The 236,436-nt window shown below is 40.5% G+C and overlaps 1 protein-coding gene and 1 long non-coding RNA gene across 7 annotated transcripts; both read right to left on the bottom strand.

The window, feature by feature from the left end:
* Positions 1–84,875: 84,875 nt before the first annotated feature.
* LOC110340693 lies at positions 84,876–96,684 on the bottom strand. 2 transcript variants are annotated; one of them, XR_005877130.1, is made up of 4 exons: positions 93,586–96,684; positions 91,512–91,646; positions 91,290–91,390; positions 84,876–85,453 (listed from the first exon to the last, which is right to left on the bottom strand). It is a non-coding gene; the product is annotated as an uncharacterized LOC110340693 (long non-coding RNA). The 2 variants fall into 2 exon arrangements; XR_002382492.2 differs by lacking the exon at positions 93,586–96,684 and having other exon boundaries at positions 91,512–91,919.
* A 15,065-nt stretch (positions 96,685–111,749) lies between these two features.
* Mbd5 (methyl-CpG binding domain protein 5) lies at positions 111,750–222,823 on the bottom strand. Of its 5 annotated transcripts, none has more exons than XM_040745311.1 (12): positions 222,717–222,823; positions 184,817–184,993; positions 175,690–176,357; positions 172,162–172,264; positions 170,808–170,988; positions 164,038–166,173; positions 150,717–151,742; positions 149,038–149,249; positions 144,306–145,514; positions 126,251–126,324; positions 115,079–115,154; positions 111,750–112,349 (listed from the first exon to the last, which is right to left on the bottom strand). In XM_040745311.1, exons 3-12 carry the CDS (start codon positions 175,800–175,802, stop codon positions 112,278–112,280), a joined length of 5,202 nt encoding a protein of 1,733 aa, XP_040601245.1. In that variant the 5' UTR covers positions 175,803–176,357; positions 184,817–184,993; positions 222,717–222,823; the 3' UTR covers positions 111,750–112,277. The 5 variants fall into 5 exon arrangements, 3 of the variants coding, with proteins under 3 accessions (XP_040601245.1, XP_040601247.1, XP_040601246.1); XM_040745313.1 differs by having other exon boundaries at positions 151,416–151,742; XM_040745312.1 differs by having other exon boundaries at positions 175,690–175,908.
* Positions 222,824–236,436: the final 13,613 nt, after the last annotated feature.

Genomic DNA, 236,436 nt, shown 5'->3' with positions numbered 1-236,436 from the left:
ACCACGGCATCACATCCTCCTGGATTACCGGAGTGGTACTTGTGGTTGCGAGCCACCTGCCATAGATGCTGGGAACTAAACTCAGTCCTCTGCGGGAGTAGTGTGTGCTCTTCACTGCTGTGCCGTTTCTCCAGCCTGACTTCATTGCTTTCTAACTAGATTTCCAGTGTAACTACTTTAGTTCAGTTTTCATTTTTTTCTCAGCTTAGAACCCATATGACACCCTTCAAAACTACTGAGAAATTTGATTAATGAGTTGCCACACAACTTGATGACCTGAGTTCGACTCCAAGAATCACATAAAAGTGGGAGGAGAGAATCCACACCACAAAGTTGTCCTCTGGCCTCCATACACATGATAAATAAAATTTTTAATTAAGGAACCCCAAGTGACCTTTGAGCCTTGTTAGTAGCATCTTGTGTTATAATGAAAATAATTTTGATTTTTAATACCTTGGAAGGGTTGTGTATACACCTAGGAGATTGCAGATCACCCTGAAGTCTGCTGTATTCGTCTATTTGCTAGCACACTTTCCAAATGCCTTCTGCAAATTTGTGGCATTATCTTCTAGCATCAGATAAACACCTTTAAACAGGGAAACCCGAAACTGAAAAAAGTCTCAGGAACCACAGGAAGAAAGAAAATGTGGGAGCGCAGAAATTATTTATAAACAAGGTAAGTGGTTTTGTGATAACATCTTTGGAAGCATCTGGTACAGGTGGTGATTTTAAACTCTGCCTTGCGTTGCCTGTAACATGGTTCAAGAACAATGCTTCCAGAGCAGTCTGGATGGTTTCTTTGTTCTACTGGCTTCCACAACTTAAATTCCAGCTTCTCAGCATACACAACATGAGTCGTTTGTTTTTGAGACAGAATCTCATGATGTAAGCCTGGCTGGCCTGGAACTCACTATGCAGACCAGGCTGGCCTAGAACTCACAGACAGCCATGTGTCTCTTCCTCCCAAGTGCTGGGATTAAAGCTGTGCGCCATCACATCTGGCTCGTGCTTTTGAGGAGAGACAACACAGGAATTCAGGGAGGACGTGTCAAGCTGTGTAATCAGAATTTTCTTGCTGGCACGAATTGCTGGCACCACACTCTGAGGTGATCTCCTACTGCTGACCAATTTTAGTGAATCCTCTCTGTCTCTCCAGGATGCGTACAGTGCATTTTACGGCTGCTAGTACGTGGTGACATCTGGGAGAGGACGACATTGTGAGAAAGTCAAGTTTATATTTGGCAGAAGGGGCTTTATTTTTAAAACGTAGATGACATTCATCCTTTTAAAGATTGTCAGAGCCACAGAGTGGTTCTCTGAGTGGAGCCCAGGAGTTATTCATAGTCAAGTTACAGTGAATGGAACGGAGTTATAGGGTGCTGTCCCTGCACAAGTAGCCCTAGAGGAGGGACCCTGGAGAAGGGACCATCAAGGAAGACTTGGAAAGTAGAAGAAAACAGACCAAATTCATCATGTCAGTGTAGCTCAGCCGTCGTTGGCATCTTCTCTGGCTCTTCCTTTCCTTCTTACTCCATGGCTGGCTGGGTGGCTGGGTGGCAGGGTAGTTGGGTGGCTGGCCCCTTATGTCCTTCTCTCCTTGTTCTCTTGCTGCTCCTCTTTCTCCTCATTTCTCCTTCTATTTATCCTCTCTGCCCACCAGCCCTGCCTGTCCTTTCTCCTGCCTTGCTATTGACCGCTCAGCTCTTTATTAGACCATCAGCTGTTTTAGACAGGCAAAGAATCACAGCTTCACAGAGTTAAACAAATGCAGCATAAACAAAAGTTGCACACCTTAAAATAATGTTCTACCACAAAGGGGAATCCATTTAGAAATGTAAACCAAATGTGGGAAAGAGGAGAAGGAATATTTTTCTTCTCAAGAGAAAAGGCTTATCGTGAAGAAATCTCAGCTTCAACTAAGGTGCTCACTACAGACGAACAGTGTACTTCACACTTTCAGAAGCATTTGCCTTTTTGAACTATTCTTTTGCTTACAGTTGTACATTTGCAACATTCGTATTTATGACATTTGTACTTCCCTTGAACCAACTGGCACAGGCTAAGGAGATATGAGGCCCTTAGCTTGCAGAAATGCTGGGGAATGTTTCCAAAATAAGGAAATAAAAAAAAGCTGTAAAATCCTCACATTTTCATGCCAGGCTGTTCCTTAGTACAGAGGCGGAGCTGGGGGACCAATCTCAATACTTTTAGAAAATCCTTTTGATGTTACAAAAATTAGAAGAACCTAAAGTTCCTTCCAAATGTGGGGCATTGACAACAGGAGCAGGAGGCACTTTGTCCTGGAGGCTTCTGGGACAATCTTTTATAGTTTTCTTTTTTCTTTTCTTCAAAACAAGAATAAAGGCCTCTGGTGATCCTTGTTGTAGTCTTAATACTCCAAAGGCATTACAAGTTTGCCAGCATACACACTGTTTTTGCTACCTGGGTAAAATTCCAGTATTTGGGGCCTTTTCAAATGATTGAAGGAGCCATAGGCCTGCTATTTGTGCTCAGAATAAAAATAATAATAAAAAACATATAAACAAACAAAAAGCTGCCTTGTAACTTATAGCTGGGGGTGGGGTGGGGGAGGAGAATTGCACTTTGTGTCCCTAGACTTCTATCAGTGACATGTGATGATAATGCCTGGCTTCTAGGGTGTGAGTACTAGATAAAAGGCAGGGTCAATGGTGTCAAAATCTTGCAGGAATTGATTAGCACATGTTTATAAAGGTCGATAGCTACATTGTAGACAGTTGCTAAAGTCACACCAGAAAGGTCAGCAATCATAAACAGGCTTTCTCTTGGCTGGCAGTCAATGATTTGCAAGCATACCACTAATGCTCATATTAAAGGTAAGTTTTTGTTTTTCTTGGAACTCAGTTTTCTTTCCTCCTCCCCCTTCAGTATCTGAGTTGAGATCGTGTTTTGCTATATAGCACAGGTTGACCTTGAATTTAGCCTTCTTGCCTCTTCTTCCCCAGCTTCCCCAGTGCTGGGATTACAGGTGTGCCATGTCCTGCTCAAGTTCTCATTTGAGTTCCTAAAACTATGGTCGACTAAATAGTTTGGTCATAAATATCTTGAAAGTGTGACTTTGTTCAGTGGTACAAAATATCTTTCTCTGTTTCTCTCTCTGGTTTTTCGAAATAGAGTTTCTCTGTGTAACAGTCCTGGCTGTGCTGGAACTTGCTTTTATAGACCAGGCTGGTCTTGAACTCACAAAGATACACTTGCCTCTGCTGTCTGAGTGCTAGGATTAAAGGCGTGCACCACTACTGCCCTGTTGGGACAAAATCTCTTTTAATTAAAAATGTTGTCAGGCAGTGGTGGCACACACCTGTAATCCAGCACTTGGGATGCAGAGACAGGGAGATCCCTGTGAGTTCAAAAACAGAAAAAAAGGAAGGAAGGAAGGAAGGAAGGAAGAAGAAAGAAAGAAAGAAAGAAAGAAAGAAAGAAAGAAAGAAAGAAAGAAGGAAAGGAATGCCAATGGAAAAAACTTGAGAGTCTAGATTCCAGGAGTCAATAAGCTTTGTGATTACAGCCCTTCCTTCAGCTGACTACTCTACCAGCCTCCCCTTCACACCGGAGAACTCTAGTCTTGATTTGCATGAAGGATGAACCAGTGCTAACTCACAGCTCCAAGGCTGATCATGACAGATTCTTCAGTCATGGAGATGTGATTTCTTTCCAACAGTGATTTGTTTAGTGGTGCACTTGTGACTAAGCTGTGGCTTCCATTCTAGATACAGAAATGGATTATTAGAAAGATTGCATCCTTTCGTGTTCATCTACTGTGGTGTGTGGATATAACCTTCAGGCAAAGGGAAGGTAGGGGAAAGAGCCAACTTCCTATGGGACTCTGAGCAGAAAAGTGTATTTGTGACATCATTAAGTCACCACCTAAACTCTGAACTTGCCTTTCCCCAATAAAAGTAATGTAAACCACAGTTATAGCTTCTTTTCATTAAACACCCCCAAGCTTTCAGTTTAATACATGAAAGAAAATGATTACAAGTACATTTGTCCTTTGCAAGCTCCCCTGGTTGTAACTTGTAATCAACATTTACTTATAGAGACTATTCTGCTTCCAAATCTCAAAAACACAGAGATCAGCATAATAGAAGGGCATATTATGGGGGTAAGAAGATAAGAAATGGGGATTTGCTTAGCTACTGTAGTAGAGTCAAGCATGTGCAGACCTCACATTCAGGTCCTCCAGGTACAATACCACGGGGATCCTTTTAGGGTTACTTCCGAGATTATTTCATCCCGAGTCATTCTGAAATCTTACCGGAAATGGTATTTGGGAAATTTGCTCACAGCTGAAAAAATGATGAAGACATAAAGGAGTGGTGAAGATGGCAATGGGAGCTGTGAAAATAGAAGCTACTGTGCTGTCACACACGGAGACGTGCTCCCCTGTCTGCCCCCACGACAAGCTTTTCCAGACTTCACGTAGGAAGCCTGGGCCCGGGACACCGGGAATAGGACTCAGAAGGCTGTGCTGACGGCTTTATGCTCTCCATCTCACAGTACAGTTCCCAGCTCATCTCTACCGAGCCTTTTAGCTTGTCTGATGCTAGCGCCTTCCCATACGCCAAAGGCTCTGAGCTTCAGAGGGCTCAGCTGCCAGGCTGGTACCTAAGAGAGACAGTGACCATAGCGAGAAGGCACATTCAGGGCCTCAGCACTGGGAGATGGCTGCGAGGGCTAGGGAGTCTACGCATGGCTTCCGATGCTGCTTAGAGCATATCAAGCCTTCCTTTCTCCTTTTGCTGCAAACTCCCATGGAACTGAAAGAAACCTCTGTCTGCTTTATTTCAAAGGGGAGTTTATAAAAAGAAAATGCTGAACATTATCCAAGTAGCTCCTTACTGGGTAATTTTCAGAGCTATATCTCAATTGCTCAAATATATTTCTTTTTCATATTACTCTAAGGAAAGATGAATTTTCTTTTACACATATTCTGTGTGTGTGTGTGTGTGTGTGTGTGTGTGTGTGTGAGAGAGAGAGAGAGAGAGAGAGAGAGAGAGAGAGAGAGATTTAAGCACTTTTAGAAACTATTTTTAAGGAGCAAACTGCTACCTAATAGATGTTCAAGTCAATTTCAGAAAGAAAGGGTGTTCCTGCATAATATTCATATTATTTGGGATCAATGAACTCTGAGATATTAAGCTGTTACAGACTCAACCTGTCCCCATGTTCAGTTGCCAGGTGAAAATTTAGAAAGAACACGGCAGGGCTCCTGTAGGGTCGGGGCCCTTATGTGAGGTGTGGGATTCTACAAGCGATATGTAAAGGAATGTGGGCACTACCATCTTCACATCTAGGAAGCAGACACAAGAGGGAAGTGCCTGTGTTTAAGCTGTAGGCCTGCTGTAATTACATCATTCAAAATAAGGCTGAATAACTTTATGGACAGAGACACATTCAAGTTACCCCAGCAAATGTTGAGAGCAGTGATTCTTTTGCCCGTGTGGGTGATTTAGAAAGAATCAAGAAACCCCAGGATAACCACATATCCTAGCCACCAAGGGAATAAGAACTGTAACAGAGTCAGGTGACAGAGAAAGGAGTAACTGTCACCTGTTCTTCCTGGTCTCGTTATGTCTGCTTCCTTGTAGCGTTTGCTTTGTCATCTCATAGTTTCTGTTTCCTTTAGCCTTTCTGCTTCTGTGCGGATGTGATGGCATCTTGTAACTCCTCTCAGTGCTCCGCTTCAGCTCCAGAATCAGCCCTGATGTCCTCATTTATTGCTTCCTCATTCTGGCTTCTAGAGAGAACTTCACAGCCCAGTTCATCTTCTCCTGTCTCCCTCCTCTCCTGTGGTTTCACTTTCCGTGGTTTTGGTTACTCAAGGCTAACGTCAGTCTGAGAAGTATTAAGTGGGAAATTTCCGCAAATAATTTATAGATGTAAGATTTGTCAGCTGTTTTGAGTAGCATGATGAATCTCTTGTCATTCTGTTCCAACTCACTGAGGACACTAATCATCCCTGATCCCCAGCATACATGGCCTATGTATCCTACCTGCCTATTTGTCTTTCAGTGGTCACCTTAGCTGGAAGATGGTGCAGTTCTCAGTGTTTGTGTTGAGGTATGCCTTGTCTTCAATGATGTTCCTACAGCACAGGTGTAGTGACAACAGCAATGCAGGTATGGTCAACAGAAGCCATGCTGTTTTCCTTAAGTAAAAAGAGGAGACCCTTGACTTAATAAGGCAAAAAAATTGTGCTGCTGTTACTGAGACGAGTTATGGTAAGAACCAGTGTATGAAATCATGAAGAGGAATTCGTGTCTTATTTCAAACTGCAAATGTTTCAGGAGTGACATGTAGTAAGTGCTTAGTTGTAGGGTTCTCTAGACCAGGTATTCACTGGGGGCTTAGAATACCCCCTCTCAAGGAGGTTGCCTGACATCTTGAGGGTTGATTGGTGAAACTGCAGGACAGTGTAATCTAGAAAGTGGATCATGTGCTTCAAATCATGGCAGGACTGGATTGTCTCCTGCTTAGGGGCAGTGGCTAATCGTATGCAATGTGGTTTGTATGTTTACTAAAATGTGTGAGCTCTCTCTCTCTCTCTCTCTCTCTCTCTCTCTCTCTCTCTCTCTCTCTCTCTGTGTGTGTGTGTGTGTGTGTGTGTGTCTGTCTGTCTGTCTCACTCTCTGTGTGTTATATCCTGAATGTGAATACTTAGGCAGAAACAACACAATAGGACAACATCTTAGTTGGAACCCTACCCCCTCATTGAGCCCTTTTGAGCATGTAATAGAAAGGGCTCACTGAGTGACTTGTCCCCCTTCCAGTTCCCTATTGCTTTATTTCCTTAGTCCTTAAATCTAAAATGGCACAATTTCTTCAATAACCTATTGCCCCCACCAACTGTAAGCCCCTGGAAGACAGGGACTTCAGCTTGGTAGATCCAAGTCACTGTCTTAATTCCCAGCACATTACACGGTGCCTGGCCCACAGAAACACTTGTTGAATGAAGTAACAAGTAACTGGGATTGGGGAATGCATAAGAGAAATCACTGATGTGGAGTCTCTGACCTTCAGTGAGCAGAACAGACTGGTTCTTGTTGGAAGTGCACATGCCTTGCAAATATTCTCATTGAGGGATTCTGGGAAAGAGCCCAGGATTCCCCATCATGAACGATCACTCGGAGCAATTGTGATCTGTGTGTGCTTGGAGGATAACGGTTTGATAAACATTGCTGCAGCTGAACTTCAGAGATCTTCCATTGCAGATTCCTACCCGATCAGCACAAGGACAAACACTAGACTACAAAGAGACTGACACTTGGAAGGCTGGAACTAGCCATTTGTCAAGGGCTGTTATGACCTATGGTCCCTCATCTAGTCTGTTGCCACCAACAAGATCAGAAAGACCTGGCCAAATAAAAGGTACTAAATCCAGTCCAAGCTCCAGCTTGGAACCCCTTTCAGTGAAGCAGCAACACTCACCGTGAAAAAAATCAGGGCTTCAGTTAGAGTCTATGGCTTTTCCTTCACCATTATTAACATCCTCGCATGCTTTTTGAAAGCTGGTTGACAGGGTATTATGGGTTACTGTAAAGAAGAGGAAACGGTCGTTTTAGATAATCTTCACAGCAGTGCAGGGAGCCATTCTTTCTATTCCCACTTAATGGATGGGGCACACAGAAGGGGACACACCCAAGGTGGTACAATAAGGAGCCCATGTACTTGGACCTGAGAAGCTCTGTGTCGATTTTTCTGCAAAAGGGCATTCTTAGTGCGGGTGAAGTCCTTTGAACACTCAAGCCACATAATAGCCCAAACCAGAGTTTTCCACACACATAGGCCAACGGAACTCTTTCATACATACCTGCTGTGTTTTCTGCCTTCTCCACTACTTGTCAATCACTGTGTACTACCATGGAAGCACCAAGCATGTCACAACACTAAAGGAGGAAGACTCATTTTGATACATTGATTCTGAATTTCCATCCCCTGGTTGGCTGGTGCCATTGCTTCAGGCCTGAGGTATGGCAGAATATCATGGCAAATAGGATATGGAAAAGCACAGCAACTGAGAAGCAGGAGATCCGGGGAAGAAACAGACCCTTGCAGGGCCTGTACCGAGTGAGTGATGTCCTCTGAGATGGTCTTACCTCCTGCTGTCTATCATCCCCTCACACTGCCGACAAATTATGACTCCATGGGCCCATCAGGAGCCCACGAATGAGGGTAGAACCTTGTGATCTAGGCACTGCCTGAAGCCCCTCAGCAAACAAAAGCTTTCACACTGGGTTGACGGAAATATTTTTTGCTTTTAAAGTTGATTTCCTCAGGTTTTTTTTTTGTCATACTAACAAAAAGGTAACAAGCCCCACCACTGCTATCTGGTATCTCTATTTAATAGCAGACAGGATGGATGCTATAATTGGAATGTAAGTCCCCTAGAATTCATTTGTTAGAAATGTAACCTCCTAGCACATATGCTGGAGGCATTTATGGTATTTAGAGGTAGGGCCTTTGAGAGGCAATTGGAAGGGGCTGCAGGAGTGGGACCCTCCACAATGTCTTTATCAAATTTATAACCAGGAGAAAAACACAAGCCAGAGCGCTTAATCTGTCATGTGATGTCATGCCCTACGTGTTGTGATCCAGTAAGAAGGCCCTTCCCTAGGAAATGCTGGCTCTGTGTTCTTAGACTTCTTAGCCTTGGGAATTGGGGGCCAATTAAACTATTTTTAAATGCTCCCAGTCTGGGGTTGTAGTCATATTAATAGAGAATAGTGTAATACTCTGACCGTCTGACAGTTTCTCTTAGCTTGCCATGTTCTTTGACTCCTTTGTGTCAGTAAATATTTGTCAATTTGCTTTTCAGGTATTAAAAAAAATAAAGCCTTTGATGACCTTTGTCAGTTTCTCTGTGTGAAAGCTTCCCCACAACTGGCTTTGAGTTATTAACATAATATCCATGGATGTGGCCTTGGAAGGAGAGCTGGACTACCATCTCCTGCAGTCAATAAAAACAGATTCGATCACATCACCACCTCTGGGGTCATCACTGTTTTTTTTTAATTATTTATTTTTATTTTATGTGCTTTGGTGTTTGCCTGAATGTATGTCTGTGTGAGGGTGTCAGATCTTGGAGTTACAGGTGGTAGTTAGTTGCTACATGGGTGCTGGGAATTGAACCTGGGTCTTTTGTAGTCAGTGCACTTAACCGCTGAGCCATCTCTCCAGCCCCTCACTGTTTTCTTATATTAGAATGACTCCCAAATTTCTCCACTGCCTCACAAGCACTTCTAAGCTATTTCCCCTAGGTCTTCCCTCTGAAGCTTAGATATTGTCACTGTGCCTGGGAGCAGTGGTGTTGGTCCTACCGACTTCTAGGACCCCTGTGTTTCCCTCTGGTACAGAAGCATCTACTGCACCTAGCATAGTACTTAGAACATAGTACATAGTAAGTCACCGTGTTTATTGGATAGATGAAAGAGTGCATGTGTGCACGCCTTATGTCTCATGAAAGAGGCTCTCGTGAGCAGCTGTCTCCCCAGTATGAAGCCAAGCAGAACATATTCACTAAAGATGTAAATGATGCATCTGGGAACGACTTCCCAAGGGTTGAGATACTGCTCAGTCTCATCTCCTTGAGACGTTGTGCTCAAGTGATCGGTAATTCATGTCTTCTCTATTCTATGCCAGTTTTTCCTACTTGTGAAGCCCCCAGGAGGCGTTTGTAAGCAGATGAGAACCTGTTCCTGGTGAAGGGTATTTGGGCAAGCTGAATACCTTACTTACCTTTGTCTGTGAGAATGGGGACAATAAAGCCATCAGGATGGTGAGTAGATGGACTGGGGGCACGGTGGGATGGTGGCATGGTGGGGTGAGGGCTTGGCTTGAGGGTTACCAACTCATTCCCTGCATATTTGCGGGGCTTGGAGGTGGGGAACATTCTATACTTAAAAGCATTTTCAAACATGGTATAATCCGGTGCCCTTTTAAAAAGACAATCGCACTTAGCAATAGGTCATTTGGATTCTCCGTAATAAAAAACAGACATGAAAAGTGACAAGCTCCTTATAGCAGGGTTTGTTTCCACATATACTAGAAGTACAATAAAGGGCAGGCATGTTGGCCCAGTGGATCAGGTCCTTGCCATAAAAACCTCACCACCCAAGTTCCAGTCTGGGGACCATCATGGTAAAAGGAAAGAGCAGACTCCCAAAGGCTGTTCTCTGGCCTCATGTTCACACGGTGGCCTATTCATGTCCACCCATGTCTTCGAAATAAATCAATAAACATGAAATAAAAGTAAAGTTGAAGTTACAAAATAGAACTTCTTAGCCTCCTGGGCACCTGTGGAAAAGATCCAAGTGTTCATGGCCTCGTCCCCTCTTGTACCCTCACCTGAAAGGGAGAGTCAGTGCTACAATGCATGCCTGGCACATATGCATGCACGTCAACGCAGACAGGAAGTTCAGCGTTGACGGCTGGCTTCCCTTTGCAGCTTTTACTGTCAGCTGAAGGGAACCGGATCTCTGGCTTCCTGGGTCTGTTGCTGCGCTCCAAGGCATGAATGTTATTAAAGGGCTTTGTCCTCCTTCTTTCTTTTGGTGACTCCTCACATTCTCTTCTGGGTTGCAAAGCAATTGGATGCAAGACACGAGTTTCCAGAGACAACCATGTAGTTGGAGCAAAGAATATAGAAGTCTCAGTCTTTGTTTTTAAGAACTTTGTGGGCAAAATAAGTGTTTTTTATTTTAATGTGGCCCCTGATCCCCATGGTTATGGAATGTACCTCAGTGTGGACTGTGTGTGAAATTTCAACTGTCTCAGGAGAGGACCCGCAGTGTCCATTGACCTCAAAAAGGTTTCCCAAACCTACAGTGCTCAGAGACCCATTCTTTCGTGTGTGTGTGTGTGTGTGTGTGTGTGTGTGTGTGTGTGTGTGTGTGGTTTTTCAAGACAGGGTTTTCCTTTGTAACAGTCCTGGCTGCCTTGGAATTCACTTTGAAGACTAGGCTGGCCTTGAACTCACAGAGATCCACCTGCCTCTGCCTCCCGAGTGCTGGGATTAAATGTGTATACCACCACTGCACAGTGAGGCCCATTCTTCTCTCTGAGACAGGGTCTCTATATATTCCTGGCTGTCCTGGAATTTACTATGTAGACCAGGCATACCTTGAACTCACAGAGATCTAACTGCCTCTGCCTGGGGTTAACGGTGTGTGCTACCACAACTGGCATGTAGGAAGTCCATGCACAACCAAGCATGGTGAGAAATCTCACCACTGCTGTCTGGAAGGAGCCAGCAGATGAGCTTGGCCTCAGGCAGGTGAATTATGAATCTTGAGTGCCTAGGATCTGTAGAATAACTTGTACAAATGGGTTGAAATCCTGGCCACAGCTGCACTCCTTACTTTTAAATGCATAATGCACAGAGTTCTTGAAAAGTTTGGCAGCATAGACAAACTAATTCCAAACTTGCTTTCCAACTGTATGCTGTCTGCTTTTATTCAATCTTTTTAGATTAGATAAAAGACTTCTCAATTTACACCAAGTCCAGTTGTTCACTTGAGAAAAGCATAGTTAGCACTCTCTTTCTTTGTTTCTAGACTTTTGGAGCCACATTTAGTGTACCGAGAAGTGAAAGACTTTTATTTGAAATACTGTCTGGAAACTGAAGAAAAGATTCTTGAGCATATTACTTGAAAAACAGAACAGCACAGCGCTGAAACAGGTTTATCTCCTCAGACACTTCAATATCCCCTGCCTATGGGTTGTTGACACATTGTTTTTATTTTTAGTAAAAGAAAAGCTTTGTGATTCCCAAAGAGACAGCTAGCTTCCCAATGAAGGGCTTGTGACTCTACCCTGCTCTCCATTCCGTCAGCCACTAGGCACCAGTGATCAGGTGTACAGCTGCCTGTCTTTCTGCCCCTCTATCCAGTGTTGGTAAGATATCTAGCATTTCCCGTGCGGTCTCCTCAGTGGCAGATGGCTATCCTGGTCTGAAGGGTGACTCTGCTCTTCAGAGACAAGCTCAGTCAATCTATTCTCATGAACCTGGTTTTGTGAGAATGCTGAATACAGAGTAAGAAGCCTGGACGAGTCCGGTACATCCCCAGGAAGTAAGCAGGCCATGCAATATGTTCCCAGTGCTCCGTGCTAAACATCAGGTAGTGATGGTTTTGCTAATATACTGTCATCCTCCCGGTTCCTTCCTGTCCAGTGCTCACATCACGTCATGTCACACCACGTCACAATATCCACTACTGTGGGAGTGGGGGAAGCCCCGATTGAACCAAGTCCCAAGGGAACGCGTGCTGTTGACATGGGTGAGCCCATGTCACAAATGCCAGTCCCAGTTCCTTGGAAACAGCAAGCCTTCCTTGTGTCCCCAGGACGAGGCGTGGAGGGATAGCAAAGCTTTCCCCTGGCCTGTGTGTGGATGCTGATAGTGTGTGCGGAAACATCCACCAGAGTTTTCTCCTGTGGTGAGAAGATTGCTCACCCACAGAGACTGCTCCTGCTGAAATTAGCTAACTCGCCTCCTTCTCCAGCTGTATGTAGTAACCCTGCCTCCTTGTCTACCTTTCTGTAAATAACACCACCTCCTTTTTCAGTTGTATGTGATAACCATGCCTCCCAATTCAACTGTATGACCTCCTTGTGTAGCTGGGAGCAGTGGAAAATGGTATCACGTTTTCCCACAGTTATTTACTCAGAGAGAGCTCAAGAGCATGTGGAAGTCAGAGGACCACTTACAAAAACCGGTTCTCTTCTTCACCTCCAGTGGGCTGGCCCCTTCCACGTAAAACAGTTAAGAGAATGCTCCACAGACTAGCTTATAGGTCAATCTGATGGAGTTCGCGACATGGACTCACCCATGTCAACGGCACGCGTTTCCTTGGGACTTGGTTCAATCGGGGCTTCCCCATTCCCACACTAGTGGATATTGTGACGTGGTGTGACATGATGTTTGAGAGAGTCCCGCTTCCCAGATAACTTTTAGGTTTGTGTCAAGTGTACAAAAATAACCAGCACATATGAATGTATGTAACCAAATGTACATGTGGGTAGAATATAACACGTAGAACTAAGGACAAGAAAGGGTAGCACTGTGTGGTAAGAGAATGGGTTGCAGGAAAAGGACGCATGAACCGTAAAGAGGCTATAAAGCTAGTTTAACCCAGGCATGGAAATATCTTTCTTTTCTTTTCATCTTCTTGTGCGGTGGTGGGCAAGGGCATGAAAATGTAATTGGTGGTGAAAGTGTGCAATCCAAAGTGAAGCTCGGACATCTGAATGGTTGCTCTGACTGCATTGAAGTTCTTTACAATAAAGTGATTTTTATAATAAAGCAGATGTCCATACAAAGACATGAGCTAGACTCTGGAAACAGAATTCTGACCTATAGAAATTATAAGTGTAGACTGATAAATCTGTTGTATTTGTGGCAACTTGTTACATAGTATTTAAAAAATGAACACCCAACCCTAGGGTTCATTAACAGGTGAGTGTATATAAACATTGCAGCATTTTCCTTCCATGAATGCTACTTACACACACACACACACACACACACAAACACACACACACACACATGTGTACATATATATATATATATATATATACTCTATTGATAAGTGATAAATCTCAGCATCTGAGGAGCATGTGTATATCATAGATATCAGGACAGTAGTTGCTTCTGAGGGTGTGGTTGTTTGACTGACAGCACTTAAGGGAGCTTTCTGGGCATTAGAAGCCTTGCTTAGGGTGCTACGTACATGGAATGTAGACACTCATCAAAGTCAATAGAACAGTGCACTTAAAAATCTACATTTAATCTCACATACCTGTATTTTAAAACACATATTTTTTTCTCCAAGATTTCGGTGGGTTTAGAACATGGTGTATAGAATGTATTCTCCTCCTCTTCCTCCTCCTCCTCCTCCTTTCCTTCTTGTTTTTCAAGACATGGTTTCTCTGTGTAGTTTTGGCTGCCCTGGATCTCACTCTGTAGACCAGGCTGGTCTCGAACTCACAGAGATCCACCTGCCTCTGCCTCCTGAAGGCTGTGATTAAAGGCGTGCGCCACCAACAAACACCCGGCTAGAACGTACTCTTGTACATGTACCTGAATTTGAGTGCACATACCATAGGTCAGCGTCAGATATCATTTCTCAGAAGCTGTCCACTTTGTTTTTTGAGACAGGGTCCCCCATTGGGACGTGGGGTTTGTTGGTATGCTGGCTAGCCCGGGAACTGTAAGGATCTGCCTGTCTCTGCCTCCCTGGCACTTAGGGTTACAAGTGCATGCCACCATGCCCGCTTTTTACATGGGTGCTGGGGATGAAGTGCATGTCCCCATACTTGCAAGACAAGCACTCTAGCAGCTGGGCCATCTCTTCAGCCCTACTTTACTCTTAGCCAACACCTGCTTCTAACGCAGAAGTCACCCAAGAGCCACAGGTCATGTAAGAAGGAATCACAGACATATCATTTCTTTTGACTCAATTTAGCTTTCTCCCAAGGGATCTGAATTACAGTTGGGACAACATTTTCACTCATTACTCGGTCAGTCAGCAAGCACTTCCAGTCAGTTCAATTAATAGAATAGTTTTTGAGTTATTACTATTCACCTTAGCCAAAGAAATCATGAGACAAACCATTCTTCCAACAGGGTGTAGCATTTAATTAAAAGAAAACACCTGTGTACTTAAGAAGTTGGGACCATTTGATTGCAATATAGAAAAGATAAACATGCACTCTATCCAAATTTAGTTTTCCCCTTTCGTTTCCCATCAGCCCTGCTCCTGTATGTCCATGTTGTCCTTTAGAACATTTTCATGGAGTAGTTTGTGTTTGTAATGGCTGTTCAGACGCTGTTTTTGCTGCCCATTTTCCTTTGATCTTAGGTTTCCCTTTCTCCATTTTCATTGCAGTTAATCACGAATTCAGCAGATCTTGGGCTCTCTGAGTTGAGGATCCCCCCAACTCCCTGATGTCTTGTCAGAGCCCGTGTTCCAAGAACAATTGAAGACTTTATTCTGATCAAAAGCCCAGCCAGACAGATAAAAGACACCACCCTAATTCCCAGATGATACTGGTTTTTGCTGAGCTGATTTCTCAGGATAATTTCTGCTAACTACCTAAGTGTTAAGTTTTAATCCTAATGATCTCAGCCTATGATGTTCACAGAGATTCATACTTTTGAAACCTTCCTAACAATTTTCTACTTCCTGAATTCCAGGTCATTTAAAAGAGTGCTTTTTTTTCTACTAATAACCGATGGTCCAGAAAGTATTTCTCTTTAGTGATAAAGATGGAAATTTTTCCCCTTTATAATGGAAGAGCAAAAAGCCCCAGATCAGAGGAATGGCTTTTCAAAACTTATTTTGTTGTTAAAGCAAATGGCCACTTAGGTAGACTATAAATCTAGGGACTTAAGCAAGATGTGGAAAATTTGGCAAAAAGGAACAATGGTGAAGGATGTGCAGGGGCTCTTTGCTCCGAAGGGAGGCGAGCTTCAGTAGCTAGTGTTGGCTGTCTTCCTAGCTACAAGCAATGGAATCTGGTCTGGTAGTACAAGGAACAGAGTGATAGATCTTAGTATAAGGAGGAAACATTTTCTTACAACAAGTACTCCTTAAAGATAGAACAAACTGCTTGGGAGGATTACTAGCTTTCTGTGGCTGTAATAACAAATCATCATGAATTTAACATTGTAAAACAGCAGCCATTTATTACTATACAGCTTAGGAGGTCAAAAGTCCAGACATGCTGGGTTCCACTGATCTTCTGCTCTGACTATCACAAGACCAAAACTGGGGTGCTGGCCAGCTTGAGTTACATCCTGGGATGTGTGAGGGACAATAAAACATCTAGGCTCATCCAGTAGGCCAAGTTCAGTTTCTTACTCCCTCAATGGCTGTGCCCTTTATTCTCAGGGGCTCCTGCACCCCTTCTCAAGTTTTCTGTGTGGGTCTTCTTCAGCAATGGCGGACTGTGTCCATCTCCTGCTTAAATGTGCAGTTTCCATTTCTGCTTGTTCCTTGGACTTCTGCTATCTGTAGCTTCCCTTAAGGGTTTCTATGAAAGGCATGGGCTGTAGCTCAAGTAGAGTGCTTGCTATGCACGTTCAAGGCCATATTTGATCATCCCTAGCATGAATGTTTGTGTGTGTAAAGGCTCATATAAATTATTCTGGCCCCACCTGGACGAGCATGTCCCGATTTTAGGTTCAGATGACAAGTCACCTTAATTATATGTTCAGGATCCTTTCGCAACACTACAGAAATTAGTGTGTGCCAACAGGGTGTAGCAACCTTATGAAGCATCTTCAGAATTCTGCCTGCCACATGAGCTCTCTATAATGAAAGCCAAAGATAATGTAGGAGAGAAGTGTTGTCCTCTACTCCACATAGAGTGGAACTGTGCAGGGAAGTACAGAGCCCAATACACGTCTCACAATGACTGGCATTACTGGTGTTTAAGACTTTAAGAATACTTATACAGTATTTGGGGCAATACTATAAAGTGTAGATTTGTCTCCCCAAATTTCTAGTAGGGCACCCACTGAGAGGCACCTGGCAGAGACAGCTGAGTGTGTGCTCCAAACCATCAGCACTGGATGTCGATACGTGCAGCCTCACAGAGACTCAATGCCCTTGTGTCTTGTTTGTGCCATCCTGCTTCAATAAGATAGTAGAGGAGGAAGGAACACAGGGCAGCAACCAGGGTAACACAGTACAAGCGGATCCCCTCACTAGATCTGGCTCCTTCCGGAAACACAGAAATGGCAAACTGGTGGGCCCTGAGTTGTGGATTCAGACTTGACTCTGGATAGGAAGTCTGGTAGCTATAGTGTCTGGCCCTTGCTCTGCTTGTCACATTAGTGTTGGGCTCTGTGATGCTGGGATTTCCCTGGAAGTTAGAAGGTACTTGTAATTAGTTCCAAAGGGCCCCCGAAGGACATGCTTCCTCAAAGGGTTCGATGTAGAGGACAGTTCTTGAAGGTAGAATCTCCTGTAACAGTGGCAGCTGCACTGGCAGGAGTGACTACGTGTCATGCTGGGTTATCCTACATGCTCCACTGTGAAATGTGAAGAGAAAACAGAATACTTGGTGCAAGTGGAGAGTGGAGGTAAGATGGACAAAATAGCAGCAAGAGGAGGCGGGAAGGAGGCCAGGAGAGAGATACAGATAGACAGAGAGATACAGATAGACAGACAGACAGGCAGACAGGCAGACAGACAGACAGATACATAGATGATAGACAGACAGACAGATAGATACATAGATAGATGAAAGATAGGTAGATAGATAGATGATAGATAGATAACCATACATGACACTGACAAAAGTAGGAGAAGACTGTATGAACCTTGGCTTCTGAGTCCTGGTGGGCTAGGAGTAAGACTAGGACAATGACAGTGGGACAAGAGAAACCATGGGAGGGGTAACCTGGGGGAATGTTTGCGGGTGACCATCACAGCATTGCTCTTTCACCTTTTCAGAATACATGGATCTCTTCTCTGGATCTTCCCCATTTCCTTCACATCAAGCAAGAAGTCTTTTTTTCCACTTTATGGATTAAGTTTACCTCAATAAGAATTTTTTAAAGGTTATTTATTGGTGTGTGTGTGTGTGTGTGTGTGTGAATGTCACCTGTGTGCAGGTCTCCAAGAAGACCAAAGAGCATTATCAAATCAAGATAGGGTTATAGATTGTTGGAAGCTGCTCTTTGTGGGTGCTAGGAACAGATTGTGGTCCAGTGCTGGTTAGTTTTATGTCAACTTGACACAAGCTACAGTCATCAGAGAGGAAGGATCTTCCATTGGGCTGTAGGCAAAGCCTGTAGGGCATTTTCTTAATTGGTGATTGATGGGAGAGGGCCCTGCTCATTGTGGTGGTATCAGGTTCTGGTTTCTATAAGAAAACCAGGTGAATAAGCCTGGAGAAGCAAGCCAGTAAGCAGCACTCCTCCATGGCCTTTGCATCAGCTCCTGCCTTCAGTTTCATGCCCTGCTCGGGTTCCTGTCCTGACTTCCTTCAGTAATGGACAGTGATATGGAGATGTAAGCCAAACAAACCATTTCTTCCCAAGTTGTTTTGGTTATTGTGTTTCATTACAGCAATAATAACCATAACTAAGATGGGTCCTATGGAGAGCAGCAACTACTCTTAATCCCCAAGACATCTCTTCAGCCCTCAATACAAATTGTGAAATGCCATGTATATTTAGCAATTTCCCAAATGTATATATCTGGTGCAGATATTTTTCTCTGAATGTAAAGATTTTGCATTTGATTATACACTTGAAATGTCTATTGCACTAAACAGACAAGTCATGTTTTTCTCAGTTCTTTGTAAGTTTCTAGTTTCATTCAAACAAAGTATTTTGATCATATCAACCCCCTCAACTCTTCCCAGATCTATCCCCTCTCTATCAACCCAACTTCATTTCCATTAAGAAAAAACCCTTAAAACCAATTTGTGCTGCCCAAAATATTCTTGAATATATGTACTTCCACTGGAACATTGCCAACTTACCAGGGACTACAATCTTAGAGAAAACCCTTCCTTTATCAGTAGCTAACAATTACCAATTGCTCAACCACTAGGAGTAGGGTTGTGCACCCAACCCCTCTCTCAATGATGGGATTTGATCTGGTTTGAGCTTGCACAGATATTCTGCATGGAATCATAACTTCTGCAAATCAAATCATGTGTGTAGTTGTCCTACTGTGTCGGTGTAGTCCTCCATTTCTGCCTCTTATACTCATTCCATCACCTCTTCTGCAATGATATCCAAGCCTTGGGAGGAGGGGTGCAATATATATATATATATGTATATATGTATATATATATATATATATATATATATATATATATATCTTCCCTTTAGGGCTGAGCATTATGAAGGCCCGTAGTCTCTATACTGTGGCCATTTGTGGGTCTCTGTGTTAGTTGCCATCTATTGTAAATAGAAGATGAGGGTTGAGAGTGCATTGATGTGACACATCAAATTTAACATCCCTAACACCACCAGTAGTCTTCCCTGATAAACATGTCTTATTCCAGTCTTCCTTCCTTTCTCAGTAAGTGATACTAATTCATTTGTGGTCAGATAATTTAAGTAGCAGAGTTTTAGATATAAATCATTGATATAAAGGTCTAAGTTTTCCAAGAAATTTAGGAAGGGGGATACTGTATGTGTGGGGTACACAATCAATGATGGTCAGGAAACACTGTGATAAAGAGCCTCCAAGAATATCACCAATGATCCCAATCCCCCTAGTCATTTCTGCTTTTGTTTGTTCTTTTTCACACTGAATGTGGCTACCTATGTAATTAATAGAATAAAGAGATATGATAACATATTATTTCTAAGGTGTGATCCTTGAAGATATAGCTGTTCTCACCTTTTTTTTTTTCAAGGATTGAGTTTGCTCTGGGAAAAGCCAGTTGACATGTACGGTAGTTTGAATGTTATTGTCCCCATAAGCTCATAGGGAATGATACTATTAGTAGGTATGGCTTTGTTGGAGTAGGTGTGGCCTTGTTAGAGGAATTGTGTCACTATAGGGGTGGACTTTGAGGTCTCATTTATGCTCAAGTCATGCCCAGTATCTCAGTTCACTTCCTGTTGCCTTCAGATCAAGATGTAGAATTCTCAGCCCCATGTTTGCCTGCATGCTGCCATGTCCCACCATAATAATGGACTGAATCTCTGAACTATAAGCCACCACAATTAAATGCTTTCCTTTATAAAAGTTGCCATGGTCATGGTGTCTTGTCACAGAAACAGAAGCCCTAAGACAATGTGTCATTGGGCCTTCCTCCCTTTCATCTCTGCCTACTCCTCTCCAGAGAACTAGAACAGCTCTGTAGAGAAAGAACTTAGCAAGGAACAGAGGCTCTCATCACTGGCTATATCTTATTCTTTATACTTTGGCCATTTGTGGGTCTCTGGGTTAATCACTATCTATTATAAACAGAAGATGAGGGTTGAGAGTACATTGATCTAACATATCAAATTTAACATCCCTAACACTACCAGTAGTTTCCCCTGGTAAATGTGTCTTATTCCAGTCTTCATTCCTTTCTTAATAAATATACTAAGGTTTAGGAAGGGGGATTCCACATGTTTGGTGAACACAATCAGTGAAGGCCAGGAACCACTCCCATAATTATGCTGTTTTGAATCCGACTTCAGAAATGAAGTACTGTGTCACACATGTGTGTGTATGTGTGTGTGTGTGTTTAGTACACATGTGTGTGGGAATCCACATGTCTATGAGCTCACCTCCAGAGGAGGATGTGAGCTGGTTCGCTCTGTCATTATTTGCCTTACTGCCTTGAAGCAGGGTCTCTCACTGAACTCAGAGTTCATTGTTTTCTGGCTAGACTGGATGGCCAGCAGACCACAACAACCTTATCTCATTCTCCACAGTGCTGGGCTTACAAGAGCATGCTGTCATGACAAGCTTTTTACATGGGTCTTGTTGACTCTGCCATCTATGGTCACTGTCCTGCTCAAAACCTTGCCTTTCAGAAATCTTACAGTGATGGACATAATATGTTTCCTGCTCCAGCCCCTCTCTGTTTTCATCAACGGCTCTCCTGTCCCTCAGTCCCTGCTGACCATACTCACCTCTTTACCTCTAAACTGCAACTGCTCCTACCTTCCACCTCTACTCTCTAGGGCCTTATTGCTTCCATGCAACATAGTATTCAGCTTGAACAGTCTTAAAGGTCCCCAGTGGACTGACCAAATTCTGTCAGATCCGTATGCTACTCTGAAAGTTGCCCCTCCCTAATCTCGCTCCTCCTTCTCCCCATCCCCCACTCCTGTGCTGGCAATCTAAGCCAGAACCTCATGCATGCTAGACAGGTGCTCTACCACTGTGGTAGTTTGAATAAGAATAGCCCCATAGACTCATGTGTTGAATGCTTGACCCATAGGAATTAGCACTATTAGGAAATGTGACCTTGTTGGAGGAAATGTGTCACCGTGGAAGCAGGCTTTGCAATCTAAGATGATCAAGCAATGCCCAGCATGACACACAGTCTCCTTCTGTTGTCTTTGGATCAAAATGTAGAACTCTCAGCTCCTTCTCCAGCACCATGTCTGCCTGGATGCCACCAAGCTTCTCACCATGACGATAATGGACTAAAACCTAAGCCACGCCCAATGTCTTCCTTTATAAGAATTGCTGTGGTCAATTCCACTCTTAGGCATATACCCAAAAGATGCCCATTCACACAACAAGGATGTCTGTTCCACTATGTTCATAGCAGCATTATATATAATAGCTAGAAACTGGAAGCAACCTAGATGCCCCACAACTGAAGAGCAGATAAAGAAAATGTGGTACATTTATACAATGGAGTACTACTCAGCGGAAAAACAATGGAATCTTGAAATTTGCAGGCAAATGGATGGCACTAGATGAAATCATCCTGAGTGAGGTAACCCAGACACAAAAAGACAAACATGGTATGTACTCACTCATATATGGATTTTAGATATGGAACAGGGGAGTCTTAGCCTACAATCCCAGTGCCAGTGAGTCTGGGAAACAGGGAGGCTCCCAAGAGAGATACATGATACCCCAGAGAAGTGGAATGAAGCAAGATCTCCTGTGCAGATTGGGAACATCGGGAGAGGGGAGAGGGAGCCAGGAAATAGAGGGGGAGAAGAGGAGAGGAGAAGAAGGTATGGGGGAGCATGAAGGCTGAGTTAAGGTAATAATAAAGGAGAGCAGGATGAGAGATACCATAAGAGAGCTAACACTAGTGAGATCTCCAGAGATCTACAAGGAAAACACCAACTGGCAAACTAAGCAATAGTGGAGAGACTACATTAAATGCCACCCCTTGATGCTAAGGTTGATGACTACCTTATATGCCATCCTAGAACCTTCATCCAGTGACTGATGGAAGCAGAAACAGATACCCACAGATAAACACTGAACTGAACTCCTGTAACCTAGTAACAGAGAGGGAGGAGTGATGAGCAAAGGGGTCAAGACCATGATGGTGAAACCCACAAAGACAGCTGACTGGAAAAGGGGGAGCTCTTGAATCCCAGACTGATGCCTGAGAGGCTAACATGGGACTGATCCAGACTCCATGAATGTAGGCTCAGTGAGGAGGCCACAGAAATCACTGGGGCCTTGGGTAGTAGATCAGTGTTTATCATGGTTTATGAATTATCTTTGGGAGCACATTCCAAATAGAAGGATGCTCTCTCAACCTGGACACATGGAGAAGGGCCTAGGTCCTGCCCTGGATGAAATGACAGACTTTAGAGATCCCCCCAAGGAGGGCCTCACCCTCCCTGGGGAATGATGTGGGGATTGGGTGGGGGTCTGGGGGACTGGTGGAGGGAGGAGGGGTGGGAGAGTGAGCTGGGATTGACATGTGAAGCATTCATGTTTCTAATTTAAATAAAAACATTACAAAAAAAGATTAAAAAAAAAAGAATTGCTGTGGTCATGGAGTCTTTTCACAGCAATAGAAACCCTAACCAAGACAGTCACCTAGTCATGTTCCTAGCCTCCTTTTATTTTTTAATGAGCATACTCCCCAATAATCTTTTGCATTTCTAGTTTTATCTCAGTGTTTGCATCCCCAGAGACCAAAACAAACCCAAGTACTGCTGTAAGCCCTTTGCATACATTAGCTAATCTAAATGTGTGACTTTTCCAGAATTTTTAAAAATCTAAAATCCCAGTAGCTTGAGAAAGCTAATTAATCCTTACTTTCATCAGAAATATCACTTTCACTTCTTAAGGTTCTTAAACTTAAATCAGTTTAAAATAACTTTTTCTCTTTTTGGAAATAAAAATAAACCATTGTTGGTCCCTCTGGCCTTGTTTCCAGTTTTCATTCTGCCCACTTCTAAGTCCAGCTGAGTCCATTTTGTTCCTGGACCTTGCGCAGCCTGACTTCCCTCCATCCCTTGGAGCTTCTGGCTCTCTCCACAGCCTGCTCTGCTCTCTAGTGATCTCCTTTCTTTGCTCTCCCCCAACTCCATGTCCAGCTATTACTTCTGAATTTTCCTTACCATGTTCTTTCTCCTAAATCCTTGCCAGGATCTTCCCAAAGATACAATGCTTCCTCCTCCCTGCTGCTGTCACTGAGCTCTGTCTCCAGTGGATTCATCCATGGCCTCTGTTAGTACCTGAAGATGTCTAATGATGGTGTGTTCTCTGTCACTTCTGTACATGGTTACACTTTAGAAGAGGCTCTGTAAAGAGAAGCCTGATGGGAAAGCCACAAGAAATACTGGAATCTGCTGGCTTGAGACAAAAACACTGGCAAACAACTAAAGAAATGCCAAGAAATCAACTTGATCACAAGCAAATTTAATCGTCAAGTGAGTGGCACCCAAACGTTTGGCATGAATTTCTATGTAAATCTGACCAAAGTTTAAAAAAGGTTCTGAACACACAGAAATGGAGCCAGAGTAGGCTTCCTAGTCCCACAGTCTCATTCAGGCCATGATGGAATCCCCCCAACGTATGAAGAGGCTGTCTCCAAGCTGCACGGCATGCTACATTGCAAATTTAGCTTTTTACTCATGCATACAAAAACGGTTTATGGGCAGTGTGCTACAAGTTGCTTTATGGTGACATAAACCAGAGTCAAGGCAGTAAGCACAGCTCCCAGAGCTGGTGGCAAACATATCCCCCACCAACACATAAGTTGGAAAGCCTAACTGGTTGGAGCCAGCAGCCAAAACCTCTGCTTTAATCCTAGTCATGCTGATTATCAGATTAAAGATTCATGTGGTCAGATAAAAGAGCGATACAGTAAAAATTGATTCAGATGAAGAAAAACCTCTGAACGTTTTACAGTGTGTTTAAAAATATATGTAGGCCGGGCGTTGGTGGTGCACGCCTTTAATCCCAGCACTCCGGAGGCAGAGGCAGGCGGATCTCTGTGAGTTCGAGGCCAGCCTGGTCTACAAAGTGAGTTCCAGGACAGCCTCCAAAGCTACAGAGAAACCCTGTCTCAAAAAAAACAAACAAAAAACCAAAAAAAAATATATGTAGGCTTGGGAGAGAAAATAAAAAGGTTAGAGAAAGTCCTTAAAAAAGAAATAGAATAGCTGGGTGTGGTGGCGCACACCTTTAATTCCAGCACTCGGGAGGCAAAGGCAGGCAGATCTCTGTGATTTCAAGGCCAGTCTGGTCTACAGACTGAGTTCCAGAATAGCCAACAATACACAGGGAAACCCTGTCTCAAAAATAAAGATAAAATTAAAAAACAGAGTAATAAAAAAGGCTATGTAAAGATGGAAAACAGGCAGAGTGTCTGGATACTGTATGTTATTGCGTTGTCTTTGAATTGTTCAATTGCTGAGGAAGGAGCAACAGTTGCTGAAAGACATTTGATTATAAATGATGCTAGATTAATCTAACCTATATATTTTGAAAATGCCTTGACTTCAAAATTTAGGTCTAAGGACATATTACTTTGGAAAAGAGGTTCTGTTTTTGTTTCCACAGAAGATGAAAAGCTATGAATTCCTTCCAGACTAATATGGTTTGATCAAGCAAGACCCTCTGAAGCAGGTGATCCAACACACACACACACACACACACACACACACACACACACACACACACACACACACACAACTGAGACCATGAAGCCTCACAGCCCATTACAGTCAGGATTTGGCTAGGGTCCTGAGTTTTCTCAGGATTCCCAAGGGATTGACCATGCCCCCAAACAGCAGGAAGCAATTTGGAGTGAACTATGCCTACATTCCCAAGTACTGTCTATAAATGTTTGTTTTCATTTAAATAGGGTTGGTTACAAATGATTAATTATCACAGCCAATCTCTTTCTTAAAAGGGGGATATGATATAGAAATGTATACTTTGCATTGGTATATATTTTGGTTGATTGATACAAATTTAAGGTCAATTTTGTTATATGTATATTTCTACTCTTGTTTAGGTATTGTGTTTATACAGCTCTTTTAAAATGTAATGTATAATTAAATACAGATTATAGATAGCCACCTATAATAATCAAAACTAAAAATTATGTTAGTTAGGCTTTCTAGATATACAGCGATATATTTCAAATGGAGAAGCATTCTTCAAAACCTTTCAAAGACCTATAAAATATGTCATTTAAAATGGTTTACTAGGGTTTTTCATGACAAAGAGACACAACTGCATCCTGACAGCACCAATTACATCAGAGAGGAAGATGGGCATCAAAGAAACCCATTATAGAGTTTGCCTTCAACATGGCAGAAATAGTCATTTGGATAGAAACTACCTTTGCTTGGACTGCCTGACAGTGTGCTGTCTTAACTGGACAAGAAGGTTACAAAGAAAAGTAATTGCTGAACTTGCCAAGGGACAGGATGGTCCTCTAAGGTTCCTGCTTCATCAAAAAGTCTGTTAGACAGTCTGGGCCTTTAGGCTGAAGAGGGATGCCCCAACATTACAGCTTTGGGTAACTGTCCAAGCAACGAGATGTCTCTGTCAGTTCTAGAGTTTATATATTATCTTTTTGAGGTCTCTGATGGAGTTTAAGAAAGACAGTTATAGTTACAGTTTTCCTTAGTTATGATAAAAGATAAGTTACAAACAAAACTTTAGAATCTCGCCGGGCATTGGTGGCACACGCCTTTAATCCTAGCATTCAGGAGGAAGAGGCAGGCGGATCTCTGTGAGTTCGAGGCCAGCCTGGTCTACCAAGAGAGTTCCAGGACAGGCTCCAAAATAATACAGAGAAACCCTGTCTCGAAAAAACAAAAAAAAAACAACCCCCCCCCAAAAAAACCAAAAACTTTAGAATCTCTAAGATAGGATAGATGATAGAATGTTTTTTTTTAATTTTGCCAAATGTTAATGGACAAAATATTGCTAACTATAGTTTTGACTTGATAACTGTCTTGTTATGTATAATTTTACTATGTTAACTTTAAAATCTTCTTTTATATTTAGACAGAAAAGAGATGACGGGGGATGTCCTTCGGTATGGTGTGAATACATGAGTAAAACTGTTTCAGCCAATGGACAGGTAGGATATAGCCAGGCAGGAAGTAAAGGTGGGGCTACCAGACTAGGAGGATTATGGAAAGAGGAAGGCAGAGGGTAAATTGCTAGTGAGATGTCATGTAGCTGCTAAGGAAGAAAGAGGCCCAGGCATCACCTGTAAGCCAAGACCATGTGGAGATACACACATGAATAGGAATGGGTTAACAATTAAGAGGGAGCTAGTCAATAAGAAGCCTGAGCCATTGACCAAACAGTTTATAATTAATGTAAGCCTCTGTTTGCTTATTTGGGACTAAACAGCTCTGGGGCTGGGCAGGATAGAACTTCCATCTACAAGTGAGCGTTCTAGTTTTCTTTATATTGATGAAATAAACACCATGACCAAAAGCAACTTGGGGAGACCATAGAGGAACATTGCTTCCCCTGTGTCTTAGTTACCTTTTTATTGCTGTGGCAAGACACCATGACCAAAGCAAATTATAAAAGAATCAACTTAATTTGGGGGCTTGTTCAGTTTCAGAGAGTGAGTCCATGACCATCATGCCAGGGAACATAGCAGCAGACAGGCAGGCATGGTTCTGGAACAGTAGCTGAGAGCTTATATATGATCCACAACCGCAGGGAGGAGGGACGCAGGGAAGTAGGGATAGAAGAGGAGGGGGGATGGGGACTGGGGGACTGGGCCTGCATAGGCTTTTGCAACCTCAAAGTTCATTCCTAATGACATAACTTTCTCCAACAAGGCCACACCTTTTAATCCTTGTCAAACAGTTTCACCAATTGGGGCACAAAGTATTCAAACATATGAGCAAACGGAGCCTACTCTCACTCAAACTGCCACACTCTGGCTTGCCCATTGTCCCCCTCCTACATAACCTAGTACCACCTACTACCTACCCATCGGTGGCACTGCCCTGAGTGGGCTGGCTCCTCCCACACTGATGGTCAATCAAGAAAATGCCCCTCAGACTGGCTCACAGGTCAATCTGTTGAAGACAATTCCTCAACCACAGTTCTGTCTTACAATGGCTGTAGCTTGTATGAAATGTACAAGGAAAAAAGAAAACCTAACAAGCACAGTGAGAAAAATGTTTACAGTCCATAGGACTACCTTTCTTACTAGGTGAGGAGTGCTGCAAATTCACACAAACACCCTAAAAGAGTAAAATAGAAAGAAACAGGAAAGATGTGTATGCTGTATAGGGTTAACAAGGAAAAATCTTTCATGCATCAAAGGATATTGCTAAGAAAGTGAAGAGACAACTAACGGAGGGAAAAAAATTTCAAATCATGTATCTGCTGAGGTCTTGGTATCCAGAACATACGAATGTTTGCAATTCACTGGCAAAAGACAAGACAGTGTTGAAATGGACAAACATTTTGACATATGTTCTTCAAAGGGAAGAATGACTAAGAACAACATGAAAAGCTATTAAAATTCACTAGCTATTAGAAAATGCAAATAAAACTGCAGTGGGTATCACTTCACATGTGTGACAATGAAGAAAAACATCTCATGGACATGTAGAATTACAATCTCAAATCATTAATGGCAAAGCAACTGTGTAAGGCAGTTGGCAATGTCTCAAAATGTCAAATGTGAAATGGCTATAAGTCCCAGTAATTTCATCCTTCAAGAACATTGAATGCTGAGAGTTTAGGTCAGGTGGTGGAGTGCTTACCTAGCATACCCATAAAATATGTATTTTAAATTTATTCTTTAAGAATTTCATGCATGCATGTAAAGCTTTTTGGTCCTATTCCCCATTGTCTTCCTCACCTCCTAAATACCCCCTCCCAATTTCATGTCTTTTTTTAAATAACCTGATTCCAGCTTGTGCTGCCCATGTACACATGGGTGTTGGCCCATCTCTGGAGCCTGGGAGACCTACTAGGGATGATACCATTAAAACTGATTTGTTCTCCTAGAGGCCAGAGTCAATAGCTCTTCAGCTAGGGGAAGGCGCTTACTGACTCGGTGCTGCAATGTTTACTGGTTTGATTGTGTTCAGCTACATAAGTAACAAAATACTGATAGATATTTCTATTTGAAATATGCTAAGTGGAAAAAGCCATTCATAAAAGTCACATGCCATTTGATTCCAGATATTGAAAATGTCCATATTTGTGGTTGTCAGGGAATAGAGTGTAGAGATAGGGTGGGGATGGTGACTGCTAATGCACACGAGATTTCTTTTTGGGGGTGATGTCAATTTTTGTAGTTGCACAATGATAATGGTAATATAAAGTTATAACAAGCTAAAGTATGGTGATAAACATGGATCTGTCTTCTACATGTCAGAATCCAGTTATGCCAGCACCATTTGTTGAAGATGCTTCCTCTTTTCCATTGTGTAATTTTAGGTTCTTATCAAAAATCAGGTAGTCATATGTATGTAGATTGATACCAGGGTCTCTGATTCAATTCCATTTGTCCACCTGTATGTTTTTGTTCTAATACCAAATTGTTTTCATTACTACAGCTCTATAGCAGAGTTTGAAATCAGGGATGGTGATGCCTCCGGAATTATCTTTATTATACATAATTGTTTTAGCTATCCTGGTATTTTGTTTTCCCAAAATTTGAGTATTGTTCTTTCAAGGTCTGCTGGCATTTTGAGGAGGATTACATTGAATCTATAGATTTCTTTTGGTAAGATTGCCATTTTTACTATGTTGATCCTATCTATTCAGGAGCATGCGAGATCTTTCTATTTTCTGATATCTTCTACAATTTCTTTTTTTAAAGACTTAAAAATTCTTGTCATATAGGCTTTTCACTTGTCTAGCTAGAGTTATCCTAAGATATTTTATGTTGTTTGTGGCTATTGTAAAGGGTGATGTTTCTCTGATTTTTTTCTCAGCCTCTTTATCATCTGTATATAGAAGAGATATTGTTTTTTTTTTTTTAGTTAATCTTGTATCCTGCTACATTACTGAAGGTGATTATCAGTTGTAGTAGTTCCCTGGTAGAATTTTTGGGGTCATGTATACTATGATATCATCAACAAATAGCAAAAGTTTGATTTCTTCTTTTTCAAATTTGTAGCCTCTTGATCTCCTTTAGTTGTCTTATTGCTCTAGCTAGAACTTCAAGTACTAATTGAAGAGATATGGAGAGAGTGGATAGCCTAGTCTTGTTTCTGATTCAGTGGGATCACTTTGGGTTCCTCTCCATTTAATTTGATGTTGGCTGTTGACTTGGTGTATATTACCTTTATTATATTTAGGTATGTTTTTTCCCCAATCTCTACAAGACCTTTATCATGAAGGGGTGTGGAATTTTGTGGAAGGCTTTTTCAGCATCTAATGAGATGATTATGTGAGTTTTTTCTTTCAGTTTGTTTATATGGTGGATTACATTGACAGATTTTCATATGTTGACCCATCCCTGTATCCTACTTGGTCATGATTGATGAATTTTTCTGATATGTTCTTGGATTTAGTTGTCAGTATTTAATTGAGTATTTCTTGTATCAATGTTCATGAAGGAGATTAGTCTATACTTCTCTATCTTAGCTGTGTCTTTGTGTGATTTGGGTATGAGGGTAACTGTAGCCTCATAAAAAAAGAGTTGGGCACTGTTCCTTCTGTTTCTGTTGTGTGGAACAATTTGAGAAGTATTGATAATATCTCTTATTTGAAGTTCTGGTAGAATTCTGTGCTGAAACAATCTGGCACTGGACTTTTATTGATGGGAAACTTTTGATGACTGTTTTGTTTCCATTGGGGTTATAGGTCTACTTAATTTGTTTATCTGATCTTGATTTAATTTTGGTATGTGGTATTTATTCAGAAAATTATCCATTTCCTTTACATTTTCCAATTTTGTGGATTACAGGTTTTTACAGTATGACCTGATGATTCTCTGGATTTTCTTTGTGTCTATTGTTATGTGCCCCCTTTCATTTCTGATTTTGTTAATTTGCATATCCTCTCTGTCTTTTGGTTAGTTTGGATAAAGGTTTGTCTATATTGTTGATTTTCTCGGAAGAACCAACTCTTTGTCTCATTGATTCTTTGTATTGTTTTCTTTGTTTCTATTTTATTGATTTCAGTCCTCAATTCAATTATTTCTAACCATTTACTCCTCCTAGGTGAGTTTGCTTCTTTTTGTCCTAGAGCTTGCAGTTATTCTGTTAATCCACTAGTGTGGGATTTCTCCAGCTTCTTCATGTAGGCATTTAGTGTTATATACTTTCCACTTAGAGCTGCTTTCATTGTGTCCCATAATTTTGGGTATGTTGTACTTTAATTTTCATTTAATTTTAGGAAGTCTGTAATTTCTTTCTTTGTTTCTTCCTTGACCCAGTGGTGATTCAGTTAAGCATTGTTCAATTTCCATGAATTTATTGTCTTTCTGGAGTTTGCATTGTTGTTGTTGACTTCTAATTTTAAGCCATGGTGATCCAATAAGATACAGGTGGTTACTTCAATCTTTTTTGTATCTGTTGAGGTTTGCTTTGTTATTGCTTAAAAGGTGCTAAAGAGAACATTTCAGAGACAAAGTCAGTTTCCTAAAACTCCCCATTTATGTTATCCATGACTGGATTTTTTGTTTTACAGTTTTGTTTAACATGTTTTTATCACATATTAATTTATAAAAAATACTGTCTCCTGTTATTTGTCAAGAATTTATATCATTTTGTACCTAAGGAGAAAAAAACTGGACTTTGGAAGTAAGAGGGGCTGTGCTGGTGGACCATGACCCTGCTACACAGAGGGTGACTGTGCCTGTGGAATGAGCAGTGGCTGGCGTCATGGGGAATCATCAACTTCATGGCTGCCGATGACCTTCTAAACACACCTCAGTGAACCTCAGCAGGACAATTTTCTGTGTCCCTTGAGAGCAGGCTCTTATTTTATCAATGACTCTGTCCCCAGGAACTGGCTCATGCATTGCACACACAATAGTTGTTTTCTTCTCCTACTTCGAGATTATAGTGGCTATGCTGGCTATGCTTATGGGGTAGATTAAAGGTGTCATGATAGCCGGGCGTTGGTGGCGCACGCCTTTAATCCCAGCACTTGGGAGGCAGAGGCAGGCGGATCTCTGTGAGTTCGAGGCCAGCCTGGTCTACAAGAGCTAGTTCCAGGACAGCCTCCAAAGCCACAGAGAAACCCTGTCTCGAAGAAACAAAACAAAACAAACAAAAGGTGCCATGATATGAAGAGAGAGGGCTTTTCAGTGTCCTTTGTGAAATGGCTGGACATAACATTATTGTCTTTGACGGTTGACACTATGTAATAAGTGATAAAAAACCCAAAAGTCTGAGTAATGGACTTGTAAGGATATTTATCCCCTATGCTTTAAACACATAAGCATTACACCAATAAACATGAATGTTAACTTGAGTTTGCCTGATCATACATCTAGGCATTTGTGTCTTCCCAAATTAGTGAAGTAGGTGGTGACTTCTCTATTTTGGTAGTAGACACACAGTACTGCTGTTATACAGTTAAAACTGGAAATACAATTGATCCCCTTTTAAACTGTAACTAGGTTTGTACACATTTTGCTTTGATTGTGTGCTTAAGGTTGGGTAATTTCACCTCTCTTTTACAAAAAAAAAAAGCAAAAAAAAAAACAAAACCAGTAGTTGTTTTCTAATCTGAAGTGAAGTTGGAAAAGAAAAGAACCTTTTCTGTCACCATGGTTTTGGTTGATAAATGAGAGTGGAGTAGAGGAGGATGTTGACTAAGCATGGACTTTATTTAGTTTTTCTACACACAGTATCTCACTATGTAACTCACACTGACCATAGACTGCTGGGATTACGCATTGTGCCACGCAGGAAGTCTTAATGGATGCCTTTTAAAATTTAGCTAGGATGCTGATCTAAGCACACCATATACATATATTGAAATAGCACACTTTGCCCCATTAATATGTGCAGTGACTAGGTCTCAAAGAATAAGGAAACAAAACCCAAGAGTGACAGAAGGAAAACAATGGCAGCCACCAGGCAGCTCTGACTCTTCTCCAGAGACCAGCCAGACACTTGGACTGTAAAATGACTCAGTCAGGAAAGGTCCCAAGTACCTTTGTTCTCCAATCACAGTGAACCTTTAAGAAAAAGTCATTCATGGTCTGCTCTATTTTAATACTTAGTTGAGTGCTATCAGGAGGTAACTGTTTGCAACTGTCACACTTCTCAGCTGCCTCAGCCAGGAGCAGCGTGGCTGCAAGCAACAGGCCAAGCTCTTAGAAATGCCACAGTCTGGGCTTCAGGCTGGGCCTTGCAATTGCTTTCAATTCTTTGCTGTGAATTCTGCTCAGTTCAAACAAAATTGACACATTTCAAACCTAGACAGGCAGGGAGTCATCTGAAAGTTCCCGTTGAGGCAGGCAACACTGTCTGGCTGCCCTTGACAGGTCTGTGATAGTATCTGGTGTTTGTTTGTAGTTGTTCTTCTTTCTTTCTATTTTATCTTTGTGTCATTTACTGGCAAATTCCAAGTGAAGTTACCACTGGTGAATTTGAAATCATCAGTGTGACAGTGATGCCCCTCCTGTCCAGAACACAGACTTTGATTGACCTTGAGCAATTTCTCAGACCAGAGATGAAGGGACACATTGGGAAACCAGGAAAAAGACTCAGCAGGTCTCAACCGATTTTACAACTAAAACCAAGGGTGATAAAATGGAACGTATTGGAGTTTATACCTCACAGTGAAGGTAGACTGTTTATGGAGCTCCAGTTCACCGAGTGTGTGTGTGCATGTGTACATATGTGGTCATGGGGGTGGTGCATGTGCACATGCACACCAAGGGTTAATCGTTGGTGTTGTCATCTAAGATGCCATCCCTGCCTTATTTGATATCGGGTTTCTCATTGGCCTGACCCGGAAGCTGTCGAGTGGGCTAGACTGGCTGGACAGTGGTCCTTGGGAATTGCATGTCTCTCCCTCACCAGTTGTGCAGGTCACCATGCTGGATTTTACATAGGTTCTGGGGGTCTGAACTGAGGTCCTCATGCTTGTATGACAAGGTCTCTGACAACTACTGATCCCTCTCCCAATCTTGGAGAACTAATTTTCAAGATGCATTTTTCTCATGTATGTATCATTAGCATATATTTACACTACTTTGTTGGATACCTGGGGAAAAGAGGCATTTGGGGATGCCATGGGCGCTACTGAAGCTTCCTACATCCCACAGAACCCATTTTATTCTATGTGCTGCTCCCTTGGCCTCTGTGTCTTCTACCCTGGAGCACCCTGTGGAGTTGGTCCAGAGCCTCTGGAGCAGCTTTTTCTGACCACAGGGTGTTGGATGCACTGTCGTTGACCCTTGGTATGAAGGCAAATTTTCTTGCCTTGGATATAAGGACAATCTTCTGAAACACATCTTTCATGCTAGAGGTCCTCTGTGGAATCAGGCTGATGTTCTATTCTTTAGGATTTGTCCCCATCACACCCATCCTGTTTCCTTTCCTTCTGGGTACTCTTTGCCCCATTCCTGTTGGAGTCTTCTGAGATCTTTAACTAGGCTGGTGGTCAGCAAACCCCAGAGGCCCTCTGTTTCTGCATCCCACAGTGTGCAGCCATGCCAGGCTTTTTAAGTGAGTGCTGGGAATTTGAACTCAGGTCCTCATGCTTGCACACCAAGTGCTCTTATCCACTTGGCCATCTCATCAGACCTTGCAAAATTATTTTTGTCCTTATCTGTTCATTGGGATTGCCATTTTAGTGATGAAATATGAAAACCCCTTGTGGTTCAGATTCTAGAAGATGACCACATTCAGCTTAATGCTAGACAAATGTGCCATTTTTATTTTCATTCAGATTTATAATCTCCAGGAGTTAAATGACAATATAAAGTGGCAACATTTTATTTAACAATTTATCCAACAAAATTTCCTTTATTTTTCCATTTAAAGTTTATAGTAATAATTATGGTCGTTTTGAAAGTTTCAAACAATATACAAAAAGTCAAGGAAAAGATAAAAATAACTCTAAACCCTACCACTCATGCTGTAAACATTTAACCATCCTTGTCTGGTTTTTTCATCTTTTATATTGTAGGAAATGAGTCTGGTTAACATAAGTAGTCAGGCCCCAATAGCAAACTAATGTTACTATTTAACTGAATTTGTTTCTAATTATTAAGACAGGCTTGTCTTTGGCCAAGATTATTAGCAATTGAGTCCTCATGCTCATATACAAACTTAAGTGTTTAAAATAATTGAAAAATCTTTGAGAGTCCAAGGTGACATCCTTAAAACTACCATAATTAGATGAATAAGACACAAGCTTAATTAATAAAGCATAATGAAGAAAGGGCCATCAGTTGGCTTCAAGTGTGGATGATACAGTTAGGCCACAGGCCACAGCGCTGGTAGGAGGTTGAGCATGTATGTGGCCAACCCAATGGGAACAGCGTAAGGAAAGTTCTGTTATGGCAACTTTCTAAATCATATGAATGACTTGCTTCCAGATTTTACCATTTTCTTTCTAAACCTCATTCTCACAAATTCACACGATAATTTCCTTCTGGTGTCTTGAATCTTTTCTTAATAATAAGCCAGCAAAGTGTGTCCTTGCAGTGTTATCCAGTCTTCTGTCACATGAGCAAGTAGCCCATGTGCAGCGCGGGCTGTCCAGATATCTGGTCTTATAAAGACCACAGCAGTGAATTTCCCTGCCCCCCCATCAATGACTGCCTGATTGTTTTCTGAAAAGGCCACAGCAATTCCCCAGTGTTTGCAGGTGTGGAAGCTTGCCAAACTCTCACCGACATGGACTTCTATAAAACCTCTAAATCTTTGCAGATCTGCTAGTTGGAAAGAAAGAACTGTACTTTAAAGGAGTGAATGGTTTTTTAAGTAACACTTATTTTACTTTAGTGTGTGTGTGTGTGTGTATGTGTGTGTGTGTGTGTGCATGTGTCTGTGTGCGAGACAGCAGGCATGTGGCAGTTAGTTTGCAAGCTTTCCACAATGTGTGTCCCAGGAATTGAATTCATCAGCAAGTGACTTTACCCATGGAGCCATCTCGCCAACCCTCTATGCTTTTCGTCTGTGTTTCAAATGTGCCTGAAGGTTGCAGTGAGTGTTGAAATATGGAAGTATCTCATTCCCTGCATTTGTTTGACCTGTTTATCTGTGAGCATCTTATCAGCCAATAGCCAAGAAACACTATCGTGCAGATGGTTAAGGGTTTTGCTTCTTCTGCAGAGGAGTGTTGATGTTTAAAAACATTTACAAGCCTAAAGTTCCTAGGAAGCTTCATGGGAATTCTACATAATCCCTCTCTACCCTGAGAAGATGGCAGATCAAAGAGTAGGGCAGCACTGGCAGCTGTCCCAGCCTTCTGTCTGACATAAATGCAGTCTCAGCTATCTCTGGATTCAAAGAAGTCCCAAGGAAGGGTCATATCCCCCTGAATAAGGGATGAAAGTGTCTTTTGTGTTCCAAAGTTCCAGAGTCGTCATTTTCCATGTGTGGACTCAGTATATGTGGACAATATCTTAAAGGAGTGAACAAAATGCCTTGCAAGTCATTTTCCCAGATGACAGAGAAAGCAAGCTTTGCAGTTCATGGCTCTTGAACCTCTTTGGTGGCAGACTGTGTACAATCCATCCTCATCCTTGCATTTTCCATGACTGGCAGAGTGCCTGGCACCGGATTGGAGAAGCAGGGACGTCTGTGTATGCACTGGAAATCTGGGAGGAGGAACTGGTTGATTTTTTTTCTTAATTGGGCTTTACTGATTGTGAAAATGATTTTACACAGAGGCTAATTGTTTAGACTTTGCTGGAATCAACGGCAAGGCATTTTAGATGACAAATATACATTCTCTCTAAAACCACAACTGACTGATTTACAAATGTAGATTATGGTTCCAATTTTATTAGTAACCAGAAAGGCAAGCTTGAGATCATCAGAGACTCTGTTACTAAGGGAACCAATAAGGTCAAAGACCTCATTACTGATGAAGCTGAAAACACAAGCTGGGAAACAAAAATCCATCAATGGCTGATAAGAGAAGTCTCTAAAGAGTTATCGGGCCTTTCTTGTTATTCACTTCCTTTAGAAAAATGTTAAAGCTGCAGTGTAATTCACATACAGTAGATTCCACCCTCTTGAGCGGACAGCTCAATGGCCCTCATCATATTCACGAAGTTCTGCAGCCATCACCACTGATTTCAGAAGCTCCAATCCTCGGTGAGCACTAGTTTCCTTTGTCTTATCTCTGGTTCATGGTACCTGTGGTCTCAGGCAGGTGGTGGCTAGTAGCATCATATCTTTGAAGGAGTTCTGTCTTTATGATCCTGTTCTCGCTCTGCTACCTTCAGTATGCTATGAACTAAGCTCAGAAACTCCAAGCAAGTTCAAGTAGGGCAATTGCTCTTCATTATAAAATGACATGTAAGATAGCTTGGATAGGGTTAATTCATGTGGATCATGGCCTTTGTGAAGAATAGGGATTGCCACCAACACCGAGGACTGCTTTCTTTTAAGAGATGCACTAGCAGGGCTGGAAAGATGGCTGAGTGATTAAGAGTACTGGCTCTTCTCCCTAGGTTCAATTCCCAGCACCCACATGGCAGCTCACAACTGTCTGTAACTCTAAGATCTGACACCCTCACACAGATATACATGCAGGCAAAGTACCAATACACATAAAATAAATATTTTTAAAGGGATGCAGAAGCAGGCAGATCTCTGTGAGTTTGAGGCCAGGACAGGATCCAAAGTTACACAAAGAAAGCCTCGTGAAAAAACTAACTAACTAAATAAATGAATGAATGAATAAGTAAGAGCTGCTTAGCACAGTGAGAGCTTGCACACATAAAGTCACCTGCCACCAGAGTGTAAGATGGAGCCTGGAATGCAGTGCATAACACAAAATTGTCACAAACACTGGCAATTGTCCTTGTTTAAGGTCATGGGATTCAAGCCCAAGTACTACCAAAAAAATTAAAACAATATACATATGCCTAATAATAGATTTCCCTAACATATAATACATTTTGTGCATTAAAACACATGTAAGGTCAGGTATAGTGATGCACACTTGTAATTCTAATCCTTGCAAAGAAAAGGCAAGAGGGTCATTGAAAATACAAAGCCAGCTTGTGCTACATAGTGAGACACTGACTTAAATGAAATAAAAAGTAAAACTAAAAGCTTAGGAAATGCGGGTTCATGCTCACACCCAGTGAGCAGCCTAGCAAGCTTAGATATGAAACTAGCTCATCCCTAGATAGCCTCCTAGTTCTTGCATTGTGTTGTTATGATTCTAGATCATAGAAACACAAAGCACAAAACGCAAGGTAAAAACAAACCAAAACAAACCAGGGACATCCAGAAAGACACATGCTGCACATTCACTTTCATATGTGCATGCTGGCTTTGAATCTTGGGATACGTGCATCTAGATTGGGGTTCTCATGGAAGTGAGAAACTAGAAAGGGGATATAGGTACCGGAGGGGAAGGAGGCATGAAGCTAGAGGGAGTATAATAGAACACAGGTGGTATGAAGTGGGAAAGGGGGGTAATGGTGATAGGGGAGTTATGTAGAATGTGAGGGGGATAACAAGGCAGAGGAAGGGGAATGATAGCATGTAAAGAGAAGCTATTTCCACTTCTGACACCATTTTGTAAAGGGAAACCTTTTCCTTTTGAGAGAAGACTTCCCGCCAGCCTGGTTCCAGAGCCGCATCAGTCCCAAATAAACACTCAGGAGGTTATATTAATTATGAAGCTGTTGGCCTTGCTTGTTTCTTACTGGCTAGCTCTGACTTAAGTAATTACCCCATAATTGTTAATCTAAGTATGCCTCTTACCGGAGAAGTTTCCGGGCTTCCTACCCCATGGCGTTACATCTCGACTCTCCGTGTTCCTTCTTCCCAGAGTCCTCCTGGACTCCTAGTCCCACCTATCTAGATTCCTATTGGCCAGCAGTGCTGCACAGGACTTCCCCCCAACAATAGCAGATAACTGACACTAAAGATCTTTGAAAAAGCCATATGGAAACCTATTATTGTATAAGCTTCCTAAAATAAATACATGTAAGAAAAGAGTTTAAGTGCAATTACCCTATACAGATGCATAATTCCAGATGTTATACACTATCAAACAAGAAGCACAATGGTCAGTGAGGTCACATATACCCCTAAAACAATACCAATTATTGTCATGGTTTTTAGTTTTTCCCCAGAATTCGATGGTAAGACTTTATTGCTGAAGATACCATATACCTGAGTGACAGAACATAGAGAAATCAAGCCAGTACTGACATGGAAGATTCAACCCACTGGCTAGTTTTTATAGTGCAAAATGTTCTATACATGCTACTGGGGAAGAAAAGAATCAGTAGTCTTACCAGATGTGAGCACTGCGAGCTACATTAACAACCAAACCAGCAAGACACGTGTATTGGTATAATAGTGACATGAATGGAACTCATGGCTGGCACTATTAACTGGGTCAAGAACCCACAGTTGGATAGATCATAGATCCTAGAGTTACTGCTATTACTTAGTTAAATGGACAGAGTATTAAACTGCACCTTAAATACCAACCTTTATACCCATAGATTAATGCTGCTCTTAACTTTTGTCAGAGAAGCTTCTTTTTGTAGTAGATGGCAGTTAATACAGAGATTCACAGCTAATCAAAGTGAAGAAAACAAGATACTGTGAAGTTCTCAGCCCTAAGTGGGACACCTGTCGCTCTCTTTCTCTCTCTCACACACAAACACACACAGAGAGCTCAGGGATTATCATGGAAGGTGGGAAGAAGATTGTAAAAGCAGAAGAGAAAGAATGCTGTGATATAATGGTTTCCAGATGTGAGAAGGACGTTGCACAGATGAGCTCACAGTGGCAATGACTGCATCCAGAAGACCTGCATAAGATCAAGCTAGCTAAGATTTCAGGATCTGGAGGAGGGGCTCATGAGGTCCCATCCAAAGCTCGGGAACTATTGGCCACTGATCAATGCTGAAGGAGGGCCATCTTCAGACATAGCCCCTGTGTCCTAGTTTGCATCCTAGTGCTGTGATAAGCACTGTGAGCAAAAGCCACTTCAGAAGGTTTATCTCACCTGATAACTTACAGTCCTTTATGAAAGGAAGTCAGGCAGGAACTCAAGGCAGCAGCTTGTAGGCAGGGAGTCAAACTGAAGCTATGGTGGAGCCTGCTTTCCTGACTTGCTCCCCACGGCTTACTCAGTCTGCTTTCTTATACAACCTAGGACCACCTGCCAAGGAGTGGCACCTCCTACATCAATGACAAATCATGAAAACTCTCCAGAGACTTCCCACGGGTCTATCTGATGGAAGCATTTTCTCAGTTGAAATCTCTAGTCTGTGTCATGCTGACATACGACTAACCAGCACACTCTGCTAGGCTGCCCATGTTCCAGCAGAAGGCCCCGTAGCCACACGCATGCTGGCAGAGGTAAATGGACTCGCTGTGTTTCAAAAGAGTTCATGAAGTTGGGAGAGGAGAGTGGGGACATATGGAAGGAGACAGAAGGAAGGAAGAGTGTAGTGGATTTGAACAAAACACATATAATCATGTCTCAAATTCTGAAACAATAAAGAAGAAAACTCAGGGTCATGACTGACATGGACAAACAAAAGTAAGATGATATATAGATTATTCCCTTTTATTTATTTATTTTTCGAGACAGTCTCATTGTGTAGCCCTGGCTGTCCTGGAACTCACTATGTAGACCAGGCTGGCCTCCAACTCACAGACGCCTGTTTATCTCTGTCTTCCAAGTGCTGGGATTAAAGGAGGTCACTACTGTGATCCTATAAACCCAAAGAGTCTGGAATGTTATGGTGGAAGTTCCACACAAGTCCCCCTCTCCTATCTCCCTCCAAACCATGCTGCATCTCAGAAAGCCTTTCTAATGATGACCCTCCCCCAGAGATGCTCAAGACCACTCCCACACATTATATAAACTGCCTCCCAAAAGACAGACTCATGGCTTTCTGGTCTCTCTTTCCCATCTCCTCTGGGGGTGGGGGACTGGAAGGCTGTCTGGGAGCATTGTATCCATTAAACTTTGGCTTTTTCTAATTTGGTTTGATTTGGATTGCTACATTGGCAGAAACTTTTCAACTACCACACTCAAATCTTTAGCCATTTATATGTCCTCCAGGTAATGGGAGTTGGTCACAGAACCTTTGGTACAGCTAGACAAAAGTGCTACCATTGAGATATACTCCAGTCCTAATAACAGTTTTAAAGTAAGGACAATTGTGTTGAAACTACTGAATTTTGAGGTTAAATGAACTTTATGTTGGTATCTTAGTTACTGTGCTATTTATTGCTGTACAGAGACACTATGATACCAACTTATAAAAGAAAACATTTAACTAATTGGGGGCTTCCTCACAGTTTCAAAGGGCTAGTCCATGGAGAAAGGCAGGCTTGGCACTGCAGCAGCAGCTAAGAGCTTACATCCTGATCCACAGGCAGGAGCAGAGAAAGCACCTGGTCCTGGCATGGGTTTCTGAAGCCTCAAAGCCCATCCTCAGTGACATACCTCCGCTAAAAAAGCCACACCTCCTAATCCTTCCTAAACAGTCCACCAATTGGGAAGCAACCATCCAAGTACATAAACCTATGGGGTTCATTCTTATTCAAACTATCACACATGCATAAGGGGCTTTTTCCCCCTAAAAATTGTTTGGGTAATAAGTGAGTTTGTTTTAAACAGCATACAAAAACCTCTTTGAAAAGATTGAAGAAATTACTACCTCCAGGCAAAGGACCTCTGAACCCTTTCTACTTAAAGTGTGTTGATGGCTATTGACAAAAATCTTGTCCCCTGCCTGCAGCCTTATGAGCTTGAATCAGTGTGTTTCTTGGTCCCACATGACTCAAGCACCTGTTGAAGTTTGAGGAACACTACTCTAAGCCATGGAAGCCTACCTTGGCCAGACCTTACCTGGGAATCTTCCATAGACGTATTCGAGGACTGCTAGAAAGGAGACTGGCTATCTGGACTGAGAACCTGACTGAAACATAAACTCTTGTGTACTGGCTTGTTGTTGCTGTCAACTTGACACAGGCTAGGGTCGTCTGGAAGGGGGGAACGTCAACTGGCAAAATGCCTTCATCGGATTTTCCTGGAGGCGATTCTCTGCGGGCATTTCGTGATTATTGTTTAACTTGGAGAGTCCAGTCCACTGTGGGCAGTGCCACTCCCAGGGCTAACTTGGACCGTATAATAAAGCAGGCTGAGTGAACCACATGAAGGAAGGCAATAAGCAGCATTCATTCACCGTCTCTGGTTCACTTCCTGCCTCCAGCTTGCTGCCTTGAGTTTCTTCCCTGAGTTCCCTCAGTTCTGGGGATTGTGAACAGGGACTTATAAGCCAAATGTACCCTTTTCTCCAAAGTTGCTTCTGTTTGTGGTATCTTTGTCACAAACCCATCCTAAATCTGGGTCACAGCTGTTGGCAGTCTACCTAAAGGACATGGGACAAAGAAGTTTCTGCTTTTGTAGGGCCCAATCATGACAAGCTCCATAGAGGCCCGAGTTTCACTTTGCCCTTGGGCAACACCTGACTTCAGGGGAGACCACAAGCTAGGACAAACCTGGGCACCACCCAGGAATGGACCACCCAAGGGGAAAGTACCTAACATTCCAAAGGAAATTCCTAATGTTCCAACCATTGTAGATAGGATCACCTGATGTCCCTTAGCGTAAGCACATACCCATCCCCTTTCACCAAGACACCCCTAGATAATGAACCTATCAGGATCTTGAACCCTGAAAATTCCCTCACCACCAACCTCTACTATGGCAAAAACCCTACTGAAAGGTTCAGGCATTACGCTGGCCTGCCCTGTTACCTGGCAGGATGAACTCAGGCAGCACTCTGGCCGGCCCAGAGTTCTGTGAGAACCATGCAGGTGCAAAGGACCCCTTTAAAGGACTGACCCCTGCCCGCTTACTCTCTCTTTTACTCTCGTCTTCCTCTCCATCTCATCTTCTCTCTTACTCTCATCTCTCTCTCTTTTACTTTCTCTCTTATTCTCTTCATCTCATCCTCTCTCTCTGTCTCTGTCTCTGTCTCTCTCTCTGTCTCTGTCTCTGTCTCTCTCTCTCTCTCTCTCTCTGTCTCTCTCTCTCTCTCTCATATCTTATCTCTCAGCTCTGCGCGGGTTGGTTACCTCTCACCCCTGTTTCCCTCCCTGTCTACCAATAAAACTCCACATGGGATCGTTGAGTTACGGTTTGTTTCTCGTTACTGGGTAAACCTAGACATTTTAACAATACCTACCACACCTGGGCTGGGGACTCTCTGCTAACTGTGTCAGACAGATGGAGAGTCCAAGCTCGAGCTTGCTTCAATAAAGGCTCTTTGCTTTTACAAACTAGACATGTCTCCTTGTTGGTCTTTAGGGGACTCTGAGATCTGGGCATAGCATTTTCACTTGCCTGGCCTCACTCTTGCTGGTGAGTTCCTATCTCTTGCTGCCGAGGCTCTCCTTCAGTGGCGTTAGAACCCACTAAAGACTGATGACCAGCTGAGACATCTAGCCTTGTAGACCAAACGACTATTGGATTCTTGGCTTTCCACGGGAATACAGCCATTACTGGACTAGCCAGACCACTGCCTGTAAACCACCTCGCTAATAAATCAACTTTTGATATCTATATTTTATATAGATATATAGATACAGATATGGAGTCATTCTATCAGTTGTGTTCCTCTACAGAACCCTGGCTAAAACACTGTATTACCCAGAAGACTTAGGAAGTGAACTTTTAAAATTATTATTAAGAAGAAAGCTACAAGAGTCTAAACTGAAAACAAAATGCCAAGCCATAGCTTGTGATTCTTCAGCTGATGGAGGGGCCATGGGTAAGAATAAGGTTTAAAAAAAGAGTGCCGACAAGGTGGCTCAGTGGGTAAAGGTGCCTACTGCCAAGCCAGCAACCTGACTTCGATCCCTGGGACCCACATGGTGGAAGAGAGCTGACTCTGGCAAGTTGTCTTCTGGCCTCCACACTTGTGCTGTGGCACGTGAACCCCCACACATACACATAAACTAAATACACAAAAATGTAGTTGGACTTTTCTTGGATTCTCAGCCTGCAAATAATGACACAAAGACTTCTTATTAATTACGAAAGCTTGGCCTTTAGCTCTGGCTTGTCCCCAACTATCTCTCATAATTTAAATTAACCTGTTTTTATTAATCTATGTTCTATCACATGGCTTTTACCGTTCTCCCATTCTGTAGGTCTGACTTGGTCTGCATCTCCCCAGAATCTCTGTGAGCTTAGACTCCTTCTCCTAGTCTTCTCTTTACCTGGAAATCCCACCTATCCTCTCCTGCCTAGCTACTGGCCATTCAGCTCTTATTACACCAATCAGAAGGTGCCCTAGGCAGGGACATATCTTTACAGTGTACACAAATATTCTACAACACAACAGTGCAATAAAAATTAAAAAAAGAAATACGCAATATTAATTTTCTTCCTTCTTCCCTCCAACTTCCCCCCAGTATCTTGTCCTGCTGAGCTGGCTGGTTCAGAAGCATGCCTGTCCTGTATGGGAAAGTGGAAAGTGTCTGGGAAACACTGGAGTACAGAGTCCTTATAAAGTAAAGAATTTATGCACATAAAAAAGAGGATGTTCACATTTATGTTTCTTTGAGGAAGCGTTTTTCCTTGGGACGCTTTGTCTAAGGGCTTCCCCAGTGTTCTCTGGGCTTCTGCTCCCTCCCTTCTCTAGCCAGTGTTTACTGAATGAATGAAATCACTTCCCCCCAGGGGAAGAAAATCTCTTCCCCCCCTCAACTCTGCAGAAATTGGAGACTTGTGAAGGTGTCTTTGTTATGACACTTTCTTCATCATAACAGTCATATAAAATCCGCATTTATTAATGTTCCAGTGACTAAGCAGAAATTGGTTCTGAAGAGACCAGATGAAATGAGCCAATCAGAACACAAACAGGCATAACAAGCTACACATTACCATGGTGACTGTTATGTGAGCCATAATCTAATATTTAGATAGAAGAGAAGATTGTTTTGTTCTAAGCTTATTCAACTGTTTCTTTCTGAGACACGGCTTCTTTGTGTAGCCGTGGCTGTCCTGGAACTCACTCTGGAGACCAGACTGGCCTCAACTCAGAGATCTGTCTGTCTCTGCCTCCCGAGTGCTGGGATTACAGGAGTATGCCACCATTGCCTGGCTGGTTAATTGTTTCTTCTTCTCGGATTTCTATTTTGAAAACCTTCCTTGTCCCCCCCCCCCCCCCCGTTGCCCCCATGTCATGTCTGTGTTCTATTTCACCAGCACTTTCATTTTTTTCCCAACTATCAACTTAAGACTTGCTGTCAGGGACAATAAGATATTATTAGAACAGTATCTCATGTGATTATATATGAAGGACTTTGGTAAATCTAGACAAATCAGAATAACCTAATCTGAGTTTAAAAGTCCTTCAGTGTGTACTCATACAACCCTAATGCGTTTTAGATTTCTCCAGGGACTTTATAGCAAAGAAAAAGGGGGGGAAAGGACCGGTTATTCCTATTTTGTTCTATCACACACTGATAGTGTGAGAACAAATAAAGACAGATCAAGTACCTAGACTGAAATACATTAGAGATGAGCCTACAGTATGCCTGGTACTAAATGTCTAAGGCAGACATTCCAATATAGTGTGCTTCTTCACTCTAGCTGTACTGTAGAGATACTTGGAATATCTATCTATCTATCTATCTATCTATCTATCAAATATATCATTTATATATTTCTTCTCTATCTACACACACACACACACACACACACAGAGCAATCAGATGCCTGCTCCCGTTGTTAGAAGGTTTTAAGTGACTTGTTTTAAGTGAGGTTTTTTTGGTTGTTATTTTGTTTTTGTAAGTTCCCTAGGTGTTCTGTCCATGGCCCAGAATTAAGAGACACTGCTTTGAAAACATATATTAAAATATTCCATATGAAAGCCATAATGCCAATTTATCTTGACCTGTGTAATAGAGAATGCATCTTTTTTATGCTCTTGAGGCTATGACCTTTGTGTTTCCACCATGCCATAGCGAGTCATCAGCAAATGAGTGTTGAAGACCTCTATGATGAAGTCTGAGAAACTATAGCCTTACTGCTTGCCTACCTCAAGCCCTTTAAAAGGTTTCTTTTAGATTTGCTTATTTTATGTGTATGAATATTTTGTTCATATTTATGTCTGTGAACAGGTCACAAAAGGGCATCAGATGCCCTGGAACTGGAGTTATGGGCAGTTGTGAGCTGACATGTGAGTGGCTGGGTATCAGCCCAGGTCCTCTGTAAGAACAACAATAAGTGCCTTTTACTGCTGAGCCATCTTTCCAGCCACCTCCAAGTTCTTATGAAATGGAGAGCAAAAGCTTGAGACGATGATGAAAGATGCTGCTGTGTTCCTGCTGGGGAGCAGGGAAGGCACAGAACCACGTAGCTCCACTGTTCTGCCTCAGGGACCAAGAACTGTCCATCTCCTCCCAGCACATGGCCAGCACACGATCTTTGCAACAGGCTGCTCAGACAGCCCTGAGTTCACCTCCCAGGTACATGCCCTGCTTCACCTGATGAGCCCAACTAGATATAACAAAGAAGAAGTAACGAGGAAGGGGATCAGTGAGTAGGCTAGCGTCCTTTGGGAAGAGGGAACCTCAGTTGAGAAAATGACTGTAAAACTGCCCTGTAGGCAATCCTGTAGGGCATTTTCTTACTTAACGATTGATGTGAAGGCCCATGCCACTGCGGGTGGTGCCACCCCTGGGCTGGTAGTCCCAAGAGCTGTAAGGAAGCAGGCCCAGTGAGCCACGAGGAGCAAGCCAATAAGCAGCATACCTCCAAGACTTTTGTTTGAGCTCCTGCCTGACTTCCTTAGATAAACCCTTTTCTCCCCATGTTGCTTTTGGCCGTGGTGTTTTACGGCAGCAACAGAAACCGTAACCATGACGATCAGGAAGGGAGTGTCATCAGTGAAGGGATCAGGCAGAGTGTCAGCATGATAGCGAAAGAAAGAACTTCGAGGACTTAAGTAGTCAGGCGCTGAATTCTGCTATGCAAGTCACTCTTCTATACAGAGAGTTGGGCAGTTCCCCTTTAAGCAAAACTCTACTTTCAAGGATAGAAACAGATCTTCTGAGCCCGGGAGAGTGGGGGAGGGCAGGAGGGCAGAAGGGAGGAAGGAAGGGGATTGGGGGCGGTGACCATGAGGGAATGGGATGGTCAGGATGGTGGAGTTGGAAGAAGGACAGAGAGGGAGAGCAAGGAAAGAGATATCTCGATTGAGGGAGCCATTAGGGATTAGCGAGAAACTTGGCACTAGGGAGATTCCAAGGAATCCACAAGGATGACCCTAGAAAAAACTCTAAATAATAATGGAGAGGGTGCCGAAACTGGCCTTCCCCTGTAATCAGATTGAGGACTACACTAATTGTCAGCATAGAACCTTCATCAAGGAACTGATGGAAGCAGATGCAGAGATCCACAACTAACCACTGGGCAGAGCTCCAGGAGTCCAGTGGAAGAGAGTGCGGAACTTTAAGAGCAAAGGGGTAAGATGAGGAAACCCATAGAAACAGCTGATTATAACTAGTGGGAGCTCACTGACTCTGGACTGACAGCTGGGGAACCTGCATAGGACCTAACTAGACCTCATGAATGCCAGAGACAGTGGGTGGCTTGGGCAGTTTGTGGGGCCACTGGCAGTGGAACCAAGACCTATCCCTAATGCATGATCTGGCTTTTGGAAACCCATTTCCTGTGGAGAGATAGCTTGCCTAGCCTAGACTCAGTGGGAAGGCCTTAGTCCTGCCTCATCTTGGTGATATGTTTACTCTCCATGGGAGGCCTTAGCTCTCTGAGGAGCAAAAGGAGGGGTAGGGTGAAGGGAAGGTAGGGGGACTGCGATGAGAGGAGAGAAGAGGAACTGGGATTAGTATGTAAAAACGTAAATAGATAAAAGCTTTACAAAAAAAAATCTGGTTGTCGGCAGATTTAATGATTGCTATCAGAGGGTCCAGCCCATTGTGTGTGATGCTACGCCTTGGCTGGTGGTCCTGGGTACTTTAATAAAGCAGGTTAAGCTAGCCATTAAAAGCACTACACCATGACCTCTACATCAGCTTTTGCCTCCAGATTCCTGCCTGACTTGCTGGGATATGGGAGTGTAAGAAACCCTACCACCACCACCACCACCACCACCATATGGCTACAGTGGCATTTTTGGCATCAAATGAAATTCTTTTGATAGAGGGATATTATGCACGCACCTGTACATCTAAGTTGTTCTCTTTTTTTTTGTAACTTGTGATGTCCAAATATCTGTAACATATCTAACATTGTGATATTTGCCATGCAGGATACATTACAGAATTATTCCACTAAAATATAATTTTTATTACATAGATTAGATATGATGAAGATGACATGGTTTTATGAGACTAGAATTCCTATAAAAGACAGACCTGCGTGGTCAGCCTCATTGGTGGGTATTAGCCTCTCCCTCCCTCAGCCCGAGTCTGTGTACCTGTGTGTCAAACTCTGTGCTGAATGTCCCTGGAGGGTGCCACCTGCCACAGCACCAGCCATTGAAAATAATTAGAGCTCCCAAGATTTTCATCAAGAAACTAACTCAAAGGGAAGTATCCACTGTTTCTTAAAGGGACATGCTGCAAAGAACAAACTCTGGACTTCTTACCTGGTACTCAGGTTTATAAACAGTTTTCTTATCTCTTAAAAAAATTAGGACAGAAATTTACTTAGAAAATGAATCTTTATATACAGTTTGACCAAAAGAGTAGGGCAATATAAGGTCCTTCTCACTGCCTGTGGCTATCCTATAATTTACATAAAACCCTGAAACACAGGCAAGAATGTATGCAAATTTAAGGCTAACTAGTCTTTTCCTGACAAGAAGGGGTGTTGGACCCCAGCAAGTGTCTCTGAGAGGTCTTTTAAATAGTTATTTCACATTTTAAAAACCGTTATGTGTGTTTGTGTACGGGTTTGTATACATGAATATGGTGCCCATGGAGGCCATACAACAGTCAAACCCTCTGGAGCTGGATTTACGGGTGGTTGTGAGCTGAAATCCGAACTCAAGTCCCCTGGAAGAGCAACAGTACTCTTAGCTGCTGAGCTATTTCTCTGGCTCCTCAGACAGTTTTTCATTTAGGTCTAGGCAGAAGAAAATAGACTCTTAAGAGCACCCCCACATTCATTTTCAGACAGTGTCCTTATGAAGATCAAGCTGGCCTTGAACCTGATGTCATTCTCCTGACTTTGTTCGACTAACACTGGGATTACACATGTCTGCCACCAAGTTCACCAGTCTCCCGCCATAGGCTCAGCAGTTCCTTGCTGGAACTTTCAATTACTCATTATCAATAAACTCTTAGCCCAATTGATATTTAGCTAGTAGAGAATTATTGTGATCAAGGAAATTATATGAGGTGCCAACCACATTGCCTTCATTTTTCTGAGACAAAACCTTTCCTGGGGTTTGGCTTAGGAAGGTGTGACCTCATTGTCCATAGTTTAATCCTTCTCCTTCACATTCTTCATTTAGCCAGTTTTTTTTTTCGTTTGTTTGTTTGTTTGTTTTCTGAAAGCAATTGCAATCACCTGGGGAAATGTGTTTGAGGATTATAGTTGAACAGCAGAAGGGATGAAACAGTCAGGGCCAGTTGCAACAAAATACTATGTCGTGGGTGGCTTAGAGTCCTTTGTTCTGAACTCCAAGATCCAAGACAAGATGCCAGCAAGTTTGTTTCCTGTGAGAAAGAACATGATGTGTACTTCTCCCCCCCAGCTTCGGGTGGTAGACCAGCAGTCTCTACTATTCTCTGGATTAGAGCCTTGCAAATTCTCTCTCTCTCCCTCCCCTCCCCTCCCCCCTCCTCCATTTCTTCCCCAGGAAAGAACACTAGCCATGCTGTGTTCTAAGATCTCATTTCAGTTGACTGTCTCCCTAAGACTCTCTCACCTGTTACATTATGAGGTGTCAGGATTAGGACTTTGATTTGGGGGGAAACAGTCGCACCTGACATGACTTCTGGGTTGTCTAAGATGCATTGAGTTACATCTTGCTTCCTCAACAGCTGCAGTTCCTTCCCGTTTCATGGCTTTGTGACATTATGCCTGTGGTCTCATTTGGTGTTATCTTCCTCCAAAGGAAATAACATTTGCTACAGAGAGAGGAAACAGCTACTTGCTTTCAAGAACTCGTCACCTCTCATGAGAAGAAAAGCTCACCACACTAGTATTATTGCTTTCTGTCATCCTTCCCCATTTCCCGCACCCCACACCTTTTCCCAAGCTGTCGCTCAGCTTCTGACTTTTTCTTCTAACTTTCCTGGGAAGTCATGGACTTAAGCCACTACCTGCTTCTTTAGGAAAGCCAAGGAAGCCACTTATCTAGGTCTCTCAAATAGCTCAGACTCTGGATACCCTGCTTTGGGTTCTCCGTCCCTTATAGAGGAAGACAACCACCATCCAGAGATGAGTGACTGTCTCATCTGACAATAAAGAGGTCAACAGGATGAACTGAAATGACCTATCTGGGGAGAAGGGTGGCCCAGCGAGGCAGACACTAAGTGGAGGCATCAACATAGCACCCAGGAAACCGCTTGTAGCTTTCGTTCATGTTTGAAACCACACTGGGTTTTCTTTCTGGCTTCTTGCATGTAGAGAGCACAGTTAGAGCCATTTCTAAGGCCAGGCACAAAGCTGAAAACTGGGATGACTTCAGTGGTTCTTTTTCATTTTTTCCCCCTTGTTTTTTTGCCTCTAGTCCTTTGTTCATAACCAAAACATTTACGGCCATTCTCCCTATGGCATGATGTCAAACACAATAACTTTGGGAAACTTTTTGTAAATTACCTGAAAGCTTATAAAAAGTCATCTCCCTATACATGCGGGAACCCTCCAGAAAGATCATTACAAGTGAATTCTAAGAGACCTACAAAAGACCAAAGCAGGAACTCACACTGCATTTGAGAAGATGTTAGAAAAGGGTATAAAGCAATGGGTGTGGTGGTTTTTACTGTGTGGTAAAAACACCTCTCACTTAGCTGCTCTGATTTCCTTTTCAACCATCAAACAGGGAACAATAATCCTGCCCAAACGTGGGTAGGCAGTGGGATATGCAGAATTAAACAATTTTTGCCTGCATAGGCCATTCCATTCTCTGTCCCTTTCAGTGACCATATATCTCAATACAGCCCCAAGTGTAAGAAATGTTAGGAGAAAGAGAGAGAACGAAGTGAGAAAAGAGAGTCGATGCTCTGAGGGCTTGGCTCATCATCCCTTAATATAGGCGTCCTGTGTCCCAAGCAATTCCACCTGGTGCTCTCATCCTGCTCTCTGTTCCATACCCAGTTTCTCCTATATGCGGGCACCAGTATGTAAACACATCCACCTGCTCACACTCTCCACAAGGCATAGGAGTAGGAGTTCCTCTGGAGTAGGAGTTGAAAAATGCTGGAAGCTTTCTTTTTACTATGGTTCACTGTAGCCTCTCCATCCTCCCAATTATGACTGTTCTTTTGTCAATTGTTGTCTTGTGCCCCCCTTCCTGGTGAGCTGAAGACAAGGAAGAAATCTCTTATTTCTATTAACTACCCTAAAGTTCCACCATGTCCAGAAGAAAGTAGATGTTTTTAAAATGCTTATTAGGGAAGAGAAAGTGGGGAATAACCTTGAATGCATTGTCACAGGAGATAATTTTCTGGACAGAACACTGATAACACAGGCACTAAGAGTAACAATAATTCATGAAACTGAAAATCTGTAAGCCAAAGGACACCCTCAATTGAACAAAGTGGAAGCCTACAGGATGGGAAAAGATTTTTACTAACTCCATATCTGATAGAGGACTAATATCCAAAATATACAAAGAACTCAAGAGACTAGGTATCAAAACACCAAATAATCCATTTAAAAAATGGATTACACGCCGGGGCGTTGGTGGCGCACACCTTTAATCCCAGCACTCGGGAGGCAGAGGCAGGCGGATCTCTGTGAATTCGAGGCCAGCCTGGTCTACAGAGCGAGTTCCAGGACAGCCTCCAAAGCCACAGAGAAACCTTGTCTCGAAAAACAAACAAACAAACAAACAAAAAACAAAAAAAAATGGATTACAGATCTAAACAGAATTATCAGTAGAGGAATTTCAAATGTCTGGGAAACACTTAAAGAAATTTTCAACATCCTTAGCCATCAGAGAAACACAAATCAAAACTACTTTGAGATTTCATGTTACAACTGAAAGAATGACCAAGATCAACAACACAGTGGCAGCTCATGCTGGAGAGGATGTGGAGCAAGGGGAATACTCCTCCATTGCTGGGGTTGTGCAAACTTGTACAGCCACCATGGAAATCAATATGGCGATTCTTCAGAAAATTGCAAATCCATTTACCTCGAGACCCAGCTAAGCCACTCTTGGGAATATACCCAAGGACACTCCATTCTACTACAAGGACACTTGTTCAACCAAGCTCATTGCAGCTTTATTCATAGATGTCCCTCAACCGAAGAATGGATTTTTAAAAAGTGGCACATTTACACAATGGAGTATTACTCAACTCTTAAATAGTGACATCATGAAATTCGCTGGCTAATGGATGCAACTAGAAGTAACCCAGACTCAGAAAGACAAATATGGTTATGTATTCTCTTACAAGTAGATGCTAGCTATTAAGTAAGGGACAATCAAGCTACAATCCACACAACCAGATAGGTTAGGTAAAGAGGAGGGCTCTAGGGGGATTCTTGGACCTCTCTGGGAACAAACAATAGAATAGGTTTTGCAGGTGGACTGGTGGCAGGTGGGGATAGGAATGGAAGAGATCATGTTGGGAGGAGGAATGGAAGAAAATAGTATGGGGAGAGATGGCTAGAATTGGGTGGTATTCAGGAGGCAGTGTGGAAATGTAGTGCAGTGGAAATTTCCTAGACTCTATGAGGATAACCCTAGTGAGGACTCCTGGTAATGGAGGATATGGAGTCTGAACTGGCCTTCTTTTATAGCCAGGCAAGACTTGGTGGGACTGGTGTGCATTCAGTTGAGTTGTTGGCCAAAGGGGTCCCATCGAGATCCCCAGACAACCCAGGCTGATGCTAGCACAAAGGGTTGTTCTCTGCAGACTGACAGCGGGGCACCTTTGCTGAGGACACCATCCCCATAGCTCATTGAATGTAGAGAGGTGGAGCTGGTGCCTGCATGGAGCCTTAACCCTATATTCTAGTCTCTTTGGCACTGGAAGGCACTCTGTAGGCTACTGAAAGAGAAATAAGAACGCCAACCCAGCCGCAAAACCTTTGACCTACAATCTGTCCTGTCTGCTGGGGTAGTGGTGACACAGGACTTCTGGAAACGGCCAATCAATGTCTGGTTTAGCTTGAGGCTCACACCAGGAAAGGGAGCCCATGCCCTATGTTGCCTGGATGGCCAGGAACCAGAGACTGGATAACCCATAAATGTAGGTCCAAACACAACTGGCAAAAAAGATCAAAGAAATAATTTATAATTATATTCTAATATACTCATAGACTGATGCCTTGTCTAGCCACCATCAGAATGGCTTCCTCCGGCAACTGATTAGAGCTGGTGCAGAGACCCACAGAGGGACATATGGAGAGAGAGAGCCCAAATTGGAGGTCTCCACGGGTCTCTCTCCTTGGAGCTCGGGGAACCCATGGACAAGGGGAGGAAACATTGTAGGAACTAGAGGAAATGGAGGACACCAGGAGAATATGGACCACTGAATCAACAAAGCAGCTCACACAGGCTCACAGGGTCTGGAATGGCAAACAGTCCCTGCATGAGTCTGCGCCAGGTCCTCTGTGTAAATATTATGGCTGCTAGCTTGGTGTTCTTGTGAGACTTGTAACAGTGTGTCTCTGATTCTTTTGCTTGCTCTTGGGACTCTTTTTCTCCTATTAGATTGTCTTGTCCAGTCTCAATATTAAGACTTTTGCCTTGTCTTATTGTATCCTGTTTTGTCATGTTTGGTCATTGCATCTTAGGGGTCTGCACCTTTCTGATGGGAAAAAGAGTGGATGGGGGTTGCTGGGTGGCATGGAGGGTAAATTGTGGTAAACTATTGTGTGGCAGAAAAACATATTTTCAATGAAAAGTAAACAACCAGGAAAAAATGATTACAAGGGTTTGGAGAGATGGATCAGTGGTTAAAAACACTTACTGATCTTCCAAAGGTCTAAGGTTTGATTCCCAGCACCCAGATGGAGGCTCGTAACTGTATTTCTAGTTTCAGAGGGTCTAGTGCCCTCTTCTAGTCTCTGTGGGTTCTGCATGCACATAGTGAACAGATACATCTATACATAATTTTTAAATCTAATGTTTTATGAATTGGATTTCCTCTCTAGCTCTACTCCATAACTTGAATGATATCAACTTCCCATTAGCTGGATTTTTAAAAATTCCTGTGTTTGGAATAACCAGAGAGTTACCTAGGTGGACAGAAATTAGGGTGAAGGCCCTGGAGACACTGGGCATGTAGTGACATGAACCAAAGCAGGAGACACTTCTGCTCAACCTCCAGACACTTGCTCATTCTTAGGAGACAATGAGAAGCTGAGAATACAACCTGAAAGGGAGGGGGGAAACAGAGTGAGCAGGGCTTCACATAGAAGATGCAAAAGCTGGACCGTGGGTGTGCCTGTATATGGGACTATGGAAAACTGGGTTAAACACCCATGGGCAAATGCTTATTCTGTGCGTTTAATAACCATGGGGACTGCCACCTGGTTCACTATGCCCATGACTTGTTTTCTAGTCCATCCGTGCTGCCCTCAGTGAGTGACAGGGAAGGAACTTGGGTAAAGTTCTCAGGCGTGCAGCGATCCCTGTGAAGAGACATGGAAAGACCCAGAAATAGTGTGGCCAAGTCCAACAGAAACCCAATTTAGCATCGGCTCGATCCAAGGCTGGGGGTTAAAGCGAACAACCATAGTGTTACGGTCTTCTAGAAGCAAAGATCAATTGCTTCATGAGAAGACAGTCCCATATCTAGAACTTCCACACAAGCTGTATTCCATGGTGTAAATGGTTTGTATGGTACCCTTTCCAGCCCGACCTTTCAGGTCTCCTGTGAGATTTGGAACAGCAGTTTGGAAAGCCCTGCCTCTGGGTTTGCCTCCTTATTGACAGAGATGGTTCAATGTCTCTGTCTCTGGAGTGGATCCAGCCTCAGCCCGGTCACTTTCTGCTTCCCCCACCAGTGAACAGGCAATCCGGGCCCTGTGGTAATGGGGGCAGCTGAAGAGAGGATTTCCGACACTGGCTAGACTTACACAGCACATCCTCAGCCAATGGCAAGCAGCTGGAGCACAGCCAGGCCCTATAGTAACCAGCTTCTAGCATCTTCTTCCAAGGAGTCTCTCAAATGCAGAAACCAGAGAAACGTGCTCTTTGCCCCTTTACCTTGGTTTTGATTCTGTTTTTTAGACCATCTTCAAGAGGGCTTTTGTTAACCAACATCCTCTAAATGTGTCCTCAAAGGGAGACCAGGGGACACTCTGTGGTCAGGGCTTGACTTAACACCTTTCTTTTTTCCTTGTTTCCTGTGTGTATGCATATGTGGTGTTCTTGAATGCATGCATGTTCATGTCAGGGAGGGCATATCCACATGCACTTGTGGGGGGTGCAGACATTGGGTTTCTTGTTTATTTATTAAGATAGGGTCTTTCACTTAAACCCGGAGCTTGCTAACTCAGCTAGTCTAGCTAGCCAGCTTGCCCGGGGAATCCTCTGCCTCCGCCTTCTGAGTGCTTGGGAGTTTGGGGGAGTCATCACCCCACCTGGCATTTACTTGGGTGCTTGCAATTCAAACACGGGTCCCATGTTTGCACAGCAAGCAAATCACTTTACCGACTGAGCCTGTTCCAGAGCTTTTCTTTAAAACAAATTCTCATCAACCTACCTGGAAGGTAACTTCATCAAAAAGAGCTCTGTGTATCTCAAAATCACTCTTTCACAGTTCAATTAGCTTTGGCTTCCTTCGTGACTACTGTTCACACACTTTTAGTCACGAAACACAGTGAGAATGCACAAGAAAGAAGCTACAGAGACAGAGTGAGCCCTGTGGCAGCCCCTACGCCTCTCAGGCCACAGGATAAGAATCCGCTTACGTCTGTTTTGCCAGATTTCCCGCAGTCCTAAATGCAGAAGGCTCAGGGTTGCAGTGTCAGGAGTAGAGATGGGAGAGAGTAAGGGAAGCGGATCGAGCAGGCCCAGTGATAAAATAGGTTCAAAGGCACAGGGCTGCCAGCATCAGGACCCCGCCCCAGCCAAGGCTTTTCGGGTGCTCACTCAGGCCTGAGGAAGTGACTGCAGATGACAGCTACTTGTTGTATTGTAACCTCTCTCCTCCTAGTCTCTTCAGCCAGAAGCCTCCTAGACAGAAAGCAGTGAGCACGAGTGTCAAGAGAGGAACGGGAGAGATGCTGGAGCCGTTTCCTTTGGCGTTGTTTCCCCTGTGGCTGTCCATCACAGGGGAGAACAGCTTTTAGGGCAGGTGCTTTATTACTTGAGAACCTTCAGTTTACCACAAGATGCATTGATGTGATTGGCCTGTTGGCTATACAACCAACCACCCCAATAATTGGGCAGTCTTTCTCTCCTCCCTATGTGCCTGTCCTCTGCTGAATGGCTTTATATTCGTGATTGGAGTTTTCCCTTTCAGAGACACGCGTGGGCATAGCAGAGCCCTGCTCTATTCTCTTGCTCCTTCTTGAGGATGGACACATTGTCTCCAGCTCTATCTCTAGCTCACCATCTCCTTGGCATCATCTCCTGGCATTCTCAGAGGAGAGACGTGGGGGTGCTTGCAGAAAGTCTAAGAGCCTTCTCGCATCATGCTAGTCTCACAGAAGTGCCTGTTTCCTTGCAAGTACTAACTGCTAACCCTTTGCACGTTGTTGGGGTGTGCGGTGTGGCACTCGGTCAAAACATTTGTACTAACCACACTGCTGTTACTGGCTCACTCCCACGCCTGAACAATAATGGTCCTGCTGAGGACAGTTTTCTTTACCACAGTCCAGAAAGCTATTATTTCATTTTCATACAGAAACCATTTAATCAAGCAAGGCAGCCTGCGGTCGGGCATCCCTGCCCACACTCGGTCCTGAAAGCCTTCTGGGCTCTGCCGTGGGCACAGACACTTTTCTTGAACACATTGCTGTATCTGTGTCTTGTTTGCCTCCCACATCTCACCACCCGCAGGTGCGGTGAGCTCTTTGGACCCGTGACTGCCTGTAACTGACCACTGAGGAGATAAGACTTTTGGGTGGGTGAGCCGGCTATCACCGCTTTGTGATTAGTTTGTTTCTATAGAGCATCAATCTCCCCTGTACACACTTCTGTCCCCCAGCTTCTCAGAACACAAAGACGGTAGTGGCACAGTGCCAAGGCCTACGGCTGAGGTATGGTGCCTGTAATCATATAGTCACAGACAGAAAGGGCATATGGAGAAATGTGTTTTTCTTCTTTTCTTTATTCTTCTCTATTTTCTAAAATGTTTTTTTCCTCTTGAATAGGAGTGTCAGGAAATTCCACCCTGCATCCTCTGGGTGGAAGGCTGGAATGCAGCCCCCGGAACCATTGGGGAGCATCCCACTCACCCGTGGGATACGGCAGCATGTACTCTAAGGTCAGATGACCTACAGTCAAATTCTGTCTTTGCTTCTTTCTAGCTACGAGGACTTGGATAAGAGGCTTAACCCCTCTAGGTGGAGGGTTTTTACCTACAAAAGTCTCCCATCTTGTTGACTCACTGAGCAGATTGACCCAGACAGCCCAGGGGAAGCTTGCAGCCCTGGTGTGTAAGGACAAATGCTCAACACGGTTAACTAGAAGACCACCTTGTTTTCTTGTACCTTTCCTGAACGGGAATCTTCGTTTTGTCCATCAGATATAAAAGTGAAGGGGGGGGGGCACGATATGGGAAGAGATGATGAGAAGAAGATAAATGTGTCTGGAAGAGAAGTGGGAGCTGGGTTTCATGGATGATGAATTTCTCATATTCCTTTAATGCCCTGGGTACCACATAGAAAAGAAATGAGTCCATTCCCCACAAGATGCCTTTCCAGGGTTTCTTTGCAATAAAAAGGAGATCATCTGGAGGACTTTTAAGAAAGGCCACTCCTGTGGAGGATGTTTCAGAATTTCCGTAGTCAACCTAGGAAATTAATTCAGTGTCAACTGTTGGGTGAGATGTGTCTGGACTCTCAAGGAAGTCGGTCTACACACATTTATGTGTCATAGCTGCTGTTTTTAGAGTGTACACAATTTTCTGTTGATAACATTTCCCAATGCAAATATGGTGAAATTTTTCCAGTATATCATAGATTCTTGGAGTACGGGAAAACAGGGAAGGGGTTGCATGTCATTTGATAAAATCTTTGCTTTACTAGCATGTGTCAGTGGGACAGCCACCAAGGAGTGAAGAGGAGTATCCAGACAGACATGCAGGGAGGGATGGACATACCAGGGGAAAGAATATTTCCAAAGGTCACATGCAAGGACAGTATGATTAGTGAAGAATTTGCAAGCCATTGAACATCACCTGAGTGTAAGAGTGAGGGCTGAGTCAACACATTGGCACTTGACATTTGAATTAGATCTTTCTAAGCTGTAAAAAATCAGCCAGTGCCACTTGGGAGCACATAAAGAATGTTCAGAACAACCATGGTTATGCAGAAAGGAAACTGTCGGGGATTCCTGCAGTAGTGGAGGTTAGACAGATGAAGGCCTGAGCTAAAGTAGGAAGAATCTGAAGGAAATTATTCTGAAATCTTTTCCCCAAATCTATCTGTTTATCTCCCTATGTGTCTATGCATCTATGTATGTATGTGTGTATGTATGTATTATCTACTATCTATCAATCATGTATCTATCTATCTCTCTATCTCTCTATCACCTATCTATCATCTGTCTATCTATGTGTGTCTGAGTTAGGGTTTCTGTTGCCATGGAGAGACACCATGACCGCAGCAATGCTTATAAAGGGAAACATTTAATGGTGGGGAGCCTTATATTTTCAGAGGTTTAGTCTATTATCATATGGTGTGACATGGCAGTGTGCAGGCAGACATGATGCTGGAGAAGGAGCTGAGAGTCCTACATCTTGACCCATAGGCAACAGGAAGTGGTCTAAGGCAGTGGGTGTGTCTTGAACATATATGAGACCTCAAAGCCTGCCTCCGCAGTGACACACTTCCTCCAACAAAGCCATACCTTCCAATAGTGCCATTCCTTATGGAGGCTAATTATTTTCAGACTACCACAGTGTGTGTGTGTGTGTGTGTGTGTGTGTGTGTGTGTGTGTGTGTGTGTGTGTGTGTGTATGTGTGGTCTGTGTTAATGTGAAAGAGAAACTTTTGGGAGCTGGTTCTCTCCTTCCACTGTTTGTTTGGGATCAAATTCAGGCTGTCAGATTTGTGTAGCAAGTGTCTTTCCTCACTGAGCCATCTCACTGGCCCAGATCTCATTTTTGGATCACTAGATCTTGGAAGGCTTCTATCAGTAGAAGGGACAACTTCCTGGTTTCTAGTTTGAGTATCTAGAGTGGAAGATGGGGATTCAAGGGACAGAGAACTTGCATGTGGGAAATGGATGCTGGAAAATCAAAGGCTGAGTGTAGAGGGTGTGTGTGTGTGTGTGTGTGTGTGTGTGTGTGTGTGTGTGTATGTGTGTACAAGGACAGGACTAGTGAAAGGACTTTCTGATTTAAATTGAGCAGAGATTAGCTCAGATGCTGCTTTCTATTATCTTTGCCTATGTTCTTTTTAGAGAGGGAATATTTAAGGACACCCCCATGGCAAAACAAACAACTAGTGTTTACATAGTGTTTTCTTTGTGACTTTCTTGGGTTGTTAAGTACTTTACCTACATTACCTCATTTGATCTTCAAAGTGGTTTTATGAAATGAATACTGTCATCTCTAGTTTATGGATGAGCAAATTGAGATTCAGAGAGATTAAGTGCTGGGAACTTCACCAGTGGCAAAAGGCAGCATTGATGTCACTCTGCAGGAATCAAGACATTTTCTGTAAGAGAGAAGTCTTCCTTGTTCTTATTTCTGGTCGCAGTAAGACAGGACAGTAAGAAATGTGGATGAACAAATGTGCTTTGGCAGTTTTATTATCACTTTATTCTTAGATCTGTTGATGCTTTCAAGATGTGGTCACATCCCCTATTTCAGATTTCTCTCAAATTATCTCTGTGAGATAGCCCAGGTAGACAATCATGTCTCTATTGATCAATCAACAAATATTTGTTGGATACCATACTGAGCAAGTCACTGTTAATAATGGCATTTTTTCTGCTTTCAAGGAGTTGAAGTCTAGAAGGGCTCCTACAGGGGGTGATGGAACTACATAAGGTGTGTGTGCTGAATGCTAAATGAAGAATATGGAGCGTTAGCTTTCAAATGGTGTTCTATGAAAAACCCAGATCCTAGAAACTGCATGGTAATGTTTCTCAGAAGGTTCCGGGATGCTTTTGCCCCAGAGACTTCTGGCAACGCTGAAGACAGTTTTGATTCCAACAACATCCCACAAGCATGCCAGAGAGAAGAAAGGGCATGTACTACTGGCATCCAGGGCATAGGGAGGCTGGTAAATGTCCTGCTATGTAGACCCACAGTTAAGGAGTTGGCCACCCAATATAGAAATCATGCCCAGGCTGAGGATGCTACTCTAGGAAAACAGAGCAATAAAACAACACATTTGTTGACAATTACAATATACTGAATTCACATGCTCACCCAGGATGCACTATGAAGTTAGGTACTTTCTGGAAAGCTTGCCTGGCACAGCAATCACAGAATGCCCTTCCCAACAGGGCAACATATTATGACGAACATCCTAAAATTCCAAGGAGGGAGTTATTTAAAAAAAAAAAAGCAATCTACCATTTGAGAGGTTTCTCAATAAAATACATAAATAAATTTGGAAGCTGATATAAGATTACAGTCATCTATAATTTTCTTATTATTGTATTTACCAGCCTAATTCAATTTACAGATAAATGTTAGGATTGAACTTACCTATTTGAGTTAATGAAGTATTTATTTTATTTGAGGATGGGGGGCTTTACTACTTCAAACAAACAAACAAACAAACTTGAAAACCTATGCGAAGCTACTGGGCATAAAATCCGGGTCCATGACTTTGAACCTCCCAACATGTTCTTCATTGTATTGGAATTGTCTGGGGAGCTCAGCACAAATGCAGAGTCCTGGGCCCAGCTCTGAATCAGTGCCCGCATTTCTACAACACCTCACTCACACTGGAGTTTGAAGTGCTGGCTTCACAGAACAGAGACCTTCTGGACCACTATCAAGAGGCAGGACCACAAGCAGAGCTGAGCTTCTCCAGGCCTGATTCAAGTGACCTAGAAAAGACACACTGGGTAGGAACCCAGGTGACAGAGGAGCAAAATGAGGGGGTCTAAGCCAGAATGTCCAAACAGAATCTTCTAGAAGCAGGGTACAGGAAGTGTTTGAAGAATTTAGGTGAAGTGGGAACTTGGAGCTGAATGAAGGGCAATCAGCCAGCTCCCTCCTGCTGTGGCCTCCACCGGATTCCAGGCCAGGATTGCCAACCCCTCAGGCACCATGAACCAATTAAACCTTCAATAGGCCCAGAATTTGAGGTTCATTATCTCCAATTTCTAGAAGAGAGTCAACCATTTCCGAAGCTCTAATTACCAAAGGTCAAGGGAGCACCTGAAACAGGAAGTCTGGTCTATGACAGCACATTCTTTTTTTTTTTTAATTTTTTAAATTTAAATTAGAAACAAACTTGCTTCACTTGTCAATTCCAGCTCCCTCTCCCTCCCCTCCTCTCCTGCCACCCACCAACCCACCCATCCCCCAACTCAATCCCTACTCCGATCCCCAGGGAGGGTGAGGCTCTCCATGGGGGATCTCCAAAGTCTGTCATATTATCCAGGGCAGGGCCTAGGCCCTCCCCAATGTGTCCAGGACAAGAGAGCATCCCTCCATGTGGAATTGGCTCCCAAAGTCCATTCATATGCCAAGGATAAATACTTATCTACTACCTGAGGTCCTATAGATTGCCAAGGCCTCCTCAGTGACACCCAAATTTAGGGGGTCTGGATAAGTTCCATGCTGGTCTCTCAGCCATCAGTCTGGGGTCCATGAACTCCCCCTTGTTCAAGTGAGCTATTTCTGTGGGTTCACCAGCCTGGTCATGACCCCTTTGCTCATCACTCCTCTCTGCAACTGGGTTCCAGGCGTTCCGTTCAGTGTTTAGCTGTGGGTGTCTGTCTCTGCTTTGTCAGGCACTGGATGAAAGCTCTAGGATGGCATATAAGGTAGTCACCAATCTCATTATTAGGGAAGGGCATTTAAGGTAGCCTCTTCACCATTGCTTAGATTGCCAGTTGGTGTCATTCTTGTAGATCTCTGGAAATCACACTAGTGCCAGATCTCTCCACAAAACTATAATGACTCCCTCTATTATGGTATCTCTTATCCTGCTGTCCTCTATTCTTCTCCTGACTCAACTTTCCTGCTCCACCATGTTCTCCTCTCCCCTCCTCTTCTCCCCCTCTCTTTTCCCAGCTCCCTCTCCCTTCCCCCATGCTTCCAACCCTCTCAGGAGATCCTGTCCTTTCTCCTTCTCCAGGGTACCATGTATATCTCTCTTAGGGTCCTCCCTGCTTCTCAGACTCTCTGGCGGTGGGATTGTAGGCTGGCAATCCCCTGCTCCATGTCTAGAATCCATATGTGAATGAGTACATACCACATTTGACTTTTTGTGACTGGGTTACCTCACTCAGGATGGTGTCTTCTAGTATGACAGCACATTCTTGGCCTCCTTGGATGTTTATCCTGAGCCTCCCAGAAGAGGGGAAGCTCCGGGTTGCTGGAAGTCCTTCCATAAGGGACAGGAGAAAGGGTATTCCACTCTTGATTTGGGCCTGGTTTGGGGTAGAGAACAGACTTTAATCTCATACTACAAAGGGCTAGGCTGAGAAGGTTTACAAGAGATATGCTGGGACAAAGATACCCTGGAACCAGTGAGCAGGGAGTTAGGGGAAGCAGAGGAGGCAACTGCTACAAAGTTGGGTCTAGCTCCATCTGTGCAAGAAGTTGGAACCACAGCTAGCCTATGTGGAGCAGCACAGAAACTTCAGCTGAGTCAGGGATCAGCCAGTTTGCTGATGGACTGAAGTATAAGCTAGCGGCTGGGACTCCCTAAGTCCTGATCGTTCTAGGAATCTGTGTAGGGCCAGCTTTCTCCTGACATCTGGAGAGGCCCAGAGAAGTGTCTAAGTCAACACAATGAACTAAACTCTAGTAAAGGGGCAAGTGCCCAAGGGATGACAGGAAAATGTTGGTCCAGCCACTCTATCCTTCAAGAGCTACCTAGAATGGCACCTAGAGCCTGGACACCATCCCGTGAACAACTCTGTTCAGAGCTCATATTGCCACCTCTCTGGGCACCTTGAGTTCTGTTTGGAGGCCGATTGTCAGTTCTCAGAGGCTATGTGTGAGGTTTCTGGGCCAGCTTGAGCCCCTGCCTCCCCTCGATGCTGTCCTTTGGTTCCTGGTTAATGACTCTCAGCTGTGCAAGGCCTGAGTTTGTTAAAACATTTGGGAAGAAGGGACCCTGAAATTGGAGCCTTTCACTAGGCAGTTATGGACCCCTTGGGAGCAGAGCAAGTACTGCTGGTCTCTGCTGTGGGCTATAGCTCCCCTGAGGAATGAGAAAATAAGTATATTGGGTTGCTTGTGGGGAAACAGGGAAGTTACTGTCCTCTTGACCTCCCAGGTCTCTTGCCCAGGCATCAGACATGAAATCTGCCCCTGCATTCATGATCAGGTCTTTAGACGAGGGTAAGGAGCCTAGGACCCACTGATGCCTGAAGCTTACTCTTCTGAAATAAAAACAAAAACAAAAACAAAACAACAGCAAACCCAACTTTCTTGCAACAATAAAACCCCAGGGAGAGGGTTAACATTAAACTGAGAATACCCTAAGGTAGAAAATGTGTTTGGAGTCTTCGACGTGGTCTGGACAGGGGAAGATGGAGAAAATAGTTATGTGGCTGGAAGTGTAAAGAGAAACAGGGAAGTCCCAAGTTAACTGTTATGCACCAGCTTATGGGGCACCACAGGAGGGTTGTCAATAGGTGGTAGGATTTACTAGAATCCCTCAGGAAGCACTTCAGGGGAAATTGGACACAGAAGGGAGAAATGGAGATGGGAGCTGACAGGTTAGCCCAGCCCCGGCTAAAGGTACCCATGATGGCTTCCCTTAGAGAAAATGCAAATCTGATTGGACTTGGTTGGATTCCAAACTGTTGAATCAGGCAACCAGCAAGCCCTGTGGGGACAGGATGCTTGCCTCCTTTAGGAGTGACATGATAGTGGAGCCCAGGTGATTTTATTCACCAAGACCCAGCAAGAATGGTTCGAGGATGCAATAGGAAACTCTACAGTCTTTAAAAATTGGTAGCTGGTGAGATGGCTCAGCAGGTGAACGCTCTTACTGCCAAGACTAATGGTCTCAGTTTGAGTTCTAGAACCTACATGGTGGTGAGAGAGGAGATCTGATCTCCACATGTAAACACAGCACATGAACAATCCCAAACAATAAACAAACAAATAGATAGATAAATAAATAAATGGCTTACAGGTTAAGAGCACTGATTGCTTTTGCAGAGGATCCAGCTTTGGTTCCCAGCACCCACACTGTGACTACAATCATCTTCAGCTTCAGTTCCAGGGCAACCGATGTCCTCTTTTGACCTTTGAGGGCACCATGCAATCACATGGTACACAGATATACATGCAGGCAAAACACTGTGTGCATAAAATAAATAAATCTTTAAAAATATTTTTATTTTTTTCAAGACAGGGTTTCTCTGTGTAGCCTTGGCTGTCCTGGAACTCTCTCAAACTCATGGAGATCCACCATTTAAAAGCCATTTTAAAAATTACACTAAGGCGTTGGTGGCGCACGCCTTTAATCCCAGCACTCGGGAGGCAGAGGCAGGCGGATCTCTGTGAGTTCGAGACCAGCCTGGATTACCAGCGAGTTCCAGGACAGCTTCCAAAGCCACAGAGAAACCCTGTCTCGAAAAACCAAAAAAAAAAAAAAAATTACACTATCCTGCAAGAGTGTAAGTATGTAAGATAATCCAGTGATTTTTAGTTGGGAAAAGGTAGCACTATGCAACCATGGAGTCCAGTTATCTCCTGAAATGCACACACATTCATGCTAAGAGTATACATAGCCCATCAATATCTCTTCAAGACCCTATGGGGGACATTATTTTCTTCGTGGTCCTGGTTTTCTTTAACCAGCACCGCCTGTTTCTGTCAACAGTAGCTGCTTATCCAATGGCAGCTCTACTTTAAATGGTTGAGGCTGGCAGAGTTCAGAAGGGTCCTTATGGCCCTGTAAGTTATCTCTCGGCATCCTTGCCTCTTCTTCCTTCCACCGCTTCAGTTTCATTCCAGGGTTGCGTCTTTCGCTGCCCTGATAGACCCTCCATTTCCACCTGATTTTGTGTGCCGGAGGGAGGCTGGCCTTAGGGACCACAGTTAAAGTCTCGGCTGCACTTGGCTAATAGGAACAGGCAGCAGGGATGAAGGAGAGGTAGGAGCAAAACACGAGAGCACTAGTCCCAGGTGAGAGAGCACAGCTGGGTTTCTCTCCTTCCTCTCTGGACACCAGCATATGTGAGCCCAATGCTGGCGACTGCAGTACCAGCTTGCCATCAGCCGGAGCCACTGACACCACCAGCTCTGTAGACGGTCCTGTTCTGCCTGCCCTGTCCCATAAGGTAATGGGTTTCCATATCGCTTCCTCCCTTTAGAGCTGGGCTTATGCCACACTAAACACTGGCAAACTCTGGAGTAGCTACATGTTGCCGCAAAGCAGAAGTGGTCAAAGGGTTATAAATATCCCAGCATCCTCCCCCCTCCAGTTAACAAAACTCGACTCAAAAGCCTTCATGGTTCCAGCAAGGTGGCCCAGTAAGTACAGTGACAGTGACTTTACCACCAAGCCTGGCAGTCTGAGTTCAGATGGTCTGAGCTGGGTCCGTAGGACCCACGAGGTGGAAAGAATCAACTCCTGCAAGTTGTCCCCTGCTCTGTACACACACACACACACACACACACACACACACACACACACACACACACAGTGACATGTGCATCCTCCCCCAAATAAATAAGTAAAATGTAATAAGGAGATGCCATGATACCTGCTCTTACCCTGGAAAATAAGAATAACTATGGGTGCAGTCAGTTGCCATGCGGAAGGGAGGGACTCCAAGGAAAAACAAGGAGTAGTAATATAGTAATAGCAACAAGGTAAAGCAAAGGAAACTCTTGTGTAGGCACAGATGGGGTCTGGAGGTCACCAAGCATCTATGAAACTGCCTTATTATGGTGCCTCCACAGGGCCGTCAGATGGGTTAATTTCCTTGAGAAGTTCATAGATTACATTTGAAAAAATAGAAAGAAAAAAAGCCCCCAAAGCAAAAGCCAGAAGTCCTTTTTGCCCGGATTCTGTTTTACCCATCCTGGGAAAATCAAGTGAGAACTCAATGGGGACTACACGTGTTCCCTTTTCGTTTTGCTATTGACTCTGCGTTTGGGGGAAAAGGCATGGCCACCAGGTCAGTGTGAGTATAATTCAGAGGTTGAAAAAGAAGGAAGAGCTTGATTCAGAAATATATCCTAAAGTGCAAAAGCCAAAACTGATTTCTAACCCAAATGCTAAAACCTGTATTCTTGCAAAGCATCATCTGCACTGTGGCAGGTATGTCCCGGGAATGGAGTCTGAAGGAGCTGGTTGAAGGCTATGGGGAGCAATGATAGCTTATTGGACCTTCCCAACTGCCCTGCAACTCCAGACACAGTAAGCAGACATCCTTTGTCAGTGAAGACAGGTTTCTCAGTCAAAATCCATTCTCACCAGTGGAGAGCCTAGAGACTGACTGGTCCCACTTAGAATTCCTCTATATAATAGTAATGTTCATCAGAGGGAAGCAAATTAATTCACAATGACCTCTGAGAGGAGGCCCACGGTGGTGCCGAAGAGAGAGATCAAGAGAACCCTGTTTGGGAAGACTACTACAGGTGAGAAATGCTTGCTGGGAAAGCAGGTAGAAGGCAGAATTGAGGACAGGAGACCAATTGCCTCTCCCTTTGCAGTCCTCACTCAGCCTCTGCTTCGCTTTCTTCACTTAGAAAATGCTTTGGTGGAAGCCTGTCTTACCCTCTGAGCTTTCCCAGCATATCCTTAGAAATTTTGGTGGCAACTAAGTTTGAGAAATTCTGGCTTTACAAATTAATGCCTCTAAGAGGTCTCCCATTCTGGAATCATAAGTTATATTAGTGTGAGCCACGCTCTACGAAGTTTCTTTTCATCAAAACAGTCTTTGGTGCTCGTGTATCATCGCGTCTTGACAACATATTCTGGGAACTGCTTCCTTGACACCTGTGGATTTCACTGAGACTACTTTGTGGTTGGCTGGTTGTTTTTTAGGTGGGAGTCTCACTTATAGCTCAGATGATCAAACTCAGCATGTTGAGTTCTAAAGTTACAGGTGAAGGAACCAAGCCAGCACGAGTGTTTTAGATACTGTTGGCCCATTATTTCTTTCTTTTGCTATCTCCCTAGTAAATTGACAACCTACAGCATGTGAGCAAGAAAGATTTTTGTCTTTTTTTGCTGCAATAAAATGCTTGAACCCATGTCATTTATAAATAGGTTTTTGGCTCATGTGTTTGGAGGCCGGAACTCCAAAAGCTTAGCCCATGGACGTGCTCAGTAGTTGGGAAGGAGTTTGTGTGCCACACGATGGTGAGGGCATTCCATAATCAGAATGTGGTGGTTTGAGAAGGTCTGCCACAGGCTCAGGCGCTTGAGTATTTGGTCACTAGTTGGTAGCATGGTTTTGGTAGATTTGGGAGGTGTGGCCTTGCTGGAGGAAGTATGTTCCTCGGTGTGGGTTTCCAGGTTTCAAAGCCATGTGCCATTCTTAGTTTGCTCTCTCTACTTCTTGCTAGTGGTCCAAGACGTGAGCCCTCAGCACCCTGTTCTGGTCTGCTGCTTGCTGCCCTGCTTCCATGCCATAACACAGGGTCCTCACCCTGTGGGACCTATCGGTCCAAATAAACCCTTCCTTCTGTGAATTGCCTTTGTCATGGTGCTTCATCGCAGCAATAGAAAGGGAGTTAATGCAAGACAAAGCAAGTGCATTACGTTAGGGCTCTGTCCCTCTTAAAAAGTGACTGATGCCATCATGGGTCCCCACCCTCATGACCTCATCTAGTCCTAATCACCCCCAACAGGCCCTGCTCAAATATTATTAACATGAATGTGGACATTAAATTTCATTAGATGAGCTCACGGGGGCACATCGGAATGAAAGCAGAGAAGGGTCCAGGAACACCCTGGACACTCAGATAAGGATGGAAACGGCAGCACACCATTCCTCACCCCGCAGACAGATGTGCTACAGAATGCAATGGTCTCTGCCTGCTTCTTTAAAGTCTGACTTGGAGACTGGCTCCTGCTGAGTTGTTATCAGCAGAACTTGGCCCTCTTTGAAGCAGCAGCTTCATTAGTATGCTCTTTTCGTTGCTTTGTAATCTTTGGAAATAGCCCAAACAGCTCTCTTCTCTAAGGAGAACTGGTTTGAGAAAACTGTTATTCCTGGCCAGAAAATATTTCAAATACAGTCATCACAGCTGTAAGTGGATACTCGGGATGTTGACTGAATAACCACCCAAAGACAAAGTCTTTGAGATCACAAGAGAAAAATCCAAGGGCTCACTATAAAATTTTGCTATTCATTGTGAGCTTTATGGGCCCGAAGCACCAGACCACTGAGGACTTGTTAGAAATGCAGATCTGAGGTCTCGTCCTAGACCCAGTGAGCATTACCCGCCCTTAAGGAGCTCTGCTAAGGGATTTGTGTGCACACAAAGCCTAATACAGATCAAAGTTTATCTCACCCCACTTCATTAGTTAGTTCATGTAGTAGTAAGCAATTATTGAGTGAGTATTCACTACATGCCAGTTTCTCTTCTAGGTATTGGGGACATAGAAGCAAAATAATAGCGGTGTGCCTTCCTCCTGTTATCGCGCAGTTACATTCTGGTAGGGCAGATGAACAAACACATTGAAGAAAATAGGTGTCAGACAGTGTGAGGTTCTCACGAAACTATTGGGTAATGGATTAGAAAGTGGCTGGAAGTTGGAGGTGAGAGGCAAGGGAGATCTGTCTGAACAGAGGGCTCTATGGTGAGGACTCGGGTCACAGGTGACTGGAGCAGGTAAATTTTAAGCAGGTAGCTGTTAGAGCAAAGGACCCAAGGAGGGTTTGAACTCAGATACAGGGAGAAAGAAGATGAGTGTGACTCGTATTTAGTGAATTAGGATACTCAGAGGTCAGAGGTTCTCAAATCCACTGCTCATTGAAATCACTTGTTGGAAGGCATGGCAGACACAGATTGCTAGGTCCTACCCTAGAGTTCGTGATGCAGTAGCCATGGGGGAGGGGGCCCAAGAATTCACATTTCTAACAAGTTCCAGGTGATGCAATAGTGCTGTCTGGGTACCTTACTTGTAGGGCCACTCATGTGGAACCTACTTGGTCCTCGAGTTGAGTGTGGTGGAAAGCCAGCAGAGAATTCTGAATGGGACAGACAGCAACTTGGTCTAGTTTTCATTTCCTTAGTGTCCCTCGGGAGAGAAGAAGGCCTTCCTAGTGACTCATTATCACTGTGCCTATACCCTTTCCTGTTTTGTTCATGGCACCGTTTGATCCATTCTCACACCCTTCCTTTCCATTTCCTCCCAAATAGTTCCATGGCATCTTCTAGAATCCCCTCTCCCTAATCCCTGATTTTTGCACATATACTCAACCCATTTTAAACTTCTTCCTCTACTTAGTGGGAGCCAGTGTTGTCCCAAGGGTACAGCAGTCACCAGCTCTTTCTGGCAGAGCCTGTTTGGTCTGTGGACTTCAAGATCAGTAGGTTATGCTTGTTGGTGCCTGTTGTAAAACTTAGCCTGTAGTACCTCTTACGAAAGCCCCTTCCTGTTAGGTGGCCTACTGCCTGACTCAGACAGTCTTCATTGATTGAGGTCCATACTTCCTGGCTCCCTGTCTTCTTCTCTGCATAGCTCCTTTGTTAATTTTGTTGAAATTAGCCCTGTGGGCATCCCATCTAGCATCCTGTCTTCTCACTGTTCTTGATCTCCTCATCCACTATGACCTTTGCTCGCTCCAATCCACCTCAAGGTTCTTCTCATCCTTGTTGCCGTCATCTCATGCCTCTGTAAGTCCAAATGCTCAGTCTTCCCCACACTGTCCTCTTCTTGGCACATGCAACAGTTCCATCAAGATCTCCTTCCCAATGATTCCACCAGTTTCTAAAATCTATCTGCTACCTCCTATGCTCATCTTCCTTGTCTCTCTTAGGGTTCATGCCTTACTACTTTGACCAGTTTCTTAAAACTCCCCCATCCTCAGAATCCACTTGTCTCCCAAGTGTAGCCTCCTACAAAACACCACTAGAGCTGATGATAGATTCTTTTCTGACTGCTTAAGTACCTCCATGTTGGTATGGGAAGCCAAGTGAGCAAGTCTACTCCTACTTCCAGTTCAAAAGCACCACGTGGCATTAAGCCCAAAGTATACTCTTTTAGGCGACTTTGTCCCAACTTGTTTTACCTGTAAGCTCTCACTTAACACTTTCCTGCTTTTTAGTCTTCACTGATGACCTATTCTCATGCTTCGTTGAGGAAGAAGACAGGGTAGAAAAGGAACTCACGGTTTCCCACCTAAAATCCATAGGCCAGTCTTCCATCGCCAGACTCTTCCCTTTCCTCTGATGCATCATCCCTCTCAGGCGTCCTGCCCTAGGTAGCCCCCCACCCGTCCATTCATTTACTTAATCCCCATCAGTGTCCTCGATTGTGTTATTTCTAGTGTCACACACACACTGCAGGCTATCCCATCTGTTCCTCCTATAGTTTAAATCTGTATTCTAAGACAGCCATTTTTAGCTTCATCTATCTTTGAACCCTCTCTACTGCAGATATTCACCCCTTTCGTTCATGTTTCTCTCATCCTTCCATTCTGCCGGTGCCGTCACATCACCACTTGGCTACACTAGTCAATGTTATGTGCATGCATTACTACGTCTGTTATGTATCCACAGCTCTTTCTTTACACTGTAAGTGTGCTCTAACTGGTTGATAAATAAAACTGCTTTGGCAGAGATACAGGAGAAGAAGGGCAGAGTCTGGGAGATGCCAGCCACTGCCCAAGGAGCAACGTGAGAGAGCCCCACCAGTAAGCCACAGGCCACTTGGAAATACACAGATTAGTAGAAATGGTTAGTGTAAATGTAAGAGCTAGCTAGTAATAAGCCTGAGCCATTGGCCAAGCATTTATAATTTATATTAAACCTCTGAGAGGTTATTCTGGAACTGGTGGACAGGAGAGAAACCTCCAGTTACATAGAACATTATTTTTTTCTGGTTAAACTTTGTCTTGGAGTTACTAATTATTTTACTTTCTATTGGTTTTCTAAATATCAGTAAGTTTTTCCAAACTTACCAAACAAATTACAAAGTTTCTCTTGTGAGTCACACATAACTAACCAAGATGCCTCTCCACTCCCAAATTCAACACCTTTGCCAATACAGATAAAAATTAGTTCAGCCAAGAGTGGTGCCAGACCATGTGCATAAATATGGTGTCTCTAACTTGGTAGTTATAGGATGACCACAGTGCACTCCTGGAATCCAAGCATGAAGACTTTTAGCTTGGGGGCAGAGCAAACCTCTCCAACACATGAGAGGAGCGTCACAGAATGTTTTTGTCTATGTTTTGAAAATGCCATAAAATCACACACATATACATGAAACACACACATATAATTTGAGTTGAGTATCTTTGGATGGATTTTCAAGAAGTTGGTGGGAGGAAAACTAGGTCACTGGAGATGGGGCAGAAAGAGACTTACTGTATAAATCATTTCGTATGTTTTTAATTTTGCATTGTGTGCCTGAACTACTTTTTGAAAATACTGAATGATTGAATATTTGTACTTTATTCCACCTTTTCGGGCTGTTACCTGCCCCTCTAGGCCATGTGTGTTCTCAGAATGTAGCAGGCCTGTGGTATCCTACAGAACTTTCATGATGATGGAAATATCCTGCATTTGGGCCAGTATGATTAAGAAATAAAGAACAAGATTCAAACTATACTGCACACCCCAGCTCTAGGAAGGGAAGGAGCTAAAGTCACTAGTGTCCAACAGTAAGAAACCCTGGGTTTCTGTTTCTAAACATTTTTACTCAAGTACGCCCTAAAACAATTTTGAGCTACTGTGTACCTTTTGCACAAATTAACGTTGACATCTAAATGCTTCATCTTTGGCTTGAGAGTTTATTTTTGTTAGGAGTTATAAAAGATTAAACACCTCATAAGATGAAATGAGATGAGGAGTGACTATAACTGGAATACATATTTCATGGACTGGTTTGATAAAAGAAGTTTTAATTACTGAATGATGCAGAATAGCTCTGAAAGAAATCACGTGAACAAGTGTATCATCACTAGCCTATTGTGCTCCAGTCTGAATTTAGAGCACTTCAGTGTGGGTCATACTTCACCCTTGACAGACACGAGCATGGGGGAAAGGGGAGGGGCAGGGAGCCCTGAGTACTGAAGACGCCTTGATGAATCATTAAAGAAACCCAGAAACCAACACGTTCATCTTCTCTCTTTTGGCCCAAGGACCTTTTGATGCTCAGAACAAGGCTCTGTGGTGAGATTACAGCGGGAGACGAGGACATTGGAAACTTTCAGATGGTTGTAGAAATCAATCCTTTGGGAATTAAGACTCTGGCAATGGTCTCTAACAGACTGATGCCATTTGTGCCCCGGAGCAGTCTGCACAGCCTTGGACATACTTTCTTCCCAGTCTGAAAACAGCTGCCAGGGGAAGATGGAAGCCGACCTTGGTATGCAATCGCTGCAGCTTCGGTGATGCTTAGAAACAGGAAGGAAGGAAGGGCGGGGCGGTTTGCTATGGGGTGAGGCAGGGTGGCCCTGGCAGTGTCCCTGGCAGGATTATCCTCCATTGCATTCTTGCTTATTTAGAGGGGGAAGGGACAAGCCCAGGGCTGCTTCTCATGGCCCTTAGGGAGAACCAGCAAAAAGAAACCCAGTCACTTTTGACCAGTAGTGAACTCTGTTCCAACCCTGCCCTCCTCCCCGCCAGCTCCGACCCTGCCCTCCAGTAACTTCAGGTTGAACAGGAGGTGGGCATGGAGCATCTCCATTCATTGGACATGTGCCAGGGCTCGCTACAGCATACTCCCCATACACAGACTATGGTGTCAGACCCATCGGGACTACTATTATTCCTTAAAGTCCTTGAAACTGGACATGAAAATGGCTTACAAAATGTTTATTGGAGACCAACATGTCATCCTTCAAAACATCCTATACAGAGTCACATTTCCCTACTGCCCAATCACCGTTTCTTTGGCCAAGTAGTAGATACGTTGATTAGCATCCAAGAGCCACAGAGAGTCATGCTCCTTACACATTACACACATAGCTCTAGGGGTGGAGTGGATCCGGGCCTCCTCTAAGGGCCTGGAAACTTCCAACAAAGATCATTGCCAACTGGTGTGATGGGCAGAGTCCCTGACAGCATTTCCTCTTCCGCTCAGAAACCAGCCCCTGCGGCATTCTGTCCTCAGCAATTCGTAGTTGACACCTGCCTGTGGCCTTTTGTCAACTGCATTCCCTCCGTGTTCTTTGGTCATCTTCAGAAGGTGGCAGACGTTCACTGCTTGCTGTCCTTTGCCAGACTCTGCATTAAGCAGTCAACACTTACCTTTCAGATAAGACTTAGTACAACGGCCGCTCGGCCTCACCCTGTTCCCCAGTTAAAACCCACACCTCTGTCTGATTGCAGAGTCATAAAAGATACGGAGGGCAAAGAAGGCCGGCACATTTGGCCCCCTTCCATCAACACAAGGAACTACAGTGCCAGGAAGAGGCAAAGGAGGCAGCTGTCTAACACCTCAAGGTGTCTGGCCTGAATGGTGTCTGTCAGGGAAAGACGCCAAAGGGGCCCAGAGAGTCAAAGCAGTCAGTGGATTGAAAGGGAAGATGGATGAGTTGAATTCAAGCAAATGAAGGCACTTAGTGTGACAAAATCTTGATACTTTTCAGTAGAAGACACTTAAGGCACCAATGTATTCTCTCTTGTTCTCTGCTGCAGGGTAACTCCTAACACATCAAATTAATAACTTGTATAGCATGCGTTTCATTTGCCTGTAATTGTCATAAAGAAAATGACAATTATGAATACGGCTGGTTTAATGGACTTGAGGACTTGCACCCTCTTAGTCCATCGTGCTAATGCTTATCTCTCCTCAGAAACTGATTCCACATTAGCATTGCCACAAGATAATTCACGCGGTTGTCTCTCTTCTCCTGTCACAGTGTCTTCAGTACTCCGCCTTCACTGTCCAGCTTCCAAAGGTCCTTAAGGAGTGCGTGCTGAAGCATGCTGTCAGTGGGGTCCCTCTCAGCAGTCATTTAAATAGCTCAGGGACAGAAAAGGGACAGAGTCAGAGAGCAGTTGTAGATGATGTCACCTTCTTGGGAGGATGGCGTTTCCGACCTAACACTACCAATTATTTTCTGTTAGTTTTAATGATGCAGTACGGGTGTTCTATTACTCCTGTCACTATCTCTCATCTGAAGTGCCCATTGCCAAACTGTCAGGAGTTATGTAGATGTAGAAGCCTGGCATTTACCTCTTCAGGCCCTTTGTATTTGGGTGGTGATAAGGACACACTTGTTCCCAGGTGAGAAGGTTCAAGTGCTACCCACCTTGGCATTGTCTGTCCTAGAATTATTAGCTGCTTAGTCCAGTTTGCTGGTGCAGAGTCTGGCTGCCTGCTGACAGTGTTCTGATGCCTAAGTCCTCTAGGACAGCTTTTCGTGCACTAGGCCCTTTCAGCCCCTCTCCTCTTTCAAGAGTTAGTGAGACTTCACTTGAGATTTGCCCACCATCCCTTTTGCCTCTCCTCCTGGTCTTTCTTTGCTCTCCACTCAATTCCATGGCATTTCTGCCTTGGAGCTCCCCCATATTAATATCAATAGGTTTTGGTCCTACCTTGCGATAGTGGGGGCTCTATTAGTGGTAGGTCTTGACTGTATGTACACACATGAGACCGGACTTGGAGAGGAAAATGCATTAGCTTCTACACAATGAACCTGCGAACCCATTGAGCACTCCTGCTCAGCCTCCACTGTTTCAGTCTAGAACAATCACACCTGTGGGTTATGCTAGCTGAGATGGTCCTCCAAAGTTCCATTCAGGAGTGCTAGGCAGCAATCACCTGGCTCTAACATTCAAAGTAAGGCCACACTGAAAACCAGCTTTCTGCAGCCCTCAACAGAGAACACATCACAAGGATAATTGGGAGCAGCCTAGTCACTGTTTTACTCTCTCAACTGGATTTCTCAGACAAAGGAAAATTGCATGTTCATTCTTTAGTACTTGACCATTGTAGTCACTGTTTCTATCCCTGCCATCCTCCTGCCCCTGTTGTAGCAGATGACTCAGCTACTCAATGGAGAGGCCTTCACTTCATTGTAGACTCAGCAAATAGTTATTGTCGAAGGATGAGCAAGACTCCTGTCCTCATGTGTCTATGATAGTAGGGAGGATGTTGAGTAACAGACACCACACATGGGTAGTGATAGCATTATCCAGTGTGCTGGAGGTAACTGAATACTACGGAAAATAAATGTGGGAGGGGTTGATATGGTGGTCAACACACTACCTCAGACACCATGAATCACAGACACAGTGCACCCTGAGAGTTCTTCAAACCATGAACCATATCCTTACCAATATGGAGGTGATTTTCAAGTTGGAACTGGAAGCCTGGCTACTTTTCTCTCACAGTGATATAACACCATGGCCAGGGCAACTTATAAAAGGAAGAGCTTAGCTGAGTTCCAGATGCATAAAGTTTCTGATGACTGAATGGAGGCACAGGGACAAAGTGGCTAGCGTAGCAGCTGATGGTTCACATCCATGAGCAAGAGGCAGAGAGCACGCTAGGAACGACATGGTCTTTTGAAATCTCAAACTCCCCCCACCCTAGGTGATGCACCGCCTCCAAAAAGAGCCACACCTCCCAATCATTCACAAACAGTTCCACTGGGAACCTAGTATTCAAATGTATGAGCCAATGAGGCCTATTTTCATTCAAACTAGCACATTCCATTCCCTGGGCCCTAGAGGTGCAAAGCAAAATGTATTCAGTCCAATTTTAAGTCTCTATAATCCTTCAGCCTCAGTACCATTTAAATGTCCAGTGTTCAAAATCTCAGGGTTCTGAGACTCAAGGCAATCTCTTAACTGTAACCCCGGTAAAAACAAAACGGAACTTAACATACTTCCAATATGTGATGACATAGAGTATACATTGCCATTCCAAAAGGAAGGAAAGAAGGGCAGAAATAAGGAAACACTGGACCGAAGCAAAAGCAAAACCCAGCAGGGCAAACTCCAAATCCTGTAGCTCCATATCCGATGTCAGAGGGCTTAATGGCTCTACCCTTGGCTGCCTGAAACACTTCTCTCTCTTGGCCAGTTCCTGTGTGCAGGCACACTCCCTGTGCTTACCTTGGCAGATGACTCCTGGCTCTGGAACCTCTACGATCTCGGGGGTCTCCAATGCAATCAGGCTTCACCTTCACTGCTCCCCACACCGGCCTCTCAGGACCTCCATGCAGGGACTCCCCTGCTACAAGCCTGACCTCTGCAGCTCCCTGTAACTTCAAAAGGAGGTTCCGTGACAGTGTATCCTTCCTGATTCTAAAGTCAGCACGTGGATGACACTGCCAAGTTAGGCTTCCAACTTGGGGTGAACCCTGGCCTCTTGAATCTCATCTGTAGTAGCTTTTGTTAGTTGTTCCCCCTCTAGGAGCAAAACACTCCTTAGGCCATTTCCTTTCACAAGTTGGAAGTTTAGCGGGGTGGGGTCTTCCCCTGCGGACACTGAGGCCGCACCTTTGCTTAATCTCCATGTGGGAACACCAGACCTTGAGCAGAGACCCACTTCCCCTTCTGCCTGGGAGTAGGCAGCTGTAAGACAATGTTTAGTAAAAACATGTTTACTAAAAACGATACAATAAGTTCCTGGCCACTTCCCCTTCTGCCTGGGAGTAGGCAGCTGTAAGACAATGTTTAGTAAAAACATGTTTACTAAAAATGATACAATAAGTTCCTGGGAAAGGCCTTCCCACGGAAACCGCCCTGACCTCGACCTTGTCCAGAGACTAACCGCACCTTCAAAAACCCACACACATCCACCTCTGGTGTCAGAGCAGAACCAGCCAGGGGAGAGGAGAGAGCAGAAGTTTCTCTGGTGGGAACTTTTCTTAGGAAGTTTTTCTTGAACCTTTTTGGAGCCTGTTTAAAGTTCTCTTTATATCGTTGAACGAGTCTCTGTGTTGTCAATCCCCGATACCCTCCACACGTTCTCGGACACAGGCCACGCTGCAGACGTGACAATTGGAGGTCCCACTGAGATCGTGAAAGCAAGGTAAGTGGACGGGGTTAAGAAACTATGGGGAATAGTTCTGGGAAGCTAGAATCATTACAGTATCAACTAAAAAAGTTACTTAAAGAACATGGGACTGCAGTCAAGTCTAAAACCCTAGAAGGCTTTCTAAAATCCATCGAACGAGCCAGTCCATGGTTCATTACTGGGGGAAGCTTAAATATTCCAGATTGGGAGGAGGTTCGCCGTGATCTTCATAGACTTTTACGAAAAGAGGGATCTGAGTCCTTGCCCCCTACGACATTCTCCTTATGGAGATTAGTGAGGGGAGCACTTTTGACAGATAAGGTTCATCACCACCAGGTAGTTCAGGACACAAAAGAGGCTTTTTTAGAGTTACAAGAGACTGAGACTCAAGCCTCCTTGAGTTCAGGGGAAGTGAGTGAGGAAGAGACCGTGACTGAAACTAGAGGCTCCATTGTTAGTGAGGATGAGGGGGAGTCTCTTAGTAACAACAAAAAAATGGGTAGAGATCTCCGGGCACGACCCAAAAAAGAAGGACTCCGGTCAGAATCGGTTATATCCTTCTCTATCAGACCTAGAAAATGGAAGTAGCTCAGACTCAGACTCGTCACAGTCTGAAAAGGAATGGTTACTTGCTGAGATCGCGGCCCTTAAAAAAGAACTAAAAAAGATTCTAATTAAGGAAAGACAGGACAGGGAGAGAAACCCTTCCCCATACTCTGAAAAAAGGGACTCCTCCTATGAGATAACCCAGTCCTTCTCGGACCTGGAGGGAAGACCCAGGGGAGGGGTCCAATGCTGCCCGGTGGTGGCCCCAGTAATGGAAGTTCCAGATCCGAACAATTCTGGACAGGTCATTAGGCGTCATAACCCTTTAAATTTTAAGGATATAAAACAACTTAAAGAGGCAACTTTAAATTATGGAGCACAGGCTCCCTTTACACTTTCCTTAATGGAGTCTTTTGCGTCTCTTAATTTGACACCTGGCGATTGGCAGCAGCTTTGCAGAGCAGCTCTGTCGGGGGGGAGATTATTTGATTTGGAGAGGTGAGTTTCAGGAAAGATGCAGCCAGACAGCCCAAAGGAATGCACAGGCCGGACAGCCCCAGAGAAATGTGGAGATGCTTACCGGGAGTGGTCAATACGCCACCATTCAGCAACAAATGCAATATGACATCGCAGTCTATGCCCAAGTGGCAGCAGCGGCCCAAGGGGCTTGGAAAGCATTGCCTTCCAAGGAAGGAGGGAATCATCTGTCCAAAATCCTTCAAGGACCTTCTGAACCTTTTCAAGACTTCGTAGACCATCTCAGTCAGGTAGCAGAAAGAATATTTGGGGGCATTGGGCCTGCGATGCCAGTCATAAAGCAGATGGCATTTGAAAATGCAAATAAATATTGTAAGGAAGCCCTTCGCCCCTATCACAATAAAAGTCTAAATGACTATATCCGGATCTGTAGGGACATTGATGGGAACTTCATCCAGGGCCAAGTGTTAGCTGCTGCTATTCGGCTCCAAGTGGGGAAAGAAAGACCACTCTGGGAGAGAGAAAAACATGTTTTAGCTGCGGTAGGGAGGGACACTTCCGTAGAGAGTGCCCTCAAAATAGTACTGCGGGTCTCAAGAGACCTGGTTTATGCCCCCGTTGTCGAAGGGGATATCATTGGGCCAATGACTGCTACTCTAAAACTGACCGGGAGGGAAATTTCCTTCCTGCTAATAATAATCAGGGAAACGGGAGGAGGGCCCCGCCCCAGGGCCCCAAAACCAATGTGTACGGGGCAATGACCCCTGCTCTGGGCAGTGGCAGGACTCATTTTCTCCCCCAGAGCAACCCCTTCATATCTCAGACCTCCTTAGAGCCACCTCAGGGAGTGCAGGATTGGACCTCGCTCCCTCTGCCCAGGCAATCCTAACACCGGAAATGGGGATCCAGGCCCTCCCTACTGGGGTGCATGGGCCATTGCCCCCAGGCACGGTCGGACTACTTTTGGGACGGTCCAGTACTATTCTTCGAGGCATCCAGGTACACCCCAGTGTTATAGACCAGGATAGTGAGGGGGAGATTAAAATAATGACATCAGTGGGCAGTGGGGTTGTTGCCATCCCTGCAGGAGAACGGATTGCTCAGATACTCCTTCTCCCTACAGCTCCTTGTGAGGCTAGAAAAATTAAAGAGAAAAGGGGCAACCAAGGTTTTGGAAGTACCGGCCCGGCAGCATTTTGGGTAGCCACTATGGAGAACCGCCCCCAGCTTACATTAAAGATAGAAGGCAAGTCCTTTAGGGGCGTCTTAGATTCTGGGGCAGATTTCTCTGTCCTCTCAGATAAATTCTGGCCCCCCACGTGGCCGAAAGAGGAAGGGACAGTGACCCTCCAGGGAATAGGACAGGCTGTGCCCCAAAAAAGCCTCAGAATCTTAAAGTGGCAAGACTCTGAAGGCCACACAGGGCTTTTCCAGCCATATGTTTTGCCTGGCCTCCCTATTAACCTCTGGGGACGGGACCTCATGCAAGAAATGGGAGTGGTCCTCACCACTCAGGCACCCAAGTCCAAAAGCAGGGGCCCCCAGATGATGCAAGGGAGGGGCTGGAGCCCAGGGAGGGAACTAGGTAAACTAGAACAGGGAGAGGTTTGCCCTGTGGCATCCCTCCCTTTGGAGACCAGGGCCCCAGGGGATAGGAAAGGTTTTGGCCATTTTTGATGAGGGTCACTGTTGCGCCGCCAGCCCCCATACCCATCACATGGCTATCAGATGATCTGGTATGGGTGGAACAGTGGCCCTTACCAGCGGAGAAACTAAGGGCGGCTCACCAGTTAGTTCAAGAACAATTGGAGGCAGGTCATTTGGTTCCTTCCACGTCCCCTTGGAATACCCCTATATTTGCAATAAAAAAATCTTCAGGGAAATGGAGGTTACTACAAGACTTGAGGGCCGTGAATGCGACCATGCAGCCTATGGGGGCTCTGCAGCCTGGCTTGCCCGTGCCTGTGGCCATTCCTAGAGACTGGCATGATGGAACTTGAGCAACCATTGCTCAGGTCAAATGGAGACATCCATGCACTAGACAGTGGAGAAGACCCTAATTTGGGGTCGAGGGCATGTTTGTGTTTTCTTGCAGGAAAAGAATAAAGCTTCGGCAACTGTCAGACCATTTAGTGAGATGCATGGAGCAGAGAAAAACTGAACCTGAGACCATGGGAGCCTACCTAAGCCAGTTTGAGTGAGATCTCCTAAATCAATGTTCCTGACCCTTGATGTCATCGAATCTAGAGCCCAAGAAAGAAAGAAAACAGTCGGTTCGAGATTTCCAGTTTCTCAACAGACCTGCTGCATCAACCTTCCGGACCCATGAGTTTTCATCGTGAAGCCAACAGAGAAAAAAGGACCCATTTAAAGCATTTGGACATTGGTATGGACTATGATGAGTGGCAAAAGCCTCTTTTCAGTATTTGAACAGGACATGGTCACTTGAAATATCAGACTTGATGGTTCCTATTTCTAAAATCACGACTAGGCCAGTGTATTTTCCTGGAGAAATGCAACTTGTCCTATTGTGACAACTATTGTTCATATTTTTCATAATGCTACATGTGTAACATCAATGATTGTGCCCAATGTATCTGTGCAAGTGCACTTTCTAAATGCTTTCCTGAGCAGATCTTAAAACTATTGGAAACTTTATCAAATTGTAAATGTAAATCACATGCGGGTTACCCTTGTAACAGACGAAGGCTGATAGAATGTTATGGCCCAGATCTGGTGATGGGTATGGTAATGGAGAGGCACTATGTCAATGGGGGTCCTGGAAATGGTGGCAGTGGCGGTAGGCATTCTGGCTTTATGCCGAGCTCAAACGTGCCTTGTTCCAGAGGCAAGAGATCCGTAACCAAGTATTGCTTAGCTTAGCCCATGGCAATCCCGATAGCCATGAAGGTTGGTTACAGATGATTTAAGGTTGGGGTATCTCCGATGACGGGCAACCTGTGGGGAAGACCCCTCCCACCTAAAACAGGGGTTCAAGGTCCCCCAAAGACGGGAAAGGGAGGGTGACCCTACTTGACCTAAGCCAGGAGTGCCTCATTTGAAAATAAAAAGGGGTGAATTGTGGGAACACCAGACCTTGAGCAGAGACCCACTTCCCCTTCTGCCTGGGAGTAGGCAGCTGTAAGACAATGTTTAGTAAAAACATGTTTACTAAAAACGATACAATAAGTTCCTGGCCACTTCCCCTTCTGCCTGGGAGTAGGCAGCTGTAAGACAATGTTTAGTAAAAACATGTTTACTAAAAATGATACAATAAGTTCCTGGGAAAGGCCTTCCCACGGAAACCGCCCTGACCTCGACCTTGTCCAGAGACTAACCGCACCTTCAAAAACCCACACACATCCACCTCTGGTGTCAGAGCAGAACCAGCCAGGGGAGAGGAGAGAGCAGAAGTTTCTCTGGTGGGAGCTTTTCTTAGGAAGTTTTTCTTGAACCTTTTTGGAGCCTGCTTAAAGTTCTCTTTATATCGTTGAACGAGTCTCTGTGTTGTCAATCCCCGATACCCTCCGCACGTTCTCGAACACAGGCCATGCTGCAGACGTGACATCTCCATATCTCTTTCAGAGCAGGGCAGTCCACACAAGCTTTCATTCTTCATCCATTACTGGTTGCTGATGCATTTAGATTTTTGCTTCAAGGCCTATTTCTGGGAGGACTCCCTCTGACCTCATCCCCTGCTTCAAACCAACTTCCTTGTCTTAATGCATGGTCACTTCCCACCCATGAAACTCAATAGAACTGGAAACATTTTTTTCTTTTAAATTTTTCCTTCCCCACTAAAATAGAACAAAGAAGACAGAGATCTATCCATGTTGCTCTACACTCATTCCAAATACCCACTACCATGTGTGGTGTGTAATTATAGAACACTGAGTAGATACATTGATTGATACCCATTGGATGGAGCCATTGCTGAGGCCTCTCAAAAGTGTGCTCCTGGGGCTGGAGAGATGGCTTAGTAGTTAGGAGCATACATCCCTCTTGTAGAGGAACCAAACGTGGGTCTGCATAGTGATCTAGGATAGCCAGGACTACATAGAGAGACCCTGCCTTAAAAAAAAGTGTGTTGCCCCATGACTCCCTTGAGATCCTTCTTGGCCTGCAGTGGATCATTCCAACCCAGCTCCTTCCTGCTGAGGGAGAGAAGAGAGTTGCAGACAAAAGCATAGTCCAATGCTGTTGTCTCCAGAGAGAAAATCATTTACTAGAATCTAGAACATCCCCTTGGCCAGCAGACTTGTTTCTATTTTGTTTTATTTATTTTGAAATGTTATGTGAGTCTAAGATACAGACATTTTGAAACGGAAGGTGAAAGTTAGGGAGAAGGGTGGCTGGCGTTTTGTCCTATCCACCAACCATCAAATCCAGGGAGAGAGGGTACTCTTCTCCTCTTCCAGTTTCCTAGGTGATACATGTCAGGCTTTAAAATCCTCAAGCCTGCACCCCAGGAAGAGGTGCTGTGACAGACCCTGAGGCCCAGGAGTGGGGGACCGCATGAAGTCCTTGGGTGGGGAGTTCCATCCACTAGGCAGGACCTGGGCCTTTAGAACAGCTCAGCTTACACAGTAGAGCACACCTTTCCCCTTTATCTGAGGCTGTGTTCCACCATCCACTTCACGTGCTGTAGGAGCCTCTTCCACTGCAAGCATGAGAGCATCCCTTGTCTTCAAAGGTACCCAGCCCCTGAATCTCATTTTCATGTATTCTTGTGTTTAGAAGACCAAGAGGTTGCTTCATCTTGGTGCTAGATATGAAATGGATGAAACTAATATGTCAAGGGGGACGAGTACAACCTTATGACCTTCTCCAAGATGGGCTTGGCCTTTGGGGGTGAGTTTTGGGGCAACCAGAAGACAGGAAACACAGAGACAGCTTGTTAGAAGTGAGTGGTTAGTAGGGTCTACAGGCTACATTTGAGTTCAGGTCTTGTGACACAGAACCATTTACATCTTCATGGCTGTCCTGTGGTGACTTGATGCTGGTGGTGAGGTCTCAAGGGATGCCCATGGGACATCCTTTCCAGCTCGTGGGACCAGCAGGCAGCTTGCCCCTCATTCAGGAGTTGAATATAGGAACCTCCCTGACTCTGTTGACACAGGGCTTCCACTGCTCTTACTTGTTGGTCTCCTGGAGGCTCCCAGGAGTCACACCAGATCTTCTCAAACATCCTCACTGAAGTATCATTGTGCATGCCCCCAAGCAACAGATAGGAAATTTCTTTCAAGTGCCTTTTCTAGCTTAAAAATTCATGTGAATTTTATATCTGACTTTATAATCTACTCATGCTTGCTTTAATATAAATATATTATTTCCTCCAACTATTCAAATAATATGGAAGCTGCCAGTAGAGGGGAGCTGGGTGGCAAGCAGAGAGAAAGCTAGCCTTTCATATAAGGTACTCTGGTTAATTCTCTCCCTAACACGGCCCTTCCGGTAGAGACTCATGTTAGAAGAAACATATCTAATATAAAAGAATTAAGGTATTTTCAGCTTCTATAAAGCATACTGTGAATTCCCTAGAACCTTCTTCCCTAAGAAAAACCATGGTCATGAGTATCTGTGCTATCTTTACTCTCAATGGCCTTGCTCTGTCTGACCACCCTTGTCCCCTGCAGTCTGTGAGTTCTGTCCTCACTATAGTCATTTGCAGATAATGTTCCTGTGCTGGGCACAGAGTGTCAGCCTTCTGCCCATTCTGATAATTGCATGCAAGCTGTCCTTGTTTGCCTTCTATTGCTGAAATAAACACCACGACCAAAAGCAGCTTTGAGGGGGTCGTATTTAACTTACAGGTTAGAGTCCATTGTGAAGGGAAGCCAAGACAGAAACTCAGAGAAGAAACCTAGAGGCAGAACTGGAGGAGAACCATGGCTTGCTCTCCTGTTCTTGCTCAACCACATTTCTTATACAACTCAGGGGTGGCATTGCCAACAGGAGGTTGGGTTCTCCCATATCAATCACGAAAGAGCTCTGTAGCCTCACCTATAGGTCATCTGATGGAGATGATTCCTCAACTGAGGTTCCCTATTCCCGGTGACTCCAACTTGTGTCAAGTTGACAGAAACAAAAACAAAACAAAGAACAAACAAACAAACAAACAACAACAAACCTAACTAGCATACAAGCTTTGCTTTGAACTCAACTCTGTCTTAAACAAAGAGAAATCCTTGGAGAACTTGACCTGTTTAAGACCCTGTTCTGGACCTGGCAGTGATAGCTCATGCCTTTAATTCCAGCACTCTGGAGGCAGAGGTAGTCAGTTCTTTGAGTTCAAGGCCAGCCTGGTCTACAGAGTGAGTTCCAGGACAGCCAGGGCTACACAGAAAAACCCTGTCTCGAAAAACAAAACAACAAAGAAACAAAAGACCCAAAACAAAACAAACAAAAAAGATCCAGTCCTGGTCTTGAGGTCCTGGCTCAGTTTCACAGGGGACTTTTTTGTCTGGTGGGGCCATCTGCTGGTAGCCAGATGCTCAGGAATCTGTCCGAATAAAGGGAGGATGCCATAAGCACTTCACTCAGAGCCAAGATGGGGACAGATAGAGCTGGACACTGTGTCTCTGTTCCCCAGCTTGTAGGTGAGAGGGTGCCCTAAAAAGTAGCTGTGTCCAAAAGGTCAGTGAGCTCCTTCAACAGGGGCTTAGGAGACCCAAGTCCAGAGGATGTGGTGTGATTGAGGTTTGAAGGCGAATCTGTTTTATGTTTACAGGTAAATAGGTTCCCAATAAGTCATTGCTTGAAGAGTTCCTGGCCAAAGTGTCCCCAAGAGGTTTCTTAAGTGGCTGTGGTCAGCAATCAGGTGTCCAAGCTGAGTGTCCTGCAGAGGAAAAAGCTCTTTCACATCGAGGAGACCAGCAGCACTGGAAAGTGGGTGGGGCTCAAAGGTATAGCCCAGCAAACACCATAAAGAGCAGTTTAATGTTCATACTTAAGTGACTTTTAAGTATGGGAAGGCTTGGGAAACTTTAGTTAGAGGAAAATTCCACCAGTCAAGTATTTAGTCATGGGATCTTTTTTGTTTTGTAAGTTCTGTTTTTCAATTTTAAATTTTTTTATTCACTTTACATACCAACCACAGTTTCCTCTCCCTCCCCTCCTCCCACTCACCCCCCCCCCACCTCTTTCCCAACCCCACTCCCCCCATCCACTCCTCAGAAAGGGTAAAGCTCATGGGGAGTCTACAAAGCCTGGCACATTCAGCTGAGGCAGGAAGAAGCCCCTTCCCCCTGCATCCAGGCTGAGTGCAGCATCCCGCCACAGAGAATGGACTCCAAAAAGTCAGCTCAGTCATCGGTTCAGATCCTGATCCCACTGCCAGGGGTCTCACAGACAGACCAAGCTTCACAACCGTTTCCCACAAGCAGAGGGCCTAGTTAGGCACCATGCATGTGCAAAGGAGAGGTTACAGTCGGAGGCATGGTGAGAGCTCATGGAGACAGGATCAGCCCTTTTGGCCTGAGGTAGAGGTAAGAAGCTAGTAGCCAGATGCTTTGCTTTTCTGATATTCAGCTTGAAGTTTGAACCTCAATGTCAGTCTCTGAGTCATTCATTTATTCCTGTTAAAATGTGCAGGCTCCTTAGCTGGTTGGTCTAGAGTTCACGAGTTCTCAGGAGCTCATGTCAGCTGTCTTTGTGGGTTTCCCTGTCATGGCCTTGACCACCTTGCTCACATAACTCCTCCTCCCTCTCTTTGGCTGAACTCCTGGCTTTCGTGTGCTCTGAAAACAAAAACAAACAAACAAGCTGGAACTTGCATGGCACGGACAATCAAGTCCCCCTTCAGAGTGGTGTGTCGGGAGGTGACCCCCCAGTGCTCAGATGCTCACACATCATCCACGGCACTAACTTCAGAGCTCTTCTCAGAGTCACACTCGTGACTCAGCTGCTTTGCTCACCCATCGAATTTTTCAGCTTTGTCTTGATCCCAAAGATAAACCTTGGTCAAGTAAGTGTTGTCTTTCACCAAGCCTACTTCCCTGTAGACTGTAAGTTTCTTGAATCCTTGGAACACATGCAGCTTATCTTTGGCCACCCCAGCCTGGCCACGTATTTCAGATATGCTTTGTCAATATTTGTCTCTGTGGTGGCCCACTCCCCTTCATTGGGATGTTGTATATACAGTGGAACCCAAGTGTCTTAGTTAGGGGTACTATTGCTGTGTAGAGACGCCATGACCACAGCAACTCTTATAAAGGAAACATTTAATTGTGGTGGCTCGCCTACAGGTCAGAGGTTCAGTCCATCGTGCCAGGGAGCAGGGCAGCATGATGGCCGGTGTGCTGGAGCTGAGACTACTACATCTTGTAGGCAACAGGAAATCAACTTACACATTGGATGGTGTCCTGCATATATGAAACCTCAAAGCCCGCCCCCACGGTGACACACTTCCTCCAGCAAAGCCCTACCCACTCCAACAAAGCCACACCTCCTAATAGTGCCACTCCCTATGAGCTTATGGGATTATGGGGGCCAGTTGCACTCAAACTACCACACAAAATATCAAATGATTTGCCTCTGGATGGTGATGGGGCTCACCTTTAATCTCAGCACTTGCAAGGTAGAGGCAGATGAATCTCTGAGTTTGAGGCCAGCTTGGTCTACAGGGTGAGTTCGAGGACAGCCAGTGCTACACAGAAAAACTCTGCCTCAAAATAAAAATAAATAATTAAAGAAAGAAAGAAAGAAAGAAAGAAAGAAGGAAAGAAAGGTTTGCCTTTGCTTTCAATGAATTAAACAGTTAATCTTTATTCCAGAAGAGTATTGTCTTAAATCTTCACCCCCAAAGCCCGTGGTGGACAGGCCTGTGGAAGCAGCCTTAGCCTCTTCACTTCCCAGAGCAGGCGGTCAATACTTCTCCTACACGGCTTGCGTTTGTGGAAACACAAAGTGAAGACTAAAGTCTCACGGAAGAGGAAGCTGGCACTTGAGGGATAGAACCACTTTTCACTACAGTTTTAAAAACTAGTGTATCAGAGCTGGAGACGGCTCAGAGGTTAAGAGCACTGCCTGCTCTTCCAGAAGTCCTGAGTTCAATTCCTAGCAACCGCATGGTAGCTCACGACCATCCTTAATGAGATCTAGTGCCCTCTTCGGCCATGCAAGCATACATGAGACAGAACACTAAAACAAACAAACAAACAAACAAACAAACAAATTTTAAAACAGCAACAACAGCGAAAACTGGTGTATGTGCTTCGACTTTCTCAAGCTGGATGAAGAAATTTCACTGAACAGTGTTCTCAAATAACGCATACAGTACTGTGTGTGAAAGAATGGGATGTTCTTTTTAGACCCAAAGAAAAACAATAGCGCCTGAAGCCGGAAAGCAAGGTGACTTCATTTACCACCGTCAAGTGATGCCAAGGACTGAGTGCAGTCTCTCCCCCCGCCCCCTCCCATGGGTCCATAGCAGCTCCAAATGTAAATGGAGGCAGTTATCTGTTGTCTGCCCACCCATGTCAGGATCCTGGACATCCTGGCCTGTCATCACTTTGGCCTTATAAGTTTTCCTAATAGGCTTTTGGCCTCTGGTTGATGTGTGATCTGTAACTATCTCCCCACTATTGCTGCCTGGTTTTTCTTCTGGTGTCCTTATTTTACCTCAAAGGTTACGTTTGGGTCACGTGGCCGAATAGGGTTTCTCTTATCAGGAAGAGCAAGAATTTGTTAGCTTGCCCTTCAGGGATGGGCTTAACATGGTTATCATGTGACTGAGCTGTTGTGGAATATTATTTTAATTATGTTGTCTCCTCCCCTCCTCTTCTCTTCTCCTCCTCTTCCCCTCCCCTCCCCCTACCCTCCCCTGCCCTGCATAGCATAACACAAACTGAGTGTGGGGCTTTGGCATTACACAGTTCCAGGTTCAAATCCTGCCTCCCACACTTGATCATTCGGTTAACGTATGGCAGGTTATTGGCAGTGAGCCACCAGGAGCCTTGTTCCTTCCTTTGAAGCAGGTGTGAGGCTGAGGCCCTGTACCAATGGTCTGGGCTTCACACCAGCTGTGCCACTCACTCCCTCCTGGGCCATGGGAAGTCACAGAGAGTCCCCTCAGTGTAACAACAGTCCCTGTTGCCGTGATCGGTTATGGACTCAGACGAGATGATGCATGCAAGCATTCAGCTCAGCTCCTGCTCATTGTGACCCCGACAGATCATGTCATCACGACTTCGGAGAGTGCCCACGGAGCCTGGCGCACAGTTGGTACTAAACACATACTGGTTTAGTGAACACAGGAACTGGGCTGGAGCCAGAGAAGGCAGCCAATGGAAAGTGAGAGTCTGATCTTACTGGAGCCGGGGAAGGTCTCCTCCACTTTTTGTCAGCAGCGTTCTGAGCAATGGTACTGCCATGGGTATTCAGGCAGCAACACTGCCGCATAAGCCCGGGTGTTGGTAGGACACAGTCCTGGGGAAGTCAGAGGACAGTGAACTCTCAAGCTTGGGGTAGGTCTATTGCCTACTGCCCAGGAGCCACCTCGAACAGGTATTTATTGAATGGCATTCTCCTGCTTCCATCTGCCACCTCCTAGCAGAGAGCACCAGCTAGGAAATCTGACTCAGGCAGGACATCCAGAGGTCACTGAAGGAGACAGTGTACTGGCAGAGGGGTTCACAAGTGGTGGGGGCGGGGCGGGGAGCAGGAGGGTGTATCAGTGGTTACATGTCTATGTCAACTACAGCAAGCTCAGAAAATGGGAGGCTGGAAGAGAGGGCTTGCTGTGGAGTAATCCTTTTGTACACTGTGAAGATTTGTTACTAGGATTGGTTTAATAAAGAGCGAACTGACCGGGAGCTAGACAGGAAGTATAGGTGGGACAGCCATAGACACGGAAGAGGCTGGGAAGAAAGGGCAGAGTCAGAGGAGTGGCCAGCCAGATGGATAGGAAGCCACACATGCATAAGAGGTAAATGCCACCAGTTTCAGGGCAGAAGATTAATAGAAACGGGTTAATTTAAGTTGTAAGAGCTAGTTGGTAATAAGCCTGAGCTATCAGTCAAGCATTTATAGACAATTTTAAGTCTCCATGTGGTTATTTGGGAACTGGTAGGTGGGAAAGAAAAGTTTGCCTACAAATGCTGGAGGAGGCCTGATATTGAATATCAATAGCACAAGGACATATATAGATTGGCAGTCCACATGCACATGGGCATCCGTGTAAACATTTGCACACAGACACATTAGAAATGCATGCACACAGAGATACTCAGAGACACACTCCTGAATACACACTGAAACATCTAGCAACAGATACACAAAGGGTTGGCCAGAGGTTTAAGCTTCAGGAGCAGTGCTGCAAGTCAGACTGCCCAGGCTAAGCAGCTGATACCAGATACTGGGTTTTAAGCCTCACCCCAGAGATTGTGGGAAATCTGTCCTTTCCATGAACTCTTCAGACAGCACTAAGGGGGTGATCCCTGGACCATAATTTGAGAGACACTTCTTTAATGCCCATTGTTGAAATGATGACTTTGGATACATGAACAAAGGAACGGAAATGACAATTCTAGTTTCAAAAGCCTCTGTCTACCCTTAGCAGAACAACAGTGAGACAGGCCAGGAAGGATAACACAGGGGGCCTGGTTTAGCAAGGATGGCTGTGGACATAAAGAACTGACGTTCCCTTCTGTCTAGTCTCCTCTTCCTCCTCCTCCTCCTCCTCCTCCTCCTCCTCCTCCTCCTCCTCCTCCTCCTTTTCCTCCTCCTCCGGACCCCCTGGGTGGCAGTACACAGTTGCACACATTAGTGAGCAAACTTTCTTTGAGTGTCCAGGCCAGGGCGGCACCTACAGTCTTCTTCTTGCCCTCATTCTCCAGGCTCTGTAGCTCCCCACAGTCCCCAGATGCTATCGTCTTTTCTCTCACCCACTTCAAACCACCAGACCTGCCCCTCATACCATCTTCTTCCCCAGGAGAGGGAGGCCATTAGCACATGCTCCCTGGCCTGGTTGTCCTTGTGGGGACAAAGGCATGTTAGGAGAGAGCATAGGCTCATAGGATCCAGGCTCACAATCTGGTGGCCTTAGGCCTGACCTGAGCATCATCCTTAACACAATGCCCTGGGCAGTGCAGAGGTCGGTGTCAGAGGGAAGAGATCAACAAACACATTGACTGGGGAGGGGCAGTTCCAACACCCAAGCTCACACCTTCTGCTAGTGTGGATTTGTGCAATAGGATAATTTGAGAGCAAAATACTGCATCCCCTACCTGTTCTGTGGAGTATTCCTCCATCCCTCCTTTCCTTTCCTCTCTCTTCCTCCTGTTCTGTGGAGTATTCCTCCACCCTCCATCTATCCTTTCCTTTCCTCTCTCTTCTTCCTGCTTTTTGTCAAGCAAGTAGCCATACCTTGTGTTTTGGGGGAGCATAGAAGGAGAAAGAAATGTCTCTGAGACAGAGGGGCCCCATGGCAAAGAGAAGGGAGGTGTGAGTCCTCTGAGTGCTACTGTCTGTCTCCTGCAGCCTCTGGATGGGCAGAACCCCACAGTCTACCATCCCCATGCTGGACAAGTATACTCTTATGGGAAAACCCATGGACAGGAACACAGAGCGCCTGGTACTGCCCCGTGCCAAGCAAGGTGCTGGGACCTTTAAGTCTGGACGAAGATGGGCTTGAACTTTCCACTAGTCCTGCCGGATTGGGGCCACAGGAAATCTTGGATTTTGTGTTAAGAGAATAAAAGAATGTTCTGCTTCTACTACTGTTGGGTTTGTGGTCTGACGTTTTTCTTCTAACTGATTTTAGCGGTTAATTTCTTCTGTGTGTTTATGTATATGTATGAGTGTGTAAACACATTTATCAACAAGTTTTAGAAAGGCAGACAAGAGGCCCAGTGTGCATGTCCATGTGTGTGCACACCCTTCAACTCAGCACTCCCCGCCCTTTCTCTCGCCCCTTGCCTCTCAATTCAGCCTTGAAACAATGAGTAGAATCAGGCCTTGCAATGGCTAACCTTGGTTGTCCACCTGCCTGGATCTGGGATCGACTAAAGTTCGAGCACTGGGTACACCGGTGAGAGCAATTCTTGATTAGACTGTATGAAGCAAGAAGACCCACTGTAAATGTGAGTGGCACCTTCTGGTGGAAATCCCAAACAATGGACATAGAAGAAAGAAGCCTTCCCTTTAAATGGCTTGCCCTCATGCTGGCTGGCAAGTTCATCTACCCTGTTTCTGTGGTATTGCCCAGCTGCTGTTGGAACCAGTCTCTCCAGGCTTCCAACACAGACTGAAGACCAGCAGCTCTCCAGGAGCCCTCCAGTCCTTCACTGCCAGAGTGGGACTGCAGAGTTGGCTAAACCCACAAGCTGAGCGATCAGGTTCTTGTCCTCTTCAGTATGAATAGTCATTGTTGGACTACCCAGACCCCACCATGGAAGCCAGTTTCATAAATACCACATTATACACATATGTGCACACATGTAGACATGTTCATTCTGTCAGTTCTGCTCCTCCAGAGAACACTGAATTAGTGTCCACTCTAAAAGAGGAAGAGGAAACTAGAGTGCCCAGCCCTCTGCCCCAGCCTCTTTACATCCTTTAGGTGTAGCTGCTCACCTCTGTCTCTGGGTGCTTCCTGCTGTGGGGTAGACGTGTGAGATTGTATTCTCCACACCAGGTCTCGAGGCTGTTGTCCATGTTGCCTTTACTTCTAGTGTCTGGGACAAAGCAGAGAGAGAGGTCTGAGAGTGAAGGCAGAGGTTCTTATTCTACTTTAGAAATAGTGGAGCTTAATTTAACAACAAAAAGGAAACAATCTGAAAAGTAGGGATTTTTTACCTTCTCGGAATGAGCATGTTTGATATCTCACAGGAGTCCTGTAAATTATTGCTTGAATTCTTGAATTCACGCATTTAATTAAAGTCTACTTAAGAGCCAGCGTCAGGTGCAAAGGCAACTCCATTTCCCCAAATTCTGGTGGGGAGACAAAAGCGAGCATTGCTCAGGAACTTGTGAAGACATTTCCCCTCTACCAAAAGGAGACATTTCCCTTATCACAGGCAGAAGGATGCCTATTAGTATATCATAGTGCATGCCTGCCTCCAGGCTCCCTCAGAATCCCAAGGACTGAGACCCGTCTCATCTCCTCCCTTATTCGAAACTCCTCCTGGTTCATGGGCTTTCCTTCCGCCAGCTACTCACTGTCCTTCCGACTCTGCTATTTCAGTATGTTTACTCTTGCTCCCTTTTCCTCCTTTCTCCGTCTCCCTCCTCCCCTTCCCTCTGCTCTCCTTCACCTTCCCTCTTTTCCCTCCCCTTCCCCCTCTCCCACACTGCTCTGGACTCTTACAGATGTCTCTGGCTGTCCTCTCTCTTATCTACATTAAAAACCTCCCCTTTAACCATGCCATGGAGCTGACATACTACCAGTTTACACATCTGCTGCTAAAACCCAGGAAGGGCCATAAACAGCCCCCTTTCCAAGGGCCCAGCCTCTCCTAACGGATCCAAGCTGCTGAGTTAAGACTCTCATGAGACACCAATCATTTGTTCCTTCCGGCTTCTGCCACCCATCTTTTTCAGCTCCAGATGTCAGAGCCCACCTGGAACTTGAATGTCATCTTGGAGTCACCTGCCCTGTCTCTCTCCGCTCCTGGAGCTACTACTGCTACAAAAGTTGTGCTAGTATACCAGGCAGCTTCTCCTCCTACTGGGTGCCCAGAACATGGAAAGGGACATCTTTCCTTGATGATTTGGGACGTTTCCCCCTGATAATTCTTAGTCCACTTGGGGATGCTCTGAGTTGAATTTCTTATCCCCCATCGTTGCTCTCCCTCCCCTAGCTGTCTGCTCTGTCTGTCTCTCTTTGGCTTGCTGCTGCTTGTTGTTTAAGTCCTGCAGGTTCACTTCTCCGTGCCGTCCCCGGCCTCTAAGATGTTGGAATCCTCCCTCTGGCAGAGTTCTCGTTTTTGACCCTTTCCCCCTGTGTCTCAGCTCCCTCCTGGAGCTTGTTGGAATCCTCCCTCAGGTGGAATTCATGTGACCCTTCCCCTAAGCCTCTCCCACAGTGTCTTTCCTGACTTCTCTGTCCCAGCTGGGTGGGGTCGATCCCCATGGGCTTTCCCCATTCAGAACCCTTGACCCCTGCCTTCTCTAACCCCTTCTCTGACTCCTTAAGCCTCCTGTCTTTCTGCAAACAGCTTGGCCTCAGTACAGCCCAAGGGACAGTTGATGGCACACTCCATTTCTTCTGCCACCACACAAACAAATGACCCTGAGATCTCTTATCTCTAAAGGTTTTCTGCTCTCCACTCTCAAAAAATCTCTTATTTCTAAGCCTTCTTTGCTCTGTTTGCTTCTCTCTCCCTCTAATTGCTAAATTCAGACTTACAGCAATTCAATTGTTTTTTGAGTATGGATTTTTTTAAAAAAGTGTTTTATGCCATTATATTCTATTTAAAAAAAAAGCTGGCTATGGAGTTGGGTTATGGTCATTCCTCTCCAGACATGAGCATGCATGTTTAAAAACTTTCTCCAAACTCTAGAAAAAGCAAGACCTTACCCCAGCACTATAGGGGTATAAAAGTCAGGAGCAGGGTCTTCAGTAGTTAGTATTGAGCATTCATTCTCCAGACACACTGAGGATAGGAAGACACTGAAGTCTCAGGATTCTCCAGCCACTCTGAAGAGAGGTTACAGTCTGAGGTTTGGTGGAGCCACGATTGCATTTTAGTCTGACGTAGAGAAAGAGCTAGTGGCCAGCTGCTTTACTTTTCTGATCTTCAGCTTGAAGCTTGAACCCCAATATCAGTCTCTGGGTGTGTGTGTGTGTGTGTTACAAATAATTTTGAATAGGAAGTATAATCCATGGGATTTCTATATCAGTTAAAATGACAGAGACTTACCCACTTACCTACACAGCCAGCCCGGGATCCTACATGGTGATACTGATGACTTTGTTGGGGCAGAAGTTGTCAGTCTTTGGCTGTCATACAGGACAGCACTAAATCTTCAGCTGCTACAATGGGCAGCATCAACCTTTGGCCACCAGACCCATGATGCCTGAGAGGTTTTTCTGGAGTAGGAACTGACCTACCTTAGAGAAGCAGAGTAGGGCAGTCACCTAAACAGTATCCACAGTTTGGCAGTGGTTGAGGCACACGCAGTTCTTGGACCTTGGTCAGCCTTACCACAATCCTAGTGGAGTCTGCAGTCACCCATGTTTGGAGGGAGCCTCAGCTGCCACCAGAAGCTGGCATTTTTGTTTCTCATGGGAAGCCTTTTTCTTTAGACACCTCTCATGCCATATTCAGCAGATCTCTGGGCGTTTGAGGGCCATCATCTAGTATAGTAAGTATACAGGATTTTAAACAAACTTTACTTGTTTTTAGTTACTAGCTTCAGGCTCAACCTTGACAACTGTGGAAGACTAAAGGTTGTCCCTGTAAATGTACTACATTTGTACTTAGCATGACTACAAGCATGGTTCTAAGCACGTTAGAGAATTTGATTATTTATAATGTGACCATTAACTTTCCCATCTTAATTATCTTCAATAGTTACAAGTTGGTAGCTTTTTATAAGATCAGGGTTTTACAGTTTTATCCCTGTTAAGATTGAGCATTAAAAATTTGAATTGCCCGAGATCCATGCCATGAGAGGGAGCTGAGTTCTCCTTCTGTGGCCTCTCTGCAGTTTCCTTACTTCTCTAGCCTCAGGTTCTGTCTAACACCTGGTCACATTCCTCACCCTTCCTGCCTGCAGAGCAGCTACAAACCCCGTGCTTTAGGATCTCTACACGCACACCCAGCCGCACGAAGCGTTTTCACGGCCACCCACTTTCATTTTGATTTGAGGCGAGGATAGAACAGGATCAGAGCAGCACAGAACAAGCTTCGCAGATCTCTAGGTTCCTCTCAGTGTCCCCGCCTTCCTCAAAGCCCAGGGCCCCTACTTGCCCCACCCCCAGCCCTCTATGGCTCTTGTAATTGGTGCTCCCACCTGTCTTTCAGCATGTGCTGCCTTCCCTGGTGCCTCCCTCCAGGGAATCAGAAGAATGGGGGCCAGCTCTCCAGCTGAAATCTCTGTTGTACCTTCTCCTTCTGCTCGCCGGGGCTGCCCCTCCGCTTCACGGCTACTCACCTTTGCGTCTTCTCTGACATAGTCCTGCGTTCAAGCCTCCGTTTAGAGACTGTATCCAGATAGGTTTTTGGGAAACCCGATTCAAGGCACAAGTCTGGCTGACCCAGGGAGTGCCCTATTGCATTGGTCTGTATTTCACGTCTGTCTTTTATTATCACCCTCACTTTATTGGCAGAGAAACCAAGGCTCAGAAAGGTACAGCATACTCAGACTCACCCTGCCTCTTAGTGGTCCAGCCAACTGGAAAAGCACTGCCACTAGACAATGTGTTACCCCCTCCGCGGCCGCCCACTTAGTTTGGTTAGATAGTTACTGTGTGGTGAAATGAGTGTTTCCGTGGGTAAAATTAAAGCAGATGAAACTAGCTTGGGAGAAGAGAAATCCCACATGCCTTTGTAGTAGAAGTTAGTCATAAAACCAACAGTCCCAAGGTGAGGGGACATTATTAGGGTAAGCTAGTTCTCATGTGTTAGATAAGTGCCCCACCACTGGAGAACTACAAAATCCTTCTTTTAATACCTTTGTGTGTCCCATCTGGAAAGCTCAAGCCTCCAGCTCCTCCTCTCATTTGGCCAGCGGGTGACCCTAATAAGGTCAAATGATAAGGAAAAGCCCAATAAGCCTGAGCGTCTGAGTTTGGGAGGCAATACATGCCAGGTGGCTTCAGGGGCCACCTCTGCCTTGCTAGAATTGCCTGAGAACTGAGGAGCTAGCTTTTGACTTTGAATCTGTAGGGAGGTCTCATAGTTCTTATCTCCTAATTATGAGAAGCAAAGGAGTCATTTTTAAATGCGGAGTCTAGCTTTTGATAGATGCTGAGGGCTGCTGTTACCTCTGATTCACGGGTTCTGACCTCTGACATTGCATCCATGTCTCTTCTGCAACAGGCTTCCCTGTGCATCCCAGGCGGGTCTGGAACTTGCCATCCTCCTGTGTCAGCCTTGCTAATACTGAAATTCCAGGCGTGTGTTGCCGCCGGGTTCAGCTTAGAGCTGTTCAGATGTTCTCTTTGCCAGCTACTCCCTGAGGTCCTTGTGGCCTAGGCACGGGCACAACCCAGTATTAGCCACTCCATTGCCATCAACCTGATTTCTCAATTCAAGGACCCACGGAGAATACCTTATTTGTAGCTTTTGGTTCACAGTTCCTACAAGAAGGAGCTTGATTGTTCCAGACTCATCAGTCAAGGAGACCTAGTTAGGTCGTCCTCCAATCAGGCCCCACCTCAGTTCAGTCATCCAAGCACCGGACAGAACCATTGCTCTCTCCACTTCGTGCTTGGTTGGATACGGAAGGGTGAAGGCCAAGAAGGGACCACAAGGAGGCACAGTCCCTGTGCTTACATCACCGCTCTGTGCTGCCACTCATAGCCCTGCCTTTCCCGCGGGAAGCTTTCTCTCCCATAGACCACATTAGAACAACCCTTTTAAAGGCTTTGTCTTCTCTCCATCTCTTATCCCGCTGCGCCTGGCTCCCCTTCTAGCCACTCTCAGGAAGTCCGTCACTGAATTCTTGTTTATCTTCTGGAAATCACTCCCAGAAACCTCAGTCCTTTACCTACTCGAGCTTCTTACCCTGTGAGCCACCCGGTGTAACAGTTCCGCTGTTTCCTGTGAGGACGGGCAAGCAGCCTGAGGCTCCCCCGGCTACACGCCTCAGGTCCCCCGCTTCTGAACTGCAGCAGATAGACTGTGAGCTTCTAGAAGACAAAGATGGCATTCTTCAAAGGGACCGGAAAGGGCTGCTGAAGTGATTATTGACAACGGCTGAATCATGGAATGGATGTTTCACACCGTGAGGAGTCCATTTGAAGTTATGCCCCTACTCAGAATGGAGCTAACTTTCGATATGAGGAGGGGTCAGCAGTCTGTCCTCGTAGGTACTGTGAATGTTCATCTCCAAAGGGAAGACGTAGTTGCCTTCAGAATGTGACAGTGACAGGGACAGGAAGCTACAAAGCCACAACGCCAAGCCAGAATTTTCTTAGCTTGAGAGAGGAAATCAAAGCATTTTACAGAAAACCACCAACACTTGGTGTTTAGTGGCGATTTTCCCCCCCCTGAAAACGGAGACTCACTTCTAGGTATCTATAGTAAGTGGTACCAGGTACCCAGGGTCAACAAGAGGAAGCCCAGAGATGACTTAGATTGGCCCAGAGCTGTGTCTTCAAGAAAACACGTAAGGCTACTGCCCCTACCATTAGAGGGTGGAGCCAGAGATAATCCATGAGGCTCTCTGTCAAGCACAGAGAATAATCTATGTGGTTTTCACCATAGTGTTAGTTTAGTTTCGAGGCTATGATCTTCATTTCATAGACTCATTTGACGAATTCTTTATCTCTGCTCTGTTTTTCAGATAGGGTCTCTGTAGTCAATGCTGGTACTGAAATAACACACACTTCTGCCCTAGCTTCCCAGGTTCTGGGATTATAGTTGTGAGCCACCATGCCTGGCCGAGGGGTTTTTATACACCTGGACTGAATTAGACTCACTTTCCTATTAGATTCCCGGTATCCAGAGCGGGCAAGAGAAGGTGAAGAGGCTCCCAAGGCTGCATGTAGCTGTACTGAAGCTCGCTTGTGTGTGCCTGTGGTACGAGGTACAGGCACTCGGGAACACATTTGATGGAGACCTGTTCTTCCATGTTGGGAAGGATGAAGAGGCTCTGCCTGGCACTGAAATGGTTAATGGATTTGATCACTTTGTCGGGAACGTGAACTGCTTATTATATATAGTGCATGATTTAAGAACTCAGAAGCCAGTTCCCTTGCTATCATCATGAACCGATTCTGAGCCATTCTTGGTATAAAACTCGGCCTTGGAACTAGCTATAACAAGAAATTCAATTACAGCAAATCCATGGTAATCTCCCCCCCCCCATTCACCTTCAGATTTCCAGAAATCATGTTGCACAGCACAAGGGAGAGTTCATGTTGCTCACACAGCACAAGGATATCTTCCTTGTAAATCTCTTCATAGAAATAAACTTTTTAAGAAAAATCTCTCCGGCTGGACGGGGAGGGGAGGAGGGCGAAGGGTTCTACCGCCTGCTCCATCTTTTCTACACTCAGTAACTGCTTGTGCAGGAGCCGCCCTCCTCCCCTGTAAGATGACTCTGGAGGCCCTCTTTACTCTATGTGGTAGTCAGTTTTCTGTCATTGTAACAAGTTGCCACATACAGTGAAAATGTTAACTGTGGCTCACTGTCTGTTTGGAGGTTTTAGTCAGTTCTCATCTGTCCTATTGCTTGTGGATTTGTGGTGAGGCAGCATTTCTCAGGGGAGTGGGTGGTAGATCGGAGCTACTCGTCTCACGTTTAGGGAGTGAGAGAAAAAGAGGGAGTCCCACAATCCCCTTGGAAGGCACACCTCCAGCGATCTAAGAGCTCTGAACTAGGTCCTGTCTCCAATTCTCCTTCACCTCCCAGTAACATCACCCTGGAGACCCACATGCTAATCCATAGGTTACTGGTATGGGGGGGGCACAGGGGTGGGACTCCAAACCCAGGCTATAGCATCTCACGAAGTCTTCATCACAGAGTCTTTCCTTCAAAGTCAAACTCCTCTATAGAATCCTCCACCATACCCAACCACCACCGAGTAAGATATTCCTCTGTATCATGGGCTGTATAAACACCTTTGTGTGTGGGGTTGTATATGCTATGTATGTAGTTATTAACTCTGACAAATACATTTCAGACACTTTATATATGTAAAACAGACTAAAGAAATGTTGGAGTTTGAGTTTAGTGGGTGGGTGTTTGTACTCCATTTTCTCCAGGTTCTGATATACTACTTCCTACTGGGCTGACATGGGCTAATTTCCTAAAATGTGTACATTCCTGAAGCAAAAGAAAATGGGAAAACTAGTTATGTTCCATTTCACTGGAGAATATTAGTAATTATTTTTATCTTAGCAATACTTGTCAGCAAAGAGGATGTTTTATAATCACTCAATTTGTTAAAAACCTCTATGGAAGTGTTAAATGGGTCTCAAGGTTTTTGTAACTGTCACAAGATAGAACTGAATTCTCTTCAAGCTTGTGGGCTGGTGGTCGGACCTTGCTTCTACCCACAAAATTTTGTCAGATGCAGTTTAATGGCATCTGAGGCTGAGCCAGACAAGGCAACACTACCCCGCCCAGCTTCTACCTTCAAAGCACTTGTCCTTAGAAGCAAGACAGCGTGCTGAGAGGACGTCCACAGCACAGAAGGCACGTGTGAAAGTTCTACGGCCAACAGTACCAGTCAAGGTCCCAGGTAACAGCCTCTTTCAATCATACCACAGGGAGTCAATGTGACTCCTCAGGAGTGGTCTGGCTGCAGGGAAACGCCAGTGACAGTCACTTCACTGAGCCAGGGCAGGGGGCATACAGGTCATGTGCCCCCCCATCTGTTGTGACTCAACATTCTTGAATCCTGTTTCTGATCCCAAGGATGAACAAATATAGTTGAACAATGACCTATAGTTTCACGATAGTTGGTGTGAAATGTCTTGACAGGTGGCATGTACTCCATCCATTTCTGTGTCTTTCATGACAGCCTGTGGCACAGGGACACCAGAGGCCCATCTTCCCTCCCATCTTTGCTACCACTGTTAAACTTCATCATTGCTTTGTTTTCAAAGGGATGTGAAGATCTTGGCAAAGGAAATTTTAGACTTTAATGACTGGTAAGGATTTGGTACCCCTCAAAGTTTGTACTGTATGGCATCATCATCAAACTATATGCCATCAGCATTATCATTTAGCCTCGTATTTTTTTTTTGGTAGTAAAAAAAGAAATGGAAAAATCCAGTCTGGGAGACATAAAAATCCTGTATACACATACATTAGGTTGATCCTGTGATCAACATGGTGCCTAAGAATCACAGTATAGTAATCCTAATTGTTTGTCTGGAATCTGTCTTGATTGCTAGATTATGTATCCTGTAAAGGTACACATAACTGTCAAGCCCACCATTTCAGGTTAGCAGAGTGTAATGGCTACCACTCACCTGGTTTAAATACTCAAATGAAAACAGAAGGGAATTATGTGAGGGGGATAAGAGGACCAGCAAGAGAATGGGTGATGAGCATTGTACAGTAATACACATGTTTGGAAAATGTCTAAGAAACATATTTTGTATGTTTATTAAAATATTCATGAAAAGGGAAACCAACAGAAAAAGTCTGTTTCAATAGTTTTCTGTGTTCTACAAGCTTCCCTTGAGGTCTGGTTCCTGTTGACTCTATGAACTGTCATTTCTCCATCTTCTTACATTAAATTCATAACTTAGTTATACCTCTTTGGCTTCCAGAAGGCCAACCATTGGCCTTTTATCCTCTCTTGAATGTCATTTGTCCCTGTCAGAAATGCGTGGACTCATACTCTTTCTACGTCATTGACACCCATTCCTTAATGGTTAAGCTTTCCAGTGTCAAAAATCCCTGGTAGTATACAAGTAAGATCATCTCTAAAAAGTGTATTGCAATTATTGTTTGTGTGTCTTCCTCATCTACTGCAATAAGACCCTCTGAGGAACTCTTTTTCACTTTATCTCACAGATATGTAATGGGGGATGTCCTGTATGCTGTGAATATATGTCACTCTTAGCGGTTGTTTAATAAATGCTGATTGGCCAGTAGCCAGGCAGGAAGTATGGGCAGAGCTATCAGACAGAAAGAATTCTGGGTAGAGGAACTCAAGGAGTGAGTTGCAGAGAGATGCCATGTAGCCACTGAAAGAGTAACAGCCTTGTGGCAATACACAGATTAATAGAAATGGGTTAATAATTAAGAGCAAGCTAGCCAAAAAGTAGCCTGAGTCACTAGATACACAGTTCATAATTGCTATAAGCCTCTGTGTGTTTATTTGTGACTAAACAGCTATGGGACAGGACGGGACAGAAACATCTGCCTATAATGATGTGTTGATATTTGTAAATAAAGAACAAGAAGACTGTCACCTGGCACATATGGAAGCATGAAAATACACCAAACTCTTTTCTAGAAAATCTCACTGTATACTGGTGTTCTGGATAGTCTTATGTCAGCTTGACACACAAACTAGTTATCTGAAAGGAGGGAACCTCAATTGAGAAAATGACTCTGTAAGATCAGGCTGTAAAGCACTCTCTTGATTAACGATTGGTGCGGGAGGGACTAACCCATTAAGGGTTGGTACACCCTGACTGGTGGTCCTAGGTTCTCTAAGAAAGCAGACTGAGTAAGTCACGGGAAACAGGCCAGTAAGCAGCACCCCTCCGTGGCCTCTGCATCAGCTTCTGCCGTTTGAGTTACTATCCTTCAATGATGAACAGACAAGTATGGAAGTGTAAGCCAAGTAGACCCTTTCCTCCCCAACCTGCTTTTTGCTCATGGCATTCCATCACAACAATAGAAACCCTAGTTAAAACAACTGCCATATTCTTTTAAAAAAAGCATCTTTTTTTAGGTTTGTGCATATGTTTTGCTTGCATGCACATGTGTATTGTGTATGTTCAGTGCCTGAGGCCAAATGAAGTGTTGCACCCCCTGGAATTGTAGTTATGAATGGCTGTAAGCTACCACATGGGTGTTGGGAACTGAACAAGTGCTCTTGACTGCTGAGCCATCCACCAGCCCCCAACCTAGTTATTCTTTAAGCCTAGAACTTCTACAGAGCTTTGGTTTCAGATTAACGCACTCTGAAAATTCCTTAGGGTGGTAAACCCTAGGAAATATCTTTATGCATTTAAATGTCTTAAGACATGGACCTGGGTTAATTCTGACTTTATTTGTACAGTGTGTTCTGTGCACCTTTAGATGCTGCTCGTGTGGATCTCATGATAATCCTGTATGCTAGTTGAGGTACACATGAAAAAACTCAACTTCAGAGAAACCAAGGCACTTGGTCAAAGTCACACCTAACATTAAAACTAGGGATAGAATACAGTTCAACACCTTTCCCACAATACCATGCCTTTGTGATTTAATGTCCATGACTCCCCCCCCCCAACCTCACCCCACCCGTGAGATTGGGTTTTATGGAATACAAAGTTTAGGGTGCCTGGCCACATTATGAGCTGGAGACTCTACAGTGATGTAGTGTCCTTTTACTTCTCCCTTCCCTCCCTCCCTCCCTCCCTCCCTCCCTCCCTCCCTCCCTCCCTCCTTCCCTCCCTGAAGAAGTCCTGGGCCTCTGGTAGCTCTCCTGTACATTGATGGGTGACTCTCCAGAGCTGGTGACAGGTTGACAGGGACCAGTCTAAAATTCAGGGAGAAATATTTGGATAGATACTTTGAGTTTATAGAAATATCAAGGTCATTCTCAAACCATAGTCCACGTTATCAGATGTTCCAGAATTCTCTGCTTTCTTTTGTTATTCTATCACCATTTACTTAAGGCTAAGTATGCCAACTTAGTGGTCTCTGTTCCATGAGCTGATAATACTCACAGTAGCAAGATGCTGTAACCTAGTGTCTTGTTGCTGGAACTAGTGCTCCTCGTGCACACAGCCCCGGTGTGAGGCGAAGCCATCTGCTGAAGTGAAGGAAGAGATGAAAAGCCATTCTCAGCTTACCTCGGTGTTTCCTCATTCCTATGTGGAATGTTCTTAAAATGTAAGTAGGATACATGGCGCTATACACACATACATAGTATAACCTTCAATTTTATTTTTATTTTCTTGACAGGAACTCCTGGTTTAATAAAGGATGGAAACTATTGTCTAAGAGAAAAGGAAGCTAGCCAGGCATGGTGACACACACCTGTAACTTCAGCTGAATGGAGACAGGTGATCAGGGCTCAGTTATCCTGCGATACATAGTAAGGCCTTGGCTCAACAAGGAGGGGAAGTAGGGTAGGGGAAGAGGAAAGGGGGGTGTTTTGCCTTAAGGTCAAAAGCACATGCTCCATCTTCTTCTTCCATTCAGAAGCTCCTGGTGGAAATTTCTAGGTATGATCTCTGATCACACTCAAAGTGACAATGCTTGTTTCTGCTCCTTTCCAGGACGCCTCAGTTCCTCAGGGATCATGATCACTCTGGTCACTGGAAAGAGGCAGAAAACCAGGAGAAAGGAAGAGCAAGTTCTCCAGCCTTCACTGACCCCTGCCCCAAAAGATGGCTCTCCCAGAGAGTCTTACATGCTTTGTTCTCAACTCCTGGGAAATGATGTTTCCTGTTCTTTGACAGACAAACCACAGCAATCAGAATCAGTCTGAAATTACCAGCTCCTGCCTCCACGTTCAGTTGAAATTTGAAGGAACTTACCTATTCAAAATAATCACTTCTTGCTTGGAAAAGGGTGCAGAGCCTGAAAAGGGTCATGGGATTTCTGAAGTCTCTCCTTAGGACCAGGAAGACTACTGGAGATGAACTTGGAAAGGAACATTGAGCTGAGCAGTCCTCTGGCTGAGTTTCCCATGGAGCTTTCACACCCAGGCAGCTCCATCAACATGGAGACCCTGTCTAGGAGTACATGTCCAGTTCCACCCTTCCATCACTGGGCAGTATTTCTTGCTCTTTCCACCGCAAAGTGTGCCTATATCTTCCCAGTATGCAAAAGTCGAGACATACTAGTTAGACAGGAATTCCCAATTAAGAAATAATCTGTAACATCATTTACAATGCGACCACTATACATGTCCTTTCTTTTCTTTTAAAAGCACTTCTCAGTATACTATCTCTTTTCATTTCATGCTAGTTTTCGGGGTACAGCTAATCCTAGGAAAGTTATGAATACACCCCAACCCATATCCTTCCAACTCTCATACTTAAATTTTCTAGGAACTTCTTAACCTAGCTTGGTTATAATCCTGAGTATTCATGCTAAATAAGAGGACACATTTAACAATACACAGGTACATGTGACCAGCTGGATCCATTAAAGTGGCCAACATCTGGGAGATCTGTGGGAGCCCACAAGTGACTCAGTTTCCATCTGCCGTCTATTCTGACTTATAAGACACTAGAGTTCAAGCTTGTTTCTGTCTCCTTGAGAGATGTGAGAAAGTTCTGATGAAGACCATGGGAGAGAGCATATTATCTAACAAGCTTCTGATGCCAGTCAGAAGGCACATAGAGATAGGGATGAAGTTACTTGAAACACTCCAAGAGTTTTAGGGGTAGCTTCTAAGTTCATTTTTCAGGTGATAAAACTAAGGAATGGAGAGGTCACACCCTAGGACTCTTCCTGGTAATTTATCTTCTAACACAAAGCTATTTGGTGTCAAGAACTGAGACCTCACATTTTAGTCTCTCAAGTCAAATATGCCCTCACCAGCACTGCTGGCTGTTCACGTTTGAAGTCTAGCCACTCATTTGTAGACCTGTTCTAGATTTCATTGTAAAGCCGAGGCTATGAAATTTTCAAATTCTATCCAATTCTGATTCTGCCATGTAACTTCTTGGATAAACAAATCCCTAGAGTACTTTGTTAGGAAATCATTTTGTTGGCTCATTTCTGCTTCCAGCACCATGAGCAGCGGAATTCATCCAGGAAAACCCACAGCTAAGTCAGTCCAGACTGTGGGGCTGGGAAGTGGAGTCACAGAAGGCATCTCCGAGGATTCACTCTAGGTAGCATGACCCTGGACAGCACAGCTTGTCTTCTGTTTGTGGCTTCCCAGGGATCCGCAGAGTCTAACAATGTCAGTGTCTTAACAGTCCCTTCTGGCAGGGGTCCCTTTGCTTGTTAACATTTTACACTGCAGTTTAGCAGTGCTTGGTACTAACTGTTTAATCTGTGTTATACCATCCAGTATTTAACACAATAAGGCAAGTGCCATTATCCTATTTTTCAGATGAAGAACCTGCCCAATCAAACTACTAGTTAGTATTGGAAGTACATTTGAATGCATATCTATCAGTACTCTCCAGGGCCCAGTTTGTGAACATTAAAATGGACTGCTTCCATGGGGGAGGGGAGTGTGCAATTCTGTGCACATGACCTCATATTACAGGGAAGGAATATTTATTAGCCCAGAGGCCACTGTATCTGATACCAGTTATTGTTTGTTTTGTTAGTGCCTGTTTATTTTTTCAAACCAGGACGAGTTTTGAAAAGCTCCCAATTTCACTGTTCATTGAATGTAGAAAGTGGCTAATTGTGGTTAGGATGTTTGCAGAACAAAGACATAATCACAGGCTGGTCTGCATGAAGAAAGGCTATGTGTTCTCTCCTACTGTGGTGTGGAGATGGCCTGTTCCAGGCGCTGACCACCTGTATTTGCTTTGCTGTCCTTCCCTAACCTTGAGTGCTCACCTTGTATTTCAAGTACCTTGTATGTTCCACCACAGCTTCTGGTTTCCCAGGAGGACAGACAAAGTGTTCACCCCAGAAGTCCACATCTGACCTACACTTACCTGTACATTCTGGTCAGCTTCTTATCACTCTAGCAAAATCCTGCTAGGGTTTTAAACCTTCCCAACCTTTGATAATCAGATTAGAAACACATTTACTTTCCTACCTGTGAAAGGAAAGAAAGGAGAAATAGAAATACAGCTGCAGTCAACTATGTGTGCATATATAACATTTCCCATGACTGCGGCTGAGGAGTCTGCTCCTCAAACGCTGGGGGGTGAGCTGTCTTTTAGATTTTGGGCTGTTTTGGACTTTAGAATATTTGCATATATATAATGAGGCATCTTGGGAATTAGATCTCAAATTAAATTTGTGTGTGTGTATTTTTTACATACATACACACTGAGGTAATTTAGTAAAAAAATTTTACTGCGTCTGACTTTTGACTACAAGTCATCAATGAAATTAGGTGTAGAACTTTCCACTTAAGATATGGTATTTTCACTAAAAAAATGCATTTTGGAGGATTTTAGATTTCAGATTAAGAATGTTCAACCTATATTAGAACAGATACATACACATATAGCTTCACTGGGATGGCATTTGACTGACAGATGTAATCTGAAAAATTATGGTAGGCTGGTATTTTATATTAAAAATTAGAAAGTTTGTGTATTTGAAAATGTTATTCTTCAGAAGAGATTTTCATGCTCTTTAGTTTTAGCTCCCCTCAGTGTGTGTGTGTTTGTGTGTGTGCATGTGTGTGTATGTGTGTGTGTGTGTGTGTGTATGTGTGCATATTACAGGGACTTGAACCTAGAGCCTCAGATATGCTAGGTAAGATATCACTGAACAATATTCCTAGGCCTTTTTTCACTTCTCATTTTGAGACAAGTCTCACTCAGTTTCCCAGGCTTGAACTTACTTTGTAGTCTTGAACTCATGATCTTCTTGTCTCAGCTTCAGACTACTTGTATACTAGACCCAGCCTGAGGTCAAAATACTTTTTCTAAAACACAAACCCAGTCATGCAACTCTTAAAAAAAGTCTACACAACAGTTCCTTATCAATACATGGTAAAAAACAAAACAAAACATGGCCTTAGTTAGGCTCCCAGGACTCTTCCAGCATTTTCTTTCATGCTTTCTTTCACCCTAAGCCTTACCATGCACTATTCTGCTATATTTAAGACACCTACATACCCCCATGTATTACGTATCTCCTTTACCTAATTTTTATTCATTTTCCACTGATGGTGCTTAAAGACTTCATCCCCATAAAGAATCAGCAGATCTGTGATGTCTCCTGCCCTGTCCCTTACAATTACCATACTTACATGTTTATTTGTCTGTCCTCTCCATCAGTTAAGTGAGGGCAGAGAACGGGCCTGTCTTGCTTACCAGAATCTCCATTGCTTCACACAGGGTGTCACACACAACAGCACTTAGTAAAGATTTATTAAGAGAATGAATATAGCAATGATACCTGTAAGATCTTCTGATTTGGTTCTGTCAGAATTGTTGAGAGGATAATCAAAAACTACCCATACCTGAACATACTGTAGGGAACATGTACGTATCACAGTCCCCAATGGCAAACACCTCATCTTGTTCCAAGGAAAGATTTTACACACCCATCTTGAAGCCTTTCACTCCCCCTAGAGATTTTAGTACTACTCTACTTGGGCTATAGGTCTTCTCGTAGACTCTGAGTCACATGTACTTAGGTAACTCCTCTAAGCTGGTATCACTGTCATGATTATTTTGGGTCTCATGATTGAGCGGTACATTCAATTTGCAGCCCAGTGGCACTGTGTCCCAGGACAGCTATGAATGTAGCCCAACACATTTATAGATGATATACTGCAGTGTCAAATGATGTTGGACACCCCTGAAAAGTATCAGGTTCAAAGTGGTGCTGAGAGCAATATATTCACTTCCTTCACCAAGATGGGTCAAGACACATTCAGTTGGCATCAATTTTGGTTGCTTCTGGCATCAGTTTACCCACTATTATGTAATGCAAGTCTATCCATAGTCTACACAGGTACATGGTCCTAAATGGGCTCAATTTAGGGAGTGTTTTGTTTTTGTTTTTAAAATTTGAATTTGAACCTTTACACTGTTGCACTTCAGCAGATATTTGGTACCTTCTGGAGTCACTTTTGATTGTTACACCTGAGATTGATGCTACTGTTACTTACAGGGGTGAAGGAAGGGATGCTGTGAAACATCTGAGAATGCAAAAGGCAGCCTCCTCAATCAGAAATGACCTGACCCCAAATGTCACTAGTACCAAGGCTGAAAGTCCTGTGCTGAGGTGACACTTGCTAGATTCTTGGGGAAAGAGTTAAGGCCTATTCATCTATGTCATACTCTCTAAGACCCAGGGGAGCAAAGCAGAAAAGAGTAAGTCGCCAAGCAGTAAGTCCCCTGCTTTATGTGTGAAAGAAAGATTTGTAGGCTATCTCTTAAGTAGAATAGTTGTCTTGGGGAAATTTTTCTACATGGACCCCTGGCACAGATCATTAAATCTCTTAGGAAAATCTCATGATGCAAGGTATTTAGCACAGAGTTCAACAGTTTTGCATGGAAAAGGGGCCTTGGGGAAATTGAAACCATATTTGTTTTTCACATTGAAAAGTTTCAGGCCGTTTTGTTTTCCTAATAGTATAATCATCTGGACAAAAATATCCATTTGAAATGTGGGTGAGATGTAAACTACTACCCTTCTACACAGACAGTCCAATGTATTTATACTTAATTCATGAAGGCATAATGTTACAAAACACATTTGTATATTATGAAGCCATATGGCATCAAATTTTCCAATTTATAGACAACTTTGTATTTACATAACAAATTATTAAATCAACCATTTTTCAGGTTTATAAAAGGTCATTGAAGTACACACACAGTGTGTATAAAAGCACATAAGGCTGATCATATATGTTTACAGTAGATACAAATTAACGTTCATATTTGAAGATAATACTTTTTCAACACTTTTTTTCTGTATCAGACTCCCCATTGTTAAGCAGGATTTCCCATGATTCCACTGTTTACAGCTTTCTGGCTCACTGACTTACTACTCACTTTTGGGTTGGTTTACACACGAATTACTAATGTTTTTACATCTTTGGCTAATGCAAACATGACAGAGGGAATCAAAGAAAAGATAAACTAACTTGGCACTATACCTGTGACTGACTGGTTTCTTTTGTTCATATCCTAATACAGGAACTCACTTTATGTTCTACACTGAAGAGCCTTGAGTCTTGCATTATGTCACTTGGACATAAATGGTCAAAGAAACAGGTATTAGTTGAGATTTAGAATCTTGGCCTTCTTTTCAGATAGTATAGTGCTCTACTGACATCCTAAGCATCCTACCAAGTCTTAAATCCTAATGCAAAAATTGCCTGTGACTTACAAGAGAAGACTGCACACTGCCCGGAAGGCAATATGCAACAATGTGTCATTATCATCTGAAAGGAAAAAAAATCAACGCTGAGAATCTTCAGAAAAATGTACAGAAGGTGAGCCACCAGCTTCAGTCCCCTACCCCACTGCTGCTGCACTATGAAGTAAGGTCATGTCTACTTTACAGACAGCAAAACTCCACATCAGGGTTTTATACAGGACTAAACGTAGCTCATGCTATTATACGGGATGATGCTCTTCAAGCATTTTCCTTCAAAGTGTAACTGAAAAGTATGCCTAAAAAAATCTTCCTTTAAAAAGTTTAAAAAAACAAGTCCTGAACTGCCTGGAATGCTATAAGACAAATCATACAAGGCCTTCTTAGTTAATTTTTAAGCATTTGAAATGATCTATTAAAACTAATTAGATGTGTAGTTTACTCTCTGTATGCTTCCCAAAACTATGAAGGGACAGAAAGTGAATTATGTTTCCTTTGTTGGTTAGGACTGTTACGTTCTCTAAAGGAAAAAACAAAACAAAAATTTTCTTCATTCTTTCCCAATGCTTGCTTTTCTTCCTTTAAAAATGCTATTTTAGGAAATAAACATTTTGCTAACAAAGGGCTAGTTTTTAATTTAAAAATAGATTGGCTTCAATAGAAAGAGAAGGAGATGGCTCTATGGAAGGACCGAAGTATGAGTGATCAATTGTAAAGTAGGTGTAACATTTCAAAAAGGGTTACAGCATTGCAGGACCTAAAATCCTGACAGTATTTACATTCCCTGCTTACATGAAACCATGGAACTGTAAGAAAAAGGAGAAAGGCCCATGTGTACAGAGGCAACCATATCTTGCACCCACAAGCAAAGCCACAGTGATCTTGAGATCATGGCAGAAGATTATACATGGTTCCCTGATGAAAAGCATACCATGGTGCAAATGGAACTCATTCAAAATCCTCAAAGAAGGTGTGGTCAAGCCATTCTTAAGATGAAATGGCCAAGGCTAAGGATGTCTTCTATGCAGCAACCCATAACACATGCAGATACACGGACTACATCAACATGCCCATGTGTCTCTGAGAACAAGCAACTATAGACACAAACAGGAAGAGTCAGGCTGATGCAAAAGAAAAACATCAGTGGTTTAAACAGACCAAATCCATCAACTTGTAACAAAAACATGCCCACTGCAAGACACAAAAGATTACTTCAGTGACTGTATGAAGGCTCGGGCAGTTGTGGGACTCTCCTTCTGGTACCCCACCCCCTTCCCCAAAGACAAAATGAACACTGTAGGAATCGCAGATACTGCAGCCATTAGTATTCCATCAGGCCTTTGGGTAAGGGTTAGAGTGGGACAGAACAGACAGAAAGACACAAAAGATCTGGGGGGAAATATCAGAACTCTGATATCAAAAGTGAGCCTGGAGGAGGATAGGGGTGGTGACACAGGCCTTTAATCCCAGCACTTGGGAAGCAGAGGCAGGAGGATCTCTATGTATTTGAGGCCACCCTGATCTACACAGCAAGTTCCAGAACAGCCAGAGCTACACAGACAGACCTCATCTTAAAAGAAAAACAGGAAATAAAGGTGACTCTGGTGATATGTTGAGTACTGTGTATTTTGGACCCCAAGAAACAACTTGAGTTTTTTTCTCCTTTTTCTTGAGTCACTAACCTCTGTTGCATAAAGGAACTGAGGAGCTTAAGAGAAGGGACAGGAAAGTAATGCTATCTAGGAGTCCAGAGCCTGGTAGGGGACAATGTCCCAGCAGCTGACTGCTGGGCTACAGAGTGACCAGGCTAGAGGACATGCAGTGCTCTCTGGGGGTTTTGGGTAGAGGCTGGTTCCAAGAAGGAGGGATAACAGATCCCTTCTTTTGACAGTCTCTAACTGAGGAGGTCTGACATTTTGTTTATGCCACCATCACAAAGAAGTGGGCGACAGGAGGCGCTGTGCTCCGCCATTATTCATTACCTTGCACTTTACGATGGCTCACAGCCATCGTAAATAGGTTTGTGTATTTGTAATGTAGTAATTTTATACATCTATTCTATTTTCTTAAATAAGACCTAACCCACATATTTCAGCCACATTAATATATATATAAATAATCTGTGAATGCTATAAATAATTTTTTCAATAAAATAAATCTGATATGTTATATACTGATAAAAATTACCATTGCTCATAATTTTGTAAGCCTCTCTCCCTTCTGTATAAATTGATACCAATGAATGACATGAAATGTGATTTGACTTATTTTTTTCTAGTACACAAAATAAGAACTGAACTGTCATCACCCTTGTCTGTTAATGGTTACAACTTGTGGCTTTTGCCTCCATGTGTGGCTTTTGCCTCCATGTATGGAAATAGAGTTTTACCTCGTCAGATATTGTCTGCAGAAAAACTTTGATGTTGAGCATTGTTGGTGGAAAGCCAGCTAGTTCAACAAGTGACTATTAAGTATCTCCTAAATAAATGATTGAGTAAAAGAGTTCATCTAAGTGTTTTATAAAACCTTTTCTGTTTTAAAACTTAGTTTTTAGAAATGCCTAAATGAAATAGCCATATCACCTTTCCAAGGTAGGAAAAGGAAAAGAGCTATCACATAGGGAGATGTTTTCTGCATATACCATAGTTATTTCCTCCCTTGAAATCAGTGCAGCTGTGTTTATTTGCACAAAACTTACACATGATTGAACATATCAGTAGTCCATCATGGATGGTTGAGGGGTCACATAGAACCCTCCACCCCAAGGAATTATTAGCAGTTAATGGCTGCTGGGGGAGTGGATGTCATTTTTCCCTTCTGGTGTATCCACTGAGAAGTTGCCTTGCTCCAGTAATAAACCTCCCACCCATGTTCAGGGAAGAAACTAGTCAGATTCACACAGGAAGACATGAAAATAGGAGGGGGACTCATTGTAAAGAGGGAGGGGGGATGGTGATGGGGTAAATGCCTCAAACGCATTATATAAATATGTGAAACTGTAAAAGAATAAAAAAGCAACAAATGGTTGAGGTTCTGAATTCTTGATTTAGGCCTGTGAGTCCTCACCCATTCAGAAATTTGCAGGCTTCCTAGACACGAAAAGCTGAGTCTAGCGCTTCTGTGTAATGCTCCTGCTAAAAAGACTTTATAAGTGGACACCCAGGGTGTGCAGTGTATGCCATGATTTGTGTATTATATTACCATGCCTTTTCTTTGCTGCTCAATACAAAACCAGCATCTTTTACATTGTCATAAAAAAGCATTTAGGTTGTATTTTTATTTATCACTTTACACTGGTAGTCTCTGGTAGGTGTACTCCATAGAAACCAAAGATTTTTGTACACTATTTCTTTGTACAATAAAAGATAAAGTGTGCATTAAGTATGCTTGTACATGACAATATTGTACAATATTTACATTTCTAATATCGCCATGAAATTCTGCATTTTCTATGTACAACACTGAAAATTCTTCAGAAACATTTGGACTATTTCTTATAATCACAATTTAGTATAATAGAAAACGTTTCTCAGCAATCACTTGACCATTTTATCACTTTGTTCATACAGGGATTTTGATTGTTTTGTTTTGTTTTCAACATTCATTTTCCTTCCTGATCCAAACACATCTCCATTGTTGCTCCTCTTAACAACCTGTGGTGGTGGTAGCTATCTGCCAGAGTTTACATTCTGATCTAACCGTGGCTGTATCAATACCTACATACAGATGTGTCTGTGCATGCTCCTTTAATAACACTGTGTTTCAGTGGAACAGTCTCTGTTATCTGGAGATCTTCCTCCTCTTGGGCTTGGGGGGCCTCATTTGTCTGTCACCCTGCGGGATTTGGTGAACCTGGAAATAAGTTGGAACAAAAACAACAGAGAGATTGGAATCACAAACACCATATGACTTCTGACAAAGAAACAGGGTGGAGAACAGTCTACTTCATTTTCAGTCACTGATATCCTAAGACACTTTAAAGATTTATGAAGACCTAAGTCAGTACACTGTCTCCACAAGGCTTGAGCAGTAGTAGAAACTGACAACTGAAGTGACACATATAAGACTCCACTGAAGACTGGAGCACAGTTTGATCTGGAGAACAGCCAGCCAGAGATCCCTAGATCACCAAGCTCACTATGGAGAGTTGGGTAAATGCATACCCTATATGCTTTTGTTATCTTCACCACACCACTGATTTTAAAACTCCTACAAAGTGTCAAAGATAAGAATATCTACATGTAGCGTAGCCCAAGGATGTTTGCTCATGAGAAGAATCAGTATGGACAATAGAACACTACTACAATTCATTGCCAGGCCTGAGTTTGTGTAAGTTGGGAAGAACAATTAACACAACTCACTGTTATGCACTATTACAGGAACTAGAAACATTTAATTCTGTGTGTCACACTGAAAAGTGGTTGAATGGCACCAGAGCACTAGATAGCAGATACATTTTGGGGGGCAGGAGTTAAGTAATCAGGTCTCCCAAGATGTAACATGACTTCTGATGTCAAAGAATGGAGGAAGACAAAGAAGACAGAGTAGACCTAAAGCTGTGGCCAAAGTAAGTGTCTAAAATGGGCATTTGCAAACAAAACCAGTGTAGTAGTTGCCAATTCCTATGGCGTAAATACTTCTACCATAGCCAATTTTAACCTACCAACATGATGTCACAGGACTTAGAGGTAGGAAAAGAACCAGTTGGGTTAATTATGTCCTTTAAATATAATGTTTAAGGGTTAGGGACTAACTCAGTTGTCAGTGCTTGCCAACACATGAAGCCCTAGATTCAATACCCAACACCAAGCCAATTAAAAAAAGGAAGTTTAGGCAACAGCAAAGGTTTAGTCAAAGGTAAAATTCTTTTATAAAAATAGTATTTAAAACTTTAAGATAATGCTCATGAACTTCCCAGACTGCTTCTTTCTTCAGACCCTTTCCACACACGTTTTTAAAACAAGTACACCTGAAATTCACAAATGAGGTGTTACGCAATTGAGGAAAGTATTTATTCACAACAATATATTGATAATATACAGGTCAAATGTGGCCTAAAAAGGTATTTTACTTAGCTATACAGTTTTTAATGTTCTGTGTGTGGACAAGTGCTTTAATAATATCTTCCAAGCAATTATAAACATGAGACATTTTACTTTTGTGTTCTTGAGAACGCTGGGGACATCTTTAAACTCCACTGCAACTTCTCACATGGCTTAACTCTGCTGGAGTGTGAAGGAGGAAGTGCTGCTTCTGAAGAACACATTCCAAGATTGCTTCATTAGGTGCTAATGCCTGGTGTTCACAATGTCTCAAGAAGAGCAATGAGATTCAGACTATTTTTACCTTTTTCATTGGACGGCACATTATATAATGCATTTCCCAACTCACTTGAGTTGAGGAGGTTTGGGCTGATAGAAGCTACGTTGACAACTCTCTGTGACCTCTCTTTCTTCACTATCAAGCAGGATGCAAAGGATACATGGGCATGGAACACGTCAAGGTCCTAAGGAGTGCTGTGCACCTCACAGAGAATCTAGGATGTGAGTGACTGAATGGAGGAGCACCTTGGTTCAGAAGGCACCTGGTCAAGTGAGACACAGCCTTTGGTTCTGAAACTCTAAGACTGGAAGTGGTCAGCAATGTAAGCAGTACATCTTTGTTGTCAATTCTCAATTCTAGAATTGTTGTTGCTCTCATACACTTATGGACAGTGTAGGCCCATCCTAGAAGATGCTGAGTTGTTGGTCACTGGTATAGACCTACCAATTTAATAGGAAACTCAGTGTCATCCCATTGTAGGTTAGATTACCAAATTTTTATGACCTACACCAATGGCAATGGCAACATTTTGTGAACCCTGAAGTATTACCCATCACTGAGCAGCCACTGAATGGGTTGTTAGAATTTGCATTACCTAAGTTAAAGTATCAGTAAATTCCTTTTCATTGCTACAAAGCCTGAAATCATTCTTATTTCAAAGGGATTACTAAAATTAGATGTATGTGTTCATTTAAGTCTATATTGGAGAGAAGGCTTTACATGCCTCACCTCAAACTATCCCATACACAGTTCAACAAAAATGTGAAGAGATAGCACATTATATCCTTAATCACAGCATTTATAGTTTACACCAACAGAAGTTTGCACAAAACATTTTAATTTTGAGATAGCAGGAGGAAAAGGAGAAGTCAGTATACTCTTGAAATTGACCAAAGTTTTCTTATCTCTCTTTCCCCCTTACACGTAAAGTTTTCATTGCTGAATATTTTGGTTACATTGATGGCCACTGCTACTCACAGTCAAATGCAGAAAGCTGTGGTTGGGACCTCACCATATTGCTGCTGACACCTAATGAACCTTTGTAGGAAAACAAAAGTTACTTATCTCTGAAAAAAAAGTCATAGCAAATGTAGGCTCCTTTTTTTCTTAAATGCTTTTTTGGTATCAGACTTTTCCTTGTGTAGCAGTTTATTGCTATGAGAGTTATTTCACAATTTCCAAGAGAGGTTACCAAAAAAGTGTTAATGCAATTTATTTTCAAAGAAACACAATATAATGAGAAAAATAAATTAACTTACAGTCCCAGACATTTTGTCCAGTTCACTCATGGCCTCATGAATAGCAGCTTCTAAATGGTTATTTAGCTTTCCACTTCTGGAATTAATGAAAATAACATGCCAGATTAACAAATTAAAGAAACAAAAGTCTTGATTTATTTCCCTAATCAGAAAACAAATATGCTGATTCTATCAGAGAAACTCAATCTAGAATCATGTTTGGAAAATTCAGGCCATAACACATCACTCTGGAGTTCCCACCACTGAACACTAAAGACTAAAGTAACAACACCACTAACAATGAACCCAGGAAGCCCACCCCACCATGTCCTTCTTCTGCATTCTAGTGAAGAAGGTAACGGTCAGGGGCTCTGTGACCTCCAATCCAGTCTCTCTCTCTTTTTCTAACTAATTAATTTATTTTAGTAGCACTCTTATTTACATATCCACTTCCCATTCCCTCGCCCTCGCATCCTCCTATGCTTCCCATCGACCCCCCCTACTCACCACCCACTCCCCAGGGATAGTGAGGCCCTCCACCGGGGGGGATCATCAAAGTCTGTCTCTTGCATGGCTGTTTTTCAGCAGTGAAATAGACTGTAGCTAGGACATAGGGACTGAACTGCAGGCTCTGGCCACTAGGGAGCTCCCTCCACCCTTTCTGGATCATCTCAGCTATGTGGAATTGAGCAAAAAGAAAGCTACATTCTGATGCACTGTCCAGGTAAGAAACAGCATGTTGCCTTGTCACACCTGAGGCCCAGAGGCTGGTTTCACCACATTTTCCCTTACACTGAAGTGACACCCAGAATGTGACTGTCTCAGGTGCCTCCTCACTCAGCATTCCACTTCATGTAATCCATGAATGACATACCACACATGCCATTTTTGAAACTGATATGGATGGAACTGTTGTGCCCATTACTACAGTCAAACAAATTGATCTTGTCTATGGCTATACATGCTTTCACCTACCGTCTTTCCCCTCCTCATCTACATATAAATCTTACTCCCAAGTCTTCTGAATATGCAGGCAATCTATTCCCATCAGGACATTTGATGGGAAAGTGGCTGAAGCAGGCTCCTACAGTAGGCTACCATTAACATGTCTCTGCAAGAGTTAAGTCTTGTCTCAGCATCTACATGGAGACTGGAAATTTATACTTGTGGGAGGAAACATTCTTCAACTTCAGTGGAATGCCATTTACTAGAGTGCTCCCTAGGTTTTATCTTCAATACACAATCATTCCTATATTTTGTTTTTTTCTTGTGCCTTACAGATGCTCAGTTATCCACCTTTGAGTATTATACTTTTGGGCACACCAGGAAGGCTGCATGTATTTGCTAAGTGGATTTGTCCAAAGTGAACATAAATGGTTCTATATCTTAGTTAAAGAAATGTGCACGTAAATCAGTTCAACTGAAAAGAAAGATTAGCCTACTAACCAATTATACGGATAATACCAATAATTCCCTCTACCTTTTGCTGACCTTATAAGCCATCTATCCGTCTGTCTGTTTGTCTGTCTATCTATTTAAACACTAATTAAAAAGCTAAAATGCAGATAAGTTCAGAGAACAAAATAATCGCAACATACCCACTCCCCAGAATGGGTTGTTAATAAATTACATGTTCATATTAAGTATTTGTTATCAAAAAGATAAATCTGGTATTTATACTTGGTGACTATTCTCAGTTATTCTCTCCCATATATGTTTTATATGATACAACCACGGACAGAATTGCTTTATGTATTTATACACACAAAAAAGCTGTCACGACACATATTATTATTATATTATTACTATTACTGTTACCATTACTATTATTTTGAGGCAGGGTCTTGCCAATGTAGATCAGGCTGGCCTAGAACCCTGAAGCCTCTCCCTCCATGCTGGGATAAAGACATGCACCACTATGCCAGTATTCCTGTATCATTATTTTTGGGCACCATTCAAGTTGATACAAATTTTTCATTCCTTCTTCACAGTGCACAGCATTTCCACATATACACTTCCTGCTATTCTGGTTTTGGGGACTCCTGCATCTTGTGGGGTCACTCTGAGTTGTTTTTCCCGTGATGAGTTTGTTAAGTGTGATCCAGGATGGCTGGAAAGAAACTCGAATCCAGTACTCTGGAGCCATCTATGCTTGGCTAAGGTTGGGCTAGGATCTTATTTAAGGGCTATTTGGTGAGACTCATGGTAAGAGTCTCCATGGGCAAACTGCCCAACATCGTTACGCTTTCTGCAGTGTACTTAACAGGCTTATCTTTGTCTTTTGGATTGGGAAACAGGCATTGACATTTTTCAAATATTAAAAAAATACTTATGTACATGGGTGTTTTGCTTGAAAGTAAGTTTGCACATCATGTACATGCCAGGTACCCACAGAGGCTAAAAGAAGGTATTGGATTCCCTGGGACTAGATTTAGAGATGGCTGTTAGCTACTGTGTGGGAACAGAAACCCCAGTCCTCTGGAAGAACACCCAGTACTCTTAACCACTGAGCCATCTCTCCTTCCCCCATATGCATTTATGTTTCAAGGATATTTAATTTTATGTATTTTGATTATAACATATTATGGAATTAAAGTGGACTATACCTAAAATGTTTTAAGTAGCTAAAAAGAAAACATTTCATTAAAAAATCCATCATGGAACTGTGTTCTCTTCCCTTGGACCATTTTTTTTTTCAAAAATGTATTTATTTATTTAAGTCTGAAAGTGCACAAGCCATGGTGTTGAGGTCAAGGTCAGGTTGTGGGAGTTGGTTCTCTCTGACCATATGATCTGAACTTATTATCTGAACTCAAAAGCACGTTTACTCACTGAGTTGCTTTGCTAGACCTCCCCTGAATCTTAAAAGCAAAAGTACTAGTTATTGAAAGATTTATATTTGCCAAGAATTGTGTTAGATCTTTATGTATTATCTCATTTAATCTTTACAGTAATCTCATGAAATTGGTATTGTGATAACTGTGTATATATCATACTTTGCATTTTTAGGTGAAAAGAGTGAAATCAATTATAAGTATGTAATTAGGAAAGCATATATTTAACTATAGCTTTTCAAAGTAAGAGTCATGATTCTTTCCAACGAAGAACATAGTAACATTATGATGAAAGTACATGTACTTGATGAATGTACATGATGAAATGACTTAACGACATTACTTATTGAGTACAAAGTCAGAATACTAGGTACTCATCGTTTACCCAATTATTGAAATAATAATTGTAGAAATAAATGCAACATGGGCCAGTGAAATGGTTCAATGGGAAAAGGCACTGGTTATCAAAGTCTGATGACCTGAGTTTGACCCCCAAAACAGATGCGGTGGAAGAAGAGAACCAACTCCCACAAGTTGTCTTCTGATCTCCACACATTTGTCATAGCATGTGCATGTGCCCCCAAGTACTTAAAACAAAATATTAAATGTATACACCAAACAGGCCGGTGTTGTTTGTAATAACAGATAATAAGAGAATAAACATATAGGTGTGGAGCATGATACTATTTGGAGGCATCATGAGAGTCAAGAGGCAACGAGAGCTTTTTCTAGCTATCACATCGACAGAACAGTTCCCACAGTATTTGTGCTTGGGACAAATAAGCTTAAAAGAGGAAGAGAAACAGCCATGAGTTCTTAAAGGAATAATTAGTCAAATTTTGGTTTTCCAGTTCTGAGAGCCTTCCTGTGGAGTCTTTGCTAGTATTTTCTATTTCCTGCTGACATTTAATAATAAACATTTTTACTAATGGACACTCTAAACCCTAACTGAATAAACAACAGACATTCATATAATCACATTTCTGGTCACTAATGGAGATAATTGCCACTTCTCTTCTCTTTTGACTATATTGCCACATATTATCTGTATCTTTACTAATTAAAAAGAATAAAAAGGCCAGGTAAAATCTGTGAATGATACAAGATGTAAGTGTGAACTGAGAAATTAAATATGACTTTATAAGATTCAGCTTAGAATGTCTATAACTCATTTCAGGTAAAACATAAGAAATATGAATAAAAATGGAGAAAGTCAAGAACTCTGTACTCTGAAAATCTACTCTATATAGCAGTTTGAAAATTTAAGACAATTTAAAAAATCTAAGTCCAATTTATTCTATGTATTGTTTGGGAGTTTCATATAGGCATATGATTTTCAGAAAACCCACAACCCCTACTATTTCTCCTACTCCTCCTCCTACCACTTTTTCCTCCCAACTTCATGTGCTGCTTCTTCTTGTTTTTCCTCCTCCTCTTCCTCATTCTTCCCTCTCCTTCCTCCTTTTAATACCACTGAGTCCACTTAGTGATTACATATATATATATATATGGATATAAGACCACTGACTAAAGTCTGGATAGACTCTCAGGGGCCACAACTCTCAAGAAAACCGACTCTACCTCCCTCACAGCCATCAGCTGCCAATAGCTCCTCCACTAGGAGAAGAGCTCCTCCATGTCCATGTTGGAATTTTGGCTGTCCTGCTTCTGTACATCAATCATAGCCGCTGTGTGTTTTGTGTGCAGTCATGTCTGGCAAATAATACTTTACTGCAGATGGTCACTAGCTCTGGCTCTTAAAATCTTTCTGTCACTCCTTCTTCCGAGATGAACCTTGAACCTTGGGACGAAAGGTGTGATACAACTGTCTTCTTTAGAACTGAACACTTCAGTCTCTTATTCTTTACATGTTGATCAGTTGAGGGTCTCCATACTAATCACCATCTACTGAAGAGAAGTATTAGTTTACAGATATAAATATCTTAGGGACAGTTTATTACTATGCCTACTCAGCAGAATAATAGCAGTAGTTACTCTTTTTTGACCTGTGACCTAGCCAGCCATGCCATTTTGGCTCAATTAGTGGTACCAGGCATGCATTATACCTTGTGGATCAGGCCTTAAATCTAATTTGAAAAAGTGGTTGCTTACTCCCTAACACCAATGCCACTATTATACTAGTGAATTTGTATTGCCAGGATGCTCATTTTTGTAGTTTGTTTGTTTCACAGATGGGCCATAGAGTGAATTATTTTTTTATGCTAGTAGTTTATACAGCATCTTCTATCTAGCACTATGAAAGATATCCAGGATTAATGAAGCTTCCAAATAGGTACCAGCTTGATTTATACATGTCCATAACTTAAGTATGTAGTGCCATTTCTCAGTTTTAAAGTAAAAATTAGCTTATTTTTTATCATTTACCATTTTCTAGCTTTGTAAGATATCAGGTAAAGAAAAGAATTTGTGTACACATAGAAGGCTGGATCTCCTAGTAATTGAAAATAATATATCTAAAAGCTTTGGAATATTTCTTTTGTAGAGGCACTTCTTTAAGCAGAAGATTAGCCTAAATTAAGCGTTAAAATGTTACTAATTCTTATGTTTATGATGTAACTATTATGTCAATTTGAACATATTATTTATGATATTGTTTAAGATATTAATGATTAAAATGATTACATAAAATTCTAACCATTTACGTGTTTCAACTGGCAAAAAACACTCAACAATATATTTCTTTCACTTTCAACTATATAGGCCAAGTACTATGTGTAAGGATCTCTATATTATCTATGTTATAACAGTCTTAAAGTAGTAATTAATATGCATATTTTAGAAATGATGACTTTAGGCTCAGAGAGATTAAGCAACATACTCAGAGGCATATAGCTATGAAGCAACAGAAATTAGGATCCAGGTCAAGAATCAACCTTTTAACTCTCTAAACACTTTTCCTTTTCAGACCTTTCTTCTTCTTAGTCTACAACAATACTTATATCTTTGTCATCGCTGTGGTTTGAATGTTAAATGTTGCACATATGAACACCTAGTCCCAAACTGTACTGCTGTTTGGGAAGGCTTTAAACCTTTAGGAAGTAAGTGGACTACTGGGAGAAAGACCTTGAGGTTTTAAGCCTGTTGATGGAATGTGGCCAGCCAGCTTCCAGTTCTTGCCACCAAGCCTTACCAGCCTGTGATTAAGTGTTTTCTATCAGGATAGATTGTGTCCCTCTGGAACTGTCAACAAAATAAGCCCTTTCTCCCATGAGTTGCTTTTGTCAGGTATTTTCCTCACAACAATGAGAAAGTTAACTCAAAAATCTCCTATTGTAGTTCTGGTGAGATGGGTCGGTGGTTCAGAGAACTGTTGCTCCTGTAGAGGGCACCAGCTCAGTTTCCTGCTGCTTTGAACCATGGGTAATTTCAGTTCTATGGGATCTGATGTCCTCTTCTGACCTCCACAGGTACCAGGCACACACATGATGCACATACAATGCAGGCAACACACACACACACACACACACACACACACACACACACACACACACACACACACACCACCACCACCAATAACAACAACAACGACAACAACAATAAAAATAAAGACAGCAAATAAACTAACAAAAACATAAAAATAAAACGCCCCACCTTTATTGTGGTTTCCCAGGAAAACTTCACAGGAAGAGTAGGAAAGAGAGTGAACACCTGTGACTTGCCCTCTCTACTCCCTTATTTTATTCCACAACCCACGAGTACTTTGTATATCATCAAAGGACTGGAAACTAGTGTTGCTATGGTCAAATGGCCCCCAAACTACCCAACGAAAGTCTCATTTCTTGCCTTACTGTATGGATCTCTGTTGATTGTTTCAGCCTTTGTTTTCTTTCTCTTTTTTATTTTAATTTTAAATAGCTTGTTTTACATGTCAATCCCAGTTCCCTCTCCCTCCCCTCCTCCAGCACCCCCCCCACCATCCTCCCATCCTCCCACCCTATTGCCAATTCCTTCCACATAGGGGATATCTAGAGTCTGTCATTTCACTCAGGGTAAGGTCCAGGCACTCCCCTAAGAGTCCGGGCTGAGAGAGTATCCCTCTTTATGTTATGGACACATGATGTCTGTTAGTATTCGAGGGATAAACACTGATCCACTGCTCAGGACCCCATAGGTTGCCCAGGCCTCCTCACTGACTCTCACATTCAGGGGGTCTGGATCAGTCCCATGCTGGCCTCCCAGCTGTCGGTCTGGGGTCCAAGAGCTCTCCCCTGTTCATATCAGCTGTCTCTACTGGTTTTGCCAGCCCATTCTTTGCCACTTTGCTCATCGCTCCTCTCTCTCTGTCGCTGGGTTCCTTGGGTTCAGTTCAGTGTTTAACTGTGGGTGTTTGCCTCTGCTTCCATCAGTCACTGGATGAAGGCTCCAGGATGGTTATAGACATCAAGTTCATTATCAGGAATGGGCATTCGAGGTGGTTTCTCCACTATTGCTTAGCTTGCCAATTGGTGTTATCCCTTTAGATCACTAGAGGTCACAATGGTGCCTGATCTGTCTTCTAACCTATGATTCCCTCTTCCCCCATCCTATCCCCCCAGTCCACCTTCCTGTTCCCCCATGACCTACTCTCTCTTCCTCTTCTCCCCCTCTCTATTTCCCAGCTCCAAAGAACTCAAGAAGCAAGTCTCCAAAACACCAAAGGATCCAATTAAAAGGTGGGGTACAGAACTAAACAGAGAATTCTCAATAGAGGAAGCTAAAATGGCCAAGAGACACTTAAGAAAGTGCTCAACATCCTTAGCCATCAGGGAAATGCAAATCAAAACAACTTTGAGGTACCATCTTACTCCTGTCAGAATGGCTAAAATCAAAAACACTGAAGACAATTTATGCTAGAGAGGATGTGGAGAGAGGGGAACACTCCTCCACTGCTGGTGGGAGTGCCAACTTGTACAGCCACTTTGGAAATCAGTATGGAGATTCCTCAAGAAAATGGGAATCAATCTACCATAAGACCCAGCAATTCCACTCTTAGGTATATATCCAAAAGAGGCAAATTCATACAACAAGGGCATCTGCTCCACTATGTTCATAGCAGCATTATTTGTAATAGCCAGAACCTGGAAGCAACCTAGATGCCCCTAAACTGAACAGTGGATAGAGAAAATGTGGTACATTTACACAATGGAGTACTACTCAGCAGAAAAAAAAACAATGGAATCTTGAAATTCGCAGGTAAATGGATAGCACTGGAAGAAACCATGTGTGAGGTAACCCAGTCACAAAAAGACAAACATGGCATGTACTCACTCATATATGGATTTTAGACATGGATCAGGAGAGTGCCTGTCTGCACTTCCACTGACAGAGAGTCTGGGAAACAGGAAAGATATGCATGGTACCCAAGAGAAGAGAAATGAGGCAAGATCTTCTTTCTCTTTTTTGAGATAGGTTTTCACTCTGCTGGTCTTGAACTCATGGTGATCCTTCTGCCTCAACCTGCCAGAGTGCTGGGACACATGCCTAAGCCACCATGCCCAGCTTCTGTCTTAGTCTTCTAAGGTCCTCCCCTCTCCCCCTGGTTCTTCTCCTCTTTCCTAGTCATTCATCCCACCTTCTTCATTCTGTTTAACGTCTAATTTTCCAGCACTCAGTCCTTAGTACACCAACTCCAAATTGGCAGTATACCTGTGTATGACTGTGTATGACTGAGCATTTTTACATGTCAAATACCATTTTTCATACCTGTCTGTCAGCTACCCCACTGAACCCAAAGTATACCCAACAGTTCCCTGCAAATTTCTATGCCAGCCAGTTTCCGCTCCCCTCCTAATCACACAAGCCCCAGGCCTTGACTGCTTTCCTTCCTGTTTTGATTATCACCACGTTTTGTAATTTTGCCTCCTAAACATTTCCAGAGCACGTTTCTTCTCTTCCGTCTTCGTTACTGCTTTGCTTCTTACCCTTCCTTGTCTACTGGGGTGAACTCCTAGATGATCTGCCACTAAGACTGTTTTCTAAAGAGTCCTCTTCTATATTCATATGGAAGTGAAAATCTGACCACCTACCCGCTTTGGGCACTTCAAGTAAAGCAAAGAGTCAATATATTGGCTCCTGCTTATACTTCAGTCATACACTTAAACTGTTTTGTCTGATGCCTTCCCCAGTTCAGTACTGACATTATCTACACTGTCCTACCTGAGCCCATTTTGGTAGTGCGTAAGTTTTGGCTTAGGTGTCATCTCCAGGAACCATTCCTTTTCTTTCTTCCTTTCTGTCTTCCTTCCTTCCTTCCTTCCTTCCTTCCTTCCTTCCTTCCTTCCTTCTTTCCTTCCTCTCTCCCTCCCTCCCTCCCTTCCTTCTTTCCTCCTTTCCCTCCCTCCCCCCCTCCATCAGGGTCTCTTTATATGGCCCTGGCTTTCCTGAAACTCACCATATAGACTAGGTTGGCCTTGAACTCAGAGATCTACCTGCCTCTGGCTCCTGAGTGCTAGGATTAAAGGTATGTGCCAAGATACCCAGTTCTGGGAACCATTCTTTGTTGAGTTCACTGTTATTCTCTGTTTCTCATATATACTTTCCTTGCTATTTTCAAATTTTAATTGTGGGTTCCTGAATCTGTCTCTAAGAACTATATCACTGTGCCTGCCATAGTTATTTTTTTCTAAATTAGGAATAAATAAAATTGGGAATAAACAAATGAGTAAATAAGTGATTTGGTTCTATATCATATACCAGTTACATAACTTTCAACTAATTATTCAAGATATTTGGGTCTTAGTGTCCTAATTTGCAAATGGGCTCAGCAATTATGTCTTATCTTGTGATAGGGAGAATAACACAAAAGAAAACAATGGCCATGTATAATGCAAAACCCTCTACTAATGTACACAGACCAACCAGTGTGGTTAGACAATAGCATGATAAATACAGCTGCATGCTACTACCTATGTTTCATGTTTTCTTCTTTCTATCCAATCTGTATGCGAAATTGTATGATTACTTATGATAAATAGCACTGCTATAAACAGTCCCATATCGATTCACTAAAAACAGGAAACTGGCTTTAAAGAAACAATTTTAAAATAAGTGTGTGTTACTCATTATCTTTCAGAAGTGGCATAAGTGAAATGTAGGGCAAAGGAGAGATTCAGTTCATCTCAAAGCAGTGTTTATAAGTATCTAGAGGAAGTTATTCACTTCTGTGTTACCAAGTGTATCTTGCAAACAACCCAAATACATAGTGTGCCTCCCGGATGGAAGCTTTGGGTCTTTTACAACAAAAGCACAGGCACCACTGAGCCCTCAACACAACTCACTATAAATGTGTGGCACTGGTATTTCACAATATCCCTCCTTTCTCTTGTGTTAATTTTACTAGTCTTGTCCTACACATAACCTCTGCAGGGGAAGTGCCACTTCAGATTAGAAGGCTTGGATCTTTTAAACCAACAAAGGCTAAGTCTATGTCTTAAGGGGTGTGTTTAAGGATCATTTTACAAATGAATAAATATTATAATGTGCAATTTTTCTGAAAAAAATTAGTGTGTGTGTGCCCATGTGCTCAGTGTACCCACAACATGGTGTACATGTGGGCAGCAGAGTACAACTTGTAGGAGCTGGTTTTCTTCTTCCACTATGTGGGTCCAGGGTTTCCAGGGACCATCAGGCTCAGGGCCAAGTACCTTAACTGAGTCAGCAATATAATAATAGGTTGTTGGAAGATGGGGAACTGAACAGGTATGTCAATGATAAGGTTTAAATTAATCCTCTGTATACACATACAGAGCTACACTCGTTTCTCCATCTTAATATGAAATGGTTACAATTCATAAACTACCTTATAAAATGCTTTATAACATTACTTGATTATCTGTATGTTTTATTCATCAAATAACAATCCAGGGCAACTTGAATAATAATGGTTCAAAGTTCACTTTCACGTCAGAATTCCAAGAGAACTTCTATTCAAGAGCACAACTCTAGTGAAACAACAGCAGAAGCCCCAAGCATCACTCTGACCAGTGGGTAACCTGCTAATGTCTTCACACATGTATAACAACAGATGCTCCCCTCACCAGTATTTGAATTGCAAACAACAGACTCACTAAACTTGTGGAGCATATTTAATTGCTATTAAGGAAACATTAATCACATTTTCTTTCCTACTAAGCTAGGAGGTTAGAATGTAGGAAGGAAAGAATGAAGAAGCAAATCCCACACGCCACATGGACAAATTACATAGAAAATGTCTATTTGTAATAGTTGGTTTGGGGTGTCCATTATGGTCCTCTGATGAGAAATATCAAAGAGCTGTAGTACCTGGATCACGACATGAAACAAATCAGTGAGACTTCACAGTCCCAGAAGGAAAGACAAAACGGAAAACCAAGGTGCTTACTTTCTGTTCCTTTTCCGGACTCGGCTGTAGGCTTCTAAACCTTCTGTTAGGGTCTTCAACTTCTCGGGCTCCACCTGAGTGAAGGTATGAAGACCAAACCACATTACCCAGACCTGTAATTGTTGAAAGTGCTTTTTATTTACTTTCTTGCCAGATAGCAAGTGTGGCACTGGGGAAAGGAGACCCACCCCCAACCGATCAGCAAATGTACTGTCCTTCCTCAATTATAGGCAACTTCTGGGACTTTTAAGTTGAAGCATCAGTGGAAATGAAAGCCAGTTTGGCTTTGACATTGTCAGTGTTTTGAAAAGAAAAAGCCTGGAATTAAAATAATTTTCAATATACATAATCATCTAGCTCACAAATCCTGGCCCACTTTCTCCACTGCCTTATGCTCTCAGCAGTGGCATCTTTACAGCTTGTAGGGAAAGCTTAGAGTTGTGCTCAGGGCAGAGGGTGAGCTTTGGAGTTCACAGGTTGGATCTGGGATCTTTCTTTTTAAAATATGAATTCAATATTTAAGCATTCTTGAAAAAGTTTTAGATTTATTTATTTTATTTCACGTGTATGAATGTTCTGCCTGGGTGTATGTATGTTCATCCTATGCATGCCTGGTGCTTATGGATATCAGAAGCGGTCGCCAGAGCTTCTGGAACTGGATTTACAGATGGTTGTGGGTGCTGGGAACTGAACTTGGTCCTCTCCAAGAACAAATGCTCTTCACTGCTGAGTAAACTCTTCAGTCCCAGACACTTTGGTTTTCTAAGCCCCATTTTCCCCGTCATCAAAAGGCCAGTAACACCTATTCTACAGTTATGTTTTCTGAGATCATTAGAATGAAACCCCATATTGTACATATCCTAGTGAAAAGCAATTATTACGTAGAGTGCATTAGGCACCTCAGAGGCCAGAAAATAAGAGTAGAAGCCATGCATAGTTCTTTGCTAAAGGAAGGAGGGGTTGATACTTAGTGGGCTTGGCTCCTCTCCTGTCCTGCCAGCACTGCAAATCTGTGAAGGTGACTTATTCTACCTACTTGGCTACCCAGTGGGGTTGGGTATTTGCATGCAAGCAATGTGTGCATACCTTTTGCTTCCTTTCTTCCCTCTTTCCCCTCCATACCTCCCTCCAGAAAAAAAAAAAAGAAAAAAATGTGTATGCATCAAAATGCCTTTGGAAATATTTTGCTATTTTTACTGATCTTTAAAAAAAATCAAGCCATTCCTTATCTGTGTGCTCCTCATTACTACACCACTTTCATATAAAAATTCAGAGTTTGGGAAAAAGCTTCATGGATAAGAAAATAAATACTTATGAACAAAGAAATTAGCTTTTATCTTTAAATTTTAATGACACTCATGAATGTCATTTATAAATAATTTCTGTGACCTCCTTCTCAGACTAGCACACACTAAGAATAACAAAGTGTTTCCACTTTCATGTCTGAGTACATTTATATGTGTATAGTCAAGTAACACAAAGGTGTTCGCTAGTGTGGTTTTGTATTTTGTCTCAAAGAAACAAGTTTGTTAGGGATATCTGATAGAATATGTTACTGCCACACTTCATAAAGAGATGTGTCCTACTGACCAGAAAAGCCCAAGGGAGCTGATTGTATCCACATCTCTAAAATAAAAAAGGCTTCAATGTACAGTATCATATTTCATGGTGAAGTTCTAATCTGTGTGCACATTAATCAAAAGAACACACAATATGTTATACATATTACATTTATGGAATTAAAATACAGTTATACCTTTCTTGTCTTTTGAGACCAGGTCTTACTATACAGTTGTCTCACTTAACTCCACTTATTTTTAAATGAACTTCCTGTCAATAGGAGGTAAGTCCTCCTGTACAGAAAGATTCCACCCAGGCCTCCCATTATGACAAGAGATCTCAAAATTTTGATGAGATACAGAATTCAGGTTCACACCTAGACAAAAGTTGTGACAATTAGTCTGTTGGCTTCAATTTTAAAAACCTGTTAGGCTGCCTTTAATCCCAGCAGCTGGGAAGCACAGGCAGGCTGATCTCTGAGTTACCACCCTGGTCTACAGAGATCCAGGACAGCCAAGGCTACATAGAGAAACCCTGTTTCGAAACACACCCTCCACCAAACCAAACCAAACCAAACCAAACCAAACCAAACAAACAAAAACTTGTTAGGTCAGAATATTTTTAAGTTCTCAATTTATAATTTTAATTAAGTATAGAATAAGGGGCAGTTTTGTGCTATTTCATGTAAAAGGAACTACTTTATAATTTAATATGATAATCATACAAACTTACTTTATTTTGCATATGAGATTAATGAGTTTAAACAATATGGTCAGAATTGAACAGTTCTGTTTCCAGAATATTCAACCTCTATTAAGTCCAGCATGAATAATTTTATAGCTAAGAAAGACACATTAAAAATATATATCCATATATTAATATATAGACACATGTATATATAATATATATCATAAAAAGCTAGGTCACTATGCTAAATTATTTAAGATAAAAATATTGTTTACTGAAATTTAGTAACATGTCCAAATTTACCTTCATTTAAATTTTTTGTTTTATTTATTTATGTGTGCACATGCATGTGTTGCTGAGACAGTCCCAGTGTGGAAGTCATAGGACAACTGGCAGAAGTCAGTTCTCTTCTTTTACCATGTGGGTCCCAGGACTTGAACTCGGGTCCTTGGGCTTGGGAACAAGCACCTCCATCCATTGTACTATGCTCAATTTGTAAATGCCTGGATGATTTTCCAGTGGTCTTTAATTTTTTGAATTTATTACCTACCATAGTCTCTTCATTTAAATCTGCTTCTGAAGCTCTAAGATACAGTCACACTGAGATACATTACTCATAGATGGTTTAGTGACCTTGAGAGAAGAGTAATGGTAGTGGTTTCTGAAACTAAACAAAAGTAAGGTACACACCACTGTGCATTTTTGTGATAAAACCATATATATTTCCAGGAAAATGTTTATTTCATATGTGTATGATATATGCATCTATCTGATACACACACACACACACACACACACACACACTGTATACTATTTCTGGGGAAAATTTTGGATATTTGCAAAATATTAAAAAACTCTTTAAAAGCATTCCTAAAGATGGTATCAGAGAGGAACAAAATATATTCAAATTCTCATCAAATAGAAATCATGCTTAATGATTTAATGAAGACTTTCTTAGAAATTAATTAACATATAAATAAAAAACAGGAAAACCAAGCATATAAATGTAACATTAAAAATGTTAAACACACAAATATTTTTACAAAAATTACACTGAAGGAGCCAGTTATTTGAATATACGTAATACTTTATAATTATAATTTATATACTTACAAATAAAGTTATTTCTAACTTAGTGAGAAACTGGTAGAGGACTTTATCATTTTATCCTTGGTCATAATCTCATAGTCTCATTCTAATTATAATGTCATTAGTAATGGCCACTATTGTATAACTCTTCATACATGTTTAACAATTATCAAAAGCAATTTCCATAAGATTTCCAATGCAGTTCTTTATAGAAATCGAAAAAATAATCTAAACATTTGCATGAAAAAACAAAGGATCTCAGATAGCCAAAAATACTTCTGAACTAAAAAAACAAAAAAACAAAAAAACTCTGCTGGAGATATTCATATTCCTGAAAGCTACGATGACCAAAGCATTATGACACTGGTGAAAATCCAGGCACACTGATCAATGGACTCAGTGAGAGGACCCAGGTATATCCCATTCTCCTGAATTTTGACAAATATGACAAAAACACATCTGAAGACAGCATCTTTAACAAATGACATTGGGGAAACTGAAGTCTACATGTAGAAGAATGAAACTTTATCCTTCTCTCTCAACCTGCACACAAATGAACTACAAATGCATCCAAAAGTTCAATGTTAGAATTGAAACTTCAAAACTTCTAGAAGAAAGTTTCTAGAATAGAGAGTGCATTTCAGGATATAGGCTCAGGTAAGGACTTTCTGAATAGGACTCTGGTCACCCACGAAACAGTACTGCAGAAATCTGAATGAGTATGACTCCCATAGGCTCATATATTTGAATGCTTGCTCCCTCGTTGGTGGAACTGTTTGGGGAGGATAATGAGGTATGGCCTTGTTGGAGGAGGTGTGCCATTGTAGGTTTCAAAAGACACTCATGGTGCTTTATCACAGTAATAGTAATTAATATTGATAGCAATAGTAACTAAGACAAGGACCAACAACAAGTGGAACGCCATGAAATGCTTCTGTCCTACAAAAGGATTTGACAATAGACTGAAGAGACATCCTGTAGAATGGGAAAACTTATAGCTATATGTCTGACAGAGGATTCGTGTCTAGAATGTGCAAAGAACTAAAAAAAATACCAGGAAAAGAAGCAATTCAATTAAAAAATGTGCTATAGAACTAAACAGAATTCTTAGAAGATAAAATAAAAATTATTAGAAAAATTTTAATTGTTCATGATCCTTAACTACCATGGAAATGTGAATTAAAACTTCGAGATTTCATCTTACCCTAGTCAGAATGGCTCAGTTAAAGAAAATAAAAGCCAACAAATGTTGGCAAGGATGTGGAAATGGGGAACCTTCATTCATTTTTGTTGGGAGTACAATCTGGTACAGTCACTGTGGAAATCAGTGTGGCAGTTCTTCAAAAAACTAGAAATAGATTTACTCTATGTTTCAACTATACAACTTGAACACAGTCCAAGAGAAGAATTCTAAGTGATTGTGAGAAAACTTCAAGAGACCAAAACAAGAGTCTTGTGACCTTGGTTTCTTCAGAAACACGAGATTGTTCTTAGAATGTGTTTTTATGCCCCTCCTGGTGTAGTGGCTAGGACTGAGTTTGCTTCAGCTGCTGTTACTCATATGCCTCTATGGAAAAACATGTTTTCATCATGTGCAGCTTGCCCATTCTGTGTGATTTGCCCATCGTGTGCTGCTTACCTTTGTGACTGTACAATTTACTTATGTGACTCCTAATAACCCTCAGAGTATAAATTGTCTGATGCTCTGAATAAAGTTGGCTATGGCATGAGACTTTAATCCCCCTCATTTATTAGCTCCACTCTCCCCTATCTCACCACCTCTAGAGTGATAAGCATACTATGACTGGGCATATAGATTCCAAAGTTTCTGCAGCCACAGAGATTCATGTTCCTCCACTTTTATAGCTGCTCTATTCACAGTATTAGGACATGAAAGCAATGCAGATGTCCATCGTCTGATGAAGGGCTAATAGAAATGTGGCACCTGTACATAATGACGTCTTATTCAGTTGTAAAGAAAAAAAAGAAATCATGAGGTTTGCAAGCAAATGTTAGGAACTGGAAAACATTATACTGAGGAAGCTCAGACTCAGGAAGACAGATCTTGCATGTTTCCATTCATATATGGATCTTAGCATTGAATCTTTAGATTTGTTTGTTTAAACTGGAGTATACTCTAGGAAACTAGAAAATCTAGGATGATTAGTGGGAAGGGTAAAGAAAGATTTTAAGGATAAGATATAGTACAACACAGGTGACATGAAGAATAAAAGGGGAAAACTGAGGATGGAGGTTTAAATAGAGGAATGGGAGAGTAAAACAAAGTAGGGGGTAGGAGATAGATAACAACCCCTAAAGTTGTTTGAAAAAAACAAAAGCTTACTATTACATAAGCTTCACATAGACATACATTCATAGAAAAACATTTAATTGGGGCTACTCTACAATCAGGAGAAAGCCTTGTGCTAGGTGTTGCATACGTTCTTTCCAGTTGTTGGTCACTGGTGGCATCCTGGAGATACCAAAAATAATATAGGATATTGCAAAGTAAAAATCTATTACTGAAGATAATACACATTTTGGTCACAGACTATGGAGAAATCAAGTTGGTACTAAACAGGAAGCTTCCTTTCTTGACTAGTTTAGTGTAGTACCAGAGGTGCTGTGTAGGCTTTGGTGGGGGTCTGGGGGGGGAGTCATCAACAGTCAACAGTCTTACCTCACTATGAATCCTATGAGACACAATAATGATCAGTGAGACAAGAATATCCATGACAACAGCGGCATGAATGCTATGGGAGTAACCACACACTCTCTTGATAGGATTTGAGAACTGTTCCATAGAAGGAAACACATGCCTAATACTGTACATCTGGGCAAGAATCCAGGCTCAAAGGTGAATTTACTCTTACTTTATTAAATGGGCATGGTACCAAACTACCCTCTAAATTTGTATGTTTCTCCCTATAGATTAGTCTAAGGACAAACAATGGAGTAGCATTAATATCACAGATTTCATAACAGAAATGAGACATCTGTTTTCAAGCTCTACTTCCTATTCCAGCATGTCTTGGGGTTCTGGGTACTGAAGAATACTATGTGTAAAGTTAGAAGATCAAGGTAGGGATCTGTATGAAGAGCCTGTGACTCATATCCCTAGCAAAGCCTTTTCTCTGAGCTTTAGTTCTCTCCTCTGGAAAGTGGGTATAAAGATGTACACCATGACGAGTCACTGGGATCTAAATGAATATGAACACAAATCTGCTTTACAAACATCAGAGTCATCTTTGCCAAGATGCTACTGATATATGTAATATTATTTTAACTAGAACATCATAAAATCTTTCAATATTTTATTCATTATGTAGTTGTATAAATTTGTATTTAAAAATACATAAGACATCTGAAGAATGAAGTTTTAAAAGTGGCCTAAAGCTTAGTATCTGAATGTAAAACTAGAAATACTCACATAGGACATTTGAAGAATGAAGTTTTTTAGGTTTTGAAAGTGGTCTAAAGCTTAGTATATGAATGTACAACTAGAAATACTCTCACAGAACATTTGAAGAATGAAGTTGTTTAAGTTTTGAAAGTGGTCTAAAACTTAGTATATGAATGTACAACTAGTATTTGCTCATGGAATAAATCAATACATACATAAAAGAAAGAAAATATTAAATAAACAATAGTACAAGTGATAGTCACTGCTAGTTAAAGTCTGAGAAACACAGATATGAAGTAATACACAAATATGAAGCATTTATCAGCTACTATAAAACTATTAAATAGGAACATTGAGATAACAGTAAATATTTAATAATAACATCTGTGAACTGAAAAGCCCTGCTAACTTAGGAATAATACTATGCCAGTTCTTTTGAGATAACTGAAATTGGTGATAAATAGTAACTTTGGTATAAAAGTTGAGTTGTTTGTGATAAGAAGAATAAAGATAATTTCCCAGCCACAGAACTGATGAGAAATTTCTTAATAAATCCTGGCATTTTCAGTGTGCCAACCAGCCCCACCCCTCCATCAACACCATCTTATCCAGTGTTGCTATCATCAGCACTTTGGAAGTCACTGGGATTGAAATATTTTCAAGTGTTACAGAACTACTAAGAGGAAATAAATCTATACTAATGTAATATTAAATATCTTACCAAGCCATGATACATAAACAGAAGAAAAGTTGGGGGCAATCTTGAATTTTAGGAAAATGTGTCACAGAAGCAGAGATTTGAGTCACCTTAGATTTTAGATTCCATTTACTGCTGTCTAGATGGAAGTTGTATTAAAGTTTGGGAACTGGCATCTATATTGATCTTAGTTATCAGTCTGAGGAGGGATAAACCTGTGTCTCTGGCTCAATCTTGTTTATGGGGAACTAGAGTGAAGTTTATAGACTTACCCACCTTTTCACTCTTTTTAGTATTGTTCTTGATAGTCATATCTTTGGGCTGATCTAGATCTTCATTCTTACTATCTTTCAAATTTGGATTAGGGACTGACTTAGGGTCTGGATTTTATCTGTCTTATTATTTCCAAATATGATTCTGCTTCATTTCTAAGAAGATTCTGTTGCCAATAGAGCATTGGTTGCCTTTGCCATAACACTAGCCAAAATGTAGCTCAAAGACTATGGCTATCTAGGCAAAGATTGATTTCAACAGTGGTTAGGAAGAGTGATGTACAAGGACATTTTGGACACAGAATCACAGTACTGTAGACTACAAATTAGCTCTCACTGGTAATCAAGCATACAAAGAACATTCTTTATAGCAGAAGCACACCTCTCAAAGTGGGTCCCCATGTTCAGTCTCAAGTTCATATCCCTAAAATATAAATAGAGCTATGGTTTGGTTAAGCAACACACTCTGTAAAGCCTTTGGATGTGACAAAGCTGAACTGAAAAAAAACAGAAAGCATGCTGCCCCAAAATGAGTAAGTTTTAATGAGGATGAAGTTGACAGCTTTAGTCAATTAACCAGAGAGCCATCTTTATGCTATCACTGCAAATGCGACCATATAGAAAAAGTCAAAGTGTGAATCTAAGAAGGGAGCTTCTGCACATTGATGCTTTTTGTATAAGTTTTCCTGGTAATTTAACAAGTGTCTCTCTACTTGTCCTACAATAAATGTTCCATGGAAAAGAAACATTTTTGTGCCACTCTGATAAGTCTTTAAATTTCAGAATATACATAGAAGTGCAAAAAATATGAAGAACATAGAGATAACACTGAAAACAGTGAAAAAATTATTTATAAAAATAAGAATTTTATGTTTTGATTATTATTGAGTAGCAACCTTTTAAGACTAGCTGATACATGATCAAAAGTGGCAGATGGCACGCATTTATCCAAAAGAGTATTGATGTATAGGCCATACAAAGAAAAAAAACAATACCATACAGAAAACAAATGGCCCAATCCAAAAAATTGGACTAATACATCTGAACACAGACTTTTCAAAATAAATATAGATGGCTAACATATAATTTAACAAGTGTTGGACAACATTAGGCAAGGGAAATGCAAATTAAATCCACTTTGGGTTTCTGTCTCACTCAAGAGAGAATGGCTATCATCAAGAAATGACAACAACAAAAATAGAAATGACAACAGATGTTCTAAAGGATGTAGGGAAACAGGAACACCTATTCAGTGAACGTGCAAACGGGTGCATTCACTATAGAAATCAGGATGGTGGTTCTTCAAACAGCTGGGAATAGTACTATCACCTATACTCCTGAATGTATATTCAAGGGAATCTACTATATCCTATTATGGAGATACTTGCTCATCCACTTTCATTATTCTATTCACAAAATAACTGTGAAACCAGGTAAGTCTAGATGTTTATGAACTGATGAATGGATATTGAAAACATGGTGCATATGCACAATGAAATTTTATTTAGCTGTAAAGAAAAATACAATTAAGGAACCTTCATGTAAATGGATGGAGCTTTAAAAAATTATGATGAGCAAGGCCCAGAAAAACAAATGTCACATGTTCTTCATTTTGGGATCCTAGTTTTCCACCTCCAAATCTGCATGTTAACTTGGAGTTACTGTAGAAGCCAGGAAACTAGAAAGATACTATTGGGAGTAGCACGTATAAGGGAGGAGGATGATAGAACAGAAGAAATAAGGAAATAGAAGAGGGAATATTGCGGATGGAAAAGTTTAAGCAAGGAGGTGACGGGGCAGAGAGAAAGGTCAACCACAATGAAAGATGTTTGAAAAAGTCATACTCAAACATACTGGAAACCAAACTAAAGAAAATATACTTTATACTGTAGAATTGGGACTAAGATGGCTCAGTGGTTAAGGGCAATTGAGGCACTTGCAGATGACCAGGGTTCAATCCCCAACACTCACATGGTGGCTCAAAATCATCTATAACTCCAGTTCCAGGGGATACAATGCCTTCTTTTGACCTCCATGGGAACCAGGTACTCATGCATAGATGCAAAAATATTAATAAACATAAAATAAAATAAAACCTTAAAAAATTGCGCCTTCTGCTCCTCCAGATTCAATGTTTCAAGACTCATCACCAGCTCTGTAGTAGAAAACCTGCTATGGTGTCCCTTTCCTCTCTGACCCCATCCCCAATGCATCACAAATATCTTTTCCTCAAGCCTTCCTTTCCCTTTCTTATCCAATTATCCCAACCTTCAATGCAAGCAGGCATTTCCTGGGAACATACCAGCTGGGTAGGCCAGGGAAACAGGTAAGTCCCCTGAAGACATGATTCACCACTCTCTCCTCCCTTCCAAATCCACCCCCCAGTTTCATCCCTCGCTCTGTGACAGAAAACCAGCTGCAACCTTCCTTTACCTGCTTCCCACATTCTTATAGATTCCACAGATCAGCCCGTAACCCCAGCAGGCACCCTCTGCTAACTCAAGGACTGTTTCTGCCAAGGCAGCAAGTAGGCTGCCAGCAGATCCACAGCTTTCCTTCTGCTCCCCCAGATCCAGTGCCTACCTAGCCCCATCCCCAGTTCTGTAGTTGGAAACCTGCCGTGGCCTCCCTTTCTTCTCTGACCCCATTCCCAATGGGTTACAAAGCCTCCAACACTAGCAGACATACCCTGTGAATACACCAGTTGAGAAGGCCAGGGAAACAGGTCCACAGGAAACTTCCTACCAGGCCACACACAGCTAGCACACTTGCCTAAAGTCTAGTGAGGAAGGAGAAACTAAGGAACAAAGCACTCGTCCAACAGAGACAAAACGAGATATTATCACCCAGAACTGTAATCATCCCAATTGCAGATTCCTAGATTAAAGCTGGATATCAACAACAACAGAAACCATAGAAAGTTTCCAAACTCAGGAAACTGAACAACTCTCTACTGAATGAAACGTGTGTCAAGAGAGAAATAAATTAAAGGCTTTCTAGAATCAATGACAATGAATACACCACATGCTGAAACTAAGGGGTACAATGAAAGCAGTGCTAAGAGGCAAGTTCATAGGATTATGTGCCTAAAACAAACAAACAAACAAAAACTGGAGAGATCTCATACTAGCAACTTTAACATCACACCTGAAAGCTCTAGAACAGAAAGAAGAAATCACACCCAAAAGGAGTATATGGCAAGAAATAATCAAACTCAGGACTTAAATCAGTAAAATAGAAACAAAGAGAAGAATATAAAGAATCAATGAAATAGAGTTGGTTCTTTGAGAAAAATCAATAAGATCAACAGACTCTTATCCAAATTAACTAAAAGGAGAGCTAATATTCAAATTAACATAATAAATGAAAAGGGAGACAACAACAAACACTGAGGACATTCAGAGACTCATAAGGATATATTTAAGAACCCCCTAATTTGGGAAGCCTAAAACAAAAAATGAATCATTTTCTCAATAGGTACCACTTACTAAAGTTAAATGAAGATCAGATAAGCAATTTAAGTAGACCTATAACTCCTAATGAAACAGAAGTAGTCATTAAAAGTCTTCCAACAAACAAAAAAAGCCCAGGGTCAGGTAATTTTTGTGCAGAATTCTACCAGACTTTCAAAGAAGAGTTAACACTAATACACTAATACTCCTAAAATGATTCCACAAAATAGAAAGAGAAGGAACATTACTAATTCATTTTATGAAACCTCAGTTACCCTGATACCCAAACAAAGACAACAAAAGAAAATTAAAGATCGAGTTCCTTTATGAACACAGATGCAAAAACACTCAATAACATATACACAAAACAAATCCAAGAACATATCAAAAAAGATCATTCACCATGATCAAGAAGGGTTCATCCCAGAGATGCAGGGATGGTTTAATATATGAAAATCAATAAATGCAAAACAAAAACAAAACAAAAACCAATCCAGAGTAGCTAAAATAATATTTGTTTTGTTGTGATTTCTTAGAAGCCTGTTCATGTCTAATGAGTGGATGGCAGAGGAGGTGGGAAAGGACTTGGAGGAGCAGAGACAGGAGAAACTGTATCAGATTATATTGTATGAGAAAGGGATCCATGTTTAATAAAAGGGGGAAAAAGAGAGTCATAAGGAATAATACTATTAAATAAATACCTAAACACACCCACCCACATACACACGCATTTATTTATAAAAGATTGGATGGAAAACATCCTGTATGGCTGGAGACAGCCGCTCCTTTAAGTGAGAGGCTACTAAATAACAGTGCTTGCTGTGGTGGTTGGAATGAGAATGTCCCCTACAGGTTCATGTATTTGAATGCTTACTCCCAGTAGGTAGAACTGTTGGGCAAGATTAGGACGTGTGGCCTTGTTGGAGGAGGATGAGCTTTGAAGTTTTAAAAGGCCATGCCATTTTCAGTTAGCTCTCTCTCTGTCTCATACTTGTGGATCAGGATGTAAGTAAGCTCTTAGCTACTGCTCCAGTGCTCGTCTGCCTGCTGCCATGCTCCTCTCCATGATGGCCATGGGCTCACTCTCTGAATTGTAAGCAAGACCCAATTTAAATGCTTTTTTTATAAGTTGATTTGGTCATAGTGTCTCTTCATAGCAATAGAAAAGTAACTAAGACACCTCCTTATAAGTTTTTGGTCAGGAAGGCATCAGAGGCACTGGAAACAATGTAGAATATTGCCATTCCTCCTTTGCCCACTAGACCTAGATGATAAGGTCCTACCACACACCTTGATTACATGAGAAGTCTTGCTGCAATTGAACTGGAAGTCTCTTATTTCATGGCTAACTTTCATATGTTGGAAGGTGTTATACATTACTGTGGGAGAGGGCATTGGTGGCGCACACCTTTAATCCCAGTACTTGGGAGGCAGAGGCAGGTGGATCTCTGTGAGTTCGAGGCCAGCCTGGTCTATAAAGGGAGTTCCAGGACGGCCTCCAAAGCCACAGAGAAACCCTGTCTCGTAAAATCAAAAAAAAAAAAAAAAAGAGCTAATACATTACTGTGGGAGAAAAGACGTCAACCATCTCATTTCCTGTGAACCTTTTGAATAATATAAACCTCCCATATAAGATAAATTCATTTTTGAAATAGTGTTACAACCATTACAGGGATAACAAACTAACACTCTCTAATTGGATTTGAGGCCCACCTCCAGGAGGGAACTTGTTCCTGGTATAGTAAACCCAGCCCCTGCAAAAAAAAAAAAAATCATCATGGAAGTGAATCACAGACCTCAGGGTGAACTTAGTTCTGTTGCTTAGCTAAATTGACACAGTGTTAAACTGCCTTCTAAATATTTATGTTTATATTCCTAAACAAATGCTACTTGCAGTCAGAATCAGAGAACCCTCTTGATTCAATGCAGTGACTCATGGGTATATAAACTGTTGAAAATATGGGATAGTTTGGGTGTTCAGATGTAAATATGACATTTATACAACCCCCTCTAAGGGTCAGGGAACATCGTGCAAGAGTGTAGAAAGAAGAACTGGAAGGTATGGAGGAGATATGAGAAATGTCATCTGGGCAAGACAAAAATATTCCCTTGTAAATAATGAGCTCACAGTCACTGTGAATACCTGTACTGTGTCTGCACAGGAACAGGCCCATCAGCAGTGAGTTGGAGCAGGATCTCTGGTGGCCTCCCTCACTGCTGAACTATTTGTTAGTGGCAGATTCAGTGAGAAGGGGAATCCTTGCCTTCAGTTGGTACCCACTGATGACCCCAGCACGCTCCAATGGATAGTCTCAATACAATGTTCACACAGATGGTCCTGGTTAACCTTAATGGGCCACAAAGAAAAACCAAAAGTCATGGATCTAGGAAAGTTGCTGGTGGGGAGGGAGGAGCAAGGCAGACAAGAGAGGATGGGGAGTAGAATAATTAAAATGCATTGTACACATACGAACTTGTCAAGTTACAACATTTTTAAAAGTGGCAGGTGAAATTATAAAATGCATTAAAAATGTGCACTTTACTTGAAAATTTAAAAATCACGTAAGGATAACCACATTCCCTCTATCACCTCATATTTGTATAAGTTTAAAAAAATCTTATCACATTGTGGAAGATCTGTGTGATAACCAGAGTAGGTATTTACCTTTCTATGAGGTTCTATTGCTATACAAAGATTTAAGGCCCACCTGTGTGGCCATGGGCATGTAGTGGAGCACAGCATCCTGAGGTCTTATCCTTGTCCACCAAGCGGCAAATAACAAAAGCATGGCTTAGAAAGAAACCTGCACGGGTACAGTTTTAGCAATTCTATCTGTCGCCGAGGACATACTTCATTACAAGTGAGCCAAAAGGAAAGGGAAACAGAATTTTTTGAACACTGTAATACAAGAAGCACACACCCTCCTTTGCTGCCACACATAGCTAAGGCAGGCATATTCGGTTTCTTTCACACACTATTACAAAATCTCTACTAGCTAAATTGGTCAGGGGCTGGGAGATAGAGGAAGAAAGTCTTAATTAATAAGTTTTAGAAATAACTGAGAGACTGTGGAGTGTCAATTTCACTGAACAAACCATTCTAAAATGTTGCTTGGGTCAAAGCCCGTTTTGAAATTGGCAGCTAACACTAGTTGACAGACAGATAGACAATTTGTATGCTATGTGATAACATTCATAAAATAATCACAAACTATTTTACTTGCTGGGTATATTCTCTATGATCCCTTTACTCTCAACCTGGTGAGGAAATTTCTATGCATAGATAAGCCAATAGTAACTAAGATCTACTACTTCAATAATGGTGAAGTCCAAATTAATATAATTGTCTTAAATAGGGGAAATAAGCTAGTCTTTACTGGGTCCTCTTCTGTTCTGAGACCTTAGGAAATCTCATTGAACTCCTGAAACACCATTTTGAGCAGGAATTATTGTTTCTATTAGATTAGACCAAGCTCTTGGGGATTAATATACATATGCAGGTCCACTTAACTCATATCATAATTAGTTCACTTGGATAAAAGGACAAATATAGAAATTGTCCTCGTAGAAATCTTTCTCTTTGCTGTACTCAGATGCTGAATTTATTTTAATCTTTCCTTGGTGAATCAGAGTCATTAATACCCTGCACAAATATCGCCTGGCTTGAATTCTGAGTCTTGTTTGAGTCTTTTTGTGTCTCATGGAAATACGAAAAGTGGGCATCATGAAATAAGGTGAGGAAGCCCTTTGTTTTTTGAAATTCTCATGAAAAATAAGTGTAGCAAAATAAGTACTTTGCTATTATGTGCAAAAGTGATATGGGCTTAGAGTTTTACACATGTTGTATTTGCCTTAAAATTTATTATTACCTGTGTGTATGTATGTGTGCATGCAACATGAAGGTTTGAAGAAAATTTCATTATATGGGTCCTGGGGATCGAATTCCAGTGGGTAGGCTTGGCAGCAAATATTTTCTCTGCAAAGTCATTTTGTTATCCCTGTACCTTGCTTTTTAATGATAAATATTTCATGTATTATCATTGATATTTCATTACACATTTTTTAATTTCCTCACCATAATGTATGCTTTAAGTTGTATGTTTTGAGTTATTAAAAATACTTTTCATGTATCTTGATATCAAAGTTTTTTTTTATTATTTTGGGGAGTATTTTTTTGAGACAGGTTTTTCACTGTGTTATGTAGTGTTGGCTGTTCTGGATCTCTGTAGACCGTGATGAACTCACATTGTCTGTCTCTGCCTCCTGAGTTTTGGGATGAAAAGTGTGCACTACCACCACCCAATGGGTTTAGACAGAACCTGAACTGGCTATCTTCTGTTATCAGGCAAGACTTCCAGTGAAGATATTGGGACACCAAGTCAGCCACAAAACCTTTGACCTACAATTTGTCCTTCTTACAAGATATGCTGGGATAAAGGTTGTGCAGAAATTGTGGGAGTGGCCAATCAGTGACTGTTCCAGCTTGAGACCCATACCATGAGAGGGAGCTCATCCCTGATTGACCAGGACCCAGAGGCAGGATACTCCAGAGACCTAGGACAGAACCAACAGGAATGGGGAGTGGGGGGTCAATGAAATGATTCCTAATAATATTCTGCTATACTCATAGATTGGCTGCCTAGCCTGTCATCAGAAAGGCTTCACCCAGCAACTCATGGGGACTGATGCAGACCCACAGCCAAACATTAGGTAGATCTTGGGGAATTCTGCAGAAGAGGGAAGCAGGATTGTGGGAACCAGAGGGATCAAGAGTACCACAAGAAAACCCACAGAATCAACTAACCTGGGCTTGCTCATAGGGGCTCACAGAGACTGGACCAACAACCAGGGCCTGCATGGGAGTGTTCTAGGCCCTCTGCACATATGTTACAGTTGTGTATCTAGTCTTCTTATGTAATTACTCATGGTGGGAGTAGGGGCTTTCTCTAAATCTGGTGTGTTTTTGGGACCCTTTCCTCCTGCTGGATTGCCTTGCTTTAATAGGAGAGGTGGTGCCTAGACTCACTGAAATTTGACATACCATGGCTAGCTGATATACATATCAGCTCTGAAGTGAAACAGAGGATTGATAGTAGATTTGGATGGTAGGCTGGGGGAGGGGCTGGGAGGAGAGGAGAGAGGAAAAATTCGGTCTGGATGTTAAAAAATAAAAAGGAGTATTCAAACACATATAAATGAGGAGATTCAGACTGGTGTTTACTGTGAAATGTGATAAAAGAACATGATTTTGGGCTTGAGGTGATGACTTTGCAGGTGAAATGCTTGCTCCCCAAATATGGTAACTATAGTTGGGATGTGCACATGAAAGCCAGGCAGGTGTGGTGGCCCACTTATAACCCCAATGGAGACAGGGACTGTGTCAGACCAGTTGAAACAAAGGAGCCGGGTTCAGTGAGAGATCTTGCTTCAATATGCACAGTAAACAGACCGAGGAAGACACATGACATCAACCCGGGAACCTCCATGATCTCCACAGGCACACACATACATATGCATATGCATCCATACATATGTGCCTACAAGCATGCAAACACACATGCACACCATACAGACTCACACACAATCACTGTATGCCTTTATCTTGAGAGGGTATACAGTGGCATCTAGGTGTAGACTACAGCAAGAACAATGTTTGGGGAGGGTGGCAATCTTCATATATATATGTACCTGAATAGCCTTGGTTCATCCCCACAGAAATTGTAAAGCAGTTTTGTGACTCTAGCTTGTTTTTGGAGCCATTCCATTTATAAGAGCACTTTTTTGCTGTTTCTAATTATTTCCTGAACAAACTGTCAAAAATATTTAGGTTTATCAACTTAACAGATGCTTGGTTGGCCTCAGAGAGTATCAAGAATAAATTTTTTGTGAATAGCAGTATGGAATTCATTTTCTTATCAAAAGCAGAAACATCAGGCCCACAGTGTATCGTGACAAGTATATGTTAGGCATATAAGCATGAATTTGAGGACCTCCGGGCCCTATTGACAAAAGACAGTCCTTTTATTGTGAAGGCAAAAATGCTCTTGGTTTCCTGCCATTAAATCTAAGTGCCAGCTTAAGTCTGAGCACAGCTAAAATTGTTTTGCACAATACCCTCTTTAAGAGAACAACACATACCTATAAGAGTGATTTTTATTAGCTAAGAAGATGAGAAAAACTGTTTCTTTATATGAGGGAACTGAGCATGATTTTCTCCTTCTGATCCAGTAAAAAAATGTGCCAATTTTAAGAGAGGGCAGATACCCCTACTGATTTCTTCTCACTCAGAAGGTAGTTCATGGGTACATTTTCATTTAATTTATATGGTCAGATTGTGTTAAGTAGACACAGACTACTGATGTAAACATTTCCACATGTTAGAAGGACCCAGAACTTCCTCTGAAAAGAATAAAGACGCTACCGGCTGCTTTCTGTAAGTTGTAGCTTCACCCAGACTTTACCAATGCCCCACCTCTGGATGCCACATGTAAGAATGTGGAGGAAAGCTGTCTATTGGTACACCTTGATATATGGGAGCACCCCTTCCATATCTTCCCCAGTCATTGTCACTTGCCTTCCTCTACTGAATAAAGAACTACGTAAACACAGAGAAGGAAGATAGAGTTAACATGATTCTAGAAATCTGGTTGAGGGTTAGAGGCACTCTGAGCCTAGTGGGTCTGTAAGGTTTTCATGACTCACCCCTTGTCAACATGACACCTTGGTGACTATAACCATCCCCTCTTCATTTTATGCTCCAGAAGCTTGTGAGACCTCAATGAGTCATGAAGAATCTTAAAATCAAATCCAAAGAATCCAAAGTGATGATAACAAAACAGAATAATTGATATTTGAACAGAGGTTAGTATTTGACAATGGATAAAGATTGGTATACCTTCCCTTCCTCTGGGCTTTGTTGGCATGAATTGTGAACGTCGTCTTCTCTTATGAATTTTCCAGGCCAGGAAGTCAGTCCTTTGATTTGGCCCCAGACCAAGTCACCAACGTTGAACGTCCTTGGTCTATAGTGTATCAACTCATGTGAAGAAGGGGAGTCTGGATTCCTTAGGTCATCTTCACTACTAATGCTTTTAGCATCTGAGGGACTAGGCACACACCCATTAATGCTTTTGGCATTAAAGTCTCCATTGTAATGGATGTAGTCTTTGACCAGAGAACTTTCCAAACTATTCGAAGAACCTGGAGACTGCCCCTCTAGGACTAGGTCTTGTTTTGCAGTGCCTAGCAGCTCTCCAAATCCCCGACTCTGCCGAGGTCTGTTTCCATTAATGTGTGTACATCTCTCCACAGTGCTTTCTAGTCTTTCCTTAAAACTCATCATAGTTCTTTTGTAGTTATTATACCTGAAATTTTCCTCCAGAATTTTATCCCCTTGACAGTTTCTTGGTGGTAACAGTATTGGGTGCTGTTCCCCAGCTAGAAATGGCAGTGTAGACACATTGTTGGGCCTTTCATGACAAGGACTACTGTGGACATGGCCTGGATGATCTAGAAATTCCTCATATTTCCACCTGTTACGCTCCCCTCTGGGGCTTTGCTCCCCATCCCACTGTTTTCTTGATGTGTGGCAACTTGCTGACTTGAAATACTCAAACCCATCTCCTTCGCTGGAGTGTTTCCCATGGTCTATATTCTTGGGTAGCCGTGCCCCTCTTGCATTCCTCAGCCTGCCATCATGATCCACTCCTCCCATGCTCCGCCCATGAATGACCGCGCTCACAGCACTGGACAGGTTTAACGGGTCACCAATAGAGGCAGTGAAGGCACTCATGGCACTCAGAGCCGGAACAGGGCTGATCTGAGTTGTACTGTTGACGGCAGTGGTGATGACAACCTGCATTCCTTTGCTGGCCGCATCGACAACTGCTTTGTAAATGGCATCTACGGAGGTGTCACCTTGGCCACCAATAACAAGGCCATCCTTCACTGGCTGACCAAGAGATGGGTCAATCCTTGGCTGCAGCTCACAAGGTGTATCTTGGAAATGTGGAAGTGCAGTATTTGGGTTCTCAGGAAGTGCTGTGAGCCCCGGCTGAGTGCTTATTCTTTTATTTAGAAGAGCTGCATCTCCTTGCATCCTCACCTTAAATAAGTAGGAAACAGAAAGAGAGAGAGGGAGAGGGAGAGAGCGAGAGAGAGATGAGAAAAATTTAAAGACCTTAAAGAAGATGACCATAATTCCAAGATTTATCAAAAGATAAACAAATAACAAGGAAGTATAAAGAACAAGAATAAAAATGAAAGAGAAAATAATTCTATACAGACAACCTTACAGACTGATTATATTTTTATATTTGGGTCATTTCTTTTTTCTTTTTTTTAACGAGACAGGGTTTCTCTGTATTGTTTTGGAGGCTGTCGGTCCAGCCTGGCCTCGAACTTACAGAGATCCGCCTGCCTCTGCCTCCCGAGTGCTGGGATTAAAGGCGTGCGCCACCACTGCCCGGCCTTGGGTCATTTCTTTAGTTGAAATAATTCAACAGATTTCTTTTTAAACTTGTCAATGCCAAACATTTTCTAGAAAAATTAAACTTGAGATAGTTGGACACAATGTGTTTCCAGGTGACAACACTGCTTGCTCAATGGTCTTACGGGTGTTTGAAACTTGAAAATCAAGTTAGATTGATGACTAATGATTATGTTTAACTAAGTGAAACATAAAATAGAATAAAAATAATTTCCTTCCCTAACAATGCATTATTTTGATGATATAACATAATAAAATTTATTTATTTGTGCATTATATATGTGCATACATGCCATGGCACATGTGTGGAGGTCAGAGGATAGTTTTTTTTTTTTAGCTGTTTCTTTCCTGTCAACTTTATGTGATTCTGGGAATTGAACTCAGGTTGCCAGGCCTGCAAAACAAGAACCGTTATTCTCTACGACATCTTGAGAGCCACATATGATAGATACTTCATTAAGTCTTCAGATGGGGTAGTTATTCCTGCTCTTCAACCTTATCAGGCCATTGCCTGAGGTACATCCTCATGCTGCCAAAAAGGTCACTACTGTCTATAGAGTGATTCTTTGATAGGAAGAGTCAAGCAGAGGGAATTTCTGTACAGGAAACATTATTGCACTGTGAAAAATTCTCATGGCTTTATTAATGCTACAGCCCTTAGGTCCCTCTGTGCTGCAATCATAATTTCTGCGCAGCCCTGGCCCAGTGACTGCTCCCTTCTGGTCTCTGCCTACTTCCTTCCTGAACGGGTGCCTAGGATTTAATAGCACATTGGCCACACTTTTGCTACCTTCCATCCCCTTGTCTATACTTGCCAGATAAAACCTAAATCTTGCATCATTTTAACTTCTGGTTTTGTCTGTCTTCACAGGAAGGTAAAGTATTTTGTGAATAGGAATTTATGAATTCTAATATGCACTATGGACTGACTGTTGCTGCTCCTTCAATCCTATGATCGTCCAGTAAGATATCATTTCCTCCACAACTACTCAAATCTTCTGTCTTCAAGCTAATTGCCATATCACTTCCCACCCAATTCTCGGTAGATAGATTCTACTTACCAGAGAAAATGGAACTCATGGTAAGATGTGTTACACTTTGATATTCATTGGTCCTTAAGAGCACACATTTGCCAGCAGTTATGCCTTCCTTAGATCTTGTCCGGTTTTCCATTTGCTCTATGGAGGGCAGATGGAAAACTGGATCTTGCCTCCTTCCCTTCACATTTATTCTCATGTACTTTTTTGTCTCTTCCTTTTAACATATGATTATTTGCATCTCTCCCCATAAGAAGGTTAGTGCCTAACCTGATGTTCCCCCTTGGAGCACCACCCCACCTCTCTTGCTCTTCATAGCTTGGTTTTTGAAGCAATAACTCACTTTGGAATTCTCAATGCCCCATTCATCATTCTAACCGTTGCAGTCTGACTCTGCTTCTACCACTCCCCTTAAACTGTATTCTACTGAGTCATTCTCATGTCCTAATGGTGAAGTCTAATGAACTGGCTTCAGGTGTTAGCATGTTTTCTTGGTGACATAGGCATGCACATATTCCACTATGAATTAATTTATTACAAATGTGTGAATATTTCATTATTGGTGAAAGATGTAGTCATCACCACTCTTCACCTAAACCAACACTTTTCTATCCTACTCGTCCAATCTTATTTCCTTTTTTAGAGAAAATGGTGCTGTCAAGCATCCTGGATAACACTTAAAAATATTAAAGCATGTAGGTGAACACCTCATTTCTCTTCTTCCCTTACTTTCTACCCATTCAATGTATGTACCGTGTCTCACTTCTGCCAATACTACAGTGTTATAATTTCATAGTTTTGCAGGTCTCTGCATATTCGACTAAATAAGTCTGCCTAATCTTTTAAGCTTTTACAGATAGGCATTATGTAACATAATTATTTTCTGATTGCTTATTCCTAAATTGCTCTTAATTTCTCACTCCATATTGTAATGAATGTTTTGTTATATGCTCTTTTGTTCACATTTGGAGATTTATCTTAAGTCATCACATGTGGAATTGAGCTTCTGGGCTAGTGTACATATATGTGTGTATACACACATAAACACAAATATGCTTTAAAACTTGATAAACTACCAAATTTTCCTTCAAAATAAGTGAGCCAGGCTGAATATGCAGCTCAGTGGGAGAGCATATCCCCAGCATGTACAAGGTCTTAGGTTTGAACCCCACCATGAAAGAAAAAATAGGCTAACAAAGCCTAGCCAGAATTCAGATAGACCAACAATGAAAGTGAGAACTTCTTCATGCCTTTACCAGTAGTGGACACCATCAATCTGACATACAGTAAGGTGCACAATTGGTTATTCTTTTCATGTTTATTAATAAGTCATTATCTCATTTTCTGTGAATTGTCTGAGTATATTTTTCCAGTCAATTATCCTTTTTACTTCTTGATTTATAGGAGGCATTTTAATATGAATGGTGTCAATTATGTGCCATGCATTATGCGTATATTTCCTGACATTTGGTTCTTCTCTAACTTCAGAATATCTTTGATTATATAGACATTAAAATTTTAGTATTGGTTATACATTTTTCTCTTGACCTACTGGTTTTATGTCTTGATTAAAGATCTTTTTCTGTTTAATTATTTATAGTGTGTGATGGTGCATGCCTATAAATCCAGCATGAGGGAGTCTGAGAAGGAGGATACAAATTCAATACAGCTAGCTTGTACTACATAGTGAACCCTATTCTTTAAAAAAACTTGTGTATTTTATTCTCACATTTACATAATATTACTCTTTCTATATAATATTTAATATATTAAGCATCTTTGTAGAAGTAGAAGACCATGTGGCCTATGCCAGGAGGACAGAGTGTGGCGAGAGATAATACTGAAGGAAGTAGGTATTAATCACGAAAGCAATGTGGGCACAAGGCACAGGAGAGCACAGGAGGATAAAACTGTCAGCTTTACTCACAATTCCAGAAAGACTGTGGCTTATACAACATAAAATCATATTTATACAAAAGACTGGAATGCTTAACAAAATGCAATATTAAGAAATTACTGAGAATAGACATGGATGTATAACCCACTTTTCCATTCCTTCTCTCTCATTCTTTCAATAAAACCAGACAGTGGAAGGAAAGTACCTGGAAGTTCTGAAACAGACAAGCCATGGGGTTATTGTTAGCTGGGCAAGGGACTGTGGGCTGTCCTTGGAAGGCCTGGAGATTCTGGTGTCCCTGGAGTAGGTGCTGCTGCTGCTGCTGATTCGGAGGAAACATTTGATTGTTGTTTAACAGCGACTGTAGATGACTCAGTTGATGGTTATTCAAAGAATTGTTTATTGATGATATATCACCTACAGTTTTGAAAAATATAAAGTATAAGTCAATGTGTTTCTTCAGAGATCTTATTGTTATTTTTGCACCTGAGAACTCCTGAAACAAAAACTAAAAGCTGAACTTACGTGGGTAATTTGGCCATTTTTATCAGCCTCACTTAGACATGAGTACCTTTAGCATTTAGATCTGTCTGCATAACTAACTTCGTATTTTTATATCACATAAAGATAACTTAGTTATTAGTGTTAAGTTTCAGAGTTAAATGATTCCCTACATCTATTATTATTAGAACTGCAATTAAAGATTGAAAAATGTCTTTAGCAATCATAAGTAGTTGACTAAATGGAGACAGAGTGGGAATGAGACAGTCTCATTTATAAAATCTCAGTCTTAAGTCACAATCATCAGTAAATACCACCACATAAAACTAGAGGCTTAGTTTATAAATATGCACTTGTTTTGCATTAAAATGGTACGAGAATGAAAATTGTGAAGAAACCTAATAATACAAAAGAATTTACTGCTTTAGTTGATATAACGATTTTAAAATCAATGACATCAATGAATAGTGATAAATGGTTATATTTATATTTAAACTTCAGAACTGTTGAAAAAATTGTAGAATTTTTTGAGAATAGCTTTGTAATGAGACATATATGTCTACGATTTTTGAGTTATTTAACTACAACTATTTTAGGTCTAGACAAAACTAATTGTACTGCATTATAAAAGTTTCCATAAAATATAGCAATCTGAATAATGAGTTTTGTAGTGTATCAAGATGCTCGTGATACCATCATGCACACCTGCTTCTATTTCTGGGCCTCATGGATACTTCCTGTGCTTCCCCTTATTGCTATCTGTACCCATCATTATAAATACTTAACATTATTTCCAACATTTTTTTTGATAAGTCAACCTATGTGAAGGACTTTGTTTTTATGGCACAAATGCATAATTATAATAATTCTGAGGAAATCTTTATTATTTAGAGGGGCAGTTTCCTTGATCTTTGGGGAAACCTCAGCTTGGAGTATTTGGATGCTGGCCTTTTTAGCTTGGCCTCTCAGGGTTCACCTGGAAGCTCCTCAGATGGTCCCCATCCTAGTGCAGCTGCTCATACCAACCCTGTGATGCCACACCAACTAAAATAGAAATAAAGGTTCTTTAGAAGATGCAGACTGTTCTTTGCTGAAGAGAATGATGGGTAGGTTAGGTTTAGGTGGCATCAGAATTAGAAGATAAGAGAAAGCAGATTACAATGGTATTTAGTAATGCTAGAATTGGAGAAAAGGAAAAAGCCATTTCATGTTTGTTTAGCTATAGTTTTGTGTGGGTGATGTTATATTTAATTCCTTAAATAAGCTGTGACATAATAAAAACATTTTTAAAAATAGTGTGACAAAATGGAGTCTTAAAAAGGAGAAAAGAGAATTAGAAAAACGTTTCTTAAAAAATTTTTTTGTGAAAAACTTTTAACTTACCAAGCAGACCTGTCCCCAGTAGAGGGTTAAGTAGCTGTGGCACCACAGAGTTACTGTTGAGTTTAGCTGGACCAGGTGGATTCCCAGCATTATTAGATATATTCAGCAATGTTTCTGCCATTGACACCACTGCTGTCCCACCAAGTGTTGAGACAGTCAGTGCTGCCACTGCTGATGATGTAGTGGTTGTGGTAGTGGTTGCCTGGGAGGAGGTTGCTATGGAAACCTCTGGATGATTAGCGGTGTTGGCTGATGCTGAGTTCAGGACACCTCCCAACAGCTGGGGATTCAAGGCCATTAATCCCGAGGCCCCAGTGACAGCTGGGAGGAGCAGGGGGTTAAAAGTAGTGTCACTGCCTGTAAAGCTCGGTAAAGGGTTTCCCAGGGGGCTGGTTAAAAGGGTCTCAGCTCGGCTGTTGTCTGACTGATTGCTTGGCAAATGGTCTGATGGGGCTGTCATCTGTGTTAATAGGGGTAAAGGGGTATTTTGCTGTTGCAAAAGATCTGAGATGGTCAGACTGAGAGATGGCAGGGGAAGCATGGCAGCTGCTTGGGCTTGGTTCTGAAGCAGAGCTGCTAAAAGCTGAAAGTGGACAGGCTGTGATACCTGCCCATCCATGTCACTGGAGAGAAAAGCTAAAGCAGCGTTTACACTCGGGTTGAGAAAACCTAAAGGGTGGAGGTTGATCTCAGACTTGCCTTCTCCTGCTGAAGGCTGGAGGATATTTAATAGATTCTGGTTTAGGAGATGCTGTTGATTCACTGGCAAAGAGATAGGTAGAGAACTGAGGAGGCTGGGGTTCAAGGGGTGTGGAAGATGGTTGTTTGAAGTGCTGTTGGATGGAAAATGAAGGGCATGCTCCTGGCCAACAAAAGGAAAATCACTCCCAATGGGCAGCTGACTCTGCAGTGGGTTTCCAGCTGCGGTGGTGACTATGACACCATCTTGGAGAACAGATGTTGTCTTTGTGATGGCAGGGTGGTTGCTGCCAGCTATAGCTATGGAGGATGGTAGGCTTGGGCCACCTAAAATGAGAAAAAAGAAACACTGCTATTAGTTATGGATGGTTAGCAACTACCCAACTACCCATAAAGCTTCCTAAGATACATTTCACTTTGCTCTACTTACTTCACTGTAAATAGATTAAATGATCATGGATGATTTGACATGTTTTTGGACTTCGAAAATAAGTGTATTGAGCAAATTTGCTGAAAAGCAAATAGGTTTCTGACCATAGCTCCATAAAGTAAAGTTGGGCAAGGACGTTACAGCTCATCCATTCAGTTTGATACATTAAAAAAAAAGCTTCCCTTTTTTTCAAAATCATACCTTTTCACTTTAAAAAGGATGATTGGCCTTATTTTAAGTACTTTCTTTTAACGAACACAAAAATTCCCTTAAAACTAGGATATACACGAACCATACAGTAGATAATAAAAATCATCTATGCTAATACAAAATATCAAACATTTTATTGTATGGTTTTCTGATTTTCCATACCAGTATGCATATATACATTCAGGTATACATAGTTTCTCTCTCCCCATAACACACACACACACACACACACACACACACACGCAAAACTACATATTTAAAAAACAGAATTATGCTATAAGCTTGTAATTTTTCATTTATCAATTTAGTGAATATCTTTCCCTTGTTAATTGATATATATTGCACCATTTTACTAGTTTCATGTATTAGTATATGTTCATTTAACCAACCTATAATGATGAATGTTCTTGTTCTCAACTATTCTGCAATACTTTGCAAACAATCACTGGAGACACTTCAATAAATATTATTATTAATGAATCTCTTCAATTGCCTACTTTTTGTTTTTTAAAGAGAGGGTCTCGCTGTGTAGGCCTGCCCAACCTTGAACTCTTTATGTAGACTATGCTGGCCTTGAGCTCACAGAGTCTCTGTCTCACAGGTGCTGAGATTAAAGGTGTAAACCACCACACTGAGCTGCACAATTATTTTCTAAGGATACATTCTTGAACATGGAATTCCAGAGTCACAAAACTTTAGTATATATCGTTAAACTGCCCTCAAATGAAACAGATCAACACACATTCAATCTATATTCCTTTAAAAAGTGTATAATAGTGCTTCTTTCAAACCAATACATCATTTTTATTTTGAACAATGAAAAATGATTAATAATCTGTTATTCTGATAGTATATGAATGCTTCCATAACTTTGCAACAGTAAAAATATGGTATTTTCCTGTTTTCATCAAATGGAATAATCAATAAGTTTTTCTTTTTATATAATTTTTGTTTGTTATTTTTTTTGTTTTGATTTTTGAGACAGGTTTCTCTGTGTAGCTTTGTAGACCAGGCTGGCCTCTGTCTCCCAAGTGCTGGGATTAAAGGTGTGCGCCGCCACCACCCTGTTATATTTTAAAACTATGTAGTATGTAAAATAATTATATTTATTAAGCCATGTTGAAAAAGTTTAGCATTTATATTTTCATTTTCATCATCACATAGAAACACGGGATGAGCATTTTCTCATATACCTTGCTATTAATTTGTACGTGTTTTGTGTGTGTGATAGGTGATTAAACCTAAACCCTCAAACCCTAGAATTACAACACTGAGTTTGCTTAAAGATAAGGTTTTCTCGCCTGGCGGTGGTGGCGCACGCCTTTAATCCCAGCGCTCGGGAGGCAGAGGCAGGCGGATCTCTGAGTTTGAGGCCGGGCTGGACCGACAGCCTCCAAAACAATACAGAGAAACCCTCATAAAACCAAAAAAAAAAAAAAAAAGACAAAGTTTTCTCAAGTTGTCCACATGGCCTCAAATGTGTGATCCTCCTGCCTCAGCTTTGGGGATACTAGAATTTAGACACATACCACTACACCCAGCTATCAAATAATTTTTTCTAAGGAAGTTTATTCCAAAGCATTCATAGGAAAAACTCCACCATTGCTATGATTGCTATGAGAATGAAAGGGGTTTCATTGCTATTATCCCTGACATCAGCAGGATGGTGGGGAGGTGGTAACAGTATTAACTCAAACCTGTACTACCAACACCACATTCAGAATGCTTCTAGAACAATGGTTGCTGCTTTCCCATCTGTCACAGTCTGATTTGTTTTTTTTAAAGCTTTCAGTGTTTTATTTAAAGGCTGAGATTAAAAAAAAACTTTTTGAACATATATAAATATTTATGAAATATTATCATGAAATAATGACATGTTCACAAAGATTAGGGTAAGAAGACATACGGAATACTGAATCAGGCACACAGTATACAACTCCTTAAATATTAATTCATATTTTTTTCACAAAACAATCAACACCTTAAACATTTCATTGCTTCTTAAAATTGCCATTTCCATACATACACTCCATCATTTGCATTTGGAAGGCATCTTTTAAATGAGTCAGTGAGTCTTATTTACTAGGAAGCAGTATCACTGTCAATTTTTCTACCTGCTAAATAATAATGACATACTTAAATGTGGTGCTCGTCCTTCTGACCACACGCAGAGTGTATTTTCAAAATATTTAGCATATATGTAGCAAGGCTTTGTAGATAACGGGTTTCCTTAGAGATTATTTTTTATTAGTTTAATTTGCCACTGAGAAGCATCCATATTTATGATTCAAGGAAGTAGTCATTTGGGGATAACACTATTTTAAAAGCTCTCCATCTAAATATTCTTGAGAAATTATAATTAAAAGCAAGTCACTGTGGGTTTTTATTTTCTACCCTGCCAACAAGAACAGATGAGTCTGTAAGCTTTGTAAAGGCAAGATGTGGATTTACACACACACATATATATATATACTTTAATTTTCTTCAGTTTCTAACAAGTCAGTTCAACAAATAGGTACATTCTGTCAGAAAATAGAAGTGAAATAGTGACACAAGTTTAAAAACCTTGCCTTATTTTTCGAAGAAACTCAGAGTTTAGGCAAAGTGGTAAATGTAGAAATTTCCTACTCTTCCACCAGCTCAAATATATAATTACAAGGTAGGAATTTTCGAATGTTGTATTATATATTAGCTAGGATAATGAGACTGCAACACGGTAAGGGCTGTAACAGTTACACAGACATATACAACAAGGGGACAATTATGAAAGGGATTGTGTCTGAGAAAATGGCACAAATGAGAAAACTACACATTTGATCAGGCATTTAAGAGATGAAAAGAGATAAAGTGCTTCTAAGTAGAAGCAAAATAATTTTTTAAAACATAGAAAGTAAGGTGGATGAAGTATAATGAGTCCTGTGTTTCACAGACACAAAATATCAGTAATGTGTGTATGGCTTTTCCATACCCTGTCTCCCTATGTCCATGGTTATACCTGCCAGTTTACATAAGCATTTGATTACATATTTTTAAACTATCAAATGTCTTTGTATTTCAAAGATGTAACAGTCATGACACATGGTTGGATTTAAAAAGTGTTTGTTGGTTGAATGAACTCATTGAGACCCTACTGTTTGTACTCATGTCTATAAGGGAGGTAACAATGTAGACAGGAGGAGGTGAAAATTGACTTTCCAACTTATTGGTCCAGTGACAGGAGATAGGGGACAATAGATAGGTGGCTTGGAAATGACAAATTACTTTAGAAAGCTCCCAAGAAGTTCAATGTCACCTCACAGCAGTTCTAAAGCCATTCATTAATGTAGAGTCAAAGATAACCCTGAATTTGCACAGATTTTTATATTGGAGGGCAATTTGGAAAATACATTTCTAAATCACTAACTGCAAACAGGCAATATTTTGTGAGCCTACTTCAGACTTCTGCATAAAAACCTATATTATGTTGAAGTATGTAAGAAAAGTGTTTATTAGCCGGGTGGTGGTGGCACATGCCTTTAATCCCAGCACTCGGGAGGCAGAGACAGGCGGATCTTTGTGCGTTCGAGGCCAGACTGGACCAATAGCGCCTCCGAAACAATACAGAGAAACCCTGTCTCGTAAAAACCAAAAAAAAAAAAAAAAAAAAAACCAAGAAAAGTGTTTGTTAAAGCAGGTTTTTTTTTAAGATGAAAATTTCATCAAACGTTGTCAATAATCCAAGGGAATTTGGAAGAAATTAGCAAGTTCCAGTCATTTAAATAATAAGGAAACATAAGATTACTTTGTGTCAACAGCTATGAAGTGACAATTTCTTGTCTTGATTGTACTGTTTTTAAAGTAGGAGAAAGGGAAGTCATTCAAGGGGTGCCAGATTCCTAGTCTAGACCTGCAGAGGTGGGCAGTCTAGTGTGGTGAGGGAGAGGTCATGCTACTTTTTTCAGTGAGTACTGCACAAAAATCTTATGCACACACAACTCAGATGCTTGTGTACAAGGTGTGTATATACATTTAGCATCCAAATTATTTGTTACTAATTTATTCTTGAGATGTTTAATTTGTTTTCATTTTAGAACTCCTATCCCTTGAGATTTATCATTCTGGTCAATATTCCATGACAGAAGTTCACATTGTGATTGACTTGTATATTAGTACTACTATTATACATGTATGTGTCCAAAAAAAAAAAAGCCCACACCAAGCAGATCAATGAAGTACTTAAAAATTATCACTAATTTGTTCATCTAACTCCAATTTTGAATAAACATTATTTTGTGCGAAGAATTTTCTAAACTAAAATGACCAAATACTGCTTTTTTATCCATGAAACACAAGAGCTGAAGTAATGTCTTATGAAAAATATTCCTTCACTGCTTGACCTTTATAATTTACTTTGCTAACTGTACTTTCATTGCATACAGGGTCATAAGTATTCCTTCATAAAAATAAATCCTTCTGAGATAAAATATCATGCCTTGTGAGTTTAATAAATATAATTTACTTCTCAGTCCCACTGAAATATGAAAAAATGTTTTCTACATTTTAAAGGACTGATTTTTCATGATAATAATATAAGTTGAAAGACAACTTTTATGAGAAGACTAGGTATTCCAGTAAAACTTTATTATTATTTTCAAGCCTTAGTAACAGCCACAGAAATGTGCATTTACAAAAACACATCCACTTCGCCTTTCTGCTTTGGGTTCTAATACAAATTCTTGACATTCCTGTCTAAGCGAGGTACCCATGGCTATTTTGTTTCTCACAAGAGAGAAATGGACCCCAAACAAAAGCACACTGAGGGTGGAGAAGGGGAAGAAAACAATTGCTGGATCCCAGGAAATGCTCTTGGGCTTTGAGGGCCAAGGTGCTGGAGCAGAGAAATGAGAGCAGAAAGGATGTTAAGGAGATCAGTTTCTGGATTCTGATGAAATGAAACAAGAAAAAAGATTGTGTGTGATTCTCTCTCCGCGTCCTCTTGTGGAGCTGGGGATGTAACTATGACCTCAAGAGTGATGTGCAGAAGTTCCACCCCTGAGTACAGCCCCAGCCTCTCTCCTTTCTTAACACCCAGAACTTATTGGAATTAATTTTAAAATGTTTGGAAAATGTCAGGTTACTTAAACAGCAAAGTTCATTTGTTTTTAGGTAAACAGGGTATTTGTGGGATAGCAAGACTTGAAAACGGAGGCGAAGTCTCGTGATGAGATTTGTTTTCTGACTATGCATGAGTGAGTTAAAATGCATTGTTAATTACCATCTCTATGTTTTATTTCAATAGATAGTGCTGGATTTTTAGTATAGTCAACTTTGTATTCTATTATATCCTGTTTTATCTGCAGCTGTAAAACAGTGCCCAGTTTATTATAGGTGCTCAATAAACACTGAATTACTTTAGGAATATTCTAAAACTACTGTAACATGCTAATGAACTACAAAAATCAATTTACTATGCTCCAACTAGTATTTTGACAAATACAAAATTTGGAGAACACTGTAGTACTGCTGTTTTTGACAAGTTTCATATAGTTTATACACATTAGCCTTAGTGGGTGGTACAATCATTTCAGTGTGTCATGACTGTGGCTGAATATTTAAGTGGAAGATGGGAGTAAAATGGAGTGAGGCTGAAAAGATCAAACTACAACATTTTCATAAAATTTTCATTTGTTATACATTAAAATGGGTAGTGGACTGTAATGCCCATTATCTAAAAAAAAAAAAAAACCTTAGCTCTGCATTTGTACGTGAGTAGATGTCATGGTGGACATAAGATCAGAGGACAGTTTGCAAGAGTGAGTTGTCTCCTTCCACCATGTGGGTCCTGGAGATCCAACTAAGATGGGCAGGCTTGGCAGCAAGCACTTTTACCTGCCCATGCATGTGACAGGCTCCAGGGAGTAGGAAGACACTGAAAAGCACTGCTTTATGATCTGGTCTCTGAGGGATGGTCTACAGAGTTGTGTTGAGGGACTATTGTCAAACTAAAAAGTATGCAAGGGTTCCTGTGGAGTTGTGCTGCCTACGAGCCCCACAGCAAGTTATCACATAAATGTTCATCCATGCCCGTGGGTGCATCTCCTGGGACCGCTTCCAACCTCAGGAGTTTTTCAGCCGCTCCTTTGGATTTCTGTTTTTGGTTTCACTTCTAGTTTGTAAAAGGTGATTTCTCACTTTGAATTCGTAAGAAGTCTAATAACAAAAAATAACTTTTACTCTTTGTGTGGCTGGCAGGAGATATTGCTAAATTCCTAGAATGTAAGACCCTCACAAGCTTGAATTATTTAGTGCTACATGAATGTGGAAATAAAATCAACTTTGATAGGGATATATTTTAACATTATTTTTCATAACTCAAGTTTTTGTAGGGTTAGTATTACATCCTAGAATCTGGATGCCTTTGGAAACAACTTGCATATTTTTGGACTAGACTTTTATAAATAATAGCTTAGGTATTTCCTAGAGAGCTGAGAGACTGACAGCTGTATAAGAGAGCTTAATATATTACAATGGAATAAATTTCTCCCAACTAGTACACTACAACAATTTATTTCTTCAAAGATACAAAATAGATCATTGAATCAGCAAACATCATATCACTCTGAGTTTCATTGCCACTCTTGATTACATAGACTTAATTAATGTCTGAAGCAAAAACATATTTTAACCCCTTTTATATACAAGAAAACATTAAACCTATAATATGTAACAAAACAAGTGGTGTAACCCTGGTATAAGGAAACCTTTTCAAGGACTGAAACAATGCCTATAGTAAAAAACATATTTCAATAAAAAGGGTTCATAAAATATTTGACCAAAATATAGATTTTCAATCAGTTTGGTTGTCTGGCACAGATCACTTTAAATTTGCAAATCACGTGGATCATAATGGGAAGAAAATATAGGCCTTAAAAACTTAGTATGAAATGCTTTCAACAGAAACTAGTGTGAGTTCAGTTACAACTGTCACAGCATCCCTACCGCCTTCTTCAGGCTAACAGTGTGGTATACCTGTTCCCTTCAACACTGTCATCTCTACCTGTCTGTACTTGTTATCTCCTCTGGAAATCACAGGGTGTAGCTTCCTTTTGCTTTCTGTACTGGCATGTTACAAGAATAAATAAAACTTAAATATGTTATAGTCCTTTACACTAAGTGGTTTTTGTGCTCTCACTATTTCACACTTATACCTACCCTTTTATTAGCTGTCCTGAGTTTCAAATGTGATTTTGTGCTGAATGAAAACATTTTTGTTTGCAGTAAAAATATACATACATACTTACATATGTAAATACTCACAAATATGCATTTATTTATAGGTTTATTTATATCCTGATGATTAAATGCATAGAGTTAAGAGTTAAGGCAAATAAATGTGTTAGTTTTCTTTCTGTCACAAACCCATACTTTTGCCCCTCAGAGCATTATAATTTCATGTAGCTAAGAAGAGCTGATTGTTTTTATTAGAAGCATTTTTATAGTAAAAAGTTTAATGGCTTTATCATATGGGAAACAGGGTGGCTGTTATTATGTTCATACAATAATTTAAATCCCTTTGTTTGTACTCTGTGAAAGGTCACAGGACCAAGGGAGAGACTAGTTTTGTGAATGTACGCAGGGCCTGGGTTATGTACAGGTATTTTTGATATCTGGTAAGGGTCTTCTGAAGTTTGCTGGTCAAGGACACTTGGTTTTTTAACTCCCACACCAAACCAGAACACTACACTTAAGTGTTGAATTTTGTTTCTCTTAAAAAATTGAAAATTTTGTGTGTATGTAACCTATGTGTGGATATGAGTTTGTAGGTGTGTGCACACGTGGAGTTTGGAGTTCACCAATGTAAGCTGTTTTCCTTTCTTGTTCTTCATCGCACTTTCTGAGATGGGGTCTCTTATTAAACTTCAGGCTTTCTGATTTAAAAGGTTAGCTAGTCACCAAGTCCCAAGGGTCCTTCTGTCTCTGCCTCCCAACACTAGAATTATAGGACTGTGCCACAATGTACGGCTTTTTACAAGGGCATTGAGGCTCCAAACTAAGGTCCCCTGCTTGCACAACAAACACTTTATTGACAAAGTCATATTCCAGGTGCCTGGCATTTACTATCCACTACTTTATATTTCCAGAACAGTGTGTTTGATTCTCTGTGTCTGGACTGGGGTCCTGGGGACTTTGAGGTTTGATTTCCAGATCCACCAGAACATTGCTTGACCATTCAAGCATATCACTAAGGATCTTACTATTATGAATGAACTAAAACGCTTTCAATGGAAATAGTGGGCTTCCCTTGCAATTTGATATTCAAAAGATGAGACATTTGCACACACTTCAATCTAAAATATTCAGAAGCATTCATGAAAAGGTAACATAAAAACACCCAATAGTATTAATAAAACACATAGCCTTAAGTTTTTAGAATAAAGAAATTTAGTATTTTTTATATAATTGTCACAATATCTGCCTCTCATTCCTATAAGTGAACTGTACACTTAAAAGGTGAATACAGAATTCACATATAGGCTTGAAAACAAGTATCTTTAGTTTTTAAGATAGAATGGGTCTCCTTAAGGGAGATTTGGAGGGACTACAGAGATGGTCAGTGGGTAAAGGCAACTGCCAAGGAGGCTTAGTCACCCGAGTTGATCACTGGGGCCCACTTAAAGGTGGAAGTAGAGAACAGACTTCATCCGAGTTATTTTTGACTTCTACATGTGTGCTATGGCATGTACACATTTTCCCTACTTCATATGCACACAGTGATAATAAAAAGGGATTTTGAAAATTAGTAACTAATTGAATTAAGCACAAGAGTGAGCCATTTCTTAATGTCTTTATGTCATAGTTCTGACCTGCTGTTTAAAAGACCGGACAAGGCACTGGAGTGGGTAGGTCACCAGAGCTGTGCTTAGTAGGTTTTGTTGAGAAAGTAGAGTTGGACTATGCTTCCTGTCAGTCTGCCACTGTACCATGATGCCATGCACCAAATGTCTACAGAATCATCACCCACAGGGGCCCATTCCTGTGTCAGTTAGTAAGGTCACCAACTGTGGTCCACATGTGTGGGGAATTCTCTTGATATTCTGAACAGCTCATCTGTACTGACAAAACACATTCTAATCCTGTGTTCTATGATCTCAGACTCCAAAGATAGAAGGCAAAAAGATCTGGCTTTTATCTAAAAGTATTTCTAACAATATACATATGTAGATTGTCATATGTGCTAAGTATTTGAAAAGGAAAACAATATATTTCTGGAGACAAAACACTTCATATGAACTTGTGCAGCTGGGAAGGTAGTATTTCAGGATCAGATAAACCTGAGTTCTAATCCTGGTTTAGTTATAGGGTTTTGGATAGTGAGGTTCTCTGAGGTTCAAGTTTTTCATCTGTAAAATGAAGACAACATTTTATACCATGGGCAACTGTACAGATCATGAATGACATGAGTGGACCACAATAGCAATTCATGATAGCTATATGCAGCATTTTACAAATAAAATACGACAGCACATGCATTCAATCCCTGCACTCAGGAGGTTGAGACAGGAAGATCATGAGTTTGAGGTCAGCATGAGCTATGTACCTTATCTCAAAACAGCAAAAGACCAAAAGGTGCTTTTCATATTCTTACAGAGAGAGCTATACTATCCTCCATTGCCTCATTCTGAATGCCCAACCTCAGTGCTCAATGAGTGTTAATGAAAGAACAAGTATGAGTGTAAACAGGTACTTATGCTAAGCAATTATGACAGCAATTCAGCTGACATAATTCACTTCATAACAAAAGAATCATTGGGGTAAAGTCCTTCTCCAGATTTATCTCTCCAAAAGAGTTCACCAGTAAATTAACCCATTTTCACAACCAGCTGCAATCAGATCTCTGTATAGTAATTATTATTTAATTTTATTAAGTCTAATATTTTCAAATTCTTAACTGACCTAGATTTTTGCCGTGTATGTCATGTAAGCCTACACATGCTCAGTCACATCCATCACAATGCCCAACATTTGTTATTAGTCTTTGAGTTACTCATAGGATAAAGCTCTTCTTACATTAATAAGCTTCTAGCCCATGTACCTTGAAACCCCAGCACTAGCAATCTAGGTTAGATGTCTATACGGATAAATGGAACAATAAAATAAATGACTAAGGCTATATAAAATAAGTCTAAACTTGACAATCATAAGAAACAAGAATATAAATAAATGTAGGTCTTTTCCATAATAGAAACACTGAAACACATCATTATTGAAACACATACATTTGCACATATGAACATAGGCCTGACATGAAGCAAACTATGGTAAAGGGTATCAAAACTGAATAATAAATGAGGCTAACAATGCTTTACCGAAATGACTGAGACATACTCAATAAATATGGTACATCTTAAAACACTTACGAACTTTATGTTGTTTGAATTTCTAAGTGCATATATTAAACTTTTATTTGTACAGTTTTAGCTAAAACAACATGAGTCAGTGAAAAGTTGGAAGCCCCTTATGCACCCGTTAATTAAACACAATGTTTCATGAGAGTCCTTAAATTAAGAATATCGAGAAGGCACTACTCTTTTAAAATTACCTTTTAAGACTGCACTCTTTAACACAAAAGATCATTGTACAATTCTTCACCGAATACTGACATCAAAACAACACAAAACACAAACTGTGAAAATGGGAGCATAAGCTGGCAACACCAGGAAAGAGAACACTTGACTTTACCTTCACAGACATGTGGATGATAACACTCTTCCAGCACAGTGGCATAATGAAGCCTGTCTACATCTAAACGGCGACGTATCAGCAAACGTGTCAGCAGTTTTCCCGTCAGTACTAGCAACCTGGATTTTATTTATTCTGTGGTGCTGGGGATTGAACTCGAGGTCTTGTGTATGTCAGACAAAGGATCTATCACTGAGCAATAAGATCCACCCCCTAACAGTTTAGTTTTTCAATTCTGCTGGTTTTAAAATGAATGCTACTGTTCCTTCCTGAAATCATCGTTTATTTCCTCCTTGTTCCCTACAAGTCTGGAATTGTCAGTATTGGGTTTCAAATGTTTTTCATGACCAACTTTTCTGCTAGTTGAGTTAGTTCACCTCTCTACTGTTCCAGAAGATTTTTTTATTTTCTTAAATAACAATTTCTAAGGATTTTATTGTGCAAAAACATAGTTCTTTTTTCTAATGTGTCTATTTTTGCATAAACTTGTCTCAACAGTGGATAAAGATTTACACTTAATTTGAGTTCAAAACCATAATATTGATGCTAAAAATACAGTTTAGTTCTATGAGAAAATTTAAAGCAATTCCATGATAAAAAATTTCTGGAAATCAGGTTTTCAGCCTTATTTTATTAGAAAATTTAAATTATTAATGTTGTTTGTTTTGAAAAGGAAGAAGCCAATATCCATGCTTGAATTTTCTCAAATAAATAATAAAGGACAGCAAACTATGACAAGAAACACATTAGAAGATGGCTTCCTACTTCACATAATCTCTGGTGATTCTTTCCTACCTATTTACCTATTTCTATTGAGCAGCAAGAAAAAAAAAATCCATTTCTTTTTGTGTTTTTGGATTTTCCAAGATGAGCTTCATTTACCTGTATACAAACCAAAGCTGGAAAACAACTTTTATATGGCGATGACCAAGGACACGTCTCATGAACCAGGAAACCTTGCCTTCTATGGCTTCTTTTGCAGTGTACAGTCCAATGGTGATGAAACCAATCGAAAGTCAAACAATATTCAAAATGACACAGATGGACAACAAATAACAAAAACACATGGAATCCTTAGCTGGTATTCGTTCCAAAAGACAAGTCCCTAGTATTCTGTAAATAACATTATAAATACCAAAGAAGTGAGAATTTTCATAATGGGGAAAGGATTATTTCTTATCATAATAAATATTTTGGTATAAAACTTTAAAAACTGTAGAAAACTTTAGTACCTTTGGGTACTTTTTTCTAGTAAAATCATACCTGCTTCAGAACTTGTTTGATTATAGCTGCTAACAACGCTGTTTGGTATCACTGGAGTGGAGGACGCTGAAATTCTTGACTGAGGTGGATTGGGATGTAATGAGTTTCCTAAAGCCATGCCCGACTGACTGAGCATCCCACAGTTCCCGCTAGCCTGAATCTGATTTATTAAACCTGCAAGATGGTGGTTGGGGACTGGGCTGTTACTGTGAACAAAGTTAGTGTTTGCATTGTGGCAGTGCACGGCTTCCCCTCTTAAAGGTATGCTCTGTGTCAGTGAATTCTGAAGAACACTGGAATTCATATTAGGATCTGGAAAATGCAGCTGGTTAGCAGAGCAAGGCAAAGCAGTATTTGATCCCCCACAACCCGGGGTACTATTGCTACTCAAGTGAGAGCTTTGACAACTCATAGACTGTAGTAACTGAGACATTGAACTTATGGGAAATGACCCCTGCCCCTGCTTCCTTAGCAAGTCGGGTCCAGGTTTAGGAACTGCAGAACTATCCATTTGAGACTGTCTGAGCAAACTCAACACTGTGGTAGGCGGCTGTTTTCTTTTCCGTAACGAGTCTTTTTGCTGAGACATCAACTTATCTCTTAGTGCTGCTCGGCCACTTTGACCTTCACCTGTTGGGAGAAGCATGTTGGCAGTTGGAGGGAACATGGTGTTTAAAGTGCTATGTCCTTCAGTGTTGCCAGTGCTGGCAACAGCTCCAGAATTGTTACTGCTGCTACTGTTGTTACCAGCAAGTTTGTTTTGATTTGCTAGCTGTGCTTTGGCTGCTGCTGAGAGTAAACTACTTGCTGGAAAGGAGGCAGCATTGTGCTGGTTCAAGATCTGATTTAAAGGCATTCCCAGCAAACCAGGCTGACTCTTTACAGAACCATTTCCGGCAGATGCAGTAGGGAAAGCTGCACTGCTTGGGGTATTAAGTACATTACTCATTCCAGCAATTAATGGGTTAGGGATATCCTTATACTGATGATGTCCATCAGACTTGGTAGAAGGGCTTGATGGCATTGATGGCCTTGGGGAACCTATTGTTGACCTTGGTGACCTAGGTGGAACCTTTATGCCACTACAAGTGGCCTGGGGTCCTACAGGTGGCATCATGAAATTTCCATGATCTGATGACGTGGAAGATGAGCGTGATCTTTGGGGCGATGCCTCAATCCTTCCAATTCCAGCCCCCATCATGTGCACTGGGGATGTCACTGGAGAAGGGGACAGGGAGGTTGAAGCTGAATGCTGAATTCTTTGTACATGACTCCCATGATTCATGTGACCAGGTTTTACAGTTGGCAAAGGGAGATTACTTGGCAAAGGAACAACAGCAGGAGGCATGCTTACATTCATCACAGGTACCTGAGAGTGGACATTTGAATGGAAACTGGTTGGATTAATGATAATAGGGTTCTGATTCACTGGTTTACTAGGAATAGGGTCAAGAATGCCAAGTGGATCTTTCTCAGATGTTAATGGCTTTTTCTGAAGAGCACAAGAAGGTGGAGGAGGGGGAGGTGGGCCTTGGGGTGGTTTGTGGTGGAACATTGCGCGTGGTATTTCCATATTAGCTGAAAAATTACACATTGGTTTTTTCATTACTGGACTCTTTGTAGTCAAGGTTGGGGAAAGAGGTATATTAGTTCTTCCAGCCATTGCACAGGATGACTGTACGGGAGAACCATGTAGCATTACTGAAGGTGGAGAAAGAGGAGTCCTATTCAAGTGAATAGGACTAGAATTGGGAGCTCCATGAAAACCAGGGTTATTTCTTGTGAAGACATCAGGGCTTCCAAGTGGATCAGTCCTTGGAGAGATTGAGCCGTCTCCATAGATCTGGGAACCTGATGATGCTGGGCTGGGTAGGCCTCCATGGCTGCCACGAAATGGAGATTTCTGTCCATGTTCACTGCTGCCCAATCTCTGTCGGGGGTAAACAGGGTGGAGTTCTTGCTGCTGGCTTCCAGGCAGGTCTTGCACATACAGTCTTCCCATGGTGTTTGATGATCCAGTCATTAACTTGAAAGGATTCTTACATTCAGGCATTACAGAATTTGTAATTCCTTCGTGAGACTTGTTTCTTACTGATCTTGGAGTTGCTGCCCGTGAAGGTACTACTGGAGTTGCATCTGACGTGAAAGAGAAAAAGAATTTTGTTAATTGTCTCAGTTATTTTGTGTTGGGTAGAAGGGAGGAAAAGAGAAAACTAAGGAGGGTGAGACAAGGACAGCTGGGAGTGCAAATTCACGAACAAAAGTTGTCACACTACGTAATTAAAAAATCTCTATAAGCCATATTAAACTTTGATTTAAACAAAGTACATTGTTCACCATTATTTGATGAAAGGTTCTTAATAACTATTTATTATACTTGTTTACTCCTTGTTTCATAAGAAGGCATGGGCATAACAAACAGTACAGACTGACATTAGCCATTTTAATATTCAGAATTTGCAAAATTAAGACTGACAGCCCAGATGGTGATGGCAGTGTTGTTGTTTTGCCAGATTTGCACATTTTAAGAACAGTCACAATAGAAAATTGTAATCTCCATGACACCCTTTCTTATATTACTTACATAAACAGCTATTTCTACAAGACAAAGAGTTACTCTGTAACGGTTTCGATTACTTGACTGAACCTCCCTAAATGCTATGGTAGTAGTTCCTTATCTCCAAATTGTCACTGTAAGAGCAAACACTTAATTTCTGTGATTTGAGTGAATGAAGTTACAGTTCTCTCTAACGGTGATGATTTAATAAGGTTACACGTAGTGATATAATCATGCCTATCCTTCTACCATGTTCTAACCTTTATGTAATATGATTTCTGAACTGGTTCTTATTATAAAGACAGTTTTAGTCTACCAACTTAGGTACAATATTACAATCCTTTTATAAGGACAGACTCCTCATCTAAAATTTAGTTGTGGTGTTGGAGTTCTCAGTACTGGGTTGCAATTGAGTATTCCCTTTCTACATAAGTTTATTTCTCCATCCTTTTGGAATACCTTCAGTTCCTTTGGAGATCAGACAGAATATGGGCAACAAAAGGAAGCTGACTTATCACACAGAATTTTCAGCCTATCATGTCAGAATTCTAGGTTTAAAGTTTTTATGTTTTAAGGCCCTAAGGACAGTTTAAGTATTACATAAAGGTGTACCTTCTAAAACAAAATGTCAAATAATATTCTCAGATGCTAATTCCCATTAATATGTGTTGTCTGCTTAGAGAGCTGTGTTTAGAAGTATACTGTCATAGCTGTACTCTATGAGAAAATGCCAGAAAGTCTATTAAGGCACAGGAGATGAAAGTGGCACCAATCATACTACATATTTGCCATATCTATTTTGAGACTTAAAAGCATATTAGCAATTATACTTAGATTCATTTGCAATCAGAGATATACTTAGAGGGATAATTACATACTTAAAATGATTCAACTTCTAGTATTTGCAAGAGAGTATACAGGTCAAACCTTATAATAACTTCTAAGATAGCATTTCTCAACCTGGGGTACACAGATTCTAGCACAAAAAAAGAGAAATTCCCCCTTGTAATACATAGACTTTATGATTATAGCCTAGTAGAGGTTCTTTGAAAGAATAATTATGTTGGGACCCAACAACATGATAGAAGGCAAAAGATACTCAAAACTGAGGATAATTTTTTCATTAAAGAGGGATTATCAAAGGTTCGTAATTAAAGAAACATTGAATTAAGATATGCAGGACATTATACTTGGTGTATGGTGAGAATAGGATTAAATGCAGTAGTAAGATTATGGACTATAACTCTATATAGTAATAATATTCTATATAGTAATGAGAGTCACCTGTTTGCATATTTTCTAATTATCAATACATTTATATAATTACCTACAGTTCCATGATTCAGATACAGACAGTCATGGCATTTTTTTAAATTCAGCTAACAGAATTAATACAATAGCCATGATTTAGAAGCAATTTCTTCTATATCTGAGAATAAACTGATATTATCTTCAAAATAACAGGAAATGTCAAATAGACAAACAAGAATCAGGCTGATGTTGAATGACAGGGCTAAGGTATAGTTGGCAAGTGTGAAAGCTTGGTATTGCTCAGGTGCTGCCAACTATATTCAAGGAGAACATTTAAAAGAACGAATGGGAAACTCTAAGTTAATATTTATGCTAAAGGGAGGTGAAAACTGCTCAGTAAGTTTGAATTTTTAATTACTTAAATCTCAATTCATGATAACATAAAGTCCAAAGTGAATAAGACAGTCCACTTAATCCAACAACACAGATCATTCTAAAAGGAGATGGGACATGCTTCTTATTGTACCTTTAATTTCAAGAATTGAACTTATATGGACAGGTACAGCAAAAAGATCTAGCTCAAGATTATGATGGGTCTTTAGAGCAACAGGGCAAACTGTGGAGACAGGAATAATATGTTGTGATATAAGGTGTTACAGGATCAGCATGTTTAAAAGCATTGTGGGCTTAATGGCTTAGAACACTTGCTATTCTTACAGAGGCCCTCGGTTGGGTTCCTAGCAGCTGCATGGCAGCTCACAATCACCTGTAATTCTAGTTCCAGGTGATCAGATGTCCTTATCTGACCTCTGCTGGCACCAGGCACATATGTGGTGCACATACATACATGCAGGCAAACACATATAAAATGAATAAATCTAAAAAAGTAGAGCATACGCAACACAACTGCACATGCGGGTGATAGTCACACTAAGATGGCAAGGTAATGGTAAATAAACAATTTAATACTATCAAATGTATCTTTACAATGGTGGAGTTGGTTTGTATTTTTAAAAGTACCGTGTTAAGAAATAAGGTCCCTACCACAGTGGAGTCATTCTTTTGATTATTCCTGGACAGCATCTCTATGGTAACAACAACTAAACACCAGTTTTTCTTTCTCTGCACTTTTGCCGAGTCCTTTTGGGCTATCAATGGCTTGACCCCAGTTCATTTACTATTTAATCTCAATTCAGATTATTTTCCATGTCAGCCACTAATTATGGTATATTCAGGTTACATTGTTTTTCAAAGCTGGTCCTGATCCTGAGTTCTGCCATTAAGTGTGGATGATTATTATAGACTTTATACATCATGATGATCCTTTTCATAATTTTGTAGAACAGATTCAACTGTCCATTAAACAAACACTTGAGAGCTTAGCTGCATTCATTTTGAGTTACTATTTCAATGTTAGATAGGCTGTGCTATTTTGAAAGGGAGTTCTTATGAGTGCTATGAACAGAAGTTTCTGAGCCTAAAGTAATCCCAGAGAGCACAAAATAATCATTAAGAAAAAAATACCTTCATAGTAGAAAAACTGAATGGATTCAATCTTAAGCAAGTAATCAAATTTAATGATATTATCAACACAGGATTAGCTGATATTATGTACTTTTTGATGAAGATATAACAACCCTTACATATCATCCCTACCAAACTGAGCATAAATGTATTGTGAGGAAACAACTAAGAAATCCAAACTGAGGAATATTCTGCAATGCTAGCCCAAGTGCCTCAAAAATGTCAATGTCATGAAAGATTGACACAAACTGGGGAATTGAAGATTGAAGAAATTAAAAGCTAATTATAGTATACAATCTCTGATTATAGTCTAGATTCTAAAAAAGGAATGAACTTTTAAAAAAGCTAGGAGTGTTATTAGTCGGAAAGTTGAAAGGAACTTTAATATAGACTACATGTTAGTTCATGGAATTTTATCAGTAATACTGGATTGTGGTGGCATAGGGGAATGTCCTTTATTTCTACATTCAGACGATAATATATTCTTCCTCATCAGAGAGCATTTAATGTTAATAAGAATATTTATGTACAACTTGGAAAATCAAACTTAGCAGCAGATGGGAATTCAACACATTCCCTGGCACTTTTCTGTGATTTTGAAATTTTTCACAACTGAGGCAGCTCAGTTGGTAAAGGTATTTACCTTTACCAGGTCTGACAACCTGAGTTTGACCCATGAGAGGGAATCTACTTTTGCAAGTTGTCCTCTGACCCTCATGTGTGCACTGTGACCATCCATGTACATGCATACACAAACACACTTCAATAAACTAAAAAGAAATGTATGTGTTGGGAGTGTATCTTAAAAAGCTCTGGGTCAAGTGATTTGTACTTGAGTAAGTGCTTTACAAATAGCTACTATGACTAAAAAACTGACTTGGTTAGCTTCTTTTTATTTACTTGTGGTTGAAAATGGACTTTCTCATATAATAAATATATTCTGATCAGTTTCCCCAGCTCTGCTCCTCCCAGTTCCTCCCTCCCATATGGATCTACCCCCTTTCTGTCTCTCATTAGAAAAGACACAGACTTCTAAGGGCCAATAATTAAATAAAATATAACAAGATAAAACAAACTTCCAAAAATATTGATAAACCATATCTGCGACTTGATCTTACCCACTGAAATCTAGTCCTATGTAAGTGGCTGTTTCCCTATAAAACAATGTAGCCTATAAGCTTGTCTGTAGGCACCTACAAAGAATTTTAATTCACTGGTTAGTATTGATTTGGATGATGTTACTGTATGATATGAATAGTAAAATTTGAGAAATAGATGCACAGTAATTTTTCAGATAAAATTTACTGTTTGTACTCAAATGTGACAACACACAAAACCGTGGGTGTTCAAAATACAGACTGGGGAAGTGATTTCGAGCTATTCTTTGTCTTGGAGTAGAGTCAGAGAACTCTCCTAACCCTACAACAGTATTACATACTTGTTCCTCCTCCAGGACTGGTGAGAACCAGAGAAGGGTGTGGGGCCTCCATGCTCTTATGGAGTGTGGCCACTGCAATGATTTTCCTCTTATGGATGCATAGCTTGGTGACATCTTCATCTGCTTTAACATCTTCTGCGGTTCTCTGCTTCACAGCAGCTCCAGGATCAAAATTAAAAACCTGGAAAAAAAATCACACCATTTGTTTACAGGAGGTCCATGAAAATATTTAATTAAAAAAAACCTCTTGCTTACAAAGAGAAACACTGTACACAGTTTTATGGTTTTAAATGGAAGGGAAACAACTTTACATAATTTAAGAATTCTGGCCAAATAATTTTTTAGTGACAATTAAAATTACACAAATCTTATGATAGCTAAGCTAATTAAACATAGGGAAGGGCATAATAACTGATAATGGTTCCTATTTAGATACTTCTTGATGGCATAACAGCACAGAAACAAATGGAGCATAAGGTGAAAAACAGGAAATGCTACAACATCTATATTCTTATTTTTGCTTACTTTCCCTGTTGCTTACTTTTATTGCTATATTAATGTTACCTTTTCACTGACCTAAAAATTTAATGTATGTCAAAAATTCTTACTTATCATAAATCTTCCCCCAAATTTATTTATTTAAATTAATTAATTGCTTATTCCCAGCCTGATCAGTTCCCCTTCCCCTAAATCTACCCCTTCTCTCCTCTCCCCAGAAAAGGGCGGGGCTTCCAAGTAAACCACCAGCCATGGCACATCAAGCTGCAGCAAGACCAGGCACCTCTGCTCCCACCAAGGTTGGATGAGACAGCCCAGTAGTTAAATGTATAATAACATACAAAAAATAAAAAAGGTGTTTATTAGTCTTTAGTTTAAAAATTAATGGTAAATACACATTTCAGAGAATAACTGTCTATTTTCATACCAAATAATATTTCCGCCTTATCTTGCCTTTTACTTTGTAAAGCTGTAAAACTACTTCCTATTTTTGTTATGAGAGATGAACTTTATGATTTTAAGACTATCTGTGGCAAATTTACTGACAGCAGTGCTAAGAATAACATTATAGCTTTGAGTAGCCATAGCAGTGAATGAAAATACTTTATTATAAGCAAAGTTCCCATAAAAAGAACAATGAAATAGTCACTATGTCACCTTTGAAAATGGAAATTATTTTCTCATAATCTTTAAGCATTCCAAAGTGCACATATAATAATTAAAACAAATTTAGACTAGAGAACACAAAAGTGAGATGCTAAATGAGAAAAGCAAATATATAAAATATCTACAACCAAACCAAACCAAAACCAGAAAACCAAACCAGAACTCTGCTGTACTTGATTTTGATGGTTACCTTGGGAAGTATAAGAGGACATTCCAAGCCACACTTGCATGTTCCATCAGTAAGCAGGTATGTTTTAACCTGCTCCAAGCAAGATAACAAAGACCCACTGGGACTGTAAAAATAGTTTAAAAAAAATCAGGAAATAATTTTGATGACACATACCATAAAAAAGCACAATTTATAGACTTATTGTCCCTTCACAAGATAGTATTTTCCTACTAGGGAAAATATTTTCTTTGCCAATATTATGTTAGCTACTAAATTATAGACTTGAACACTATCTCTTCCATCAGAAAGAAATGTTTCTCAGAAAAATATGCATGTTCATAGAAAATGAAAGAAAGCATTTTGAAAACCAGGAATAGACTAAAGATGGGAAAACTCCTTAAGAAAGTGCATAAATAGGAAAGAAAGGAAGAAAAAATTTATGTAAAGTATGCCGGGTGTGGTGGTGCAAGCCTTTAATTCCAGCACCTGGGAAGCAGAGGCAGGCGGATTTCTGTGAGTTCAAGGCCAGCCTGTCTTGAAAGAAAAAAAGAACCAAAAGAAGTAAATAAAGTAACGTGGTTTATTTTAACCATGAGATCTGCTTTAAGCTCTTTGAGGAGACAGTGAAACTGTAACATGCTAAGGTTCAAACCAGAAAGTTATAAAGTACCAAAAAAAAATGGAGATAATAATTTCATCCTGTGTCTATTGCCTGTTTCTGTGGAGGCAGAGAAGCCTCCATCTGGTTCCTTCCCATCCCCTCAGGGTGATTCTTTAAGACAGATAAGTATGATCTAATTCCTATTCTACCAAGCAGAAAGACTGTCGAAAGGGAAAGGGCTATTAGGCATAACTGACAAAAGAAGGGGAACCTTTGAACAAATGGAGTGTTAGGTAGTCACAAGGAGCTGTACAGTCACAGACTCAGGCTTCGAAAGTCAGTCAAGTAAGTTAAGACAGCGTACATTCACTTCAAGTCTATACATTAGGAACAATGAAAGGATAGATCTGTAATACTTATTCACATTAGGGGAATGTCTAAAAACAGAATTTGCATTTTAGGACATTTTATTACTAATAGGTTGATTTTTATAAGTGCATACTATGCTCTGAATTTTATATATTATTTGATATATATTTTATTTATGACAATTTAGAAAACCCTGTTTCATATGATAAGCATCACTCTTGGATGTAGTCTATTCAGCCTTCACAGAAACATAGGAAGTGCCTGAAATGGACTAGGTTGAAATTCAACTCATATTGTGTTCATGGAAAATTATACAAGTGACTTTGGCACAAAAGAAAAAAATCTAAAAAAAAAAATCCTCAGCCTAGTTAAACGAACTAAGGCATTTTAGATTACATGAAAGAACAATAATTTTCACATTACAGACTAGAGTTTCAGAGGACATGGGTAGTAATGGCTTTAAAATTTTGATAAATCTAATAAAAGTATCACTAAAATGTATCATTCTGATTTTTTCACATGAAGAATTAGTAAGTTTAGTAAGAAGAAACTTCTCAATATTTTACTTAAAAGAAATTTATGACCGGGCGTTGGTGGCGCACGCCTTTAATCCCAGAGGCAGGCGGATCTCTGTGAGTTCGAGGCCGGGCTGGACCGATAGCCTCCGAAACAATACAGAGAAACCCTGTCTTGTAAAAACCAAAAAAAAAAAAAAAAAAAAAAAAAAAAAATTATGAATGGCAATCTACAGGGATTTACTGATAAAATTTAGCCTAAAGTGAAGAATTCCTAAATTCTATTAAGAATACTCCAGATACTTCAAAAATAATTCCTACCACCCAGTTAGGTTTTTTTCCCCCTTCAGTTACAGCTGTTTAATTAACTTTTGGGAGTAATAATTAACATAAAAATAGTTACATCTTAAATCACAGATGAAGCTTAAAGGATTGCAAACAGGAGGGTAGCTGGAAACAGTTGAAAATGACAAACTGTGTCATACAGAGGGAGAACGTCCCACAAATGCTCCAGCAGTAGTTTAACTGGTTTGAGCCGAATAGATCAGATTGATGCTGGCTTGACTGAACATGAAAACATTTTAATTTTACCTTATCTGTGAAGTTCCTCTCTAAGAATCCTTGGTGTTCAGATTTGATTTGGAGACCTCATTCTAAGAGGATTATGAAATATTCAAGACTAGGGAGACTTGGAAACTCACGAACAAGGTAACTGTGGATTCTTAGACCTTAATTTGGACTTTGACTCCTAGACTTGACCTGCTTTTTTGCTCACAGAAATGTGAAAAGCTGATTTCATATGTAGTTATCAAGACTTTGGAATCACTTTGTCTAGAATATATATTTTTTCTTTATAATCTTGAACAGTCATAAAATAGAAATATATCACCGATAATTTGTGGTGTTATATTAATAACGGAATATTTCTGACAATCTATGAACAACACTGGCAATAGGAATACTTTGTGAAGACTAGCCATGAGTCCTTGTGTATCTCATTTCCACAGTCTGGACTTCACATTTTCTATTATTCTTTCACTACAATTAGCAAAACATACCTTTAAAAATTTCAGAAATAAGAAATACAAGTGACAAAGGAATTTCAATCGGAATTAAGTTTACTTCAAGGAACATCTTACCCAAAGCAAACAAACCCATATCTGAACTGACATGTAATTCTTTATGTTCATATAACAAAAAACATCTCACTCATGTCTTTTTAGTTTTTATTTTTCTAAGGTCAGGGCTTCCAATACTACAGACTGTCTTCTGACTCAGTATGTAGTTAAAGCTTGCTCCGAAGTCCTGATATACCTACCTCTTTTTCCTAAATGCTGAGTTTACAGGCATGCACCACCACACCCACAAAATAAATAAATAAATATCTTGTAGAACTTAAGAATTCTGTTGAAGCTAGGTTACAAAAGCCACACTGAAAGTAATACCATGAATAAAATGGTGTGACATATCATTGAAAAGTTTCTGTTCTTATTTTGTATCACAAAGATTTATGGCATCCAATATTTCATTATTCATTAAAAAAACTACAGAGCAATGAACTTAGGGGTCACTTATTTAATGAAGAAAGGTAAAACTTCTTTTTGTTTTTCAGACAGGGTCTTACTATGTAGCCCTGGGTGACTTATAGCTTGCTATGTAGACCCTCCCAAGCATGGGGATTAAAGATATGCACCACCACACCTGGTTTGAGTAATAGTCTTAAGGGATATTGGGACTATTTCTAGTATTTCACATTTTCCTGTGAGTACGGTATTCTTGTTTACATGGTTCTTTTAGAAAGCTCTGTCTTTTCTTTATCCTACCACAGAGAAGCAGAAAGATAACTTTACACAGACACAAGTAATACATAAAGATTCTTCAGTAATCTGAAGAAATTTACATTGCTAAGAAATACTTGTGTATTTCTAGCACAGAGGTCATTTATTCAAGTTTATGTTAGGTGCTGTCAGTCACAATATTTTGTTCCCTTAGACAAAAATCAGTCTTTTCCTGCCTTACTCTTGAAACTGCAAACGTTGAGGTAACAGAAGTAGAAGAGCTCACCTGATGTAAAGCACACCACTGTGATCCACACGACGCTGCCAACCCACAGGAACCTGTATAGCTGGAAGACCTCCTTCCTTGTCTCCTCCGTCACACTCTTTGCCTCCATTCATTTTCTGTGTCTGCTTGGGGCGCTCCAAAGATATCAGCAATAAGATGATATCCTTCTATTAGAGAGCATGGTGGCCTTCAAAACTGGGCCAGCACAGCACAATTTGCCTGGACAACGAAATATATTGGGAAGCTTCGGCTCAGTTTGGAACCAAGTCCTTGTAATCTGCCATTGTGAAAATGTTTCCCATTATAATCTACATTAAATAAAAAATATTTCATTCCTAGGCATGGTCTACATAGGCAAAAACAAACACTTTCAGCCAGGGAAAATCATAATTCACCTATGTTGGTACCTGTCTGAAGCAGAAGAGGGAGAGGTGAAAAGTTTTTAGTTGTACATTTTTCCTTGAACTTTGATACTGGACTAAAACAACCTCCCCTGCCTAGAAGTGGTCTGTTTTGACACTACCAGCTGGTTACTGGTTCCAGGTGCTACCCGCCTTTATAGGCCACATTCTTTAAGCTTTCTCTTTGTTTTCCAATGTGAATCCAAGGTGTTGCAGGTTGTTGGTTCATCTGGTGTTTTCATGACTTCAAAATTCCAATAATGTATCCTGAAATATATGTAAATATGTAAACTGTACATTTAATGTTGAAAGTTGGGAAGTCACATAATTTAAAAATAAACTTCTACATGTACTCAATCACTTTTGTGTTCTCTGCTGTCAAAATCATATGTAAAATTCAATTTTTCTTTTTTGAAAGAGAAAAGCTTATTTTTTTAGTCTTTTTTTCTTTCTAAAGTTTAAGTTTTTTTTTTAAAGGAAACAGTAGAAGAAATAAAATATACATTTCCAAATGTAAGGGAAAGTTTTCCACTCTATTTGAAGGGCTGAGAGTTGATTTATAGTCAAGATTTTATAAAACATTACTCTCTTAATTCTTTTATTAAGTTACAAGGTACTATTTGAAAAAGAATCAACAGGGACCAGAGGTAGTATAGCACTTTTATATAGGTAAACTTGATAGATCAATTAAATAAAAATAAGTAGATTAAAATAATTTAATCTAATCTTTCAGCATTATGGAAAGTGTGATGTCACAGTTGATAGACTTGTGTTGTGAAGAACCCTGTCAGTGGTCTTTTTAACACTTACTGTACAGTCAAATCACCAAAGCCATGAAAGCACATTAAAAATGTGCTTTAAGAATGGGACATGCGGTTCCTAATAAAAAAGTTTTCTGTGACAGCATAACTCACAAATTAAAAACATGCTATACATGAACTTCTGAAATGGGAGTGATGAAGTGCTGGAAACCTGGAAAACTGTCAGGATTCATGGGAGGTTTTAAACTGATTTCAAAAGATTTAAGTGAGAAATTAACACACTTTTAAACAGAATGCATGTAAACAGATTGCATGTATAACTTAACAAGTTAAATGGTGCAAACATGCATATAGCTAGTCAATCTCAATTCCTTAGTCGGTCTCAATTCTTAAGATTCTACATATTTAAACTTGCCTAAAATCTTTCAGGGGTCTTTCACTAGGAAAGCAAGAAACCATCTAATGAGCCCTGGCAGCCAGCCAGCAGGTAAGAGTCCTGGGGGCCACCTTATGGACACTGTAACCTATAAGACACTCTGATGCCCAAAGATACAGAACCCATCATCCCCCCCACTGTCCATCCATCCCCCTGCAAGAGCCCCTAGCGACACAAGCACTACCTGCACCGAGTGGAAGAAGAGGTGAGTGACAGATCTCTCTATTAAACTGCCCCAATTCCTAGGCCCTAAGCCCCAGCACACATCCCATGGCCTTCCTCCCCCCTTCTCAGCCCAACAGCCAGCCAGCAGGGGAGACTCCTGTGGGCAGGCCGCGTTCTGCTACCATCTCCACCCACTGGAAGAACAGACCCCTTAGGCCCTGTGCATGCGCGTGACAGTGTATAGCTTGGTCTGTTTGTGGGGACCCTAGCTGTGGGACCAGGATCTGTCCCTGGTGCATGAGCTGGCTTTTTGGGACCTATTCCCTATGGTGGGATGCCTTGCTTAGCAGAGGAAGGAGCCTGGTCCTGTCTCAACTTGATATGTCATGTTTTGTTGACTCCCATGGGAGGTCTTACCTTTTCTGAGAAGTGCGTGGGTGGAGGGCATAGAAAGGAGTGGGGAGAGGGAATGGGAGGAGAGGAGTGATGGAAACTGTGGTTGGTAGGTAAAATACATAAAAAGAATTAATTAATAAAAAAGAAATTGTAAAATTGTAAAAAAAATCCTTTTTACTTTCTCTTTAGATATTTATATCTCTGTTGTGGACATACAAGCCCGATCAATGTAATATTTTTCTTAAATGTATGTGCACTCTTGTGCATGACATATGTGGGCACACATGCATGTGTGTGGAGGTCGGTGGATAAAACTGAAGCTAGTTCTTACTAGAGAAATAACTTAAATTCCCAGGTATGCATGCCAAGCTTTTACCTGCTGAGAAATCTCACCAGCCCCCAAACATTACATTTTAATATTTGAGCAGTTTTTATATAATGATTCACGTATTGGCATGACATTTTATTTATATGTCTACAACACATATGTATACACACACACACACACACACAAATAAAATGGTCTTTGATCAAAGTACCTATCCACTATCCTCTCTTCCCCTTTTACAAAATCTCATTTCCCAACTCCCCCTTTTACTTTCGTGTTTTATTTTTTGTTTTTGTTGACCTACTAAATTTAATTAGGATTTCTTCCATGGACAGAGTGGGCGACCTAATTGCTTGGGCTTAAGTGTTATACCACTGAGGACTATGACTTGTTTCCTGAGCCTGAACACTTTCAATTATAGAGGCACTATTGATTATTCTATAAAGAAACTGTACTGCTTCTAAATATTTTCCATGTGTGAATGTATCTTGCTTTCCTTATCTTGAAAACTTGTTATGTTTGTATATACATATATCTTTTAGACTTACTTGTTCTTATTTTACATGTGAATGTTTTGTCTGTATGCATGCATGTATGGCACATGTGTGCAGTGCCAAAAGAGGGTGTCAGCGTTAGAGACAGTTGTCAGCTGCTGTGTACTTAGAACCTTACCCGTGTTCTCCACAAGAGCAGTAAGTGCCCTGGACAGATGCCCCATCTCTCCAGCCTCTATTTTTCAAGTATTGAGACATTACAAGTTTGTATATTTTCTCCCTGGACACTTTCGTGTAGCATTAAATATTTTCCTCAAACATTATTTTCAATGGCTGGGATGGATTTTTGGGAATTTATCTCTTGGACACAGTATTCCTGAAAAACTTTACTATCAATAAACAAATCTGAGAAATGTTCCTGCACATATAACTATACACATCTTAATAAATCACCCAGAATTATTTGCCAAAACAGAAGAGTAAAATTTTGGGTTCTTCAGACATTCCTTAAACGTATGAAGCAGTCGTAGGAAAGGATTTTAGGTCATGTTTCCCAAACTACTGAAGCCTATACACCGCACTCTTTCGCAAGATACTGAATGTGCTCTACTTGCTTTCAGGACTCTGGTAATCTTATCTCCTATAGAGAACCATCAAAAGAGGTGCAGCCACACTTTCTTTTTTATAACCGGCAGCATAAAATCTTAACACTTTCTCCTGCTTCCCAAATTTACATTTTAATGCTACTGTGCTTAAGAAGGGTATATTTCACAGCATCTTTCCCTCTTTTCCCACAGAGACCCTTCTTGTTTATGTGGCTTCATGAAACCCCAGTAAGACAAGCTAAAACACAAAAGACTAGGATATTCAAGCTACCACCTTGTCACTAGCATTAGGGATCTAAGATTCAGTTTACGCTTCAGGTTAATCTGTATTTATTTCAGACAGTTCTGTAATGATGAAAATCATATGCATGAGTGTATATGTGTATGTGTGTGTGTGTGTGTGTGTGTGTGTGTGTGTGTGCGTGCTCTGAAGGAGATAGCTGTTACAATTCTACCAATGCTTTCATCTTCCTTTCAATATGCAAATCAGGCTCTGGAAACTGGCTTTGAGAGAAATGAATTTCAGTGGCTTCATTTTCTCTGTTTCCCTGGCGTATTCAGACCATTCAGAATTTAAGATGTCACTTCTCCGCAAAACTACAATGTAAACCACAGGTACTCCTTCATTTACAATTAATTCACTGAGATGTCCCATTTTCGGCTTACTAGCAGTATCCATCTGTTTACTGACTTTTCACAGGAATATATACACACTCTCTCACTCCTATATTCATACTTCCTATATTAATTATTTCCTGATGGTTATATTACAGTCATCACATCTTACATTCTGGTTGATTTTTATCACTTAAGCTAATTATATATTTTAGCATCCCAAGTCTAAAATGAGAGGTTTTAAAGTAGCCAATGAATGTATGCATGTTGGTAAAATCTAAGAGGTATTTTTTGTGATCTAGATTTATCCTTAAGGATGTCACAACTTCTGAGTGATAACTTCTGAGAGAAGATAAGGCTTCGATGAAGATTTATTTGCAAACTCTCCACTTTATTAAGTAACCTATTAACTGTATTAATAAATGAGCTAATAAACAAACGAAAAAATATAACAATTAAGCTCATGTTTGAACAGGGTGCTATTAATGCAGTAGACCTCCCTTCTCATTCTGCTTTATTGAAATTCTTGTCAATATAAGAATAAATTATTATAAATTATTAAATATATTTAAAAGTCAAACTTGAAAATCTATGAAGATTAAATATCAAATAATATGACATCATGAAAATACTAAGCAGCCTTTCTTCATAAATGTTTGTGAATGATATCAAGTTCTATAAAGTCATTGGAATAATGTCAAACAAACTTTATTAACAATGAACTGGTTTTTGTGTGCTGATATTCTATATTGATGCACATGACAAACTGATAGGTGCTCATTGAATATACTTAGAACACAGTAGCACAGAATTAAAGAGCCATTGATTCTTCACTTATCAGGATTAGACTGTATGTTAAGTAAAATATTGACATTATTTGACATAGGATATAACTAAATCATCACTAAACTTTTTATAATGTGATTTTAAAGTTAGTTCATGAAATTTTTATAAAAAGGAAGTCTACTCCAATCCTGAATTGGCAAGACTGAATGCTTCATTTTCAAAGTGACAATAAGTTTCATATAGAACAATCCTCTGTGCTCACATCTCAGTGTATGCACAGCAATGGGTATGACCAGACTAAAACACAATATTAGCATTATAGAGAGCTGTATCTAAATGACTACAACATAGCTATCATTTGACTGAACAATAAACACAATAACCACAGCCTTTATACTCTTTGTTAAATTATGTTTGTTAGAGTAATCCTAGATGGCATTTCTTATAATTATCTTTTCAAAAAATATCAATTATTTAAATGACTTCATTGCACCTACCCAGCCCCCAGTCAATCTTCCCACATTTACTCAAGTCATGCATTTTTTACTTATAAGCACCCCGTTTTGAAAGAAAAATTGAAACATATTAACCCATTATATACTACTTATTATTTCCATTTGGTTCTTATTATACCTGTGTGGCCACTTCTGGGTCTCTGCTAGGTTTGGGTTCCCCAAACAACCTTCTGCATAACTATATTTTGTTAATCAGTTTGGTCAGAATTCAATAGGGCATCTTTCCTTGCTTGATGATCAAAGTTCTCAAATTCTAGATGTTCTGCTCTTTTAGAGCAGAGAGTATACAAGTCCACCACTTTTGTGGCTCAGCTGTTTAGAACACTGGCTGTTCTTGCAGGGGAGCAGGGTTCAATTCCTAGCACCCTCATGGTGGTGATTGTCTATAATTCCAGTTCTAGCCGGAATCCAATGCCCTTTTTTTTGGCCTCTGTATGCACCAAACATGCATGTTGGAAAAATACCCATACAAACAAAATAAAAATATTAAAAAATAAAAGTTTATAACCCAAGAATGCTGTGATAGTCATACAGGAAGGTGTCCACCACAAATCTGAAGGTCTTGCCTACAGGCAATGAGATGGAGGCAGTTTTTCATTTGAAGTTCCTCTTTTCTGATAACCCCAGCTTGTGTCAAGGCAACAAAAACCCTAACTGGGACATTTATGTTCCTCCTATAATTCTTTCTTGTAATATCCAGTTCCTTTCTTTTACAAAGACTACAACACAACACTTGGCTATCCCTTTGCCCTGTCTACCTGATTACAGATAAGACCCAGAACTTCCCCTGAAAGCTTCCCTTTATAACTTTACAAATACAGAAGGATATGGAAAGGGAGGGTCTGAATGTATAGGTAAACAATGCCTTCTTTCTCAATATAAAAAAGGAGCAATAAACTAATTTCAACTACATCGTCTTAAGTTTTTTTAAAATTATTCTTAAAAAATAATAGGTTTTCATAGAGAATCTATAAAATAATAGACTGACAATAATTCTGAAGGAAAATTATTTGTGATATATTTCTACCTATTAGTCCTAAGATGTTTCTTTTTTTGCTTTTCTGTATTGAAGATTCTCATGAAGTATTGTGATAACAAGCCCTTGTCCATATTTATAAAACTGATTGTGAATAAACATGGATTTTTTCTTTTTTTCTCTTCCTTTTTTTAAAATTTAAGTTAGAAACAAGCTTGCTTCACATGTCAATCCCAGCTCCCTCTTCCTCCCCCCTGTCCCCACCAGGTCCCCTCAGTCCCCCACCCAATCTTCACTCTGTTCCCCAGGGAGGGTGAGACCCTCCAAGGAGGATCTCCAGACTCTGTCATTTCATCCAGGGCAGGGCCTAGGTCCTCCCCCACGAGTCCAGGCTGAGAAGGTATCCCTAATTCCTTGTATGAACAGTATTTTAGCTACTTAAGATGCAGGCTATTTTATGCAGGCCAAAGAATTATTGAAAGTAAACACTTAGTCATCATCTAGTTACCCAATAGGTCTCTTCAAAATTATTCCTCCAATCCAATGTAACTTTGTTCTCTTTGACCAACATCTTTTATTACCTTTGCTCCACATGTAAACCGTGCCACCGGCAACCACCATTATATATTTTTTACTTCTATGAGATCAATCAAGTTTTTTAGATTCCACTAATGAGTGAGATCATGCAGTATTTGTCTTTGTTTAACTTTTATCTTCCAGTTTGCTGCAGATGGTAGGATTTTGTTCTTTGTAATGGCTGTACTATATTCCCCCTACCTCTATGTGTGTATCACATTTTCTTTAGATTCATTCAGCTGCCTACACACACTTATACACATACTCTATAACTCTATATCTATAATAAATATATAAAAATTTCTCTCCCACATACTGATTCAATCCTTTGGATATATACTAGTCATGAGACTTCTGGGTCAGGTAACAGTTCTAGTCTAATTTTATTTAGGAATCATCATGGTTTTTCCATACTAATATGTATGGTTTTCATCTTTCTACATCTACATCAGCACTTGTTATCTTTCATCATTTCAATAGCCATGCTTGTTGGAGTGACGTGACATCTCATTGTAGTTTTGACATAAATTTCTGTAAGTCTTCTTTTAGTATTTTTTCTTTTTAAATTGGATTACTTATTTATTTTTTTGAGTTTTAAAAACATAAGGTTTGAGTATTAAGCTCTTTTCAGTTTGTATAGTTGGCAAATATTTTTCCCATTCTAAAGTTATCTCTTCCCAGCAGGCGATGGTGGTACACACCTTTAAACCCAGCACTCAGGAGGCAGAGGCAGGCGGATCTCAGTGAGTTTGAGAGTAGCCTGGTCTACAAGAGCTAGTTCCAGGACAGCCTCCAAATCCACAGAGAAACCCTGTCTCGAAAAACTAAAAATTTTTTTTGATAATTTCCTTTGTTGTGCACAAAAAAACCTTGTAGTTTGGTACAATATTATGTCTATTCTTTGCTCTTGTTATCTGTATATATACACACCATATAACACACACAGACACAGACACACATACCCCTAGCCCTGGTCAATGTCATTAAGAATTTCTTTTATGTTTTCTTCTAGTATTATAGGTTCAGGTATAATGTTTAAGTATGAATTTTACTTTTAAAAGAAAATCAGGTTACTCTTCAAGTAAAAACATGGCAACAATGTAGTCAATGAGACACTTATTCAAGACAGCATTTCAGCATATGTATAAGTACATAGGACCACACAGGTCTACTACATCAAGCCAATATGACTAAATTGTGGTCTGATAAAAATTCTGATAAGTTCTCTCAAGAAATGGAATGAGGAGAGTGCTTCTGTGTGTATTGTAGAGACCATGCTCTAACGCATACAAGTTACAAGAAATAAGTGATCTTTTATTGTGTTTACGCAACCAGCTTCCAGGAGTATTGCTCAGTGTTTAGCTGTGGGTGCCTGTTTCTGCTTCGATCAGCTACTCGATGAAGGGTCTAGGAATGGCAACCCAAGGTAGTCATCAATCTTATTATAAGGGAAGGGCATCTAAGGCAGCCTCTCCACCACAGCCTAGATTCTTAGTTGGGGTAATCTCTGTGGATCCCCTAACATTTCCCCTGTGCCAGACCTCTCTCCAAACCTATACTGTCTCTCTCTATCAAGGCATCTCCTTTCTTGCCTTCCTCTATTCTTCCCCTGTCTCAGCCCTCCTGTTCTCTCCTGTTCTCCTCATCCCTTCCCTTCACCCCCTGTGTTTAAGCAAGATATCAGAAACAAAATGAGTAGTGATATTTACAAATGTTGTGTGAGATCATATGTAATGTGTTAAAAGAGAATCATATTATTAACCTGGGACTGATTCTCACTGGAACGTTGAGAGTGGCCATGAAAATTGGCTCACCAAAAAAAAACTTATACACAAAATCTCTAAGCTGGAGACTTGCAAGGAATTTCAATGAGAAGGCAACCCATAGAAAATAAAGTCTCTACAAATAAATAAATTATGTACTGCCAATTATAAAAGGAGGACTTTGGATCAAACCCTAATTACAAAAGTGTTTGGCTTGTACAGGGTGTATAATTAATAACAACAATGATAGAAAATTAATTGGCAATATTTAAACCGAGAGACTTCAATGAAAACAAAAATTCCTGTTTACCTGAGACACTGGACAGTGAGTGTGGTAACAGTAGGTCAACATTCCTGCCTTGCCACAGTTATCTGGATCAGAGCAGTGGCTGCTCCTCCAGAAAGGGCTTGGCTCTCCAGCTGGCTTCAACGGCTTCCTGCTTCATTCCACCATTCTGGCCTCTGTAAGTGATTAGGTTTCCAACTTCTGGAATAGAAAGGACTTTGAGATAAGAGCTGGAACACACACTTTAGCCTTGGTAATATGCAAAATTAATTTTTACTCATCATTTGAACTGTATTTTCATTTCTTAGACAGGGTGGGTTTGAGCACTCAGTAGGCCAGCACACATCCTTAGTATTTGTAGGAACACCATTAAACCAGTTAAAGCCATAAGTATTATTAAGGACATCGAGTTGGGCCTTAACTGGTGATTCTTGAGTCAGTGCCTATATGAAGAACTATCAATTCATAGATTTACATCTCTACTGTTTGCAATATTGGGAACTCATACTAGCACCAGAAATTTAATTATAAAATTAACCTTTTTATTAAGATATACAAAATGTCATGGATTTGCTTGCCCTGCAGAGTGATACGGCTTTTCCGTATCCTGGGTAAAATTACCCTATAGAGATTCAGCTTATTTCATTCTGTTTCTCTATCAACGGACAACCTTCTGAGTATAATATGAATTTTGTAAATTCTTATATAATTAAGTATGTGATGTAGGTAGCAGGTACAAGTTATTCAGTCAGAAAAAAAACTCCTAAGTAACTAATCTGTCATGGAAATTAGATATTTGAAATAATGAAGATATGTGTAGACCAGTGTTGTGGAATATTATTTTAAGATGTGTTGTATTGGTTTATGCTGTGGAACATTTGTTTAATGATGCAAAGATGTGTTGTATTATTTTATGTTACATTTGTTTTAATTCAGTGAAGCTGTGCTATTTTGCCTGTCTAAAACACATGACTGATCTAATAAAGCACTGAACAGGCCAATAGCAAGGCAGGAGAAACAATAGGCAGGGCTGGCAGGCAGAGAGAATACAGAGGAGGGGAAATCTGGAAGAGGTTCTTGGAAGAACAGGTTCTTGGAGGAAGAGGTGATTGAGGAATAAAAAAAACAAAGGGCCAGCCACACAGCCAGACATGGAATAAAAAGTAAAGAAAGGTATGTACAATAGATAAAGGTAAAAGCCCAGAGACAAAAGGTTGATGGGATAATTTAAGAAAACCTGGCTAGAAATAAGCTAAGTTCACGCTTGGTATTCATAAAAAAGAGTATGTCTCTGTGTGTATTTATTTGAGAGCTGGGAGGTGGGTCCCCAAAAAGGCAAGGAGCCAAAAGAGTGTAAACAACAACAACAAACCCCATAAAAAACCCACAACCCCACAAAAAACTCACAACCTGAGGCTCTACAATATCCACCTAGAGCCTGAGAAAAAGCTGGAAAAAAAAAGGCATGGTTCTTTTAAGTTCAGAAAAAGCATTTTTGATGCTAAGTAGAAACAACAACAAAAAAGTAAAAATTCTTGCCACAGCACAGGGCACTAGCATTCCATGGCTGGGGGATGAATGCAGTTCCTGGTCAAATGTACCTCCAACGGTGCTGCAGGCTTTATTAGGCTTGGCTCTCTTAAACCAAGAAACAGGCAGAACCAGTATGTAGCTTGGCAGTTTAAAGCTTGTTCACATGGTGAAAAAAAAGGCTATAGGATATGCAGTAGAAGAGGGCCAGATGGAAAAACCTCTAAACAGGTCCTAGTATGTTTTACAATGTGCATAGGCTTAAGAAAGAATATGGGTATAGACAGTCATAGAAAGAAATAGTTGAAAAATAATAAAGACTTCAAAGAGAGAAGTAAAGTAACATAGGAGAATAAGCCAAACAGTGACAGGAAATACCCAGGGAGTCTGAATCTAAACAGAGAATTCTCAAAAGAGGGTTGCCTGAATGGCACTTAAGGAATTGCACAACATCCTTAGCCATCAGGGAAATGCAAATCAAAACAACTCTGAGATATCATCTTACACACCTGTCAGAATGGCTAAGATAAAAAAAACTAATGAAAGCTCATGCTGGAGAGGATGTGGAGATAGGGGTACATGCCTCCATTGCTGATGAAAGTGCAAACTTGTACACCCGCTTTTGAAACCAGTATGGTGCTTTCTCTGAAAATTGGGAATTAGTCTACCTCAAGACTCAGCAATACCACTTTTGGGCATATACCCAAAGGATGCACACTTATACAAGGACAACTGTTCAACCATGTTCATAGCAACATTATTTGTAATAGAACCTGGAAGCAACCTAGATGTCCCTCAACCAAATAATAAATAAATAAAATGTGGTAATATACACAGTGGAGTACTATTCAGCATTGAAAAACAATGGCATCTTAATATTTTCAGGCAAATGGATGGAAGTACAAGAAACCATCCTGAGTGAGGTAACCCTGACACAGAAAGACAAACATGGTATGTGCTCACTCGTAAGTGGATATTAGACATAAAGCAAAGGATAAGCAGCTTATAATCCACAACCCCAGAGAAGCTAGGACACAAGGGGGACACTAAGAGAGACATACATAAACCTATGTAAAGAGGAAATGGACAAGATCTCTTGAGTAAATTGGGAGTATGGGGTGAGGGGGAGAAAGGTAGGAAATAGAGGAGGGGAGAAGTGGAGGAGGGAGGAGAACATGAGGGATCGGGAAGGTCAAGTTGGGGGAAGGACAGAGAGGGAGAACAAGGAAAGAGATACCTTGATAGAAGGAGCCACTTTGGGGTTAATGAGAAACCTGGTACTAGGGAAATTCCTAGGAATTCACAAGGATGACTCCAACTAAGAATCTAAGCAATAGTGGTGTAACTTAAATGCCTTTCCACTATAATAAGATTGATGACTACCTTAACTGCCATCATAGAATCTTCATCCAGTAACTGATGGAAGCAGAAGCAGAGATCCACAGCTAAGCACTGGGCTGAACTCCTGGAATCCAGCTATAGAGAGGGAGAAGTGATGAGCAAACGGTTCAAGACCATGTGGGGGAAAACCACAGAAACAGCTGACCTGAGCAAGTGGGAGCTCATGGATTCCAAACTGATAGCTGGGGAACCTGAATAAGACTGAACTAAGCACCCAGAATGTGGGTTTCAGTTGGGGCACTTGGTTAGTCTATGGGTCCGTTGGCAGTGGAACCAGTATTTATCTCTAGTGCATGAACTGGCATTTTGGGCCCATTCCCTATGGAGGAAGAGGAGAGAGGACACCAGGGGCTAGCAACCCAGCTATACTACAAGCCAAGAAGTAAGAATAAAGAAAGGTATATAGAATATACAAAGATAAAAGCCCAGAGGCAAGAGGTAGATGGTATAATTTAAGTTAAGAAAACCTGGATAGAAATAAGCCAAGGTAAGGCCAGATATTTGTAAGTAAGAGAATGACTCAATGTGATTTATTTGGGAGCTGCGTGGCAGAACCCCAAAGAACTCAAAGGGTAAAAGACTAAAAGCAAACAACGGACCACAGATCCATATCTTGAGAGTAATGACAAATTCTACATCACATCCTAGTTATTCTACAGGGTAACCCTCCACCTGTATGCATTCCCTGATAGACAGACTACTATCTTTTTTTGTTTTGTGTTCTGTGTTACTTGATTCAAACCAGTGACATTATAGGAAGACCAGAAATGTTTTTGGGTCAGACAAGGACAGGAGAATGTCAACAGGATATGGGCAGTACCCCTGAACAGCGTGTTAGTTTGTCACAAAGTAGCCAGGAGAGACATAGGAGCAGTTGAAGGGAGGTAGAACCAAAGTTAAATGGTGGCTTCAGTAATCCTTATGAGTCTAGGCATTATATGCATCATAGTTCTTATATTCATGATTTACCAATTTTTTTTGAAGCACTATGATAGCTATTGGAAACCCAAGCACCAGGAGAAGACAGTCCACATCTGTGAAAAGAAGGGAGTTCATTAGCCAGGCTAACACTTAGTGGTCCTGGCTATGGTAGAGATAGTATGCAATGTTGAAAAGCATAGAACTAGTCTACTTTTCAAGAGTAAGGGTGGTGCAGGACAAGGGCTATATCTAGAGATTATTAGACAGGCCAAGAAATGTCACCAGGGAAGTAGAGTCTTCATTAATTTCATTCAAAAGATTTCCTTTTCCAAACCATTAATAAGAGTTTCCATTTTTGTCTGTTGATAATGTTTTCAATACTGTACTCATTTTTAGCTGATAAACACAAAGATCTCATTTTGTCAGACCTCTAACTTTGTGATATGGTGAGTGATAAAGCTTTGACTCTCTGACTGAATCTTGAAATGTAAAATGATGATGTCACATCTACAGGAACTAACAGTATTATTAAAAAAAGTACTATCAAAGAAAAACTCGTTATTTATTTCAGTAAGAAATGAATATTAGAAATTAGAATGGAAGGAAAAAAGCAAACTGAAAAAGAAGCCGGGTGCTTACAACTATAACAATACATGGTAAGTGGATGCAGAAGGCTCAAGAGTTCAAAGAAAACCTTAGTTACATAATGATTTTGGGCCAGCATGGGCTAATGGTGCCCCTATCTTAAAAAGCAAACACGTCAAAAGGAAAGGAGCTAGACACAGGTCAGGGAGTACTAGACAATGCAATTCAAGTTATAGGAAATTATATCTTTCTTTTGAAAGGAATCCTAAGTAAAAGAAAGATGACAGCTATAGTACTAAACAACCTAATATATAAATGATACTAGAATTATATTATCTTCTAGGACCATGTTGGACACTTTATACATAAATATGTTAACTCATTTAATCTTTAGTACAACACTACAAAGAAGTACTTTTAATATTTTTATAGAGTAAAATTGATGCAAGAGAAATGAAGTAACATTACCTCCTTTCCAGCTTGGATATAATTCATATATACTTTCTTTCACCCAGAGTATCATCATTATCTAGCATTTATACATCCCCCCTCCTTTTTTTTTTTACGAGACAGGGTTTCTCTGTATTGTTTTGGAGGCTGTCGGTCAAGCCCGGCCTCAAACTCACAGAGATCCGCCTGCCTCTGCCTCCCAAGTACTGGGATTAAAGGCGTGTATATTTAGGAATATATGTAAACATGTATAACAATAATTAACAAAGAAATATGCCATGAATTTGAAGGGAAGCAAGGAAGGGTATATGGTAGGTTTTGGAGGAGAGCAAGGGGAAATGATGTAATCATATTATAATCTCAAAAACAAAAGAAATAATTAAAAAAGAATAATACTGGAAGCAATATTTCAGATTAGAGAATAAGCATAACCAAGAGAATATGGGAGTAAAATAAATGAAACTATAATTACTGACACACAAAATAGGACTAAGAGCATAAACAAACAAACAAAAAGCTCAAACACAAAACTAAAATGACTGCAATCAAAACATACCACTCATTAATAACTCTAAGTTTAATGTCCTCAATTTCTCAATCAAAAGATACATTATATTCATCTTATATTAAAAATAGTAATCACCTGAAAGTAAAAGGATGGAGAAATCATTCTAAATCAATGGCCTCAGGAAAGAAGCAAGTTTTGCTATCCTAATATCTGACAAATAGACTTCACACTAAAACAAATCACAGGAGATAGAGAAAAACAATTCTAATTAAAGCAGTAATCAACTAAGTAGACATTACAATCCTAAACACATATGCACTAAACTCAGGCACACCCAGTTTCATAAAAAGTGCTCCAGCTGATTTTAATACACCACTTACTCCTACAGCAGGTTGTTAGGACAAAAAATAAAAAAAAAAGAAACATCAGAATTGAATGACATCACATAGGGCTAGAGAGACTGCTCAGTAGTTAGTCGAACTTGTTTCTCTTCCAGAGGACCTGTTCAGTTCCTAGAACACACAAGGTGGCTGGAAAACTATAACTCCAGTTCCATGGGATCTGATGCCCTCTTCTGGCCTTGGCAAATACCAGGCATGCACAAAGTACTGTAAATATATGCAGGCAAAACACTCAAAGACTCACAAATAAATAAATAAATAAATAAATAAATCTTTAAATGGGATGTCAAATGGATATATCAATTGGATACAGTTTCGTGTGGTCCCATTTATTAACTGCTAGTTGTCTCCTGTGCCAATGCATGCAAGACTATTCCCTACTTTTCTGTCAGGTTCCATGTATCTGTTTTTATGTCGCAGCCTTTGATTCACTTGGACTTAAGTTTTACAGGGATCAATTTGAATTCTACATACAGGTTATTGCATTGAAACATAAAGAATATACATTCTAGTCAGCAGCCTAGGAAAGTTCCTTTGAAATAGACCACATTTTGGAAACTAAAACAAACCTTAAAAATATAAAAAGCTCTGTAAGGCAAAAGACACTCTCAATAGGACATAACAGCAGCATACAGAATAGGAAAAGATTTTCACCAATTCCACATCCAATAGAGGACTAATATCCAAAATATATAAAGAGCTCAAGAAATTAGACATCAATAAACTAAACAATCCAGTTAAAATGGGGTATAGATAAACAGAATTCTGAAAGGAGGAATCTCAGATGGTTGAGAAACACTTGAAGAAATAGGGAAATGCAACTAAACTGATTTGAGATTGCATCTTATACCTGTCAGAATGACTAAGATAAAACTAAAAGTGACTGCTCATGCTGGTGAGGATATGGAGCAAGAAGAACATTCTTTTACTGAGGGTGGGAGTGCAAACAAGGACATTTGCTCATTTATGTTCACAGTAGCTTTACTCACAATAGCCAGGACATGGAAACAGCTGAAGAATGGATAAAGAAAATGTGGTAACTTTACATAATAGAGTATTTCTCAGCTGTTAAAAAACTTAAATATAAAAAAAATCCTGAATGAGCTAACCCAGGTCCAGAAAGACAAACATGGTATTTACTCACTTATAAGAAGATATTAGCTGTTAAGTATATGATAATCATGCTATAAATCCACAGACCCAGAGAGTCTAAGCAACAAGAAGGGGATATGCATGGATCTCTCTGGGAAGAGGACACAGAATCCATTTTGTGTGTGGGGATGGGAAGAATCAGGTGGCAGATGGTCGGATGAAGGGAAAAACAGCTGGAACTGGAGGGCATCTGCAGAGTGAGGAGGAAACCTAGTTCAGTAGAAACTCTCTGGCATTTATGAGCGTCACCCTAGGAAGGAGTTAGCTCCAAGTGGTGGTCCTGGGACAGCAACCCAGTCAGTCACAAAACCTTAGACCTACAATCTGCCCTGCCTGCAAGATGTGGTGACACAGCACTCAGAGGCATGAGCAACAAATAACCAAAGCCCATCCAGACACTGCCTGGATGAGCAACCAGAAATGAAGACAAAAGACAATAAATGAAATGATTCCTAATGATATTCTGCTATATAGCCCAGCTGTCATCTAAGAGGCTTCCTCTGGCAGCCGATGGGACTGGATGTAGAGACACACAGCCAGACATTAGGCAGAGAGAGAGAGAGGGAGGGAGGGAGTGAGAAGGGGGAGGGAGGGTCACTCCCTTCAGTTAAGGGAATTCTGAGGAAGAGGGGAGGAGGAACTGTGGGCACCAGAGGGGCTGAGGACACAGGGAGAACTCAGACTGAGGGATCAACATAGTAAGGCTCATAGGGGCACACAGAGCCTGAGTGGCAATCCAAGAGCCTGCATGGGTCTGTGCTAGGCCCTCTGCATATATGGTTGCATTATGGTTGTTAGCTGGGTGTTCTTGTGGGACTTCTGACAGTGGGAGAGGGGTGTCTCTGACTCTTTTGTCCGCTCTTTTCCTCCTGCTGGGTTGCCTCACCTAGCCTTGTGCCTGGTATTAATGTACCTTGTTATCTAGTATTCAGTTGATGTCTCTGGGAGGCCTGCTCTTTTCTGGGAGGTATGTGTGGGGGGTTGGGATGGCAGGGTGTACCTGGGGGAGAGGGTAGGTGGGGGAGAACTGGGAGGAGTGGGGGAAGGAGAAGCTGTGGGTGGATGTATTGTATGAGAGGAGGATAAATAAAACCAAATTCACATATAATACCTAGGAACACATTTTAAAATATGAAATCTCTTCATGACATTAACCTTTTCTAACCTGACGTTTTTCTCCATGTTCATTTAATAGTTTGTTTTATTTTTCATGGGTCTATGTTTGTCTCCCCAATATTTTTACTCTTTCAGTTAGATTTACTTCTCCTTCTGTATGCAGCTCCTCTTTCCCCCTTTGTATCCAAGCTGCACATTGTTTCCAGTCACACAGGCCTGTGTTGTTATTGAGGTTCGGCTGTTTGTGTCTGAAGCTCCACCGCTGCCATCAAATTTCCCTGCTCACTTGTCTTTTGTTCACCTAAGCTCAAACCTTTGCCTGGTTTTATTTTGAATTTCTTACATTTTAGAGAAACTTTTTCTTCTGAAATACCTTAAACTTACGCAGCAGTTACAATGGTACCAAGACTATTCTATAAAGATCTAGATTGCAAACATTTTGCCACAATTGCTTCATCATACTCCTTCTCTGCCTTATTCTGTATATTTGTAACTTTATGGTATTTTCACATTAAATTGAAAGTATCATATCTCTGTTTTTTTTCTGCTCTTTTTGGCCTTAACTTCAATACGTTAGAAGGTCCAGTTCTGTCCATACTGTTCTTTTATCTGCTATTTTACAGTAAGAAAAAAAACAAACCCAGAACATTAAATTGAAGGCTTTCTGAAAACATTTGACTTTAAAATGTTTATTATGTAAATGCATTTGGCATTCTTCAGTTATGATTCAAAGTTTTGCCTTACCTTAAAAAGCTTACAAGTTTATTTTTGCACCATAGAGAATGAAAACAGACAATGACCTTGTTACTAACCCTGAACACATCAGTGAGTTGCATTTAAGTTTCAAGGACGCCCAGAAGAGAGAAGCTCCTGGGAATCTTGGGAGGATCTGAGGTTCAAAAGCTGAAGTTCGCTTCTTAGTCTTTAGGAACAGGGGGAAATAAAATGGTGCAAGCAATTTTACTTCTGGGTAAATCAATCTAATGTAAGTGAGAATTTTCTATGGCAACTGATACAGAATAAAAAGATAAAAGTTTTCTTTATTTCTAACCGTTGGTACTGTTTGAAGACTTACTCTTTACTGTGGCTTTTTTGTTTGTTTGTGACAGGGTTTCTCTGTGTAGCTTTTTTAAAATAAATTTTTATTTAAATTAAAAACAATCATATTTTACATACCAATCCCAGTTCCCTCTCCCTCCAGTCCTCTCCTGTCCCCCACCAACACCCTCTCCCCTCCCCAGGGAGGGTGAGGCCTCCCGTGAGGGATATCATGTATCTAGGCTGACAGAGTATCCCTCCACAGGGAATGGGCTCCCAAAGCCCATTCGTGCACTAGGGATAAATACTGGTTCCACTATCAGAGGCCCCATAGACTGCCCAGGCCTCCCAATTGACACCCACATTCAGGGGGCCTGGTTTGGGCCTATGCTGGTTCCCCAGCTGTCAGACTGGGGTTCGTGCACTCCCACTTGCTCAGGTCAGCTGTTTCTGTGGGTTTCCCTAGCATGGTCTTGACCCCTTTGCTCATCACTCCTCCCACTCTACAACTGGATTCCAGGAGTTCAGCTCAGTGTTTAGCTGTGGATCTCTGCTTCTGCATCAAAATCCCAGCACAATTCTTCAAAGGCCTTAAAAGAACATCTTATGAGCCTGTTCTGGAATTCACTCTGCAGACCAGGTTGGCCTTGAACTCACTCACCTACCTCTGCCTGCTGAGTGCTGGGATTAAAGGTGTAGGCACAGGCCTGCTTTTGTTTTAAGGGTCAGCTGTGATATATTGTAACATTTTTAGTTTAGTAATTCACAGGATGGATAATGGTGAGTCTTATCAGCCAATCAGCTTCTAATCATGTCTAGTGATTTATGGAGACAAAGCCTTTGAAAGGGATTACATAAGGCCTGGGAGCATATACAAATGCTGAGCAGTAACACTAGCTATTAATTCATTATTTTTATCACAAAGGTAGGCATAATGGAGTTCAAGAATAGATACTGACATACAAATCATTTATCAAAAACAGCAGGCAACTATAAGATGTATAAATTGTGTTTTCACAACTAAAACAAGGGGGACAGACAAAAGGAATTTACAAAATGTAAGAAAACAATCTTGAGGCCCTCAAACTTCAGTTAGTTGTTAAGATAATTGCTCCTACCAATTTCAAAGACAAGCTTATAATTCTCTCTCTCTCTCTCTCTCTCTCTCTCTCTCTCTCTCTCTCTCTCTCTCTCTCTCTCTCTCTCTCTCTCTCTCTCTCTCTCTCTCTCTCTCTCTCTCTCTCTCTCTCTCTCTCTCTCTCTCTCTCGTGTGTGTGTGTGTGTAGGCCAGAGATCGCTGTCAGTTGTTTTCTTTAACTACTCTTCCTTCCCCTGGGGCTCACTGACATGCAGGGATCTCCTATCTGCCTTCTTGGTGCTAGGATTACAAGTGTGTGCTTCCAAACTCAAGTTTTTATGTGGGTGCTGGGATCTGAATTCAAGTCTCAAGATTTGAGCAGTAGGGACTTTAGTGACTAAACTCTGTCTCCTCAAACATCGAACGCTGTGTTTCAAGGATAAACACTCCAATATAGACCTGAAATGTTAATTTTTATATTTTAAGTATAAACATTTTGGCAATGTAACCTGCAGACAATAAAATGTGAAGGGCCAGGCGAGAAGGCTTAGTGGATAGACTTTTGCCTCTAGCCTGATGACCTGATAGTGGAAGGAGAGAATTCCCTCTTGTAAACTGTCCTTCTCATCATACACACATGCTATGGCACACACGTATCCACACACTTACACACAGAAGTAAATTCATGGTGGGGAGAATTGGCAAGAGTAGAGGGAGGGGAAACTGCACCCAGATTTTAGTATAAAATAGAATCTATGTTTAATTAAAGGGAAAAAAGCTAAAATTGCATACTATTTCATACTTTCAGCCATGGTTTTATCAGCATTTCAGATATACTACAGTATAAGCTCTATTTTCTTTTACAGAAATTCATGACATCCTGATGTACTTCACATAAATTCATCAGAAATTCTGTGAGAAATTTCTCATTACCAAGTCTGCATTAATCTCACGAAATACAAGATAAAGGCTTGTTACAAACACATAAAAATAAAATTGTAACAAAAATGCACATTCTGAGGTTACAATGTCCATGTTGATTATTTTCTTATTGTTCAGAAATAGGTTCATCAGAGTAACTAGGTCATGGCTCAGCTGGAAACATGCCTACTGTGCAAGCATGGCAGCCTACTGTGCAAGCATGACAACTCAAGTTCAGCTCCCCATCACCATCATTCATGCATATAGTTGGGCACTGCGAGGCATACTTTAACCCAAGTGCTGTAAGTAAGCATGGGAGGCAGAGACAGGTGGATCACCAGAGTTCACTGGTTAGTCAGTCTAGCTAATCCTCGAGTCTCAAGTTTAGTGCGAGACTTTATCCCCCACCCAAAAAAGGAGGACCTATGCCTCCACATATAAAAATATAAAAATATACACACATACCCAAACATACTCATATGCACATGATACACAGAAACATGCACACATAAAAATATACAGACAGTCTCTCCACATAGTTTGTAACAAATAAAACTGAATGAGATCTGCTTTGTTCTAGTTGTGATCTTTTAATATAGTTTCAGAAGATGTTACCATCAAGAGAAACTTAATAAGTGGTACATAAAATTTCTCTGTATTACTTCCTACTGATTTACAAATATCTATAATTAACACAATAAAATTTCAGTTCAAAGAATTAACCACAATCAATCCAGAACTAGTAAAGATTACTGAATCAAGAACATTAATAGATATAACTTTACATTATATGTTCAAAATAAATAGATATGCAAAATAATTTTACAAAGATCCAAACTGAATTTCTAGAGATGAAGAGCATAAGGAGATGAACAATACCCTAGAAAGAATAGCAGATTGGTGTTCTTAAAGATGTACTAAGAGAAAGTACATTAAACAGACCAGAAAAAGAATAAAAGCAATACAAATAAAATAAGGATAAACCACCTTTCATCCATGGAACCGTTCAAGTGGCCTACTCGATGCATAAGTGGCATCCATAAAGACAGGATAGCTGAAGACAGGTACTTTGTTAAGAAAAAAAAATGCATTAAAAGCAACAATGAATCTCAAGTATAAGAAGCATTGGGAAAACTATCATGGGACATACCATAATCAAAGAAAAATGTTTAAAAGCGGTCAGGGATGGTGGGGCTTATTATCGAGGGAGGAACAGAGTTATGCACAATAGCAGATGTTCCAATGGAGATAATGGATGTAGCATCCCACACGACTTCTTTCATTACTGCATCTTCCTGCATCTTGTTTTTGTTGATCCTCCTTTCCTATGCACCCTCTTTCCTCCCCACTGGAAGCAAGTCTTCTTTCATGCCTCATGTATTTGATTACGCTATATTTTATTATGAAAGAATTCTGTTCAAAGATCTTTTCTGCATAGAATGAAATATTCAGGTGCCTTCTCTCCTTGAGCTGTTTATTTGGTAGATAAAATGTATTGACTTATACAGGTTGAACCATCCTTGCATTTCTGGGATGAATTCACTTGATCAGGGTGGATACTTTTTTGATGTGCTCGTAAGTTCAGCTTGCAATTTTTTTTGAGACCTCTTGCAAACAAACATGTTACTCAGAGACTGGCCTAAGGTTGGACCTTTGGTTGATTTTGACATCAGTGTAATATTGGCTTCATAAGAAAATAAATGGGATTGTTCTTTTCTCATTGATTTCATGAAATAATTTAAGGACTCTTCATGTTATTTTTTCTTTGAACATGGTAGAATTCTGTACTGAACCCACCTGGCCTTGGGATTCTTAGTTGGGAGAATTTCTTTCTTTCCTTTTTTTTTTTAAGATTTTGTTTTTATTTTAAGAGAATTGAATACTTTGTCTGCATGTATGTCATATCTGTGCATCAGGTATATGAAGTGCCCAAGGAAACCAAAAGAGGATACTGGATCCCTTGGAACTGGAGTTAGAGTTGTTTGCTTCCATGTGGCTGCTAGAAATCAAAACTGAGTACTCTGGAAGAGAAATCAGTGTTCCTAATCACTGAGCCATCTTTCCACAGCTCCTAGTTAGGATATTTTCAATTACTGCTGCCATCTCATTCATTGTTACCACTTTATTTAAATTGTTTATTCAATCTTGACTTGTAGGCCACATACATATATTGAAATTTATTTATTTCTTTTAGATTCTTCCATTTCAGGGGGCTATAGAATTTTAAAGTATGCCCTTATGATTCTCTGAGTTTCTTCAGTGATCTTTGTAATGATTCCCTTTCATCTCTGACTTTGGATCCTTTTTTCCTTTCAGTTAATTTCACTAAAGGTTTGTCAGTAAGATATATCTATTGTGCAAGAGTGGTATGAATGTTATAGAAGTAAAGACTTTTTCAGTGGACTTAAGACTGTCTTCACAAGATGGAATCCATATCTGATACCAGTGTTGTGACCAAGAAGCTGTGGCTACATGGGTCATATAGTATAGGAGAGAACCTACAACTTGTATTCTGCTAAATGGACACAGTATTCAAGAGACTCCTAATGATTATTGCTGAACTCATAGATTGGTGGATATCTCAGCCCTTATCAGAGAAGCTTCTTTTTGCAGTAGATTGTGATTAACACAGAAGCTTATGGTCAATGTGCAGAGAATACAACTGTGAAGTTCTGAGTCCTAAACGGGACGATCTGTATGACAGCTCCTTCCAAAGCTCAGGGATTATTGTGGAACTGGGGGCAGAAAGAGTGTAAGAGCTGGAAGTGGTAGAGGACTACAATACAATTGTGTTTCCCAAACAGAACAGGGTATTTGTAGACACCCAGTGTAGTTGCATTTATGAGAGTGAACTCACAGTGGTTGAGACAGCACGCACAAGCTAGATAAAATCCAAGTATGGCGGGGGCGGGGGGGGGGAGGCATGATGTCTCACTTCTGGCTGAAAAGCTATTGGTAATTGACAGTTGCTAGAAGGAGAGTCCATTTTGTTTATGGTGTGATGTATGGTAAGGAGATCTTCGAGTGGCCCCACACCCTAAGTGCATTTGAGCAGTTCATACTGGACTTATTGTTATTTAAAGAAAGTTTGGTGGGTAGGGCGGTGGGAATGGATCTGGGAGGAGTGTATAATGACACAGAGTAAATATTCTTACTCCAAAAATAAAGAACAAGTGAATAACAAGGAATAATCAAGTCAAATCAAACCCCAAGTCTAGTATGGATAATACTGAATCCTGCAGCTCCATGCCTACATCTGGGGCTTATAATGATATCGCCTGTGTTCCAAATGGCTTAGGAAGCCTTGCATCTCCAGCTCTGCCTATAGTGCATACAACTTCTCTCACAGGCTTAGGGCGGCTCCACTCCACACCTGCAGCTCTCTTAGGCAGATGGCCTACGTTCATGGCATATTCTGGGGTCTCCATAGAAACTGAGGCTTTACTTTCAATGGTTTATGAAATGGGTCTCTTCAGGGCCTCTTTGTAGGGACACACTGCCTGGCCTCAGCATGTCTCCATGACCTTTTCAATATTGCAACTTTGCCTTCAAAACAAGGAAGTCCAGTCCCTTGAACCACAGTTCAATCAGCTTTTATGTGGCAACCCAGAAGAAGCTTTGCTATTGTCCCAGTGCAGCTCAGCAAACATCTCAGCAATGGTGCTGAGGTTACTTATCAATTACAGCTGCTTTTTCAGCAGGAGACTGAAGACCATCTTGATTTGATTATTTTCCCTGTCAAGCCAATCATTCTATCACTTTGAAGCTTAACCCTTCACAGCACACCAGAGAATGCAGGCAGTTTTGACAATATCAATCACACAAATGACCCTTATCTGTTCCTGACAGAGTCCTGGTTCAATTCTGAAATGCCATGAGCTATTCCCTCACTGTCCCCATTTCTCTCAGCTTTCTTTGTCTTCCAAGCACATTGATTTTTCAGGTTCTACATATGAAACAAAAATATTCATGTATGACATAGAAGTAAAGGCAGACTTTTGGGACTGGAGTTGGAGAGCAGAGCCAGTGGTTAAGAGCATGCACTGTTGTTGCAGAGGACCTGTGGTCAGTTCTAGAATACACTCCAGGCAGCTCACTGCTGTCTGCAGCTCAAGCTCCAGGAGGTCCAGTGTCCTCGTCTTGCTTCTGTGAATATCTGCATTTATGTGAACATACCCCCTTCTATCACACACATAATTGAAGAAAAACAAAAAATAAACATCAAAAAAGAAATGGGATCAGCAGTAGGGGAAGAGGGAAAATAGTTTAAAATGGGTGAATAGGGTCATAGTGCATGATCTACCTGAATAAAATATTCTGTAACTCATTGGTTTTGATGAATATATGCTAACAAAACATATGATGAGTATATGCTAATAAAAAGTGAAGAGCTATTAAAAGAACAATAATAACAACAAAAAGAAAGCTAGAATAGCTACTTGTAATTTCATAAAACAGTGGCACTAAGTCTCAAACAAATTATATTGAGTGAACGAAATCAAGTGGCTAGGAGTATATTTTTTTATATAAAATATGAGGAAATTCACACTGATATAGTGCTGGAAAATAAGAGAAGGAAAAGTAGGAGGGGTGAGATGATATAGAGAAAAATTTTGGTGGTTATATGCATGGTCATTATCTTAATTGTGGTGATGGTTTTACATATGTTAAAACATCAAAATGTGTTTCTTTTCTTTAGTACAGGGTTTCATGTAGCTCACAAGGCCTGATTTTTGTGTTTCCTCCTCTAAGTGACGAAATTGCAGGAGTGTGCTTTTGGTAACTGGGTGGTATTTTTGTAAGTGCTAATATGGATATAGGGGAGTGCTCTACATTAGTTTTGAAATACTGTTCTAATTCCAAAATTATTTCAGTTTCAAAAAAAGTTCCAAACTTAAAGAGGTGTAGAGATAGTTTTGTTTTAAATTATGCCAATCATCTCGATCCAGATGATTTCCTGAAAGAACAAATTAAAGAATCTGGAGATGACATGATTAGATTGATGGTAATCTTTGAAGAATCACGGAGATAGAATTTACAAGATTAGAAGATGAAATCATTTCTATTTCTTTTTTTTTTCCAAGGAGGAAAATATGGAAGCCATATACTAGCCTGGTTCCAGAGCCTGCAAGATTGTGACAGGGCATTAATGAGAAGATAGATAGCTTTACATACACTATAAGAAAGTTGGCAACATTTATGAGATAGATTGGCTTCAAACAAACTAACTGTCTCAGACTAGTATCATTTTGTGAAAGTATGACTGGTTGGAAGCTCTGAAAAATGTTCTGGTCACAGTAAACTTCATTTGAAATAAGCAATTGGCCAAGTTGCTGGGTGGATGAGATGATTTAGCAGGTAAAGCATTTGTCATGTAAGACTGGTGGTATGAGCTTATTTCCAGAACACACATAAAGGTGTAGGACCACAGAGCACCATTCTCTGAGCCTCCCACATGCTATGTCTACACATTTTTTCCCTTGATATTCAGTCCAGAACCCTAGTCCATGGAATGTTGCTACACACATTCAGAGTAGGTCTTTCCTCTCAGGTTAAAATGTTTTAGTAACACCCTCACGACACACCCAAAAATGTGGTTCCATGGTGAATCATAATCTAGTCACACTGACAAGATTAGATATCACAACTATCATGTCTGTATGAATGAGGCTAAAAATGATAATTTTGGGATCGACAGCTTATGTGGGAAAACTACTAGGCATAATATCTTCAAATAACACTATTTAAGGGGCAAGTGGTATAGGAGCAGTTTAAAAATGTGAACAGTAAAAAGTAAGACTATTTGGATTGTAAGCACACTGTAGAAGTGCAGGTCGAGAAAACAACCTAGTACAATATTTGTTGGAAAAAGCTGCCAGGAATGTGAGAGGAGGAGAAAAGAGCAGTGAAGAACTGAAATATGTCCCCTGGACATGAGAGTTGGAAGGCCTCTGGTGCCTGGGTGAGAGCAGTTCTAGGAACAGAACAGGACAGGAAGCCCAAAGTTAGTGAGATAAGATGTGAAGAGAGGTCAAGACCGAGGCATAGCTAGATAAAAGCAGGATCAAGGAGGTGTCTGTTTTTGTGTCACATCAAATTTGTGTCGTATCAAAACTGAAAAACAAGATGGAAACAAACAGAATATTAATAAGCACAACAATAAGAAAGAAATAGCAAATTACAAACTACTTATTTGAAAATAGTAAAATCAAATAATATGGTTAAAGTGGGCTAAGGGTTTGAATGGTCATTTTTGAAAAGAAGTAAGAACAGTAAACAAATACATAAAAATGTTCATTGTTATAGACAGGAAAATGAAAATCAAAACTACAATGACATAGCATCTCAAACTTGTCAAAACGGCTTTATCAAAAAAAAAATGAAACACTCAATTATTAGATGTACTGAAACAGATTTCTTACACCTTCCTCCTGTCAGTAGAGTGATTAAGAACTGTAGTATATAAGCTCCATGAAAACCTAAATACAGAAGCATGGAACCTGTTTGGCTACCTTGTCTCCCATGCCTACCTTCCTGCATCCCATGCAGAAACCCTGTTCCAGACACTAGACTAGGGCCATCAACTCCACCCACCCTGAAGTCTGAGGACTTCCTCTTTCCAAGGAGGGTCACCCATTCCAGTGACCAAAGACTGTTCTTCTTCAGCCAGTTTCACAAGACCTACTTCTGAAATAGAGTCCATGGCCCTCACTTGCTTTGTGGTTTTTCTCTCCTGCTCCTCTTCTTGGCAGAAAGATCCTAGAGTCCTACTATCAATTCTATCAGCCCCCTTTGCACAAGGAAAAGTTCTGAGTACCTGCCCTGGACTCCTGAAAACTGTAAGAATCTTCTAACTCTACAGAGAATCTCCTCTTGGGTTCAGACTTAAGTCAGGGTGTACTAGACCATTGCTTTCCAAGGACATGTCTAATGTTACTGATGGAAAATAAAGATTCCCAATCTCTCATGTTTCTATGACATTACTCAATTTCTCCCGATTCCTTTCATTTGATACAAGAGCATGTACAATTTAAACTCCACCAATAGTAACAATGAGAAGGTTTAGCCACATATAAGAAAATCAGTTGTTTTCCAATTGGGTCAGTGAAAAGCAAAAAAAAAAAATCAATTATTTAATCCTGTTTTTTTTGTAAATACTTTTCTGTACATATTGCTAAAACATCTAAATTATACTTCATTATATGTGTTCTTTAATTAAAATAATGAGTATTAGGGGGAGACATTAAGACAAAGCCAGATAAGCATATAATTTAAAAAGTTTGTTTACCAGAATTACTATTTTCATTTCAAGACAGACTATAACATTTCTCTTATTAAGAGAATAAAATTTTGATTTTGATAAGAGGGAAAAGGGCTATTTAAAACTGCTGATGAAGTATTCATAATATAGTATAAAACTGAAACCATCCTGACAAAAACTGAATTATTTATTATCCTTAAGAAAAGGAAAAATAATCATGTCTTCATACTTGCAAGGCAATAGCTTCTTATGCAGTAGAAGAAATGTCTAAAATAAGGAAATGAGATGTTGCTTTAGGAAATACATATTTCTTAACTCTTAAAGCAGGGTGGTGATTCTGGAGGTTAATGACAAAAGTACCAATATTATTCACGTCAGCTTTGAAATATATTAGAAACCCCAAATCCCATTAAACTGGTTTTAAAATAATTTTATCCATGCTTAGAGTAGTTTATGATTAACACATAAACCAATTTTACTTAGATAAACTATTATTTATTTAAAGTATATAAATTAGTGAATAGTAGAGATTTATAAGAAGAAAAATGCAATTCAATGGCTCATCTAAAGTTCTTGGTATATATTCTAAATTACAAAAGAAATACAGGAAAGTTAAAGACTCATTCCAAATGTGGACTGAAGGACCATTAATTTCTCTATAAGTAGAAAATCTTACCAGGTAAAGTTAATACAATGACAAAATAGGTAGGTTTTCCTTTGCTTTCATGAGAACCTAAGGAGACATGGACTCACTTAAGTCATTCCAACTAAGAACTCTGTTCCTTTCCTTCAAGGAGATGGCCAATCTCAAGACTAGCCATACTTGTGCTGTACACAAGGGGCAGATGACAAGCAAAAGGGAGGCATTGGAAAAGGCTGAGTCAATGACAACTTTTAAGCCCCTTCTTAGGTTCATATAATTTGTTGTATTTGATGACATGAACTAAGGAGGAAGTAACAAGAAAGACAAAATTACATTAGTGGTTAGAATAAAAGAAGCAAGAACACAGCGTTATTTCTGCTTCTCAACTGGCTGTTTTTTGCCCTAAAGAAAATATGGTCAATGTTTGAGGGAAATTCTTTTGATGAATTCATTTTCTTGAAGTATAACATGAACAGCGGAGAAGTGCATAAATCAGACACATGGAGCTAGAGAACTTTTATGGAGAACTATGGGTATGTGCACATGTGCTGCTGCCTGTAGAGGCCAGACCGAGGGCAGGGAGGGTGTGGAACATCCTGCACTATAGACCCTCCCCAACATAAAGGTTACGTATTCAAAAATGTCAGTAGTGCCAACACTGGATACACTTTTTTTCAGTTTACATTTTAGTGATGGAGATTAAAAGAACAAAAACTTGGTGGAAGTGATACACAGACAAAATAATTTCAAAAATAAAAAGAGAACTTGATGCGTTGAAATCTATCATGTAAAAATAAAGATGAGTTTTCCAAGTGACCTGTACCTGAGCATATAGACATTTTATATGACATAAAAATTCAAAATGAAAATTAATCTATGTAGTTCCTTGGCATCTGTGAACATCAGCCATGCATGCCTACCTCCCATATTTAAATATTTTCCACAGATTTTGCTTATTTTCTATAACATGACTCCAATCTTCTTAAGCCTTCCAGAGTGACTTCTGGTAGGAAAGTAGCCCATAGACCAATAAGCAAATCTACATCACGAGAAAACAATCTGAGGATACAACTCTTGCTTTAGGACTTCCTTTATTGGAAACAGTTTCAGGGTCTCTGGGACCTACCATGGTATTCAGCCTAATAGGTAACAGATGTGGGGTTCCAATGGAGAAAAGTGATGTTGGCACAGCAGATTCTGGAGTGTGGTTGTCCAGCTGATATCTATCAGTATCTTAACTTCAATTTGCTCCTTTTATTATTAAAGAAAGGCATATGTTGCTTTGTTGCAAGAAACTTTGACTAACAGGACAATGTAAAAATGTAGAAATATTAAATATTACATGCTAAGAAGCTAAATAAATTTAAAGTAAAACCACTGAATCAGACAATGAATTATTTAAAATAGTATTTTCTTATACTGAGAAAATTTGTATACTAGTGCAAAACCAGAAGCAGCTCAGAGGAAAGTGCATGCCTATTATAGACAAGGACCAGAGTTTCATCCTCAGGATAGAAAAAAAAAAAAACTTAAAATTAACTGTAGTCACATGAGCATATGGTAGATCAGAAGCTAGCCGTTGCAACACACAAGGAAATTTGTGTATTTTGATTATTTATGTGCTCTGAGACAGGGCCTGCTATGTTACCTAGACTGGTTTTAAACTTGGCTTAAATACGCCTATTGCCTTAATTTCTGCAGTTGCTGGTGGTGTCATATTGGTTTTTCTGTTGGTGGGTGTGTTTTTGTATTGTCTCCTTCCCTCATTTCTTCCTGTGGGTGCAGAAGGATTCTCTTCCTCTCCTGATGGGTTTGTGACCCCTTTCCAGTGGGTGGGAGCAGGTCCAATGCGGCCTCCATCCACACAAGAGGAAAATCACAAGGGTATTGTTGAGTATAGATAAGCACTGCATGTCTGCCTCAGGTGGATAGCAGAATTTACTATTGTCATTTTGTATCTACTTTAGCAATTTACATTTAGACTGAGAAATCATCTTTCCTTAGTATCCCAGAGTCCTGAAAGGAGGTACTCTATCATCTCCACCTTAACTTCAGGGTAAGGAAGTAATGTCACCTTTAGGCTCCCCAAATGAGAAAGAATATTTAAATAGCAGGTCAGCAATGGGTGGGGGGCTGTAAACCCTCATTTTCTTCTTTTTAATATAATTTTACAATTTATGCCAGATATAGGAAGCATTCAAGAGGTAATATTTAACTTATTGTAATTTCCATAAATTATACAATTTTAAAAATAATTTATGCAATAATTTACAAATAAGAAAAATCCAAAGATCATAACAAGAAAAACAGAACCACATCTGATATGTCCAGTATTTATTATAAGAAATAATGATTGAGGATTGCTAAGCATTTACAATAAATAGTCAACAGTATTTCACCTTGACTTTGCATTAAAAAATACAGACATATGAGTATTCATGTTCAGTTGTAAATATATCTACTTAGTATCATAGTTCACTGTTATTACCTTTTTTCACATTATATTGTGTTGCCATGGTTCAATATGCTTAGTTTAAAACACTTGATTGTGGGGACTATGTTTATGGCTACACCATGAGATCCTATCATAGCTGGAACACATACATGATTTAAGCAGAATAAACAGATGGATACATGTCCAAGCACATATCGATAGGGAACTTAATCAACTATCACTGAGAATGAATTTAATTATTCACAGGCAAGTGATTGGATGTCAGGATACTGATGAGAGGAAATAATTCTGTATTCCTGATGAAGCTGTTTTTTGAATGACTACAAGTTAGGAGTGCAGAGAACCAAAAATGGCTTTCACATTCAGTGCAAGACTATGACACACTCATATGTGATAAATAGAATTGAACTACAAACTCTGTGTCCTTTTTTAAGTCTAAGTTCTAAATTTCTTTGAAAAATGCCAGACAATTTAGGGAAGCTTTAGCAAAATCTGAAACCCTTATGTTTATGGGATTAACCTAGTACGTGTAGCCTAGCTTCCCAGAGCTACTGCTTTACACCTACTTGTTGCTGACACAACGTACCCTCATATTCAGAGCACAGAAACAGCAAGCATGAGCGCCTCCTGTTTACTATAACACAGAAAATGTAGCTTCAGGCCTGGTGTGAGAAGTGACTGCCAAAAACAAAGCTAACCAAGAAAAAAGAAAGTAGGTCAACACTGCTGCAGGATTCTTTCTGCTGCTAATAAAAGCTCTATGCTTAAATTTTGTAAAAATACTTTTATATTGTAAATGCCATTTTCTCATAGAAATTATATGGTCGCTAAAAGAACAATCAACAGTTAATGTATTTCATTCAATATAATATAATATGAATGTAGACTATGAAATTATTAGTGGGCTTTGAAGAAGCAAAGGTTCAACAGAAAATAAAAACTATTTCCTAAAATACACATTTGCCAATTTGCAGGAAGCTACTAAGAATACCATGAATACCATGGAGGAACACATAATTTAAAATAAAGTGTATGAGAGAAAAATGTTTCAGACTAAAGGTCTATTACACTTACATTAAGGAGATAAATCAGGATTAAGATGGAGTAAATGACTGTCCTGTGTGTCTTCTGAAACAGCTGTTCATTGCATATTTTTTAATTGCATTCACTTAAATATTATCTGGAATTCATATGACACATTTACTATAAAGAAATTCATGTGGTTCCCTGAAGGAGGGAGAGTATTAGTTACCATTAAAATTTTGTTTCATTATTGTATTGATTTGAATAACAAGGAACAATTTCAAAGGCTTGGGTTTGTAAAAATTAATGTTTTTTCTTGCATATATAGAACACTTAGGCCCATTATGAAAAAAACCTTTGACTTGCAGTGGCTATATTCACATTTAAACAAATATAAACACAACTTAAAAATGTATTCCAAGTTATATCAGGGTATAGAACACTTAATAGAGTGCTGCAAGAACTAGACAAGAAACTACTATTTCTTTCATCCAGAACTTGGAAATACTGACTTTCTGTCCATGTTTTTGGCCACTGATGATTTATCACCACTGGTGATATCTATCTGTCTGAATGCCTGCCTTTCTGTCTGTCTGTCTATCTATCTTCTATTTATAATCCATTTATCTATCTAATTTATCTACCTTCTATTTATAATCTATCCATCCATCCTCTACTTTCTCCTGACAACTTGGAGAATATTGTTTAACTATGCAAAGATGTGATGCATTTGTTTAACTATGTAAAGATGTTTTGCATTTGTTTTTGTTGTGGAACATTTGTTTAACTAGGTAAGGATATGTTGCATTTGTTTATGTTGCAGAATATTTGTTTAGCTAGGGCATGTAACTGGTATAATAAAAAGCTGAATGATCAATAGCAAGGGAGGAGGATAAGTAGGAGGAGGAATTTAGGCTGGGGAAGAAAGCAGAAAGGAAAAGAGACATTAGCGGCTGGGCATTGGTGGTGCATGCCTTTAATCCCAGCACTCGGGAGGCAGAAGCAGGCGGATCTCTGTGAGTCCGATGCCAGCCTGGTCTACAGAGCGAATTCCAGGACAGCCTCCAAAACAATACAGAGAAACCCTGTGTCAAAAAACAAAACAAACAAAAACAGACACTAGGAGACTCCAGGGGCCAGCCAGCCAGACATGGAAGAAGCAGGAAAGTAGGACACACAGAATAAAATGTAAAAGCCCTAAGGCAAAATGCAGATGAATAGAAAACAGGTTAAATTAAAAGAGCTAGTGGGACAAGCCTAAGCTAAGGCTGAGCATTCGTAAGTTTCGGTGTCTTTATTACCCCTATGCAGCCCATTTAAAAATGTAATATAAAGTTATAGACCTTAAAATCTATAACTGTTTAGGATAATTAAGAAATGAAGCTTAGTAGCTAGTCATCTATAACAATCAAACTTGTAGTTATGTTAGGTATGTTTCAAGGTTAAAAAACTGCACTGTAGATATATAGGTGGCCTTCACATGCTTTAGAGACCTACAGAATATGATCTTTAAGATGTTTAATAACCTAAGGCTTTTCACGACAGTGAGACATGTCTACTTCTGGCAGCACCAATCTACTTCAAAAAAGGATGATGAGCATCAAAGAACCTCAATGTGGAGTTTGTGTTCATTATGGCAAAACTAGCCATCTGGGCAAGAAACTGCCCCTGCCTGGACTGCTGACAGTATATAATACAAACAGGATAAGCAGGACACAAAGGAAAAAGACTACTGAACTTTGCCAAGAAAGGGTGGGACAGTCCTTCAAAATTCCTGCTTCACAGAAAAGTCTGTCAGATATTCTAGGCCTGTATGCTAAAGATGGATGCCCCAATGTTGCAGAGGAACCTTAAGTAACCATTCAGACATCCAGATGTCTCTGTCATTTCTATAGCTTTGTAAGTTGCTTGCTCTGTACTTCCTGTTTAGTCAATAATCTATTCTTCTTGGGTCTCTGATGGAGTTAAAGATGACATAGTTATAGTTTTCCTTGTTACCAAATTCAGAGAAGAAACTTACATAAGAGATGTAAAGTTTATGAAGGTGAGAAATGTAAAAGCTTAAATTATTTATCTAAGAAAATGTTTTGAGGTTTAAAAAGATAATTTTGGGTTGGTAATACAAGTTACGATAGAACGTAAATAAGGTCCACAACTTTGAACTCACTGATATAGGATAGGTAATGGAGTATTTTCTCTGAATTTGCCAAATGCAAATGGACTGGGTATTATAAACATAATTTTTACTTCTTAGTTGTTCTTATTGTATGTAGTCTTACTATGTAAAAGCTAAAACCTTTCTTTTTATTTATACAAAAGGGGGAAACGTTGCAGAATAGTTGTTTAACTAAGCAAAGATATGTTGCATTTGTTTAACTATGTAAAGATGTGTTACAGTTTTACCTTGCCTGCCTAAGAGCTAGTGCGACAAGCCTAAGACAAGGCTGAGCAATAATTGATAATAAGTTATTGTGTCTTTATTCGGGAACTCATTGTTGGCACAAGGGAAAATATGCCAACTACAAGCAGTATTTATGCTTCAGTGTTTGTTTCTCATTATATGAAATTTGTTGCCCAGTCTTGGTCCCCTTTGGCCCTCCACTTAAGGTGAGTATAGGCTCTGCTTGGAGCCCCAACTCCTTACAATCCCTACCTTAGATCTTTCTGGGCCCGCTCCACGCCCAGAGTGAACCTGCCCAGGCAGAATGGAACACACTGAGTTTGCCCACACTTCAATCTTTGCACCTCCCTCTGCTCTATGCTTGAGAGTGGTGAGACCCATCAGAGTAGTGGACCTGCTTGAACCCACTGGAAGAGAATCTCAGACTCTTACCCACCAGTAGAGGAAGAGACCCCACATGCACCCACTGGAAGAAGACAACATAAAAACACATTCAACAAAACCAAAAAGACCTCCTGCATGTAAAGGCTAAGGGCTCACTGCAGAAGACGGGGCAGAGAGACTTGAAGAGTCCAAGGAACAGGGACTTTGCTGTGGGACTGTATCTCCTAGTAATGTCAAGAGTTACTCACACCTATGAAGTCTCAGTAACATGACTGCCTAAAAGTAAGCTGAACAAGGATGACACCAAAAGACAAGTCAAAATGGGATGGGGGAAGGCCCAGGAGTCCTCAACCCTACACCAGAGCTACAGGCAATTAAAGAATTCTGGGAGTAGGAGAAATAGTCTTTCCCAAAGAAGGGCATTTCCCAGTGCCAAATGGTCATCCCTGGAAACACAATATAGAATGAGCAGGTTATATTTAGGAATACACATACACACATGTTAAAATGAAAATACAGGCCATGAATTTTTAAAAAAGCAAGGGGGGCATATGGGGGAATATAAAGGCAAGAGAGGAAAGGGAGAAATGATGTAATTATATTATAGTCTCAAAAAAAACCAAAACCAAAAACAAAACCAAACCCACATCTTTCCTCCTTTTATGTTGTGTCATCACAGTGATGGAAAACTGAGTAACACATTGATGTACAATACAATCCTATTTGTCTGACTATAATGTGAGCCCTTTGGTGCCACAGTCCTGATCTATGCAGCTTTGACACAGTGGGTGAATCCAGAGTACCCTATTGTTTGAAGATGCCTTTGTAACGTTTTCAATGCTGCTAGAGGAAAATCAGAGCTAGACTTTCTGTTTAACTGTAGGAACGCTCTAGTCTGTCCTCCATACCTACCCGCCTCACATGAATCCATATTCTGCATCCCACACCCTGTAAGTACTGGTTCTAAGCCCCTTTCTTAGGTTTGTTTGTTTCCTGAAGGGATCATGTCTAGTTTATGCTTATCCAGTTCCATTCCTTATTTATTTCTGATTTTCCTTGTACGTGGGACTTGATTCACAGCCCTAGATTTCTAGCTTAAAGCTGTCTCATGTTGACGGCCTGCTCTGGTACTTTGTGGCTTTCTCTGTTGTACAAAAAAACAAAACAAAAAAACCCAAAACTCTATTAAGTAGCTTGGTGAGCTGGTTTATCAAAAAAGGAGAGACAAAACCATATATTTGATCTTTAGCAAGCCTGTATTTTAATTTCTCTGCAAAGACTTGTGATGCAGTTTTATTTCTTCTATTTATTTATTTTTTTGCTTTTCTGTATAAAGAATAAATAAGCCCAAACCTTCAACACATATAATTTTCCACCTCAGAGTAGTTACTGTGTAGATGTCTAAACACAGTCCATGCTTTTCTTTTCTGGTGTTACTTTCCACACAAAAGTATTAAAGAACAAAACAGCATTCCAAAATAGAAAGGCAGCTTTTTAAATGGAGAATCTAAAGAAATACTCTCCAGTAGTTTGAAATATAATAAAATTAACATTATAATTTTTATAATGTAGTTGCTAGATAATACAGGTTCTTGACATCAGTTTATCCAACACTAGAAATCAAAACAGATTCGTTTTCCTTGTTGGGGATAGATATCCAATTGTAAGGTAAAGAACGGGGAAACTATATAGAGCCTTATGTAATTTGATCTAAAACTAAAGTATTAACATTGACTGACACATTCTAAATAAAAGCACTGCTTTTTAATTTGATTCTTTAAAAATGTATTCAAGAATATTTTAACAGCAACCTTGAAAATGATTACATATAGTACTGGAGAACTTTTTAAAAAATCACAGTATTAAGCATTGTGCTCCCTGGAATTCTAGCACAGAGAATGAGTGTTTCAACATAAGTATCAGCAATGCAGCACACACCCTGCCTTCACTTTCAATATCTAGGTCACGCAGACTACTCTGAATAAAAAGAAAAAAGCAGGAGGATTTCCAGGGAGCCAAGAAACCATAATGACATTCAAATAATGACGCAAACAGCACAACATGGTTTTTTAAAATAATAATTCCCATGTAAAATAAAAGACAAAGCCTGCAATATGAACTTCTCCTTTGTTATATAAGCTGAATAAACCATTGAGAAATATTATTTACTTAATAAATATCTTTTGTCTCCATCTTTCTCTCAGGTGTGTGTGTGTGTGTGTGTGTGTGTGTGTGTGTGTGTATGATGTGTGATGAACAGCCAGAAGCAGACAAAAAGGGCACATTGCATTGATAATCAAAAAGCATATGCAATTTTCAGAGAAATCCTGCAGCAGTTAGCAGCAATCAGAAAAACTGCATCTTCCATTTATAATAAAGGCAAGTAGATATGATAATAATGATCTCTAAAATTATTTTATTCATAAGAAATCTTAAGAGTATTTATAATATATTTTAATTATGAAGAATGTAAAATGCTTTAGAAATTTCTTAATAATTATATTGTTAGATACTGAGTCTAAACCATCTTAATCTATTTCATTATTTTACTTGAAATCTGCTGAATGTATGTTATGTTATAGATTTAGATCATCTTGCTTTTTTTCCAAACTGTATGTGAATGGTAAGAAACAAATGCATTTCTCAGCAGAACAGAGATCTCTAAGAACCTACAACAGCACTGAGGTTTCCATCCCGGTGGAGGCAGCAGGAGCCATAGTTTCCTGCTCCACCCACGGAACTAGGACTAGACAGGCTGCCTGTGCTTAGGATCTATTGCTGCATCTTCCATCCCAGGGATAGGAACCAGGAACCAAAGTCTCCTGCTCTACCCACAGGACCATGTAAACCAGGGCCCATTTCCGGGCCGCCTGCTGGTGCTTGGGGGCTGTCATGGCAGCTTCTATCCCAGAGGCAGGAGGCAAGGCACCCCAGCAGCCTAAACTCCAGCTCTACCCACGGGACTAGGCCAGTGCTTGTGCTTGGAGTCTACCACTGTGGCTTCCATCCCAGTGTTGGGAACCAATGCACCATAGTCTCCTGTTCCACCTACTGGACCAGGTGAACTAGGTCCCATTTCTGGACTGCCAGCCTGGACCTGGGCTCTGCCAGTGAGGCTTCCATCACGGGGGAGGCAGCAGGAGCCAAGGTACCACCGTAGTTTCCTGCTCCATCCACGGAACTAGGAATAGACTGGCTGGCTGCCCTTGGGCAATCCTGCCAAAAGCAATCTACAGATTCAATGCAATCCCCATCAAAATCCCAGCAAAATTCTTCACAGACCTTGAAAGAACAATTCTCAACTTTATATGGAAAAACAAAAAACCCAGAATAGCCAAGACAATCCTACTCAACAAAGCAACATCAGGAAGTATCACCATCCCTGACTTCAAGCTATATTATAGAGCCATAGTCCTGAAAACAGCTTGGTATTGGCACAAAAATAGACAGGTAGACCAATGGAATCGAATTGAAAACCCTGAGATTAATCCACAAACCTATGAACATCTGGTTTTCGACAAAGAAGCTAAAAATATACAATGAAAAAAAAAACAGCATCTTCAACAAATTGTGCTGGCATAACTGGATATTGGCATGTAGAAGACTGCAGATAGATACATGTCTATCTATCGCCATGCACAAAACTTAAGTCTAAATGGATCAAAGACCTCAACATAAATCCAGCAACACTGAACCTGCTAGAAGAGAAAGTGGGAGGTACCCTTGAATGAATAGGAACAAGAGACTGCTTCCTGAACATAACACCAGTAGCACAAACACTGAGATCAACAATTAATAAATGGGACCTCCTCAAACTGAGAAGCTTCTGTAAGGCAAAAGACACAGTCAGCAAGACAAAAAGGCAGTCCACAGAATGGGAAAAAATATTTACTAACCCCACATCTGACTGAGGGTTAATCTCCAAAATTTACAAAGAACTCAAAAAGCAAGTCTCCAAAACACCAAAGGATCCAATTAAAAAATGGGGGACTGAACTAAATAGAGAATTCTCAATAGGAGTATAAAATGGCAGAGAGACACTTGAGAAAGTGTTCAACATCATTAGCCATTAGGGAAATGCAAATCAAAGCAACTCTGAGATATCATTTTACTCCTGTCAGAATGACTAAAATCAAAAACACCAATGACAGTTTGTGGTGGAGAGGATGTGGAGAAGGGGAGCACTCATCCACTGCTGGTGGGATTGCCAACTCATATAGCCACTATGGAAATCAGTCTGGAGATTCCTCAGGAAAACGGGAATCAGTCTATCACAAGACCCAGCAATTCCACTTTTAGGCATATACCCAAAAGACACCCATTCACACAACAAGGATGTCTGTTCCACTATGTTCATTGCAGCATTATTTGTAATAGCTAGATCCTGAAAGCAACCTAGATGCCCCATAACTGAAAAGTGGATAGAGAAAATGTGGTACATTTACACAATGGAGTACTACTCAGCAGAAAAAAACAATGGCATCTTGAAATTTGCAGGCAAATGGATGGCACTAGAGGAAACCATCCTGAGTGAGGTAACCCAGACACAAAAAGACAAACATGGTATTTACTCACTCATATATGGATTTTAGACATGGATCAGGGGAGTGTCAACCTACAATTCCAGTGCCAATGAGTCTGGGAAACAGGGAGGTTCCCAAGAGAGATGCATGATACCCCAGAGAAGTGGAATGAGGCAGTAGGAGCCAAGGTACCACCATAGTTTCCTGCTCCATCCACGGAACTAGGACTAGACTGGCTGCCTGCCCTTGGGCAATCCTGCAAAAAGATCTCCTGAGCAGATCTGGAACATCAGGGGAGTGGAGAGGGAGCCAGGAAAAAGAGGGGGATAAGAGGACGTGAGAAGAAGGTATGGGGGAGCAGGAAGGTTGAGTCGAGGTAAGAATAGAGGAAAGCAGGATGAGAGATTGAGTCATTATAGGCTTGAGGAGAGAGCTGACACTATTGAGAACTCGAAAGATCTACAAAGATAACACCAACTGGCAAACTAAGCAATAGTGGAGAGACTACATTAATTGCCCCTCCTTGATGGTAAGGTTGATCACTACCTTATATACCATCCTAGAACCTTCATCCAGTGACTGATGGAAGAAGAGACAGATACCCACAGCTAAACACTGAACTGCACTCCTGGAACCTAGTGACAGAGATGGAGGAGTGATGAGCAAAGGGGTCAAGACTATGATGTTGAAACCCACAAAGACAGCTGACTAGATAAGGGGGAGCTCTTGAATCTCAGACTGATACCTGAGAGGCCAACAGGGGACTGATCCAGAATGTAGTCTCAGTGAGGAGGTCACAGAAATCACTGGGGCCTTGGGTAGTAGATCAATGTGTATCATGGTTTATGAATGATCTTTGGGAGCCCATTCTAAATAGAGGGATGCTCTCTCAGCCTGGACACATGGGGAAGGGCCTAGGTCCTGCCCTTGATGAAATGACCTTGGGGATGCCCCCAAGGAGGGCCTCACCCTCCCTGGGGAACGATGTGGGGATTGGGTGGGGGGCTGGGGGTGCTGGTGGAGGGACAAGGGAGGGGGTGCGAGAGGGAGCTGGGATAGACATGTGAAGCGTGCATGTTTCTAATTTAAATAAAAATTTTTAAAAAAGAACCTACAACAAAGGATAGAATTTTCACATCTGTAAAGTTATATTTTTATTTTAATTAAATTATAATTATACCATTTTCCCCTTCTCTTTCTTCCCACCCATGTTCAACTCCCTCTCAAATTCATGGCTTCTTTCTCATTATTTTTAAGGGATATAGCCTGTCTTGCAGTTTTCTGAGCCTATCTGAAAAGAACCTTTCGCTTTGTAAGCACAACAATTAAGAGTAACATTAAAAACTACTGAATATGTACAAAGCACTTCATAAAGACAAGACCCACACCATCAAAGGGATCGCGACCTATCAATGCAGTTCTCTCGAGCGTACACAGTAATAGAATACACAAAGGAGTTGCTTCAGGCATAAGAAAGCACACATGATCCTGCTATGTTAGCTTATGCTGCCACAATTCAAATGGTACCCATAATAATCTTTGTAAATTTCCATTTGGTTTGGCTACTTTTCTGTTTAAAAACTCTGTGACTTTATTTAGGGATAGAATATAGAACACATTATTTTTATTTCTGTCAGGACCCAGTAAAATAACATTGTGGGGATAAAATATAAGTAAGATCACAACAGGTGGAGGATGGGCCACCAGCAGATGAGAAATTTCACTGTTTACAGTCAGCTGTAAAAGAGAATTGCAGAAGGCAGCCAGAAACCATCCTTCTATGGAACCAGAGACTACAGACAGAGACTATGGGGCTTAGAGACTACTGACAAGAGGGCAGCAATGAGAGGGCAGGGCTGGAGGCTGGGAGAGTAACTGAGGTTTGTATGGGGCTGACATTTCCATTCACTGAGGCAAACTATGAAGGCATTCACCATGTAAGGCATCAGCAGCAGAGTAAAGGTGCTGCACTGAGGGGTTTACTCTCCTTCTGCAGTGCCTAACTCCCCTACCCAAGAACCCTAAATCTGCCTTTGAAGGCTACATGGTAAAAGACTGTCACCTGGAATCCTAGACTAAGTGGAGCTGAATTGAAAACTGGTTACACGGGTAGCAACTGTTTTTTCTCAACACTCTTAAACATGGTAATTTCAAAATATAATGATGGCTAAGATTATTAGAAATTTGTATTAGTTTTACGAAATGTCAAGTTTTTTGACAGTGTCTCACAAAGATCTGTTAGCCCCAGATTGCACTTTAAAATGTGTTTTCTTATTTTTGAGTAAAGATATTCACACAGTCCTATCTCCACCCCCTACCCCAGCAAAGCCCTAGCTGGCACCTTCTAATGTTAAACTCAGACACATTTCTCATGAGATTAGATTTCAAAAAACTAAAATTTGGAAATTTTGATTATTCACTAACTTGTAGTTTAAATATAGAGGAAAAAAATCTGTGTTCTAGCAGTGCCATCTAGGACAAGAGGGGAGGAACAGCCCAGGGTAACACTGAGCAGCCAAAGGACATCAACAGTAGAGCAGTTCCAAAGGGAGAGAAGATAAGAAAGATCATCGAATGGAACACTGCAATGAACGAAGAAAAACTGTATGGCAAACAGGTAGAAATTCTAAGGGTTCAAGACCAGGCTGGGGAAACCCACAGAAACAGCTGACCTGAGCAAGTGGGAGCACATGGACCCCAGACTGACAGCTGGGGAACCAGCATAGGACCGAATCAAGCCCCCTGATCAGGTATCAATTAGGAGGCCTGGGCAGTCTATGGGACCTCTGACAGTGGAACCAGTATTTATCCCTAGCATACGAATGGACTTTGGGAACCCATTCCCCATGAAGGAATACTCTCTCAGCCTAGATACATGGGGAGGGCCTAGGTCCTGCCCCAAATGATGTGTCAGACTTTGATGATCCTCCATGGGAAGCCTCACCCTCCCTAGGGAGTGGGTAGGGGGTGGGATGGGGAATGGGTGGATGGGAGGATGGGAGGGAGAGCGAACAGGGATTGGTATTTAAAATAAGATAATTTCTAATTTAAATACAATTAATTAAAAAGATGACATAAGTAAAAAAACAAAAGACTTCTTGACATTATAATCATTAACTAATTATTTAGTGGCAGCTGTGTGTATGACATTCTTCCAGCCACTGAAACAATGTCAGCAGTAGAGAAAATGATTGTTGTTGTTTTTTGGAGTATATGTCCTAGTAAAGTGAGAGTGAAATAATTTCAAATATTAGTTAAATACAAAATTTATATTAACAATAAGACACAAATAAAAACATAGTAGTAGACAGAAACTTCTAGGCACAGGACTTTCTGTTTAGGAACTGAAAGGAAGGGAGGAGCTAAAGGACTGGACTCTCCCAGGTAAATTTAGGACTGGAGCAAAGAGCAATTGTGAAGGTGTTCTAAAAAATGATGTTGATAGTAGAGGGCTTGGGGTCAAGAGCATTTGGTGCTCTTGAAGATCACCTGGGTTCACTTCCCAGAGTACAGATGACGGCCCTGTTCATCACTCTAGATTCAGGAAACCCTATAACCCTTCTCACCTTGGCACACATGTGGTGGTGAAGGGCATACAAGCAGGTAAAACACTCAAACACATAAAATAAAAAATCATACAAATAAATCTTATAAACTAAAAATAAATCAATAATGTAGCTACTTAATCATGGTTTTAAAACAGACATAAGTAACATACAGAATTAACAAAATAAAATAAGAACCACGGAATATGAAGAGCTAAAGGAAAAGTAGGGTTTACCTACAACTTAATGACAGAGATGGCAATCATAAAACAGCATTTAATGGTCATACCAGGAGGCAAGGAGCTACACATGAGGGAACCAAATAAAACTACAGGTGTGTGATGGTAGCTGTGTCTCCTGCTGCCTCAGAATGCTCTCTTGTGTGTAAACATTCTTGAAGGCACAGTTAAGTTGTTCCCACTGTATCAGAAATTAAGGCATCAGAGCACTTTCTAGTTGTCACATATAATCAATAATGAGGGTCCTCAACTTCAAAAGATGCTGTCAGAACTGTAGTAACACTTGTGGTTAAAGTACTACCTCACCTTCTAGAGGATCAAGGTGAGAAGCACTCTACCAGGGAGATCCACTCCTCCTTGATCTGAGAGGAAAAGGCTCACCTTATCCACCTCAAAAAAACTCACAGTGCAGAGCCCAATGGGCAGCTACTCCGTTTTGTGAGACCCTGCTTCAAACTCTCTTTGAGGCAAATGCTTTGTGCTGTTTTATTTTGCTAAATGATCTTCTGTTTTAATGGTTTGTGTCTTCCCATCAAATTCTTCTTTTCTTGATGGACTGAAATATCTGAGGCCTTAGCCAAAATAAATCTAGGTTACCTTGTTTCACTCATGTACTTGTCACAGTGATAGAAAAACTGATAAATATGTTGGCCTTTAATGAACAATACCCTGGCCATTTTATGATAAGCAGCCTTACCAATGTGGTCCTAGAAACTGAGTGAGAACTGGAAATCGCTTAGTGTGCTTACCTGTTCAGCGATATCTATTTTAAAAGGGGATAAATAATTGCTACAACTTTTAGATACAAGATTGTATTTCTGAGCATAAAACAGGTAGTCTCAATAGTTGGAAAAGAACATGTACCCAGTTCAAGACTTTACCACATCAAACTAGAAAACTTGCAAGTACAGCGAGTGCATCAAAATTTACAGCTATAAATTTTCCATGAATTTCTAATAAAAATGAGATGGAGTTTATGTTGTTTTAAAGAAATCTGGCCTCATCAAAAACACTCAACATGTTGAGCACAACCTTAAATAGCGATTATATTCTTGGTGTTACAGTTTCAAATGAAATTATTTCTCAATGTAAATAAAACACATAGGCTAAAACATTAAAAATAAAAGAGCAATCTATGAAGATATCTTGTGTTTGTAACTTTCACTGTACTATGAAAGCTTTACTCCTGAGATGACCTTTGGTTGATAAAGTGTCCAACTCAGCTTTCCTTCTCTCTGGTGTTGCAAACAATACCCACAGTTGAAGGAACGGTTTCTGAGAATGAACAACCAGCCAGAAGCATACATGCCTGAGGCTTTGCCTGAGGTCCACATCTCACATAATCATTATTCACGATCCCCTAGAAAAGCCTTAAGATAAAAGTGTGATGGCTATTTAGAATTACATACATAAAATCATTTTAAAACGTTTTTCTTTCTTATGCTTTCATGACTTAAGTTTTGTTTAATTTATGTCTACCTTTAGCTGCCACTAATCCAGGCAGTAAAATTTACTAGCAGTTAATCTGAATGTTGGCTTTCTTAATTCATTTATAAAAAACTGTCAAATATTTTAAAAATGCCTAAGCATGACATTATAAAAAAAAAGCAACTGGGCATATGAAAATCTTCAAATCATATGAAAAGCTGTGATAATGGAGAGGACTTCCATCAACATAGAATTTTATAATATAGTTTTCACAAGTTAACTTTTACTTGAAAAACAAAAGAAATTCAATAAATGTAAAAATGAATTTAAATATATAATAGCTGCTGAAATCAAGGGATAAGTCACATCACGCCACAAATTGATTCTTGCTTTTTCTTAGATGAGGAATCAGCAATTCCTGAGCCATAAATAATGTATTGTCATGTGTCATTTTTCATTTCTAGGATGGGCCACTGCAACCTTCTCACTTTGCTATTTGCCTCAATGGATTATAAGATAATTTCCTACTAAATATTACATTAAAAATCATCTTATGGAAACCATACCACCCCCTACTTAATAGCATTTTGTGTATGTAGACCAGGCTGGCCTCTAACTCACAGAGATCCACCTGACTCTGCCTCCTGAGTGCTGGGATTAAAAGCATGCACCACTAACGCCTGGCAAATTACAGTATTTAAAGAGGTAATTCCAATAGAAAATCAAATAGGCTTTTTGTATAAGTTTGTGAGCATTCTGCCATTCTGCTTTTACATTATGACTGATAATCTTTTTTTTTTTTTTTGCTGTAAGTAGTTTAGTACAATCAACTTCTCACAGGAGTCATTTTGAGACACCAAATTAGGTAACACTGATCTTGGCTAATGATGATGTTTAATGAAATATTCTAAGTATGTTGTAAAAGAAGTATGTGATTTCAGCCGATGATGCAGATACAAAATAGAGGTTAGGTAAAATTACATCTAGGGTCAGTGTGTACACTGAAATATTAACAAATGACATCATATAATACCTGTAATTTACTTCAAAATAAAAATATTGAGTTCTCAATAAAATAAGAATATCCACAAGTTCTTAATTCTTGATGTCAAATTAGGAATGTATGGATTCATTTGTAACATTTTTACATTTCATTTTTAAGAATTTCATACATGAGTACTATAGTAATATTTCCAGCACACTCCTCCCTCCAACTCTTCCCATCCTTCCCTTTACTTCCAACTTCATGATTAAATTATGGTAACATACACAAACCAAACCAAACAGATAAAAATAACCACCCACACCCTCCCCAAACCCCCTCTCCCACACTGCCATGCCTGTGGTGTTTAGAACTGACCACTTGGGACTAGAAAACCTATCAGGGCATTTGTCCCTGGAGAGGCAAAACTGCATTTTTTTCTTCATAGCCATTGACTGTCAGTAGCTTACCATCTAGGCCTGGGGTGTTATGAGGTTTCCCCATCCATGCTGTGATTCCAAGTTATGTTTTCACTGTGCAGGTCTTGTTCAGACTACTACAATGCTAAGATTTCATGGGTGCAACATCTTGTCATATACAGAAAACACATTCTCATAATAGATGTCCTCAACCTCTGTCTTTCTTTTTTATTGCCCTCTTTTCAGTGATGTTCCCTGATCCTCAGTTGTAGGGATTGTGTGGTAGATATGCACCTTATGTCACATTACTAACCTTCTTTGGAAAAAAAATGAACCGTACAAAACAAAATCAAATCATAATAGCAAAATATTAAAAACCAAAAACTCAGAAGGCACATTACAATCTGTATTATTTACAGATTTAATGTTTGTTTTATGAGTAAGGGTGTTTTTCCCACCATACACAAGGCTGACCTGGAACCCACTATGTACCAAGGCTTGCCTGAAATGCATGGTAATCCTGTTGCCTCATTCTCCCAAGTGTTGGGATTGCAAGCGAGAGCAAACTACTTCCAGCATCGATTTAATATTCTTAAATGTGATTCTTGATCCTTATTCAAAGTATCAGCATGGAGAAGAATGTGACATTCATAAAAGAATGAAAAATTCAAATAAAAATTAATGTTCATCTCACTTCTGGTAATATAAAAATTAAAATGTCATACAATTTCATTAAAGAACGAAGCCAGCCTAATACAAAATTAGCAGAACCACAGAGAAAGAGGTACTCGTATAAAGTGTTGGTGAGATGTAAATTGGTAGATTTATACCTTTGATGAACCGATATGATTTCACAGAATATACGATAAGATAGCATTTCAGAAGCATTCAGTGGGATTTGAAGCATAGCTGTGTTTCTGTTTATAGGCATATCTAAATTTAGGAGTCTGTGCTTAAGAACAAAGAGCATATACTCTTGGAAATCATCTTAAATCATCAGACATCAGTACAAAGATATAAATAAGATGTTTATAAAAGTCATGCTCATCAGAGAAAAACAGAAACATTTCAAATTATGGGAAAGAAGTTTCATATTTTGGGGTCTTATTATTAAACTGAAATATCACATAGTGCTTAAAAACAGTGGTGTAAATGGTAGTTACTGATATGAAAAATGCTATAATCAACCACTAAGTGAAAGAAGCAGGGCAGTCACAGAGCACTTACACCCTACAGTTCGTAGTCCTATTCATGATCACATCATCGATCAACTCAGAGGAGAATGTCAGAAAATACCAAGTGTGTCATATCTCAAGGTTGCAGCACCACTACTGCATTTTATAGTTAGTTAACTAATCTTATAATAGAAATATTCTGGAAAGATGACCGGTTTATACACTTTGTAACTATTTGAAGGCACTGGCATTTCAAACTACAGATACCAGATACTTTCATGTTTAATGAAGACGAGAGACCCACAGCTGTATAAAGAACCTTTGGAGCCTCCACACCATTCCTACCTTCTGCAGAGAAACTGGGACAAACATAGCAAGCGTGAGCTCCAGCAGAGTAACGGTGGTAACTGTCCAGGGGCACTGTGCTCAGCGAGGGAGTGCTGCTTCTCTCTGTTAAAGAAGAACATGGGAACATCCTGTATTAGGACCAGGGACCCAAACCCAACTCAGAGTATGCCAGCAACATCAAAGAGCCTCTGGCAAAGAACAAAAGGATTAGGACATTGCTATCCTTGTTCTTCAGAGCAATTTGATTAACCACTAGAGAACACAGCATTGTTTTCATGTTTATTTTATATACTTTAAGTAGATATACCTAAAAACTGTCCAATTGTTGATAAGAATAGTAGTATGATGTTTGGGTCTACTATCTGCCAGGTAGTGTGCTAGATTCTTTCCCCATCCTGATGCTTCCACACTTAAATACTTGTCAGCAATATTTATTAGGTACTTATTTTATTCAGCTACTATATAAATAACTGAGATACAACAGCAGTCACGTATGGCACAAATATGGTTTCTGGATATTGGGTTTGATCCTCAGTAGCCAACACAATGTGTCATTACATAGATGTTAGGAAGCTTGATTTATCATGAGAATAGAGCATCTAAGACAGGATAGTATAAAATAAGTTTGGTTTGTATAATTCTAAGTCTTAAAACCTTACTCAAGGGAAAATAAGACCAACACATATTAAAATAGAAAAGGAAGTAAAGTGATGAGAATAAAAATTAAGTATTCTGGCATGTGCATACACGCATACACACAGCAATCACACAGACACACACATCTGAATGGTTATAAACAAGGCCCACATATACATGGACGCCAAAAGCAGGGAAGGAGATGGAGGTAACTATTTAGAAAGGGAATTGAGTGAAAGTCAGTCTCAAACACAAACTGTAAGGACTTTGGATGCCTGATAAACTGTAGGAAATACCATCATTTACTTCTTATATGACCATGAGAAACTCACTTATATTCTCATGGTCTCAGATTCTAAAAGTCTAAATGAGAATAATAGTAATCCTGTCTGGGAGAATTATAAAGACCAACTTAATAGGTAATTGGAGTATCTGGTACAATAATTGATGCTATGCCATGGGCTTTAATCATTATTATACTAAATCTCTTCTCAGAGCATATTATGCCACACATCTTGCACTTCAATCAACATCTCAAGTAGTCCTCACCTCAGTCGTTGACATTACTACTACCTGGACCTCAGTCTAGAACAGAAATTGTACTCAGAAAACTTAGGCTTGTGTGGATCATTAGTACCCATTTCTAACCGGTAAGGTAAAGATGAGCATACCTGCTGGAGTTGCCATCTGCTGTTTGTTTTCCCAGCATTCTTCCCCACTACTTATATTGTAGACAGATATTCCTTTATACCCAGCTCACCCCCAGCTATTAAGGTGGGTTCTCTACTCTCTCTGGTCACAGGTAATATATCCAGAGATAGGATGGAACCAAATCTATACTAGAGATACTCAAAGCTGTCAAGGCTACTAAGTGTGGAGCTGACACTGAAGCCAGTTCAGAGCGTAAGTAATGGGAGCCTCAAATTAAAACTAAAACTATTTGAGCACCACTGCATCCTTTAAGTCAAGCTATCATAATATTTGGCCTAAGCAATCCACCCACTTGTGTGTGTAGTGAAAGTTGTTTTATAGGTATTAAAATATTTATAAGATCAACATAAGTACAAAAATATTTGGTTCATTTCACTTAAAGGCGTATGTAAACAATAGCTATTATTAGTGTAGTTTTTTTTGGGGGGGGGTAATATAAGCCTAACTTCTTCACATAGCAAACTGTACCTTTTAACAGATATGACAAAATTCTATAAAAATCAAAGTACCTCAGTAAAAGTCTGGCCTGTTAGGTATCAATTGTGAAGACATACTTTGTATGAAAATTTAAGAATGCACATGATGTTTGAAGGCACTTTAGGACACATAACTGGCAATAACATATTAGCTTCTTTATCCACCCAGCATAAATCTTAGGCTAGTACCCACCAAATCTCCATTTCATCCCTTGATACTTATGTCTCTGCCAATTCTAGACTTTATATATTATCCTCCTGTGGTCTTTTATAGAGTTGAAGACAGACAGTTATGGTTATGATTTCCTTAGTTATGATAAAAGATAAGTAACATATAAAACTTTAGATTCATAATGATAGGACAGATAGAATATTTTCTTTAAATTTTGCCAAATGTTAATGGACTTAATATTGCTAATGATAGCTCTTGCTTGATAACTGTTTTGTTATAGATATTTTTACTATGTTAAAGTTAAAACCTTCCTTTTTATTTAGACAGAAAAGAGGTGACGGAGGATGTCCTTCTGAATGCTGTGACTGCATGTTTCTCTTATTAGTTGATGAATAAAGCTGTTTTGACCAATGGACAGGCAGGATGTAGCCAGGAAGGAAGTATACGTACGGCTACCAGACTAGGAGAAGCCTGGGAGCAGAAATGCAGAGAGTGGCCATGGAGACGTCCTTTAACTGCTGAAGGAGTAACATTCTGGAGCATTAGGGGTAAGCCACAGCCTCATGGCAATACATGGTTTAATAGTAATGGGTTAATAATTAAGAGGGAGCTAGCAAATAGAAGCCTGAGTCATCAGTCCAACAGTTTATAATTAATAAGCTCTGTGTGTTTATTTGGAACAAAACAACTGTGGGGCTGGGTAGAACAGAAACGTCATCTTCAATATAAAGCACTATTTAAAGAGAAATAGAAAAATATTACCTTGTTTGTACAAACTAGACTTCTAAAAAAATAAAAATACTTTGTGGACAGAATTAAAATTGGAAGACTAAAATGGATAATCTAAATGACCCTTCAGTTATTAAAAAGCTGTTTTTTTCTTGCCTACAGGATTAATATGATTGACAATTATTTCATTCTTGGTGGGTAAAGGAGAAGTAAACTTCAACTCAGCTCCAGTTTCAGTGCCTTAAATTGAGCAGCTAAGAACAACTGACATGAACGTTTCATTAGAGTGTCTACTCCATCAATTATGTTATAATAAAACAATTTTAAAAGAAGGAAAACAATGGAACAAGAAGACAATCTCTATAAACAAGTGGCATTACAAATGATAATCACTGGTCAAAACTTAGTTCAAAATACAATTAGTATAATTATTAGTTAAGGGAAATAAGCTAAGTCCCACTGAAGAACTTAGGGTAAACTTCAAGATGAAAGTGGCATTTAATAAAACTGTAGTTATACAGAGAAGTTCATGAAGAAACAGCTTTAAACAGGCAAATAACACAAACAAAATATGAAATAGCATGTAAGTAAAAAGTACCAAAGACACTTAAAATATTTGGAATATACATGTATGTATATACAAATATATACATGTAAAGGAAATTAATGAGAAAAAAGGGGCATGGATTTGAAATAAAGGAAGGATGGTTATATAGGAAGGTGTGGAGGGAGGAAAGGAAAGGAAAAATTATGTTTTATTCTAATCTCAAAAATAAACGAAGTAATTAAAAATATACAATTAGAGGAATTTCAGGATGTTGCGACTGTACAATTGCGGTCAATACAAGTGACACAAAAATGATTCTCAGGAACTCATTCACATGACTCAACATAGTCATTTTTAATAATCATAATGTCAAATGGTTTTGGATGAAATAGTATACTCTTAGAGAAATGTCACACATAACTGGAAGAATTTCTTTTTTTTCCAAATTTTGATCACAGAATTATTTTCTATTAATACAGTAATATGAAAAAATATTATGGCTTTCCTATCTGTGAAAAGTGAGGTATAATTATAACTTAAAAGTTAAGTCACTCTTTAGGTCTATTGTATCATTTCTTACTTGGGGGCCTGGAGAGATGGACTAGTGGTTAGCAGCACCTGCTACTCTTCCAGAGGTCCTCTGTTTAATTCCCAGCATTTATGTCTGGCAACTCATAACTGTTTGTATCTCCAGTTCTAATGGATCCAACACCCTCTTTTTGCCTCCCCAAACCCAGACATACACAGCATTTACTCACACAAATAAATACATTATAAAAAATACCTCGACTTATATTTATTACTCAGAGGGAGTTTTTTTTTTTTTTTTTGTAGATCAATCTGGCCTTAAACTCACAGAGATTCAGCCACCTTTTAGGGGAAGATTTTTAAATGGCCATTAAGTTAGCAGCAAACAGAGGACAAACGACATGACTGTATGGTAAGAAATTATCAAGGCATGTTTATTTACATCCTGTATAATATACAAATCTACACGCTGAATTATTATTGCAAAATTTCACATAGAAAATCTAGTTTTTAGAAATTGTGACAGTTAATGATTCTCAATTGAATTGACAGGATCAAGATTAATCTGGGAGACAAGTCTTTCAGTGTTCCTGTGAAGGATTTTTATGGTCATGTAAGCCTCTGGCCAGGCCTGTGACAAATTATCTTGCTTAATTTTACTGAAATGGAAAGGTTCACCCTAACAGTGAGTGGTAGCATTATTCAAGCCTGGACCTGGACTGTGTATGAAGGAGAAAACTAGAAGATCATCAGCTATCAGTCTCTGGTTTCTCACTCTGGAAAGAACATGACCAGCTCCTACAGTCAGAACTTCCTAACCTGATGGATGGTATATTCAAATGGTGAACCAAAATGAACCCTTTCTCTTTTAAATTGCTTTTTTATGATATTTTGTTACCATAATGAAACATTTAGGTAGTACACAAAAATTGATTATACATTTGTATATTAGAAGCATTTTCAGTAAAATCATGAATAAGACATGGATGTTCATCCTCTCTCCATACTTACTCAATATAGTACTTGATGTCTTGGCTATAACACTAAGACAATTGAATGAGAGCAAAGGAACACAAATAGGAAAGGAAGAAGTTAAAGAATCTTTATTTAAAAATGACATAATTTTACATAGACCACTATGCAAAAAACTCCATTAGGAGTCATCTACAGCTGAGCAAAGTAGCAGCTTACTAAACTAAGAAGTAACAACGAGGAACCCTCCCGTATACAGATGATAAACTGAGGAAGAAACCAGGAAAATAGTACCTTTCACAATAGCCTTGAAAATATCTTGGGATAACTCTAACCAAGCAAACGAAAAACTATTATAATAAAAACTTTAAGACAATGAAAAGAGAAAATGAAGAAGTCACCAGAAGATGGAAAGACCTCTCTGCTCATTGTTTGGTAGAATTAATATTGTGAAAATGGCCATTGAACAAAAAGAATCTATAGATATGAAAAAATCCATCAAAATTTCAACATTTCATAGATGTGAAAATAAAATTTTCAAGTTCATATGGAAACTCTCTTTCTCTCACACACACACAAACCAAAAAACGCCACTACCAAAAAATGAAAACAAGCAAGCATAATTCCAGATATCAAACTGTATTACAGAGCCATGATAATAAAAATAGTATGGAATTAGCAGAAAAACAAATAAAACAATGAATGGAATTAAACTCAAGACCCAGATAGAAGTCCACACATCTAAGAACACCTGGTCTCTGACACAGAATCTGAAAATACACATTGGAGAAAAAAATCTTCAAATTGGATAAATGTATGTAGATGAATGAAAATAGATTCATCCTGCATAAAACTCAACTCCAAAAGCATCAAGTACCCCAGCAAAAGACCAGGTACCATGAATCCTATAGAAGAGAAAGGATTAGGCTTACATTCATTAGCACCTGAATAACTTTCTCATTAAGACACTGATAGCACAGACATTAAGATCAACAATTAATAAATGGAGTCTCATGAAGCTAAAAAGTTTCTGTATAGCAAACAGCACTATCATTTGAGCAAAGCAGTAGCCACCAGAATGGGGAAGTGTCTTTATCAATTATGCATCTGATAGAGGGTTAGTAGCTAGATTAGATAAAGAACTAAAAAAATTGAACATCAAGAAATAATGCAATTAAAAATGGGGAACGGAACTAAATAGAGTTCCAAAAGATGAAATATAGATGATTAAGAAAAACTTAAAAATGTTCAACTTACTTAGCCATCAGGGAGATGCACATTAAAACTATGTGGAGATTTTATCTTATCTCAGAATGGCCAAGATCAAGGAAACAATGGATAGTATAAGTAGGTGAGAATGTGGGGAGAAGGGATACTTATTCATTGCTGATAGGAGTGCAAACTTGTACAACCACTATGGAAATCAGTGTGTAGGCAGGTCCCTTAAAAAGCTGAAAAATTGGGAAGGGGTTGGGCAGGGGAAAGGAAGAACTGGGGTGGTAAATAAAATGAAAAACATATTTTTTTAAAAATAAAAGAGCTAAAAAATGAATCTACCACAAGATCCAGTTACAGCATTCTTGGGCATGTAAACAATTTTGGATCTCTACATCTTACTGCATAGATACTTACTCACTCATGTTCATTTCTGCTCTATTCTTAATAGCCAGAAATTGGAAACAGCCTAGATATCCATTAACTGAAGAATGGATAACAAAAATGTGGTAATTTACACAATGAAATATTATTCAATGGCAGATTATTCAGGTGTTAAGAAAATGAAATTTGCAGATAAATGGATGGGCCTAGAAACCATCATCCAGAGTGAGGTAACCTGAGACTCAAAAAGACAAATATTGCATGTTTTCCATTATATCCATTATATGTAGACACTAGCTTTCATGTTTCAGAATGTGTTTCATTCACAAAAGAGGTTAGATACCAAGTAAGAGGTTGGAGGTGGAATGGGGAGGAGAAACTTCCATGGAAGGAGAACTAGAATATAATGTTAAAGATATAAAGGGGAAAATAGAGTAGTAGGATTAAAGAGGGGGGTGGGAGGGCAGGAAGGACGGACATTTTAACATTTCTGTATTAAAGAAATATTTTTAAAAGTGGCTTATAAATCTTTCTGTATACTTCCTTATGGTATGGAATCAGGACCTTTAACATGCTAGGCAAACTCCTGCCACTCAGCAGCTTTCACCTGAAACACCAGCTCTTAGCAACTGGCTGACCTGCCCTCTGCTGGCTGTGGACATGTACAACGATGAAAAAGGTTTGAGAAAGGAGTTAACAGAATCAAAGTGATGACGTACTTACACCTATCTGTAGCAAGATGTGGAGAACAAGGGAATCACCATCTACCAGGTGGAGAGCTACTAGTGTGTATCTACTCAGTGGAAAAGTAGGGAAATAATAGTTTTGACCACATTCCAGTCTGGCACTCCAGCATCCCCTTCCACTAGGCCAGTGGTTCTCAACCTGTGGGTCATGACCCTATCAAGGGGTAGAATAAAATAAGATATTTACATTAGGATTTATACAATAGGAAAATTATAAAGTTATAAAGTAGCAATGAAAGTGATTTCATGGTTGGGATCACTACAACATGAGGAACGACATTATAGTCACAGCATTAGGAAGGTTGAGAAGAACCACAGCACTAGGCCCTAAGCTTGGGCTGTTCTTAGTTTTGTTGACTTTCTATCTAGTCCATTTTATCAACTATCCTGATGTGTCTATTTAGCAAAAATCTCTCAATCTTGATATATGATTAAATTCTTTAGGTAGGTACCATTGCTAACCTGGTCCACAGTCTTCATTCAATAGTCCTATCACATTACTTTGGCCAGAATCCACTGCTATGCTCCACTATTTCCATCCATCAATCCCCAATCAACTTATCAGACACACACACCAGAGCTGTCACAGTTATCTATGCCAATGTATAATTTTATTCTATTAGATACATTATAAGCTTATGTTACTTCTATTAAAGGTTTTCCATAGTGGGTACAGTAATTTAAATTCTCACCAATAGGGCAGGGCTCCCTTTTCTCCACATTGTTTCCAGAACATATTTACTTTTAATCCTTTTGAAAATAGTCATTTTAAGTAAAGTTGAGGTGGTTGCTCATTGTGATTTTGATTTGCATTTCCCCAATGATTAGAGATTCTGAGCATTTTAAAATTTGTAATGATGGCCATTTATGTATGAGAAATGTGGATTACTTTCATTGTGTCCTTTTTACATAGTCTAGATATTAATCTTATTTTCAATTAACTACTCAAAATTTCTTTCCCCCTAATCTCTCTTTTCTGTGGTATTGTTTCTTTTTCTATGTGGAAGCTGTTTAGTTAATAAAATTCCATTTTGACACACACACACACACTCTCCCTCTCTCACAATCTGTATCTGTTTGCTGCATTGTCATAAAGCACTGGATAACAAGATCATTTATTGAATACAATTACTTTAACCTACCCATGTTCTTGTATTTGTTGGAAGTTGGCTTAAATATGTGGATTTTTATACGGTTTTAGTGGCCTATATATAGCTCTTGTCATGACAATTACCATATTGTTTATATCCCTATAGCTTTCAATATATTTTAAAGTTAGACGTTCTAATAAAACCAACATTATCTTTTGTTCATGACTGCTTTGTATTGCTGTGAAGACTGGATTGTTTTAGGGTAGTCTGGTCACTTTAACATTAGTTTTCCCAACCTATAAACTTTAGTTGCTTGTTCTTTGTGAGTGAACTCTTCATTTGGATCCATGTTTTGTAATTTTTATTATTCCTATATTCATTTCCTCAGTATTTATTTATTTTATTATGACCGCTATGAAGGACATTGTTTTCTTGTGTTTTCAGTTATTGTATTATTGATATATAGAAGATTTTAAAAATATGTTTACTTTTACCCAGAAACATTACTGAATTTAGAATTTCAAGAGTTTTAGGGTACAGTCTTTACATTATTCTGTATATAAAATCATGGTAGCTGTGAACAGAGACAATCTGACCTCTTTCTTATTTTGACATCCTTTAAATAAAAATAAAGCAAGTACTGTTATGGAGGTACACATCTGCACACTTTCTGTATGATATGAAAGTCTTATTGTGTAGACTGTCTGTACTTAAAAAAAACCTAGCTTTTCAATATTTGAACACCCATTTCATTATCCAGTATACAAATGTGTAACTGTATTTAAAAATCTCTTACTGTCATATTTGTTAAATGAACAACTATTGTTTTACAGTGAATTTGTGACTTGGGAATTGATTGCACTGTCAAGGCTCTGATTAGAAAGTCATATTTGAAAATTATATGCATAGACTCAGAAATGATCAGACAGACTTAAGAAATTTAGGTTAATTGATGAAGTTAACTGATGAAATAAATGCAAGCTTGGCCCCTAGCTTTCAGTTTTCTTAGTCTTATAAGCTAAGTAAAAGATACATGACAGAAAGTCAAGCTACTCTGAAGTCCCAAGAGAGAAGACATCACTGAAAGTATTGAAAGTGTCAAGTGGACACCTGTTCAAGTTGCAAAATCTTATGCAGTTTCTTGGTTTGGCTAAGAATCTGACTTCCTGCCTTGTAATATTCATAAAACTTAATCTGAGATTCCTTATGAAAATTTTCAGTGGAGATAATTTAAAATGGCTCTATGGCAGTGGTTCTCAGTTCCTAATACTGCTACCGTTTACTTTTCAAATGTTGTCGTGACCCCAGTCATAAAATTATTTTGTTGGTACTTCATAACTGTAATTGTGCTACTGTTATGAATTGTAGGGTAAATATATGATATGCAGGATGGTCTTAGGTGACCCCTGTCAGAGGGGTCATGACCTACAGTCTGAGAACCACTCTGTGGTCAATTACCATTGTCTCTACACTTATTTAAGAATCAGGGCTACTTTTATCTTAAAGACAAAAAATATGGAGGGAAGCAGTTATAGCAAGAAGCGTTGGTTCCATAAAAAAGCATAGTAAACTTGTAACAAACTTCAGCAGTGTTCATTGTCTTTGAGTTATTTGTTCTTAAACTGAACAGACCCTTTATTCTCGTTTCTTCCAATATCTGGCTATGATGCTGCAAATTACTATTTCTAATATTTATCCCCTTCTGATTTGACAGCTTTGATAACGGAATAATTTCCCCAAAGTGGAAGGTAGAAAACTAAATATAAACATTGACGAAATAACCCAAACAGTTTAAATGAGTCAATATATGAAAAGTACTAAGATCAGTGCCCAACAGTGCCTGGCACAGAAAAGAAATATATTTTAATGTTGGCTGCTATTATCTCCACTATCATTACTATGTATATTGACCATCAAATATCCTGAGACTTTAAACTCCCAGGTGTCAGGAACATCTGCAATATAAATGCATGACAGAAAAAAATTCACAAGTTCTAGAAAATCAAATGAAGTTGGTCAGGGCACCAAAATATTACAGGTTGAGTTAGTTCATCAACCCAGGGTTTGAGTCTATCTTACTCTGTTATTGATTTACTTCTATTAAAACATTTAATTCATAAGGTCTCTTTAAAGTGACTACAATTGATTTTGGCACTCAATAAAAATAACTTATTTGATAGAAACAAACATTTTAAAGTTATACAAATAACTGTTGATAACAAAAAGGGAAAAATACATCGAAATCTACTCAAACTGAACAAACTCAGTTACTAAGGCATGTTGTATATTAGAGTATATTGCAGTGAATTTTGTTAATTTTTAATAGGTTCAGTCATATGAAATTGTCTATATTCAATAATTTTTTATTTAAATGATAATCTTTCTTGTTTTAACCTACTATTTCATCAGTTATACCGTAGAGAACACATATATGTATTTTCTTTATTATGTTACATTTTCACTTAGTTGAAGTAACTTAGACAAAATATGGATAGATAAGGTCTACAACAGTAGCCAAAATTATCCAAGGAAACAGAATAAGCATTTTATAAAGTAGCATATAGGTGTCTGAAAATGTAAGGAAGCTACAGGTTCATGTCCCTTCACTATTCTTGGGACAATCATGATTAAGATGAGTAGTCAGTAGAGATCAAGAAGGGAGAGATGAGGGTACAGGGTGCAGTAGTAAAGTGGAATACCTCCCCTCGCGCCTCTTTTTTTAAAAGCTGAGATAGTGTTTATGATTAACCCCAGGCTTTCCTCAAAGTCATCATACAACTAAGACTGAGCCTGAACTCTCAGATATCCCTTGACTCCACCTCACAAGTCCGGGGATTACAGGTTTCTACCACCATGCCCAACCAAGTTCTTTAAAGGAAATGGCCATGTTCATCTTTGTGAGGAAGGCCCTGAGAAGTAAATGGCTAATGAGGAATGTTTGGACAGTTCCAAACTGAAGGACTGTTTCTGAGTATGGAGAGTATTTTCCCATCCTTTCATTCTCACATTGCTGTTAGAGGCAGTAGTATGGGGTATGGCCACAACACAGAGTTATTATTTTCTTTTCTTGCATGTGACCCAAAATGATCAGCTATATTAAAAAGAATGTCAACCAAGACTGCTATACCCAGCAAAGTAATCTTTACTAATTGACAGAGAAATAAGGACATTTTAAGATAAGCACTAGTAAGAGAGGATATGATCCCCAAGCCAAAACCAGCAGAAAATCCTACTCAGGGAGCAAGAAGAAAGGCAATCTTAATCATAAGACTATAAGTAAGGGAACATAACATGAGAGAAACCTGAAAAGAAGAGCACATGGATTCAACAAAACTCTCATATTAATAATGGAGAAAGAAATAAACACTAGTCTCACATAACAGAAAAACACCAAGAAAAGTTAAGAATTAATGAGTATCAACAACTCACTAACAGAGATATAGAATGGCTACCACAATTAAAAAATATATCCAAGTACCTGTTGCTTGCCAAAAATCACTCCTCGATGGCAAAGATGCCCAAAGTGAGAGTCAAAGGATGGAAGCTGATCTAACAATTAGCAGATATAGCATTCGTGATGTCTGATAAGACAGAATTCAAACCAAAACTAGTCATTATAGATAGAAAAGGTACTATAGGCTAACATTTATCATGAAGATTCAAAACAATAAATTTATATGCACCAGATATTTGAGTCCTCAATGTCATAAAACAAACAATAATGGGCAAAGTGGGTCAAAGTCCCTGATACAATAATAGTGGGTGACTTCAATACCCCCTTGTATCTTTACTTGGGTCATCCAAATGAAAAATTAACAAAGCAATGCCCATGTTACATCAGAAATCAAATGACCTGAACATATATCTACAGACTATTCCATTCAACAGAAATGGAATGTACATTTTTTTTCAGCAATGAAACTTTCTGTAAAAGAGAACACACTCTAGTCCACAAAGCCATTCTCAACAAATTCTGAGGAGTCAGATTTATTTCACACCACAGTGGGATGAAACTAAAAATCAATAGCCAGAGTAACTCCATAAAGAAATACTAGGAGGCTTAGCAATGTAATACTGAATGAGCAGAGGTCAATGAAGAAATAAGCAGGCTGATATTTAAAAAGTCACACAATCAAATGAAATGAAAGGCATCAGAACTTTTAAAATGCAGTTAAAGTCATCCTACAAGGAAAGTTTATATCTATATATCTTACATAGAAATATAGAGATATCAAATAAATGAGCTAATAATATAATTCAAGGTCTTAGAAAACAAGAAGAGACTGAACCCTAGAAAAAAAGGAATGAGAAACAATAAAGAATGGAATAGAGACTGATGAAACGAACATTGAGGTGGTTTGAAAGAAAATGTCCCCCAAAGGGAGTGGCCCTATTAGGAGGCCTTTTTTTTTTTGAGGAAGTATATCACTGTGGGAGTGGGCTTTAAGGTCTCATATATGCTCAAGTCATGCCATGACACAGTTTATTTCCTATTGCCTGTGGATCAATATGAAGGACTCTCAGCTCCTTCTCCAGCACCATGTCTGCCTTCATGCTGCCATGTCCCACCATGATGAGAATAGAAAAAACCTCTGATACTGTAAAATACCCCATTAAATGTTGTTCATTATAACAGTTGCTGTTGTCATGATGTCTCCTCACCATAGAGACCCTAACTAAGACAGAGACTAAAAGAACAATACATAGAATCAAACAAAAACATGATTCTTTGAAAAGATAACCAAAACTGACCATTCTCCAGCATAACAACTGGAAGAAAGAGAAAATTCAAATGAATAAAATTAGAGATAAAAGAGTTCTTAGAACTGAATTAAATCTATATCTACATGGAGTACTTTCTAGTTGTCACAGTTCTTTTTACAGTAGACACTGTCTTAGTTACTTTTCTATTGCTGTGATAAAAAACCATGCTCAAGGTAACTTATCAAAAAAAAACATTTAATTTGAAGCTCATGACAGCAGACTGTTAAGAGTCCACGGTAGTGGAGCAAAAGCATAGAGGCAGAATAGCTGAGAGCTTACATATTGACTTGCAAGTTGGAAGTAGAGAGAGCAAGACCCTGGGAATGACATAAGTCTTTTAAAACTGCAAAGCTGTCCCCCAAAATCACACCTTCTCCAACAACACCACACTTCCTAATTCTTCCCAAGTAGGTACACCAACTAGGGAGAAAGTATTCAAACTCCCATTCTGGTTATCTGAGAGCTTCTGTACTTCCATATGCATTTTAATAGTTTTTTCTATTTCTGTGAAGAATGACATTGGAATTTTAGTGGAAGATGCACTGAATTTGTGCATTTATTTTGGGAAATGTTCCCAATTCATGTTAAGTTCCTATTCATGAGCATGGGAAGTCTTTCTCTCTTACAGTATCTTGTTTCATGTCTTTATACAGTGTGTAAAACAAAACTGATTCTTCAAAATGCACAACCATATTTAATTCTCCTGTAATATATAGATGCAATCCTTAATTAAATGTACTTATAAG

The sequence above is a fragment of the Mesocricetus auratus genome, unplaced genomic scaffold, assembly GCF_017639785.1.
Source record: "Mesocricetus auratus isolate SY011 unplaced genomic scaffold, BCM_Maur_2.0 Super-Scaffold_100004, whole genome shotgun sequence".
NCBI lineage: Eukaryota > Metazoa > Chordata > Mammalia > Rodentia > Cricetidae > Mesocricetus > Mesocricetus auratus.
This window is presented reverse-complemented; position numbering and strand designations above follow the sequence as displayed.

Coding starts and splice junctions, on each gene's coding strand:
- Mbd5 (XM_040745311.1), bottom strand. CDS start 175,802: ATGAATGGAGGCAAAGAGTGTGACGGAGGAGACAAGGAAGGAGGTCTT. Junction 149,250..150,716: donor ACTGGGGACAGGTCTGCTTG/GTAAGTTAAAAG, acceptor TCAAAACTGTAG/GTGATATATCATCAATAAAC. Junction 126,325..144,305: donor AAAGCCCAGAGGAAGGGAAG/GTATACCAATCT, acceptor ACCTTCACTCAG/GTGGAGCCCGAGAAGTTGAA.